This window comes from Diorhabda carinulata, chromosome 5 (genome assembly GCF_026250575.1).
Source record: "Diorhabda carinulata isolate Delta chromosome 5, icDioCari1.1, whole genome shotgun sequence".
Lineage (NCBI taxonomy): Eukaryota > Metazoa > Arthropoda > Insecta > Coleoptera > Chrysomelidae > Diorhabda > Diorhabda carinulata.
In genome coordinates this window covers 22,158,752-22,396,613 of record NC_079464.1, presented here as the reverse complement: position 1 = coordinate 22,396,613, position 237,862 = coordinate 22,158,752, and the positions used below count along the sequence as shown (strand labels likewise).

Below are 237,862 nucleotides of genomic sequence, written 5' to 3'. Positions count from 1 at the left end.
TTTTTAAAATTTTTTGAAAATTATTAAGAATCATATGCAAACTTAATATTTATGTCAAAATAATTTGATAAAGATTTTTTTTCATTATCTCAAAAAAAATATAAAAAAACTAATTTTAAACCAGAAGAGACTTTAGATCAAGAACGTTTAGAATCATTAATTCATCAAAAGGTCTAAGAAATAAGAAATTAAAGAAATTTATATGTATATATGAACAAAAGAACTAGTTTCACCGGAATTTGAAAAAATTTTATTTTATGAGCTCCTGCATTACATGTTCTTGCAATATTCTAGAATATTGTCGAATCTTATTTTTCTGAAATTTCGTAGACTTTTTGATATATTAATGCTTCTAAATCTTATTGGATTCAGGCCTCTTCTAATTTAAAATTAGTTTTTTCTTAATAATTATTGAGAGATTGATAAAAAATTGACGTTACCACTTAACTTTAGATAGAAGAGACCTAAAATCAAAAGCATTATATTCAAAGTTATGAATATCAAAATAAAAATAAAATCTGATTTAACATAAAAAATTACCATATATACAAGGACTTTGCAAACAACTAATAATTATGATATTAGTGTAAGCCATAAAGGATTTAATACATTATCCAAATATTTCGCTAAACTGAAATCTTGAAACACCCAAAAACAAAAGAAGTAATATTATATATCAAATGCATTGCACTGATTGTAACGCTATCTGCAAAGGACATACATCTCAGTATTTAAAAAATATAGTATAAAGTCATCAATACGTTAAAAACATAAAACCGCATTAACGAACTACGAAATATCAAAAAAAAACATTCAATTATAAAGACTCTAAAATTCTTGATACTATCAATGATAAAAAAGACCTAAATAAATCAAGTAAAATTTACAACTCTTTCGTCAATTTTAATTACATGGGACCTTATGACAAGTGACTACTCGTTTGAAATTTATTATGTTCCTATCCTATCCTAATACTTTTATTTTGGATTTACGATGTTTCTGATGATTAACAAAAATTAACATCAAAATTTGAGTTTCGCTTTTAATTAATAAATATTTAAGAAGAAGTTCTTGTTAGACTTATTCAAAATGGGCTCAATCTATTTTCTGGCAGTAAAACATTTTAATATTAAACTCTTCTCAGTAACATGTGTCAGGGGAAATTGCTCTACATGCTATTGTGTAAACTTTAGATTTGAAGTTTCTTCACAAAAAAAATCTAAAGGTTTTAGGTCCGGTGATCGAGCTGGCCATTCTATTAGACCGCGTCGACCAAACCATCTACAATGATATTATTGTTCTAGATAACGTCTTACTGCAAAGTAATACTGTGTGTTATTTCCAAGTTACCAAATTCATCTGGATTATCTTCCAGAAATTGGAGAATTAACGGTTCAATTGCCTTTTTTTATACCTCGAGATATATTTCACCGAATAAATTAGAGTTCAAAAAAAGAGGCCCAACTATGTGGTTTTCCAAAATACTTGCCCAAACATTTAACGGGAGCTGTGTGTTTTTCACGAAAAATGGGAAGATATTATTACTCCAATACCTCACATTTGTTCTGTATCATAAACAGTACCTATTTTTGGAGACTTATAAAAAAGCTCCCTCAAATAAATCTTCGATATAGACCAATCGAGGAATCTCTTATTAAATATGCGTTCCACCAGGTGAAAGTTATTTCCACTTGCACTTCTAATTAAGATAGGAGTTCCTTTGTCAGCTGGAGTACATAACATTTTGTTTATGTGGATACTTAGCGTCTCGTTAAATAATAATTAAACTAAAAGTTCATGATATTATCGCTTGTAAAAGGGTCAACTAGAAAACGTTCCAAAATGTCGTAAATCCAAGATAAAAATTTGTAAGATTGAATAGGTATTCTAAATACATTTTAAACGAGGTGTCACTTATCATAAGGTCCCATATAATATTATGTCACCTCTTATCACTAGTAGAGGAGCTTACAATATCATTGCATTTCATTTTCATCAATGAGAAGCTGAAACAAAAAAATATGAAATGATTGAAATCATCAACAATCTCTCGTATCCTCGACAAAACCAGCTTATGTAACCTAACCAGTTTACCACTAGAAATAATCGTTACGCCACTAATCTCCGGCTTCTCAATATTTTTCATCAAATCCACACTTACTTATTTCCTAGACGATGAATACATTCGAAGTATTCGAAAGCTCTGAAAATATATTAGTTAGTTAGTCCACTTTGGGGGTTCGTTGCCACGTTCCCAATAAGAAACCTCTCTTACATAAATTATTCAGGTGTTTTTTCATCATTTATAGCTTTTCCATTCTTATGAATATGAACCATTTCTAAAATTTTTTTTTTGTGTTTTAGATTCCGTTCCAAGAATTTTGGAATCTTTATGATTGAATTTATACTTTTATGATATTTCATGGTTCATTAATGCAATTTTAATTTTTTCATCCTATTGATGACCTTTTGGTCCATTTTCTAAATACTGAAATGTCTGTCCTATGTAGACAGCGTCACAATTAGTACAAGGCACTTGATATTTAATATAACTTCTTTTGTTTTTTAGTGATTTAGATTTCAATGTAGTTAAATATTTGGATAACGTATTATGTCCTTTATGACTTATACTAATATATTTATTAAAATAATTTGATAGTTGTTGGAAAATTCCTTGTACATATGTTAAGGAAACATGTTTTATGTTTTGATCTTTCGTTTCTGTTTTGCATTTTAATTTATTGTAGTATCTATTGTATCTGTTTATCTTTTTCTTGAATTTGTTGTATGTCGTATATATATATAATATATAGATATAGATATATGAACCTGTTTTGTTTGTATTGTGGTCAAGTACAAAATAAAATGTATAATTCCACATCAATATTAAAATTTACTTAAAATAATTGGTTTAGATTTTTAGTGGTTTTAAATTTTGTTAGTTAATTTTGGGCAATATATGTTGTTTCTAAAAATAAACGTTTTTTGTAGTTTTTTTCAGTTGTCAAAACAAATTTATAATTCATAATGTGTCCTTCATGATATACATGAGTCGCTAATGAACATCTATCAGAACATAATCTGTTAAATGCGTAAAATTTTTAAAGAATTTGTTTTTTCAAAATCTATAAGATATGTATAGATTACATTACGGTTATTTAAATCACTTTTCTTATCAATGCATTGATTATTTTGAGTAATATATGCTGTTCCTGAAAATAGACGTTTTATGTATTATTTCTCACTTGTTGGAAGTCTGGCAGATTCATAATTCATATTATGTCCTTCAAGGTTGACATGTGTCGTTAATGAATACCTGTCAGGATATAATTTACTATCACTATTGTGGGAGGTTATCCGATTGGCTAGTGATATCTTCGATTGACCAATGTACTTTTTGTCACAATTTATAGAAGCTATTTCATATACTATCTTAGGTAATCTATTGATTGGTGTTTTACCTTCTATTTTAGTTAAAATAGATTGGATATTAAGGGTTATTTCATTGTTAGCTACTTTAGGTAAGGTAAGCACGGACAAAACAAAAAACCCGTCAAGGAATCAAAAGGAGCAGCTTATCCAGGCATTTGTAAGCACTGGCGACCTACAACGTTTTTGTTAACAGCGTAACAATCCCCAATCATTAAAGTAGTGACCAATTCTTACACTGGTGATAGTGGAGTTTCAGCCCATATATCACAATTCTTGTGAATATGTATTTATCATTTTCTCTCAAAGCAGCTTTTACTTATTAATAGCTATACATCTAAATTCAGGATATGATAGTAGGATAGTTCTATCATCCAAATTATTAATTACTACTCTCTTCTGTGACATATGATCATATGAATTTTTAAATATCTTAAGGACCAAGTTCGTTTTGTATACCATTCTGTTATTATGTTATTATTAATTTTATATAATGACATTAAAAAAATTATTTTCATTATTATGTTCAATTTCGATACGAATTGAATTTGTTATTATATTTTCAATTTCATTTTACACTAGAGCAAAAATGCAGTTATCTATATAACGGAATATTTATGTTAATTTTGCTTAAAACAGTTTTCTTAAGATCTTCCATTAATAATTGTTCTATAATACTCGATATAGATGCCTCCTTAGCACAACCACATAATTTGCTATCACTATTATAGGAGGTTGTCCGATTGGCTAGTGACCTCTTCGACTATAGGTATTTCATATACTATGTTAGCTAATTTATTGATTGGTGTTTTATCTTTTATTTTAGTAAATATAGATTGGATATTAAGGGTTTGACAGTAAGCTATCTTAATATTGTGTTGTTTAAAGATTCCAGAGAGTTTAGGGGTAATTGATTTTGTATATGGTAAAGGTGTATAAATAGGTAAAATGGAAATGTCGGTATTGACGTTTAAACATGATATTGATTCAATGTTGAAGTCGGTGTCAGATGTGTTATACAGAATTCGTTTCAAAATATATGAATAATATGAGTTACCATAAAAAAGTTTGTAAAGTATTTCAAGGTTCTTTTTATGAAATATTGGATCAATAATTTTGAATACTCTATTTGTCATCTGTTTGATTAAATTAATTTTAGTGTTATGTGGGTGATATGAATGATAATTGATAGGTACTGTCTTATATTACAAGAAAAAGAATTCTCTTATAACCTTCTCTCGAAGGCTGTAAAACAGTATCTATTGACGCGCATTTTCCAAAATTAATACATAAACAATTCCTCTCTGCTAATAATAATAAAATGTATGAAGATCGCATACAATATTTTTGAAAGAGGTTCGCTGAACTCAAACTAGAACTTAAGTTAAATGAAAAATTGCAACTCATTCAAAGAAAAATTAAGAACATACAAATATGTGACTATATGTAGATTTCCGATGGTTAGAAATTGAAAATTATAACTTTGCCGGGTGAGATGAACACCAAAGGTATCATTACATTTTTTAAGCCGCCTTTTTCCATAAATTTGCAAAAGACTGAGTTCTATAGACAGACTTCTTGGTTGATGAATGTGGTTATTCATCATTCATAAATGGGCTGGAATGCCGAGTTTACACCTCTACACCAGTTTGGTAATATAATGCAGCAAATTACATCTAATGCGGGTATGCGAAAGTATAAGTAAAAAATATATATAATGCCAAATCTATTTGTGAACTGAATGAACACCGTCAAAATCATATTGTGTAGTTTTTTAATCTTTCAATAAATAAATAAAAGATTACATTGTTTTATTGAAGGAAGAATAACTCTGAAATAACTAAGACATTTATTGTATATATAAATAGATGTCAACATTAGCAAATATTTAATTTACATCTATATCATCTAAATCTACATCCATATTAGTAACTCTAACATGCCCCCATTACAATGTGTTAATTCCAAATCTAGGTATATATCTTTTGTCATCAGAATTGGATAGTTCTACTTTATTCTTCAACTCAGTCAACATTGTATGCGTGTAAGACTTGAAAATATACATTTTGCGAAAAATTATGCCACCGCCTTCGACAACTTGAGGATAATTAGATAATGAAAGTTAGTGAACTTCGCGACGCACCTTCAGCTTTTATCATGAGATCGGATTGCTTGTAAGATTTGGCAAGTTTAATGCAATGGGCTTTGGCAACTGTCTCGAAAGAAGAATTCAACAGGGACGCCTGCAAATCTTTCAATTTGACAAAACATGATTGTGTCCTCGAAATATTGAAAACATTATCAGGAGCATAATTAGAAGTAACGTAATGTTATAAATTTCTTTTGAGGTCATTATAAATAGAATATAATAGTTTGGCTGGATCTCCATATTTTTGCTTAATGTAGCCATGAAAAAATGTTTCCGATAAGTATAAAATGGCAAATCATACATAGAGTGGCTTATTATATGTTATTTTCAATTTTTCCATTTGGATAACTACTAAATTATTTATCATTAAACACCGCAGATGATTTGAAATATGGTTGTGCCACACAGCCGAATACCTTGTCGTTTTTCCACGTTTTCCATAGTTTTGCCAAAGATTGAATTTATAAGATATTTGAACAAAAGACGATTGTGAAAATTCTAATAATCTATGAATCTTTGTAGGTTTAAGAGCAATTTTTGTAATGTATAATATATTTTTTCTTTATTATATAACTTACATATTAAATGTGATAGTTTTGTATGAGGTAGCTTGATATATTCAGGGCAAAGAGGAAGCTCGTTATCCCCAAACTTTGCTTGAATTATCATAAATTAGTGAACACAAATTTTCAATTTCATGTGATTTAAGTCATCTACAATTGCCTGTCGGAAGATATTGGGACATACTTGCTCCATAAAGGATTGTTGTGTCTAAGTAATGAATATAGGAGCTTGATTTTAATGGGTCATAATTTTCTAAAAGTTTATTGTTGACTACTACTTTCCTTACACTACAATGGCACGTTCCACCTCTTATCCATTTTTTAAGAAGATGTGGCAAATTCACATCTTTCAGCAGCTCTAACTCAGCTTTAGTCTTTCGGAACATTGGATTCCAGCTTAAACATGGAATTGTCAGATATTGATCAGGATCTAGGTTATATATCTAAACATACTTACTTCTATGAAATTTCCAAATACATCAGCCCAAAGTTATACGTCTAATTCATATATGTCACTATACTCCTCTAATGTCTTATAATTGATTATATTCCACACTGCACATGTTCTAATGTAGTTATTCATGGAAATATGATTATTGATTAGAGTATTAAAACATTTGTCTATTGTTGGCAGCTGCACTTCTAATTTTACGAAAGAATCTGCATAACTGTCTGAGTCTCTGTGGATTATACATATTTCTCCTCATTTTGTGTTATAACAGATATAATGTTCACCGTGAGAATCAAACTGCTTGTTAAATAAATGGCAATCATAATTGGTGAGGTTGTGAAAAAAACTGGTATGTCTTTCTATATTTTATTATTTTAGGTTGCAATTTTGATGGGCTACAAAATGGTATTTACGTTTCAGATGACATTGGTGCAGTACTCTTAATTTAACCGCGATTGGAATATTTTTCGCAAATAAAACAGTGGTTGCAGACTCACATTTCACAATATGCTTTTATTTTATATGAATCACATTTTCTCCAATTATCATAACTATCAAAAATATGTTGAAAATAATATTTTTTATACTAAACATTATGAAAAATGTTTTTCAGCTCTCCTTAGCAAGCAGTTTTTTCAACTGAAAATAATAGTTTGCAGGACTACCAAAAGTCATACTTTGATTCAACTGCTTCCTAGTCATAATATTAAATACAATATTGAAAAATAAATTACAGGCTACATTAGGATCATTATTTCTTTCATAAATCATCACTTCTATTTCATCTGGATTGTTTGGGAAAATTGTTTTCAAAATAGCTCTTAAATTATTGTCATCAAATTTTCTAAAAGGGCAACCTCCTTCGTCCCTAGCACCCAGTGATCTTTCCTAAAAACAAGAAATTAAAAATAATTAAGTAATTTTCTGCTTAGAGAATTTGAAGGAATCATAGTAGTATTTATTGCTATAGAGCGGTATCTTATTGGGAACGTAGCAATGAAACATCCCAGCACCTTAGCACAACCACAATTGAATATAATATTGAATAAAACTATTTATTTTGACTAACAAAAATTATTCAATTGAGCTGAAAATAGATTTTTATTTTAATATTCATGTTGTATTGTGGGTGATCTATTGATTTATATAATTATGAAAATTATCAATGTCATATTATATTTTGATAGAGACCGCAATAGGCGGAAATGCTTTTAAGTGAAATCTCAATTTATAGACTTAAAATTAAGGTAATTTATTAACCAAACTATATATACAGGGTGCGTCGTAAGGAGCTTCTACCATATGTTAAGTCCCTCCGGGAGGATATCTTGAGGCTACTAAATAGTGTCAACTCCTCTTCTTTATTTATATATAGGGTGATTTGTGAAATTGACCATTTAAAAATTGGCTATAGTGTTTACTATCAAGGATTCGACTGGTATTAGCTAAACTAGAAATTCCAAGACCAGCTTAAGAAAAATCAATTTAGGAATTCGTAATGAATATTGCACCTGTATAATATTTTCTTAAATGGAAGAATTATTTTCAAAGTACATAAATAACCAATGAAAACAACATATGCCACAAAGTTGTAGAATTTTTAATCAATTTTTAGTGAACGATCAAATCTTATCAAACATAGAACAACCGTAATGATGTATCACATAATAAGGTACTAAATTAAACAAATGTTATAAATTTCGAGAATTTTAACTAAAATGATAAACTGTATCGAATTACAATAACGACAAACACTAAACAACAGTAACTAATAACAATACCGAGCAACAATTTTATAAAATAAATAAATAAAAATATGTAAGATGCATAAATAAAAACTGAAAAAACATAATCGCTACAAAATAAAAATAATTTGAAGTAGATTCTCGAAATGGAACCCAGAAACTATCTTCGACGGAAAATTTACCTCTTTTGAAGCTTGCAGTCCAATTTGTCACGGTCGCATATGAAGGACATTGATCACCAAGGGTATTAAGCATATCTTCTTAAATCTGCTTACCTCTTAACCCTTTTAAATACAGGTTCTTGATGATGGCTCGATAGTCCAATTTTTCGATTTTCATAATTTCTGTGGACATCTTTTTTCTTTTAATTTATTGCATAACTCTGGTTTACTTTTTTGACGTCAAACTTTACACTGACACTTCTAATAAGTTATTGTTCGTTGCTATGGTATATATTTCACTTCTGATAATAATGAAAATAATGAGAATAATTTCGAAAAGCAATATTCTCCATTAAGATCAATAGTTTTCCATTCCCATTGAGGTACCTCCAAAACATGTAATTTGAACGCATCAACCGCTTCTTCAGGTGTAGAAAACCGTTGACCCCGCAAAATATTTTTCATCTGCGATAATAAGAAGAAATAATTAGATGCCAAGCAAGGACTTTATGGCGGATGACCCATCAATTCGACGTTTTAACTGTTCAAAAACGTTTTTGTTTGAACTGATGTGTGAGAACTCGCATTGTCGTGGTGGAGAATGATTCGTCATCTATGATTGATAGTAGTGTACTGCATCATGAAAAAATGTGAAAAATCAAAGCTATGTAAACACTATAGCCAATTAAAATGTATGGTCAATTTCACAAATAATGAACAAGAAAGAGAAGTTGACACTTTTTAGTAGCCTCGTAATATCCTCCCGGATATCAAGAGACACCTTTAATATAAGGAAGAGGTATTTTTTCTTGATTTTCTATCAGTTGAGGAGAGTGGAGGCATTGGAGATGAAAATTTGTGGATACTCATAGAGATTAGGAATTTAGTGTAACAATTCTAAATCAATGTTTGTTTTAAAAAACTGATTTTAGATGATCGACTCTATTCGTCAGTCAACGGGATAGATCGTGATACGAGTGTATCAATGACAAATTTAACTGTATGCATGGATATACGCCATTCAGATGGAGTAGAAAGAATTCAAAGTATCTATTCCAAATGGCCAGATGAGTTAAGTGTCATAATTATCATAATCAACAGCCTGGTCGGTGGGGGGAGGGGGACAGTGCTATATTTTCGAAATGATCCGTGGGAGCACCTTTGAGTTGTTAGTAAAATTTACCTTGGAATATGAAGTAGGTGTTGGGCAAACAGTATTTGGTAAACGAAAGAAAATCTAGGGCAATGTGGTGATTAGTGCCTAAAATAGACAAAGTTCCATCGATGGGAATGTTGGTTGATAAGGAGACAATATCAAAGCTTACAAAAAAATCAGTGTAAGAAATATGGCAACCTTTAAGTTAATCAATGAAATGGCGAGAGTTTTTGACATAGGATTGGGATCATGCAGCAATTAGCTGAAGAGTTTCAACAAGATGTTTGGCCAGGAGATGAGTGGGACAATTAAATGCACTGAGAGTGGGATGTAGTGGAAGATACGGTTAGTGGATTTTCAGAAGACTGTATAATGAAAGAATACAGGATGCTTTTTCTCGAAGTATGAGTTTGGCTTTGATGTCGAAATTAATTTTGGTTTTGAGGATAGCAGTTTTTGTTGACTTTTTCAGGTATGAGGTAAGGTCACTGGGAACAATTTTGTAATCGGAAATATTGAGAAGGAGATTCATCAAGATAAGAGGAGGTATTGAGAACGACTGTGCCTTTTCGGGCTGGGAGGACTACAATATCGTTATAAATATCTTTGAAATATTGCCGTTATTTGGAGGTCATGTTGGAAGGAGGAGGTTTTGATGTTCGGAGGGCCTTGGCAGTCTTGTCTAATTTCGGCTTGGTTTTAAAGAAGTGGAAAAATTGAGTATTTGAAAATTTTCAAAAAATCTATTTTTTCTCTATAATGCCCTTTATGTGGCAAATACAACTAAAAGAAACTGAGGTAAGTTGTTTGGAATTAAAGGTTATATGTATATGATGAACCTCAAATTCATCTTTCAACAATTTGTTAAAATTAGGTTAACTCATTAAAGAGTGAAATTTCTTATGAATGTGAATATGTGAATCAAAGTTAAACATAAAAAAAATCACATAAAATAATTGAAAATGAGACAAGATATTTATAGTTTATATTTGAAAGCTGTTTCAACATCTATCCCACACACCTAACAATATTAGAATTAGCATATTCAATAATTTTTACCTGTAGAAATGTGCAGGAACGACAGTGATAATCCTTTCTTGAACCTTCCAGACCATATAGATGTCTAATTCCATAGATGTAGCGTTTTCCATTTTTCTGCCAACTATGTGAGCATCTGGAACTGGTGCTACATTCCTTTGAATATGTATTTTCCCAAAATTTTAGTGAATCTGACATAGACATACCTATAGTCTTCATATATAAACTAAAATCAAACCTAAAAAAATTTAATATCAAAGAACTTGAAAAATGTTTGGGGTCAAATTCACAATTCATAAACACGTCTTTGAATCTCATGAATAAGCCTTTGAAAGTTAGTTGTCAACTCAAACTGCAACTAATTGATTAGTTTTCAATACAGCGTAAATCTTTCTGATCTATGTCTAGCCTCGTCAGTATTTGAACTAATTTATATTGTTGCATTATGTCAAAAGCTTTTTTGTAATCTATAAAACACTTAACTAAATCTTTCCTCTGGTCGTAGTAGTTCTGAACCAGTACTTGGGTTGTAACTAGTACCTCTCTCGTACCTAGACCTCTCTTAAATCCGAATTTAGCTAATTCATCTGTAGTCTTTGCTTCTTGTTGAGTTATTCTTTTTTGACACAGGATGAAAAGAGATGTAAACCTTCGTAGTTTAATAATTTGAGCAGTTCAACAGGTACTAGATCTGATCTAACCATTTTCTTATCTTTTGAACTAGTAATCTATTCAGTTGTAGTTGACAGCCCAGACAAATCATCTTCCAGGTTATTTTCTATTTGTCTTTCATCTGCAAATAGGTTGTTCCCAGATATATTTTCTCTCGTTCTTTCTCCTGTGTCATTTGCTCTTGTTTATTCTGTTTTCTATATACTCTAGATGTTTATTTTATTTTCTTGTGCAGGTTATACTCATCTTGCTGTTCTTGTAAATGTTCAACATCTTCACACTGTTCCTTTAGCTATTTATTTTTTGTCTCTCTTATTTCGTATTTTGCAATATTTATCATTATTTTGTCTGTTTCTTTCCATGCATTATCAAAATTCGTCTCCTCCGCCGGCTGTTATATGACTAACATTGTTAATATTTCATCAAACTTTTTGGTTACTTTATTTTTGATGCTTTCGTCTTCAAGTTTGTAATAATATATCCTTGGTACTGCTCTTTTTTCATATATGTGATCTTTCTATTTATTTTTGTTGTGAGGTCATATTCTGATGGTACGTTGACTCCAGAATGTGTATGCCTTCTTGTTACTAATGTTCTAATCTGTTTATTGATCAATATGTACTCTATTTGGTTTCTAATTATGTGTTCAGGACAGTCTGGTGGGGTTCTCCATGTATAGAGACGTTTGTATGTAATAAATATGTATATATTTCATTTTAAACAAATACCCTATCTGAATTCAGTAGGTACTCACCTATCATTATAACACAAACGATTTGTTCTTTCCAACACCTTAAACAAATTCTGCATACAAAGTGGAAAAAACTTTGATTCATTTGAAATATTGTTAAAGTTAATAAATGATGATTCATTTTCCATTGTCCTCACATTCTTTCCTGAAGTGTAATTCTTGACTAATTGGAAAATATTCTGTATTCTTGAATCTTCTAAAGTACAAGTTATGTATCCTGAATATTTCAAACATTTCATAACTTTCTTGAGGTAGGTGAAGTATAAACCCAGTAACAAATCTTTCCATAAAGTGCAAGGCACTTGTGCCAAACCATTTTTTATTATGACCACTCTATTTGCTGTCATTGATAAACAAAAATAATATGGTACTGGAATGAGATCAAAATTTAAGTAAATTTAAAAAATTTGAAATTTCTGACTACGGACCTTCTATTACAAACAAGTTACAACCAATAAAACAACCATTTCGTCCAATTGTAAATATGTGTTTTAAGAAAACATTAGATAGCATTAGACATATCACCTTTAAAAAAACAAAAAAAATTTCAAACAAGTCTTTGTTCGTGTTATCACTTATTATTTCTCGTGTATGTTTTAATATTCGCTTTAGGAAAATTTTTACATCTCCCATATCATACGAAATTAATCTTACTTCTAATAACTTCAATTCTTTTTGTACAAAATCATATTCAAAGGTGTGATTGCAGCAGGCCATTAGTCTCAATATAAAATGACCTGTTCGGTCCAAGGAACTATCTTCCACTAAATATTGAAAGTTAGTTAAGTCAACGCTTCCATTTTTCAAGTAATTGTAACATAACAGTCTTTCTTTTATACAATCTTCCAAAATGTATAGATTTAAATTTCCCCTGGGTGGCTTCAGATAAAATGTCATCACAACGTTCAATTTGTCTATGAAAAAATTGTAAGAATTAAGTCAGTAAGAACTAAGAAGTAATGATTACTCAATAAATACTAAATAGGGAAAACTTTCCCATTTCGAGGTTATATTTTTTGTTACCTAAAGCCTGGTCCACATTTCAACATTTTGTGTTGCGTAGTATTCAGCAAAATTTTTGGTGAGGCACATGATTTATGTTTCACATTTCCTACGCAAAGATTTTTGTCACACACAACGCACTCTATCCGACAGATATCGGTTTTTCCACGATTGTTAAAATATTTGCGGCACATAATGATGTATATGTATACACAGCTTCTACATTCAACACCTCTGAAAGCATACTAATACACATACTCACACGCTATCGATTGGTTGAATTTGATAGATATACTCGTATATGAATGACTTTAGGTATTGTAATAAGTTTTTGATAGAAATTTTCATCAAAACTGTCTAATTGTTACAGCTAATTTTCAGTTTACATTTAAGACGTGGAACTGTCGGGTCCGCTAGTATATGATAAATTTCTGATAATGAAGGATTTGAATGGTTTCCATGGTAACCAAGGAAATCAAGATGAAACGTGAAGCTAAAACGCTGTTCGCTGTTATTATTAGTGGTTTGTGTTTATAATTATGAAATTGGATAGTCATTAATAAATAAAATAAAAACTGATTTTCTCCACTTTGGAAAATAAGAAAAAACCGTACTCTTGGCAGAAACACGGAAGCTTTTTATGAAATCAAGGAGTAAATTTTAATTTATACCATCTAAATATATCAAATTTTTCAACTGCTCCAAAGGTTATATCTTGATTCTAGCAGAAAATAGAGTGTAAACGAAAGAAGAACAGTCTTTAATGGTTAGAAAGCTGAGAAGTGTCCATCTGGAAACAGAAAATTTTTGTTCGAAGAATAACGAAAAAAGCGCCATGTTTTTATGTCTGGCTCTCATAGAGGGCGCTAGTTACACGGTTTGGACCAAGTAGTAATGAACATAACTTTTTCAATATTAGATGTATTTAGGTAACAAAATTTCAAGTGAATTTCGACATCGACAAGAAATGTTTTTGATTTTAGGTCTCTTCTATTTTAAAATTAGTTTTTTTCAATAATATAGGTATTTAATAATTTAAATAAAATCAATATCTCTATTTTGTAAATTTCAATAAAACTACAAATAATTTAATTAATTAAGTACTGTTACATATTTTGAGATGTGAAGAGTGAGGAAAAAATTAATTTTTCTTATTAGAACAAATTTCTATTTTGATTATATTTTTATTTTGATCTTCATGATGTAGGTGATCTATTGATTAATATAAATACGCTAATTGTCAATGTCAATTTTATCATATTTTTATAAAGACTTAAAATTAGTTGAAATGTCAATTTTTTATCAATATTTCAAAAATTATTAAAAGCCAATTTTAAAACAAAAGAGACCTACAATCATTATATTTTAATCATTTCAACGAGTAATGGAAGCAGCTGTGACCACTTAAGTTAAAACTCGTTTTCAAGACTCTATTTAATGCCTAACTACACTAAGCACCACACTGCATAGTCGAAATAGAGACCACAAATCATTTCCTTGTCCCACGGCGACCATTTTTAAATGGGCATCAGTTCATTTTGACAGTTCGTTAAATGTCTGTATTATCAATGTGACTCACTTTAATTTCTTATTTTTATCTATAACAAACAACTACGGAATATAGCCAATATATGAATACTTATATCAATGTCAGCACCATCCTAGTGAATTAATTGTATACAAAGAACCATAAAAATTTTTATAAGGAATAAGGCTCACCTTAGAATAAGTATTATTTTTTCTATGGTTAGTATACATTTTAAAAAGAGAAGAAGTTCTTATTTTCGCGCTCTGACATTTCTTTAAACTGTAAAAATATTTCTCAACATTTTATTAGTGGGAATTTTATTTTTTAATGGTGAATTTTGAATAGAACGTAAATTAATATCAGCTGGATATGTCAAGCCAAGAAAGTGCTAGTCAAAGCACAGTTCGTAGTGAAGATGATACGTTTAATATACTTGTAGCTACAGATATCCATTTAGGTTATGCTGAAGATGATCCTATTAGAGGTTCTGATACATTTGATACCTTTGAAGAAATTCTTCAAATTGCCGTTAGAGAACAAGTAGATTTTATTCTGTTAGGGGGAGATCTATTCCATTACACACAACCTTCTCCTTATTGCATTAATAAATGCATACAACTTATTAAACAATATTGCCTGGGAGATAAACCAGTAGCCATTGAATTCTTGTCAGATCCCAGTCAAAATTTTACTCAATGTGTAAATCCTGTCGTTAATTACGAAGATCCCAACTTAAATATATCTATACCAATATTTTCAATACATGGCAATCACGACGATCCAACAGGTATGTTTATGTATTTAACAAGACTTGATATAACATTGTCATTTTGTAAATGACGTTTTGAATTGTAGAGTATATATTGTATATATTTTTAGGGAAAAAGCACATTTCTGCAATTGATTTACTCTCAACATCTGGACTTGTTAACTATTTTGGTAGATGGAATAGTTTTGATAAGGTCCACATATCTCCAATTTTGTTGAAAAAATCTAATTCAAAGTTAGCACTGTACGGCTTATCTCACATCAGAGATGAACGACTGGGTAGACTATTTTTGGATGATAAAGTGAAAATGTTCCATCCACAAAATAAGGAGGAATGGTTTCATCTTCTAGTATGGCATCAAAATAGAGCCACCAGGGGAACTAAAAACTTTATTCCAGATAATTGCCTTCCCAGTTTCTTGGATCTGGTAATCTGGGGACATGAACATGATTGTAGAATAAATCCAGAGAGAAAAAATAATGATGTCTTTATCTCCCAACCTGGAAGTTCAGTGGCAACATCATTAATAGAAGGAGAGTCGGTTCCCAAAAAAGTGGGTCTATTGAAAATTAATAAAAGTGACTTCAAAGTAAGTAGAATATGCTTTTATGCAAATATTTCATAATTTGTTCTAATTCAATGTATATTTCTTTGCTTTTTACTTCCTCTGTCTTATTTTAATAATTATAGTTTTCAGTGGCGGCGATTAAAGGTTAAAAATTATAGGGGGATGGAGGGCAAAGTAATATCTAAAACTAAAAATGGCATTGTGAGAGATTTTTTTCTGTTATATTTGATTGTACTAGAGAATGTGAGGAGAACTAACAATTGTAATTGTCATAGGTTGTTTAATTAACAAAACAAATGAACAGGTATAAAAAGTATAAATAAAATAAACAAAGGAAATATAAATAAAAATCATAGACAGTAGCCAGTAATCTAATTTTGCATGATGCATGTGTTCTCAAAGTGATAATTCTAAGTTAATGTTTTAAAGGCATCATTTTCAATGCTAGTATAGTTAAATGTGATAAATGTTGTTAGAACCTAGAATTTTTCATCGTTCTGCTGTTGCAGTAGACACAGGTATAGTCAAAAACAGTTGCAGAAGGTTGAATAAATTAGGGAACACATTCTGGTTGTAAAGGTTTTCAGATTTGAATTGAAAAACTAAATTTGGTTAGGTTAGGTTAGGTTGTCTATCAATTTGGTCTGATCATACTTCATTTTTGAAAATATGTCAATCTCTCATTAAACTCACAAAACATGCTTCTTTTATGTGGTCTTTACAAACTGAGTTGTTAGTTGAGGATAAACATCTCTTATTTTAGGTGGAATATTTATTTAGTGCTGAACTGTTGGCTACTCAAAGCTGTGTGTTTTATTAGAATCAAGTGCTTCAGCATACTCACCTACTTTGAAAGGATGTTCACAAAAGTGCTCTTTAACATTCAATTCAAAAAACTCAACTTTGGAAATACATGTGATCAATCCGTGTGTATCTCTACCAGTTTTTGAGTCAGTTGCTTCAATATTTTCCAGGATATGCAGTATATCTGTGAAGTACTGTAATCATGATTGATTTTTTGGATAAAGGTAGAATAATAACTGGAGTTTACTATTCAACATTATTGATCACTCTACAGGAAAAAAATCTCATGTTGCCATGCAAAAAATTCGTCATTCAGAGTTTGCAATACTAGAACACCCCCCTAATTCACCAGATTTGGCTTCGTTCGACTATCATATCTTTCCTTAACTGAAAAAAAGATGAAAAAGTAAATTTTCTTCCAACGAAGAGGTAATAAAAGCTCTGGAGGTCTGATTTGCAGAGCAAAAAGAAACATTTTTTTTTGAAAGATCTAGAGGTCTAGAGGTTCGCTGTAATAAATGTATCCAATTAAGATGAGAATATGTTGAGTAATAAAATATTTTGACATTTAAATTTTGTTTGGCTTTATAGTATGCTAAGAATTTTTCAATATATTTTCGTATTATTCTATTTTATTCTTATGGAAGCAAATTTTCGATGCGTCACTATCCTAATTGCCAAAAATATTCTTTTATTTCTTCCAATATCAATTGCAGAAAATAGCTATGCGAGGAACAATCAATATTTCATAAATACACACGGCACTCATACCAAATTAAGAAATAAAAAAAATGTCTACTCCCCGTATAGAATTCGGTAAACATCTAACAAACGATGTAGTAAATTTCGCTTGGGTTGACAATCAAAATTGCTGTTTGAATGGGTCATGTACTAAAGGGAAACGCATTATAATAGTCAATGCTAGAAGCTAAGACGGTTTCGTGTCTGATACTTTATTAATATCTTTTTAAAAAATTAAAAACTGTGCAGCTGATTATCATTAAGATATGACAGCATAATTATTTGCAAAGTGATGTAATGAACAGCTTTTACCTAACATTCCACCACAGTCAGTAATCGTTATGAACAATGCATCCTACCACTCGCGGCAACTTCTTAAGGTACCAAATAATAGTAGCTCAAATCTCAGCATTTATGCCCGGAAAAAATATTCCTATTCCTGTCACCGATCGTAAAAAAGCCCCAACAAACAAAGAATTGCTCACTGTTATTAAAGGTCGAAAGTTGGAGAAAATTTATTATTTTGACAAGCTGTGCAAAGAACAGGGTCATACTCTTTTCAGACTACCTCCTTACTATTCCATATTTAACCCTATAGAGTTAATATGGGCAAACGTAAAATCAGAATTACGAAAATGTAATCAGTCTCCAGAACTGAGTAAAGAGGTTGTAGAACTCGTAAAGAAAGTTCTACCAGTTGACCGTCAAGAACTTTGGTAAAACTGTGTTGAACATTGTATCAAAGAATAAGATGAGTATGTGTTATTCTTTACAACACATCATAATTCAATCAAATGATGATGACTCTAGTTCAGACGATTCTGAGTACCCTGATTATTTATAGATATTTTGAAATTGAAATATTTTCTTTCTTTTGTTTTATTTGCAAAGAATTTTTTCATGGTTTTTGCTTTGAAATTTCGTTTTCCAGATAAAAAAACGAATGAGGTACAAAAAGGGCTCAGTGCACGTGTGGTACCCTGTTTAAACCACACGCCCTTACGGGTAGGTATATTTTACTCATCTATTTATGTTTTATAATTTTTTAACGAATACTTTCTCGCATAAGATATACATATTTTCAAAAGTTTTAATAAAAATAATAAATTTATAAAATGAGATATCTGAGAGATATATGAGATAGATATTGGGTGAACTATAATGCGATATATCAACTTAGCTAGAAAAATATCAAGCAACATAAAATATCAGTGAATCACCCGAAGTACACACCAGCGTTAATGCGTTGAAGAATGATCGTCAGATTATCGTTAGACATCCTTTGGCTGGAAATAAAATTTTTGATCCTCAACCAATTTACTCATTAAAATTTCGTCTTTCCAATTCAAACAATACTTTCAATCTGTACAGATATGAAACACTGACAAATTAACTAGAGATAGGATACAATTTTTGTTCACCATTTAACAATATTATAATAAAAAAATTTTGTCTTCATTACTGAATATCAACAAATCTAAACAATTACTAATTTTCAGATTATTCCAATTGAACTGAAGACTGTTAGACCATTTGTATATGGTGAAATGACTATTAAAGATGATTTGCAAATGGATTTTGATCCTCCTTCTTCCAGTAACAGCATGATGGAAATAGTTGGCAAGAAAGTTGATATGATGATAAGTGAAGCTAAAGGCTTAGGTCGTACAGCTGTGGTTAGTGAAAAACCTCTTATCCGTTTAATTATAAAATATAAAAGTGATAAAAACGTATTTAATACCATAAGATTTGGCCAATTTTATGTAGATAAAGTAGCAAATTCAGATAATATGGTAAAATTCCAATTGATTAAAGAATATATGAGAAAAAACAAAGGACAAAATACAGATGATCCAGAAGATGAACAATCACAGGGTCCCTTATTAGCAGATAGGGTAGAAGATTTAGTATCCGAATATTTAAGTGGTAAAAATACTTTGAAATTATTTCCTTTAAATATTTTAAATGAAGCAGTAAAGAAGAGTGTCGACTCTAATGATGCTAATGCCATATCAGATGTAACTGATAATTTTATCAAAAAAATGCTCAAAGACTTGGAAAAAGACATGCCTGAAATTGAGAACACTGAAATCTGTATAGATACCTTGAAACAGAATATGGAAGAACATTCTCGTGGTTTTGTTGAAAACGTTTGTGAAAATCCAAAGAGACAAAAAAAGAATCTCATTGATGATAATGAAAATGATGATGAAGTTTTATCAGATAGCGACGACAGAATAAATAAAACCAAAAAAACAGCTGGGAGAGGTAGAGGCTACACGAGAGCAAGAAGAGGAAGAGGATCAGCTTCTACTAAAAAAAATAATAATGAAGAAAGTGATAACAATATTGACGATGATAGTGATGACAGTCAATTTTCAATATTTGGTATTAAAAATATAACTAAACCAACAGGTAAGGGGTCAAGGGGCGGAAAAGGACGAGGCAAAAAATAACTTCCTTCAACTTCTCTTTTCTATTTTTTCTAAATAATGCCATATTTTCATGTTTAAATTTTGTTTGTAATATAAAAAAAAAATTTAATCTGATTTTTCCATTACCCAACCATCCTTTGAAAACCGATTATTTACTACATTATAATTGTAGCTTGAAGGAAAAAAAATGGAAGCTTACCATGCTAGCTTAACTAATGATGTTATTTTCCTAAGTTTCACAGTAACAAAGTAACACTTTGAACTTGAACATCTATTCTTGAAATATTTCTTACAACATTTTTAACTATCATATTTACCAACGAAAATAACAGTTTTTAATAGGGATGGGGCAATCAACGTTCAAAAGATTTGCTAAACGAAACGAATTTTAGAAAAAAATTTTTGTTCAATGTTTGTTGAAAAAACAATTTTAGATTTTGTTACTACCATTTTTTTGAAATCCGATTGAGCAATTGAATCAATTTTCTAATTAGCGTCAATATTTTACGATTTTTGAAAAATTTTGCATTTTCAATGGAGCTAAGCTTTTTAATAAGTGTTTTATTAATGATATTTATCGCATTATGAAAGAAAATTTATTCAAAGCTTGTTGGAGAAAGTAAAAAATCCTTTGTTGCAAGGTTCCTAGCGAAAGTGGCATAATGCTAAGAATTTAATCCAATTGAAACTAGAAGTCGGCAATAACACTCATGTGACGGGTACGCAGCCGCATACCATCTGACGGCGCCTGTCAAAACTTGTATATGTGGAAACTGAAAAATGATAGGCGGCTCAGGGGCTCGTTTCAGGGTAAATAATAGACGTGGTGTGCGAAACAAAGAAGGTCGAATTAGGATTTGGTCCACCTACCTAAGAAAATTCAACGTTGTAGTCAAAGAAATGAATTGAACTCTCTGGAGAAGGCTAAGTCGTTGATAGTCGGTCGTCGACACGATGTCCTGGAAATTTTTCAAAGTATTCCGGAGGGATAGCAAACAAACAGGCGGATGGCCGTTGGGGGGCTACCGATGTGAAGAAGTTTCCAGAGGGTTTACAAGAGGTAGAAGAAGTGTCTAGATGGTTTGCAAAGAATGACGGTAGCGTCTACGGGGGTTATGCAAAAAAAGAAATAAGTGTGTATGTTTTTACGTGTATAAGCTCTAGGTTAGGTTAGGTTAGCTAATTTTTTTCAAATGGTTCTACATTTTAAATTTCAATATTATGAAAAAAGGAAGACGATGATGACGATCTAATCGTATACAAAGTCATAATGTTATTTCTAGTTATGAAGCACGTGCAGACCAATTTCGCTTCAAATAATTCTAATATTGAATATTATAGAAAAAGGAATGTGACGATAAATGATTTTTAATTAGTATTAATTTTAAATAGCTCCTTCCAGCGGAAGCAGTACTTAAAGCTATTGTTAACAAAATTCTAATGACAATGTTAATATTTGGGTAAATTTTTTTCAAATCGTTCTCTTTGATATATTGGAGCAGATGTTTCACGTCTTTAATAGTGTTGGGTGAATTTGGGATCATACAACTCATAAGGTTGGAAGTCACTGCTCTCACCTACTTGCAGGACTGTGTGTAAATCCTGACAGTTTTTCAGTATCTCCTCTTGGAATTTTCAAAATGTTGATTTAAAGACATAAATCTTGATATCATGTTACTTATCACATAATCAATCATGGTGCTAAAAAACTCTGTTTCATACCGGCTTTTAACAGTCTCTATAGATTGATCGCTGCCTTCATTATCAAACATCATTTTCTTTTTAGCTACTCTACTGCTTTTCTCAACAAACTGACGAACGTCAGACATGCATTTTTTGAATCCAGTTTGTCGGTATGCTTTGATCCAGTTACAAAATGTACGCAAATGTTCAATAGTAATGCTTAAATGGACTTGTACAGATTGCCATAATCAAATTGCAATAATACAGTCTTCACCGCCTGGATTCTGCTTTCCCACCTTGTGTCCGATAAAGGATTCATAGTCATATTTTGAATTTGTCTTTGATTATTTTCCAGCGTTTGTTAGAACTTGAAAATAGCGAAAAAATCTTTTGAATAAAACCAAAAAATGATTTTGCTGCCACCGAAAAATTAGCTGCGTCTACCAACAACAGTTTCCAGCTATGACAACCGCAAGGTGTGAAAAATGATGATAAATTATATACAAGTATATATATATATATATGAACAATTTTCCTTAATTATAAACAATTAATAAAATCAAATTTCAAAAACATTCTATCAGTTTAAAAGTGGTCTCAGTATTGTTACTAGCTTGATAAGTACTTTCTCAAAATCGACTGGTGGGAGCAAGAAATAGAACAAGAGGTATTTAAAGTGGCAAATCTTTGGACATTCAGCCAGACATTAAATAGTAATTTAGCAGAATTACTTAAAGTAGGCAATAAAACAAATAATTTTCCTCATATTTGGTAAACTTAAAACTTGTTTATTTATGTTCAGTTTATGTTGAAACCGTGAAAAATATCAGCTAAGAAAATAGGCCCGTTACTTATTTATTTCCAAAGTTTTGATTATATTTTACAGTTGCATCTTACAGTATCCACGTAAACTTCTAGTTCATAACAAAGAAAAGTCTACCCAAACATAAATAAGTAAATATATTTTGAAAAAATTTTCAAAAAAATTTTAAACAGCCTTTTTCAAAGTTTGAAAACATTATTTTCGCCAAATTTGAAACGAAAATCAAATAGAATTTACGTTAGTAACACGTTAAAGATGACAGTAATACCGGTTTTTAGTACAACAAATAAATTTCTAGTTGATGACTAATATTGATTCATAGATAAACCGGTATTACAGGTAATTTTAAAATTAGTCATTACGGTGGCGCACATCTATCGGTGTGTATTGGATATACAAATCTCAGTTTCTCTCGAGATACGGTCGAGGTCGGTTGTGTCGATTGATTTGTTAAGGACACGGGTGAACCAGGTTTATAATTTCATTGAAAATATTTTGTGTTGTTAGTTGGATTAAAGGATTATCTTCAGGAAAAAGGTGAGTCTTTAAGCTTTCCATTTTTTATTAACGAAAATTATACGTTTTAAATTCAATTGAAATTTTATTTTTAGACAATTTAAGTATTTTTTAAATTAGAAGTAAAACTTACGCTCTGATTAGCAGTTGTTCACATTTAATTTGCTTTGTAACTGCACTTTGATTTCCTTTCCATTTATATTCTTTAATTTTCTCTATTTCCTTTAAGTTCAAACTAATTTTTTCCAGTTTTATTTGTTTTTATTTTAATATTTTTTTACTTATATTTTCTAAAATTGACTTGTTTAAATTATCACGTTTATCTTCTATCTCTTTGTCAATATCTTCATTTATATTCTTGATACTCTCATCAATTTTCTTACTAATTATCTTTCTCCTTTGTTTTCATATTCTTATCTATTATTTAATTTATCTATTTCATTATATATGCGTTGAATTTTCTGGTTCAAATTTCTATTCATGTTCTTGTTGTTTTTTTTTCTATATTATTTGTTTTAATTATTTTGTTTTATATTTTCCATCTCACAACATACCTTGTTAACTAGTATGAAATCTCCTTTCATTTCTAAAGTCTGTGATAAATTCCATTCCTCATATCTCATTTATTATTATCAGTGATTTTCTCTCTCTCCTTTTTATTTATCAGTTTGTTTTTTTTTCAATTTCTCTTTTTTTGTATTAATAAATTTATTTCCATCTTGACATATTTTCTCACCTATTGTCTTGCTTAAGTTTTCATTCCTTTCTTCTATTATATCTATGATTTCATCAATTTTCTCACTAATAATTTGGCTTCCTTTCTTCTATTTTATTGTATATTATTTGTTATCTCATTTTTCTCATCGTTTTTCCTAATTATATTCAAATTTGTTTTTGCTTCAACTTTCATTTCAACTTCTGCTTATTGATATTTCATTCCATACTTTTATATTTAAATATAATTTCTCCTTGACGGTTTAGTTGTCATATACTTATGATTTATTCGTTTATTTTGAGCTATGAACTAATTAGCTTTATTCCACGACAATTATTGGATTCATTGTTATTTCCTTTCTTATCTTCTTCTTCTGAAATTTTATTTAATTTGAAAGAATAACGTAACATGAGTTCTTGGTATGCTTACATTTGTGTGGTTTAGTAAATTTAAATAGATTAGTTTAAACTTTTATATTGGCGATTGAAGAACTCACGCGAGGTTTTTTTCAGGACTCTCGTCAGTGATCAAAGAGAGATACCTGCCACATGTGTAAGTATTTTGGATTTCTCAAGTCTATTTGAATAAGAGGTGGTTGTTCTTTTATTTAATTTCTACTAGTAGAGGTGGTCGTTCTTTTTTTGAGAAGAAATCAATACGGAATCTTTTCTACTGGTCCTCCTCATTCAAATAGAGATGGTATTTCTCTTTCAAAAAACGGTGGTCGTTCTTTTTTCGTACAGGAACACGACCGTCACCATGAAGTGTTAAGGGTAACATAGCTCAACCGCGTCGTTCAGACTTGGTTTCAACCCGGGCAGTCGCACCTGAGCTCTTACTCCCAAACACTATGGGAGACTGCGAGTGTTTTCTGTTTCTTTCCAAACTCCATCATTTCTACTGGTCTTTCTTATCAAATAGAAGTGGTAGTTCTTTTTTTTTTAACAGAAACATATACGGAATCATTTCTATTAGTATTTCTCTTTCTCTCTACTAGTATTTCTTTCCAAACTCCATCATTTTTGCTGGTCTTTCTCATTCATATAGAAGTGGTCGTTCTTTCTCTCTGAATAGAAACGTACACGGAATCATTTCTACTGTTCTTTCTCATTAAAATAGAGGTGGTAGTTCTTTTTTTTTTAACAGAAACATATACGGAATCATTTTTAATAGTAGTTCTCTTTCAAATAGCGTTGGCCGTTTTTTTTCGTACAGAAACTCGACCGTCACCATGAAGTGTTATGGGTAACATAGCTCAACCGCGTCGTTCAGACTTGGTTTCAACCCGGGCAGTCGCACCTGAGCTCTTACTCCAAACACTATGGGAGACTGCGAGTGTTTTCTGTTTCTTTCCAAACTCCATCATTTCTACTGGTCTTTCTTATCAAATAGAGGTGGTAGTTCTTTTTTTTTTGAACAGAAACATATACGGAATCATTTTAATAGTATTTCTCCTTCAGATAGCGTTGGTCGTTTTTTTTTTCGTAAAGGAACACGACCGTCACCATGAAGTGTTATGGGTAACATAGCTCAACCGCGTCGTTCAGACTTGGTTTCAACCCGGGCAGTCGCACCTGAGCTCTTACTCCAAACACTATGGGAGACTGCGAGTGTTTTCTGTTTCTTTCCAAACTCCATCATTTCTACTGGTCTTTCTTATCAAATAGAGGTGGTAGTTCTTTTTTTTTCTGAACAGGAACATATACGGAATCATTTTAATATTATTTCTCCTTCAAAAAGCGATGGTCGTTCTTTTTTCGTACAGAAACGCGACCGTCACCATGAAGTGTTATGGGTAACATAGCTCAACCGCGTCGTTCAGACTTGGTTTCAACCCGGGCAGTCGCACCTGAGCTCTTACTCCAAACACTATGGGAGACTGCGAGTGTTTTCTGTTTCTTTCCAAACTCCATCATTTCTACTGGTCTTTCTTATCAAATAGAGGTGGTAGTTCTTTTTTTTTTTTGAACAGAAACATATACGGAATCATTTTAATAGTATTTCTCCTTCAGATAGCGTTGGTCGTTTTTTTTTTTCGTACAGGAACACGACCGTCACCATGAAGTGTTATGGGTAACATAGCTCAACCGCGTCGTTCAGACTTGGTTTCAACCCGGGCAGTCGCACCTGAGCTCTTACTCCAAACACTATGGGAGACTGCGAGTGTTTTCTGTTTCTTTCCAAACTCCATCATTTCTACTGGTCTTTCTTATCAAATAGAGGTGGTAGTTCTTTTTTTTTCTGAACAGGAACATATACGGAATCATTTTAATATTATTTCTCCTTCAGATAGCGTGGGTCGTTGTTTTTTTTTCGTACAGGAACACGACCGTCGCCATGAAGTGTTATGGGTAACATAGCTCAACCGCGTCGTTCAGACTTGGTTTCAACCCGGGCAGTCGCACCTGAGCTCTTACTCCAAACACTATGGGAGACTGCGAGTGTTTTCTGTTTCTTTCCAAACTCCATCATTTCTGCTGGTCTTTCTCAGTCAATTAGAAGTGGTCGTTCATTTTCTTTAAATAGAAACATACACGGAATCATTTCTACTAGCATTTCTCTTTCAAAAAGCGATGGTCGTTCTTTTTTCGTACAGAAACGCGACCGTCACCATGAAGTGTTATGGGTAACATAGCTCAACCGCGTCGTTCAGACTTGGTTTCAACCCGGGCAGTCGCACCTGAGCTCTTACTCCAAACACTATGGGAGACTGCGAGTGTTTTCTGTTTCTTTCCAAACTCCATCATTTCTACTGGTCTTTCTTATCAAATAGAGGTGGTAGTTCTTTTTTTTTTTTGAACAGAAACATATACGGAATCATTTTAATAGTATTTCTCCTTCAGATAGCGTTGGTCGTTTTTTTTTTTCGTACAGGAACACGACCGTCACCATGAAGTGTTATGGGTAACATAGCTCAACCGCGTCGTTCAGACTTGGTTTCAACCCGGGCAGTCGCACCTGAGCTCTTACTCCAAACACTATGGGAGACTGCGAGTGTTTTCTGTTTCTTTCCAAACTCCATCATTTCTACTGGTCTTTCTTATCAAATAGAGGTGGTAGTTCTTTTTTTTTTTGAACAGAAACATATACGGAATCATTTTAATAGTATTTCTCCTTCAGATAGCGTTGGTCGTTTTTTTTTTCGTACAGGAACACGACCGTCACCATGAAGTGTTATGGGTAACATAGCTCAACCGCGTCGTTCAGACTTGGTTTCAACCCGGGCAGTCGCACCTGAGCTCTTACTCCAAACACTATGGGAGACTGCGAGTGTTTTCTGTTTCTTTCCAAACTCCATCATTTCTGCTGGTCTTTCTCATTCAAATAGAGGTGATCATGTTCTTTTTCTTTAAATAGAAACATACACGGAATCATTTCTACTATTATTTCTCTTTCAAAAAGCGATGGTCGTTCTTTTTCCGTACAGAAACACGACCGTCACCATGAAGTGTTATGGGTAACATAGCTCAACCGCGTCGTTCAGACTTGGTTTCAACCCGGGCAGTCGCACCTGAGCTCTTACTCCAAACACTATGGGAGACTGCGAGTGTTTTCTGTTTTTTTCGAAACTCCATCATTTCTGCTGGTCTTTCTTATCAAATAGAGGTGGTAGTTCTTTTTTTTTAACAGAAACATATACGGAATCATTTCTATTAGTATTTCTCTTTCTCTCTACTAGTATTTCTTTCCAAACTCCATCATTTTTGTTGGTCTTTCTCATTCATATAGAAGTGGTCGTTCTTTCTCTCTGAATAGAAACGTACACGGAATCATTTCTACTGTTCTTTCTCATTAAAATAGAGGTGGTAGTTCTTTTTTTTAACAGAAACATATACGGAATCATTTTTAATAGTAGTTCTCTTTCAAATAGCGTTGGTCCTTTTTTTTTTCGTACAGAAACTCGACCGTCACCATGAAGTGTTATGGGTAACATAGCTCAACCGCGTCGTTCAGACTTGGTTTCAACCCGGGCAGTCGCACCTGAGCTCTTACTCCAAACACTATGGGAGACTGCGAGTGTTTTCTTTTTCTTTCCAAACTCCATCATTTCTGCTGGTCTTTCTCATTCAAATAGAGGTGGTCATGTTCTTTTTCTTTAAATAGAAACATACACGGAATCATTTCTGGTGGTCTTTCTCATTCAAAAAGCAGTGGTCGTTTTTTTTTTTCGTACAGAAACACGACCGTCACCATGAAGTGTTATGGGTAACATAGCTCAACCGCGTCGTTCAGACTTGGTTTCAACCCGGGCAGTCGCACCTGAGCTCTTATTCCAAACACTATGGGAGACTGCGAGTGTTTTCTTTTTCTTTCCAAACTCCATCATTTCTGCTGATCTTTCTCATTCAAATAGAGGTGATCATATTCTTTTTCTTTAAATAGAAACATACACGGAATCATTTCTGGTGGTCTTTCTCTTTCAAAAAGCGATGGTCGTTCTTTTTTCGTACAGAAACACGACCGTCACCATGAAGTGTTATGGGTAACATAGCTCAACCGCGTCGTTCAGACTTGGTTTCAACCCGGGCAGTCGCACCTGAGCTCTTACTCCAAACACTATGGGAGACTGCGAGTGTTTTCTTTTTCTTTCCAAACTCCATCATTTCTGCTGGTCTTTCTCATTCAAATAGAGGTGGTCATGTTCTTTTTCTTTAAATAGAAACATACACGGAATCATTTCTGGTGGTCTTTCTCATTCAAAAAGCAGTGGTCGTTTTTTTTTTCGTACAGAAACACGACCGTCACCATGAAGTGTTATGGGTAACATAGCTCAACCGCGTCGTTCAGACTTGGTTTCAACCCGGGCAGTCGCACCTGAGCTCTTACTCCAAACACTATGGGAGACTGCGAGTGTTTTCTTTTTCTTTCCAAACTCCATCATTTCTGCTGATCTTTCTCATTCAAATAGAGGTGATCATATTCTTTTTCTTTAAATAGAAACATACACGGAATCATTTCTGGTGGTCTTTCTCTTTCAAAAAGCGATGGTCGTTCTTTTTTCGTACAGAAACACGACCGTCACCATGAAGTGTTATGGGTAACATAGCTCAACCGCGTCGTTCAGACTTGGTTTCAACCCGGGCAGTCGCACCTGAGCTCTTACTCCAAACACTATGGGAGACTGCGAGTGTTTTCTGTTTTTTTCGAAACTCCATCATTTCTGCTGGTCTTTCTCATTCAAATAGAGGTGGTAGTTCTTTTTTTTTCTGAACAGGAACATATACGGAATCATTTTAATATTATTTCTCCTTCAAAAAGCGATGGTCGTTCTTTTTTCGTACAGAAACGCGACCGTCACCATGAAGTGTTATGGGTAACATAGCTCAACCGCGTCGTTCAGACTTGGTTTCAACCCGGGCAGTCGCACCTGAGCTCTTACTCCAAACACTATGGGAGACTGCGAGTGTTTTCTGTTTCTTTCCAAACTCCATCATTTCTACTGGTCTTTCTTATCAAATAGAGGTGGTAGTTCTTTTTTTTTTTTGAACAGAAACATATACGGAATCATTTTAATAGTATTTCTCCTTCAGATAGCGTTGGTCGTTTTTTTTTTTCGTACAGGAACACGACCGTCACCATGAAGTGTTATGGGTAACATAGCTCAACCGCGTCGTTCAGACTTGGTTTCAACCCGGGCAGTCGCACCTGAGCTCTTACTCCAAACACTATGGGAGACTGCGAGTGTTTTCTGTTTCTTTCCAAACTCCATCATTTCTACTGGTCTTTCTTATCAAATAGAGGTGGTAGTTCTTTTTTTTTCTGAACAGGAACATATACGGAATCATTTTAATATTATTTCTCCTTCAGATAGCGTGGGTCGTTGTTTTTTTTTCGTACAGGAACACGACCGTCGCCATGAAGTGTTATGGGTAACATAGCTCAACCGCGTCGTTCAGACTTGGTTTCAACCCGGGCAGTCGCACCTGAGCTCTTACTCCAAACACTATGGGAGACTGCGAGTGTTTTCTGTTTCTTTCCAAACTCCATCATTTCTGCTGGTCTTTCTCAGTCAATTAGAAGTGGTCGTTCATTTTCTTTAAATAGAAACATACACGGAATCATTTCTACTAGCATTTCTCTTTCAAAAAGCGATGGTCGTTCTTTTTTCGTACAGAAACGCGACCGTCACCATGAAGTGTTATGGGTAACATAGCTCAACCGCGTCGTTCAGACTTGGTTTCAACCCGGGCAGTCGCACCTGAGCTCTTACTCCAAACACTATGGGAGACTGCGAGTGTTTTCTGTTTCTTTCCAAACTCCATCATTTCTACTGGTCTTTCTTATCAAATAGAGGTGATCATGTTCTTTTTCTTTAAATAGAAACATACACGGAATCATTTCTGGTGGTCTTTCTCATTCAAAAAGCAGTGGTCGTTTTTTTTTCCGTACAGAAACACGACCGTCACCATGAAGTGTTATGGGTAACATAGCTCAACCGCGTCGTTCAGACTTGGTTTCAACCCGGGCAGTCGCACCTGAGCTCTTACTCCAAACACTATGGGAGACTGCGAGTGTTTTCTTTTTCTTTCCAAACTCCATCATTTCTGCTAGTCTTTCTCATTCAAATAGAGGTGGTCATGTTCTTTTTCTTTAAATAGAAACATACACGGAATCATTTCTGGTGGTCTTTCTCATTCAAAAAGCAGTGGTCGTTTTTTTTTTCGTACAGAAACACGACCGTCACCATGAAGTGTTATGGGTAACATAGCTCAACCGCGTCGTTCAGACTTGGTTTCAACCCGGGCAGTCGCACCTGAGCTCTTACTCCAAACACTATGGGAGATTGCGAGTGTTTTCTGTTTCTTTCCAAACTCCATCATTTCTGCTGGTCTTTCTCATTCAAATAGAGGTGATCATATTCTTTTTCTTTAAATAGAAACATACACGGAATCATTTCTGGTGGTCTTTCTCATTCAAAAAGCAGTGGTCGTTTTTTTTTTCGTACAGAAACACGACCGTCACCATGAAGTGTTATGGGTAACATAGCTCAACCGCGTCGTTCAGACTTGGTTTCAACCCGGGCAGTCGCACCTGAGCTCTTACTCCAAACACTATGGGAGATTGCGAGTGTTTTCTGTTTCTTTCCAAACTCCATCATTTCTGCTGGTCTTTCTCATTCAAATAGAGGTGATCATGTTCTTTTTCTTTAAATAGAAACATACACGGAATCATTTCTACTATTATTTCTCTTTCAAAAAGCGATGGTCGTTCTTTTTCCGTACAGAAACACGACCGTCACCATGAAGTGTTATGGGTAACATAGCTCAACCGCGTCGTTCAGACTTGGTTTCAACCCGGGCAGTCGCACCTGAGCTCTTACTCCAAACACTATGGGAGACTGCGAGTGTTTTCTGTTTTTTTCGAAACTCCATCATTTCTGCTGGTCTTTCTCATTCAAATAGAGGTGGTAGTTCTTTTTCTTTGAATAGAAACATACACGGAATAATTTATCTTTGTAATCCTGAGTCAGAAAGAAGTGGTTGCATATTTTTTTGAACTGAATCTTCAACGGAATTACTCTGTAGATCGAGCGTGTTTCTTGATTGTTTGCAAAATTTTCTTCCATTTCAACTCGTATTCTATTCCCTACGTATTTCTTCATAAAAATAAAAATCGGTTTCGATGTCATGACAGTTATTTCATTATTTAGTAACGAACAGGTTTCCAGTAGATCGTGGAATAGGCCTACAGGGGAAACCACGTTAAAAAAAACGCGCCTAGTATACTACCTCATAGGTGGTGCGGAAATGTATACATAAAAAACCTTTTCATCAACATTCATGTTCAGTGCATCCTGCAACGTTGAAACTTAATCTCGCCGGAGAAATGGTGAATTATTTTGCATAATGATCTCCAATTTTTGTGGGATATTTTGCCTGAAAAGGTGCTGCTACGGATTTTTAGGGCTGATTTTTCACAAAGAATTGTAATATTTTTGGAAGAAGCATAATTAACTTAATTTTACTGCAGGAGATAGTATTTTTGGTTAGATTATATCAGATTATATCATTAATGAACATCTTATAAGACTATCTTGAAGATTGAAGTTAGCTGAATGAAAAAATATGCATATTTTGAAAAAAAGTTTATTCATAAAAAACATCTTTAATTATCACTAATCGAGATTCAAATCGTCCTCACAATGAATATATGAATACATAATCTACTTTGTAATTTTCACATAGGAAATATCTGCAACCAAGTAACAACTAGAAAACGTACCATCCCATCCATACATATATCCTATATTTCGTACAAATATTAACTAAAAGGAGGTTGCTTTTTGTTTCATTTTAAAGTTTGCTTAACCACCTTTATGTACCAGAAAAACTTGACCCTTTTTTGTATTAGTTCACGAATAATATTGAGAAAACTGTTACCAAGTGTTAGATGGTTAAAAAATCCTGATGGTGTACAGAAACTGTACAGGGAGAAATAGGAGTTGTAACGCAACGATTCTACTGTGGATGTGCAAGGCAATTGTGAGACCAATAATGACATACAGGGCAATGGTTTGGGGAACTAGAACCAGTCTAAATACCATGAGGAACAATTTCTCGAAGGTTCAAAAATTGGCTTGCACATAGTACTGGAGAGTCTGACAGAAATAACATCACTCAGAATGTTTAGAGACAAAATCACCAAACAAAAACCGCCCATGAAAAACGAGAAATGAACAGAAATATCATCAAATGGTACATAGATTCTAAAGCAGAATCTATGTACCAGAACTGTACAGAACTGGAATAGAAGTGTACGAGCCCATAACTAAACACTCTGAAAGCCTGGCGACACACAAAATATTTTTCAAGTAGAAATTTATGCAATTGAAAAATATGAGATAGTAACAGATTAGATTGTACGAAATCGTATAAAATATAGTTTCCAGGAATATGATGATGATGATGATGATGATGATGATGATGATGATGATGATATCAAAAATAACTCATTGCTCTTGTTCATCCCTCCCTATAATAAAATATTCTTTTAAATAGTGCTAACGGTGAATACTAGACGATATACCGTACTTAGTTTTCCAGTGAAAAGTTACCATTTAACGTTCCACAATACATAGTGAGTTATTTATAAGTTTTCTACTACTTTGTTCTACTTGTTTACTAAGTTTTCATTCATCTTTAATTATTAAACATTATTGTTGAATTATTATTCTGTTTTTATTGCAGATGAACTTTTTAAATGAGATTAATACAATGTCATAATGCAGAAATAAAACCCATTATAAAACTGAAAGATTTACCAAAGGATACAACACATATAATAAACAGCGTAAAGGTACATCAGGAGCAATTTGGAGCCCAAATACTTCTGGAGCTGGAAGAAAATATAGTATTTCTCCCCAAAAGGGTGACAGATTCCTTTGTGCCGTGTGTAAATCAATTTACGCCGGGGAAGTTCAGCATTACATTCTTGGGGCTTCAAACTTTTCAAAGGGTTTCCCCTAGAACTCTCTTCAAAATAGAGGAGAATGTATAAAAGAGGAAAAAAAACAGTACAATTGAATTTCATCACTTTGAAACAGCTTCAGTTTTCAAAATCGTAAGGTTTTATAATTTTTAAAATGAATTATGAGGAAATAGCTCTCCTAACTGATAATATTTTCAAAAAGTTTAAAGCAATTGAAAATATTTTATTTAAAAAAAATTGTATTATTTATGATATAGAACAATGGTCGAAACAAGCTAAATGCCCCATTAAACTTTGCGCATTAAAAAATATAATATGTTGAAAGTAAACACTTGTTTTTGTGCAGAATTTATTAGAAAATCAGATGATACTGAAATTACAGAAAATAAATATGTTTTCACAACAAATGAAATAATTGATAAGACAACTGACTTTAAAAAATGGTTTGCAGTTAATGTAAAAGATATCATTTTAAGAAAACTTTCAGAATATTCTGAGGAAGGATCGGGGTGGGCCTTAAGTAAAATTATATCTCTGGATATCAATATAAATAAATACGAGGTGGCTAATGGAATATCATCATACTCGTATATTAAATTACCAGACATAATAGCTAACAGAAAGGCGTATATCAACGTTCAGAATGACAATAATGCATGCTTTGCTTGGGCAACTGTTTCAGCTTCGTTTCCTTGCGTTATTAATAAAAATCCTAATCGTACTTGTTCATATCCTCATTATAGTGAAGTTTTGAACATAAACGGTCGTTCATTTCCTGTACACCCAAATCAGATTACAACTTTCGGAAAAAATAATTTTAATATTTCGGTTAATGTTTTTGAAGTGGAAATTTAGACAATCAAATTTTATTGTTGTGCTAGTACGTTAAACAAAACAAAACAAAAGAAAAGGATGTCAATTTACTCAAAATAAATATTTTTCTAAAGAAAATTATTGTGAACCAGAGTCAGATAATTACGATTATGATTTTAGTGATGATATACAATATCACTATATTTGGATAAAAGACTTGTCAAGACTTTTATCCAAGCAACTCTCTACAAATGCTAAAACAAATATATATGTGATAGATGTTTAAATTATTTTGTTTCTCAAGAAAAATTGGATGATTATTCTAAATATTGTAAAAAAATTGATAATTGTAACATTGAGTTTTCTAAAGATCCATAAGCCAAGTTTAAAAATTTTGTATACAAAGAAAAAATACCTTTTATTATTTATGCAGATTTTGAATCATTACTTATTCCTTACATTGATGTAGATGCTAGAACAAAATCTCAAAAGAGATATGGTTCACAATCGGTAACAAGAAGTGTTAGATATCAAAAACATAAAGCTTATAGTGCTGGATTATATTTTAAATGTAATTTTAAGGATAACTGGTTATTATACGATAGTAATAATGATGGTTATCGAAGTACTGATTGTATGCTATGGGTTGTAGATAAAATTGAATATTACAAAATTTGTAATGTCCAAATTAAAAAATGTTGAACCAATGTCACGTAACAGGTAATTTCCGAGGTTTTGCGCATATCCACTGTAAACTTAATTATAAAAAATCATTCGTTATTCCAGTAGTTTTTCACAACCTAAGTGTTTACGATCCACATTTCATAATTAGGGATTTAGACGAAATTATGTTCAACTTTTACCTGTTAATAAAGAAAAATACATAAGTTTTACAATCTGGGATAATACAAATATTAAGTTTAGATTTATAGACTCTTTTAGATTTATGGAATGTTCATTAGATTCATTGGTATCAACATTAGAACCAGAAAATTTCATTCCACTTAGAAAAGAATTTTCTAATCTAAATACTGAATTGGTTCCAAATTTTCAAAACAAAATTCAATATTCAGACCGCATTAAAAAAATATTCAGTACATATTATAAATTGGGATGTAATATGCCTTTGAAAATACACTTTTCACATTCCCACCTAGTGTTTTCCGAAAAATATCGGCGCCTCAAGTGACGAGCGTTTTTATCAAGATATCCCTATTAGTTATCGTCTTCAGAGACTGAAGAGACCAATAAACCTTCTCCCGCGAAAATTAAATCCAGCGGGAATACCTCCTTGGCGAGAATCTTCATACATTGTATCCAACATAAGACGGCCAGTCTCCATTCCTGGTATATCAGTTAATTCGCTTTGTTTTGACTACTGTTTGCACTTTTGAAATTTCAAATCATCAAATACAAGATTCAACTTCGAATTATGATAGATCTGTTTAACTGAATAAAATATAGCTTTTTATTATTACAATAATTTATGTAATAAGAAAAATTGCATATAAATAAAACAAAAAATTTTATTTTAAATTAGCAAATTTATTTTCAATAGATACAGTCTGTTATTGCCTACCTATGAAGCCTGTACAAAATGCAGAGTAGATATAAATATACTATATATACAAAAAATGTCAAAAACCTGCTAGACGAGTACAAAAAATGCTATCCTATAGACAGTACATGACTGGCGTCTTATACTACTTAATCACAAAATAAAATTAGGTACTCTGCTAGGAAGTACTTTAGAATTTTTGGTTTTTTTTTAATTATTATTTTTTAGTTCTGATGTACCATATTTTAATAAAGAAAGAGCATGGCACAAATTGAATGCAATTTGAGGAAAATATAAAGATCTGAGCAGTTTTTATTAGAAGAAAAAATTACTTGTTTTATTAGTTCTACTGACAATTCCATAGATGTAGACTAGTAATTTTATCTGCCGGCAGATAAAGCATAAAGTATAATATATATTTTTTCACAAGCTATATCCGTCCATTTTGCTTACATTTATAATACCAAAATAATTGGTGGTTGTGGTCAATGTATATTAATCTTCCTTAATATTTTCTGTGTAATAGATTTCAATTTTTGGATGTAACATTATTACTTCATTTAAAGAAGTCAATATTTGTAAGTATTACTTTATTTTTAATAAATGATTCAAAAAGGCAAGAAATAAAAATATTGGGACATTCAAGGTGTCTGTATCTTTTCTTTTTGATGATATGTGAGCCAACAAAAATTTGTATGACCATAGGTCAAATTAATTTTATGTTTATAACATTATAATCGTCTTGATTTTAAGTCTCTTCTATTTAAAACTAGTTTTTTTTATATCTATCGATTAATATAAATGCGCAAATTGCCAGTGATAAATCATATTTTGATAAAGACTGAAAATAGTGGAAACGCAAAATTTTTACCTACCTAAAAATATAGAAAAAATCCAATTTCATATAAGAAGAGACCTAAAATCAAGACGATTTAGAAATATAAACATATCTAAAGGTCTGAGAAATAAGAAATTAATTTTGTGCTCCTAGCATATCATGGGATGTAATAATCACTATCAAGAAGATCAAGCGAATCACAAAAGTGACAACATAGGAATAAAATGTACTGAATAATAGTTATTTTTATGGTTTTCGGATTCTCGATTCCATATTTTTCGCTTTGTGCTGAAAAGCGGGAGTTTTTAAATTACAATTAATTCAATTTTTACTTATAGTATATACAATCTACAAAATTTCGTTTACAGAATTTTATGGTGTAATAAGTAGACACCTTTCACAACGGCGCTTGGTGAAATTCACACCCTTTATAAATGAACACACATAGCAACAAAAATATCTTCTCATGACATTTTCCCATTTCATATTATTTACCATTATACTGTATCTGCAAATTCTACAAGAAAATAGTTATTTAATATTTAAATAAATTTGATACTTCTATTAGGTGATTAAAAAAGGTGTCTTTATATAGACTGATAAAAGTAACAGTTTATCATCATTGAAATTTAAATATTGTGGTAAAAAATGAATATTCAATATCAAAAGTTGAGAAATAAACTCAGAATGTATCACAAGGAAAAATATTGAGGAACATTTGGAGTTTTCAAAAGATTCCCTCTTTTAAGTTTGTATTCAGATGGAGCTTTTAACCATCCATAACTTATGTACAATATGTAAGTATAATATACATATTTATCGAATATACATTTTTAATCAAAAGAGACAATTCAGCAACTAAAATATATAAAAGTGTCCAAGAAATAAAAAATTAAAGACATCTATATACATAAATATGAAAGATTGTTGCTGCATTGGGAAAGTAGTAAGAAGGCAATAATGAAGAATCAAATTTATTCAATATCGTTTCTCATTTTTCCTTGTATAATAGATATGAAATATAAAAAATATTTAATATGAGTAAACGCTACAGATATAAATACATTTTAAATGACTATTCAATCAACACAAGTTTTAATGACACTTAGCATCTAAGTTCAAAGAGTATTATTTGCACATAGATTGAATATATCGTTGCAATTTACTGTTCAAACACACACAATTGATGAAGCATATTTTTTAAATATATTATTAATATGGAGCATTTCAGAGAGTGAGCCTATTAGAAAAATAAAATGTACTATGAATAATGCACTTGTGTTTTCTGACTAGGGAACTTTCAAATAAAAAGTGATTGAAATTGATGTATTTTTAAAATTAAATGCATAGCTAAGGTCATAAGAATTTTATCCAAATTCTTAATAAATTTGATTTTTTTTAATATTGAACTGGATTAAGTAGGAGGATTTTGAAATATTATTGTTTCAAGAAACAATTTACAATCTTTCTCTCATCGGCGAAAGGAAAAGAGTATTTTCTATCTAAGCTAATATTTTTATTAAAATCAACTCCCAACATTCTAAATACTGTTTTCAGAATTTTCTAAAATATATGGAATAAAGCATAAAAAAATTCAACAAATAAAATATTAAACAATTTTTACACCGCTTTTAAAAGAAAACAGAAAATTGAAACCTTAAAATCTTACAGGGTTGCAGTTTAATGTTCACATTGGTATGATGGGGTCATAAATTTTATGTAATCCAACTTTTTGTTGAATACTCAATATTTCATTTTTATAAACTCAGTAGAATAATTTTATACCATGACAAACATTTATAATATAATATTGGTTCCTACGTTTGCGAATTGTTGTTAGATATTTCTATGATGCTTGTCTTGTCCAAGTTTCTAGAATAAGAATGTCTTAATGATAGTGTTAGTATTTTTATTAAAGAGAAGTTTTGTAAAAATGAAATACATCATTTTGTGTGAATTAGAATGTGTAGTACAGTGCGGAAGTAGGATAAAAAAATAAAAATAAAGAAATTAATTTGAAACTGAGAATATTCTGCAAGTAAAATATTTTCAATATCTAATATGTGCAACAAAGACAACACTGAATTTATAACGAAGCTCACAGACAGTCAGAAAATGATGAGAAGAAAATTGCTTCATGGAAAACCCACGAGGACTATTGATCCATATGTAAACCCAAACATCAACAGAAATGTTTACAGTATGACAAGAATAAAAATATTTTGGGAAACCGCAAGTTTTGAACTAAAGAATGTACGTCTCACAGTAGATAAGGAAATGTTAATAACCAAAAATATTGTAACCCTACCATGGAACTCAACTCCTGCAAAAGAAAAAACAATCGATTATCTCCGTTGGAGATTACTACAGGAGAAAAAAATGAAATAATAATGATTTTGTGTAGCAACACAAAATTCAAAACTCACAAATGTAAAGGTACATGTAACTTTTCAAGAAAAACTGGCTATACAATGAATGACAAATCGAACCGAAGCAATCTCAATCAAGAAAAAAAAAACGGTCAAGTAGAGTAGAGTTTTCAAACATTACAATAAGTGCAACAAAAATATGCACCTAGAATAAACTGCTGGAGTTGTAACTCATGTAACTGCTACAAAAAAGATAAAGATAAGTGTATAATATTATAAAAGAGATCAAAAAAATCATTTCAGAAGACAGAACAACACTGTGAGCTATTTCATACGAGATAGAAAATGATGAGTTAGACACAACTTTTGTAGTAGACAGTGGCTTAACAGGTCATCTCACACACGAAGAAAGAACATATGATGGTGAAGAATATATAATAAAATGTCTTATAATTATACACACTTCCTGAAAGTTTATCTACTATATACAAAAAATAAAGTAAGATTCAGATCGATAAAATCTATGAGATATTCTCTAGCTTCATTAGTGTTTAGTTAATTTCAAGCCGTGTGAACAGACAGTTTAGTACAGGTACTAAACACTAAACTTCAGCATTGCTATGACTATTGAAATATGTTAAAGTAAGATTCAGATCGATAAAATCTTTGAGATATTCTCTAGCTTCAACATATTTCAATAGTCACAGCAATGCTGAAGTTTAGTGTTTAGTACCTGTACTAAACTGTCTGTTCACACGGCTTGAAATTAACTAAACATTTAACTAAATAATTGCTCACTAAACTCGTGTAAACGGGCCTTAAGAAGAACTAAAGTTGAATACAAAATATAGAATCAGCCAAAGAGCACACAAATCAGTATGTATGTTATAAATGTGGCAAGTCGGGTCACAAAATAGTAGAATGCAGAGAAAACACAACAAAAAGAGGAACTTTTAAAGGCAGAAGGAGAAATAGAAGAACGTCTAGAGTAGTGCACAGACAAACAAGCCAACAGGCAACTCTCAAGCAATATAATATGATTCAATTGCATTCATAGCATTAAATTGTGCGAATCTGTCACAAAAGGAAAGCTGGTTTATTTTGGATTTAGGTGCCACAGAAGAGCTACTAGAAGTAAGCTGGAGAGATTTAAGACAAATATAGATTTAGAAGTAGAAGTGAAGATTGGAACTGCCACAACTGGACAAACATTGATAGCCAAAAAGAAAAGGTTACTGAAATAACAGTGTTATTATTTAATTATAATTTGAATTTCTTAATTTTAGAAAAAATCTAATGCACGACTACATACGTAACACGAAATAACGCGACCGCTCCTGGGTTAATTAACTTAGTAAGAATTTGAAATAATGTGGCTACTTGCACCCTAAGGTTAACAATGGTTCAAACTCTAACAGTGGCTTAATTTTGTTTTCTGAATTGCACCGACTGTTAAACCAAGTTTAATAGTCTTTAAACTATCATTAAATTAATCTCCCGAAATCGGGGGAATAAACTGATTTAATATTTAGTTAAACAGTTTATAATCTATAATTCAGGTAATTTTGTGTTGAAAAACACACCAGAAACAATAATTATCGTTATAGGTACAACACAATATTATTCTCTCTGCTCTCATAAGTAGTAAGACATTCTTTTGGTTTACCGTGTTAAAAGAATTCAAAAAATAGCAGCCGTAAAAGTAAAAGACATCCATGGACAGATTTTCTGGAGATGTATGGGATTTCCCGGGAGAGTGTATAATACAGCGGAGCATTTTACAAATATAGATAATTTCACCTTGTTTATAAAGTTCATACCTTAACAGCCAACAGTTATTAACATTTTGAAACAAACTGACGATCGTCTCGAGTTTCCTAATAATTTGTAAGTTTGTATTCGAAATATGTATCGTCAAAAACATGTATTAGGGAGGTTTATTCAGGGTTTATGCAACAAAAAATAAAATAACGTGCGTTTTCTAATCAGCAGGTTTCCATTTATGCAATTTCTCATAATTATGCGGGTTTTTGTTTCCAATTTTATGTTGGAATAGCTACTTCTGCCATTTTATGTAGACATCAAATGTATAAAAAGTGAAGTCTCTCATGCCGATTTTTTTCTTGATTTGTATGTTTGTCTGTTTCTTTGTTTTCGATAACGTTTTTGAATTTTGCGATGATATTAATTAGATGTACTTATGAGGCTCCTTACTCATATTCATATCAAGTTGGAAAAACGATACTCTAAACAAATAAAGCTCCAAAAAATCATAACAGTATTATAATGTTATGGTAAAAATCAATTTATAAAAGAATGCAAATCAACAAAACACAAAGAAATTGAAATGCTCAAAATTAGATACAAATTATTGAACATATACTGCAACCCTTTCCACTAGCTCTTTCTGTTAATGAATATTATTAATGGAATTGTTATATAGTCCATAAAAACAATTCAATGAATTACTTGATAGGTACTATTACACTGGTCTGCTAGAAAATCAGCCCGACACCATTCTTGACCATTCCTGTGTAAAATGACCCCTTGATTGCAAATATGACCTCAGTTTTCCTCATCCTCTACTTAGTTATCACATATTTTTCACTTATTTGTTACATATTTCTACTTTTAACCATTAAACATCGAAAGCAGGTAATAAAATTTATAGCAAAGTGTATGGCAACATTGTCACTATATAAAAGTACATAAAAACTACAATAAAATACAAATATATAACAACATTAATAAATTGGGCTCACGCCGGGGAATTGCTATTAGTGTACAAGGCCATGAGATGAAACATGTCTCTTAAAGTACACTTCCTTCACTCGCCCGTGGACTTCTCTGAAAATTTAGGAGAAGCTTCTGATGAACACGGCAAATGATCCATAAAGACATCGCTGAGATGGAGAAGAGATTTTCAGGGAAGTAGAGTGCAAGCATATTGGCGGAGTACTGCTGGTTTTTGGAACGAGGCACATGTACCTCAGGATATGTAAAAAAAGGAAGCAAATAATGGTATATATCTTTATCATTTATCCTTGTTTTCAGTTGAAATAGTTATTTTTACCCCTTCAAAATCAAAGTTTATTATTATTATCGAAAGGTGGTAAAAATAAACGTGCGAGTCTCCCTCGAAAATTGTGGGTGATGAAAACGGTAGTTACATTTAGATTCAGGACGATATTTTACATGGGATTCGCCGAAAATAGTGCAGGGGCTTGACTATTTTTTTTTTTTTTGCAGACCAGTTACTTATTAAGAAACGAATTTTTGTTGTTCACATAAAATAACAAACGATAAATCGTCAAACCAGTGTAATCTTTGGATTTTAGAAAATTTGTTGACAAAAATAACATTACAGTTGAATCAGGTTTTTCTTAAATCTTATACTACTAAGGAGACATTCACCCACGCACAATGTAATTAACCAAAAATTATATTACAAAGACAAAGACTAGCATAAGCTTATATAAATATTTAATTCTATTTTAATTACTACTTTTGTGTACTAAACTGCTTTTTGGGAAATACTCGATAGACATCGTCAGACATATTAAACAAATTTATTTAAATCTTTATTCGTTAAAAATAGTGTTTAGAGACTTTGAGCAAGTTATTCTCTTTTTTTCTTATTCAAATATCAAATTCATAAAATTGTAAATCAGACTCAGTCTTCAAAATCAACTGATTTAGTAAAAAGGAAAAAAATCACATAGTTTGGAGGTTAGACAGAAGAAAGGATAGAGGTACAAAATTGTATTGCAAATACACATAAATGAAAATAAATAAAATAAATAGAAAAATAATTACAATTAGAAACACTTAGGTGATTCTATCATTCCAAAAACAATATCAACATTATTTTGAATATAAAGAAAGCTATGTAATGACTGATAATTTCGAAGATCGATGGAGGAGGTTAAGGAAGAAAAATAGTAGAAAAAAAAAAGAATTATTGAGCTAGAATCGATAAAATGCAAAAATAAATAATTGGCAAGAGATAGTAATTGGCAAGAATGTTCAATTATAGAGAGGAAATTCCAAGTTAGTGACAATATATTTTATCTTTATTCATTTGTTAAACTCCTTTTCTAAATTGATTAGAATTCGTACATATTTTTCATTTTTAAGAGTACAAGGATGAGAATAGAATGAAAAATTCATGAGTCGTAATTGTAGAGAATCACAAATTAATATTGAAATCTATTTATGACTATAAATGAATAGTACCTTGCCATAAAGTCGAAATTTTTGTTTTCAATGAGTATTTCACATGCCAGCAATTGAAAAATATTCCAAATAATTATATATGGACAAAAATAACTGCTCATTGTAAACGGATCACCATGTTTCCAAAATAAATGATATAACATTCAATAAATATATAGAGAGCTTCTAACATTCATGTTCATCATTTTTTGTTGTGACTAACATTTTTTGAAGAATTAAATTATAATCTCAGTAATTAATAAAAAATATATAAAATATAAGTATCTATCAAAAACTATCAAATCATGCATTTTCAATACAATTAGCATTTCATAAGTCAAGTGCTAGTCACAAAAGTAGTATAAATACATTAAGATATGAAAGGTTGAATGTAGAGAATAAATTATTTGTTGAGCATATCGAAATGCCTAAAAATTATTTAAGCTGTATCACAGTTTAGTGAAGTAAATATAGAAACCAGATTTGTTCAGTATGTTTATATGCATAAAAACAAAATCGTTTCTTGAAAGCACCAATGCTAATAGATTATTTAATAGGAATTAAATATCATGATCATTTGTTGATAATATTTTCTTATACCTACTAAGATGAGAATCTACAGAAGTAAATAAATTTGAATGCAGTTCAGAATACATGTTATCTAGATTTGAACATTACTCATTGCACCAAAAATATTGCGAGAAATTAAAATGGAACGGAAGACTAATCAGAACAGTATGCTTTGATTATGGAGAAAATTAAAAAGGGAAATTAATATCTTTTTTGTCTTATTATTGATTATATAGGTGTAATCTACCAATTGTAATTTGAGAATTATGTAGATTCAGCAACGTAATATGTTTTTGGTATATTCTACATATAATGGGCTATTGATTGAAATTTAGGAATACGATTGTACATCTGCAGTTTGTTTGGAAGGACTATCCCTAAATTGATTAAAACATAGGTTGAAAATAACTTAATTAATCGGTATTCAAAACTGTATGCTGATTGAATGATTGCCTTTTTGTCTTTTGATCTAATGACTTTTTTCTGAGGAGCTACATAAAATTAATATTAGTAAATGATAATATAACCGAATTATTACTAAAAAAATATATATTATTATTATAAATTTCCTGAAATATTTATAAAACATTTAACCGGACAAATTTATGTTAAAATTTATTAAAAAATGATTACAATTTCGATTTTTGAATAATAAAAAAAAATAATTGACACATAATGTCGTTTACCAATACTGAGAATTATTAACAAAGGTGGTTTCATTTGAAACGATCACACTGAACTTCACATGGATAATCCCATTTTCTTTTGACAGTGTACAGTGTTTCACAAACAAAAATCCAAAACTTGAAAACAAATAAAAAAAAATACTTTCGACATTCACACACTTCTCGTCAGAAATATGCAACTTACCTTACAGAAAATCGAAACATTAAACAAATTGGTCCTAACATTCGTATAATGATAATTGTAAGTCGGAGTCGATTTGAAATTTTTTTAACGAAAAACGACATTTACAACATCTTTAATAGTATTATTCACTTCGTTGAGACATCGGGTGTTTTCGCTAGAATTTCTCGAACCTGCCGACCGTAACTGTCTAGCCTGACTTTCTAATCTCGTTAACAGTTCCCTAAATTGGAATTTGGTATGTGCCGGGACTACATTATCGGCATAATCCATACAAATACCGTGCAATAAACCTATTTTGTCAGATAACTGTAACCAAGTCGCGGATGAAACAGCGGAATTCGATTTGATGCTGTTCAAAGTTGTTTCCAAGGCCTGAGATATTTCCAAAATGTTATCCTTCCCACTTTTGTCAATCATTGATAATTTGGTCTCCTCTTCTGGTGTTTTGGTCTCAATTGTAGCAGGTTTGGTCATTATTGGGGGCTTTGAATAATTAGTGTTTGTGGTAGCCATTGGCGTAGCGTAAATTGCAGATCCTGCCGATCGACCCAATAAAGGTTTTAAAGCTTTTACTGCTGGTTTTGTGGGAATAACAGGTTTTTCCTCTTGTGCAGGAGGCCAAGATTTTTTTTCAGTTTTTATAGACTTTTCTAATTTAACCGATTCATCTGAAGTTTCTACTGGCGAACTCTCGAATATTTCTTCAGCTTTGCTGTTTTTAATTGATAATTTGGGACTCAATTGGATGTTTCCTCCCGTTTCGGAATTATCTTTGGCTTCCCAGAGTTTTTTTAAGCTACTAATGCTGCCTGTGCTCTTCCTTTTGTCATCACTATCATCTAATTTTAAGTTTCCACTGTCAGAACTAGCAGTGCTTTCCCTTTTATTGAGTTCAAATTCGTTGTCTTCTTTTTCATCGGATTTTTTATCATTTTCGACTTTTCTTAGTCTGGATTTAAAATCTATGATGACGGAAGTGTCTTTTTCGACTTTTTCTTTAGTAGTATTAATGGATTTTTTAGCATCTACTTTTTTGAGCTGTGATACAAATGTTACTCCATTATTCGTTGTTAATTTTCCTTGAGAATTCTTTCGTGGTACGTTAATATCTAGGTCTTTTTCTAAATTGAGAGATTGTGAAAGTTCAGTTACGAGTTGAGAAACAGGATCATGGCTAATGCCACTCACAGCCAATAAAGTTTCAATTGGAGATTCTTTTATATTTTTACTCTTCAAATTCTGACTTTCCTTTATCTCCGCGACTAATTTCAATTCCATTTCTTTCATCACCAATTTATTTTTGAACACTTTGGAGGATTTATTGTCTTCAGCTTCTATGGCTTCATCTGTAACACAAAAAAATGGAATAAGTTTGCAGTTATCTAGTTTAAGGCTTTTTTGTTTCAAACCATGTTTGTGTGTAGTTACTTGTTTTAATAGATAAATTAACTATATAATACGAAACAAATAATTAACAACTATTTTCAATTTGGAAATTTAATGATTATTTTTTAATCATAGTAATTGAAATCCATAAATTCATTTAGTAAAATAAATAAAGAAATAATAAAGCAAGAAACGTCTTAGTATTGAGGCACATCTTGGTGCGGAAAAGGTAATTGATATATTGCATATACTTCATACATGAATGCCGTCAAATATATATTTCTAAATCTGAAAATTATTATTTGGAGCATTTGCGTAATTATGTCTGTGATTATGAACTTCGAAGATGAGTATTATTTTTAAAGTAAACTGGAATTTAAAAAGATATTCTACAGATAACATAAAAAAAGAATATTTTTATTAAGAAAAAATGATACAGTTCAACAATTTGGGTACCGGGGAAGAAAATTGACAAATTTAAAAATCTGTCTTTAGCTAAGTTCTCAGATAATTTATTTTGTTAAATTCATACCAGTTTAATGAGGGTGTGGATAACAGAGACTCAGTATTGGTAGTTGAATATTTGTAGAAAGTTATATGCAGTTCAAATACCCCATTTAGTAATAAAAACAGCGCGAACTGCACTGATTTTTTAAAATTGTATCTTGATATGTTAATCAATCTTACACTTTTTTATATGCTTCTTAGAGAAACTGCCATGAAAACTATACTATTAGATAAGTTCTGTATCTATTTATACAGGGTGATTAATTAATGTGAGAAAGTTAACTGCCTCCTCAAATTGAGATACCAATTTGAGTTAAACATTCCTTATGAAACCTGACATGAGGGGGAAGGTGAGATTCACTTTTTCTTACGTAAAGTCATTGACTAAATTCATATGTTATTTTCCGTAATGATTTAATACCTGCGATTCAAATGCTCACTTAATGTATAAAACGCGAGCTCAAGCTTTTAAAAACGCATGTTAGGTTAAGTTAGGTGAATGCCGAATGAAACTTGGTGCATACTCCATACCAGCTACTGTCATTAACGCGGCCGCAGTAAAAAAAGCGCCAACGGCGGCGCGACTTGAGAGTCATATTTAATATACCTAATGAAGCAGTGTCATTAGAAATTATATATTTTTAATGTGATTTAAATTCTTGAATATATATATTTTCAACCATATTTATTACGTGAGGGGGGTGCATATCTTCAAACCTGACGTTTCCTTACATGGGGTAGAGCATATCCAATATTAAAAAAAAATGCCTTACGTAATTTGTAAACGTTCTATATTAGGTACAGTTATCACACGATAATCCACACTTACGGGACAGACTATAAAAAATTGAAAAACATACACACATAATTAGTTTAGGTATTAATTTTAACATGTAATTTATCTTTTATTTTAAACATCAAAGAAGTCTATGATTTTTTTCTGTAGTGACTGTTAGTCATGGCTTCTTCTTGAGGAGATTTTAGAACCAAAATTTGGATGCAATCAAGTTCCCACTCTTCGCACTAGCGTATTAAAACATTCACAGCAAACATTTTTTAACTAAAAATAATCAGGCAAATTAAAACAAAATTGAAAAAAGAATTTGCTCCAGTGGCGTGAAAAATAGGGGGATAAAAGTGACAGCTAACCCTGACAGCGCGGCACTGGTTAAATTTTTCCAAAGTATGTTTATGACAAAGTATTACATTATTAAGGAGCATATTTGTCACCAAATTAAAAAAAGATTAAAGGTGTTCTTATGGAAAATTTTTGCTTTAAAATATTGAACACCATATATCTCAGCAACTATGGCCCGTAAGCATTCGTATTCCTATATCAAAATGAATTATTTATAAAGATTTATCTGTAGTAGAGCGTTCTCGGTCGAATATAGAAACACCCTGTATACAAATATTCCTATTACCATTGTGAAAAATATATTGATAAAAAATGGGACAAAATTAAAGAATATTCAGAAATACCTCTAAACGAATTTATAAAAGCTATAGAACTCACACTTTCAACACCGTACTTCAAATATGAAAATGAAATATAAAAACAAAATTGATAGTTAGGCTATGGGAGCTTCCATTTCACGTGTTATGGCACAATTAGTAATAGAAGATCTCGAGAAAACTACCCTAATCAAACTTGATATAAATATTCCATTCTTTTTCCGATATGTAGATGATTGCATTACTACCGTACGAAAATATCAAATTGAAAACATAAATAAAAAACTCAATTCTTATCACGAAAAACTTCAATTCACAATCGAAATCGAACAAAATTATAAAATCCAATCTAAAATCCATATTAGAACAAGTTTCTATTTTGATTTTTTTCATATTTTGATGTTCATGATATAAGTGATTTATTGATTGATATAAATATGTAAAGTCAGTGTCAATATCATATTTTGATAAAGACTTATAATTAGTCGAAACCTCAATTTTTTATCAATGTTTTAAAAATTATTTAAAATATATATATATATATATATATATATATATATATATATATATATATATATATATATATAACCATTAATTGCCTACTTATAAAAGTTAAATATTTTTTTACCTCTGGACCACCAGTGTAATGCAGCTATTTCGGGTAAAACTTGACAAAATTCTAATTAAACGAACTTTACCAATGGTTTTTTTAGACATAAATTTAGTCAAATAAGTTGCAGAATAAATTGTTTAGGAATGTTGGCACAAAAGCTATCGCCTGTCAATGTTCAAAGTACAAAAAGGCAAAATCCGACAATGATGGATTTCGGCTTGATGCCGCCCTAGGCCCTGTTTATCGTGCCGCCCTTAATGTTGAGATAACTATTATTAATTTTAATACAATATTTTGTAAGCTGATTTACGAACATATGCTTAAAACTCTTGTTGATCAATGTCCTTTGTATGCGACCGTGAAAAATTTGACTGCAAGCCTCAAAAGAGGTAAATTTCCAATTGAGGATGATGATAAGGCAAATTCTGTGTCAGTCAATATCGACGCAGTTCATGAAATAATTTTATCAGACCGTCGAATTGGGCTAAAACGGATATCTGAAACAATGAATATTTTATACGAACGCGTTCATCATATAATTCACGTCAATTTGGAGAAAAATTGTTGCAAAATGCATTCCTAAATGTTTGAATGTTAACCAAAAGAGTGCAAGGGTAGAAGCATCGCGTTCGATCTGTGCTCGATTTGATATAGATGTAGACTTCTTAAACCGAATTGTTACTATGGATGAGACTTGGATACATTTCTACGATCCAGAAACAAAGCAACAATCGATGGAATGGTTAGGATTTTTTGGATAAGGGTAGAACAATAACTGAAGATTCGACATTATTAACCACTCTACTGGAAGAAATTAAAGAGAAAAGACGCGGAAAGCTACTCAAATGGGTTTTGTTTATGCAGGATAACCCCCCTTATTCAGCAGATTTCGCTCTCTATCCTCAACTGAAAAATAGTTTGAAAGGTCGTAAATTTTCTTCCAACGAGGAGGTAATACAAGCTATGGAGGTCAAGTTTGCAGAGCAAGAAGAAACTTTTTGTTAAATAGTCTAGAGACGTTGCAGGTTCGCTGTAATAAATGTATGCAATTAAGAGGAGAATATGTTGAGTAAAAAAATATTTGTACATCTAAATTTTGTTTGGTAAATAATTAACGTTAGACAATTTGTAGCCGGAATACTCAAAAGCAATATCAACATTTGAGTAAAAATCTCGAAGACTAAGTGAATATAATACATTGCATATATTTTATGCAGAGCGTACATCTTCCGTATTTGATTAAGAATCTTTCGAGTAAATGTAAATGAATACATTAGTTTCCTAACGGATGATAAATCAGCTTGAAATTCTTGGAGCTTCTTCCCAGGAGTATTAAATCAATCTAAAATTACATTCCAAAGAAAGACTAGAAGTACTGTTTCTAAATACTGTAACTTTCGGCGCAATCCCGTAGCTTCGGAGCATGTAGTCAGTCAATTTCTCATTTCTGCATTCAGCAATAAATACCAGTGCATCAATTATTGCTGACCATTTTTTTCGTAAAAAATAATAAACTCGTAAAGGGCATCATGTCGAGCAGACCAACGAGTTTGAGAAAGACTCTAACTTTTAAATTTGTACGCTGCACCAAAATTTCCGATGATGGGTGGATATAGTTATAGAAAATTTTTTACAAACATTAATCTGAATTGATTTCATGTCACCTTAGACCCGGGTCTCGCGGGTTTAGGAGTGAATCCATCACTGAATAATACTAAATACTTAGTAGCTGATAGAGCTATCTAACTATCATATTCTGAATTTAGAAGCTTAGCTATTCAAAACAAACCCTACATTAAAAAAAATAATTATTCTGAAGAATTGCTGAATAACATATAATTTAATTAATGAAAAAAACATATTTTTGATAACAGCTACTTTATGGTTACAATAGATTTTTATTTTCATATTGAAGTTGATCTATTAATTGACATAATTGAGTTTTCAATGTCAAGTCATATTGTGATAAATTGATTTTTAATTACAAGAGACTTAATACCAGATAAATTAGAAGAATATAACGTAAAACATTCTACGTTACCATATGTACAAGGACTTCCCAACAACTATCGAATTATTTTATTAAATATATTATTAGTATAAATCATAAAGGATATAATGCATTATGGAAATATTTCACTAAATTGAAATCTAAAACACCCAAAAGGAAAAAATAATAATATTATACACATAACAAGTAATTGTAATTTATTAATTTTAATGTAACTACGAATAATTTTATTGATGGCTGTTATTTAAAAAATCTTGAAACGGAATGGTTCATGTACATTAAAACGAGAAAGCTATTAGAGTTAAGACTCAAATAATTCAAGTAAACTAGTAGCAAAATACTTTGATTGATGGCTGCTACATATGTTTGAGATGCAAAAACTGAGGAAAAATTAATTTTTCTCGTTAAAATAGGTTTTCATTTTGATTTTATTTTGATATTCATGATGAATTGATATAATTATAATAATTGAGGATTTTACCTCATTTTGTGAGTTAAACATTCACAAAATGTAACTCGTTGAAAAAAACTCTAGGTAAAAGAGCTTGAACCCATTGGATGTGGTAAAGATATAACTGCTGCAGCATTATTCAAGAGTATCTATCAAAAATTTTCACAATAATCACGTACGGGCAGACGAGAATCCACCATTTTCAAAATATTTTTTCATACATTTTCTGTCTCAGCCATTTAATGGAATTTCTTAGACTAGTTGATTTCAAAAATGATCTCCCTTAACTACTTGAAAACATCGCACTCAATATCAGACAAAACATGTGGTTCATGAAACATGGTGCTCCAGTACACTTCAGTCGGACTGGTAGGCAATATTCAGATGCAACATATCTCCAGCCCTTGAATTGGTCGAAGAGGACTCCAACATTGGCCTCTTCGATCTTCAAAATTAAATTCTTGTGATTTCTGTTTATGGGATTACTACATGACAATCATAGTTGATATCAACGATTTGAAAAATCGTATTCAAATAGCGTGTGACACCATAAGAAATACACCTGAAATCTTTGAACGTGTATGGCAATCCGTGACATGTAAGCTACGTTCATGTATTTTGGCTAGAGGTGGTTATTTCCAACATTCATTATGAATCGTATTACATTTTACATCTTTACTGTTCTCCACTCAATTTATTAAAAAAATTATGAATTACGGTGTTTATTAAAAAAATTAGGAATAAAAAATATTTTCAAATAAAATAAAGATTATAATTTAATTTTATAAAACTACATCTCGAAAAAAAGTTTTGACATGAAAAAAGTAAGGGTTGCTAATTTCCCCACCGTATAACAGATATATAGAAAAAAGTCCTTTGTAAGTACACGTACAGTATTTAAAATTTCTACCTTTATTGAAATTTTAGAAAAAAATAATAAAATCTCATTTTTAGTCAACACCTTTTAAGGGTAATATTTTGGAAAGGTGTGGGTTGAGGAAATTTTGCCACAGAAAAGAATCATCTTAATTTCATACGAGCAATCACCTCCTGAATTTTGTGACATGAATTTAGAACCACCCTGTATATTTATTTTATAATTGACTGTATTTTTTTATATTTTATGGTTTGTTGATGCAGTTCTATTTTTTTATCGTATTGATGAACTTTTAATCTATTTTCTAAGTACTGAGAAGTCTGTCTCAAATATATTTTACTTATTGAATAATTCAATATTTGTTTTGATAGTTCCTTTACATGTGGATTAATTTCATTAATCAATAGATTATTCACAACATGAATATCAAAATAAAAATCTTTAGTATTTATTCGAGTCTAATCTACGATTTCCTCTAATTGTTATTATATACAAAGTAATAAATTAGTGCAAGTTTCAATATTAATTAGGGATCATAAGCAAAATCGTAAATTGGAAGCATTGAATGGAAATAGTTGAATAAACACAAACATAACAGTGCAAAGTGATTATGGATCCAGAAATTCCAAAGTACAGAATTTCCAGTTATATGTGCGTCACCAAGTCAAAACTCGGCCCATTTTCATTTTCCTTAAACAAAGACATCTTTGAACTAGTAACGAATTTCTAACAGAACTTTCATTATATTCAATCTAAGACGGCGACATTTCAAGTATAAATAAAATATGAAAAACAAAGTTTTTATCCAAAATTAACAATCATATTATATAAATAAAAGGAACGTATTCGTTATAACTTTGTAGGATTTACAAAATATGAATAGAGTTTTTATCTCATACCTACTGCTGTAGTTGAAGGATTTTCTTCAATAAACTTAAATGGTGGAAAATTTGTTAAACAGTTTTACGTAGGTAGGAAGCTACATATTCTTGAATATTTCCAATTTCGAAAATAGTTGATACTAACGAATTCAAGTAATTTTTGTATTAAAATTTTTTCATTCCTAATGTTATGTATTGAGAAACTGTTTTTTACATTTCTGACAAATCATTCATAACACTCACCCTATTAAAAAATCCTCGTTATCTAACAACAAAAACATATTGTACTAAAATGAGCTTGTTAAGAATATTTGTTCAGAATAGTTTTTACAATTTTTTTTATTAAAATTGATTGTAAAAATTACAAGTTCATGAAATAAAAAACAACTTTTACACTGCTTCATACTTTGAGGACTATATACTTCCTTGCAGAATATGATATATAAATGGACAGTGGCTAGATAGGATTAACTCGATCCGAGATTTTTTCAAGAAGCATTTTAAATTTACCTTTTTTTGAAATGCTTAGACCACATGAATAAACACTTCTGTTCATTAAAATAGCATATAAGTCTGGGACAGATTTTTGCAATTTTATAGCTGTGTAAATTTACTTGACATTTATTGCCATTTTTTATCAATATCAAATTAAAAGATAAGTATTTGAAAAAAATTGTAATCATATCATAATTATTAACCCTTTCCATCCAGCCGACTCGGGTAAATCCTTAGCATTCAGCTTTCAATTAACTGAGGAGGCATTAAGTACTCTTTCACTTCAACTGAACTCAAATTAATGATTGAATTATCTGTCACTGACAATGACAGGTAGGAACTCTGATTTACGCAGACTCAATGTAAGTTTATGCTTTTACAATGAACAAAAGTGTACGTATAATTTCATTCTATTATTGTAGTTATTTTTTTAGAAATAATGTAAATATTTGTGTCAATCTAAAAAAATAAGAAAAAGCCTACTTTGGATGAAAAGCTCATTATACAAACTTTTATCAATAATGTATTGTGCTATAGGATATGATATGAAAATAAATACCAACAGGAGTGAATGTATAGAGAAGTGATAAGTATAGATACAAAATATGTTTGTTAAAAAATAACAGAAATAAAACAATATGACTAGCCACTATACATTCAGGTTTTAAATTACTAGTAGTAATGATGATGAGAAATTGTGAGAAAAAGATTTCTTGATCGGTTCACAAAAGCTTTTCTCAATACCGAATATCTACCTATTCAAGTAAACAATAATCTCTCTTAAACTGGTTAATTTTCAGAGCATAATAGAGTAAGTAAATATGAATGCTGTTATCAACTTTCTGACTCCCAAAAAACCTCTTACTTCAAATATTTAGGTGGAAAACTTTTTTAATTTGACTTGTTTTTTTGTGATAGTATGGATAAAACACTATACATCAATATGTCTTTAGTATATAAAAGACAGATACAAAAACAGTCACAGATATGCAGTATTATTCATGAGAATATTCAATTTCAAATTGCAGGGAATCCAAATCAAAATTTAAACGTCATTATAACTATATTACTATTATATTTACTTACATGCGAATCAAATTTATTTTGAATAAATGCTACAGATTATTTTGAAGCATATTGTTTCTTATGATGTGTCAGGTACTTCATATATGTAATCATCAAGGAATCTTTCATCAGCTAGATATACAGAGTATCTGAACAACAAACAATGCAAATAATAATCAAGTTAGTCTTTATTTTAGAATGGAACGGATAAAAATACATTAGAATCTAAAAAGGTTAATAGAATTTTTTTTGCACTATATTTGTAATGAAACTTATAAACTCAGTTCGTAGATACTCTGTCCAGAAAAATAAATTTTGACAATGTTTTTAAACAAATATTTAAAAATATCATAATAGGCGCAAAATATTTTATCTTATCTTTAAAGATTAGTATTTTTTTAAAAAATAATTTGAACAAAAAAATCTTTTGCAAGTACTCATTCAAGTACTGCGTTTAACATCCATTAGTGATATAACACATAAATGTGTGGGAGTATTTGGACACGAATCAAACACAATATTCTGGAAAAGCAGGGACAAGTAAACTTCTCAAAGGGTTCACAAATTTTTGGATTAAATTTAAATTAAAAGAGTGCCTCAAAAATTAACATTAATAACAAATTAAGTTATACTTTTATTGGTTCATGTGAGTGTGTTGTAGTGAAAATGATAATTGAAGAATGTTATTATTTTTAATAGAGATGAAAATGACAGATTCTTGATGAAACGGATGTAAAAAATAATTACACAATTGTGTTTGCTCATGTACTTTTTGACTTTACCAATTCTAGCTGAAAATTCTCTATTCGAAACAATGGAAACATTACATATCCAAAAACTCAATTAAAAATAAATATATGCAGAATAACATTAATACACAAAAGTTTTTAATCCTTCTCTGAAAAATAGTGTAGAAATTCTACATAGATAATCCTTATTTTCATAATTATGTGAGGATATGTGAAATAAAATATAATTCGAATCAAATTGCAATTAAAGTATTTACCTCAGTGCCGACACAGGAATATTTCAATGCAATTGAGAAAATATCTTGTATTTCAAAAAAAGAACCTACATCTTCAGAGTTAATATTACGATTTTTATAAGAAAATTAGTAAAAATACTGAAAAAATTAGTAACTGTCAATAATATGAGACAATATTATTCAAATTGGTAAAGAAATAAAATTATAGAACAAAGTAATTTGATTGTACTTTTGTGTATTGGGATAAATTTGAACATCATCAATAGAACATAAGAAGAAATATAAAGGCAAAAACCTAAATAAAGAAGAAAGTAAACTAAAGTGGCACTAACAACAAAAATATATACTTTTCTGAAGTTCCTTCAATTTATTCTCTATTCACAAAATTTCACATTTTATCGCTTTCAAAAATTAAAAAAAAAATGATCAAAATTATGTTTCCACACTACTGTGCCAATAATTAGTTTACAGGAGAGTTGATACTTAGAAAACAGTAGGACTACCAGTTTTATTAACCAAGCATTGAAACTAAAAAGTGGGTGTGAGGAAACCTTTTCAAAATTTGGCTCCAAAAAAGTGAATTAGTTATCAAAAAACTGAGACTGGATATAATGAAATTAAATAACTATTTTTGATGAATTTTTTTTGGATAACCAGAAACACTCAAATATTGAAAAATCACATTACATAATATAGTAGATGATTTTAATAGGTTTGACAAAAATAGACATTTTTAGAAAGTAATAATTTGGTCACTTATGAAATGAAGAATTTCGATTTTAAGATAAAAAACAACAATCTTTATAATTCATCACTTTTAATCATAATATGTTTTTCACATTCTAAAAGTAACCAAAAACCTAATCAACTATCAACAATATTTATTGCCACATATACTAATTCGAGAACTTTTCATTAATATTGTTTTTGATTAAAATTACTACATTATTTTGTTGAAATATAATTATATTGTACTCTGTATATTTAAAGATGTGAAACACATATCTACACAATGCATTTATGAAACCAATATAAACACCTAACTAATACATTAAGAATACTACCATACTTAGAAAATTTGTGAGTGTTATGTATGCAAACATTTTAACATATGAAAAATTTATATTATATAATTTATGGCAGTTATTTGAAATAAGCGTATACTTGTTGAAAATTCATATGTCAATTTTTAATAATGCAGAGCCAATTAGAATGCTGTTTTGTCCAATCTCAACAAAAAGGCACTTCGTTTGCGATCGGATAAATGCCAATGCCATCACAAAATTACCATAGAAGCCCATAACAAATGAGAAGAAATTATTGATAAGTTGAACTTATCGAGTTAAATATTGAAATATAAGAATTAACCGCGTTCTGATTGGGCAATGTCGTTAGGAAATGAACGTATACTATGTATCAACCTATTAAGGAATATATCTCATTAGTGTAATTTAAGTGTAGCTCACTGTCTGACTTTTCAACAAATCAATTTTAGTAAGAAGTATACAATATTAAGGTTCATATTTTATTCACAGTTTCGATTTGACTTTCACAGCTTGTATTTGAAATGCGAAGCGCCCCATCTCTGGTAATAACAAAAACTGGTTTTTCGATAAATAAAAAGCATTTATCAAAACTAGAAGTAATTAAGTGATATAAAAATAAATAAAAATGAAGGCATCAGCCACCAATGGCACACCCAATTAAATTCCAAAATTCACTAAATCCACAGATGTAATAGACCACACAAATCAGGCACCATTCTACTGATTCATAAATAAAGAAAATATCCAATGTATCATCTATCTAATGTATCAACAACAAGTAACTCCAATTCAACCAAACAAAAATGATTATGATAATATAGCAACTAGCTATCAAAACATAAGTCAATACTTAATACAATATCGTGCGAAAAAGCTAAAATATTCAGTTTGTTGTTGGCAAAAAATAGGGATCAAAAGTAAAAGAACCTATCATCAAAATTAAAAGTGAAACTTCAACCCAAATTTCAACTTTTAATAAATATCAACCACTTTCCAACGAAAACCCTAATGACAACAATGGGACAGTGAATACATATCCTGAAAATTTAGATAATATTCCCTAAAACCTAACCTAAGCTAAGATATAAGCTCTGACCATAGTGCAGTAATGATAACCCTGAGTAAGAATCCAATTACTAAAGTTGCGCAATGATAGTACGAGAGTTGCTACTTTAGCTTTGAGATATGGCAACACTGATATGAATATGTTAAATCTGACATTGTTATCAGAAGTTTGACAATTTTAAAGCTATTTGAGTTGTTTACACATACTTGAAACATTCATCTTGGTTAAAAAATGGAATTAAATCGCGAACATTTTCTATGACTCGCTTCGACTTATGGTGACGAGGCACCGCCTCGAGCCACCATGTTTCGCTGGGTTTTCGAATTCAAATGTTGTCGCACTTCGGTGCAATATGAATTTCTGAAGATCGACCAAAATCGACTGCTGTGCCAGAAAACATGCTGTGAGTAAAATGATATTGCAAGATCCTCATATGACATACCGTGAGATTGGAGCATACTTGATCATTAGCTCCACTCGCATACATTCAATATTGCATGAACATTTGGTTGTCAAAAAGATTAGTAAGCGTCTATAAGATCGTGACAAGCGATGAATCATGAATATGAACATCAATCGACTGTATGGGTCCTTCAAGATAGCCAATTCCAACAAAAGTTATTCCCGCACGAAGCACTATAAAGCAAAAATGTATTGATCTAAATTGAGTACAAGAAAGCCATATCCAATTATAAATATTTGTTTTTATTTGTCTATTTCAAAACTTAAGTAGCAAACCTCGTATTTGAAAAAAGTGTCACTGTTACGTGGGTAATGAGTCGTCTACCTATTATCCAAATAATTTCCAAAAGTATTCCGTGTGTAATTTATTTAAAAATTATATTAAGGGTAGAATATATTTCATATATGATAAACTAAATATGAAATCATAAACAACTTTTTAATAGTAACAGGAAATAAAAATTTACAGTGTACCATTAATTTGACTAACAGAGTTAATGGAAATTATTATTCAAAAGATTTGTTATGTCAATAATTTTCCATTTTTTAATTTCTAGTCTGTATTGTCTATATGTTTTTGTTCGTTTTCATTCCAAATCGCTGCTCCAATAAAAGCTTAATAATATTAATAGTTCAATTAATAATTTATATTAATAGTATGGATATTTCTAAATTTGTTATTTCTTATATATCCTACTAAATGAATTCAGTATTTCTGTACAGTTAGACTATTAAACTTTATAGGTTGTAGACTACTAATCATTCAAAAGGTTATTTATGTAATGTATCTCTAATTGCCTTCTCTGAAATTATTTTGAATTGCACATACACCACGATACAAATGTACACGATCAGTTGCTAAACTAAACATATTCCTCCCCTGACAAAAACTGCTGTATCTTAACTGTTCTCAATAGATCAATGAAATACATTGTATGTAATTTAATTTCATTTCCGTACATGATTAAATAATGACTTCATTGTGTTTCAGCTGTAGTTGCTATTACACAATAAATAAGGTTTCCTATGGAATGTCAAATTTCAAGCAATGACAGCTCTTTACCTATGATTATATATTTCTGAAACGTTTTGCAAAATCCTACAATGAGCAACAAAAGTGAATTAAAACTTACTTCTCCAGAAATAGCTGCTGCTGCAAATCAGGTATGTTATAGTTTAATTCCGGAACTATCTTAGGAAAAATAATGAAAGATCAACAAATCATTTATATATTGGCAAAAGGAAAAGGTCACCTTGTCAAATTTGTAGAATGTTTTACTCGCATATTTTAGTGAATTATGTCATAAATTAGAACACTCTACTTTATAGTCGTGTTATTTAATGTTAAAAACTATGCTTAATATTAACAAAACAGTAGAAATTAAAAATTATCTAAAGCTTAGAGTGTTACTTAAGAGAAAATCAGATGGCTACAAGCTCTGCAGCCGAAATCGAGAAATTCATTAAAAAGCGCCCGATGAAATGTATCTACTTGAAAGGTTATTATCATTTCCGATCATAAATTTCCAGGTATTGACAAGGAATATTAAAAAAGTATTTACGATGAAAATTATTCGCTTCTGCAGTAGCTTAGCACTACATTGCTGGCCTCACGAGCTAGAGGTTGAACGTTAGACGCCCAAATAAGACATCTCTTTTTTTAATTTTTTCGGCTTGTGGAAATTATGGATACATCTAGAAGGGAGGAACTTTACAAATTAAAACAATAAGTTGTAGACATGTGGGTTCGCAATTCTTATACAAATATCCATTACAAAAACTAGAGTGTCAAAAAAATTTACAATAACTGGTGTATTTTATGATATTTATAAAAATACAACGAACTTCGCCTTTGGACACAAAATTTTTTTTGTAAATTATCAAAAAGGAAGATGTAGTTTTGAAGAGAACTTCCAGAAAAAAATTGGTATTATGTCAATAACGTGGAAGGGATTGAAAATTTCGATACAATGTATAAAAACAAGTATTTCGATTATCGAGTTAATTGGGCTGTAACTGAGTGAATTCGTGATTTGCGTAGACTGAAATCAGATTCTCATAATAATTATTGTGAAGTCGATTTGCGGATTATACACAATTGATATTTGTGAATTCGCTCTCCGATTCTGATAACAGCTTTGACAGTTCGAATTATTTATTCACGACTTAACAGTGTAAAAAATTACTAGTACAAACCAGAATGAGTAAGGATGTGAAGATTTATTATTTATTAAATGATGGTAAGTGATAACCGAATTCTATTATTCAAATATCAACATTATTATCATCATCACCGTTTATTTGTTTTTCAATGTGTAATTGATATTTTTATTATACCTAAATGTAAATTTTGAATGACATTAAAATTGAAGTTCTCGTTATTTGTTATATCATTTCACAATTATCTATTAAAGCCGTAGAAAAAGTATAGTGTATAACTAATGCTAATTTCCCACTCCTATACTCGTTGGAAATGACCATAACTCCTTGCTCATTAAACAATATACTATTATAATCACATTACATTGTAATATATTATACAGGGTCGGACAAAAAAGCAATATGTAATTCAATAGTCGTCAAGGCAATAGCCAGGAAAGTAATTGCTTTTTCTCCTTTGAGGAATAGCAGAATACATTTTCGAAATATTGAATTATCAAATTAAAGTTGAAGATAATGGTTTCTCAATTACATGACATACTCACTGCCGAAGTGAACATAAAAAAACTGTATGCGCATTGGTTACCTTGAATTTAAACATTAATGTGGAGATACACACAAGCAAAATCGACAAAATCTTTGTCGTCATATTTCAACACAATAAAGATAAGAAAAAGAAAATTGTTTAGTAAGATATGTGTAGTAATAATGATGTAGAAACCAAAGGTCACGCAACCGTATTTGGGATGCTGGAAGCGTAATTTTAAGCAATAAACAACCTCAGGAGAATGTGTAGAAGTAAAAATTTTTACTTCCAATATTTTATTATATTGATATCAATTATCATAAATAAGTGAAGAGATAAATACGTTTCTAAATTAAATATTATATTGAAAACACTAACAAACGTTTGAGGCTAAAAATCAGTTTAGATACGATATGAGAATGCTATTAAATATGAGGATACCTCAAAAATGAGAATTTTCCTTTGCTTCAGATTACTACAAACTTTGCTGCTCACGTGTAATTCGTTAATAACTTTATGACTATGAGGGTATTATAAGAGATACCAATGAAAACTTTTTCAAATATGCTTATGGTTACATTCATTTCATTAAATACTATTAAATGGATTATGATAGATAGCTGTCACTTCCCTTATTATAAAGGCTGTACATAAGGGTTCCTAAGACGTTGAATTAAAATACTGATAATCGTTAGTCAAAGTCAAAGTTGAAACTAATAACATTTTGATCCCTGAAAAATAAACTACAACATATTTAAATTTCATGTATCCTATTTTCAACACTAAACATATTAACATTCTCTCAGTATTTTTTATGAACTATAATTAAAACTTGTTATTCTCTTATGAAAACTTAACTGACTGATTGCTTATCTTCAAAGTACATAGAAGTAGATGTCAAATCCCAATTACATCCAACATGAGTTTTCAAATAATCCTATATATATATTTGTGTAGCTGTTAATGTTACAATTTCGATTATTAACGGTAGACTTGTAAGATAATGTGATCCTTGCAAAAACATCTCAATATTATGAAATATAAATCATTAAAATATTCGCAACCACCTACTATATATCCAAACAGAACACTAACTCACCACTTTCTGAAATACTCGGTGGAGGAGGTAACGGTTCCAATGGGGAACCAACAACAGGAACATCGGAATCGGCACTGATGGAACTTTTACCATCTTGACTTGGACTAGTGAGAGTAAGACTGGCACGCTCCTTCCCATCATCTTTAATATCCTTATCAGTTTCCCTTTTTTTCAAACTAACACCGAATCTCGAACTTGCTTCCTCTACAGAAGGTTGGAGGGTACTAACGTCGCTAGTTTCAGACGGTTCGGTCGGTTGAGATTCGCGAGATACTTTTTTGGTGGTTAGGGGTGATCCAGGAATGATTCGCTTTTTTAGTTCTTGGGATGAAGTCATTGTGGACGTGTTACAGTCTACTTGATCAACATCAGATCCATCAAATTCTTCTGGAGGTGGTGGTAAATCTGTAGGCGGGGGAGGGAATTCCAAATCAGCCAAAGTTGGTTGGATCGATCTGAAAATTGAGATATAGAGAAATCCAAAGCCTATTATATAAATTAAATAATGGTCTACTCTGTTCAATTAGACGTATTTCCATTTCAAAAATAGAAGAAAGAAATATATTTAATAATTTTAAAAATAATTTTAACCATAATGTTAAATATTTTTTGCGATAATATATATATATATATATATATATATATATATATATATATATATATATACTGTCAGTGTCAATATCATATTTTGATAAAGACTTTTCTTTAAGTCGAAACGTCAAAATTTTTCTTTCTTTTAAAAACTATCAAAAAAAACTAATTTTGAAAATAACGTGGCAAGGAAACACCAAATTGGACTAATTTCAATATATTTTCCGAGCTTTCGAATACTTATGTATTCATCGCCTGGGACTGAAATTATTGCCAAATACAGTATAAGAAGTATGTATAAATGTATAACAATAATAAAATTTTACTTACAATAATTAATTAAGATTGCTGGTGATTTTTGATATTGTTAAAGCTTGTAAAAATTTTTAAACAAATAGAATAGACAATAAATTTTATAGGTTGTTGTTGGTTGTTAATGGCGTTGAATTTTCAAAGAATTTGTTTTTTCAAAATCTAAAAGATGCATAAATTACACCAAGGTTATTTAAATCAGTTTTCTTATTAATGCGTTGATCATTTTGGGCAATATATGTTTCTAAAAATAAAAGTTTTTTGTAGTTTTTTTCATACATAAGTATTCGAAAGCCCGGAAGATATATTGAAGTTAGTCCACTTTGGTGTTTACTTGCCACATTCCCAATAAAAAATTACTGTATCAGTCTTAATTACATATTTCAAATATTTTTATTTTATTTGCTTGTTACAAATGCCATTTTTTCTCAACAGGTGACACTTATCCCAGCTTCTTAAATTAGTAGTCTAGAGAAAAGGTTACTTATATTTTTCTGTTATTTTTTTTTCAATATAATTTATAAATACAGATTTTTTCAAGCTTTTTCTTACTCTATATGTGCAAGTCATATTTATAGTTTGTTATGCTCCAGCATCTTTATGTGCGTTCCTATGATATCAGTAGCAAGACTCAACACATTCATAAACGAAAAATTTCAGCGTTAGTTCCATAATTTCACTCAATGTTTCAAAACTTATTTTTGCAGCCACTTTATTCATTTTATATCGTTCTACAGTTTTTGAGACTTCAATTGACCACTATTCACGACGGTTTTATTTTTAGAATCCCCAGCATATTGTGAAAAGATCATTTTTATTTTAACAAGTGGAAATATTTTATATAATTGTTATAACCTAATAGTAGCAGCACATAACATATATACCCCCGTGAAGTTGGCCCCCTGATTTAATTATCTCAAAATTTCGTTAATGCTAATCGTTAGAGAGGATAAGAGAGAAAAGAAAAATTGTTAGAGTAATTATTTCAATTAATTTTAAAAAATTACCTAACCTAATTTGATTCGATCCAATTATATTAAGATTATTTGATAACTTCGTGAAGTTGACCCCCTGATTTAGGTTAGGTAATTATTTAATATTAATCGAAATAATTACTCTCTAACCATTTTTCTTTTTTCTCTTACACGTACTACTTAAACGTTTAAGTCCATTTTTACGGTATCAGGGAGTCAACATTGCACAATAACTTAAAATCGTTTTTATATAAAACTAATTACTCTCTAACAATTTTTCCTTTTTATCTTCTCCTCTCTAACGATTAGCATTAACGAAATTTTAAAATAATTAAATCAGGGGACCAAATTCACGGAGGTCATATGTATTAATATTATCAGCTAATTCCATGGCATTGGCGTTGCCAAGTGTTCACGTTGTTTCCAAAGAAATACTATCATGTTGCTGATTAATCATTTAACAGTGGTTATGCAGAGTTGTAGAATATGTTGTATTACATTCACAGAAACATATTACTTATAAATTATGGTATGAGAGTACTTACCTTGAAGGGCTTCCAGCCCTAAAAGAGCTATTTTGTGACGTTTTAAAACTTCTCAAACTACTTCTTACGTCAGCGCTGTTATTCCTAGTTATGTTTCGATTTCTAGCTAACTTACTAGAAGTAGGGGAACTTGGAGGATGTGTAGAGTGAAACGTTGTAACTCCTCCGGATGAGTTACTTCTAATCATCTGAGGTTGTGTTCGAATGCTAGTTCTTGGAGACAATGATCTTGGCGTGGTATCAGATTGGTCCAATACTGGGTTGACAGCTTGAACAATGACTTCCTCGTTAGAGGACATGTTGTTCTGTCTAAGAGACTCCAAATATGCACCAATTCTAGCTCCTTTTGGAAGAGTACCGTATCTGCTAATAGCCTTGCGGACATTTTGAACTTCTAAAGCTGCTACAACCTAAATATGACAAAATATATTAATTAAAATCAGATTTGATAAAAGAACTATGTTTTTAAATCATCATTTGGTATGCTTCCATATTTTATAACACATTAAATCGGCACTAGATCATACCAAATATAATTTAACCAAACTTTATATTGAAATTATGGAAGAAATCAGCTGAATTAATAAAGTAATGTATTATAATTCGCAACGCCCCTTGCATACAATAATGACTGAGAATGTAAAAGTCATAGTTGCCTGCCACTCAAAGTTGCTAGTTGTAAGAGTGCCAGTGCTTTTGAAAAAGCCAATTAGTAACCTTTTAACTGGTGAAAATGTGATTTTGTTTATAGTTGTCTACCATTATGCTGTTTCTTAATAACAAATAGAAAATAGTGTAAAATATGAAAGCAATAACTATCGATGTAGGTCAAGATTCGATGGGTTGACTGACTGGCCTGAAACTTTTTACGTGGTAGAAGTGGTAAGATAAGACATTTTGATATATAATAAACTACTGAATTATTTGAAGAAGAAAGAACAGAGTTGAAGAAGAAACATGGAGCTCCAATGAAGACATCAAACTTCAAAGAAGACATGTGGTATTTACTTTTACGGGAGTTGAGAGGAATTAAAAAAGAAATGCTGCAAATGAGGGAAATAAAACAAGAGGGAAGCAAATAAGAGTGGAACAACCAATTGCTAGTTGAAGTTTATGTTCGAGAATTATTAACACTAGTAATAAATAATGTTATCAAATCAGATGAAGAAATTACATTGTCAAAAATTAGGATTTCTTGGAGAGTTATTTGTGTAGTGGTAATCTGATTTATATTATTAATAATTGACAAAATATAATACATATTCAGAGGAATTATGAATATTTGATATTTACCGTAGGTTCCTTGGATTTAGTCTTTTTCCCTCTTTGTTCCAATCCTTTATTACCCATAATTGGAACCCTCTTAAAAGACCCTGCACCTGGTATAAAGCTACTAGTGGTTGATATTTCTGGATAAGAATGGGCTCCTGAATCGTCCGTATCAGGAGTTTGATCTTGTAAATCACTTTCACTATCACATTTTGTACTTGACGTTAATGTTTGAAGTTCTCTAGTCAGTCCTTTAAATGATAAATCATTAATAAATCAAATTTGAAATGAGAAAACTTGAAAATAGAAATAAATATTTTTGATTCATATGTAATCGACTTCCTGAGAAATTTAAATTGATAAATTTAATAAAATACTATAATTAGTATGCAAGCAATTTGATTTATAAGCATTATTTAATAAAGACTTGTTTTAAAATTGAATAGAGTTAAAAGTATGTGATGCGTCATAATGATTGAAACATTAAAATAGTGTAACAATGGAAATAAAGAATCTTATCAAAAATAATTAAAATGAAATGTCTTTATACCATTTAAATCAGTCCCATCCTCTCCTATATTTTCTGTTTGTCCTTGGTCCTCAAACGTACTATCTCGAAAAGAACTGCAAGAAGATAGCAAGCTGCAACCAGAATTCAATGAAATTGTTACAATGCATCATGTTAGTAAGAATTTTGTACAATAAATGTAGTTAAGTGAAATAATCGAATGATTCAGTTAGTTGTTTAATGTGAATTAGTCAATCATGATACAATGTGTCTCAAATAAAATCTGAATTGCAAATAAACATTAGTTGGGCATTTTATTGCAGGTTTCATTGGGATTTATGCAATATGTGTTATGTTGATTTCTAATATTAAATATCAGGATTTATTAATATTTATTTTATTTGATTTATTAAGTACAACTAGAATGATCGAAATCAAGCAAACGAATTAATTCATTTTTAACTCTGTAATACAAGAAGTATAAATGTATTCTGATTTTGTTGTATACTTCCAGGTGTCTATTGATAACGGTGTAGACTTCTTTCAAGAAACAAAGAGTGATTTTTCGAAATTTCCTTTCCTTCCTTTGGTTTTTCTTCATCTTTCTTCTGTTTAGTAATTGGTTCGAAATTTGGCTAATTTTTCAAAGTTCGTCGAAATCAATTCTCGTAATATTTAGTGCCTGGTGATTTCTTGAAGGAGTTGTCATTGTTTACATCTTTACGTACTTTTCCTCACTACTCCATATTTCACAGGAACCAAGAATATTGAATAAGATAGGAGATTTGACTTAAATGTATTGATTGCTTCGACATTTTGAAAATATTTCTGACCAAAATTTCATTTTTCGTGACTATCATTTACTTCTATGATGTGGAAGCGTGAGGGATCCTGTCATCGGAGTAGTTCTATGGTGCAGTTGACTTGGGTCATTGGATTTTGTCGACAATGGAAAGTGTTTTCGAGAAAGAACCATTTTTCTTTCTGAAATTAGTTTTCCTCGTTTTTGTGTGCCATATAAGGAATTGAAGGGATATATGTTGGTTGAGTTTGGATTATAAGGAATAAATGATGAAATTCATGTTTCTCATCTTTGAGAAACAGTACAAGGATTGCGAAAATTAATTTTGATACTGCTACCTGTGTGCCTAGGAATTTATATTAGGTTAATAACTTTTCAAATTGAGAAATGTACTTATAATCGTAAGTATTGTGCAAATATTTAATCATATTAAATATATATAAACTTGAAATTATAGAATTATGTAAGGAATTTAATTTGGAATATATTATAGCCTTTTCTAAATTATCTATTTATTTGGGATGATAGTTTGGAAACGCGAGTAATTTTTCTGAATTTCGATTATGTCATAAAATGAAGCTTATATTCAAACTATATATTTTTAAAGCGTTTTTTCGTTTTTATTTAAAATGTTTATTATAATTTTCGATACTTTATACATGTAGGTATCTGTTTTTTTTGGTAAATTTTTTAAGATACTTTATGAAAGTACACAATATATTAGCGATATGTTGCCTATGAATAATTGATTTTAGTATAGTTGATTCGCTAATATTACTTGCACCTATTTGTTATTTTAATCAATTTACGTTTTTCGAGAGAAAATTATGTCACAAATTGAAATTAAAATGGTTGCCAGCTTTCAGTCAGTCGCAGCGTTAGGGTTGTCAGTTATAAACGGGTATATCATTGTTAATTATTGACACTCACACGATAAAACTACAAAAATTTCATGTGTTTCTGTTACTCCTATTAAGGAAAAGGCATTGGCGATGTGGGATGACATGAAAGGTTTATTTACCAGGCTTCATAATGTAACTATGACCTATTTACCTATCGTAGCAAGTTGGGTACCCAGTAAGCGGTTATTCTCTGAAGCTGGAACTAAGAGAGAAACCGCTTACTGGACTCTACAGGATGAATTTGGTTAGGTCTTTCAAAAAAATCGACTGTTGTACCAGAAAACATAGATGCTGTGGCGTAAACTTATATTGCAATATCGTCATGTGACGTACCGTGAGATTGAGGTATACTTGGGCATTAGTTCCATACAGCGTGATTTGACAATCGCTAAAAGCTCTGGTCGAATGAAGCAAAGAAATGCAATGCAAATTCACATTCAATCGTGGAGCATCGAATGACGTTCATAAGATCGTGACAGAAAACGAATCATGGATCTATGCATATGAATCTAAAACTAACAACATTCGAATGTATGGGTCTTTCAAGTTAATCCAACAAAAGTTGTTAGCGTTCCAAGTACTTCGAAGCAAATGATCGCCTGTTTTTTCGGAATATCTGGACAAGTCATTACTAAAAAATCAAGGAAACGAATTGCAGAAGACCAATAATTCTCCACTACGACAATTTTCACACATCAGTTCAAAGAAAAACGTTTTTGAACAGTCAAAACATCGAACTGATGGGTCATCCGCCGTATACTCCTTTTGTGGCACCCAATATTTTTTTCTTATTCCCGCAGATCAAAATAAACTGCAAGGGCAACATTTTCTACAACGAAAGAAATAGTTGATGCTTTCAAATCACATGTTTTGGAGGTCTCAATCGAAATGTCAAACTTGGTTCAAATGCATGCAAAAGTGTATTGATCTTAATGAAGAATATGTTGGAAAACAATGAAGCCATATCCAATCATAAATCTTTGAAATAATTTAGTTTGTCCACTACGGCTACACCTGTTACACTATCCAAAGAATTTGCTGGATCATAACGAGCGAAAGAATAAATAATAGAGAGATAAAATTTGTTGAATATATAAATAAATATGTTCGAATGGTTTTGATGACTTAGACGTTGATTTTATTTGTGTCAATTTGGTCATCGTTTATTTTGGTCCAATAATATAATTTTTTCACTTCGTTAATACCTCTGTGTACTGATTTGTGAATGTGATTATTTTCAATTTTTGTTTTTTTCTACGTCGGTTAAAACTTCCGCGCAATCAGTAACTTTGAACGCTGAATTTTTGAACACGTTTTGAACTGTTACTACAAATATTCGCATAAGAGAATCATTTTGAATGTATGAAATATAATTTTTTAGGGTCGATGTTTTCTTTGATAAATCTTATAATGGATTCGCTATTAAATTTGGGTATTTTTATATTTAACAAAAATTTTTCGAATATTTCGTTACGGGTTACTCTGGTTATGTGTCAAGTAGATTTGGTATTTATACATATATATATATATATATATATATATATATATATATATATATATATATATATATATATATATATATATATATATATATATATATATATATATATATATATATATATATATATAGGTTCTTCAGATATTGTAATATTTAGAATTGGATTTTCTATTGCACTTTGTTTAGTGTCTAAAGTCTTGTCGTTAGCGTCTTTGTTTTCGTTGATATGTGCGCAGGGTTTTTAACGTCATATCCTATAACATTTATTCGTTTAGTTCGTGGTCAAATGACTCTTACATTTCTGATAAATCTACTTTGTCTATAATCGATAAAGGTGTCAGAATTCAAAATTTTCACATCTTATTTTTCTAAGTTTTCTGTTTAAAGAGGTCCCAGTTAATTGTGGGTGTTGCGTTATTAGGCGTAATGTCGTTATTTATATTCGACTCGCCTAAGCTAATTGAATTGAGAGAGTTACTAAGTTTCCAAAATATCGTTAATATTTGAATTATTTTTTCAATGCTTATTAAATTACTTTTACTAAAATATCAATTCAAGATCCAACAATGGCTAGGAAAGGTAAGGAAAGGAATAATTTGGCACTTACCATTGAGGAAGAAACGATCTTTCTCAGAATTTCCTCTCTTGATTTTTTGGATGCTTCTAGTACTCCAACGAATGGTTATTGTAGCAATTAAACCGTAAAACAGTAAAGTTGTACAACTTACAGATTTTAATATTATTTATTAGAAATAACTGAGTAGTGAGTAATTGTTACAGACTATGAAATAGTGTATTTTGGTTGAACTGTTGCCATACCTCAATTATTAATTACAATTTATAGGTATTTTAAAATTTGTAAGATACTGTTAAGAGTTAGATGATATGTTGTGAAAAATGTTATGATGTAGAATATGAATCCACAGGAAAAACCTTTCTTAGAGTCATGAACTTACCTTGTACGTTTGGGAGGTGCAGGGGCAGGCATTCCTTTTTTATTAGTAGACCGCCTCATTTGAACGTTAGTCTTTGATCCTCCAGTAAAAGTAGAGAGTTTATTAGATGTATTGTTGAGAGTATCTAAAAGAAGAGTGTGGGAAATTCCTAGAACTTATCCTTTTTGAAAAATAATCTTACCACTAGGTTCTGTTAGTCCAACAAGGCCATGAATATTTCCTGTACTTCCTGAATGTGACTTTTTGAAAGCCATATTTGGAGTTCCCAAAGGAACTGATGGAGAGTCATTGCCTTGCAGTTGTTTTTCAACCTCTGTTAAGAACAAAAATATAAGCAAAACGTGTTATTGTTAGAATTGTTAATATCACAAAACAAAAAACTTAGTGGAAAGAATTCAACTTGAGTTTTATTTTAAATTATGTCTTGGAGATTGAAGGTTGAAGTCTTATAATGAGAGGAAATATACGAGTAACTCGTTTTTATGGAAGAAACAGAGCATACTAGCTTTTACAGCTGCAATAAATAGAAATCTCTAATTATAATGTGGAGGTTCCATAGTAAGATCGACCTACACCCATTTGCTGTTGTAATTCGGTTCCCATTCTAAATATGCTCACATCTATTATTAAATAAAAATATGAAATTTTATGTTACAAATTTTAATGAATCGCTTACTACTCGTACATAAACTAAAGTACACTCCGTACAATAGCTAGGCGTAAGCACTTGCCTATTGCGTTCGCTCAAAGAAACCTTCCAAGACCTGTTTAAATGTACTACTTTTAGATTTTGTTATGGATGACTAACTTAATTGATAACTTTCACGCTCTAATAAAACGGAAAAAGTTTAAACGCAACATTTTGTTTATGCATGGAACTGGTCTAGGCTAACTAGATATCAAAATATCCTCTTATGCAATGATGTGAAAATCCTGATAATGACTGAAGCTTAGTAAATAGATATGAATGTTTAAATGAGATCATTAGAGAGTAAGAACCTTCAAATTAATCAGCTCTTAAATCTGAGCGATCGAAAAAATCCCACAGAAATTTAATGATTATGTTGTATACAACAGCAATACCTTTGTAAATTTTTGTAGTCAATTATGGAAAAAGGCCATGAATACAGAAATTGATTGTTTAAATAAAATTGAGACTTGGAAAATAGTCGAAAATATAGATAATAATAAAGTTTTGGATGTAAAATTGCTATATTCAAAAGAGACTAATAATACTTTTAAAGCTAGATTAGTGGTAAGAGGGTTTCAACAAACTGACGAAATTAAGGGATGTTTATTCACCTGTAGCCAGAATGCAAACTCTAATTGTTGTCAAATAGGCCGATGTATTGAACAAATTGATGTAGAAGTAGCATTCTTAAATGGTAAGGTAAAAGTTTTATATGGGTTAAAAGAGAGTCCAAGAGTGCGCCTCGAAAAATTCTTAGTGAGTATTGGTTTTGAAAGAAGTAATGTTGACTCTTGTTTATATGTACATGAAAGATCTTGTTAATATCAAAGAGTACCTTGGAATTACCATGAATTTTGATGTGTATCATAAGGAATTGAAATTAAGCCAAACCAAATATATAATATAGAAAATAGTAAATTATATAATACACCAATGGAAGTTAATTTAAAAATTCAGAAATCAGATAATTACGAGAAAAATATAAAGTATAGAAATTTAATTTGAGCTTTATTATATATAAACTCGGCTACGAGGCCTAATATAAGTTTTAGTGTTAATTATTTGAGTAGATTTCAAAACTGTTATGATAAAACACATTTCAAATATGTTTTACGAATTTTTAAGTATTTATATTTAACTAGAGATTTGGAATTAATTTATAAGGAGAATGTAAATATAAATGTTATTGATTGTTAAGTTGATACCGATTGCAGATATTATAGATAGAAAATCTACTACTGGTTATGTAATTAGATTATTTAGAAATGTAGTATGTTGGAAATCAAGAGAAAAAATCTAACAAAGGCTTCGACGTTTGCCGAATATGTAGCTTTGTGAAAAGCAGTGAGAGAATTAAAATTAAAATCAAAACTTTGGCAGACTCATAATTCAAATTGTGTTCTTCGTGATATACATGATTTATTGATTGGTGTTATATCTTTTACTTTAGTAAAAATAGATTGAATATTAAGTGTTTGACTGAATGCTATCTTAATATTGTGTTGTTTAAAGATTCCAGAAAGTTTAGGAGTAACTGATTTTATATATGGTAAAGGTGTATAAATTCATGGAATAGAAATGTTAGAAATGACGTTTGAAAATGATGATTCAATGTTCGTATCAATGTCAAATGAATTATACAAAATTCGTTTCAAAAGATTTGGAGGATATGAGTTTTCATAAAAAAGTACATATTTCAATATTTTTTCATGAAAAACTGGATCAGAAATTTTTAGAACTCTATTTTTCATCTGTTTGATTATATTAATGTTAGTGTTACGAAGGTGATATAAATGATAACTGATATATCTTTCAGAACTTCTTGGATTCCTATACCAGTCAATTAAAATTTTATTATTTTCGTTTCTTATAAATTTAGTATCAAGAAAAGGTAACAATTTTTCAGTATTCTGCTTTTCTATAGTAAATTGTATATAAAGATCGAAACTATTGAAGTAAAATAAAAAATTATCAATTTCATTATATGGAAGGGATATATATATATATATATATATATATATATATATATATATATATATATATATTATATATATTATATATGTATACGTATCTTCCTCTTATCAGTGACTTTCATAATCATTCTCTTCATTTCTATTACATAATATTCGTGTGTTTGATAAGAATAGCAATGTTATTCTTTTGAGGAAAAGCTTTTTTACTTTGTATTCTAAAAAATATATTTTCAGCATACATACTCTTTTTTATTTACAGTTTCGCCAATTTTTCTTAACTGCTATTTATAAACAGATATATGCAAAAAATCCTATACTAGTATATTCGTAATGATTTTACCTTTATTTTGACATTTTGAAGAGTAGTAAGTAGATAAATACAATTACTGATATCACCTTGCCTGTTTTTATTTGATAACCAGGTACGGACTGTTAAATATTGTGTAGGTTATATGCTCTATGTTGGACTTTAGTTCACTCAGTAAGCGAGTCAATGAAACTTGAATAATGTTAGCTAATAGTAGCGTTCCTATTGCATGAAATCTCAGATTATTTGAACTCATTGAAGTGTAACCTCATTAGACTCCTATTTAATTTTACCCCTTCCCTTACCGATTCAACACCAGCCTTTGTTCTATGGAAATAAATGAAAAGCTTGTGGTTAGATTTATTAGTTTTTAGGTTATTGTTTAGAATCGCAATTAAGATTTGCGAATTTATTTTGATTTCACTTTGGTATTGACAAATGAATATCTCAGTTTGTCATTCCATTTGGTCCATCATACCAGTGACAACAGGTATGATGGAATAAATCAGATCGTTTGCAAAAGGAAAGCTATAAATAATAGCAATGAACATATTTTGAAAGGTTATATGCTCAACAATATACAATACAATCATAAACAAAATTTTATATTGTAAACGTCTGATGAAGTTTAGAGTTACATTGGCTCTTAGACTATATTGATGTTCTATTTATTAGAATCACTGATTTATCACAGATAAATTACATACTGTTGATTTCCTTCTACTTCATAGTATGATCCAAGGATTAAAATGCAAAATTGCCACACGTTCAGTTGGTAAGTTGAGCTAATTAATAATATTTTCAGAAGTACTCATCACATTAACAATGAAAATATGATTGTCATTAGTTTAAAATTTGAAAAGCAATTTGACAAGTAATGAAGTATTACCTTCTGTAATGCTTGATTCTTGGAACATATTTTCCAAGGCATGATGGATTTCCTTAAAAGTAGGTCTATCATTTGCATGCCATTGCCAACACTGCCTCATAAGCTCATAAATTTTTGGAGGACATCCCGGCGGACATTCCATTCTATATCCTTTTTCTAACATGTGATAAACATCCGTTAGATCAACTCCAGGATAAGGCGACATACCGTATGTTGCTATTTCCCATAATAAAATACCGAAAGCCCATACATCAGATTTAGTGGAAAATTTATTATAAGCTAAGCCTTCAGGAGCTGTCCATTTTATTGGAAATTTGGCACCAGCGTGGGCAGTATATGTATCATCCCTCATTAACCTAAAAAAACAAATAGGACAAAAAAATGTGAAAACTTTTTCCCCATTGTAAGTAAACCGTAAAAGAAATAATATTAAAATAACTTTGAAATGTCTATATCAAAATTATTTTAACCATGTTAATTGAAATGTGTGCTTTTATACTTTTAAATGATGTTCTGTTTATGATAAATTAACTCCCATATAAAATGTGTCATTTAAATATGACATTACAACATGAGTTCATTTAAATAATTTAACTGTATCAATATAGATAATTATTGTTGTTTCTCATTCATATATTCGGTCTTTAATTTATCTTGCCAAAAAAAATCGAGCTTCTTATTTAAGGATAAATTTATTTTTTACCCAAAATTTTTCCATTAATAATTTTGCTCGAAAAACTGATATTTGACAAAATCGCGAGACCGAAGGTCATAAAGATTTGAAAAACCCAAGGCTCGGTAATACAAAGGGTACAGCGGAACTGCAATTTCAAACTGTGTGGGGGAGAGGGACATTGAGAGCAACTAAGAGAACGATATTATGTGCTGAAAATTAAAAGTTTCAAGTTCCGATTCTAGCAGCTGTTCATGTAACCAATCGCCACTTATCCCTCTCTAAAAATGAGTTCTCATAAAGACATACACAATGGAAATTTTCCACTGACAGTCGACACTAAATTCATAATCTGCCATGTTAAGTGCTATGAATCTGGTTATTGACAGATTCTCCATTTAAATAATACTCCAAAAAAATTTCTCTGCTTTTAGGAACTAACATCTTCGCAAATTGTTTCTTCAATTCATAATAACCAATATTTTTGGCAGGATTTTCTGAACCTAGAAACGCTGATAGTTCATTTTAGTAAGTAGCCCCAATAAAAGCACATAGCATTTGTGCAAGCTTTGCGTCATCTTGGATATTTTCATGGCAATGTAATTTTCAACCCGTTCCAAATATAATGTAAACTTCTCATTCATAACGTTATAATTCTCTAGAGAAAAAATATACGAAAAAACGTGATGTGTGATAGTTAAAGAAGTCCCAGTAATTTGTGAACTATGAACTCAAGTTAGTAACTAGTACACAGTGTTTACTACTGATAACATAGCTCATAGAATGGATTTTAAAGGTGTACTTTATTGACTTTTCTAAAGATAAAGCTCATATGTCTTCTAGTAAATTTGATTCCTCAAAAATAGCTCGTAGACTGACTTTATTGAAACGAACAAAGTGATTGTTTCATTTATCCACCTCCACATCACTAACTACATCCCCAGTAGTTTCTATAATATTTTTTATAAAAATAAGCAGAAAAATTGTTTTAAATACGAAATCAGTAGATTAATCTAAAGGAAATGAAATATTGAATTAGTATAATAGAAACATAAATATTCAATGAATCAAACTTACCTTGCAAGACCAAAATCAGCAACTTTGACTAAGTGATTTTCACCCACTAGACAATTCCTGGCTGCTAAGTCTCTATGAATAAAACATCTGCTCTCCAGATAATTCATTCCACTCGCTATTTGTGTAGCTATATACATAAGTACTATGGCATTAATTTGATCTTTGTTACCATTTCTCAAATAATCTAAGAGGTTTCCTTTGCTCATGAATTCAGTGATTATGTAAAATGGTGGTTCTCTCGTACAAACACCCATCAGTTGAACTAAATTTGGATGTTTCATTTCCTTCATGATGGCAGCTTCTTCGAGAAAATCTTTTAAGGCCATAGTATCTTCTTTCAAAGTTTTCACAGCTACTGTCATGTTGTACCTGGAAACAAATTTATCAATTCATTTTAAGGTTACATTACTTACATGAATAATTTTTTCAATTGCTTCTAACCTGCCAAAAAGCCGTGAATTTAGAGCATTTGTCATTCAATCAAAATTAAATAATCTTGATAGTTATGTACATAAGTGAAATAAGAATTTTAATACAGAAAAACTTTAGAATGAAAATAATTGAAAAACTATTAGAAATCAAAGAGTAACTACTAACTCACTCACTATGAGAGAAGATTTTAAAGTTGAACCCATAAAAGAATACATAGAAAGGAGACAACTAGGATGGTGAGGTCACCTACAAAGGATGGATAATACAGTGTCAGTTAAGGAAACTTGAGAAAGTAAAATACCAGGAAAAAGGAAAGACCACTGGTAACATGGGGTAACGTTTGGAAAATTCTTAAAAAAGAAGGGAAAGTCATGGATTGAGGGAAAAAAGTGACGCGAGATATAAGGGACTGGAAAATATTCATAAGAAATTAGCTAAACAGTACAATTAACACCCCTACACCCTATAGGGTAAATAGAAGCCAATGGAATGGGAAAAAAGAAGAGAGTGAAACTGAGAAAGAACTGCGTATAGGAAGTTGGGCATTACAACTTTTATAAAAACTTCCATCTCTTAAGTAGCCTGTAATCTATTTCAGGAATACAATAATAAAGTCTACCTCAATAACATATTGCTGGTATGAATTATTTGTTAACGATAACTGATGAAACACGTTTCCTAATTTTTTGTCAATATTGATCATTTTCTGATTTCTTAGAAAGAAGAATCAACAAAGTAATAACAATAGGGTGTATACATTTTATTTGTTCCACATTATGCACCTAATATTAAAAAGAGAGTATGTTTAAGACTAGTACCTTTTCCACATAGCTTCATATACATCTCCATATTGCCCTCCACCTAACTTGTGTTTCATAACTATATCAGTCCTGGTAATTTCCCATTCATCAGGTTCTGGACTCAGAGGAAATACCGTGGGTTTGTTATGTTTGGGTGCTGGATACAATAATTGTGTTATTAAGCCATCTGATATCATAGAATGATGATGAACTAATTCAGCAAGAGTATTGAATTTGCTATCAGCTGTAACGAAAACTTTTCCTTCGGTATCCTCGTTGATTCGATAGTGATAAACGCGACCTTCATACCTTAAGGATATACTTCTTTGGCCAGGACTGCTCTCTGATTCTCGTACTAAAAAACTACCATTGATACCTAAAATAAAATAATTCAGCATATTTCCATTTATTTGATGTGTATTATAAACCATTCCAGTCGATTCATTTAGTAATGAATGAAAACTGATTGCTTATTTTTAAGGTAATACATATATGTACTTTGTATTGCACTAGTTACCCTGCAAGACTGAACTTTGCATTCTATAACAAATATATGCCAACAGATTTAGTTTAAATTCAAATCACAGGTCAAAAAGAAATGAAAGTAGTATTTTTTGTGAATAGTATATCTATAAACAAATTGTACATTTACCAGAACTAAGTAAGTATTCAGCTGCATTCCTTGATATTGGTCCATGATACCAGGAATGCTTTTCTAGAGAATTTACAGGAGTTACATAATTCGATGGTACCCAACCAACCTGGTTAGTAGAAGAATGCGCTTCACACCACTCCCCACTCTTATTGTAGCTTAATATTCTAACTTGTTCTCCTAAAAAGAAAAAACTAAATTATTATTACATTTTTTTGTGTCCTAGCAAGGAACAATCAAGTAATTATTGGCAGAGAAACATTTTGAGATTACTGAATCAATAAAAGAGAGCTTCATGTTTTAATAAAATATTTTATAATTTCAAAGATTATAAAAGATACAGGAAACTGTAACAACCAATCACAGTAGTGGAGATATCAATTGTTAGATGCTAAATATCTTTGGAATATTGGACATCAAACGCTGAAGAAAAATTTAAGAGATTTAGCCATAACATGTTGTTATTTTAATTAAACTATTAAAATTCTGAATAAGGATATCACTTTAGCGAATTCAGCAACTTTTGCAGGCCACTTTGAGCTTTGCTTTGATAGTATATTTATACCTTTTTTAAGACTAAGTTGATTCTCTCCGCCTGCTTGAAAATCGTATAAAGCAACAAAGAGTTGAGGGTCATCTTCTTCTTGGGCTAGGAGGTTTTCTTTTGAGGTCCATCTATTGGCAGTCTCAAATGAGATGGGTGTAGAGGGTGCTCCACTAGTGGAAGAATTCGATAGGGTGCTCAGACTGGAATTGATGGTATTAGTGTTATGACTTCCTGGTGGATCCGATTCAGGAAGGCTAGGAATATGTGGCAAAGGTCGACTTTGTAAAAGAGCCTCTGTAACAAAATACATAATTAAAATTAATATGTTTAGCTGATTTTGTTTGAATTGTAAAAATCCCCCGGATCAATCAGCCAACCATACGATAAGGTATTGAAATGAAATAAAATGTTAATGAGTTTATAAGAAAGTAAATTTAATTAGTACACAATAGTGTTGAAGCAAAATTAGGCTAGCTAACAAATTAAATATTAGTCCAAAAATTACATCGTTCGATTAAGTAGCGCATATGATCACAAACACATAACTATAAAACACATACAATGAAGGGTGCTTGCAGAACTAACACTTGATTGGTTTATTACAAGTTGAAATTGTAAATTCAAGTACACTATTGGTAATTGCGAAACTATCCACTATACACGATGATGGATTTACAAAAATCAATAAATTGAATTTTATTTTAGAAAAATGAATGTTTGTCTCCCAGCTCATTAGGAAAAAGCTGTAGGTTGATTAAAAGTTAGTAAAAATTTCATGTAAACAGTCCGACAAACTAATAGAATGTGTTAAAAATCCATTATCAGGCTACAACCAATATTGGATTTATAATTCTTAGTAAGTAATTTAAGTAAAATTTATAATTCTATTTTGTAAATACTAACAAAACTACAAATAATTTAATTGATTACTGCTATATATTTGAGATGTAAGGACTAAGGAAAAATTAAATTTTATTAGAACAAAGTTCTAGTTTGATTTTATTCTTATTTCAATATTCATCATGATGAAGGTGACCTATTGATCAATATAAATATGCAAATTGTCAGTGTCAATATATGTTAAAAAGAACTGATTTTGAAAAGGAAGACACCTGGGGTCGGGAAAATTTGGATATACGAGTATATATATAAGCTGTTTCTTATTGGGAACGTGGCAAGAAAACACCAAACTAACTTCAATATATTTTCCAAGCTTTCGAATACTTATGTATTTATCGTGATTTTTGATATTATTAATGTTTGTAAAAATTTTTAAACTCATGGAATTCAAAATTTTGATGGAAATATTGATTAGTTGAAATATTTTCATAATCGCGTACATGTTTCGCAAAAAAGATGTTAACCGAAGATTGACTATATTCAGTAAATCAGCGCCTGCAGATATTTGTATCACCTACATAGTAGACGCTATTGAACAGAAATCTGTGTCCATAAAAAACAATTTAATAGAAATAACTACTCCACTGAAACTATAACCGATCTCGCTGGTATTGATAATTATGCAACAAATACAAAATTGGATTTAAAAGTATCGAAAAATAGATTATATTATTTGATCAATACTATTCTGTTGTGGGTAACTTTCGAATTATAAAAAAAATAAAACTGAAATAGAATTGTTTCGACTGTAATTACATCAATATACATGCCGTGATGCCGTCTGATTATGTGTAACAGAATATTATTGTTTGTTATAACGTCTCAGTTGCACCTGATCATTCACCTCGAACCGGATGCAGGATGTAGGTAGACCAAAAAATTGTTTTGACCTCTAATGATGACTTTAAATAAGGATTATCATTTTATATGAACAATACTTTGATCTAGATACTCATTTATCATTGCTCATCTAAGCTTCTCTAAAAGATAGATAAAAATTTTGACGTTTCGACTTTATCAAAATATGATATTGACACTGACAATTTGCTTATTTGTATTAATTAATAGATACCCACATCATGAATATCAAAATAAAAATAAAATCAAAATAGAAATTTCCGTCAATTTACAAATTTACAAAATTACATTCCATTGAACGCAGAACGGAACAAGACTGATGCTATACTGGTAGCTCAGGAAACAGAAAAAATTAAATTACCAAACGCTTTGGTTAAAATAAATGAGAAAGGAGAATTTATCGTTTTAGTGCTAAATGTTAACTGTATTCCCAAAACTGTTACATTTCTAAAGCTTATTTTAGAATCGTATGAAATGAATACTGTGAATAATATTCAATTAACAACACAAGAAATGTGTGCCCATAGAAAATTAGAAATAAAAAAGCAACTAGGACCCGACTATCTTAACGATGAAAAGCAAGACTTAATTTCCCAACTTTGTTATGATTTTTTTGATATATCTTATTATTAACTATTATTATCATTATCATAATATATATACAGAATCATTAAAGTAGGTGTTGGTAGCTGAACAGGAATATACTGTTCTACCTGCACGAAGCGAAATCATGATGGTAGCTCGGCTACTGGGGGGGGGGGAGGCATGGAAGAAGAAACACCGGTTATAATGGAGTAAGCATTAGATATGTCGGCGAAGGAGATCCCAGTAAGTGTGATAAATGTAAACGATTACCTAATTAACATCAAAAAGAAGACCAGGGTTGGATCGTGCGTACCAGTAACGTCTTTAGTCCACCAAACGATAACCAATGATAATTCCCATGACCGATTCAGATGACATCAGTCGCTGATCAATCCTTGAATCGAGCTGAGGAAAGGAGAATGAGGGAATTTCTCTTGTAGTATCGAAACCTATTTGTACTAAAAAGAGGGAAGACTGGTAGAACATCAGCCATCAAACACAAAAATCGATACTGGTGATGCGAAGCCAATCAGATAATTAGAGGAAAGAGAGAGGAAACTGAAATAATTCGAGAGATGGAAGAGGAGAAAGTAACAGTAACAAGTAACCTAACCTAACTTAACCTAACCATCCACAAGTCCATGGGTGTCTCCAGTAATGCTCGTCAAGAAAAAGGATGGAACTACGAGATTCTGTGTGGACTATCATCGAATAAGGCAACGTCGCGAAATTGACGATATACCGGACACTTTAGCCGGTAGCAACTTGTTTTATATTTTGGACATGAAGTCTGGAATATGGCAATACATATGTTATTCCGGCTTTGTAATACGCCCGCGACATTTGAAAAAATTATGGAACTTCTTGATAGGATTATTTTAAAAAACATGCCTGGTTTATTTGAATGACTTCGTAGTATTAGGAAAGACACTTGATGAACATCTAAAGAATTTAAAAGACGTATATAAGCGACTTCAATCTGCCCAGCTCATGCTAAACCCAAAGAAGTGTCAGTAATTCCAAAACCTAGCCAACTACCTAGGCCATATACTGAGTAATGAAGGAGTGGCAGAGAACTCAGGAAAATTGCTTCCATACAGCGATGACCGCAACCAACCGATAAACCGATAAAGTTGATAGTTTCCTTAACTTTGTACGTACTATCGAAGATTCATAAGAACATTTGGAGATATTGCCAAGCCACTTACTCGACTGACAGTAGAAGCAAGAGCTTTCTACTGAGATGGAGACTGTCAAACAACGTTCGAGTCTTTGAAGAGACATTTAACCACGGCGCCGAAGAAAGAGTACGGTATATTCGGAAATTGCCTATATATCCCGTTTTTGTTTCATAAACCAACCGAATAGTTGGTGATTTTTGAAGCATCAGACACCTTGAATGGTAATCGACCTCTCCATGGCATGATACTTCTAATATCTAATGACAACTTTCGTTATATACATATTCAAATTTTGTTGTAAATAAAGATACGCGATTGATCAAACTTTTTTAAGGCAATCTTCTCCATTAATATCAGTTTCATTATTAGAAAAATGCATCGAACACCATATTTGGCGGAAAATATCTATACTCATTACTTGCGCAAACATTGGGGTTCCAATTGTTCTGTCACTAGACCAATATTAATTCCTACATCGTGCCTATAAGTAGAAGTAGCACCAACTTTTTTTTCAATTCTCTCCCTTGTAGTTAAAAAAATCATTTCCTACAAAAAGTTGAACAACTTCAACCACACTTTCCGAAATATTTGTCGCCGCTTTGTCTTAAATTGTCACTATCTTTAGAATCACTAAAAAGTATTGGCAAAACTCCATGACTTTACGATGAAAGAAGTCGTGGAGTCATCACTTTCACACTCGCTATCCAATTCAGCAATATCGACATCATTTGAAATGTGTAATAAATTATCTGTTTAAACTTCACTATTACTATAAGGAGCCATTATTTATTTTATAATGTATAAATTATTACAATAAGAACTAATACAAAAAAGACATGACCTGCCTTGTAAAGCCAATTAACACATTCATCGCCGTTGAGGTCGCCGGTGGCCGGCGTTTGATGATTTCAATTGCGCCATGGGGGTCACCGGTGACCGTCAAAATTTACCTTACTTTGAAATATGGTAGCAAGCTGACCGGGCACATTTTATGTGCGTTTTATTATTTTGGGTGACCGGGATGGCCCCTTTGAATTTTCCTGTAGATTGGCCTGAATATATATTTTGGAAATATGATAATATAGGTTCCTACAGTAAAATATTCATTGCAAAAATAACATTTTTAATATTCTTTCATAAACGTTACAAAAATAAAAAAAAGCTTTAATGTTAGACTACTACAAACATATTTACATAAACAGAAATCAATGTTTTGATCAATAACGATGTTTTTTGTTGAAACACGACAAACAGTAGTGCGGTTGGGAAGGACATTCAGGACAGTGAGTTGCTACTTTTTCTGTTTTATTTTTTGCGTACTTTCTGTCATGACTTATCAAGTTGTTGGGATTACACGCGTTACACCATTTTCTAGTCATCCTCACTGGACCATCTTTACGTTTCAGCTCATGTTTAATCCGTCTGGGTCTTGAAGTAGTTGCTATTTCTGTGTGACTTGTTTCTGTACACAGATATTTTTTTGTTGGTCACTGTTTTATGCAAAATCATTGCATTTAAAAGAGCAGTGTTTAGAAGCAATTCTACGGCTAATTTCTACCATCTAATTGATTTTCTCAATGGCGACGAATAAGCAGTCATTTGATCCGACAAATCAATAGCACCTTTGGTTTCGTTATAATCAGTGACAATTTTAGGTTTGTACTTGTGTTGACCTCTTTTGTTAACAGTTCTCACAAATTTTGTGGAATGTTTTGTGGATAAGAATAAAACATCGCCTTTGTCTTTCCACTTCATAATAGTTACACCTTTTTCATTTTCACGAGCAAGGCTGGAACTCTCCAGGTTTCAATTTGGCATGTACCACTCCTTTGGTACATTCTCTCTGTTTTTTCTAATTGTTGCCACCAAGTGCATGTATTTTTCTAATAACTTTTCAGCTAAGTCGACTCTAGTATACCAGTTGTCTGTGAATAACGTATGTCCTTTGTAGAACATTTTTTACACAATTTCATAACATTTGTTGGCATTGTGTTTACAGTGTCAAAAAGTTTACCAGCATATATATCCAGGCTATATGTATAGCCGTACATAATTTAATTTAATTATACCGTATTTGTGCTGTTTTTGTTTGTTATACTGCTTGAAAATTATGCGTCTTCGAAAAGCACCATACTTTCATCAACTTAGATAGACTGATTGGGAGTGTAATATCGCTGAAAATTGGTACTAAGGGCATCAAGCAATGGCCTTATCTTATTCAAACGATCAATATGATTAGGCTCTGAATTGATCATTGAATTTCTGAAGCTAATTGGTTTCATACCTGGAAATTCCGTAAATGGAATCATGCTCTGCTGCCGACCTCTACATTCCAACCATTTTGTTTTATTTTTATTATATTCTGATGTGGATTGTTGTATGTTGTCATCCTCACTTTCACTCTCTGATAAAAGACAGCGACGTTTCTTGTTTCTTATTTGGATCACTGATGAATCGTTACTGTCAGTAGAGGACCGCAGATTTCTATAATATTGTGATTCGATTTCATTCAGTTGTGAAAGCACGTTTTCGACAACATCAATATCATCCAATTCCATTTTTGACTATTTTGTACCTGCCTCTATAAAATACGAAAGTTGAACGTTGTAAGGTTTACTAGATACTAAAGCAATTATTGTCAGTTGGCGCCACAACCAGCCTCCCACTACCTAAATAAGCGCGCATTTTCGTTGAGTCAGATGTGTGCCCGGCAACGTGACCGATCCGGCTCAGAGTAATGAAATTATTACAGTGGTGCCGAGACGGGCATCCGTGACCGCCTATTAAAAAATTTATACAAATAATGAAATATTTATTTTTATTCACCTTCCGGATCATAATAAACTTAAAATTGAAAATTAACATTTTAGCCATTTCTATTAAAAATCAAGAGCGATGAATGTGTTAAATACTAAATTGAAAAATATATTCAACACCCCTGCTAGTAAATTTTAGTTAAACAACTTAATTTACAACTTTGTAAAAAAACTATTTATTAAGCAAAAAAAGAAATGTTCTCGACGAACATCAAACAATCAAAGTATCAGTGTACAAGTTGCCTTAAATACTAAATCTTATCGTATACAATAATAACTAATAACATAAAATAAAATTTGAGACGTTACGTTAATAGAGTACAAGTTTAGTCGTAAATAAGGGACACTTTGAATCACTTAACTATGAGGTTGGTTCCCATTAGGAGTGATCAATGTACAAACTGCCTCAAATACAAAATCTTATCGTATACAATAATAACTGTAACTAATTATATAATCAGTAGTTAAGGAATAATACAGTCACATTAATAAATGGTAGAAATTAAAGATATAATGATATGGTCGTGAATAAGGGAAACTTTGAATTACTTAACTATATGATTAACAGATCCTAGTGGTTCGCATCAGGAATGGTGAGATAATTCCCCCCCTCGAAAATTCAACGTCAAGGCTAACGGGAATTTGAAACCTGGAAGGAAGGTCTTTTGTGATGTATCCACCGGGAATAGGGTTTCTTGACAACTGTGGTTCCTCCAATTAGAATAAGAGGACAATAAATTATTATTGTTCATACAATGGACTTTGAGTAGATTTCTTGAAAATTTGATTCAATTTAACTTGATTTCAAATTACATTCTGTAGGAATGTGGAATATTGAGTAGGTAGGTGCCGGTAACTTTTATTACCTCTTTTTGGTTCTGGCAATTTAATGTAATTATTTCTTTGCGAGGAAAAAATGGTAATTTAATCGTTTGTTTTCATCTTATCACTCGACGAATGGATGATTTATGTCGATTCGTGTTTCATGGCAAGTCGAGTTGTTTTTGATATTGATTAGTTTAACTTCACGGGGATCTTCTTGTTTAATGTGTTGTATTTCGATGTTCTCGCGGAAGTACTGATTCATGGGATAGAATTTAGGACAGAGTTTGCTCATAAATATTGAATAGTTATAAGCTATGATTGTATGAGGCATTTTTAAATTAATTGGTGTTTTGAGGAATAATTGAGTATTTAATAATCTAATATGTTCTAGAATTACAGATTGAGCATAATTTGGAAAGGTATCAATGATTGATTTCAGTCAAGAGCATACGTATCTAAATAAAAATATTGAAATGGTCTCGTTGCTATTGGGGTTTGAGTCATTTTGATTGCTAATTTTAATTGTTTCTCTCATATTTGCTTTGTTGGCAGATATAACGATTATTTATGTAAGTTTGTATTGAATTTTTCATTTGAGGTCAGAAGTATTTGTCTTTAAGTCTCATGTAGGTTTCGTTTTGTGTCTTTTTCGTTTGTAATATCTATTATTTTTTGGTACACCTTTTGATTTTTATAAAAGAATGTATTTCTGCAACGTTTCTAGCAATTTTTCAAATATGTTGAGATTTTCCGGATAAATATGATAAAAGATAGTTACATTGATATAGTTTTTCATGAGGTGCATGACATCTGATTCGAAATTGTTATTAGATATTTGAGAAATTGTACGTTTTTTCTTTCCAAACAAAATTTTTATTTCAGACTTAACTAGTGAATGAAGTCTTTAATTTTTTGTTTTTGGTTTTGTGTTTTATTAGAATGTACAGTATCGTTATCATTATTATCATTGTAGTTTTCAACAATTTTAAGTTCTCCGTTGTCTGGTATTTCTAAGATGGCTAGTAAAACTTTTAAGATATCCATATTAATCCGTCTAATATACTATGGAATTTAAACAAAACGAATTTTTGATATGAAGGTTCTGGTTGAATATTTCCGACATGGGTATTAAAGTACTATATCTTTGAGCAGATTTTTGAGGGCAGTTGATAAGAGAATTAGTTTGTCTTTAATATCTATAACTTAATTATAATATAATAATAATATAACTCAATTCAAAATTAAAAAAAAATATTTATTAAGTAAAAAAAAAATAAATAAATGAAGTTGTTTATCACTAGCGTTCTGGAGGATCCTCCAGCTATTTATAACCCAGAATCAGTGCACAAGATGCCTTAAATACTAAAATAAAAATAAAATAAAAAGTAAGGGATTTTTATGGTCGTTTAGAGTCACAATATATTATTAACAGATCCTAATGGTTCCCATCAGGAGTGTTGAGATAATTTGTTTATCTAAAAAAAGTGAAATATTCGAGTTTGCTTTGCATTTGCAGACTTATATGATTGAGTGGTTAGCATAAAAACATCTTTAAGTCAATGCAAATTTATGACTTTTTATCTTTATTATGCAAACAAGAGTTTAAAAATACAAGTTGTTGAATCTAAATACAAAATAAGATATAATTATTTCAGTACTAGAGTAAAATTACATTACACCGTAATTAAGTACATTCAAAAAAGTAAAAATACCTGGCCATGTACCTGTGCAAGAATTTATTAAACTCTAAACAATAAAGTGAAGCTTGTTGTGAAGGTAAGACATAAGGTCAATGTAAATATTGAAATTTTGGTTCAAATATCAAGTATCAAAAAACTCGGCTCAATTATGCCAGAGATGCCAGTTTTTATTTTAAGTCATACAATAGTTATGTTCATTTTCCCGAGTTTATATTTGTATTCAGAACAGAAGCAAAATCAGAAAAAACTGAGGCCTTTATGTAAAATAAGCCCTACACAATGTATCCAAATTTGAAATCCTCTGTAGAATTAGAAATGATATCATCAAAAATTAATGGTATTCTATTTAAAAATCATATTTAAACAAAGATGTTTTTACGAATTTTTAATATCGCCACTTGGAATCAATTTTCTTCGCTTAAATCTTATCAAATTTACTTACTGAGAGAATGAAGTCGAAAATCTAAAAATAAAAAAAATATATGTAAGTTCAAATTTGAATAATAAATTCATTTTTTGTGCATAATGTGTGTGAATTCAATCAATACGCTTAATATATCCATCAAGTGTCAATTTGAATATTAAATTTTGAAACTGATGAACCTAATGTTTTTTAAAATATTACAAAATTTCTAACAGCTAATTAATGATGAATAAGCACATAAATATATTATCCATTATTTTTGCCGTCTTCATATTGATATTCATTTTAATTAATTTTAATATCTGCTTCCATCTTAACACATTATGCTCCAATCGCTATTGATTTTTAGCGAATAGAACTAAATCGTACGAAAAACGCATTCAAAGATTCCAACTATTTCCATATTTTTGTATCCTATTTGTATGTTTCATTTGTGTTTCACTTCTTTAAATATATTATCATTATCATTATGGATAGCACTGGACTCAGTACTCCCGTGTCTTAATCCATCTGTTGTTGTGAAATCCTCGAAGAGATCATTATTTTTCCTCACTTGATTCATCGTTGTTTCGTAAATATATTCAATATTGTTTCTCAATTTGACTCCAGCACCTCTACTCTTTGTTGTAAAATTTCTCATATTCTATTTCTTCGGATACTGTCAAATGCTTTTTGACTGTCTATGACACCAAGGTATACCTTTTAATTTATTTTGAGTTTCTCTTTATCAACGAACAGATTATCAGATTTTTGTCTGTTTCTAAATTTGTATTGATATGTAGGGTGGCAATTCTAATTTTAGAGATTATGAAATTCCCATTATAAAACCACTCATTAATTTTTTTTTCGAAACATACTCTCGACAATAATGAAGAAGCAAAAAAAACCTAACCATAAGACCTCTTTCACAGCACGGCTATGCGGTGATCGATCATTCGTTCCTACTTGTATGCTCTTAAGACTTGTTTACGCTTCTTCTTTAGTTGTCTGGCGTAAGAATTTCTAATCCGTTGTATTCCTATCTTCGAAGGGAGGCTAGTAGTGACTGAAATATATCTACGTGTGAGTTCAGAAACAGATTACACCTACTTGAAGATGACGGAAATTCAAAGAACTCTTATAATTAGAATATATTGTACAATAATTGTTAGGAGATTAAGAGAATATCATCTTCTCTTAGGTTTGAATCATTATGGTCTTTTATATTACGTATTCCCATGGATACAATTTTGTTATGGAGTCTGAAATAGGTCGAAACTCCATTTTTTTAAATTGTGGAGAAGTGTTCCCCAGCTATATTATGAGCGGTTTTTTTTTATTGGGAACGTGACAAGGAAACACCAAAGTGCACTAACTTCAATATATATATATAGAAATATTTCTATCAACGTCAATTTGAATATCGAATTTTGAATTCTATTAGTTTAAAAATTTTTACAAGATTTATAATACCAAAAATCACCGAAAATGTTAATTAATTATTTCCCAGACGATGAATACATCCTAAGTATTCGAAAGCTCGGAAAATATATTGAAGTTAGGTCACTTTGGTGTTTCCTTGCCGCGTTCCCAATAAGAAATCGCTTATATAATATATTATATATATAACCATCGCGTCCTCTGAACGGAAGTCTTGTTGAGGTCGATTTTATTGGGTCTAAATGGATCGGAAATAGATGATGTTCAGTTGGATTTTTTACTTCAAACACAACTTGTGATTTACTCCGTGTCGGTAACCGATCGTATTCAATCACACACGAATAACCGACTCAATGATTGACATCACATAGTATTTTGCGAAAATATGTGCGTTATTTAATGAGTCAATCAATTTTAATTATATATTTTGAACATTTTTACGTATTCATAAATTTTTAACCTAATATTAATTGCAATCCAAATTTGTGTGAATTTTTATTGGTTAAATTATGGATGTTTCTAAAAATAGACGTTTTTTGTAGTTGTTCTCAATTGTCAAAACTTTGGCAGATTCATAAATCATAGAATGTTTCTCGATTAAAAACAAGTATCGCTAAGGTGCACTTAATAAAATTTAATTTGCTATCGCTTTAGTACGAGGTTATCAGATTGTTGAGTGACTTCTTCGACTGATTACTTCTTGTCATAACTTAAAACAGCGAATTTCATAAACTATGTTAGTCAATTTATTAGTTGCTGTTTCAGCTTTTATTTTAGTAAAAATAGATTGATTATTAAGGATTTTAATTTGATTAGTGCCCTATAAGTTTCCCAGCACGTAAACTTAAAGTTTTAATGGATACTGGTAGCATAAGATCCTTTCCAAAATCTGATTTTGGTAGCAGCCAACAGAACTAAATGTTTATTCCTATCCCCATAATATTCAGTTATAGGAAACCACTAAATTGTGTGTTTTGCGTTTTTAAATTTCACGATCATTTCAATTGTTTAAAAAAGCTTTATGTGATTATTGATTTTAAAAAAATAAAGATAATGATGAAAATCTCATTGTTAATGCAAAGCAAGAAAATCCAGTTATATGTATAACAATTTCAGATTTAGTAATAAATATTGTCAAAAAACAATTAATATTTTTTGAGAAGTAAATTCCATGCCAGTTGTACCTACTATTATATAACTTGGAACTATGGAACCAAATAACTAGTACCTTAAACTAGATGATATTTTGTTTATTTTGAAAAATCGATTCCTAATCAAGGAGCCTCAATACCTGTCCAGTTATCTTGGAAGAATCTAAAGTTTGTAGAATCTGGCAGTTCTCGGAAACCATTTGATATTGTTTTTCTACACGTTTTATATTCAGCGGAGATTTATTTATATTGTTTTTATAGAGCCAATGTCTAGAAAGGCCCTTTTTTATTGGTTTGTTTATTTTCTAGAGTTATTCGAAAAATTTTTTTGGTAAAAATACGTGGTTGTTTAGCAGCGGGGGTCAGTATATATAATTCAATGTCATAGTGAACGGAGTAGTAAAAAGTAACGAGCGAATTCAAATAAATTATATAAGTAGTGAATTGTTAACTATTATAAATAGTGAATGAATCTAGTGTAAGTGTGTAAATAAATGAAGTAAGTATATATTCACCCCAATGTTAGAAATAGCTCACAGATATAAGAAAAACATTACGTTATATAAGTGATTTTGATGTATGCTAGTTAAGCAAATACGATAAAAAACCAATAAAACAATTTCCAAATGTTACTCCTACCAAGCATTTAGATAATGTAATTCTAGAAAATTTATCACAATAATAAATTTGTTTATCAAATATGGAAAATTGCGTCAATTAAGATTAAATCAAGTAATAGAAGTAACTCATTTTTTAGTAAAATATGTCACACTAAAAACTACCGTATACTAGAATAAATCACATCTGATAATGGAAACGAATTGAAACATTCTAGTTTAAAAGAGTCATTAGAAATCTTTAACATAAAATCTCGTTTCATGAGTTTTCAACATCTAGAATCGAATGAAATTGTCGGGATTCCACTATAAAAATCAGCTCATGAAAATAAAATAATTTATGCACTGTTAGCTTATAATAACAGCATTCATTCAACAACGAATTTGAATACTAATGAAATTATTACCGGACACATAAATAGTAATTATACATTTTCATACAGAAATACATCAACAAATAGTAAATATAACACAAAAAATATACACGCCAAAAAATAAGGATGCAACTGAAAACAGCTACAAAATGTTATTCTATCAAACAACACGTCCTAAACAGATTAATGAAAAAAGCATAAGAACAAAGATATTTTAGATTATACATTATTTATTTATTTTAAAGACCTATTAAACTAACTCTTAATCACGTTTACTGCAATCTAGATATTATGATGACAGTAGAAAATTCGCTTGTCTTTTGTAAACATAAAACTACATCCGAGTATTATTCAATCCCACAAGTGAAAAACTGTTACCATATCAATTAATAACGACAATATTCACTGGAACCAATAAGCTTTACATTCCAAGTATTTGAATTATTCAGTAACAATATTAGCCTTCATTTGAATTATATACAGAAAGAAAATGTGCTGCTGCAATGTACAACTCCCATCACGTAAAACAAGTCGATATAAACAAATAATACGGTACGTGCGATCACAAGATGCTTGCCACAGACATCGTTGCAAAAAAATACTAAAAAATTTGCATTGCGTCTTCTTCCAGCTGCCCGGCGCTTCCTGTAAAAGCTTCCTACTTTCTACTATACCCATATCCGTGGCACCAAAGGCTACCGACTCCAAACATTTCCTTGATATTGCTGGGTGTACTAAAATTATTGCGTCGGACAAACGGTTTTAGAGTATTGCGTTTTCAAATTTCAAATGATCATTTTAATTGTTTACCAGAATTAGATAACATGAAAAAGCTTAATGTGATTATTAATTTGAAAAAAAATGTGTTAATGCCTCTTCTCGGCAAAATTAAACTAGCCCTAGATACAATTTCAAATTACATTTAAGAGAAATTCAAGTTTGAAAATCTGATGCGACCAAAGCATTCGAATAGTAGCGAAAATTCTGAAAAATTATTTATTTCGTTAATATTGATTTAATCTGATATAGGGTGACTCAAAATTCTGATACATTATTTTCTCGTTTTTTCAAATGATCATCTTGTATTTTATGTAAGTATCAAAAGTACTTAGAAGTCTGGCGGCATGTTTGACAAAATGATACTGGCTATTTTGACGACAAAGAGTTGATTTGTTGATAAAAATGAAATAGAGGTTTTTTCGTGTTTCTTCGGGTAACTTGTTACAAATAGATTCGCTGGCAATGGCTTATTATTTTGCCACAAATAACGATTTTATGACTAATAAAATCCGAAGCATGAACCAGATGAACAGACAGATCGATATAATGACATATTCATGCGGGAGAAACAAGAAGATTTCGTGTGCACGAAACCTCTCAATTTTTGTGTTACCAAGTGTTAAAGTTCAAACAAATATATTACATTTAATTTGGAGCGCATTCTACTTCGATTTTGTTATTTTGTTCGAGTGAATGAGATAAGGAAATACTGTTGTTTTCTAAAAGTTGTAGTACCCCTAGATTTTATTAATTTAATTTGACTAACGCCTGATAACTAGCAAAAGGTGTCAACCAATTTACATAAAAAATGTAGTTTTATAAAAGTTTTTATATAAAAAAGAAAATGTCCGTATCACATTTTGATGATTTCGTCATAGAAATCAGACTGATTGTCTGTTTTTTAACTAAAAAATACTCTACGGGTCAAATTTTCTCCATGTTAAATGTGTTGTGAAAATTATTAGTTTTGAAGAACCGGTGGTGCCCCTTTTTTCTTTCACAATATTCAGGTTAGATCCCGTATGGACGCCACCCCAATGAAAAAGAAACCGAAAAATCAAATCACAAGTAACATCTTAAAACTACTACATTTAAGTATTAACTATGCTTACTGAATACACTGTTTACACCACCACTATACCAACACTCACTTCAGAGACTGAAGGTAAACTAAGATCTAATAACTTGACCTAACTGTTTTATACTAAATTTTCCACCAATAAACCTTCTCACGCAAAAATTAGCTCCAGCGGGAAAAAACTCCTTGTCGGGAATATTCATGTTCATTCTTTGACTACTAAACTAAAGAGTGGGCTGTAAGTAATTGGCTCTTTATCCCTATTTAAGCTACTCTAGCAATTTCAGTGCTCTCAAATACATCCAACAATTTATTGTTGGATACATTTTTTAGCAATTTTACAATAATAATATTATTAGTATTTATGAAATGATTGTGACTGGCAGCATGATCGGCAATACCTGATTTTTCCGGTCCGTCCATATTTCAAATGAGTTATGTGCTATTTAAACCGGACAAAAACGTATCTCCTAGTCTGCTTCGATATCCTGACAAAAAAAATGACTGATACGACACGATGCCACAGGATGATAAAATCAAACAACGTGATGTAAATGCTGCTGTAGCTTGGCGAGCGAAACTCGATCGTAAGTAAGCGATTTATTTATATTAGCGCTATTATGAGTGTTAGAGACGTGCGGTAAATTGCACAATTTATGTTACGGCAAGCCTAATCATTTAAACATATGAACCCGACATCGTTTTCAGAGCTATTAGTTTACTAGAAAATTTGAATATATCCCAGCATTTAAATGTTCCTCAAAAAAATATGGTCCTAGTACACTTTCATCTACAATACCACCACACACATTCAACGACCATAGTTGATGAATAATAGTGAAAGTTTTGCGTGTGAACACAACCATTTTTATTAATCTCTCTGTTAATTGATTGTTTGTAAAGCCCACCTAAAAAATGCTAATCTTTGCGATTAGTTTTTGTTAAGGTTTCTTTGCACACCGTAGTAGCTCCATTCTTTTTTGCTGGAACTACTCCTTGGACTTGTGGGTTTTTAGTAAATGCCATCAAAACAATAATTTCATTTTCTTCTGTCACAGAAGTGTTTAATCGTTCATGCTTGTCATAATTAACTGAGCCACTGAGCCTGTGTGATTGATCCGATCATCAATCTTTCCAAGCTTGCTTTTGTAGGTTGTCGCCTTTAAAGAAAACGTTTATGATATACACTTGCTGATAGTAGAGAGTTTTTATTGCATTCTGCCAATATCCTGATCATACCAATCATTTCATCACTACTAAAATTTATTTTTGCCCCAATTCAAATTCTTCAACAAAACATCAAAAAATGTACCGACCCGCTAAATCAAAAAACAATAATGTACCTATTGTCATGTTATGCCATTGTCAAATATAAATTTTTTTCAAATAAATCATAGCCAACTCACAATTAATTGTTAAATAGTTATCTATAGGTGCATAATTATTGTTTAGCACAGAAAAATCAAAATATAGGTTGATTTATTTAAAAAACCGAGGTTTTCACTGGTTTTCAACAAGATAGAAACCTCTCAGTTCAAGCAAATAACGACGAACTTTCTAATTAGGACACATAAAACAACTAACTTCGTTCTCTGGAAAAAATATATCTTTGAGTGTTTGAGACTCATCGAAATTGAAGATAGCGAACTACTACTCGATAGTTAGATAATAACTGAGCTAGATGAAGCGAGACAGACATTTTAATAATAGGTTCTAAGACATTTTAGAAGTAACATTTTTTAACGATAGTAGTATAACTTGCATCAACAATCCCAATCAAATAATAGTTTCCTAGATTAAATGTTCTGTAGCCTTAATATACATTATTTATTTGATTGACAATAATTTCAGATGCGATTCAAGCCATATATCTATCAAAGTAACTTGTCAATTAGTATAAAATATGTATCACAAACAAATTTGGAAAAAATAAGAATAACAGCACAAGCAGCATTTAGGGAATAAGAACAAATTCTTAATTTAGAAAATTCAAATAAGAACTACAATAAGTTGAGGTAGCATTCAAAAAAAGAATAAAAATAAAAATGAGAATGTTTATCTTTAAATAAAAATGTTCCAATGAAAAACGTCTGAGAACAAATAAACAAATTTAAAAACAGAAACCCAAGTAATGAAAGATAGACTATTATATATTGCATATTAGATTTTCTTTTTAAACGTTACACCCCATTAACTGAATTACCCACTCGACAAATGAGAAGGAACAGATGGAAAGCAATCAGAATGTTGAAAAAATTACAATCAACGAATTAAATAGAGCTCTTCATCGGAACAACAAAAATTCCTGCCCAGCTGAAGACAATATACACTAGAAAATTCTACATCAATCACAAAAAGTTGGTAAAAAACAATTTTTAACGAACTTTATTTTAATAAACTGAAAGTTCTGATTTTTCTTGAACCTGAACAGATCCAGGGTGATCCCGGAAGCTATATCCAGTGGTTCTCAATCAAACTAAAAGCCTTTGAAAGCTATGCAAAGCAAACGGCGACGCTGTGATTAAACTTGTATCCATGGTATTATACGCATCGAAGCGCTTGTTGCAAAAAGTTAGAAGCATTTCGTCACTATGTTCACTATTTTACAGATATCCTAGTATATAAAAACAAGCACCTAAAACAATATCGTGAGCACCACGTAAAGATGTAAAGAAAATATGACTGATGGTTTCAACGGGCTTCTAACATTAGATCCAGCTATTTCTACTCTATCAAACAAATTTAAAGACAGAGAAAAAACGGATCAAACCAGAAGTTCTCTGTCTGTTGTGTTCACAACAAGAATGGTGCGATTCTGATGACGCAGCACTAAGTGATAATGAAGAAAGTTATGATTAGTTCAATTGTGATAAATACGTTCAATCGTTATTAAATTCGAAAACTACGTATACATTTATGTACACTTACTTTTTTTTATTTGCAAATGTTTTTAGACCATTCATGTCGAAAATTAATTGCTTTGATTTTTTCATTATAACCGATTGTCGAGAGGTTCTGGACCATTTTGATCCGGGTTGCATGAACATGTATCTCTTAGTTTGAATATGTTTATGTATAGAATAAAAATGTTATGTTTTCTTGTTATGTATGATTCATTAAATGAGAATTACTGATTCATAGAAGGTTCAGTTCAGAAAAAGTTGACCTTTTGTTGTGTTCGTTGTGGAATAGATGGGTTTAAGGAGGTGATTGAAAATCATCAAAAACAAATGAAAGTAAGGAAAGCTAGATAGCACTAGAGCAGATAATATTAAAAGTATAAGAGAAATTCTCTTCAAACTATATCATAATAATGTAAAAATCATGAAGTAGAATTCATAACAAAAGAACCATGAATGTTTGCCTTTTGTTTCCGACAGTTGATAACTTTACTATAAATACAATTTGATTAATAAATTATGGCGGAATCTTTTCACTCTAATTTTTATTTAAAATTATTATAGGAAAAATATCAGTTTAATATTAAAATAGGTATCTTCTCAAACCAGCTTTTTAAAATAATTTGGTAAAACATATCCTGGTATATAAGTGCTCCTTCCAGGCAATTTTTTAATCGTTAATAGATAGATAAATGTGTAACTAGATGAGATAAAAACGTTAATTTTCAGACATATGAATGGAAATCTTTTTTAAATTATTGTGATGTTTTACTTTCACAATAATATCGAACCGATATTTTTTTCTCGAGGTGGTTTGATCGTTTTATAGAAACTGGAAGGTGTGAAATTGATTTTATTATTGTATTATAAGAAAATATTATCAAAGTAGCAGAGAAAGAGCAAACTAAAAGGAAATATTAAATTTATGAACTAAGGAAGATGAGAGAAATTAACATTTAATTAGAGATTGACTTCCTATCCGGAACTTTTTTATATATATGATGACAATAAATCATATAATTTCTAAGAGGTATTGTAACATAGAATACTCAGCGGAAAAACTTGATATTGAATCAGTAAAGGAAAACTTAATTAATTTCAATATTTAGAAATGGGAAAATAAAAAATGACTGAAAAATATAAAACAATAAACAATATTCTTTGTAACTCATAATTTATCTATAAGGGTTCATAGGCGGAGATTTAAAACACTCAAATTGAAAAATAGTTTCCCCCTAGATTCTGCATTTATTCGCCTAAGAACAAAAGCATTTCGATATCGTTTTCTGTACAGTTTTCAATGTCTAAAAAAACTGCACAGTTTTCTGTAAAGGAAACTTTGAATCTATAAAATTGTGTACGACACTCATGTAGTAATTTTCTATATTGGAATTTACAAAAACAATGTCTCTGATTGGTGGCATAGAGCTGCCACAAGTCATTATCAATTGACATTAACGACTTTATTTAATTGTATAAACATAACTTACCATTGAGTATTTGTTATGTTAACGTATTTAATTGATTTCGTTTTCATTTTAAAATTGAAACTATGTCTTGGAAATGAGTATTGGATTTCTCAATATATAGTTTCAACAAATTATATAAATAATCAAAATGTATCCCAGACATCCTCAAAAAGTTTTTATATGTTAATGGACCTTCTAGCAAAAGTTCATTGTTTAACAAATTTAACACGTTCAAAGTTAAACGACTTGTTCTTTGAATCTAGGGCCTAATCCAATTTTCGCTTGGATTTTTTTCGAGATTGCCTTGGCAAACAGTTTGCAACATAATTGTATATCCACTTATTACCGCAGCACTGACAGCCATTACGTTTAAGTCCATAACAACAAAAAATCGAATAAAATAATTTCAACTAAACAAGAAATGAGTTATTGCGTTAGGCTCAACGCCAAACATAAACACGTCACAATATGACACCCGACACAATATTTGACCTATTGCACAGAAACTGTAGAGAAATATAATAGGGAATTGTATTGCTGTACAGTATTCGATATCGAAAACTACATACTCGTATTACACTCAACTATACAGGTTTTGTAAAGATTAAAAACTATACAGAAAACAATAACGTGATTAATGAATCCATTAATCAATGCTATCAGATGCTTCCTTGATTTAGCTATATTATATTGTTTTGTTACAAAAAAATAAGTTTTCATAATTTTATCAAGTAAATTTTCAATTAAGTTTTGTACAAATAAAAAAAAGTAAATCTTCCTAGAATAGATTCGAACCCAGGACCTCCAGTTTGAATGCACTGAGCTATCAGCGACATGTCATTGTCGCATATTTGTTTCATAAAGTATTCTGGTTTTTGAGACAATTTATGAACTGAAGTAGCTTTTGAAATAAAATAAATTTGACTCGAACCTGTTCAACATTATTGTGTATTTATAAATTCTCATTGTTTCAATATATTATGTTAAATCATGTTAAAAAACGAATTAAAAATGGATATAGAAAATTAAAGTGACTTTTCTTTGAACCACTAGAAATTAGAGAAGCTGCGAGGTTGCCTCATTAAATTTATTGCCAAAAACATGGAGGAAAATATATAATATGGCACATGAATTTTGAACTGGAAACAGTAATTATTAATAACTAAAAAAATACCATCTTCTTGTTATGTTAAGACACCCAATATTTATTAAACTAATACATAGATTTATGTGTTGATTATTATGGAGATATTATACGATTATTATAATTTTTGATAACTATGGACTATGTTTAAATAAACAATGATATAATGAATTAAATATTTGTTTCTAAGAATGAAAAAAAAATTACAACAAAAAACTTCGGCAAAAAGATTTAGTAGTCGTGGATGAAGTATAGTATTCTACTCGCTAACGCACGTGGCAGTAAACTTCACCTCGTGAATTATAACCTATAACAATCTTGAAAAACATACTATTGCTAAATTGTGAGTGGTAGATTAATCCATTATTAAATATACTTGGAACATTTTTCTAATTTGACTCAAATTTCTAATAACAGTTGTTTCTAAAATTTAATTAAACTCCCAGAAAAGTTCTGTACCTGAGAGGTAAACTGTCGTAACTACAAAATTCTCGATTCTGGGGTTATTGATTTAACTGCATTATCTAGGTGTATATTCTTGAGTTGATATTTGTCGTTACTGCACAGCTAATGCATGCGTGATAGCCAATGTGAATTTGATGTATCTATCATGATATGATATGAGTAAAAAATAAAGAGAAAAAAGGCAAAACTGTCAAAAGCTGACATGTGTCCAGAAGGTAATAGTTAAAGGAGGTATTGCTGCTAATTTTCTTGTTTATATGTTTTATGGTGTTTCTATGTTGTTTTACAAATAGTTTTAAATATTAATAAAATTAACTCCATTATTTAATCTTTTATTTATGATGTGATTGATATTTGTAACCGCTAGTTATTGTTTTCGAAATGAGTGCGCAATGTGGGATGAAACAGTGTGTGCTCGTGGTGGTTGTGAAATAGCATCGTGCATTTTTAAATGGGCACAAGAAAATTTAGGTGCTGAATTAGTGGAGCTGACAGTTTGTTAGATAATTGCGCAGATCAAAATCGAAATTTTATGATATTGTCAGCTTACATGTGGATTTTGAGTATAATGCCTACGTTAAAAGTGATTAATCATAAATATTTATTAGAAGGGCATATGGAATTCATTCCGTGATTGAGAGGACCAAAAAGGTGGTTGGTCGGATACAAATGATGATGCCATGGGACTGGTAACAGTTCGTTCCCCAGTGACGATTCAAAGATTTGATAGAGGTGTATGGCATGACCCTCGATAACTTTAAAAACTTCAAGTCACTTTATGAACAAAACAAAGTACCTCTTAAAAACAAGAACAACAATAGTAGTGACGCAGTAGAACTGTAACTTAGATCGTCTGAACCAAACAAGTTTTTCTATAAAACCAACTTCCAAGAAGAATATAAAATTGTGGACCTAGAACCTAATTGGCGGAGAAAGGAGTCCCAGCAAGTGTTAATGATGATGCGCCACTGTGAAGAAGGTTGTTTTGGATAACTTAACTCTATCAACCAAGCATCGAAAAGACCGTCCCGAAAACGGTTCAAAAAGGATACTTAAGTCGGTTTGAACGCAAAACAGAATCGTACGTAAATCGGTAACCGCCCGGTTTGAACACGTAATCTATATTGCGCATAAACGCCACCGTACTAAGGACGGTTTTTTGATGGGTTGGAACGAACCTATAGACAACCAAAAATAATAGGTTTCAAGAATATATCGATTACAAATTAAATATAATAACGTGTTTATTTAGATGAAAGATTTGGTGAACAAAACTTCAATCAATATTCTTCCCAATAACGTTATAACGACATAAACAAATCAGTTGGAAAATCTCTAATTGACTATTTTGATTCATCTCGTGAACTTGTACATTAGAAATTATTAAATGCTTCAAAAGTAATTAAATCGAAATCGTATATTCAGGGTGAGTTGTTAGTGGGCTAATGATAATTGACTTTGTCGTACTACAGATAATCCAAAAAAAGTATTAACAGAAATAATAGGGTGATAAAGTCATTTTTATTTTAATTACTAGTTACAATGTAGAAACTTCTTTCAGGAACATCTAGAACTAAAGTTATCCAATAATAGATGGATTCCCCACACCCTTCTGTACTCTTTTATCTACCGTAACTTTTTCAACTACTTTTTTGTTTCAGTTACAGTTGGTCTGATAAGAATTTAAAAATAAAAATGGCATTGTATTTGTGTTTGTGCCAAAACATCGTTTACGACCCTATCTATTTTATGAATCCAAGAGGTGAACGTACTTTCCTTTTTTGTTATCAACTGTTAGATACTAATGCGTGGCAAGTGTCCAATTAGCCGTATAACAGAGAGTAGCCGACTGATAAGTGTTGCTTCATCCAATCAAAATTAAATTTATAAGCGTATTTTTACAAATTTCAATTGCATTGAATGTATCAGATACGAGGGTTACTAATTAAGTTTTGAGATAAACAAATAAAAAAAATATTTTTAATTGGATATGACCTGATTTTTTCGAACACTTATGGCAAATAAAGGCTGGTGTAGCATTCATAATTGAAAGTTCTATGTAGTTCTAATGGAACGATGGTGAAATGTTTTGAAAATTTTGAAAAAAACAGGCGACCATTTGCTTCGAAGCGCTTCGTGCGCGAATAACTTTTGTTGGAATTGGCTCATCTTGAAAAACCCATACAGTCGATTCTTGTTTAGTTTCTAGTTTATATGCATAGATCCATTATTCGCCCCCTTTCATAATTGTATAGAACTCTCTTGAATCATCGCCATTGAATTTAATTTTTCCAGCATTTCTTTTCACAAATCGATACGAGCGATTGTCAAATTATGCGATATCCAACGAGAACAAATCTTTTTCACAGTTGATTTTTCTTGCAATATTGAATTGATTGAGTTACACGAATCAAAGAAGAGTAACTTTATTTGTAGAATTTAACGCTTTTTAATATTTTTTTATTATTTTAGTTGTAAGTTTAGCCCAAAAAAAGTTTACTTTGATTTTATTAACACAAACAAGTGTAACTAGCGCCCTCTATTAGCAATGTTAAATTAGAGTGCAAATTATGATTTCTCATGCCAAAAAACGTAAAATTGCCAATTTTCGAAGAGAAATTGTGAAAACAAAAAATTATTGCGAAAATCAAAATTTAAACTTTCAACTAGCAGTATTTGCATAAGGCATGTTGAGCAGAATCATCATATTTTAAGGTCTAGAATCTACAGTTCAGAGATTGGACATTCTTAATGAATCACCCTGTATATATATATATAGTTCACTTGTACAACAATATTTTTGTTATTTCCACAGAAGATCCGAGCAATTAACTTCTGTTTTTACATCTAACAAGAAATTTGAAAGGCGCTATTTCAAATTGTCATTTTAGCATGTGTTTAACGTCGAAACAGATGTCGAAAATATGATAGCAACTGCATTGTATTTTTTCTGAGAAGGATCCATTCAGAGTGCCTGCTCGTATTTATAGTGACAGGGGTGACCAGAAAAACAAAAGAGGCACAAGTGAATAAGGAAATTTGGATTTTTGAAAGAGCTGCTGAGGAAGTCTTTTCAATTGTCTATTAATGAATGGACGAAGAAGTATATGATGATAGTTTTATAGCTTTATAAAAATTGTTAGTATAACATGATTTATTAGTGTTTTGGTTTTAACAGTATCTATTTAACTTGTTACTGTTGAATCCTACCATCTAAAGGAGTGATTCATAATTTAGAGCGATTTACTTGTTTTTTAACACAATGACTGCGGCGGAAATTTTCAAAAAAATTTAGTACGTAGTTATCATCGAAAATAAAAAAAGGTCAAGAGGTCTTATGAATTATCTCGTAGATGGTTTCTGTAACAGATATCTCTTTTCGGACCTACGAGGTAATTCGCGCACAGACACGCTCCGACCTGTCGCTTCTCTGAAGCTAAATTCATTCATACGCCTCATATTCGTCAGCAGGATCTCATAAATTGTAATCGGGTGCATCACATTTAAGTCATTCTTGAGTGTTTGGTTTTTTAATTATGGTTATAACTAAATTATCAATAAAGGATAACAAAAAACCACAGACTCAAAATGAAATTGAGTACTACGCAAAAAGTAATTCAGAATTTGACGGGATTTTTGAGGAGAATGGTAACGATAATAGCGATTATGAACCTTCAGAAAATTCAAGTGAAACTGAAATCGTTTCAAACCTGAAGTTGGTACGACAAATTTTATAGCACAAACGCTGTTGGCCTTACTTATTTCGGATGAGTTTCTTGCATTTCTGGTGGAGCAAACTAATTTATGTGCTGAGCAAGAAATTGAAAAACGCAAAGCAAGAAAAAAATCTAATAGGTTATCAAAGTCGTAAAAAAAGTCATGCAGAGATGAAAGTTTTTCTTGGAATTTCGTTGCAAATGAGACCTTATACTTTTCCATCAATTGAAGATCACTGGATCACAAACAAGATATACAGGGTGTCCCACAACGAGTTAAAACTATCTGTATATGGCAAAATACTTATAGTAATATCATGAAAATTTCTACGTTTGGGTTTTCGGATACGATCTTTTCAGCTAAAATATTTTCAAAGATTACCGACTTCCGGTTCCACTGGAAGTCTACTGTAACTTTGTTGTTTTAAGTGGAACACCCAGTATATTGATACATTTTTGAAATCTACGTAAAATTTTAGTATACTATTGTCTAAAAACTTTTTTTGAAAAAGTGCATACTATTTCAGTAATTAATGTTTTTTTAAAAATTGACCGTTGCAGACCCTTATAAATTATTTTTTTATTTTATTTCGACCCTTTGATACAAGCAGTAAGAAATAAAAAGAATTATGTAAATTTGCTTTTAATATATGGTAAACATGGCAAAGTTGTTACAAGAATATGTGCTTTCTTTTGCAGTAAGATATCCAGATAGACCACGATCGAAATCGCACATTGTTAAAAGAATACTTAAAAATTTGAATCTATTCGATTCATTTGAAGCAGAAGTTAAATTAAATGGAAAATTAAAAGCCAAAGGAAAATAGTCTGATGTTTTAAAGTAAATGTTCAAAATTGCTCCCTTGAACTTCAATGCATTTTCAACCCTTCTCAGTACGCCTTCGGGAATTGAAGGAATTTCGAATTCTTAGCTACCAATCTTCTATACTTGTTAAGGCTTATGAGTAAACCTCTTGTTTTATGTGACCCCATATAAAAAAATTCAAAGGCGTCATATCCGGAGAACGAGGGGGCCACCGAAAAGGACCATTATTTGATAACCACCTGTATTAAAAAATGTATTTATGACAATTGAATTATGAGCAGGGGCACCGTCATGAATAAAAAAATGTTTGTTTAATTCGTCTGGTGGCAAGCGGTCTAAATAGTTTTGTTTTAAATTTCTCAAAATATCAAGATAAATAAATTATTTGATTGTGTTTTCTAGCCATTCAAATTTCCATAGTAAAAATGATGTGTTATTATTTGATTACTTCTAATAGCACAAAAGACATTGAACTGCCATCGATCTTGAAAAGCAAGTTCTTTGGTTAAATGAAGATTATCTTGACTCCAATAATGGGAATTGTGTCTATTAAATAATCCATTTTTCGTGATTTCGATTCGTCGCACCAAATTATGTTTTTTAAAAAATCTTCGTCTTCCTGGCATTTTATTATTAAAAATTCAGCAAACTATACTCGTTTAATAAAATCAGTTGGTTTCAAATTTTGAAACAAATTGTAAGAATAGAGATGCATTTTATGTCTTCGTAAAATACGGTAAAATCGATGATTTGCTTACTACAAGATCTCTTAGAGCAAAACGTTTTGATGCTTCTGGATAAGCAGTAAAATAAGCAACAGCATCAATTTCGGCATTATTATTGTCAATAACTGGTTAAATCGATTAAATTTTGCTTCAAAAGAACCGTATAGCTTCAAATTGTTGAGAATTCTTTGCGAGTTTGGTCGTGGACTATCTGGATATCTTGCAGCAAATAAAGTACATGTTCATGTAACAATTTTGTCACGTTTACCATGTATTAAAAGTAAATTTACATAATCTTCGTTATTGAATTGAGATTTTCGAAAGTAGCAATAATTAACTAATGAAAGATGAATAAGTGTCATCTATTACAAAGCCTACTAAAAGTATACATAAAAAAAATAAAACTTGTTAAAAAATACAATAATAACTTAAAACTTCAAATATCTCGGAAACGACTGAAGTTGGAATTGGACTAGTAAATAAAATTTTATTCGATTTTTTTTAGACCTCGAGAAGATAAAGTAAAATACCTTCTTTTATTTCTTAGTGCTTGTATCAACGGGTCAAAATAAATTTAGACCTCACCTGCATCTCTAAAAATTTACAGAAAACATTTAATATCTGGATAACGCTAAGGTTTAAGTATAGGAAAGTATACATGAATTTGCCTTATTTTTATCCCTGAATGCATTAAAATAGAAAAAAACGGGTGGTTATATTTAAAAAAATAAAGAAATTTGATATTTATGAGGTTAAATTTGAACACTTTTATACACACCCTGTATAAGATGAAAAATTTTTCAGCATAGATTCAAATAGGTCTGATCTTGCTAAAAGCAACCGAACAGAAACCATTTTCATACCTTCAAGGATATCCTTGTGAAAAAATAATTTTTAAGGGTATGCAACAGTCAAATTTTTTACAGAATAATTAATAACTCAAAAAGTATGCATTTTTCGAAAAAGGTTTTTAAACAAAAGTATACTAAAATTTAACGTAGATATATATATATATATATATATATATATATATATATATATATATACTATATATATGTATATATATATTTCTTATTTCTTAGAACTTTTGATATATTAATGCATTTAAATGTTCTTGATTTTAGGTCTCTTCCGTTTTAAAATTAGTTTTTTTCTGATAATTTTTAAAAGATAGATAAATTTTGACGTTTCGACTTTTCTTTAAGTCTTTATCAAAATATGTTATCATATTTTGATAAAGAAAGGTTAGAAAAAGAAGATTTTTATCATTTTGTAATTTTTTCTTTATTCGTATTCTGCAACCATTAGGCTTTCTTTTGGATCCTTTTGTACACTTCATTGTTATTTTCATCTGAGTTTATCACTGTTTCTTTGTACTATTCAACTAGTTTAATTGTTAACTTTTATGTATATTTTCCCACCAATTAATGGACTCTTGGGCTGTGGTGTGGTGTAAATAAATAAATACAAATATTACATAGTTACTTCTGTTAAATATTTTAGTGTCTTCTTATTTAGATATTAATAAATATGTTAGGAAACCATTATTTAATGTTAGAACTATTATTAATAATTATAATCAATGTATCAATTTCCGTATTGTGTAAGTCATTGTACTTCCTTCGAATTCTAAATAATGAGAAGTATTCATCAGCAATCATTGTTTCATAAGTAAAGTATAGAAACAACGAAAAAACAATCCTTTCAATTTTATCAGAATAACACACACATAATACATATTATTATATTAATTCTATTCATCTCCCACGTGGTTAATGTCACATATCTCAATTTCACTTGATATAAATAGAATGCACACAATAACTCTTAGTTTCTTACAGATTTTTTGATGAACCATTCAAAGTAAAGATACAATGACTTACATAAAAATGTTTCTAACAAACTTCTATTTTGCAAGCAGGTTGCATCTACCACTGGGGTATTTAGCGACATTATTTATAAATGGGTTAATTTTCTATTGATATGTTAATATCCTTTAAATGTTTGAAAACATTCTGGATATACAATTTTTTCCGAGTATTTTTTCTATGAGCTGTACTACGTATGTTTTGAGATATGGCAACACTCACATGAATATGTCGAATTTGACATTGCCATAATGAATTGTGACATTAAACGTACTCGGAGCGTGTTGTTATATGAGTTCTATTTGGATTGTCAACAGATACTTGAAACATTCATCTTAGTCAAAAAATGGAATTAAAATGGCAAACATTTTCGTACGATGATTTTCTATGATTTTTGACGTGGATGAAACCAACAGCAAGGTGCTGATCCACTCGCTTTGACTTTTGGTGATGAAGCATCATCTAGAGCCACAGTATTTCGCCAGCTATGAAATTCAATTTCACAATTTTTTCAGCATAATACAAAATATTCACTTGACAATTTTTGTTAATAAGTTTTCTTTTCAATAGTTAAAAAAAAAATTTGAAAAAAATTCAGTACTTTGAATTTCACAACACACATCAGCGCTCAAATGTTTATGATTTTTTTGACATTTTAAAAAATACATCACATTTTTCTGTTATTAAGGAAATTTAAAAAAATTTGGGTCTTTGATTTCAAAACAAATGATGTTTGTCAGCACTCAAATGTAAACTTTATGATTTTTTTGATGTCATTACTAATTAGGTAAACTTTTGTATTAGTTAGTTAAATTCTTTTTATTTTTTAGGACTTTGATGTAGAATCATGAAATATGTACAAAAACACGTGTTTAAAAATTTTTTCAACTTAATCTTCAATTTTTGGTAGTATAATCATATAGCCTATTATTTATTAACATTGTTCTACAGTTCAGTTCATTTTGTAAAAAAATATGGACATGTCGCCACCGTTCCATTTCAGCAACGTAGAATGGTCAATTCTGTATGGTACACCAGCATTTGTTTGCCAGAAGTGTTCGAAAAAATCGGGGAAACCAATCCCAGTAGAAGATTTATTTTCCACCATGACAATGTGTGCTTTCACATATCAGTTCAACCAAAAACATCTTCGAACAGTCGAAACATCAAATTGATGGGTTCTCTGCCATACAGTCCCTGTTTGGCACCCAATAATTTCTTATTTTTTCCACAGATGAAAAATAAATTGCAAGTCCAACGTTTTTCAACAACTGAATAAGAGGTCGATGAGTTCAAATTACATGTTTTGGAAGTATCTCAATTGGAATGCAAAAAATGGTTCAAAGCATGCAATAGTATATTGACCTTAATGGAGAATATTTAAAAAAACAATAAAGCCATATCAAATAAAAAACATTAGTGAATATTATTTATATAATTATTAAAATTGTCAAATTATATTTTGATAACGACCACAATAGATTGAAACTCCTTAGACCTTTTTATACTTGTACGTAAAGTAAGTATATTAAGCAGATCACCTACAACACAAATTTTACAATACATGAATAGAAATAATGTTTTAATCACAAAAAATATTTTTTGCTTAGTTATTACATTTCATAAATATGTTATATTATTATATTATATTACTTTTTAAGAAAGAAAACTAATATCTAAATATCTATAAACAACAATATAAAATATTAATCTGAACAAACATTAATTAAATTGGATTAAATAAATACTATGTTGTAATTAATGAATTGATATTTTTCCTTATGCACACAAAACCACTTTTTTGCTAAATTTATTCAAAACATAATTAATTTTTTCCCTCAATTTGTACCAAAATATACATTTTTGTTATCATAAAACTTGTTAAACAAGCCTTGTATAAATTAACCTGTAAACAAAATATTTCAAAAACAGATATTATAAGTAAATAGTAGTTACTAAATTTCCACCTAAATCAAGTCAGATTCAAGGAACAGAAAATTATTATATGCACAAAAACCAGCTGCACTTTGAAAGGAAACATCCTTTTTCAAGGATAAACACTTGTATGAACTCGCAAGAACTTTAAAAAACAAACCACCCTCTGGAGAAATAAGCTGGATGGTTAGAAAAATTTTAATAGTTCAATTTTCTTATATACTCGATAAAATAATGAAAGAAACCAGATATGGAATCAAAATTTATTCATATTGACGAACTGGTTGTAAAAGCACATTTGATGTAAATTAAATTTTTACGAACGTTAATTTATCTGTAGATCAGTAGGTGCTTAATGAACTTTGCTTGCAGGTACTTAAGAAATATAAAAGTGATTCATACCACTGTGTTCGGTGAAAATATTGGAAATGGGCTGACGTCCATCTTTTGCAATTCTAGGTCTATTTCTTGTGGTTCTAATTGAATGGGTTCCCACAGAAATATTTCTTTCCTTGGTATTCTGAGCACCCATGGTTTGAAATCATACCCTTATTATTCCAAACTCAATTGTCACTTATTTTTTTTTGTATGTACACCTCACCACTCCGAAAGGGTGGATTTATCGACGCACTTCCCACCTACATAATATATCGACGACACACCGCACTCATTTAACGCTTTTGTTATTTAATTTAACATTATTTCATAAATAGAAACAATCAAATAAATCTTATTTTGATCTTCATCAACCCCACTTTACTGTCTATTCCGCCATATTTTCACTTTTGTATTTCTCTTTCTATTGAATTAATGTCATCTTTGTTTGGCATGTGTATTTCGATTAAACAGTTCATGATTTCGACGTTGGGAGTCAGCACTAGACTAACTACAGATATTTCCCATTTCCAGAGGCGTAGCATCACTTGGGTAGCTGCATATATTTACTAATAGGGAAATAAAATATTCAGCTATTCTGAATAGCGTGAACAACAAATACTATTTCGATTTTTATTTGTAATTGCTTGCTTCGCAACGATTTTGTATCAAAATTGAAACTTATCCCATTATTATCAAATTGAATTACAGGATACTAACATTTTAAATTTTTGACATAGGTAACAATAATCGTATCTGTTTGCGTGCTACTTATATTTCATTCTATCAATTTCAAATTATTAGGATTGAAGCTTTTCCATCAAGATAATAATCGACTCTCTGTGAATTTTAAATAATATCGTTATTACAAATATGAATTTCGCTATGTTTTTATTTATAAAGTGAAATGGTGTAAGTGCAGACCATTTTTTTATAAACGTTGACTTTACACTAATAATATATTTATTTGTTTTATAAATAATAAACTTGTTTCAGTATTATTGAATTGTTAGGTTACTACTAACTAATTTGTATTGAAAAATACGTTTTATAAAAAAATATAACATATAGTACGTACTTCACATTTTTATGAAAACGGGGCAACATCGTACAAGCGTATTAGGAACGAACTGAATCTTTATATTATAAACACGGGAAGAGAGCAGAATTTTACACATTTTTAATATATACTGCTCCTCACAGAAAAGTTGTGTGATTCTTAATTATAAGAACATTTTACAAATCAGAATTTTAATTCAAAACATAAAATAAATCATCAAAACATTTATACTTTTGAAACTAATATTAATCGTTTTCACATTCGTATTATTTTTTTCTCGATCCCTTATTACATATACCACACATCCATCTCTTACATGTTATGGATTGAATACAATCGTTATATTCAGTATAATACTGGAAATCGCATTTACAGATAATCATAAACACATTAGTTTCTTTAGGAATGATTCGTTTCTTGGAAACTTTACCTTTTCCTTTGTTATCCGTTTTTTCCCTTATCTTCGTAACTTGTTTATCTTCTGCCGTTACTACTTTAATTACTGTTACTCACTATTAATTCCGGCTCTTCGAAAACCATTTTAAGTCACCTCCTTATTTAAAGTATGTTAAATTCTCCCAATAATAAAGGTAAACTCGTTTTCAGGAAACTGTTTTCCGATATATTTCCTTTACCATTTGAATAATCTCTCGTCCCGGAATTTTTATAATGACTTAAAAACACTAATGCCTAAGCTGCAAGACATGGCTAGTATGCGGGGGTACTTAAGTATCGTCACATTAATTCGAAATGCCAATTCTATCAAGTTGATAGTAAGGGGATTGGAACGACCATTTTCGATTAATAATATAGAACGATCATCATTTGCTTCAAGAATGTTTCTTCACAATAATCCTTCAAAACCATTTTTTCTATGCAGCCATTACTATTTGCTACGTTAGTGGTTCCAGGATAACCGGTGTTTTCTGGTGCCTGGCATTGGCCCCACAAATTTTCGCCAATAATATTATTATTGGCGAAAATTACCTGAAGCGGATGAAGCCATTAAAAATGTTTTTGATGCAGTGCAGGAACTAGTCTCGTCCAAGTTCCACATATTTTCAGGTTTGTTTTGTAGTCTTAGCTCCGTTATAGTTTTTTCCTACAGTGTGTAATATTCATGAATAGTAAATGGATTGCAGCTTTTTTACGGTAAATTTCAACACTTTGCGGTTTTTTCAAAGACAAATTGTGTCTTTTACAAGAGCCTAAGGACCAATCTTTACAGGGGATACAGTCTTTGAAAGGAGTTTTTATGTTATTACCCTTCACAAACTGACAACTTATTTTCTAAATAATCCAAATCTATACTTCTCCATTTTCAATAGACCCCCACATCTAGACAACTCGTTTTTCATAGTCAGTTGAAATGGCAGTATTTTTGCGAAACGGTTTTGATTTCATCCCATACCTTCCTTTTAAATAGTCTATTATGGTATTTAACAGTATATGATGTTTTGCTAACATTGTGATCAACGTTTCCTTTGGATAACTTCCTTTGGTTGTTTTTCGTTGGTAGTTACGAACCATATTACCCTGTAACAAAATTAGAAAAAATTAATCATCTTAAATAATATAATTAATACCTAGTCTTTAATGAGAAATATATTGCGACATAAGACATAAGCAAACTACAGACACTTACCCCACATAGTCTGCACTTGCTCCAAGGAAGAATACGTATAAGGCGTGAGATAAACACTGTTTTCCCTCATAAATTTAAAAATGTTGAGATACCAATATATTCTATATAAAATATAATCAATATTTAATCTACTTACTAAAAATCAAAATACAAAATTTATTATAGCACTAAGATTTGTTACTGCAAGTTACAAAGTTCCAAATGTTATTTTACTCAGTTGATTTCAACAAATTTATATAATTGGCGGAAAATACAGGTAACTAATTATTTTCAGTAAATTTTATTATCACATATCATTTTTTCATATATCTACAGAATTAGTAGTTTATATTACATGTATACACCTTTATTTCACTCTTCATATGTCGGGAGACTGGCCGGTTTGCATCGCACTTTTTAGAAACTACTTAAAGTTAAGTGTAACCTAAGATTCTCATTTTGATAGACGGACCGTTAAGCCATGCTTAACATAACAAAGCAATCCTTAATTTTAAGTCCCTCTCGATCGGGACTTAAGGAGATACAATCTTTTGACGTTTGTGTGCAACTTGCAATCTAGATATTTTAGATATAATTGACCATGGATTTCCTAGATTAAAATATACACGGTCAGATCATTTCCACTAAATGGACGAACTTAAATTTTATTAACGCTTTTGATTAAGAAAACTGACAGTTTTACAAGTGTTAATTCAAATTGAAGAACGTTCGGAATTGGATAACGATGTGTAAGTTAATTAAATTTTTGTTAAATATCATTATACATAATGATGCGATTACAATATTTTTGGAAACGAACAAGTTGCTAGTAACACTGTGTTTCTATGCTTTATCTGGTCATGTTCTATCTATTGCTGACTTTGGAGGGATGCACACATTGACGGTTTCAAGGATCATTGTAAAAGTATCTGTTGCATTTGCAGGATTTAGCCCTCAATACATAAAAACGCCTGAGACCCTGGAAGAAAAATAGCAAGTGCAAAATGATTTTTTTGCTATTGCTCCGTTCCCTAGAGTCATAGGAGCAATTGATTGTACACATATTAAAATACAATCACCTGGTGGAGATGATGCCGAAGTTTTCAGTAAATGTAAGGGCTACTTCTCCTCAAATGTTCAAGCAATATCAGATGCAAGGATGCAAATTTTGGACCTTTTTACCTGATGGCCTAGTTCTGTTCATGATGCTACAATTTTTAATAGTAGCAGAATAAGAGTTCGTATAGAGAATGGTGATTTCCCAAATTCATTTTTATTAGGTAATATTTCCGACTGTTGAATTACAAAAAGTACGAGTGTAATTTTTTTAGGTGATAGTGACTACCCTCAAAAACCGTATCTCTTAACTCCATTAGCAAATACAGTTACACAAGGTGAAAATTTATACCCATGAAGCCCAGACATGAACCCAAAATACAGTTGAACGACTATTTGGTAATTGGAAAGGAAGATCTCCTGTATTGACCTATGGACAGGCGTTCTTTAAAACATGGCAAGAAAAATTAATGAAATGTGACCTCCATTCCAGATGACATCAATGTAATGACCTTGAAGCTTTAATTATGCTGGAAGATATGATGGCTCCGAATGAAAATAATGTAGCAGTTAGAAATGTTTTCTAAATGATTACTTCAATCATTCATAGAACAAATATATGGATTGATGGGATACTTTGTATTATTAGTCTCCTTTTTCAGTAATCACTTGAGAAATTGCCATTTTCTCCTCGGGAATATCTAGTGACATTCGATTTCACTATATATATTTTGTTGATTTGTATTCATTATTTTATTACTATTTTTTGATGGTATCCTCATTTTACCTATTGATACCAATTTTGATGATTATGATGTAGGTTATCTATGGATCAATGTAAATAAGCAAATTGTCAGTGTCAGTATTATATTTTGATAAAAACTTAAAAAAAGTTCGAAACGTCAAATTTTATCTATCTTTTAAAAATTATTGAAACTAATTTTGAAACAGAAGAGACCTAAAATCAAGAACATTAAGAAACATAAACGTATCAAAAGGTCTAAGAAATAAATAAGAAATTAAAGAAATTTCTATTATTTTTCCATTTAGTATCGCATTCAATTTTCTATTCAAGTATTTTAGACTTATTATTATTCTCATCAAATTGTTCGTTAATTGTTTCATAATTAATCTCAATTTTCTCATTTTCATTTTTCATTTCTCTTTCATCAATAATATTATTCTGATTCTGTATATTCAATATATTTGTATTTAATTCATGTTCTATAATATAACATTCGTTCTAATATTTCATCATTAATATTTTTTTTTCTCCTTCTACGATTTCAGTATTATTTTCATTCATTTTTAATTATCTAATCCCTTTTATTGTAATTCTACGTCTAACTTTACTTAATAATTCTATTTTTAATTCTCCTCTTGTATCACTATTAATTTCTTTTACCATTATAATCTCTTCTTTCGAGTATTTTTCTGTTACATTCAATTTGTGTGTTACAATAATGATTTAATACCGATTCGTTCGTTTCTATGATTTTTCAATGTGTGGTAATGAATTATTAGAAGTGAAATTTATTTCAATTATTTTTAGATACTTTGCCTGAGGCTCTTTTCTAAAATTTACAGCTTGATCATTATTATTCTCTTCTAAATCAAATAAACTTTCAAAGTTATCTACTATTTCTTCTATTTATCAGTTTTTGTCATCATATTCATTATTGTATAAAATTCGGTTTCTCATTTCGTGATTGGAAATATTTATTATTGTTATTAATATTAACGTTTCTAGTAGGTCTGTCCGTGAAATTTCTTGATGTCGTAGACATCGGTTCTGGTAACTTTTGCACAGGCATTTGGTTTTGCCAGAAAACATTTTTCCTGGAACCAAACGCCTGAACCTTAGTTGGACAGTTTCGTCGTTGTTGTGGTACGGGGTTTATATTAATTGGTTGACTGGGAAAATTATTGTTGTAATTATTATTACTATTATTATTTGCAAAAGACTGTTTGTTGAGAACGTTATGAGTGTTCGGTATAGCTACATCGATAAGAAGAACTGAATTGACTCTTCTATCAACCACCACGATGTCATGTCTGTTATTTGTCAATTATTATTATTATTATTATTATTATGTGAAAGACTTGCGCTCTACTCAGCTTAGAGCTGGTATTATTTACCTATTCCGGATAGAAAGTATCAAAAGGATTAGGCTCGGTTCACATAATGAACTTGCGCACTGTGTGGCAAGTATTCAATATTACAGCCTTCTGGATGTCGTCGAAGGTGTTTTTTGGTAATCCCAGTTTGGCGATGCTATCGTGTAGAGTCTTATTATTATTATTATATTCATTGTAATCATTATATCGTGGATTGTTGAAATGATTTCTATTATAATTATTATTATCGTTATAATACTGATGATGATATGGATAATTATCTAATGACTTATTATTATTATTAGTGTATCGGTTATTTTGCTCATTTTTCATTAAATTCGTTTCAAATTTATCAGTATTATTACTAATCCTTTGTACTGTTTGACTTTCCAAAAGATGTAGTCAGTTTCCAAATATTATTAAATTTCCATTTTTAAACGGCCTTGTTCTTGTTAGGTCTTGTAAAATACAATACAAGTCTGTCCGCAAAACATTGTGTTTTTGGCCAAGTCTTTAATTCCATTCTATTTTCTACGATGACCTCTGCTTTTCCTATTAATTTTTCCTGTATACATTCCAATACATGTTTATTTATATGATGATTTTTGTAAATAGCATATGTTTATTATATTTTCAAGTTTTAATTTAAACAAATCCCAGTTAAGGGTTTTTGGATTGCTGTTGCCATTTTTGATAAATTTGGATTGTTTTTATCCTCTTCATATTCAATTCATCAAATGTACTTAATAAATTATCTAAATCGTACATAAAAATAATTAATATTCAAATATTAATAAATTATCTCTTCCTTACTCAACTCATTGATAAGGATAGAGTCAAAAAAGGAAAAATTGCAAAAGTAAAGAGACTTGGCGCTTACAGCGATCTGAAGTTCCTGTTCCGTAGGTATTTGCGCTTCTGTATTAAAATACGTAGTTAAGTCTTTCACCGCACTATACGTAATGACTGCACGAATCCTACTGACCGCGCCTATTATATTTTTAACTTTCGAAAATTAATTTTAAAAAAACTTTATTAATACAAAAAAATACAGTTTACAATTTTATGAACAAATAAACTTGATAAATTTCAGTATTGAATTAACTAACATTCATTGAAAGGTATGTTCAACAATCCTATTTTATAGGAAAATAAACGCTGACATGTTTACAAAACTTCATATAACTTCCACTTAGAAGTTTTTAGTAATAGTAAGTGTTAGGTATTTATTTATTATACTTATGTATAACCAAAAATAATGTTTTGATGTTCGTTATCTTTATATTTTTTTGATTGAGTAACACACAACTTACTTGTGAATAAGTAATTAGTTTTTTAACCAATGAAATTTTCCTACAGAAGTTTTTCAAGAAACAAGAATTATTGAAATATTCACTCTTGCCTTATATCCCAACATCAATTTGACTATTTTGAGAAGAATAATTCGAAAAGCTAGTTAACAGACCGAAATAAAACAGTATATATATAAGGAATAATTTTTTAATGAAGATTTCAATTTGATACAATATACAATTAATGAAATCGAACAATAACGAGTCCTACATAATCACATATCAAAATATCTTTAAATTACTCAGTAAACTTAAAAAATTATCCTAAGTTATTTGAATGGAAAGTAAAATTTCTAGTGCATAAACAATACCTTAGATTTTAATCTTTAATAGAATAAACAAGATAGATCATAACAACGTATTAACATTTACTAATATCTATGATTCTTTGAAGTTTAGTTTTATTTTATATATACATATCAGCTATATTAACAGTAAGTTATCCTATGACTACGCCAGTTTGTGTGATTGCATTAGTATGGAAATCCAGTTAAAAACAATTTTAGAAGAATCAGATGACTTACTTCGAATAACGTAACAACATAAAGTGATTCTCCCAACATTTGAAATAATTCCATTTCCCACTGGATTTAAATCTGTCTGGTGGTCATACCATTCAGGGAAAGAAGAAATATATTATCTGTACTATTATAATTGACGTTATAAGTTAATAATAATCTTGTACTATTAGTTTTAATTTTGACTGACTTGTATATATATAAAAAAACAGAATATTCGATAATTAAATTATTATAAAAATGATTCTCGACAATAAATAAATTGATGGCATGATCGTGAATCAATGAATAAGGCAGTGGAATTATGCATGTCAATAAATAATAAAATTTGCGTCTTTTGGAAAGGTAATCAGACAATTCAGTTATTATTATTAATTATTATCGTTAATCAACTTGAATTTGTTTTGGGAAACCTATATATTTAATTTTTTCCAAAGAACAGTTTATTTTAAGCACAGCCATCGGCCTAGGTTCAATCGGAGATAACATACAACTTTTTCATTGGGTTTCTGAAAAAATAAATTATTCATTCAAAATAGTAACATCTAATCTATTATCTCAATAAATGTGTGCTTTTATAAGAAAAATTAACATTAACGTTATGTCGTATACCTGAGGTTATCGTTACTGGATCCAGAAATTCATTTTAAAATTGATACAACTTTTTGCTTAGACAAAATAATTTGAAAAAAATAACAGGTATACATGATGTTTCCATTTAAAATTTTATCTCTCTCTGCTCATTGAGTTTTTAGTGTAATAATCCTCACTTTATTGTGACAGATAAAATGAATTCTATTATAAGACAAATTATTAAAATTTATAGAAATGGACATTTAAAGGGTGTTATAGAATATAGAATTGTAAATATTATTTGGAGATAAATATCCAAATTTAACTTGACATAATCTCGTCGTCATACTCGAGAAAAGTGTAGGTACTATTCACTATACTAAATTGAGTATTCTCATTTCAGAACCACATTTTATTTTTAATAAACAATCACTCCCAATAAAAAACATTATATTTTATACTGACTAACTTCTAGCACTCGCAATGATAGAATGGACAAATCGTTATTTTTCTACCGTAACAGCAAGCGTAAAGATGCCGCTTTTCCCGCACGACTAATAAAAATACATTATTTACATAAAAAGGACTGAAGAATCGATAATTTACGGTACAAAGATAATTCCTTCAGATACGTATACATAATTTGAAAAAAGTTAACCAGTCACTTGTCTCATCTATCTGTAGTCAGAAACATTTATCTACCACAATTTAGTTCCTTTACATACTGCTAAGTTAGACGTCAAATAATTTTTATATAAAAGATCCTGTAACCGTAACCACAATGATTAACAGAATGATTAAGTTAGATCTTGATATATTGAACTCAATTTTAGGTAAAGTTTGACAATATCTCCAGATATAAATTAAACCCAAAAAAATAACCGAGTATCTACCTTGTCGTTATATTACTTTGATAATTTTTTGTGTACTAAACTACAACGAAGTTTGCAAGGAAGATTATTAATAAATAATTTAAATCTAAAAAATATTGCATATTAAGTATGAGTATTATTCATTATTCACCTATCTCGGATACAAAGTATCAAATAAATGTTTGCTTCAGTTCACATTTTTGCAGCTTTAACACGACAATAACATCAATGACTTGAGCTTAGTAACACCCTAGAAGAGAAATACCAGAATTTTAATTTATATTTTGAATCTAATCTCAAGTTCGTCCATATTCAGTAACTTTAAAAAATTTTTGATTTTGAATATTATACTGTCTAGAATGGAAAGAAATGATTTGTATACGTCTTCGATATAGAATTTCTATAATAATATAATAACCACACCAAATAACACTATCATGATTAAGAAATATGCCTTATTCGAATTACACAAATTATTCAATCCTGGATAATAAACAATTATTTTATTGCTAGGTACCTTCCACATTACAGGGAATTTCATTCTCTGAACACCAAATATGTATATGTGGAAAGATTGAAAAAATAGTTAATTCTATAAGAATTATATTTGTACTCTAAAAAGAATAAACTTTGACATACATACGTTCAAGTAAAACATTAGATTAATTGAGTAAAACATCACTAAATTGTTCACTCTCAAGCAATTTCTAATTCCGTCACATGAAAACACAATTCATATTATCAAAACTTCCTAGAATGCTCATCTTTTTACCACATTTAATTCAAATCACACTGTTTGTTTGTATACTACATATTTTGTAATCAACATTTAACTAACTTCCCGAGAACCAATCATTTTGAAATTTTGCACGCTTACTTGCTCCCGATGACAATAAATGAATTAATAAAAAAAAAACGAATTAATTGGCAAATAAGTGGTTATTAATAAGTTCACCAATAGACTGCGCTAGCAACAAATAAAAATTTCTATATAGATTGCAATAGATGGTGCTATTAAAATCAGCAACTAAAATACAAATTTCGTCTATAAATTTTCAATGATTGTTTTTGATATAAATGACTTGAAGCTAACGGAAAAGAAACCGTGCATGATCGAAGTTTAAGTTCAGACGCAAAGACTTAGAATCCTAGTGTAAAGTTGCAAGATCTTGACCAATTATAAAGTATCAATTGTTTAAGAGTTTTCAGACAACTGAAGTACAACACGTGACAAAACTGATATAGTGCTCTCGGATAGCAATATAAAATGTGAGGTCCATTGAGAGGAAATAGGTTCCATCTTTTCGTAATTTGATTTTAGAAGTAAACAATCAATAGAACGTAGGACGTATATAAAATATTGATTACAAAATTTTACTGATAAAATAACAAGAGTGAAACGTAAAAAATTATATATTATAATAAACTTTTTTAAAATCAGCACTTTATTAAGGTTTAAAAGTGCAATAAAAAGAAATAATAAGGACAGAATAGGGGTTGTGGTTGACAAGGCTAGTACGTATGAAGGCAGAAACTGGTAATAATAGATTAAAATTAGAATAATTATATTAATTATATTATATATTATATTTGATTATTACAATAACAAAAGTGTGGGTGTTTTATGAGAGAATACAATACAACATATACCATTCTGAAAAAAATAAAATTCGTATAAAATTTGAGTAAATTTTAAATTTCTGTTATCATCAACTTCTGACCTCATACGTACCTTATCTACCACGAATCCTATTCTGTCCCTATTTTTTTCTTTCTAGTGCACCTTTAAACCTTTATAAATTGTGATTTTTGATAAAAGTTTCTCATAAATATTATTATATTTAACATTTGTTTCATCTTAGATTTTTGTAGCCCCCTGAAATTATTTTGATGGCTCTTGTACCACTTCAAAACGATCAGCTAAATAATAGATTTCTTTCCGATACTTTATACTATTAAGATTTCAACCAAAACACAAGCCGGCATCACACTATGCGTCCAATGCTTCCAACGTTGAATGCTGATACGATTGGACGCAAAATATGGTCGTAGTGCCATTCGACGAATGTTCTGCTTCCAGCGTTGGCATTGGAAAGTTGGCCATGGAAAGTTGGTTTCGTTAACCCTCGTCAAAGGAGTACTCAACATTAAAACTAAGTCGGAGCCAATACTTGTTGAATCATCCAGTTTATTTTAAAAAAATATATCTGTTGTATGCTGTTTATCACTTTTTTACTACTTTTTGATTTCTTTAGATAATGTTCCAGCCTTCGTCCAATCTTCAGGATCTAAGGTGAACTTTGGCGAAAACATCGTATGGTACCGGCTCATTTGATGTTTGACTTTTCTAATTTAATGACTGCACACAAAATAAAGAAGCTGCAAATTTTTTTTTGAAACAATGAGATGATAAAATGTGTTCAATACTGTTTCAGTATATCGTGTAATGAAATAATTGTCCGAGAAAACTTCACAAATAATAATAGAAGTAGATGAAACGTTATCTTGGGAAAGCTATTTTAATTCTATATTTGATCATAATTGTTGTCAAACGGCTTTGTAAATTACAAATTACTCCTCTTCTCGACATAATATGCTGTATAAACTTTGTATATAAGTACATATCAGTTTTTGCATGTATACGGCATAAACTATTAAAAGGCAGTCGCATCGAGATAAAACGAACGCGTCTGTCTGGGCCTCAAGTGTTAAAATAATTTATTATCGCTTATTTGTTGCAGGCATTATCGGAGAAACTAGGGGGATAATAATAGAATAAAATATAATAATAAAAGTACAATAATAAATCTAACCTTTTGCCAGCATGATAAGTAGAAAGTTTGAAAAACTAATAAGCTATTTTTAGAGTTACTTTTTTGGGCTGGAAACTGCTCGAGAAGTGTCGCTACTGCCCTTCACTGAGAAAGTTGAATCAATACTGAATCTTATTGATCTATACTAGAATTTATAAACTTTTAATTTGAAAATTGATATAGGTTTCTGGGAATCGGTGTAATATATTATATACTGCGATATGATTCTTTTCACATTAAGTAGTTAAGCTTAATAGATTTCATACCACCAATATCGACATTATTTATCAACATTACATGACTATAATAATATTTTAATACCCGAAAACGATAACAATATAACTATTATTTTCAAAATCACATTAGATCCATTGTACTCACTTATCAATAACTAAATCATTGTAAAAACATATTAAACATATTTTACCCTAATAATATCAAGTCTTTGTTTAAATAAAAAATACAATAATATCTGAGCTAAAAGCAATTAGGTGAATTTTTAAGAATTGATATTCCATTATATAGAAATTTTTGACTTTAATGTCATATCGTTTTTTTTTAATAGTGAATATTTATTATTTAGGTGTATCTGGTATTTCACAACATCTAAAATTTTGCCCTCATATTGAATTCTTTCTAGAAGATTCGATTATAAGAATAAGTGAACAGTTGTTATAAGACCAACATTTGATTGTCTGGATTTTGGCAAACAGAAATAACAGATAGATCTTTTCACCAGTATCTACAGAACTACAATATTGCCGGATCAATGATTGATGCTATGCTGCTTACAATTAGAGATAAATATTGGACAAGTTCGGAATGATGTCAACAGTTTTTTTTAAAATCAGTTTTCAATTAAACTAGAATTTAGATTTAAAATAATTTATCAAAATATGATATTGCCACTGAAAATTTACTTATTTATATTGATCTATAGATCTCCTTCATCATGAATATCAAAATAAGGATAAAATCAACTTAGAACTCCAACTCCAATAAGAAAAATTAATTTTTCCTTTGGTTTCCTCATCTCAAATATATAGCGGTAATCAATTAAATTTATTAGAATTTACAAAATAGAACTATAAATTTTACTTAAATTATTTAGATCTTTTTTATCATTTATAGCTTTTTCGTTCCTATGAATGAGAACTATTTCTTTTTTTTTATCGTATTGATGACCTCTTAGTCTATTTTCTAAATATTGAGATGTCTGCCCTATGTAGACAGCGTCACAATTAGTACAAGGCACTTGGTATATAATATTATTTCTTTTGTTTTTTTGGTGTTTTATATTTTAGTAAGTGAAATATTTGGATAATGTATTATGTTCTTCATGACTTATACTAATAAATTATTAATAAATAATAAAATATTATTTATTGAAATAATTTGAAAATTGTTGGGAAAATCCTTGTACATATGGTAAGGAGAAGTGTTTTGTTCCGATGTTTTCTTTTCTGTTTTACTTTTTAATTGATTGTAGTATCTGTTTATTCTTTTATTTGAATATGTTGTTCATCATTTTTTTCGGATAATTATTTTCTTTCAATGCTGTTTCTGTTTTTTGAATAGCTAATCATCTAAATTCAGGATCCTGATAGTTGGATAGCAGCAGGATAACAGCAAAACTTACTATCACTTATTTTTTTTGTGACATAGGAAGAAATGAAGTGAAGTTCAAATATCTTGAGAATCAAGTTGGTTTCGTATACCATTCTGTTCTTGTTATTGTTAATTTTATTTAATGTGGCATCAAGAAATTTGATTTCGATTTGATTTGTTCGATTTCGATTGTTGATTGAAGTTTTATATGATTAGAATTGGATTTTTTATTCATGTTTCCAATTTAAATTCTTTGGTACGGCAGTAACGCTTATACATATCAGAAAAAGAATGGAATGTTTATATCAAGTTTGCTTAGGACAGTTTCCTCGAGATCTTCCATTACTAATTGAGCTATAACACTTGTAATATGTTGTTGTAATGGTTTTATAGCTTTAATAAATTCGTTTCGAGGCATTTTTATATATTCTTTAATTTCTCACAATGGAAATAGAAATATTTGTATATAAAGGAACTACATCCAACTAAATAAATATATATTCGTTATGATTTTTCATACTTTTAATTTTTTCTTTGAAGTCTCCCATGTGTTTTTGATATACTATTGTGCTGATATAAAATATTTTGTTTTGGTGTAAATATTTTTCAAATAATTAGATAATGGGGTAGGCTTGTGCAGCTTTGGTAAACTATATATTTTAGGGGCTAATTCCCAATGCCTCACCCCGTTTCTTTCTTTCTTTCACCTTTTAATATGTTTGTTTCTAAATGTTCTTGATTTTAGATCTCTTCTAATTTGAAATGAATTTCTGCTATAATTATAATATATATAAGACAGAAAAAAATTTAACATATTGCGGTCTTGATAAAAAATCTATTGAAAAAATTATAAATTATAATGTTGCTTTTTTACTTTGCAGCTGTTGGATTTGGGAAAAAAATTAACAATAATACAACTGATGCTTACAAGTAATAGTTACTAATTCCATCCCCATATAATGTAACAGAAATATTGAAAAAATATCCGTAGTTAGTCTTTTACGAGTGCACGAAAATTACAGAGTTAAAAGTTTTTAGTATAACTGAAACCTTAGAAAAAAAAAATAGAAACTCAATTTTGTTGTAGGTTAATTTCACCGAGCAATCACCTACTGAATTTTGTCGCATTAATTTAGAAACTCTCTGTTGTTTGTAGACTTTGTTCGAATATACTATTTCTTTGGTTTCAAGTTTTATTCTGGTAATAATCCTTATCCTCTAGTACTAATTTTTCGATTAGATTGTAAAATTATTTTTTTTGTATTCTTAATCCAATTGTTTTTCCTAAATTTAAGATACTTTTTTTCTTAAGAAGTTAGGCAATAATAACAAGTTGCAACCTCTCTTTGACTTTTTTTGATATCTATCGCTTAAATTTGTAATAACAGCAGACTGACATAAAATTCTTTTCATACTTATTTAGAGAATAATTAATTGAAAAGTTGAGAAATGAACCGTTTTTATTAGAATATCCGTTTTTTTATAAGTGTTGGTAACAAAAGAAAACTAAATAATTGATATGTTCAACCTCATTATCTGTTCAATTAAATAATGGATGTATATTATTATTGAGAAAGTTTCTCATATAACCTATTGATATTTGGACTATTTAAAGTTAATTGTTATTCTTATTTCATTCCTAATTTGTTTATGTTTCAATTATTGTATTTTTTATGAATCTAAAGTGATTAAATTATATATTAGTTATACATTACCGATAGTCCTCCACACCAAAATTTATAAAATTAAAACAGAATACTATGTACATAGATACGTTTAAATACATATTTCATTTATAATGATATGTATAACATCTTAAAAAATCTCAATTAAAAACTATATAAATCTAATCACTAAGTGAAACGAAAAGCTTGACCCTGTCGATAATAGTTGATAACTCTCTTTATACTAAAGTCATATAATTTTTTTTTAATTTGAATATTTTTGCTAAGTTTTCCAAATGATATGCTTCCTTTAAAAATAATTATATGATCTTATTAAAGAGAATTACAAAAATTTAACTTCCATACGTCAATATTCAGCCTTGTAGCACATTTTGAGCAAGTCGAGGCATAAAACAGCAAGATTCACGGCGTATACATTAAGTTATGTCGATTAATTCCGGAATCATACGTCATTTTGTTTCATAACTTGTGGCATCACTGGAGATCGTCTTCTGTTTTAGGAATGTCAAAAATTTCTGCAAATAAGGGAGGTAGTGTGAGTTTGGTCCAGTTCAATCGGAACCAGTCCAGGTGAGTAGTATGCTTGGCCCCCAAATTTCTTAATTCCGGGAGTTTTATCAATAAATTTGAGAAAATTTGTGGTTCGCTTGCGTGGTTACGTCCCACCTGAAACAGTACAGATATATTATAGGTGTGCAACGATACTTCTGTCTCTGTTTGGTACCTAATCGAAACACTATAACACCGAATACTTCCTCGACACGAATAGATTCCGAAAGGTTTTTATCATGTCTAAGCTCGTGATGCTACTTAAGTTAGCAGAGTATGAGCAAACAAAAAAAAAACAATAAGCGGAAAATTAAGTGCTAATTAAATGCTAATTGATTGACATATTACGAAAGTTTTTGAGAAATTGGCTGTTTTGCTAACTTTAGAAAAAGTTATGTGTGCAAAATCAATAGATAATTGAGGTAGAGTGCTTCCATAATTAAATGCTTCGTTGTTCAATGAAAGAAGAAAATTCTTTATGAAAAAAAATTTCCTTTTTTAAGACGTTAGCGCCCATATCATTGAGGGCTCGACTAATGCTACTTAAATACTGCGGAAAAAATTAATGTTTCGTAGGCATCTCGAAAAAAATGACTTTTTCCGAATTTTCCTGGCAGAGCTCTATCATTAGCGAAGTTAAGAAGGTGGGTGGCTGGATAGGTCCTTAATAACTAAATACTCGATCAATTCTAATGAAATGCTTGCGAAAAATAAATGTTTTGGAGTTGACACGAAAAAGTAGGATATAAAGCGAATTTTCCCCGCGAAACAAACAAGATTTGCTGTCTTTTTTATGAGTGCGTTGAGAAAATAGTATATTATGCAATTGAGAAGAAAGAAAAATATTTTTGTCGGGGAAGAAATTTATTTTCCGAGCGAAGTGTGGGGAATAATGGTCCGAGACGAAAAAATATATTTCTCTCTAATTGCATATGATACTTGTTTTAACGAGCATAAGAAGTTTGGCGACTTCTCTAGTTTTTTTTAGGGAAGCAGGTTAGATGTTTCTCCTGACGGGAGATAATGGCGGCGCGTCAGAGAACAAAAAATGACATACGCGTGGTGATTGGATCTCGTTCATTTTTCATCTCATCGTGACGTAATTATTTCCCAACGGAGAAAAACCCTTCATCAAGCGAGTAATATCGCCATTTTTTCCCATTTATCAAAGAAAATTATTCCATGGTATGTTTTTCGGGAGATTGCTTTTGATTCTACCTAATTTTGCTTAATTATGAGCTTAATTAGGATCTTGATATATGAAGACTCAACGAATTCTATTCATTCAAAAGTCATTTTTTAGAGACATCTCAGAAAAATACATTTTTTCCCTACCACTTAATTAGCATTAGTCGAGCATTTAACCATAAAGATAATTTTCCGCCAATGATAGTGTTCTGCCGACAAAACTCGGAAAAAGTCATTTTTTTCATAACTTTTGCGAATAATTAGGTAATAAATATGGACAGAATATCACAATTCATGTAGGAACTAATATCAATTTCATTTGAGTAGTTGGCCAAATACGGGACGTTTAAAGGAGTGGAGTTTTGGTATAAAATCCAATATGTGTATCACAAGTCTTTGCAAAATAATATAATTTAATTCATTCACTATAAATGTAAATCCAGGATGATGGGATCTAGCGAATTCGTATTTTTTCCAAATTCCCTTAATATGGGTTTCAAATAAAGTCACAAGACATATATGACTTGTTTATTGAGCTTGTTTTCTGACTTCATCCGTTCACATTGTGGTGTAAAACCATTTGTGAAACATACCAAAATAGGATTATCAATTTCGAAGCGCATAGTTTCAAAAGCTATTTCTTAAATTAGAATACCTGTACTTTCAAAGCTTCTATCAACTTATCTTGATGATGTTCGATCGTTTTTACATCGGTTACACCAGGTCGATCCGCCGTTAATAAAACCACGGCAGAAAACAACCCAACCTCTGTGTCGTTAAGGGCAAGAGCGTTGAAGCTGGTAGCGAAATGGATTAGGGATGTGGTAAAATCGCTCTAAAAATAAAAAAAAACTCATTATAAATATTAGGAAAATAGTAGAAAATCAATTGAAATTGAATTATTATATATAGGAATATGAAGATTTGCAAGTACACATTACAATTCTATTTCATACGATAATATGCATTACATAAAGTAAATTGCATCTTGTTAGGAATACATTGTGATTTTTAATGAAATTACACAAAGCACAAATATTGTATAATCATGATTATGTCAATGAAATGAAAATGTTATTTTATATTGAACGATGGACAACATCGACTACACATCAACGTTAAACACTTCAAACTGTTGTTGAATTCATATTTCGCACACGATGGTTCAATTACATATATTTGTTGCATTGATCAAATACGTATAATTTTTTTAAGAATATCCAATTTAAAAAAATCAAAGATTCTTCTCAGGATCTTCACTTTTTCATAAAACTTGCTGTTGTAAGTGTAGCACTGAACTATTTTCAAAGACGGCAATGCACCTCAGTTATTAATTTCTTGATATGAATGGCATAGATTTGGAAAATGAAGGACTTTCCATTTTTATTTTATCGATTAAAAGTGAAAACTCCCATAACTTCTAAATTATTTTTAGAACAAAAAATATCTACTCACATCATACATAGTTTCTAATTGTTGACGACTAACCGTCGTCCCGTCGTCGAACATCATCGAAGTATTCGAAGTTAGCCTTGCAACGTGGCTCAACCAAATTTCAAAGAATCCTATTTTTATGAGTATCAATTGATCGTCTTGGCCTAAAGCACAAAATCCGGGAACTCGTTTCGCGAACTCTACCACCCTTTGAACGCTCGGCGTAATATTCGAGGCAAATTGTTGCCACAACCAACATCTCTCCATTTCTAATGACTCTGCTGTTGATGAAGCTACCTCTGTATCCGACTCTGGGCTCGCGGGAGGAAGAATAATTGGTTTTCTCGATAGATTGCGCGTTTGTTCTTCCGTATATCTAAAACAACCATAAATCGCTAGAGAGCATAAAATATAGCTTGAGCAACAACCAAAAAGGTGGAATCTATTTATTATAGGCATGGTTTAAAAGCATCGGAAGACATAGAAGAAGGAGTAGTGGTTCTAAAGCAGCTTTACCGGTAAGCGTAACAAGGACGCCACAATTTTTACCCAGTAAATTCAAAGTGGTCCGAATTCCAGAGCACGAAGGTCATAAAGGCAAAAAAAGCAAACGAAATGGGCAAACAAGCTGCAAAAAGGCCATTTGTTGGATTAGATCCCCATTATATTGAAAAATCGCCAACATCTACAACAGAGCTAGAAACTGCTGTTAATCTGTAGACAACAAGCATTTAAATTTCATGGGGATTTAGATATTTTGGTCAGAGGCCGACACTGCGGAATACTGGGTCCCTACGAAGGTTCTATATAACAATATATATTATTGTACTTGATTTCCTTGCACTACTTTTGATGTAGATTAACGTATTGTGAATATTTTTTCATAAGACTCTGACTCTCTTCAATTTGATAGTCAAACCTTTACTTTGCAATTTGATACTAGTTTGACTCTACTCAAAATGCCTTTTATGCTTTTTTTGCTGTTTATTTCAATAGAAAAATTGACTGATGTAATTATCTTCTGAGCATGATTAACGAAAACCATCAATGTATATCCTCAAATCTTTGGGCAGATGAAGTTACGTAAATTACCAGATTGAGGTGGGGGAAGTTATCAATTTTGTATGGAGTTGTGAGTAAAATAACTCAATTTCTTATCCACGTGAAAATATTTGAAAAAAATAATTATCATTTCGATATTAGATGCAAATGATTTCTAACTTATTTATGTGAATCAACTAAAATAATGAGGGTGGTCGGGCCCCTGAACGTACAAAGGACATCTCTTAATCTTTGATTGAGCAAATTAGATCAATACGTTGCTACTTAAGTTTTGAGACATATACAGATACAACACTAATGTGAATATGTCACATCTGACATTGCCTCCATAAAGATTTACATTTTTAATTATGAACTTACTCAGAACGTTTTGTCATACTAGTGCTACTTGAGTTCTTGTCAAATACATGAAATATTCATCTTGGTCAAAAACATTTTCGTAAGATGATTTTTTATAATTTTTGCCGCTGATTAAGACAACAGCAGTGTGCCGATCAACTCGCTTTGACTTTTGAGGATGAATCACCATCTCGAGCCACCGTGAAGGTCTTGCAAAATCTGCTGTTGTGCCAGAAAACATCGATTCTGTGTGTGAACTGATATTGCAAGATCGTTGTCACATACCGTGATATTAAGGCATACTTGGTATCGGTTACAATTGCATACATTCAATATTGCTTGAAAATTTAGCTGCCGAAAAGATTTGTTCGCGTTGTATACCGCATAATTTGACAATCGTTGAAAAAAAAGCTTGTGTCGCGACGCTTTGTATGGGTCTTCCAAGACAAGCCAAATCCAACAAAAGTTGTTCTCGCACGAAGCACTTCGAAGCAAACGATCGCCTGTTTTTTTTGGAATACCTGGACATTTCGCCAAAGTGCATAAGATCAACGTATAATGGTCAATTCTTAATTATTTACTAGCATTTGTTTGCCAGAAGTGTTCGAAAAAATCATGAAAACCAGAATCGCACATCACGAATCATTCTCCACCACGACAATACTCACGACAACTCACACATGAGTTGTTGTTGTTTGGCATCCAATAATTTCTTCTTTTTCCCTCAGATCAAAAATAAATTGCGAGGTCAACCTTTTTTCCACACATGAAGAAGCGTTTGATGCGATACCTCAATCGGAATAGCAAAATTCTTCTTCAAATGGTTCAAACGCATGCAAAAGTGTATTGATCTTAATGAAAAACCATTGAAGCATATCCAATTACAAATAGTTGATTTTATTTGTCTATCTCAAAACTTAAGTAACAACCATGGTATAATGATTGTTTATAATGTTTTCTCAATTATGTGAAGGAATTACAATACATTGGTTATAAGTTCATTGATACGGCTAAATTGAATCACCACACATGTCACTAGTATCCATTATAATAATTATATTCTTCACTTGAACTTACCCGCAATTCGCATGATGTGCTTGTGATACACTAAGGATGATATCGTATATAGCTAGTTGCTTAGTTTCTGCATCAGGTTGATCAATGTCTGAGGTCGTTACTCTTGAAGGTTCCTCAGTACTTCTTTCCCTCGACCGCTTTGGCACCCTACCGTATCGAACAGCTGAAAAAGATAAACCTGCATCATGGTAAAAGAAAGTTACGATAATTCAAACTACAAAAATAATGTAGAAAATTTCAAATGAGTGGAAGATGTTTAGTTTATTTGTAATTATTTGGATTATGGATAAAGTAACGGTGTATTCAGGAAAAAATTATTTTATTTCACTTCACTCATTTTTATTATCAATTTTATACATAAACCTATACCTGGTTTTGTGACCTGTAGCTCGAAAACCTTATTTTTCTATATTTTGGGAAATACTAAAATAAATTCTTTGATAAGGTGTTTTAAAGTAGAAAACTATATTCTCAAAATCATATTAGGTTCATATATTATAAAAGTATAATAACTTAAAAGAGAAGAATTTTTGCATTTAATATTCTCACGCGCCCTTTCAAAAATTAATCTCTTTTGTTATTTAAGATGTCAATTGAAAGAACTTATTTTTAACAATATGATAGACACAAAAGTTGAATACTTTACTTCTAATATTAATCGACATACCTTACCGTTAACTTTTTGTCTGGGACGGTTATTAACCGCTTATATAGTTATCCGACATCTGCCTTTGCGATAAGGGAAAACCCAGAAAAAACCTTATCAGATTAAAAATAAAAAAATTACAATTATAATATTACATCTAGATATTATTTATTAATCAATCTTTGACCTTTGGTAGTGGCTCCGTCTTAGAATCTAAGTAAGGATTTTCATTAACGTTTTCTCCCCAATTAGAGTTAACATCCCCTGTAAATATATTATCATATGTTCCCTATACATATTTTAATTTTATGTCTATAGTACCTCGTAAATACCCAAGTATTCGTTTTAAACATTGCCGAAGTTCTTGGTTATTTTAATTCATATATCTGCTTAATATACTTATAATTAGAGTTGGATCGGGTCTTTTACAAACCATTAAATACACTAGACACCCGATATGACTTCGATTAGGAGCATCTTAATTTTCATCGGATTTCAACGCCTTATAATTTAAATTAGTTACAAGCGGTCTACTTACAGGCTTCCAAGTTGCCATATGAAATTTACTTGATACTGCTTTAATTTATTGTTGTTTCTTCATTTTGTCTATTAACCCTACTACTTAAGAAGAGTTTTACCTCTTTTAAATCAACCATTGAAAATATATTCATTAAGTAATGTTTGAAATTTTTCACTAGATCATCCACATACAGTACAATGTAAATATTTTTAGAGATACAGGGAAGTCTCAAAGCCCGCTTAATACGAAACCGAAATAAGGATATTTTTAAGAATCGTATCCGCTGGGGTCGAGGTGGTCGGTTCTTCAACGTAGCGTAGCGTTATATCAAAGACAGCTGCAGCCTGCAGGAATCAGGTCAGCAAATGTATTTAAAAATTCAGTTGCAGCAGCATCATTAGACGATAGACGTTCCCCAGTGATAGACAATTGACGTATGTCATGCTTCTTAAAACGATCAAATATGTACTAGGAGAAAAAGAAAAAAGAAAAAGATTATAGAGCTTTTTCTTTGATAATATGCCCACTAATCGGGTACTTTTTTTCTCTCTACAGAGAAAATGAAACAAACAGTGCACTGTCAAGTTTCTCCTATGGTGTAGTTTTTACTGTTTGACGAGGTTCAATACAGTAACTCGTTGAAGAAATACAAAACTGTTCTATTTTTGATCGGTTTTCATTCCAGTCAGTGATTGTGGAATCCCCCACTCCAAACTCAACAGCTAATTTTGAGACACTTTTACCATTGTCTAAAGTCTATTTCAGAAAGGTGTAGAGTAATAAAATGGGGAACTCCGTCTAGTTCGGCTCAATTTCGGTGTCGACCATAGGTGTAGGTCTTGAAATAGTATTGTTTGTAATATTAAAATTTCAAGTAATTGCGTAAGAGAATTAGGAAAAGTATATTTTCTGGCCTGAAGCCTATGGATATATTGTGTAGGGATTACTTAGGCAAAAGATTATATAGTTACTTTTTGCGTTTAATAGGTACCGATTAACCTTCTATCAGTGTCTCTGCCTAATTCCAGCCCTATTTCAGATTCGGCTTAACCATGCGCCGTAAGGGCAATGGTGCCTCACCCAAAATTTTTAGACCTTTATAAGTATATTCGTTTAGTTAAACGCATCTGTATTTGCTGTTAAGCCGTAAATAGTGTTCACAGTATTATAAGATTAGGTAATAAAATGGCGAAAAGATGTTTCAATAATTCTCCACTATCAGTGAATGAAAAACTTATTATTTTAAATGTACACGATTGCATAAAATACGATTACCCGAAAATTACTGTACAAGAAACTATCGATCGGGAACCCGAATGACTGGAGTTGGAAAATCCACAATTTTTAAATTGCGGGTAAGAAAGATAGCAGGCCAAGTGGAACCTCCCGAAAAAATTCCAGGCAGACCAGGAAAAGTCCTTGATGAAGACACCAAAAGTGTAATTCGAAGAAAAGTTCACTCTTTTTTTGATTTTAAAAAAGAAATACCCACCCTAGATAAGATTTTAATGAAGCTTGGCCAGGATGAAAGTATTCCGTTGATAACTGAATAACTTTTATGGACCACTTTGAGAAATATGGATTTTGCCTGGGAAAAGCATAACTGTAAAGCACTTTTATTGGAAAGCGATGAAATTGTTTGCTGGTGATGAAAATATTTAAGAAGTATAAAGCAATACAGAACAGAGTAGAAGAAAATCTTTTATCTTGATGAGACGTGGATTAATGAAGGTTATACAGTACCAAAAATGTGGCAAGACGAAAATATAACCAGTGCTCGCCGAGCTTTTATGGAAGGCCTGTCAACGGGTATTAAGGTGCCTTCAGGTAAACGAAGAAGACTAATAATCGTCCATATTGGAAGCGAAGAGAGATTTTTAAAAGAATGTTCGCTGACCTTTCATTCGTGCCATACGGCAGATTACCACGAGGACATGGATTCGGATATTTTTGAAGACTATTTTGGTGAATTAATAAAATACCTTCCGGCTGATTCAGTAGTAGTTATGGATAACGCAAGTTATCATTCTCGACGCATAGAGAAGACTCCAACTGCATCTTGGAGAAAATAAGAAATTATTGACTGGTTAACCGCCAAAGGTATTGAATTTGAAGATAATTTGATAAAAAAAGAACCATTAGCTATAGCAAATTTAAACAAACATCGTTTTATAAAATAAACCGTGAAAGATATAGCAGAAAAACATAGTGCGCACACCGCCATATCATTGCGAACTAAATCCTATAGAACTTATATGGGCGCAAGTGATTTGTAGCAAGACACAACAGACAGAAATCATAGATAGGTTAAGTAGAACTGTACATACAGGCGTTTTTTCATAATAAAGTTCCCGCTTTCCCCCACCTCTTATTTGAAGAGATAGACCAAAACTTATACAATCAAACATTCGCTGAATTTCTTGAAGAATACGAAGGCATCTTAATTTGGCAAAATTTGTAATTTATTAATTAATTTAATTATTTAATTACGCCCTCTGGCGGTGGACCTACCTCTGTAAATAATTTCCAGGTTTTTCTCGAGGTTACTTTTGTTATAAATTTTTTTTCCCGAAGCTGTACTATAATGGCCGAGAGCCATTCTTATTGGGACACCCGGTACATCATACAAACCGTATCTTAAGTTCGTCAACTAGAATAGTTAAATTAAATTAAATATGCTTGGAAATAATTTAAGGAAAGGCATACTAATACAATTCAGTGATACCCCATAATTTAATAGCTCCTACAGTACGATACTGATACTCGTATGTACTGTACTGTATTTTGAATGTGATACTAAAAGTAGAAAACTACTTTTACTTTCACTGTACAGTATTACTTCTGCTACGTTTAAAAACGTTCGCTCTATAGTTACGCATTTTTTATACACAATTGGATGGTTTAAGATTTGATAAAATAAACTGTCCTTATCGCTTTATCCTGTATTAGTTTATGTAATTTATACGTTGTATTTCGTATTTATATGAATTTTCGTTAATATTATTCAATATTCATTAATCCGAAATGGGTCTGGTCCCATTTCGGATTTTCGGGTCTCCACTGTATCCCCTCTATCTAATATGTACATACATAGATCCCCATAAGGATTTGTAAAACCTATTTCAAATAGCCCTTTCAAATACTTCAACATCTGGCAGCTTGTTTTAGGTCATATAATGCTTTACTAAGTATATATGAAATAAGTTGTGGTAATTGTGAGCGAAAGTACATTGGGCATGTAAGAGATCCGTTATTGTCCGGTTTAAAGAGCACATAGCTCCTTTGAAATATGGGCGGACCGGAAAATCAGGTATTGCCAGTCACAATCATGACATAAATATTAATAATGTAAACTTGTTAAAAATATATCCAATAATAAATTATTGGATGCATTAGAGAGCATTGAAATTGCTAGATGTAAGAGTAGCTTAATTAGGGATAAAGTGCCAATTACTTACAGCGCACTCTTTAGTTTAGTAGTCAAAGAATGAATGAACATGAATATTCCAGCTGGAATTAATTTTCGCGGGAGAAGGTTTATTGGTGGGAAAATTTATTATAAAACAAGTAAGTCAAGTTATTAGGTTTTAGTCTAATTGTCTCTGAAGATGATAATTTGGTTATCGAAACGCACTTCAGACAGTGTAATTGAGAGTTTTGGTGATATGGTGGTGTATACAGTGTATTCAGTATATATAATGCTTTGTTTAGTTTATAGACCTGATTTTCCTTACTTTCTACACCGTCAGGTACTTGCATATACATTTCTTCTTTAAGTCACCATTTAAAAACGCAGTTTTCACATCCATCTGGTGGACTGACAAACTATGTTGGTTTGAGAAGGCTTTTAAAAAACTTAAAGTTGAAATTCTTGCAGCTGGAGCAAATGTTTCATCATAATATACAAGATACTTTTGACTAAAACTATTAACAGTCTACAATATTTTTATTATTTGGTTTCGATACTAAAGTATGTTGCAGTTAAAACTGCATTACCCCAAAATATTTGATCTAATTTCGCACAAGATATCATTGTTCGTGCTCTCTCTCTTTGATGGACCTGACCATCCTTTCGGATACACCATTTAATTGTGGAGTTCGTGGTACTGTGAGATAACAACTTATATCTGTTTGTAAAATAATTCTTCATCTCGTTAGATAAATATTCTCTACCATTACCTGAATATAAATTTACTTTTTTCAATTTAGATCTGGACTCACTTTTTGCTACATAATCGTTAAACATTGTAAATATATCAGATTTATTTCTAATTTAATAAGTTACACAGTAATGAGTGAATACATCAACGAACAATACAAAGTAATTTTGATTATTTATCGCAGAAGGCGTGATAGGTCTTTCTATGTAGTTTTTGTTTTTAAATTTATTAAACGATAGTCGCGCTTGTCTACTGTTTATACAAGCTTCACATAAATCATTATTAGGTTTTATTTCACTTAATTTTTCTACATCATTTACTAACTGCTTATTGCTTATTTCATTAAATGTATCTTTTCCAATAAAGCCCAATCGCTTATGCCATAATTTGAAATTAGATTCAGATACGTTATTTGAATAATTAATAAGGCTATTAATTACAAAAAATTCCAGGGTAAATAGATTGTTATTGGGCTTACTAGTCATTACTGTCTTACCATTATATCTTCCTTTTTTTCCAGATTCATTGAAGTTTACTGAGTTTTCTGCTTGTAATATTTTGTACCGGGTGTCCCAGTAAGAATGACTCTAGGCCATATATCGGGAACCGTTTATGGTACAGCTTCGGGAAAAAAATTTATAACAAAAGTGACCTCAAGAAAAACCTGGAAATTATTTACTATCATAGTTGTTAGGAGTGGTGTGGAAATTATTTCGGTACTACTAATAAAAACAAGTTTTATGTTGAAAACATAAAATGAATAAACTCTTCGCACTTGAGATTTAGCGCTTTGATACTGAGACAACTCTGATTTGAATCACTTTTTTATTTCTGAGACAGGTACAGTTTAACGAAAAATGAGAATTTATTCTTTTCCTATGAAATTATTATGGTTCACAGTAATGAAATGTGATTTTGTCATAATCAGCTTTTGCACTGATTCTATCAATTTTAAGGAGGATTTGGAGGATTTCCAACTATCACACCTACATAATAGCACATTTCTCAAATGAAAACTCACAATCATTCGAACAATATACTAAGAATAGTATAAACATTAATTTATTTACTCACAGTCTCTAGACATCCCAACGGATAAACATTTTTTGAATCGGCAATACTGGCATCTATTTCTGTTTAAACGTATTACTAGGCACTTGCCGTCTCGGAGGCATCGATATTCTATTTGCTTCTGAATACTTCTTCTGAAGAATCCCTTGAATTAGAAACATAATTAATAATTTAAATTGGTGGTTTTGATGCCAAAAATAAAGAATTTGAAGAAGGCTCTTTTTAATTGGTACCAATTTAAAAATAAAAATTTTTGTAGTAACATGAAAAATAGTCATCTGCTTTTCGATTCAGCTCTATATAATTTGATTTGTTCTCATTTACTGTTATAATATTTTTATGGAACGACTTGTTTTGGTGTATTACGCAAAGTTCCTCTCCAGAAAGTTAATATTCTATAAGAAGAGATTTCAGCATATATTACAAAAAAATGAATGATAACAGCAAATTACCACTCTAGTGATATTTTTTGCAGCAATTTTCACATAAATACCAATTCAATATAAGAAAGGAATTAGTCCAAGATCTGAATACTACGATTTTTACCAGTTTCTTGTTTTGAAGGCATCCATCTTTGAAGGTTGTATGAGAGCCGGGTTTGGTCGAGAGGGTGTATAGTTACTAGATCAAATAAATTAGCCAAAAGCTGATATGGAAGTTAATATTTACTAGGTAACATGATGTCGTCTTTTTCACGTCAAAATTCAGTAATTTTTCATATAATATGACCAAAAAATCACGTCCTGGAGACGTAAAAATAACGTAAACATTTCACAGCCCAGTGACGTAATTTCACAAAGTCCTTTTGACATCTCTTATAGACGTACTATTCATGTTAGTTTTGTCAGTAAAAATGCCTCCTATATTTAGGTAACAAACATATCTTTAAATAAAATAACAATAATATAAGAAAAATTAATTTATTTGTTCGCTTTCAATTTGTATTAACTAAATGTATTAATATGATATTGAAAACAACGGCCAGTAAGTTTCTGTCTGTTGGTAGCTAGCTAATGTGAATTGATGAGTGCAACCCGGTTATTCCCTCCATTGGGAAACTCAATACCTACACAAGTGGACTTCATCTAATAATTATTATGAAAAAGTATGGTTCGATTAACTATAAAGAAAATTAACGAAAATACGTATTAATGATCGGATATTATTTATATAAGATACTTTGCATTTTTATGTACACAATAATAGACCCAGATTATAGTTCTTTTTTGCAATTGGTTGAGCAAGTATGCAGGAGGTATCGATACTATTATTATTATACGTACATACGAACTGATTAACCTGGCTCGTTAATGTAAAAATGAATTAAATTAAATATAAAATTTATATACCAATTAAATAAAATTAACTGGAAATAATTATTTGAATAGTATTAGAAAATTGTTCGTACGTCACAGATCGTATGACTTATTTACATGGTTGTGAATATTTTCAATATGTTAGACACTTGAGAACTGTAGAAAACAGCTTTCTCTACCGAGAAACTGGATATGAGATATGATGACAAAAAGTTACTACGACTCTAAACTCATTAAATCATAATAATAAAATGTTATTACTAGTAACTGAAATTTCAATTAAAGTAAAGCTGAGTAGGCTGTAGCCTATGGCGGCAGATTTCAAGAGGCGGCAAATTTTGTTCAATTTATCTACCCATTTTTAAGAAAAATCTTGTTAACAAAGAGAATATGAGATATGAATTTTTTAGGAAGTCAAGTAATTTGTTAAATGCTTTGTAAAATATGCAAAAATTTTGTTTTTGAACAGCTATTTGCCAAGAAGAAAACAAGGATCTTATTCGAAATATTAGTTCTCCTATTATAAAGTTGAAATTCAATTGATAGAAAATATAATTTTAATAATTAAGAAATAGGGTATCTAATTTTAAAGGTGAATAGAGGCGACTTATTATATGTAGATAATATTGAAACTTTATGGACACCACTGTATCCAAACCAATATAAAAAAACAGCGGGAGCATACTTCAAAAATAGAGAAACCCACCACCTCTTAAGTGAGAATACCTCACGAGGAAAAGAAACAGCAAGAAGGATCTCCCTCTTCTACGAAAAAAAACTTGCCGGAACCTGGACAACCAGGAGGCAGAGATGACCCTCTGAGGCGTGGACTCAGTGAGACGGGTTGCTAATTGTATCTGCGCTACATCAACAATGGGCTTGTACCAGAGGAAGGCAGAGCCAAAGTATTGGAGCATAGATCCAAGAGGTAGTGAAACTAAAACACTACACTCAGCTTCAAAGAGGAAAAGGATTGAGACTAAATCAACCCAAAATCCTGCAAAAAAGAAAAGAGAAGAAGAGGGCAAAGACACTGCCTCAAACTCTAAGAGAGGCACCGCGGCTTCTGCCAGGCTCGTGAGGGTTGCCATTCTGCCGAAGGCCTTCCCTGAGATTGTTCTCAGCGCGGACGAACAAACTTCGGTGAAAGAGGCACTAGTGGATGAGACGTTCTCTAAGGAGCATAAGATACAATTTAGGGGTATCTAATTTCGGCTGGGACTAATTCTGGTCGACTGTGAAACACCATAATCGGCTGAGTGGTTACCGCTGAGGTTCTCAAACTCGCAGGCTGGACGGGTGCGGAGTTAACTACATGTGCGGGAGAAGATATCCCGAAAGCACACACTGTCACTATAGGTTTGGAAAATACCAGTTCACGGGCTAAAGAAAAAGGAGGAGAACAAAGATTTCAGCACCTCCAAGGAGCAAACTGAAGATGCTAAGGAAAATGTGAAGGACACAGATCACCTCTACATCGAAAGCCTGGGCGACAGAGAATTAACCTCCGAGGCTCCAATTTTGATATTGACATGACAATTTGCGTATTCATATTAATCAACAGATCCCCTACATCAAAATGAGAATAAAATGAAAATAGAAATTTTTCTAATAAGAAAAATTGATTTTTCCTCAGTTCTTACATCTCAATATGTAGCAGTCTTAATCAATCAAATTATTTGAAATTTCATAAGAATTTACAAAACACAGCTATAAATTTTACTTTAATTATTTAGGTCTTTTTATCATCTATAGTTCCTTCGTTCCTATTATTCCTATTACCATTGTGAAAAATATATTGATAAAAAACGGTACAAAATTAAAGAATATCATAGTAGTTGTAATATAATATTAATTTTTTGTCGTAGCCCTGGAGTATCAGATTGTTAAGTGACAAATGGACTAAGAGTAGTTTGTTTTGACTAATATTTATCGAGATGGCGGATCTCCACGGAGGCCCCAACTTTTTCTTATCTTTACTCAACTCCAATTTAATATTTATTCGACATGTAAGGTTCCTCACAAGAATAGATTCATTTTAATTTATTTCTATCAAGGTATACAGTATTAACCGTCAGCTAAATGAATTTGATTGAAATTTGCGTAAACTTAGTTTATATTTGATGCACTTACAATATAATTTTTACTCTCAAAACAAGTAACAAGATATTGGAATAAAAGTAAACATGTAAATGTAAAACAAGAACATCTTGTCCGATGAAAAATAATGATGGCTTTAAAACAACATTTGAGTGTTCAAAACCGGTTCGAATATAAAAATACGAAACCATAGTCGTTTGATTAAAATAGTAACGGTACACAGATGATTTCCTTCTCGGTAAGGAATTGATTGAACATTCAACATATAATATATACAGAGAGGAATACATATTTCAATCCATGTGTTTCATTTGAAAAGTAGCCGCAATATTGATATATAAAATGAGGATTCGACTGAAATTTTTTTGTACCATTTTAATCGTTTATAATTATGTCACTGAATTAAATGAAAAAATTTCAACATGAGTAATTTCAAATCTCAGTTCCTCAAAATTATTTTTTAACATTAATTTAATGCAGTTAAATATACCACAAAGAAAATTATAAACATCGTATATATACAGATAAATTTGTTATTGTTTAGTAGGCTTATCCTGTAGCTACACTCGATATAAGGTGATTTTACATTTTGTCGATTCCATAGTATTTTCCAATATGACGTTTCCAGAAATTAGGAATTCTTAAGGAAACAATTATTTTTCCAAATACTTATAATCTTTCTCCCGACAAATATTCAGCCGTCGAAGACTATTTTTAATAATAAGTATATTACTTTTTTCAGCTTGTGAAGAATCCAAATTCATGACTCAACCTAGAAAAACGTTTCATTTTTATTATTTTGAATTCGAAAGATATTTGTGGTTAATAAGCTATCGGATTGAAAGAATTATTTGAGACGAAATTAATTTATATATTTTAGTTTTGCTCATTTTCTCAAGTTATTATTTCTGTTATATTTGGTAGGTATATTTGTTAAGATTTTCCATAATCAAAAAGGAGAAAAAAGGATTTCCTTTGGTACCTCTCAATCCCGTTTTTACAGAGGGATTGGAAAGCATATCCAACAGTAAACTGTTAGATGCATTTGAAAGCATTTTCATTCTTTAATGTAAGAATAGTTTAAATAATGGCAAAGGGCCTATTCCTCACAGAAATCCCGTCTTGAGTTTATTAGCTAATGAATGAATGGGCAATTTCCCACCGGTGTGGGTTTTTCTCTGGAATTGTTTTTCACGAGTTTATTGGTTGTAAAGTTTAGCATAAAGATGTAGGTCAAGTTAATAGGTTTTAGCTTACCTCCAGTCTTCGAAGACGATAACTTGTTTAGGGAAACGCGCATCAGACAATGTAATTGTGAGTTTTGGCGGAATGTCAGCGTAAACAGTGTATTCAGTATAACAGTATATACATAGAGAAAAATACTCACACACAAACAAGATACCAACAAAAGTTATTAATAGACATTCTTAAGGATATTTTATAGTTTCTATAACTAGGCTCCAAATTTGTTATTTAACCTATAATAACTAAGGATATTCCAAGTAAATTATGTTAGCCAATATTGATTTCGAGAAATATCGTTTTAAAAATATACAACAACCAACATTCGAGCTAACCATATTCAGGAACATAAAAAATCTTGTATTTACCGAACTACTATATGAAAACGATATATTTTTAAAAGATAATCCAAAATTCATAATCTGGGTTTTGTCACAGTTACAATGGAGACTCAGCAATAGTTAAATTTATCCAGAAAACTAATTGACAATAATACATCATATAAAGAAGTTAATAATGATGCATCTTTTAAAACAACCAATGATTGTACAAAAAACAAATTGACAAAAAAAAAACAAAACGCTTTTCTGCTAAATTCTATTGTTTACCAAAAATTCATAAACCTACGTATCTGCTAGACCAATTGTATCATCAAGAAACACTCCAGTTGAACGAACCTCTTACCATTTGGTTAAATGCAATTTAAATTTTATAACAATGTTTATTATATAAAAGACTTCTTTAAAATTGATAAAACTTTTAACGATATGGTATTACCATAGGAATATGTTCTCTTAGATTTAAATATGCTATCACTTTAAATGTAATTTAATCTATACATATCTTATTTTTTTTTTTAATGAAAAGTAATTCATAAACGCACAAACCTCAAATGTAATTTTAAAATTGTTATACTTTTATACATAGCTTTACATTGTACTTTGACCATAAAAATGCATCTAAATGTTCTTGACTTTAGGCTATATATATATATATGTATATATATATATATATATATATATATATATATATATATATATATATATATATATATATATATATATAAATTTATAGAAGAAACATGAATATTGACGTTTCGACTAATTTTAAGTCTTTATCAAAATATGCTATTGACTCTGAAAATTTGTGTATATATATTAATCAATAGATCACCTTCATCATGAATTTAAAAATAAAAATAAGAATAAAATCAAACTGGAACTTTGTTCTAATAAGCAAAATTAATTTTTCCTTAGTCCTTACATCTCAAATATGTAGCAGTAATCAATTAAATTATTTGTAGTTCTATTAAAATTTACAAAATATTGCTATAAATTTTACTTTAATTATTTAGGTATTTATCATTTATAGCTCTTTCGTTCTTATGAATGTGAACCGGTATAAGCAAAATAAGAAAGTAGTACTATAAGTAAATGCAATAGAATCGTATAAACACTCCGAGGAGAATGAATTATTAGTAACTGAAAGTTTGGCTTAATACATACTCATAATTCCATTAAATGTATAATGTTGAAACAGTAGTTGATATTTGTAGATAAGAAAGAAATTAAGCATTTGACATCCATTGAGAAGGTAAAAGAAAAAATTCCAAACCAAAATATGAATATCCTAAAAGTTTTCGGTAAATCGACGTCGCTAAATGAAAAAGGGTTTCTTTAAAATGTTTAGAATAAGTTATAAATTGTGTTATCATTTCGATTATAATGAACTGCAACGTGTTATGCACATTCGAATACTAAAAATATAAATTAAAGTTTAAGTATTTCTTAATCTCGTTTGGTGTGAGCATCTAAGAGTAGGCGGAGCTTTCTCTTGCACATAATAGTTTTGAATTCCTCGCAATACGCTATCATCAGTTCTTAGTTTTTTTGATGTTTTATATTTATTTTTGGTAAAGAATGTGTCACCATGCCTCCAACGATATCAACTCGACTAGACGTTGTCACCAAATATTAATAAGACAAGAAGAGTTACTCCTGTCATAATGATTGGAGTCGGGCTTTCAAAAGCGTGCCAACACGACCCGACTTTCGCAGTTATCAGTGTTTATACAAGGTTGTTGAGCTGTGACGATCGGAATAAATACATTTTCACTAGATGATTCAAAACTTTGAATGCATTAAGAAACCAGAGGAAAAAATTTTCATTCATTTATTTGGTGGATCTTAACAAAAAGTTATATAGAAAATTGATAATGTGTGAGATTTATAGTTAAAAAAACAATAAGAATGTTGCAAATACCAAATAGAGAAATATTCTAATTACCGAATTGTTGAGTATAATACATCACTTTATAAAATTTATACTGGTTGTTCAATATTAACAAAGACTTCTTACAACAATGAAATAAGGGTTACGTAAGCAAATGATTCCAATAAAATTTTGGAAATTTCCCTAATTGAAATAAACAGGTTTTCAAAGATGTAAAATATTTAACTTGATTTTTTATAGAATAACTATACTTTATAATTCGGTTAGTAAAGCGTAAAATAAATACGCAGCAGTCTTAAAAAATTTATAAGGAAATTCTTTACAAGGATGCATAGAAGGCACATTTTTATATAACTCCTCAAGTTGTTTCCACATTTCCGTGACAACTAAATTTATTAAATTTTTTAACAAAGAGTATTTCTAATTGTTTGACATAATCTACGATATTACTTGGAGGTGAATTCGAAGCTTTTAGAATTAGAATATGCTTAATGCTCTAAAAAAATGGAAGCTTCTTTTCCCATTATTAAACATTATACAGATTGTACAAGAGTGTTGCACAGTGTTGCCACAATTTAAAAGCTGAATGTAAAAATTGAACTAGAAAATGTACTAGATTGTACCAACTTCAAACAAATTTATAGAAAGATGTATAAACATAAGTTTAAATTAAATTTTTTTTCCAAAAACGTTATAGACTGTGTCAATTATTATTTTAAGGATGAAAAATTTATATAAAGTTTACCGATAAAATTAGCAACGCAGTACAAAAATCTCACGATCTAAATATATTTATATTTGCAGAAATAATAATAATATTTATTATTATTAATAATAATAATTTCTATCTGAATAAAAAAAATCCCGCCTCTGGTATAGTACATGCTCCCAGTGGGAGAAATTGGGAGAAAACGAACGCAGGGAAAATGTATAAGAAAAAAGGAAAAATGTACTAGCGTATAAAATACACTAAAATTTACTTAAATTGAACAATTGTACTAGCTCTGGCAACACTGGTGTTGCAGTGTCCGTACTTGAAAGATACTCGCATGTAAAAACTTTCAAAGAATTATTACTAGATATCATTGATATATCTATCTTTATATTTTTGTAGGAATTTGAGCAGATCAGAGTTTCTCATAAAGACAAAAAAATTTCTGGTTATTTTCCAACCATTTATAAAATTATTAATATATTTCTCCCCGTATGTCACTTTTCCATCCTTTCGATTAACTTCCATTAATTTGAATGAATAATTAGTTCAAGTTAAATTAAAATTGCTATCACTATGGCAAGTGAGGACAATCGATATATTAATGCATTTCTCTACGATACAACTGGTTTATGCAAGGTGACTTCGGGCGATCGAAAAAGAGTAGCATCCGTTATTCAAGTTATATAGGCATAACAAGGGGAGGAGCCTTAACTTGTTAAGATTAGGTGACGTTGTGCAGTTAAAATATTATGCAAGCGTTTCAAATTCCATATTAAAAAGTGTCTCATGTATGACTAAGACAAAACATTGAGAAATTCCAAATATTTGGTATTCCTACTTATTTTCGGTCTCAAATCCAATCTAAGTGATATGCTTAATTTCATGAATCAAATAAACCGACTTAATTCCTTATATTTGTACATCTAGTAATTAAAAAATATATATAATTCCAGCTTTCATGCGATTAACTAGGACGCGACATGTTTATAATGCCGATTGGCACTATCACCTCCATTAAAAATACAGGGGACGATTGTTATTATTTTTTTAGAAGTATAAAGATTCAGCTATAAAAAGTATGTATAAAAGTAAGTATGAAATGAATGAATATGACATCAGATTGCTATTTTTTAGTTGGAAGTCTGAAAATTCATATAAAAAGATTTGATATGGATCGATAAAATTTTTTCTGACCACTTCCATATGCTGTTACTCTTACTTCTTACCAAATAACGCTCATTTTCCGTGTCCTTCATTATCAAACAATTACCAAAACAAATTTGTCCAGTATCCATGACGATTTAAACAAACTAGAGTAATATGTTTTTATTGCGAATTTCATTATTAATGCTGCATAATAGGGTATCCCTAAGATATTCATCAAAGGAGTAATCACCTGACTCATAATAACGTTATAAAGTGATAAAGGAGATGAATTTATATAACATAGCATGTATACATGAAAACAATTTCAATCTGAATTATAATTATGAATTTTCAAATTTTGGTTCGTAATTAAAAAACAAATACGTTGCTAGAAAAATACAATTTAAGGAAAAAGTAATAGCTTCTTACCTTACATCCTTCACAAGAGGTTACTCCGTAATGGTAACCAGATGCTTTGTCTCCACATACTTTACAAGGAACGAAAGATTTGGTGGTAGAGGAACTGTTAGAATCGGCAGCGACGTAATGTTGTTCTGAAACGGAATGATAGTGTTAAACAACTCATATAGAAACTGGCAGATGTTGTTAATGTAGCTTCTCTAGGGATGTTGTTTTTAAAATATTATATTAAATATTGACTAACGCAGTTTTTCACTATATGTGTTTTGGGGTAGTGTATATTTAATGTTTTGGGATACTTCGATTATATACGACTTCAAAATATTCTATATATCAATCATGAGCTTATATGACGCATCTATCTTCTCCTATCTTCATTTTAAACTTCCTGTAAGCTTTGTCATGTTGCGCAATACTTATATGAATATATCTCACATAAAAATGTTTTAGAAAGCAAAAAAAAATTTTTTAAATGAATCAGTTCCTTGGCAAACCTTTTTTCATAGAATAGTTATAATTACCTATGATACTAATTAATATTTTTTACGAAATCTCTAAAATAAATAATTTCAGGATTGTACTGACTATTTCCTTCGAAAAATTTAAGCCAACCAAAAAGCTGTAATATTTTATGTTTACCTAGCAACGATCAAATTTCAGCGATAATACTGCACTAGTGCAAATTATCGATTATTTGCACTAGTGCCAAATTTTCGTCTAGGATTAATAAACATCATTTGGTTTTAATTTTATATTTTAAGAAAAGGAACAATTATTGTTTATTTTAAATTAAATTTTTCTCAGGAAATAGTCTGCCAAAATGCCCTCTCGTGCATGTCAAATTGTCTCATAATTTCCTCTCGTGCGCATTCGCGCACTCGAGAAAATTAAATTATCGACAATTTGACATGCACTCGGGACATTAATATTGACTATTTCCTTCGAAAAATTTAAGCCAACCAAAAAGCTGTAATATTTTATGTTTACCTAGCAACGATCAAATTTCAGCGATAATACTGCACTAGTGCAAATTATCGATTATTTGCACTAGTGCCAAATTTTCGTCTAGGATTAATAAACATCATTTGGTTTTAATTTTATATTTTAAGAAAAGGAACAATTATTGTTTATTTTAAATTAAATTTTTCTCAGGAAATAGTCTACCAAAATGCCCTCTCGTGCATGTCAAATTGTCTCATAATTTCCTCTTGTGCGCATTCGCGCACTCGAGAAAATTAAATTATCGACAATTTGACATGCACTCGGGACATTAATATTGACTATTTCCTTCGAAAAATTTAAGCCAACCAAAAAGCTGTAATATTTTATGTTTACCTAGCAACGATCAAATTTCAGCGATAATACTGCACTAGTGCAAATTATCGATAATTTGCACTAGTGCCAAATTTTCGTCTAGGATTAATAAACATCATTTGGTTTTAATTTTATATTTTAAGAAAAGGAACAATTATTGTTTATTTTAAATTAAATTTTTCTCAGGAAATAGTCTGCCAAAATGCCCTCTCGTGCATGTCAAATTGTCTCATAATTTCCTCTTGTGCGCATTCGCGCACTCGAGAAAATTAAATTATCGACAATTTGACATGCACTCGGGACATTAATATTGACTATTTCCTTCGAAAAATTTAAGCCAACCAAAAAGCTGTAATATTTTATGTTTACCTAGCAACGATCAAATTTCAGCGATAATACTGCACTAGTGCAAATTATCGATTATTTGCACTAGTGCCAAATTTTCGTCTAGGATTAATAAACATCATTTGGTTTTAATTTTATATTTTAAGAAAAGGAACAATTATTGTTTATTTTAAATTAAATTTTTCTCAGGAAATAGTCTACCAAAATGCCCTCTCGTGCATGTCAAATTGTCTCATAATTTCCTCTCGTGCGCATTCGCGCACTCGAGAAAATTAAATTATCGACAATTTGACATGCACTCGGGACATTAATATTGACTATTTCTCCGACATTTCTGAGATTTTTTTCCATTTTCCTTGACTCCTGATTTGACAGGTTATTTTGGAGTGAGTAGTATATATATAGTATAGGTAGTATATATAGTACTATATATATATTGCGTTACCATAGGAACGAATAATAACTTATTAGAAGTGTCACTGTAAAGTTTGACGTCAAAAAAGTAAACCAGAGTTACGTAATAAATTCAAAGAAAAAAGATGTCCACCGAAATTGTGAAAATCGAAAAATTGGAGTATCGAGCCATCATCAAGTATCTGTATTTAAAAGAGTTAAGAGGTAAGCAGATTTATGGAGATATGCTTAATACCCTTGGTGATCAATGTCTTTCGTATGCGACCGTGAAAAATTGGACTGCAAGCTTCAAAAGAGGTAAATTTTCCATTGAAGATGATGAGCGATCAGGAAGGCCAGTTTCTGTGTCGGTCCCCGAAAATATGGATGCAGTTCAAGACACGATTTTATCAGACCGTCGAATTGGGCTAAAACGGATATCTGAAGCCCTGAATATTTCATACGCACGCGTTCATCATATAGTTCACGTCAATTTGGACATGAGAAAAATTGCTGCAAAATGGATCCCCAAATGTTTTAATGTTGACCAAAAGCGTGTAAGGGTAGAAGCATCGCGTTCGATCTGTGCTCGATTTGATGTAGATGTAGACTTCTTAAACCGAATTGTTACTATGTATGAGACTTGGGTATATTATTACGATCAAGAAACAAAGCAACAATCGATGGAATGGCCACACTCTGGTTCTCCAAGACATGAGAAGTTTCGTATTATGCTGGAAAAGTTATTACTTCAATTTGTTGGGATTGCCATGGAGTAATCATGATTGATTTTTTGGATAAGGGTAGGACAATAACTGGAGATTACTATTCGACACTACTGATCACTACGGGAAAAAATTGAGGAGAAAAGACGCGGACAGCTATCCAAAGGTGTTTTGTTTTTACAGGACAACGCCCCTGCCCACAAATCTCATGTTGCCATGCAAAAAATTCGTGATTTAGTGTTTGAATTACTAGAACACCCCCCTTTCACCAGATTTAGCTCCGGCCGACTATTATCTCTTTCTTTAATTGGAAAAAAGTTTAAAAGGTCGTACATTTTCTTCAAAGGAGGAGGTAATAAAAGCTGGGGAGGTCTGGTTTGCAGAGCAAGAAGAAATATTTTTTTTGAAAGGTCTAGAGACGTTGCAGGTTCGCTTTAATATATGTATCCAATTAAGAGGAGAATGTGTTGAGTTATAAAATATGTTGCATCTAAATGTCTCTAAAGGTCTCTTCTGTTTTAAAAGTAGTTTTTTTTGATAGTTTTTAAAAGAAAGATAAATTTTGACATTTCAACTTTTCTTTAAGTCTCTATCAGAATATTTTGATAAACATAGATCAAATAGTTGACCGTATTTGCCATATAGCTAGAGACAAATTCTGTCATACATTAATTCGCGATACTTTTCTTTCTCGCAATCGATTTTAACGGTATTTCGATAGTCGTTAACATACCTGATTTCGACGTGACTTTCGTATTTAAAGTTGATCATCACAGATTAAGTAGATACATGTATTGAATTCATAGTACACCATAAAAAAACTAGGATGTTTCTTGTAAACATGTGAATTATCGATTATTGTTCTTGTCATTATTTACCTAGTTACAAAATAGAATTATAATGTTTCATTAAAATTAGAACCTTTAGTAAGGTATATTCATTAATATGAAGTATTTTGAATCAGAAGCAATGTTTCAAAATAATTTATGTTAAAAAATACTGCATCAGAGCTGAGCAAATATATAAGAGAAAAGAACAAACAGTAGGAAGATATATTTCAATATGGAGAAAATAAAGCAATAGTAATAGTAATTTTGAATTTGGGGATTTGAAGGTAGGAGGTTTGTTAACTAAAGGGGAGAAATAGCTTTGTGTTTTTTGGAGGTTGTGTCTGTGGACGAGGCACCCAATTTTTATTACCTGGGATATTTATACTATCATTACCGTCATTTAGATGTGGAAAGTTGGTGAAGTTGTGTAATAGATTGTATATATTGTTTCAGGCAGTTTTATTGTAGCTAGGGTTATTAACCAAAGATTCTGCTTCTTTGAATGATATATTTTATTCATACATGTTTTTTTTAATATTTAGTTGATGCTGATAATTAGGATATTCTTTTGACACAGATTTGGGACCGTTTTGTTCTCAGTATATATAAAATTCCTCACTTTTACATTCTATACCGTCTTCAACAATATGTATTTGTACACATTTTATACATTTCTCTGTAGTACTTTTGCAGAAGTTCTTAGTATTTCCATAGCAAAGGCATTTGTAGCACTGCACTACAGGAAAAGCATATGGCTCTACAATAAACCGAACAAAATCAATTTTGACAAAAATAGGTAAATTATTTCCTAAAAATATGACAATCAATATTTGTCTGGGTACGTAGTGTATGTCTCTATCGGAATCAATAATTTTGTGTTTCATTCTTTTAAAGCCTACGACTTTTTTTTCGCTTTCAATATTTTCTAAGATATATTTTTCGTTCAAAAATGTGATTTGTGATTGAAGAAGATCGGGATATAAGCTATCAATTTGTTGCCCTTCATTATTTCGTGACCTATAATTAGATTTGCAGTATTATAGTTTTTTAAAATAATGTTCACTTTATTTTTACCGATTAGCTTGATATCTACTATATCTTCGTTAAAATTTTTTTCCTTAAAAAGGTAATGACCTATCATAACTACAGATATACGAATACTGGTTTCTGTAGGTTCAAAAATAACATAAAACGGTCCGATATCGGTTGAAGAATATTTATTACTTAAATTGTACTTGTTCATTTTGTCAGGAGACTCATGTTGAGATGGGCGCCCTCGCCTGTCTGACTCATCAGTCATATTAATATGAAGTTATTAACTTACCCAATGCCAAAGATGTTATTAATAAATATTACCACTAGTAGAAGCTCATTTTCTGTACTATTTAACGATAAGGCACACCACACAAACCGATTATTCTATTCGAAGGTTCGAAAGGTACTGTTTAGATTTTGAAAAAAAAAACAAATTTTATGGATTATTCAACGCCATTGACAACTAACTAGCTTCACCTAACCTATGAAATTCAACTCCTCTCATAATGACCTAACTTATAAAATTCAATGGCATTCATAATCGAACCAATAAATATGAAGCTCCATTCATAATGACCCAGCCTATAAAAATTTAATGTTATTCATAAACTAACCAATAGATATTCAACATCATTCACAACTACCTTATCTTATCCAACTCATAAAAATTCAACGTCATTTATAATCTAACAACTAACAATTAATAACGATTTCGATAGTAACCAGAATCAATATTTTTATCAAACGTCATTTTTAAACCCATGAATTTACTGTTTTTACAAGAATTAACAGAATTTGAAACCGTCGTAAATCTTACTTATTGTAAGTAATTTTATTATTGTTATATATTTCTACATATTTTTTATATTGTACGAGACAATAATTTCAGCACCAATCGATGAATACATAAGTATTCGAAAGCTCGAAAAATATATTGAAATTAGACCACTTTGGTGTTTTCTTGCCACGTTCCCAATAAAAAAGCGCTCATTATATATATATATATATATATATATATATATATATATATATATATATATATATATATATAAGTATACAAGCTGTTACTTATTGGGGACTGGCAATGAAATACCAAAGTGGACTAACTAATATATTTTCCGAGCTTTCAAATACTTATGTATTCATCATCGTCTGGGACTGAAATTATGGTCAAATATAATATAAGAAATATGTATAAAAATAATAAAATTTCTACTTGCAATAATTAATTGCGATTTAATTATTTTAAGTAAAATACATAAGTATACTTTCGTATTTCATTGCCATATGAGAAATTAATATTAAAGATTTGACTTATATGCTAAAATTTAATCATCTTCGTTTCCATTACATAATCTGCTAATATCGGGTATATTGAAGACCCCATTGGTGTTCCAAAGATTGGTTGGTAATTCTTATTATTATAATAGAAATATGTATTTATAAAATGTATCTATATGTTCTTGATTTTAGGTCTCTTTTGGGAAGGATAAAAAGATACTACAATCAATTATAACAGAAACGAAACATCGAGACAAAAATTTTATTTACCACATGGACAAGGATATAATACGTTATCCAATTGTTTCACTAAATTAAAATCTAAAACATCAAAAAACAAAAGAAATAATATTATATATCAAGTGTCTGTCTACATAGGACAGACCTCTCAATATTTAGAAAATGGACTAAAAGGTCATCAATAAGATAAAAAAAAATCAAAAAATACCAAAAAACATAAATTAAAAAGATTCAAAACTTCTTTACATTCATTCACAAATTTGAGAGCGAAATCGTCACTTATTAAACAAAATAAAATTCCGAAATATGTGACATACTCTATGAAATTCTTTATTTCGCGCATTATATAATAATATGAAGTGGAATAGAAAAATAATGTTTCAAGGATATTGAGTCGTTGACTCCTAGACGTGCCGGCAGTGTTGCCATTTCCCACAATAAGTAGTGATTTTAACACCCAGTGGGGGTATTACACTTTCAAGTCAACGGAGTTATTTATTGTTATTTTTTTGTAATATATATGATGTTCAGAACGGAAATTTTAAACTATAATACTATAATAGATTTAAATTGATTTGAATGTTACACTAGAATGTGTAATAGTATATGACAATATTACTCTCAGAATAAATTTTAACCACTCTAAATCCTACGTGCGACTTAGAAAGCTGAAATAGTTTGCTTATACTTTTTGAGCAGGAGTTCCATCTCAAACTTTTCATTGGAATATACATTTTGTCAGTGATTAAACGATCAGTGAAAAAAAAAAACAAATTTTTCCAACTTCATACACTGAAACAAAAACAAAAGAGAATTGACAAAATTTACGAAATCTCAATTAATTATTGCAAGTAAAATTTTATTATTGTTATACATTTATACATATTTCTTATATTGTACTTGACCTTAATTTCAGTCCCAGACGATGAATACACAAGTATTCTAAAGTTTGGAAAATATATTAAAGTTGGTCTACTTTGGTGTTTCATTGCCACGTTCCCAGTAATCAATAAGAAAAGTGTCATAATATAGTTAGCAAAGACTTCGTTACATTTCATATAAATCATACATTGGAACGAAGTCTGCCAGCTAGATTATGGACGTTTTCTTATGGGGAAAGCGACAAGGAAACACCAAAGTGGACTTACTTCAATATATTTTCCGAGCTTTCGAATACTTATGTATTCATCTGGGACTGAAATTATGGTCAAATACAATATAAAAGTATTTATGAATGTATAACAATAATAAAATTTATGGCGGTTTTGAATTTTGTTCGTTAAATGTATGTTAAAAATATTGATTCTGGTTACTATTGAAGTCGTTATTAATTTTAATTAGTTAGATTATAAATAAAATTCAATTTTTATAGGCTAAGTCGTTATTAATGGAGCTGAATATTAATTGCATATATGCATAAATATTACACTACGGTTATTTAAATCAGTTTTTTTATTGATACAAGGAATATTTTGGACAATATATATTGTCTCTAAAAACGTTTTCTGTTGTTTTCCTCAGTTTTCAAAACTTTGGCAGATTCATAATTCATCCTCTGTCCTCCAATGGTAGACATGTGTCGCTAATAAATTTCATATACTATGTTTGGTTGGTGTTTTATCTTTTATTTTAGAAAAAATGTATTAAATATTAAGAGTTTCACTGTACGCTATCTCAATATTGTGTTATTTAAAGATTCCAGAAAGTTTAGGAGTAACTGATTTTATATATGGTGAATGTGTATAAATATGTGAGACAAAAAAGAGCCGGAATTTACTTTTGAAGATGATATCGATTCAATGTTGAAGTCAGATGCGTTATACAGAAATCGTTTCGACGGATATAACGAATATGTTTTCATAAAAAAGTTTAACTATTTTAGGGTGTTCTGAGGGCAAATTGGATTGGACATTTTAAGGACTCTATTTTTCATCTGTTTGATTAAATTAATCTGAGTGTTACGTGGGTGATATGAATGATAATTGATATATCTTCCATTACGTATTGGTTACTCATACCAGTAAATTGAAATTTTATTATCTCCATCAAACCCTTAATATTCAATCTATTATTTAACTAAAATAAAGGATAAAACACCAATCAATAAGGTTTAAATTGTGACAATAAGTACATTGGTCAGACGAAGAGGTCACTCCCCACCCTTCTGACAGAAGCTATAGCAAATTAGATCGTGCCAGGTGTTCATTAGCGACACATGTCTTTACCATGAATTATGAATCTGCCAAAGCTTTGACAACTGATAAAAACTACAAGAAATCTATTTTTAGAAAGAAAATATATTGTCCATCTAGCCTATGAAATTCAACTCATAACGACCTAATAAATTAAATGGCATTTATAATCATACTAATGAATATGCAGCTCCATTCATAACGATCAACCCTATTAAAATTTGATGTTATTCATAAACTAACGAAACTATATTCAACATCATTCACAACAACTCTAACTTCATTCATAATCTGACTAATGAAAATTAATAATTTATACTCGTGAAAATTAATAATTTATATAGCAACCAGAACCAATATTTCAATCTCAATTTCAATTCTTTAATCAATTTGAATATTAAAATTCTTGAATACAATTTTCTTACAAGAAATAACACAATTTGAAACCGACTAATTATTTTAAGTAAATTTTATTATTCTCATACATTTAAACATATTTTTATATTATAGTTGATCATAATATCAGACGATAAGCATATAAGTATTCGAAAGTTTGGGATATATTGAAGTAAGTACACTTTGGTGCTTACTTCAATATATTTGATTATGATAAATACCGAAGATAGGTCGAAACGTCAAAAATGTTGTTTTTGAAATAATTCATTTTTATTTAAACCATTTACCACCAATAACATATTAAAGATTCAATTGGAGCTTAGTTAAATATTGATTGGAAAGGAAAAACAGAGATATTTATGTAAAGTATTTTCAAATGGAGTCTTTTCGCAGCGTAGCGTTTACTCGAATATGTAAGTCCACTAGGACACTCTGAAATATTTTAGATGTCGATGATATGAATCATTGGTTGCTTGTTTGTATTTGCAGTGCTGCAAGCTCTATTCAATACCTTGTACGCTCAACAAGCGAGTCGGTCACCAAATATAAAATTTAGTTTTAGTTGGTTAGGATAGATTCTTTAGAATTGCTTGAATGAGCATATTCACGAGTGAAATTTAGCGTTGTTCCTATCAATTCACTCTTTGTGCAAATCTTTTTATTCGTGAGGAATATATTAATTCGTATATAAAAAGGAATAAGCAACCTTACAGAGATTTGTGATGGACAATAATATGATTTCCGTTTATTGATAGGCGTTCTTCTAATCAAACTAAATAAAGTTGATATTGCTAATGCTAATAAGTACATATAACCAATAATTTGCGTTAAAACCAGGTTGAGTTTTTATTGTACAGAAATTGCCTGAGGCTAAGGCTCAAATCAGGAGTTTTCGTTTTGTTCCACGAGAGTTACTGAACTTTAAAACATTGAGAAAATATGAATACAGTGTTTGGGGGATTTGGGGTTAAGATGATTTTTCCTGGAAGGAATAATCCCCAGAATAATCGTGAGTTTCCTCTGGTGATGAAAAACTGATTGGTATTAGGAAATCAGAAAATAAATTGAATACTCCATCTTCTTGGATATTATAAACTGTAAGGATGATTGAATTAATAATGGATTCTGATGGTACAGCTTCCAGATCAGCTTAGGAGGGTTGATTTGTTTTCTCTGGTCTCAAATTTATTCTTGAATAAATCATTTAGGCTTTGATACATGAATAAATTTCGGTTTATATGTGTCAAACTTATTCTCGCAGATAATATTTAGGATTTTGCACTGTAGATAACGCAGCATTCGTTGCTTCACTTGCTACGGGTTTTTTCACGATTCTTATCGAATTTCCGTATACTTTAAATTTATCCATTTACTATAATCTTGTCTGTTATCAAATATTTCAGCTGCTTCTCGATACGTTTTATAATTATCATCCACAATAGTTTTTCTTCTAAATTCAATAACGCCGGCATCTTTACTTAGAATTTTTTGTGACTTTCAAATATGTAAATATCACAGGAGCTTAATTAATCATTTTCGATTATTATTATATTATTGATAATTAATCATAACTTTTTTAAAAAGGTATCAATTTGTACTTATGCACTTACTAGTGTTGATGGACGATAAAAAAATGTATAAAATCATCGTTTTCCAATATTTTGTTGTATGAATGTATATTTACACAAATATGATTTTAAATACATACTTCGAAGAAAATTCATAATTTTTATCACACCTCGTAGTCAAAACTTTTGAAATCTGTTGTATTTCAGTTTTCAAGCCATGCATAATTTTTAAGGAAGAACTTTTTTTTTTCGTAATGTTAACAATAAGAAAGTTTTTCACATGGCACGAATTTGAGTAGACACAGTATTTTCATTATACTATGTTTGATAACTTTTCTCCAAATAATTACCAAATTCTCAATTTGGTCTTCTCAAATTAATTTAAAACCTAAAGGTTGGTTGTGGGAATCATGTGGATTTCACTTACAAAATAATATTTATACCTAATAAACCAATTATCTCAAAAAATTTCTTATACAAGTGGTACGTCACTGGCACTAGAAGTCTTCGTTTTGGAACGTTCACTGAGTTCATTGGCCCAATCTGAATCGAAAAAAGCTCCAAGCAAAGGTATTAAAACCAGTTTCTACAATATAAAGAGCTTCATCATCATCTTAATCATCGTAAAGGTACGTCATGTCCGGCAACCCGTAGATAGATTAACATCTAGTTATAGTCGTATTCGCTGTGAGGTACTACTTGACTGAGTATATTAAATATTTTGCTTTACAAAATAAATTTTTTCGACGACTATTTATTTATAAGATAATTCAATGAGTACTGAAAGGTTCTATTAGTTACATTTCAAAGAAATTAATTAAATATTATTAACATAAAGAAACTAATATAATATCATTTTCAGGAAGCTTCAACAGTTAATGTCAAGCTTACCACAATGTTTACCCTACAACAACACCAACACTCATAATTACACTGTCTCACGCGCGTTTAGCGTTTAGCTACGTTTAAAATCGAATGGTTTTCGTTATCTGTAATCTGGAGAATAATGTTAACCGTGTGAAGAAAACGGGCATAAGAAGATTCAATTTACAATCACGAATATACTCGTTGTGCATGGATATAATAAAGAATATTGACGCTTTAGTTACAAAAAACCAACTAATTTCATAGTGTGTGCGTGTTTGTGTGTTTATGTGTGTGTTAGTGTGTGTTTGTTATAAAGTTTTTCTTTTTAAAAATATTCAAAGAAAAACCTATTAATATCGTGTACAATTTACATGAAATTTATAATTCTCAAATTTTTCACATAAATGACAAATTAGTGATTCAAGTGAACCTTATGTCCAAAATTGACATAACATTACCAAAGAGAGAAATACATTATTTTGGTGGAGTGTTTATAACTGTTATAACTGTTGAACCCCCATACACTGTGAGGAAAGTGAGAAACAAAAACCGCCATGATACTAGAAATAAACAGTTACCGAGCACCGTGAAAGAAAAAAATCAGAAAAACATGTAGTACTTGAATACGTTAGTTAGAACATTAAGCCTACAACTTCAAATCTTCACTAGTCACAAAAACTGTAAAAATAAAACCCTCATGCCCATTTAATCAGCGAATAACGACAAACGAAAACAACATATAAACATAATAAACTTAACAAGTGTCGAAATTTATACTATATATCAATTCAAAAACAAAACAGGTCCAGGATGCAATGATACACAACTTGGTAATTAAAAACTCACATCACACCAAGTCGCAAATTACGCCCCAATATCATAGCCATTATTAAATTTCTGTGGAAATCTGTAAATCAATATTTTTTGTAAGCAATACAGCAAGTTGATTGATGAAGTATTTAACAGATTGTGAAAAAACATTATACCCCTTGAGCAATACGGAGACTGTCATAACACAACTGATTAAATAATATGATTATTCAATTCCTTAAAAGAATGTTTTCAGGAGACAACAAATTTGTTAAGGCAACAATAGATATAAAAAAAGCTTGTGAATTTGATGGTTCGTGGTTTACAAACTAATAATTATGAATATGCCCAATTATTTGCATTGAGCTGAGCTCGCACAACAGATTTTTTTTTATGAAAATAAATAAAACTTCCGAAGGACCATTCTCCATTCAATTCGAAGTACCACGTGGTTCAGTTATTTGATACTTCATATATCGAAGTTAATATCTTCGTAGATATTATTCCAGCAGACTTGCTTGGCTTTTTTTATAGCAATACTCACTCTACATTTTGTACTTATATTCAAATTTTTTTAACTTCTGGTTCATTTCATCTTGTAGTTATTTCTGTTTTTCATGTACATTCCTTTCTGAGGTGTGCGAATTTGTACAACCACCAATATACCGGGTTATCTTTGGGTGATTCTTTCATTAAGCATCGAAATCTTGTATATTTTAGAGAGTATTTCATAAAAACGTTCTGGGTTTGATGTAATTATATTTGTTATAATGTGAGAGACTACTTCCTCATGCTCCATTAATCAGATTTTCCATTGAAATCGCCAATAGAATACTTTTTTCACATCGTTTATTTCTTTATTTAGGGAAGCATAGCAACCGTAGACCGTGAAGACATAACAAGACGTAACAATATACGTATCAATTTCCCTATCAAACGTCTTTTGAAGCATATTTGAAGTGAACTTAAAGCTGCTTTGGGAATTTTTGGTAATAATAAAAATGTTTCATGATCAATACCTGCTATGACATTATTGAGCTGTGATTATTTCTCACTGTTTTGTGATATGTATTATTAACTAATAAATTTTTGAGCAGGTCTATATATTGGTTGTTGAATGAAATAACTGGGACGTTACTTTTGCCCGCCTTAGTGACAATTAATTCAGGATGGGTTTTTAGTCTCTGCATTTTTCATAAATTAGATTGTAAAAAGGGGTTTTGATATTTGTAGAAGTGAAAGGTACCGGCTGTCATCAATAACTCTTAAATCATAAGAGAAGTATTTTTTTGTTATCGTAGGATAAACGTTTCCACTACCCCTTATAATCCTATCATTTTGTGAATGAAAAAACAATTTCTCAAACAATTTGTCATCAACTCATATTTAAACACTCCCTTCCGTATACCCGTTTTCAAATTTGTTTATATTTTTCACATACATAGGAACAAAATAGTTATCAATGATAAAAAACATCCAAATAATTGTCCAAATGTCGGTACACTCTTAAACTTAGATTAAGAAATTATTCCGTGTGGTTGGAAATGAATTTTTATATTGTCGATCTTGTTGTGAGTGATCTCTCGATTGATATAATTATGTGTATAGTCAATGTCAAATCATATTTTGGTATAAATCAGACGTTAAAGTTACCGTCTTCAGAGATTGAGATGACTTTCAGTCTCTGGAGACGATAATTGGTTTTCGCGCGTCAGTGTAATTGTGAGTGTCGATGTAGTGGTAGTGTAAACCATGTATTTAGTATGAATATCGCCAACAGTTCCAGAAATTCCAAGTTGATTCTCAACTCAACTATTCCTAAACCAATCCCAATGAGCATATCAAGTACACAAGTACCAGAAATTGGAATCTGAATAACATTTCACATGTGAACAAAATGATCAAGTATTCATTGAGAATACTAATTACTATAAAACTACTTTTCGTAATTCAAATCCCATCAAAGAGATGGAAAATAATAATTTTTCAGATAAAACATATGGGTGATTCCGTTCTAACTGTGATTATTTGTATTCAAAATTTCAAGATTTTAAAATTTAACTTTTCTAACTTTTTTATGCATATTATTCATCTATTTTACTGTAAAAATAAAACTCTAAGAGGAATTTACTACAACTTCAAAGTATCACGAGCAAGACACAAATGTCGGATTTTGAGTTCCACGGTACTGACTCATTTATCCACGGTACTGACATGGTAACTTAAGATATTAAACAACAAGTGCATCAATTTTCCTCAGTTTGATCATAAACATTAGAATTTATAAGGTAATTAGTTTAAATCATTTGTTACGACAAAAAAAATTAATAATTTATCGGTAAATTCTAGGAATGGACATGACACGGTACTGACATTCAAGTGATGTAGTATAAGTTTTCTTTAAGTGGCAAGTTATATTGTATAAAAATAATGTTTAAATATCTTGAGAATTATTCAATTAACACAAAATTTTTATTAATTGATTATTAATTAATGACTAGTACAAAAAAACAATACAGGACATTGAATATCAGTTATAATGGAATCACCCATATATACGAGTAGTTATTAAAATCCGCCATTGAATCTCCTCGTAGATACTGGCTGAACAAAATAATTTTGAATCCTGTAATTGCTGTAATATTTGAAAAATAATTGTGAAAAATGAACCATTTATAATAAGCTTAATTTTTTGTTTAATCTTCATTTAGTTATTTTTTTGTTTGTTTTTTAGTTTATACAAGCTTTTGTATACAATTTGTAACAATTTTTTGACAATAAAATATTTCTCTTTCTCTCACTATTCCAAGTTGTATAGAATTTGAATCTCAAATTTCACACCATTTTTTATAGGGCAATCGGATTAGACAATTTGAAACTTTAAAAAGCACATATTGATATTCAAAAATTCTGTATTACCTATTGAATATCATCAATAAATCAATCCAATTCAATTCAGTTAGATTCGCATTCAATAAACTCCATTCGCGTACCTATTGAAGAAAAAAGAAGAAATTTAGGGGCAAATGCTATTGCTCTAGAGGATAAATACATACAAACGAATTATTTAATTTAGCAAAATACGTTTAAGTACATACAAGATTAGAAGGTGATGATGAAATCATTAACGTATTATCTTTCGTTAGAAGACGCGACCAAATACGCCAGCGCGAAATATCGAGAAGTGAGTTGTGTTATTTCTTCATAACATTATTATTCGTTTTTTTCCATCTTCCTTACGTTGGATTTTGTTTTGCAGAGTATGGATCCTAACACCGAAGAGCAACTTTTCAAATTATTCTATAATATTCCTAGGGGAAGAAGCAGAAGAAAGACATTGACGAAGCTCCTTCAGATCATGTAAATGAAAATACCGATAGTGAACAGTCGAATGAGAAAATTTAAATGTTGCAAAATATGGCTGGTAGAGTACCAATAATGGTTGGTAAAAATGGAATGGAATGACTTAAACATAGGCCATATGGGATAAAATTGAAAAAGCACAAGCAAATATTATAACAAATAGACCTTGTCCAAGCACATTGCAAAATTTCATATTCTGATTTTTTTTTAATTCTCTGTTTTATATTTTCTAATAAAGAATGTAATATAATTATTCAACTACCGTAATAAATTTTTGCCTTCTTATATATATTCATAAGTTAATAAAAAATAATAATAATCTGATTTTTTTATTGTTGGAAAAAATCTAATACACAACTACATATGTAACACGAAATAACGCGACCGCTGCCGGATTAACAGAAACCCCACACATTAATATAGAGCGAGCGATAGAGGTAATGAAGTATGCATAATGTGAGTACCGAATTTCGCCAACAGATTTAAGTGAAGAAAAATTTTTTTTATTAATGAGTATAAATGTACTTAAAGTAGATAAAAAATCACCTTTTTATTTTGACATTTGTTATTGATGAATCTACATAATGAAATACAGAACTAATCTCATTTTTTTGCAACTAAAAACATAGTGCCACAATTTGCAGTACATTTACATAGTGGAATTAATGACTCTGGTAAAGTCAGCTTCGTCATTTGTCTTGGACGTAAGTCACCATTGAAATTTTTGTAACGAAATGAACAATAATTAATGGGTGGTAATTGTGTTTGACGAGCATTTTTACATATAAACGTTTTTAGTGTAGCCCTTAATAAATGGAAATGCAAAGCATCTCAAGCGCATATCACTCTCATCAAATTGAAATTGAAACCTATATTTTGAGACATAAATATAAATCTGAATTCATCGGCAGATAATTTTTTATTTGAAAATAAATAAGTGCAAACTGCTTCTAACTGTTTGAATTGCTCATTATGTAGGTCAAGCGTTCCCAGATGCATGAGAGCTGTTTGTACAATATCTTCAGATGCAACTTTCAACCATTGAATTTTACTACCAAATTTACCCCCAGTAGTACTTCCAACCAAGACAAATACATCTGTATCATCTTTGATTATGTTAAAATGAGCTGATTAAATCCTTCATGCGTGAAATATGTGGACCAACATTCAGCTTCTAAATTGTTTGATTGTAATTCAAGTACCCCAAAAATTAAAGATCCTCGCAACTTGAAACATTTTTTTGGATCATCAAATCCCGTACAAATAAACATCTCGCAGTCTTCTGTGAATATTCGAAGAAATCGAACAGGCTGCAATTTATTATGAGCGTTAGTGGGAAAAGCTTTACAATAAGTAGGAATATTTTTTAATTGGTTGGATATTATGATGATATGATTTCTTAATCAAAGACATTTGAATTTCAGCGAGAAGTTGTGATTTTAGTGACTTTCTGTAAAATCCGTCACTGTCAAATAGATAATTACAGTAATTCAATACTTCATACGATGCCAATATCCTTGTATTTAGTCCACGTTAAAAAGCCGTCATGAATGATTTTTTGAAAATTGTTATATCTGTTACGTCTAGAAATTTTTTGCTGGAAGCATTTTTGTTTGATTTCGAAGGAGTGTCCTTAAAGTTGACAAATTTATTTTTTTGTATAGGGTCTGATAATTTCTTAGTTTTCTGGAAAAATCTTCCATTTCCGTATGTAGTTAATACAGCCTCCCTATTTTCTTTAACATTAAGCATCGCGAAGTTAATTCTTCCGCAATTTCAGCACTGACAATATTGAATTCCCTATTAATAGTAAATGAACAACAACTTTTGAAACCCTTAATTGTACTTTCAATTTCGTTTTTTTTTAGTAGTTATTTTCGATTCCGTCCATTCATTAAGACTATTGATGTCACGCTCTTTTTGAAAGAATACAGAAGCAGCCATCTTTCCTTTGCTTGTTCATTTTTAGTGATACCAATTAAGCCTACAACTGCAGAAGATCATTTCTCAGACTGTTCTAGTGCTAAGTCGCAGCCAACTGCATTGAATGTTACTGCAGTTATATTACCTGCAGATCATGTACGACGTCTGCAGGTAATTTAAACATATTTTGTAAATAAATGGTACCCCCACGAATATAATTTTGTGTGATTCATAGAAAAAAATAATGTAAAAATTGATGAGTAGACAATAAATGTAATTCATATTTACTACCTTTGTCAACTATAATTGAATTTAAAAGAATTATTTCAAATATTTGAAGAGTTCGTTTTCAGTACTCATATGATTTAAAAATTTAGAAAATTGGGAAAAATGTTTCAATTGTGGTTTTGTGCTGGTTAAATTTATCGCTTAAGCCGGTACGAACCTTCTCAACAGTTACTTCTTTTAATTCTTGAAGACAAATATTCATACATAAGTTTATGTGCTCTAATACCTCTGTTATATTGAGCACCCTTAAAAATTGATGCAAAGTACTTTCCCCATAAACATTGGCTTCTACAAGAATGCTGTCTACTCACTCCATTCTATATATTGGTTTAAGCATCGTGAGACATTTTTTTGTAGATGAAATGTTCCAATTTCAATATTAATCCCTGGAATTCTTGACTATTGGTTGAAATTTTTTGATATCAGGTAAATTGACATGTTGCTTGAAAGAACAGCTTTATTTTTATTAAACGATGAAGACAATTTAACAAAATTTTTTATGGTAGTGTAAATAACATCTTCTGAAGTCGGTGGCTGAAGAATCGCAGGACTAAATCCAATTGTAGATATAGGAGAATTCTCACATGATAGGAATTTTTGGAATAAAGTCCATCCTGGTATCGAGCTCTTCAACAGTAGATAAAAGTTGTTCAATGATTGATCGCATTATAATCTACATAAAACTCAGAGCAAACTATCAAATTGTGAGTAATTGTTAGTGAAAGTCAGTATACAGGTGATGTAAACATAATCAGATATTAAAGGCTCCAGACTTGCTTTGAAGTAATGAATTCCTTGAACTCAAACTGTTCAGTTATATGTTTCAATTTAACGAGATTATGTTCCTTTATTGAAGTTGTTGTTGTGACTGGCACTATGAAGAAATAACTATGATTTTTTCACTATATTCTTAGGAATAAGTAATTTTTTTCGCATCTTCTCACGCATTCGAAATTATTAATTCTAAATTAAGCTTTTTGTAATTTTTTGAAGCCAAAATTATTCAATATACTTATCAGCTGTTTTCATCTAGTTTAGTGATGATTTGATTTAGCTAAAGCTATATGTTTTGGTGTCTGCTTCTCAGTAACTATAAAAAATATGTTTTCACCAAATTTATCGATAAGTAGTGATTTCACTGCACCTTCAAAGAATTTGTTGGTAACTGGTCTTTAATTTCATCAATTATTTTGTCAAATGCATCGATAAGTATTTCTTTAGAGATCTGATCTATAGGCCGTCTGGTTGGCACCCGAAAACTTCTCGGTAATGTTGAATAATCAAGGTATCACAAACATTGTTACCTAACCTTACCGCAAATAAATCTTCAGGCCGTTGACAAGTACTAAGTTCAATGAGAACATGGTTATAGCTGCTGAAATTTCGGAGCATAAATGTAGTTGCTTATCTTAGTTTCTTGTTACCTTCTTACAAAAGAGACAAACGAGATTATGGAGTAAGCTTCTCCACGTTTGCTTTGGAAGTTGAAAACTTCTCACTAATGCTGTCTTTTCTTCTAATTGTTGCTTCTCTAATATTAAGCAGCGTCCTTGATCTTGGTTTTTCCAGTAAATCACTTGAATCATCGCAAAATAAGCGAAATTGTTCGTTAGGTTTTTTTGTTTTCAAATTAACTAACCAACACTAAGAATTCAGGAAAATATTATTATTTTATATGTATCTACAAAAACACGATTTAACGAAGCAACGTCTTTACGTGAATATATGTAGAAACACACTAGATTCAAATATTTGAGTGCCAGAAATTTAAATCAAGATGCTATATTGAAAATTTCTTTGGCATGGTAAGAAGTCATGGCATTAGAAAAATGAATCATTCATATGCTGCATTTGTTTCGTCGACAAAGTCTTTAATTGCAAATAATTTCATGTCTAAACATTCGCCAGGATTTAATTGTGAAGACGACTTTTCAAAGTGGGCATTGGATACAGAAGAAGCTCAAAATATACAGGATTAGATCTTGTCACTCCTTATATAGCAGGTTCAGTAGTGAAGAAATTATTTAAAATTCTCAAATGCCATTTGTGTAAAAATATAATATTGTCAAACGAATTAATTAAGGCAAATTCATTAATATATTCTAATAGGGAACATAAAAAATGTTTTATGTGTGCTTTCAGCAAAATTCTGTGATATTTTCAAAAGTTTTGATAAAATTTTCGAAAGATTGCCGCAGTTAATCAATTTGTTAGGCATAAAAAACAAATATTTTATTTGGAGGATTTGACAGACATTTCCTCAATATTTTGTTCAGATTATAAGGATTATGTAAATATTTTTGTAAATATTAATTTTAACATATGCATCTTTCATTACATAGGTATTATTAATAAAATTTTGGGGCAAAGATCAACAATATAAAGACTATGATATTGTGATGAATATGACATATGTTAAATATAGGGAAAGCTGCAAGAAAGTCAACGGTAATCATTAATTAACCATGGTTATAAAATCAGTTTTTTATATACCATTGTTTGTTCCATGTACAAACAGAAACATTTTTTAAACACGCCAACATCTCGCTGTTGAAAGTCCTAAACCTGCTACAGTATGAAGGAAAATTTTTTGTTTGTGGATATAGTTATAAAATGTCAAAAACAAAATAAAAATTATAATAATCATCCCGTGTTTCAATATTCCATCTACCTATAATCTTATATAAACTATTTAATTGTGAAATGTACATGGTCGGACCTGATTGTCACATAAATTGGTAAATGAAACCAAAATATTTTACATAATACTTCATTTAAACAGTATTTTAATTTCAAGTATTCATATTTTCTTGTAAACAACAATATTTGAATTTGAAATGTTAGCAAAATGAAAGTATTTTGCATAATACTATTGTTTCATTCACAATTTGATGCGACAACTAGCTTCGGGCATTTAAAATTACTGGAATTATTTTTAAATTTCCTGCAAAATTAGTATGGATATGAACCTTAGATCAAATCTTTGATTATAGAAATCTTTTTTCTTGGTACGAAGCTTGTTCGAGAGATGTCGCTAGAATCGAACTTTGTCATAAAATTTTTATACAGAGTGGCAGATCAGTCGAGTATATGAGAAACACACTAAATGCGATGATTAGAAGTGAAGAGAGCGAGAAGGGACCTTCACGCTCGGCGGTAAAATGTGTTTTGTCAGTATTAGGGTCTCAGGTGTAAGAATACGGTCATAGTTGCCGTCACTCGGATTTTGCATACTCAACTACCTCTAGTGTCTGGAATATAAAGCAATATCGAGAGTGAAGGTATCGCAGTTCGAACACTAAAAACTCGTGTAGAATTCACCCAACAGTTGGAGATAACATTTTTTATAGTAGTTTTTATTTGTTAAAAGATTTAAGATTAAAACCACTATAGAGCTTAAAACAGCATGAGTGATATGATTGATGTATATTCCGGAACATATTGGTTTACATTCTTTCTACAGTAAAGTAGGATAATATATCCCTTCTATATGATGAAATTGATAATCTACTATTTTACATGAATGGTGTCGATCCCTATATACAATTAACTACAGAAAAAGAGCATACTAAACAATCATTATTTATTCAAAATAAATTTATTAGAAACTGAAATTTCAACGACATAATTTCTTAAGATTGTGTGAAAATATTTCATATTTATATGTGAATTATAACGAAGTCTTTACCAGCTATATTGTAAGCGGTTTCTCATTGGCAAAGAAACACCAAAGTATATTAAAGTTAGTTCAATTTGGTGTTTCATTGCCACGTTCCCAATAAGAAACCGATCATAATATACCTGGCAAAGACTTCGTTACAATTCACATACAAATATGGAATACTTATAACCATGGTCCAAAATCAAAATGAACATCGCGAAACAATATAACAGAAGATGGTTCCTACTACAATGTCGAAAAAATAACATTCTTCCCACCTTTCTACTGAATAATATCGAGCATATTGAAAAAATACTCATACGCCAAGAGCAAGAGACCATCGATAGTTATTACACCTATAATAGGTTAGTACATAAGCTTTTAAATAATGAGATTATTTGTAATCAGAAAACAATATTCAAACTTGAAAATAATGTTTTAGAGCAAACTACAAGTTATTTATAATAAATTATTTCATAAAATTAAAAATAAACAAAAGAAGAAACTTAATATTCCTATCAACAGAAAAATCATTTCAGTTCTCAAAACTCAAGATGAATGGATTAAAAATATTTTATATATAAAGATACCTAAGGATACTCGTACAGTTTCTATCATCAGGCCTAAATTCAGTATTGAACCTATAATTACTAAAGATATTCCAATTAAAACTATGTTAGTTAATATTGATTACATATCCTCTTTCAGACAAAATGAACACGAAAATGAAATGTCGTATAGCCAAAGCAACCAACATTTTAACTAACCACATTCATGAATCGAAACAATCCTCTGTTTTTAGAGATCTATTACATGATAACAGAAATTTTTTGAGAGAAAATCCAAATTTAATAATCATACCATCTAACAAAAGTAATGTCACAGTCATTATGGAGAAACAATTGTATTTATCCAAAGAACTAATCTACAATAATACATCATACAAAGAACTAAACAATGATCCAACTTTTTAGAGTTGTTTTTAGACACCTAATAATTGTAAGAAATTACACAGGTTCTTAACAAAAAACAAATTGACAAGGAATCTAAGAAGAAATTAACAAACTGTAACAGTATTTCTGCTAAATTCTACTGCTTAATAAAAATTCATAAGCCTGCTCTATCAGCTAGACCCATTGTAGCATCAATTAATATCCCATCGAACCCCTTACAAATTGGTTGACCGAAATTTTGACTGAATCTTATGATTATTATATGAAGGACTCCTCTAAAATCAAATAAACTTTCAATAATATAATATAACCACCGAATTATGTTTTATTAGGATTGAATGTAATATCCCTATTTAGTATTGTTCAGTATTGTAATATGCCTTAAGTAATGTAATATGCCTCACGGCTCTACAACATAAATGTGCGATATAAGTGAAAATTGCAAACTTAATAAAGAAACTTTATTAGAATTTATAATATCATTTCTAGCATTTCTATTCCATCTATTCATACATCTTCACCATATATAAAATCAGTTACCCATAAACTTTCTGGAATCTTTAAACAACACGATATTAAAATAGCGTACGGAAAACCCTTAATTCAAACCATTTTCACTAAAGTAAAAGATGAAACACCAATAAAAAATTTCCATACATAGTATGTATATGAAATCCCTTGTTTAAATTGTGACCAAATACATTTGTCAGTAGAAAAGGTCACTGATCAGTAGAATAAATTTCCTCAAGAGTGATGGCAGATTATAAATAATTAAATATAAATTTCAACTTCACTTTTAATGACCTAATCTGTAAAATTTATTGTCATTTATATTCTAAAAAATAAATATTAAGCTACATTTATAACGACCCAGCCTATAGAAATTCCAATCAATATAGAACATCATTCACTAGAACTTATTCTTATCTAACCTATGAAAATCCAACGTCATTCATAATCTAACCAATTGAAAATTAGTAAAAATTCCTATAGTAACCAGAAACAATATTCCCATTAATCATTATTTCCATCAACATCAATTTGAATATTGAATTCTTAACTTAACTTCACTCTTTACCCTGACAATTTGCGTATTCCGTATTCATATTAATAAATGACTTCCAACATGAATATCAAAATAAGAATAAAATCAAAATCGAAATTTGTTTTAATAAGAAAGATTAATTTTGCCTTAGTTTTTGTATCTCAAATACGTAGTAGTCATCAATTAAATTATTTGTAGTTGTATCAATATTAATCGAAAGATTTAAGAAATAAGAAAACAAAGAACATGGATGAAATAATGCCTACCGAACCTGAAAAATTACGAAAATATCGTTATAAATAAAAAAAAGACAAAATAAATAAAAGACAATTTTGTATGATCTGATACGCAAAAAAAGATTCGAGTTGATTTATGACAGTTTATAATTATTTTGTTTTATGTGTTTTGTACTGTTCTTTTTAATATTATGTTTCATCATTGATTATTTACAAATCATTATTACCACTTATTACTATAATTATTTATTGTAGAAATTGAAACAAAGAATATTTTTATTGTATTACTTTCCGTATCATATTTTACGTAATTTTTTGGCATTCTTCTGAAATAATCCTCTTCAAGTGGGCCACATTATCAAATGGTTCTCGTTGATAAATCTGTTTTAAGTAACCCCATAAAAAAATGAAAGGGAATCTAATCAGCAGACCTAGAAGGCTAAAAAATATCTGAATACCTGTGAACCACCTTCCCATTTAACACATTTTCAAGTACTCCAACGTTTCATGTACTATAGATGGAAGCAACGTCTTGTTGTAACCCAATTGTCATACGTTTTTGTAATGGCAGGTCGTGCAAAAAATCACTTACTTGATTTTCTAATATTTGTAAGTATTGTGCGGTATATAAGGAATGTCAACAGAAAAAGGTCCAACTAATTTATTTTTGTACACACTACACCATACGTTCGTTTTAAAAGAATATTGATTCCGAGATTTTATTACAAAGTCTGGATTACTTTTAAACCACCAGCGACAATTTTGTGATGGTTCCGTTTGAAGAAATTGTTGCCTCATCGGACAATATAATAGTTCTTGTAAAAAGAGGATCTTCATCCAACTTTCCTTGGATCAGAGTGCAGAATTCAAAACGAATATCGTAATCCCTTGTGTACAAATTGCGGTTTGTGTGCATGATATTTATTACCTTTCAAAATATTTGCCACTGTATGTTTACTTACTGAAGTAGTTTAGATTGCAGAGGCCCTTTTCCTTAATGACAGTTTGGGTCTTATGATGTGATAAAAGCATCACTTTAAATCACTGTCTTCATTCGCAACCAGTCTTCGGCGTTTATCCTTAAATTTAGTTTCTATAATTCCACTAGCCTTAAATTTATTTGAAATTGTTGTAACTGTTGAATGCCTATGCCGATGTCTATTATTAAAAATATTTGCGGCATCTCTATGTGTTTTATTTTTCTATTTTTTTCTTCACTACTTAATAAATTTGCCTTTTTTATTGTAATGTTATAAACAACAACGCACTCTGACATTTACTGTCATATACTTTAAGTCGGGGCATCCTATATTGTGTTAAATTTTATCTCACCAGAATAATTAATACGATAATAATATAATAAGTAAATAATTACAAAACCTAAATTTTTATAATAAATGGCTCTGATTGCATATTTAATTCGAAACAAATTTTGTCCATATGATTTTTCTGAATTGTAAAAAATGTAGATACTTTACTCTTGTACATAATTCAAATATTTTGACAAACTTCGTATACTGCTCTAAAAAATTGATATCTTATGGTTGCATTTCAACTTTTGGACCATGCAGAGCTTTATATCAAGAATAACTTTTTTTCATAAAACCACTAATAGAGAAGTTTTCCATGTGGTATACACACATATATAAACGTATATATGAATGAATGCATCTAAATGTTCTTGATTTTAGGTCTATTCTGTTTTAAAATTAGTTTTTTTTTTTGATAATTTTTGTAAGAAAGATAAATTTTAACTTTTCGACTTTTTTTGATAGTAAAAAAGAAAAGTATACAAAGGTTTTCTTATTGGAAACACCAAAGTAGACTAACTAATATATTTTCCGAGCTTTCGAAAACCTATGTATTCATCGTCTCCACGTTCTGAATTAGTTAAAGGCTCAATATTTTACAATTCAATTAAAAAAAAAGCACACAATCACTTGCAATTGAAATCAAATCGAAATCATCATTTCCCACATTCCGCAATAATAATCTATATATATATATATATATATATATATATATATATATATAAAACCTAAGAATAATATTTAGAAAATGAATTATTTTACCTTGTTTGATTGCTATAGTAGATGTAGTTCCTCCTGGGGAAGTGATCAGCACCGGACTTTGCACTGGCGTAACTTTAAGAGGTATATGTAAAGATGTTAATTGTTGGGGCGGGGGAGAACCTTCAGTCGTTGAACCCACTGAACTAGGGTCACTAAATCCCTGCGTGTCTTCAGGAGTGTCAAAAAAACATAAATTGAACTCAGAACCGGCTTCGAAAGTAATTTGCGGAGGGTTTATCTTTTCGGGAGAGGGAGCGCGACCCAGGTTACCACTCAGCGATTGATCTATTTTGAAAACGTCCATTTTACCAATCGGCTGGTGGCACAAGCTCTGAAAAATTTACCGAAACAGTTCGTATCCATAGTATTTTATTGTTTTCAATGTTAGTAAAGAGCAGGTTAGTACGGTTAGTAAGAAAAATCGATGGTGAATATGCCAATCTTCTGTACAGCGAAAGTATCCAAAACTAAAGCAGCAGTCTTTCATCGAACTTAATCTAATGTAGCTCAAACCTGGAGCTAATTTTGTCAATAATTTTTCATTCATAGAAAAATGGAGAGAATTGATTGAAATAAAAAGAATATGTAAACATATTTGACTTAAGTTCTTACAGAATTGGGGAAAATAATATAAATTTAGCTATATGAAAATTTCAGATTCTTGCTGACTACCGTCATAGAGGCACAGATTAGTTCATTCGTGGTAATATCAAATAATTCCAGTAGTTTTACTACCTCTTTCTGAACCCTGTGTTAAAAATAACAGTGTTAAGGAGTGAAAACATTCAAAGCTAATGTAATACAATTCTAAATAAACACTTTAACATTCAGTTTGGTCACATTAGACTAAAATATTGTGGTTGAATAAGATACACTCCCACAGCTAATTTTGATGAAGACATAATCATAAATGATACAGTAATGACAGTAAATTTCATCAGATCAAATAGATCAGACAAAAATTATAGATCTTAAAATTGTCTACAAAAATTGTCTTCATATTTTTTTGGCTAAGTGGCTAAGTATCATGATTTTTAATATATCACGATTTTAAAAGTTGAAAAGGTATATTATACATAATGTGAACGCATATGCCACATTTATACTTCATATATATTTATAATTTATTCGCTAGAAAGAGAAAGAGCGAGAGATAGGTTGGTTGGGTTGCTTGTGATTTGCATTATTCACGTAGGGGGAAGTATATATTAATTTTTATTAGGTTTAGTCCTGATACCCCTGCAGATCTGGAGTTATAAGGGATAAACGATAATGGAGCGATGTGTACTGCAATAGGATGAACAGAGCAAGTGAAAGAGAGAAGAAGAATGGAAACATATAAGCTCCTCAAACAAACCTTTCTTCGTAGAATATGGATAAACGAGTAGGTATGCAGCTTTCTAGTGTGATACAGTAGATTGGAGAGGTGTTTTTGGCAAAGGAATTGTTTCATGAGATAGTATGAATCACGTATGGACATTGGAGCTCGGATTGTGTGTTATGTAGATATCAACAAAAACGGTATTACTGGTGCTGAATCGCCACTTGTATTGGCAGTACCTGAGAATGGACATCTCGCAAGAGAAGTGCTTTTTTGTTTAGGTAATATATTCGCTCTATATTCGATTATGGAATGGATGTAGGTTTTATACGTATGAAGTGAGGTGGATTCGTCCAAATTTTCTTTCGAGTGCATTGATGAGACAGACTCGCCTCCCTACTATGTCCAGAGTATTGTTCAGATCGGTCTAGTAGTGGAGCTAGTATAGAGCATTGTGGACGCCACTAAGGAGAGTAAATGGTTGGGATAAGCAGTAACCGATTTTGACATTGATGGAGTGGTCCCTTATTCCTCAGTTTTTCATGCTTATTATATTGAATAGTATCTGTCTGCTTCATTGTTTGGATGGCTTTTATTAGATAATCTACATAAAGTAATTTTGGGTTTCTTTAAAATAGTAATACACGAGTTTAGTGCTTTGATATTTCTTTTTACACCTTGCGCCTCTTAATCTTTTTGACAAAATGTTTAATTTCGTTTCAATTATGGTAAATTTCTGACTCAAGGCGAAGTTATTACTTTGAATCGAAAATGCAAATTTTGATAGATATATTTTTTTAATGAAGCTCAGTGTTTACCATGAAAATCTAAAAACCTCTTTTCACCCTAATTCAACTATTATTTGGAATTTAACATTCTAGATATCATTAGAATTGTTATGGAAGAGTGCAAATTTTTTGATGAATAATATTATTGTTTTAAGACTACGTTACGACAGAATTCTTGTCTCTATCAAAATATTTGTTGTATATACAGAGTGATAGATTAATACTCAAAATTCATGAGGCATACAACTTTCATTTAAAAAAAATTGCAAAAACACATCATGTAAGAAAAAATTGAGAAACTGAATAGCTTGAATTGAAATTTATGGAAAAAATGTGTCAGTCTAACAATTAGCCTCATACCAATTGTATTATTATTATTATTATTACTATTATTATTATTAACCGCAAAATAGGAAATAGAAATTCTAATAATGATAGGTTGCGGCGATAGACCTCAAAGTTATGAAGAAGCATGTGCTTTAGTTGAAGAAACACATTTTGAATCACCTCCAATTGTTAGAAGTAAGCAGAATTGTTGCAAAATTTATTGAAACGGGAAGCGTGACGAATGAATCAAAGTCTGGAAGTCCAGGAATAAACGATTATGTAAAGTTAAATATTTTATTGTCATTGGAAGACAGCCCTCATGCAACTACAACGGAAATTGCATCACAATAAAATATTATTCGTTTGTTGTAAAGTTTTATATAAAAAGAAAAACTGCACCCACACAAAGTTTAAGATGTTCACGAAATTTTAAGGAGATGATTGGGACAGATGCTTGGGAAACTTCCTAAGGCATTGTGATGAAAATACAAATTTTATTATCAGTGTAGTATTTCCAGATAAGGCAACGTTTTGTTTAAGTAGTACAGTACATCAACACAATTATCACTACTAGGCTCCCAAATACCCAAATGATTAAGATAAAATACACCCGGTCCCCATAAAAATTAAAGTTTGGGTAGATATCGCTAAATAAAGATTTATTGGTCCTTAGTTCATATCTAGAAATTTAACAGCTCACAGATATATACAGCTTATTAGATAGTTTCGGTTAATTAGTCTTAAATGGTATTATCATTTTTTATAATGCAGAAAAACAAGCCCATTAAAAAATATTAATGACTTCATAACTTATATCAAAAGATGCAGAATACAATATGTAAACTGTTTAACGTGTTTTTACATTTCTTTTAATGACAGTAATAAGATCCAAGAACCTGCAATAGTCTTAACCAAGTGAAACGTTGAGAGCAATACACTTATAACATTCTCCCCATTTGAAATGATTAATGAGATTATATTCTATATAGACGTATTCTTTGGATAGAAAATTAAGTTTTCAATTTATATCTCAAAATAATGATAATAATAATTTTTTACGTAAATCTCCTAAAATCGTTGAATTTACTCATGCAAATTACCAATTCCAAATCACCATTACCAAATACCAACGGGCTATAAAGAACCCATTTAGCTCTACCAATTCCTTCACCGATAACCATTCAGTCCAGTCAGAACAGGAAAAAAATAAGTAGATCGTGGAATACATTGAACTACGCAAAGTTTTTTGTTGATTGGGGACATAAGTAAATATGCTGAACGTAAAGAACTCCAGACAAATTTAATGCTTCAGTTGATCGAATAAGTAGCTTCTACGGATTTTGTGGAAATCAAGGACAAGACAAAAGCGATTCAAATTTTGTTTATAAATGATGTAGTTATGCATTTCCTTGTTCGGCAGACTTGGGCAGTACAGCAAAACATCTTACCGCGCGACATGCATAACTCCGTGAACTCTAGTGAAAACGGCATAACGTTTCAGTTTTCAATATGCTTTTCTTGAGTAGAAACTGAGTTGTGAATTTTTAATTCAAGAATTTTTTTTCTTCATCTTTTTCAGAATCTTATGCTGAAGTTTGTTTAGATTAGATATGGTAATGTCATTCAGTCATTCAATAAAGTATATAGGTAATGTTTAGAAATCAATTTCTTTTATAATTATTTTAAAACACATCAATGCTTCAATTTGTTTCTATATTATTATCAGGTCATGGTTGTGTTTTGAATGAGGTCTTCCACTTCTATAAGCACGTCTCACCTTCATGGTAAACTCCTAATTTGACAGATAAAAATCTTTCCATATCGCTGTTAATCGGTTCATATACATATGTTTCCATGTCTCATTGGTATTTTTATTTTTTTACTTGTTTATCGTTGACAATTTTCACAAATAATCGTAATCTAACATTCCAAAATCTATAATTATCCATATGCTCATCGTTTCTGCTGTTTATTTGGTACATTTATAGTGGGAATCGGTAGTAAGCAATTTATTGTTCGAGTCCAGCTGCAATCAGTTGATTCTAAATGGTTACCAAACCACTTCACCAACCATTCAAAAGAATGTTGATGTTGCATCACAACCATCAAAACTAATTGAAAATTTCAGATTATATATCTCCTGTTCTATTTCTATTCAGAGCAGACAATAACTTTCAATTACTTAAACAATACGTGGTTTACTTTTCAGCATATTTATTTGTGTCTCAAAGCAATAAAAACATTTTGGAGGGTTGGAAGTTTTTCCTTTAAACAAACTACGATTACCGAACTATCTCATTTTCCCTTCACGCTATATTTAAGTAGGTCATTCTTAAAAGTAACAATGATTTTTAAATGATTAAGAGTGAATAAATTCTATTTGAATGCTTTCTTAATCGATTCATATCAATTTGATTGATGCAAGAGTATAGAGTGCTCAAAAGTGATACTACAAAATGATAACTGACTAAATACGAAAATATATTGCTCAAAGGCTTTATTTAAAGCGAGCAACTTATAAATGATTTAAAATTTGCAAGTTGGCGGCTAAGTTTAATTAATATATATGAAATATCAATGAATTAGACATATAGAAGCTAATGCTTGTTGTTTATTAGTTTTTAATAGATAAATTATTTTTCTCAACATTTTGAAGCAAAAACCAAAATATATCGAAAACTAATATACAAATTTTATCTGGAAGTGCTCCAAAAGTGCTAGGCTCGAGCCTGCAATTTCATGTGATACAACTTCGTATAAGTCCAGAGCAACTCGCGAAAACTTGAGAGAATAGAAAACGCCTCTATTTTTCACAACTTTCACCTTGTTACCCTGGGTCAATGCAGCAAGTAACTGTTGAATACTTTGATAACAATTCCTATTAAGGGCGATCATTGGCTTATTGTTTCAAACTTGAACTTTACGAAGAGCAGGTACTCGATGCAACGTCTACAAAAACAAATAAGTATCGACATGAAAATGGCGTGGGGAATTGGATTCGTTCATTAGAAATATTTAGATATGACATAAAACTTTATATTTTATAGCCAATTAGAAGTATACAATTTGCAAAAACGATTTATACTGTATTCAAGTTAGTAGATATTAGCGTTTCAAAACACGGAGCAGCGATTTCAATGGAGTTGACATATATGACAGGTACGCATCCAATAACGAGGTTGACTTGCATGTATATTTTGGCAAAACAAATTTAATTCTGTCACTTACCAATCTTGAGGCTAGAGTGATAAAAATGTGTCATCACTGTCAATGTCAATATTTTGGAAATATATATACTCCTTTTAATTTCCCAAAAGCTTTTGCGTGCGTTCTAAATGCGAAGAATATTGTAGAATTTTATGCTTAACATTAATTTATTACTTGCGTGAAAATAATTTTCTGGAAAGTAATTTCACAAATATTATCTACTTCTATTTATGAAGTTCATAGTTGTGCCAAAGTTCATGACTGTATAGTAAACCAAGAACATTCATATGTTGTAATTACAGATATAGCCAAATACAATAGCCAAAAGGTAGATAGGTAGAGGAGGACCCCATAAATGGCCACCTCGTTCACCGGATCTTACAAAAATGGATTTTTTTTTAGGGTTACGTTAAAGAACAAATGTACAAAATACCCGCGACTACTAAGAAGACATGAAGAATAGAATTAAGGAGGTTTCCGAACTGATTATGTCAATATATTACCTCGTGCTAGTAGAGCTGTCGAGGATCGCATATTATATGGACGTAAATGGTAGTCATTTTGAACTTTTAATAAAATAGTTATCTAAAGTTATTGGTTCTTTCTCATTTGTTGTTAGTTATTTTTGTTTAATTTGTTTATTATTTATATACTAGTAATGTTTTAAATGTTACATTCAGTGTTCACTTGTTAAAAAAGTGAATATTTTTAAATCAAACTAAAAATGTCAAGAGTGTACATTATTGGACATAATTTGAAGGGATAAAATAATTTTGTAAGAAGGTAAAATAATGTACTGGGTGCTCCATTTAAAAATATGAAGTTTATGCTAATTGAAATCTCCTGAATTCACAATTTATGGGAAAAGAAAAGACAGGGCTAGATGCAGAATTTTACATTAAATTCGATGGTAAACAAATATACATGGTGTCCTATTTAATAAAACTTCACTTCATGTTGTCACGCTATTCTTCTACTTCTATTTGAAAATTTCTTTTGAATATTTTATTTTGAGTAAGTTATTGCACTTCCACACACTAATGGGCCACCCCGTATATATATATATATATATATATAACAAACATTTATGTTCTTTGGCATACTTGTATTTATAGCAATATTTTTTTGGCGAATCCCAAAGGGATAATACTACTTCATTGTAATAATGTGTAATCTGTTCAACTGAATTAATGTTTACTTTCTGATTAGTATTTATTTACATATTACAGTCTTTGGTTTAGTTGAAAATTTATGTAAATATGACTTTTTAAATAAACGTGTCCCAGTTCTGTGATATTTTTGATCGTGAATTTAGGATACTCCGAAATCAGAACTGGAAGAAAATTAATAACTAATTTTAAATGAACCATGAAAGTAGATTAGTTCTGCCACGTATCATCGAGGGCACTTGAACCGAGATTCTACCAAGCTGTTCCTACTAAATAACAATTAAGTTTGTATTTCTTCTTAGAGGGTTAGTGCCGTCATATACTAAAAGAAGGCATCAGCTTCATTAAAATCATCTTCATAGCTCTTTGGCTAGTTGCCTATATGACTCATGAGTTTTTAGAAATGAAGACAAAAGAATATGTTTCAATACATAACCAAATTTTCGATGTTTGTTGTAGGGTATATTTTTTTTATTTCATTTTTGATTTGTATTCGATATCCATATCTGAAAGATATCGATCTCGCTATGAGGACGATATTTATAAAGGAAATCGTGTCTAATAACCCTATAGGTAAACCCTCATAATTGAAAACGCCTTTAACAGATACACTGCCGATTGTTCCAGCGGTGAAGTCAACCGCAGAAAAATTTATACTAGCGCCATTTGCTGCGAAGGGTCTCTGATAACTACAATTATTGATAATTTGGAAAATATGGAGAGAAATATAGTGGAATCGAGAAAACTTTCTATAATAAGTGTATCAGTCTATTGAAAAAACTATCAGGATAAAACGTAGCTTTGCCCAGAAAAAATACGAAGAATACCAACCGAATGCTTCAATTCTGCATATACTGTTGAAAATCTTGGGTTTTACCAATAAATGCAGCAGCTTTCATGAATTGGTGCCTCAAAAATCTTTCCTGAATCTACTATCTGAAACTGTCCTACAACAATTATTGGTCAGCTTTATACTGATTACCGTTAGACTTAGTCCAACGGGCATTTAAACTTCTTCTAGGTACATCTTACCACAATGAGAGCAGGTAATATCCGCAGCCTTCATACCATGGCCTCGATCAAAGCAAACATGCCAACAATAATGATAGTGATATTGCTGTAGCTTATACTCACTACGCCATTGACCTAATTTCTCAAGCAACGTCGCTTCTTGTTTTGTTCATTTAACAGGTTTCCAAATTTTTGTTTCAGTAATATACAATAGTGGCTTTAGGTTTACTTATTCTTCATTTACCATTCTGGAAGATATAACTGGAAGGATTTCGAACCTGCCAGATCCTATAGTTTTTTGTACACACAAAAAATAATGAACGGCCGATTTGAAACAAATTTATAATTTTTATAATTCATACTGATTGGTATATTATTTTTTGGTGATTTTCAACAATTTATGCAAGGAAAAAAAATTATTTTTGGCGTATAATCATTACAATTTGATATGAGTTTCAGATACATATTTTGGTTTAGAAAAAGATTCTTAAAGTTTCTATGAAATACAAAATATTGGTGAACCATTTTGAAGATTTGACATTAAAGAAGGTAATAAATGCAGAGGAGGTGTATCTACTTATCTATGTTTGTCATCATTGCAGTAACGAATAAATAAAATAAACCAGCAGAATTTTATCCACATAATATTAAATAAACACCGAAAAACTTAAAAAGTTTATGCAACCGTCCATCAGCACATCAATTTAATTAGCACATAATTATCTTCTAATTAACTATTCAATATTGCTTCTGAAGAAGTAGCTGATTTTCACATTGGCAATTAATTTTTTCTCAAAAATTCGCAATGAATAGACCTTTTACAATAATATTTTTCACAATTGACTGTTCCAACGATTATAACAACGAAGACTATGATACGATACATTCATCTATCTGCATGAATACTCAATATTTTCAAATTGTGGCTTATTTATAGAAATATGTGTTGTGTTGTGAAAGTGCATTTCTGCCTTTCATGCAGTACTTATTGATATTTGTTAATCAGTATTTTGATCTCGTAGGTTGATATATTGATTTGAATTTCATGTTGTTTTCTTATCTACCTTAGGAACTTAACGATATAGAAGATGTGGTAAGATAATTAGTTAAGTGAATTATAATTTCTTTTCACTAGTTTTTTATATCATTGTTTATCATTCACTCATTTATTTTATTCTATGAAAATCCTTTTCTTAATTGTTAATTTCTGATAATTTTTATCTTGAGCTAATATTTTTGTATTTTAGAAATCAAATTGAATTCTCATCAAAAGTGTATTATGTTATCCTCTCAGTGAGTCTAATGAACTCATCATATTTAACATTCACATTTAACATTTATTCAATTGTAGTGAAATTTATAATGAATATTATGTCGAAAGCATCTGGCTTGGTGTATATTTAAAATCAAACCACAGGTCAATACACATAACACCTGTTGACACAAAGCACTTTGTTATATAGCTATCAAAGAATTACGTAAACACCCTTCTTTTAAGAATGACCCAATTAAACACTATCCGTTAATCATAATATGAACCTTGACTTAGTTGTCGTAGCAGCGAACGTAAAACAGGTGGTCGCGTAGTAATCGGGCGCCTGGACGCCATCTCCACGTGATCATTAAGTCCCGATGGACGTCTTTTTCAGCGAGTAGAGCATAATCGCGTTGCCGTAGTACTAAAACAACCTCCGAAGACGATGATCGAGGCCCGGTGGACTGGAGTGTGATGTTAGGAGGATGAGGTACAAGGGAGAGAAGTGGTGGCAGGAGGGAAGTAATACCATGCTACCGGCTCCTAGGTTGTCGACCTCAAAAATTCTCAGCGTCGAGTTGTGTTGTTGGTTGGTAGTGCTTGAACATAGATAATGATGTACAGTGATGACGATGGTTTTGATAATGACAAAAAATGGACACTATTTTTTTACAATATTTAGTTGGATATTAATGAATCTATTGATAATATTTGATTCTAAGAAAAACTCAAAAGAATAAGGAATTTTCATTCATTAAACAGAGCAAGTGAAGTATATATACAAGGTGATTCATTAGTTGTTTTCCTGAAATACAAGTTAAAATATTAGAATTATTTTTGCTTTTTCTTTTGGACTGATGAATATTTTTCTATCATATATGTTAATGAATGTAATCACATAAAATACATTTAATATTTGTTAACTTGCAAACGAATACGAAAAGTTAGAGGGAGCCTAAATGCCACGTCACGAGTGAAATTATAACATTAAAGAGATTTTTTGAGAGTCCAAAATTTTTTGTGTGAATAATATACCTTTCTTCATATCCATTTGGGAAAGATTTACAGATAAACATGGGACTACAACATCGAGTGGGTTCAAATTTGAAGGTACGTTTAATAGTAGGATATAGTCGTTTAGATAGATTCTAAAATTTAACAGCCCAACTAATACGAACAAAATAGAAAATCGAAATAGTTTTGACCAAATATTCCTTTAATATCAAAATTAGCAAAAAAATTCTCAATGTGGCATGTGGAGCAGAGGACTCAATTGTTTTATTAATTTATTATTAGTAAATTTTCTGATTTTGCAAAACTGTCGAAAACTTGAAGATTAACTTACCCCTCTCAAGCTGAAATCCTTGGGTAATTCAGATGAGGTTTTTTATTAATTTGTATCAAAATTTTATCCTCTCCATCAACAGAAATATAATTCGGTAGTTCCACTTCATTCTTAGTCTGTATTCTTTTCAACATAGGTCACATTATATGGATTTTATTGTTAATGTTATTTTGTTTTAAAATTCATGTATTGATATTAATCCTTAAACAGCGAATACATTCATTTAGTAACTGCACTCTCATGATAGCGAATAAACCATACCATTAAACACCTCAAAATTTGAAGACACTCGATCTTGCAGCCCCAAACAAAAAGTATTGAAGAAAAAATAATTTTACTGAAATGGCAACTCTGCTATTCCCCAAAAGTATCAAATATCAAATATTATATTTGCCGAGAAAAAGAGTTCTTTTACTAGAATTGATCATTCACCAGTTCAAGATCTTAGAAAATTTGAAATAGATTTCATTGTGAGGCATAATTATGACCAAACTAATTTGAAGAAAGAAAGTATTTTTACTAATACAACGATCATTTTGAACTGTTTGTTGTTTCTAAAAACAGGCGTTTTTTGTTATTATTTTTAGTTATTATGGATTATATGGGTGATTCCGTTCTAACTGTGATTTTTTGTATTCAAAATTTCAAGATTTTAAAATTTAACTTTTCTAACTTTTTTATGCATATTATTCATCTATTTTACTGTAAAAATAAAACTCTAAGAGGAATTTACTACAACTTCAAAGTATCACGAGCAAGACACAAATGTCGGATTTTGAGTTCCACGGTACTGACTCATTTATCCACGGTACTGACATGGTAACTTAAGATATTAAACAACAAGTGCATCAATTTTCCTCAGTTTGATCATAAACATTAGAATTTATAAGGTAATTAGTTTAAATCATTTGTTACGACAAAAAAAATTAATAATTTATCGGTAAATTCTAGGAATGGACATGACACGGTACTGACATTCAAGTGATGTAGTATAAGTTTTCTTTAAGTGGCAAGTTATATTGTATAAAAATAATGTTTAAATATCTTAAGAATTATTCAATTAACACAAAATTTTTATTAATTGATTATTAATTAATTACTAGTACAAAAAAACAATACAGGACATTGAATATCACAGTTATAATGGAATCACCCATATAGAATTCGGTTCAAAAGATATGGAAGATATAATTTTCATTCGACAGATTCATTATATATAATACAGAATTATATTTCTAGATGTCGTTCCAATTTACACTAATTTTCCATATGATTTAGTAGCACATGTTTTAATAGAAAAATGGAATTTGATACATAAATTACTTACGTTGAATTTCTAGAAGGCATAATGCTTATCCAAAAGAATATCTAATATTTTCAATACAAAGATAATTTTTATTAACAATCGAATGGTGATCTCCAATTTATTCCTATTTAACACAAATAGTAATGGAATATGTAGAAGAAGAAGTGTTGAAAATATGAAATTCAATGTATTATTCAACCCTAAAATCTAATTTACCATAGGAAAACAATAATCATTTGAATTTTCTAGATATAACGTTTATCAAAACCAACTATGATAAAATTAAAAGCAAATTATATACAAAAGAAAAATAGTCTCGACGATACCTTAATTAGAACTCCTTCAAAAAACTAAAGCCACCCAAATCTTATTCCGAAGGAATTAAAAAACTCAAGATCATCTTAATAAATAATCAATATCCATCAAATAAAAAAAACAGACAAATTAAACAACGTTCAAATAGATTTCATAATAATAATAATTAAACATTACATAAACATTAAAATGTTCGTTTACAAAAATAAATATTATTAGTAATAGAGATAATAATTATTCCATACAATATTATGAGCATAGAAAAATTATTCTTCTCAGTAATAAAGAGCAAATTTAAATATACTATGCGAAACACAAAAAGGGTCAAATAGATTCGAGAGATTTTTCTTCTTCCTAAACCATCTCTTCATACACCGTACACCTGGTACACGTGTATTGGTTACTCTCAGAAATAGAATCAAAACTGGTTTCCATCTTAAAAGTTCATTCAACCTCCACGTGGTTATGTACTGTGGATGCAATGGTGCTTTTTTCGTTATTGCTTTGCGGCACAGGACTACTTTCTTTTACTATAGTTACAGGAATTAAAACTCGGAATTTCTATGCAACGTTGTCAGACGATAAGGTTTATAAAGTTAATATACAAATTTTTGTTTATAATAAGCTATAAGTTATTACTTGCTTCAAAATTTATTTCATTGGATCTTTGAGTGATTATTAAATAAGTATAACTATTGATATCATACATAGTTGTTGATTAGCGTAATAAAGTACAGTGCCTCTTTTGTCCTTTGAGATATCGATTCAAAAATTTGAGGGAATATAGCCATCTTCACATTTCAAAATTATATACAATCTTACAGGATGTTCCATAATGCTGTGCCATATCAAATTTATAATGAAACACCCTACATTTTATCGCATCAACCATCTGTATGTTTCTCTTAATTTTTATATTTTTCTTCTTCCCCTGTTTTTATTTTCTGTACTAAAAAAGTTTGAAGCGTATTTTCGAATTCTTTTCATTAAATATTGGGAAAACTTTAGACTTTCAAAATTTTTTGTATGAAAACTCATATTCTTTATATCTTTTGAAACGAATTCTATGTAATAAATATAACAGTCACTTGGACATTATACCAGTTTTACCGTCTAACACTGATTCTAACAATACTATTTTACCTATTAACACGCCTTGACCATATATAGAATCAGTTACTCCTAAACTTTCTGGAATCTGAACCATATAATCTAAAAGTAGCTTACAAGCAAAAATTTCACACTTCAATGAACATTTACTAGAACAGAAGATAGAGCCGTTGAATTGCATAGCATAGGTCATGAAGTTTCCTGTTGTGTGTTCCTTAGATACACGTGTCTTTTATAGAGGACATTCTATGAATTATGAATTTGTCCAATTTTGATAACTGAGAACTACTACGAAATAACAGATATTGCTCAAATTATGGAATGGAATTACAAGGAGTAGACACATTGAGGCCCTGGAATCAAAGAAAAAGCTGATTCCAATCTTGAGGTAACTAACAGTGATAGTATCAACAGTGATCTCGATGATGAGCATATTATTTTTATTGTCTATTTCAATCATTTTATAATTTTTTTGTTTCAGCTTTTCATTTCCTCGCTGAAATTCCATGAAGTAGGCAGATTGAGGCCTTAGAATCATCCAAAAAAAGGGTGATTCGTTGCGTGGAGTAGGCAGATTGAGACTACTAAACGAATAATCACGGCTTCAAAGTTGGAGCTGAAACGTCGAGAAGTTCTTTTGTTCATGACCACGGAAACTTTTCACAATATGAATATATATATATATATATATATATATATATATACATATATAAATGTTCTTTGACACACTTTTAACTTTTTAAAAAATATTTTATTTAAAAGAAATGACTTATAATTTCTACAGATAATAACTTTACACACACAAATCAATATTTTAACAATTAACAGTAACAAAACAATGAATGAACTCGAATTTAATCCAATGAACTTATATTTATTTGATACATATGACTGTGAATATTATTATATTATTTATTGCACTTTGTAATCGCTGAACAAATCTTGAAGAATCTGGATTTGAGTGGATTGTAGCTTGAGACAATATAAGAATCTGGAAATTCTTTTTCTACAACTTATCCTTATTTAACCTATAAAAATGCAACGTCATTCATAATCAAACCAATTAAAAAATTTCAATCAACGTCACATTGAATATTGAATGCTATGAGTTTAGTTTTCACAAGAATTTATACAACTTAAAGCAACCACAAATCTCAATTAATTATTGTAAGTGGAATTTGTTATTGTTATACATTTATACATATTTTATTTACACAGACGATGGATGAGTATTCGAATGCTCGGGAAATAAAAAGTAAGTCTACTTTGGTGTTTCATTGCCACGTTCCCAATAAGTATTTTATATATATATATATATATATATATATATATATATATATATATATATATATATATATATATATATATATATATATAAACTTTTTCTTCATTTCTCTACGGATTTTTGAACTTTCTGTATTTTATTTAGTGGGATGCTGATTCCTCCAGATATACTGTGAAAGTATTTAAATTAAATATACGGGTTTATAAATATATAAATTGTAACCAGCTATATTATGAGCGATTTCTTATTGAGAACGTGGCAATGAAATATCAAAGTGGGAGATAATTAATTTTCGGTTGTTTTGAATTGTATTAATTCTTGTAAAAATTTTGAATTCATAGGATTCAAAGTGACGTTGATAGAAATATTGAATAATTGAAATATTGGTCTTCCATTGCCACTTTTCCAGTAAGAAATCTGCTGTATATATATATATATGTATATATATATATTAATTGATGAGTCTTTTCGAATTGTTGTGAAGGTGATATCATTTGATTTCACTGATTGCTTCTAATCGTGGAATTTTGAAGTTTTTCAATTAAGATTGATCTTCAAAAGTTTTGTTGGTAAGTTCTAGTAAATACCTTCCTTGAAGAGGAATATTGTTTATTATTTCTACCCACTTTTGTATTGCTACGATATACGAAGATATATTGAATTCTTAGCCTACTATAGAACCAAACAAAATTTCAATGTCAAAATATTTTATAACTCAACATTTTCTCCTCTTAATTGGATACATTTATTACAACAAACCTGCAACGTCTCTAGACCTTTCAAAAAAATGTTTTTTCTTGCTCTGCAAAGCAGACCTCCACAACTTTTATTACCTCCACGTTGGAGGAAAATTTACGACCTTTTAAACTTTTTTTCAGTTGAGGAAAGAGATGATAGTCGGACGTAGCCAAATCTGGTGAATAATGGGGGTGTTCTAGTAATTCAAAGCCTAAATCACGAATTTTTTGCATGGCAACATGAAATTTTTGTTCAGGGGCGTTGTACTACAAATGTGCAAATAGACGTGAACTATATGATGAACGCGTTTGGATGAAATATTCAGTGCTTCAGATATCCGTTTCAGCTCAATTCGACGGTCTGATAAAATCATGTCATGAACTGCATCGATATTTTCGGGGACTAACACAGATCGGTCAGCATCTTCAATGGAAAAATTACCTCTTTTGAAGCTTGCAGTCCAATTTTTCACAGTCGCAAACGAAGGACATTGATCAACAAGAGTATTAAGCATATCTTCGTAAATTTACTTACCTCTTGACCCTTTTAAATACAGGTACTTGATGGCTCGATAATCGATTTTTCGATTTTCACAATTTCGGTGGACATCATTTTTCTATTAATTTATTGTGTAACCCTGATTTACTTTTTTGACGTCAAACTTTACACTGACACTTCTAATAAGTTATTATTCGTTCCTATGGTAACGCAATATTTTGTTTATGCATGGAACTGGTCTAGGCTAACTAGATACCAATACATCCTCGTATTGGGTAAATAATTATCCACTGATTCTTCATCAGTTTTCGAATTTTAGATTCGGTAATCTTGGTTGGAATTTGGTGCTCCTTTGTGATATTCCTTCAATATTCAAGTTGAATTTCATGAATGTAATTTCCAGTTTTCTGGGTTGGTTGGATGTCTTCACAGAGAAACTCTTCTGTTGATACTTCTTGGTATCCGGTATTCAAAAATGCTTATTCGTGCTCAGAGGATAGCAGGTATTTTGATTGCGGAATTATTGTTTTATAAGGAATGATAATAAATGTGATCGTTTAAGTTAACTCTTGGTATTTCTATAAAGAATACTATTTTATTAACTTTGCTGTAGTTCTTAATTTTAATAGTCTTCTCAAATAATAAAATATTTTTTTAAATTGGCTCGAATGGAAATCTATTTTTGTTAAGTTGCTTATTGATTATTACAATTTTTTTGAAACAATTTGTTTTACGTGCCTTAAGAATTGATTTAATATCGGCAAGTAGGTACTTGGGTATTTCTCTTAAAAGTATTAATTTATTTTTGTAGTAAGGTGACTTGTTCCTTAAGTAACGTTTTGAATTTCTATTGATTAGTTGAAAGAGATAATATCGCATCGTCATTCAAATTTTATGAGAGGCCAGACTGTTGAAAGGAAGTTCTTCGTAATCTTCACTAACATCAAAAGATTCTGTCATGTTCCTGAGGTTTTCCAGTATATCTTCATCTATATCTCCTGGATTATTGATCATTGACTCATTTTCTAAAGCAATATCGTTACGTGTAATGAAGAGTCTGCATTGGTAGTGGCTTTATCTTTTTTACGCATGATTTTGCAGACGTAGTTAAAGGTTTGTGGTTTGTATAAATTATGAAGGAGCAGCCATACAAATCAGGAAAGAAATGTTTTCATGCCCAAACTATAACTGAAAGCTCCTTTCCTAATAGTTTTACTTTCGCTGAGTGTTCTCCACGCATATTCAACTGATCTGTAATGGGGTACTTCTCCTTGTGATAATTTAGCTCCAATAACGAAACTACTTGCATCAATAGTTAACACAAAAGGTTTGTTGAAGTCAGGATATATGAGTACAGAGTTATCAGTTAGTATTTCTTAGTAATTTTTGCTTGGTTTGCTTTATCTAATTTATCTAGTGTCTGTGATGAGAGGTATTGGGTACTTATCGTCTATTGTTTGCTCATTTAACTTCCTATAATCTATTACTATCATCTGAGTGTTTTCCAGTAAAGGGGTTAAAAGCTTTAGGTACTCGAAAACGGTGATTGACTGTCTTGTATTAAGCATTCTAGCTATTTGTGACTTAACTTTTTCTTTATGAACTTCAGGAAAGCGATACGATTTGGTATAAACAGGAGAGTTGTTTTTAAGTTTGATTTTATGTTTCACTTGATTCGTTAAAGTTGAAGAAGTACCTTCTCAATAACAGATATCCCTATATTCAAAGATTAATTTTTTGTAAGCGTCTTTTTCTTCAGAGTCTTATTTTTTTTTAATTTTCTTTTAGCATTTCATCATAATGATCGGGCATTATTTTATCAATATCCATTTTTTCTACATAGTTAATCTGAGCACAATCTACCGCTTCTATATCAAGATTTCATGAAATTTCTAACCTAACCGGGTTTTCATTTACGTTTATTATAGTAGTTTTAGCATAATTATTACGGACACGAACTAGATCTTTGGGCATTTCGACACCACTACCACAATTTTGATATTCTAAAATACCTTTCCATTGTTTAGTGTTGCAGGCAATTTAACAACTTGTTGAACTCTACCGGGTATAACATACGATAATTTTCTATTGATTTATATTGCTTTCTATTTTTATCTGGTTGAAAAATGGTAGGTATAGTAATGTAAAGGGTAGACATCTTTCGTGTGTTAACATTTACAGTGGCTTTTATTTGTCCGAGTAAATATCTATTATTCTTTCATAATTCTTGCTTAATTTTTAAAGATAAAATTTATGATATTGTTTTCTTTGAAAATACTGAAACCTGGAATATTACCAACTTTGTCATGAAAACAAACACTATGTGCCATTTGTACATCAAATTTCTCCGGGAAAATAAAATTTTTATTGTGTGCTGAGTCAGGATTTATCAAGCTTCTCGTGCTACCGGTATCTATTAAGAATCTAGCATTAATTTCATGAATTACGACCAATGGATGATTTGTTTTCAATGCATTTAATTGTATTATCTCGGATCACATTATGTATAAATTAAAAGGACATGTTAGTTAGTCAGTTAGTTGTAACATATTTAAACGTAAATTTTATAAATGTAAAGTAGTAGATAAATTATTAAAAAGTGATTTTCCACCTTAGGCGTTTTATTTGGCGCACTCAGTAGGATATTTCGGGGCGAACATATCGTATGTGCGATTTCACTCTTACGATTTACCGAAATAAACCTTCTTCTTCAAGCTACATTCTTGAATTTTTGTGGAGGTTATTTGTGCATTCAGTTAACATATCTTTGGTCTCCTCCGTCCACTGAGGAACTGTTCAAGCTGATCCCAACGATTCAACGAGATCTGGGCCCAAAATCTGCGAAAATCCAGTGGCGAGTTCTCATAGCTAATAAGGCATTTTTAAAATCATTCTCTATGTTCTGTAAGTACAATTTATGAATATTGAAGTAACTGTTAACGAACTAACTCGAGCATTTAATCATTTATTATTAGAAACTACTACTGAGTCTAACCCGACAAGTTCAAGTGGTACAGTAAATAATCAAATAGATATGGCGGTATAACCTTTCAAATGAGAATATTCAAATTGAATTCCTGATTTTGACGGAAATTCAGATGACTTGAATAGATTTATTTCTGTTAGCGTATCACTCATAAGTAATTCCATTGATAGAGCTATGTCTAAACAGGGATCTCGTAATGCTAAGGCAGCTTACAATCATTTTACGATAAGTGCTTGCAAATTTTGAATTTACTTTGCAGTTATATGAATTTACACGAAACGACAAAAGAAGGTAAACATTTGAAACGAGAATTATATTAAAATTTAACTTTGAAAACTTCTCTTTCAGGACTACAATTAGTTGTATGTAAGCAACCTCGTTAAGCGAAACATTGCAATTTGTTTTACAAGAGGAATACGCGCACTATTTACAAAATCCATCAAGAAATAATCATAGAACACAATCTTTCAGACAAAACTCGAGTCCAATGCTCGACTTCAAAACTAATTATCAACCACCTATTCAAAATCAGAATAACAATTTTAACTCACCCAGTTTCCGTTCACAAACATTGAATTCTCAAGCTCCGAATAATATTTAAACAACAGAACAATTTCCCTTCACAACCAATCCCAATAAATCCAAGACCTACATATTATTTTCCTAGATCCTCACAAGTTTTCAACAGGCCCAATCAAAATGTAAATGTCTTCTGGCCAAATCCGAACACTAACTTACCTAGACCAACACCCATGTCCATTAGCACACGAGCTACCGCTCCAAATATTCAAAATCAACCAATATATAACAGGCCGCCGCCATCTACAAACAATTTTAGACAATCTAAACAACCGAATTATACTTCTGAAGAATTATATAATGCCGATACCCAAGAAAACTTTGATCCTCAATGCTGGGAATATTTGAATAACAATAACGATGATTCTGATCAATTCTGTTTAAATAATACGAATTCTAATAATTACGTAACCAATAATGACAATAGAGTAAATGGAAACGAAAATTTTCGTTAAGTGCCTCAAAAAATTCACGTTTAAATAACAGTCCTAAAATAATACCTTTAAAAAACGTCAAATCAAGTAAATTACCTCATATCATTTCACCCTAATACAATTCAAAATTTCTCATAGATACCGGATAAAGTCGATCATTTATAAATCCCGAACTTGCCATTTAAATACTATTCTAGTGAAATTAAAAATGACGCATTCGTAGTGACAACAATGACAAAAGTCTGCTCATAAATCTCGACCTGACATTCCTGCCTCAAACATATTTAACCTCCTGAGTGATTGGATTGGATAATTTGAAGATATTCTAGGCAGAACCGAATTACCAAGAAGGATTTCTTATCACTCGTTCTAGTAAAATAAAATTACATTATCATGAAGTCAACGTTGACGTTAATGTTGTAACTGTATCTCCTAGATCGCAACAAGTTGTTAAAATAAAAACAAGTGTCACTCATGGAAATATTATATTAAACAAATCTGACAGTACCGTATCATTAGATTTTTCAGAACAACTTCAAGTAGAAAGTTTTGACGAAAACGAATTACAAAACATTTATTTAAATAATATTCACTCAGATAATGTACAATTAGATTCTAATAAAATTAGAATGGATCATATGAACAAACAAGAAAGGGCAAAAATATTAAAACTTTGTCAAGAATAAAGCGAAATATTTTATAAAGAGGGCGAACCACTATCATTTACAAATAAAATTAAACATACGTTCAACAGATGAAATACACGTATATTCAAAAACTTATCGATATCCTTTCGTACATAAGCAAGAAGTTGCTAATCAAATTCAAAAAATGCTAATATAATATAAAAAATTCTAATATTATAAGATCTCCAAATTCATCCTAGTCTTCCCCTATATGGGTAGTAAACAAAAAATTAGATGCCAGTAATCAACAAAAACGGATATTGGTCATCGACTATAGGAAATTAAACGAGAAGACTATAGATCGATACCCCTATCAAATATTACAGAGCTACTTAATAAACTGTGAATAATTCTCTACAATTGACCTAGCTAGTGGCTTCCATCAAATCGATATGGAAGAAAAGGACATCGAAAAAACAGCATTCGACACCGAAAATGGCCATGAGATGTGTCTTGTATACCTATTCGACATTATTATGTATTCAACCTCCTTACAAGAGCATTTAGACCGCTTGAAGACGGTTTTCCAGAGACTCAGAGAAGCAAACTTTAAAGTCGCTTATCTAGGCCACGTAGTAACACCAGGCGGAGTTAAGCCGAACCCTGGAAAAAATTAAGCAATACTTGACTTTTCCAATTCCTAAAACAACCAAGCAGCTCGAAGGATTCTTACATTTGCTTGGATACTACAGACGTTTTATAAAAGACTTTGCACGACTAACCAAACGTTTCACGAAATGTTTAAAAAAACGCTCCAAAAATCGAGCTTAACAACGAATACTTATTTTGGGACTTGTAAAACTCTATCGACTAACGAACCAATATTAAAATATCGACATGAATAAAACATTACTTTAAGTTTAACGTCCAGGCAGCACAACAGATCGAGTGGTTATCATGGTTTAATACCGCTCCGATTGCACATCTGTCATTATTTCGAACGGTTTCTCGAAGTCGGGATATGCCAAAATTAGTTCAAACATTAACAATTTCTCACAGTAATTAAAACAATCTATAAACTCGTGGGTATGCTCATCCTTTTTGTCTTTTTTTAAGCAATTTGTTGAAGGTTTGGTATTTTTTACAGAATTTAGGATAAACTTTCTTCAGTAGCCTAGGAGTTCTAAAAATGATTTAACGTCCTTTTGCGTACGAGGGATCGAGAAATCTCGTATAGCATGCACTTTTTTCGGATTTGGCTTTATGCCATCTGGGGTTACGATATACCCCAGAAATTCCACCACTTTCCTCAAAAACTCACACTTATCCAATTGAATCTTTAGACCTGTCTGTTTCAGTTTATCAAATACTAATCTCATATTTTGTATGTGCTCCGGAACTCCTGTACTAAAGATAATTATGTCGTCCATATATACGAGGCTGACCTTATTCTGAAGGTCTTTTAAAACTTCGTCCATAACTCGTTGAAAAGGCTGGGTGAGTTCCTCAAACCCATTGGCATTCTCAAGAATGGTCATTGTCTACATTGAAGGCCTTTTTTTTCCTATAGAGTCTTTACTTAATTCGATTTAGTGAAATCTATTGGCGAGATATAGCGTGCTAAAATATTGCGCGCGACCTAATTTATCAAGGATTTCGTTTATGTTGTGTGATGGATACCGGTCGACAATAGTTTTATCGTTTATTTTTCTGTAGACTACAACCAAACGCCAGTTCTGTTGTCCGAATGCGTCCAATTTTTTGGTACGATCCATATCGGAGAGTATTGTAAATATATTTTAACAACATTGTTTTTATCCTTCAGTTTATGAATCTGTTTCTTCTTGTTTTCGATTTTCACGTGATTTGTAAAACATTCGAATTTGTAAATATCATGAATTTCTTAGTTATATGGAACACAATGTAGTGGTCTCAATAAGGTTATAGAAAAACTTTTATTCATTTCATTAATAAATTCTACAAAAGCTAATTCGTTATTTTTTACGGTCAACATTTCTGGCACAAATATATCACCTAAGAATATTTTATTTATTGATATTTTACCGTTTTTGACAGTGACTTGTACTTGTTCCACCATTCTTTCACAAGTGCTAGCGTAGTTTGGAATTTTATATGGATGGATGCCTAAATTTTATTGGAACAGATACATGATCACTAATCATTTCTTTATGTTTTTAATCAATATTAAAGTTCATTTCCATCAAATCTTTAATCCCTATAATACCGTCAAAGAATTCGTGGAAGTTGTAAAGAATAAATTGTGTCTGAATTCCTTGAATATTGTTAATTCCGAGAGATGTTGATAACAATCCATTAGAGTGAAAAATGCAGTTAGATAAAATTTCTCGGTAATTATAGGTTTTAATATTGATTTCTTGCTACCTCTATCTATTAATAATTTTAAAGGAGGATTTTCTATCTCTATATACGGCAGAGGGTTGTTAGATGTTATGTTTAAATCCGCTATTTTCGTTGACGTGGTGAGGCATTTCTCCGAAAATTTGAATTGAAACATTCATCATCTTACCGATCAATAGGTTGTTGTGAGTGACATGGAACCATATCTTGCTCATACTCCTGTGATTCTATTTCATCCGGATCAAAATCGTTTGTTGAAAAGTTCTTCTGCAATGAAATTAGGCTTTCGATAATTACTTTGGAAAGGTATTGTTGCTTGTCCGAATGAGACGAATCTGTAATAAAATTATAAGGTTTCTTTTTAGGTCGTTTCATATGATCAAGATTGCATTTTTCTTAAGGCGATTAGTTAAAGTTTTAGTGAGTTTCAAAAAATCTTTAATAAATTCCCTATAATATCCAAGAAGTCTGAGAAAAGCTTTAATTTCTTTCGTGCTTTTTGGTATCGTCATATGTCTCAAATAAGCTATCTATTTTCTTAAAAATTCTCATTTATTGATATGTATTCTAAAATTTGATTCTCTAAACCTTCTAAAGACTTCTGAAATTATGTGTGTGTTCTTGTAAGCTAGTACTAGATACAATGATATCGTCAAGATATCTAAACATTTCTCATTTTGGATACCCTTGAAAATGATATCCATAACTCTATAAAACGTTGCTGGGGCTCCCTTCAAACCAAATAGCATTCTTAAAAATTCTTAGTGGCCATTTTTTGTAGGGAAGGCCGTTTTAGGAATATCCTTTTCAGCCCTCTCAATTTGGTGGAATTTGGATACAAGATCTAAGTTGGTGAAGTATTCGCAACGTTCTAATTTATTCAATAAATCAGTTATATTTGATAATGGATATCAATCTCCAACCATTATTTCATTGAGCTTGCGAAAATCTACGACGACTCTGGTTTACCAATAGAATCTATTTTTTAAGAACAGACCAGATGCCATTTGATCTGTTCGAACTTTTTTTTATATCAAATTTGAATCTATCTGCATGAATAGCATTCAAATTTGGACTCAAGGTGTGTTTGTTGTTATCGAACTCTTCACCTCTAAAGAAGTACTCAAATCTACTTTGAAATATGACTCAGATGAATTTAAAATTATTCAAATGGTTCAACTGTTTTCCGTTTTTTTAGATATTCGGGTATTTGGAATTTTTCTATCTTTATGATATAATCATATTGCCATTATCCACAATCTCAATATTCAATTTAATTATTTATTTGTTCGCGAAAGCACGAACTGCCATATCATTTTGAAAATTCTCAACGTAGGTATTCGTTCATTGGTATGAAGTGATTCTGTGATCTCAATTTGCCTACTACACGCAACGAATCGGTTCTGTTTTTGGTTGATTCCAAGGTCTCAATCTACCTACTCCTTGGAATTTTATCGAGGAAATGAGAAGCTGAGAAAAATACATAAAATTATTGAAACAGAAATTAAATGGTTAGTACGAGTACGAGAGCACCGTGGACATTAACACTATCACTGCTGGTATTGAGCTAATTCGTGGGCTAACCGCCTGAATCTTTTTATTATATGGAACCTAATGTCGGGTTATGTTTTTTGGCGCGCGTTGGAAGTATATTATTGGCATGATAAAAAACTGCATTGAAAAATCATGAAATATCAAAACTCACATACAAAAAAAAGTGTATTTTTAGAAAAGGTTCACAAACATAGTACAGAGAAAGTTATCAAAGATGAAAAACATCAAAATAATTTGAGTTCAATTCATTGTTCTATTTTATATACAGAGGTGATTTTATGTAAGGAACGCCTCAATTATCTCTAAGAAACGGTACGATTTCTATAAATTTTTGTCTGCACGGGTCTTGTGATACGGCTGGTATTATGGTGGTATCAACATTGTTGTCAGATCTTTTTAGCTCTGTTATTACTACTGTACAGTAATTGTACCAATCAGCCACTGTTTCTGACGATGCTCTACTATCTTCTTGCGCAAGCTCCTTTTTTGTAGTTGCATACAAGTCCTCGTCGAAACTGTTTATCAAACTGTATGTGTTTTTACCAATGTGATTACCAATGCTGAATTTTAAATTCGAACTCAAAACCACAGGTAACTCAATGTCAAACATTTTATTAATTTGGTTACGTATGTGTTGAGTGATATTGTATGGTTGTTGCATAGTTAATTATAATTTTAATTTTTAGACTTTTTCCGGCTTTTGCATGCTCAGAGAGCTTTTTATTATCAGGTGATAATATGGTTTCCATCATAAAATAACACAGAATTTTCTTGTTATTATTCAGAAAAATTATATGCTTAGAATCGTTTAGCTTTTCGAAATACGAGGATGTATTGATATCTAGTTAGCCTAGACCAGGTCCATGCATAAACAAAATATTGCGTTACCATAGCAACAAACAATAATTTATTAGAAGTGCCAGTGTAAAGTTTAACGTCAAAACAGTAAACCAGAGTTACGCAATAAATTAAAAGATAAAAGATGTCTACCGAAATTGTGAAAATCGAAAAATTGGAGTAACGAGCCATCAACACGAACCTGTATTTAAAGGGGTTAAGAGGTAAGCAGATTTACGAAGATATGCTTAATACCCTTGGTGATCAATGTCCTTCAAAAGAGGTAAATTTTCCATTGAAGATGATTGTTGATCGGGAAGGCCAGTTTCTGTGTCAGGCCCCGAAAATATCGATGCAGTTCATGACATGATTTTATCAGACCGTCGAATTGGGCTAATGCACCGAATATTTTATACGAAAGCGTTCATCATATAGTTCACGTCAACTTGGACATGAGAAAAATTGCTGCAAAATGGATCCCCAAATGATTGAATGTTGACCAAAAGGGGGTTCGATCTGTGCTCGATATGAAAACGATATAGACTTCTCAAACCGAATTGTTCCTATGGATGAAACATGGGTACATTTCTACGATCCAGAAACAAAGCAACAATTGATGGGATGGCAACACTCTGGTTCCCCAAGACCTAAGAAGTTTCGTGTCCAAAAATCTGCTAGAAAAGTAATCATGATTGATTTTTTGGATAAGGGTAGAACAAAGACTGGAGATTACTATTCGTCATTACTGACCACTCTACGGGAAACCATTAAAGAGATAAGACGCGGAAACCTATCCAAAGGTTTTTTGTTTTTGCAGGACAACGCACCTGCACACAAATCTCATGTTACCATGCAAAAAAATCGTGATTTAGGGTTTGAATTACTAGAACACCCCCCTTATTCACCAAATTTGGCGACTATTATCTCTTTCCTCGACTGAAAAAAAGGTTAAAAGGTCGTAAATTTTCTTTCAACGAGGAGGTAATAAAAGCTGTGGAGGTTCAGTTAAAAGAGCAAGAAAAAACATTTTTTTTAAAGGTCTAGAGACGTTGCAGGTTCGCTGTAATAAATGTATCCAATTAAGAGGAGAATATGTTGAGTAATAAAATATTTGAACATTGAAATTTTGTTGGGTTCTATAGTAGGTTAATAATTTTTCAATATATCCTCGTAAGCTCTTGAATTCATACTTATATTGGATTAGACCAGAAATGGAATTTCAAATTAAAAATATTGTATAATCCATGCTACATATCATACAAGGTTACCTTCATACTTCGTATGAAGGTGAATGTCCGATGCGGTTATTCCTCTTTAATACCACTTCCAGTTGAGTTTTCATACCTCGATTGGTCCTTCAGTGATCAACATGTTTAATAGCTTATCGCTTTGCGGTGACCGCGGAGATGTGCGTGGCTGAGAATGAAACGATGTTGTCACATCTTTGTCGAGACTGAAATATTTTTCTCGCCATATATATTCATCCATTTGTTACTGTATCTCAGTTTTTAGAGATGTAACTCTTTTAACGTGAATAGTATGTAATTATTTGCATATTAGGGTAATGTAGGGTGAATATTTTACGTATATATATATCAGGAGTGGATATTTTTTAATTATGGTAATGACGATGGAGCTATCATAACTAAGCTGAAGTTCATGTTAGGATTAGTTTTTTAGTTAATATTACAAATATTCAATTATGAATAATGTTACTGAACCATTCTTAAAATTTCTATTTTCCGTGTATTAGATTCCGTTCCGAGAATTTTCGAATCTTTATAATTGAATTTTTATTTTTTGATACTTCGTGGTGCGTTAATGCAGTTTTATTTTTTTTTTATCGTATTGATGACCTTTTAATCTATTCACTAAATACTGAGATGTCTGCCCTATGTGGACAGCGTCACAATTAGTACAAGGCACTTGATATAATATTAGTTCATTTGTTCTAGGAGTTTTGGAATTTTTTTTTATAATATATTTGGAAATAATTCGATAATTGCTGGAAAAATCCTTGTACATATGGTTAGGAAAAATGTTTTATGTTTTGATGTTTCGTTTCTGTTCATGTTGTGTCTTTCCATTAATTATAGTATCTGCTATGCTATCATATTTTCCGGATAATTATTTTTTTTTTCAATGCAGACTTTGCTTTTTATCTCTTATTATCACTGATTTATCACTGATATTTTTTGTAAGATAGGATGACATGAATTTAAGTTTAAATATCTTGAGGACAAAGTTAATTTTCTATACGATGCTATTCTTATGTTATTGCTAATTTTATATAATGTGTATAAATAAATAAACATCAAGCAAATTGTTTTTATTATTTTGTTTGATTTCGATTGTCATTTTTTTTTATGATAAGAGTCGTTCTCACGAAATAGCGGAGGTCGTAATAATTGCATAACTTTAAACTTGCACATGAGCGTTTTTTCTATATAACAACTCCTCCCTTAATAAATATTGCTGCTTAATAAACAAGAATTTTCAATAATGATAATAAAAATTCCTAGAATAAAAAATGAACGATTAAATATTAAAATTAACGAAATTTTAGATTGAACAAAAGATATCGTTATAAATTTTCTGTTTCCATTTGATTGGTTCAATTTCATACTGACATCTTGCTGATCTGATCAGGTGCTGAAATCTGAAAATAATAGGTTTGTTTCCAGAAACATGTTTGTCAAAACGAGTCTTAACATTTACTTTTTGTATTAAGGTTTTTTCCTCTGTTACTTTATAGTAATAAGATATCCGGTTATTTAGATGTCTAATATATTTGTTGAGTAATTCTTGTTCATTATACAATTTTTCTGGTGGTCTACTGGACGTATGACTAAATATAAATTCGTATGGTGTGAACACGTGTGTCGTTTATAGTATTGTTATAAGTAATAAATGCAAAAGGTAAAATACTGAAGGGGTGCTCGTTAGGGTGATCTACCGAATTTATCCGAATCATTTTTAATAAGGCAGCGTGCAATCTCTCTAAAGATCTGTTACTTTATGGATGACCGACGCGTGAATATGTTAATTTAATATCAAACATTTTACAGGTCTTTCATTAGCCCGTTATTGAATTCTCGACCGGCATCGCAATGCGGTGTACCAAAGTGTTGTTAGTTCGTTTCTTATCGTAAGGGCATAATTTCTTTGAGGTACTTCGAAAATATCAATATTAATTGGTGTGCTTTCAGAAATTCCGTTATAACGGAGGACGTTATCCGTTACCCTCTGGAATGTCGAAGGGACATTTTTAGACTATACTTCCTATATAAGGAATTCGAAATGTCCGTTTCTACAGTGGAAGCGGTTTTTGGTACATTTTCAGGCGTTATTTTAATCTGATGAAACTCGGATTCAAGATCTAGTGTCGTAAGATAATGTCATTTCCTGAGCTGATCCAATTGATCTCCAATATTTCGTAACGGTTGTTTATCATCTACGTTAATTTCATTTAATTTTCTATAGTCTACGACGACACACGTTTTTGTTTGCCGGATGCGTCGAGTTTTTTGGGCACTACCCACATAGGTGACGACCATGAACAATCACTGGATTGTGTAATGTTTCGCGAAAGCATTTTATTGATCTGATCTTTCACTTCTTGTTTATGGATTTGATGTATCGTTTCTGTTTTGTTTTTAAATTGATTGTAGTATCTGTTTATCCTTGTAGATTGATGGGAGTTCCTTCTTAGCAGCGAATAGTAGGTACTGTAGGCTCTGATCAAAATTTTGTAGCTGATCGAAGTCAAGCTTGTTGATCCTACACGGATTTCTGGGTGAAAGTATTCGATATTATGTTCCTAGTGCATTAATTTTCTCAGCTAATGATGTCATATGGAATTAGTGAATGAAATTGTATTCGCTATTTGTTTGAATTCTCTTTAGTCCTAGCTTGAGTTACTTACAAAATTCCTGGGTTGTCCTTGAGATCTTTAATAAGTATTTTTGAGCCATTATGTATAGACACTTTGTATTAGATTTGCTTGGTTGGTATTTCACATTAAATATTCTGGCAATTAGCTTGGAAGGTATGAAGTTATATGAGTGATTTCCACGGGTTTCGTGGGCGTTATCATAAATTTTGGTTTTGGAGGATTTCTGTAGGATTTATTGGTCAGAGAAGGGTCACATACATTAATAATTTCCGTAAATTTTTTTTTTTTGATATGCTGATAGTCTTTGAAATCGAGTTTCTGTTCAATTTATACTATGGTGGTTGGTTGTTCATTGATGATAATTTAAAATATTTTTCTGTCTTTGGCGACTATTAATAACATCCAAGGCTTTGGTTTTATTTTACCAAATCATAAGCCTGAATGTTTCTTATACTCTGCTGCGTAGAAATGGGTGATTATAATAAGTTTCATAAATAGCACGTATTTTTTTTGGATCGATAGTCCTTGAAAAATTAGAATTTCCGGCGATTCTCAATTTGAAAAAATTCATAACAATTAATGAATTGGCGATACGATAGTGAGTGTTTGAATGATATTCTATATTAATATTTCATAGATATATGGTAGCTTTTGAAATTGTGGTAGTTTTGAGTCTTCAATTGCACTTATGGTTCAATCACACAATACGGTTGTGACTTATTTACTTTATTTTTAATTGCTCGTATTATCTCTATAATATGAGTTTTAATACGGAGGACTAATCAACACACGTTTATATTTTCATTTTCTTTCCAGGATCTAACTCTGGACTATTAACCACTGTACACAATAAAAAACGATGTATTTCACATTATAGTAATTTGAAGGAGGCATTAGAACACGGTTTAATGTTGGAGAAAATACATAAAGTTTCATTACCTGTCAAGAGTGTAGATTAACAAGCTTTTTTCACCCTCTCTTCAAGGTAATTTTGCTCTAATTGGATGAATTCGGATGCTGATTGCTGTTCATCATTGTTCGTGTGAACTCTGTCAACCTCTGAATACCCTCAAGATGTTTTCGTCTACTTCAGTATTTCAGAAGAATACGTTAAAACAGGCGTGGTATAGGTGTTTATTGCCTATTGGGCAATTGAGTTGGGAAGTTACACATTTCTGTTGATGACTATGCTTTTTTCGATTTGTAGAGTCTTGCATCGTCCAAACTCCATATGTATTTCAGTGAAGAATCGATGGGTTATATCGAGAAGGTGATTGATTTGATGCTCATTTGCTGCGTATCGCTAGATATCGTCCATTTGGACCATTTGGAGTTTGGACCGTATCGCAGATGTAAGCTTGTTCGTTATCCTTTCATTGTTGTTGTAAGTATGCTTACAATAGTTGGGTGGATTCAGTAAATTTGCAAGACCTCAACAATCCAGGAATGAGATATTTTATCAAACTCTTTCTTTTAATCTACGAAAGCAGTCTGTATATTTCGGTGATTCTTCGGTGCTTGCCGAAGTAGCGCAGAGTCCACAACAAGTTGTTTTTTGTATCCTTGATGATCTCTTCTACAACCTCTCTGTTCTTCTACTAAGATGTTATTTTCATATCTATAAATTCTGATATTGATACAAATTGTATCTTATATAAAGTGAAAAGGCACGTACTAGGTCTGTCTGGTCTAAAAGTTTTGAATATTATCAACTCCTGGTGCTTTCTGAATCTGTTTCTTGAATCACTAGTTTCACCATACAACTTTTCGAAATTCTCATACTTATCTACATACGCCATAACGTCTAAAGAATTCGGCTTTTTGAAATGCACATTGTTCCTGAAAATGCCAATACATCCTGCTATAAATGCATTCGATGCTGTTGATGTGTCACAATTATTGATATGGCATTTTTCACTGTCATTGAAATTAATATCGTTACTTTGTATAACTTTGCTTTTCTATAATTCGTCTAATATCGAAATAGATTAAATTCTTGTATCTAAATGGTCTAGTACTTTCAATTTTTGTAAAATTTTCTCTAAATCTCTTCTGTTTGAAAAACATTGTATAAGGAATTCTTTTAATTGTAGCCATGTATTGAGCTCCATTCTGTTTCCAACCATAGCTTCTGCTTTTCCTAATCATTTTTCCTGAATACATTTAAAAACGTGATCGTTAACTTCGACATTACTATAAATAGGTTTCTATCAATCGTTCACAACATAATATAAATTTATTTAGTGTGTTTTGATCGACATTGTATGTTTGATATTCTCCATTTCTAATTTGAATAAGTCCCAGCTAATAGCTACGGGTGATTTTAAACTTGCTATGGCCATTTTTGAAATTTAATTCAACTTTGAATCTTCACTACTTATTTTATTAATATGCAAATTATTAAACGGTTTTAACAGATTTTTTTATTCATTCGTATAGCCATTTAATAAGGGAATAATAGTATAATAATTGTTTTGAAAAGTTGCAAATAAGATTGAAATTTCATCAAAAATGCTTAGAAATCAGAAATAAAGATATCTTCAAAAAATTTCTCAACAATTATTTCTCCTAACTCTTGAAATAAGGCGAGGAAAGCAAAGAAAACTTAGCACTTACAGAAATTTAACGGTTTTTAATTCTTTCTAGATTTTGATTTCTTCTTCCACTGACAGTTACGCTCTCCAGGATTCGCACTTGAGTGTTTATACACACACAGAAAGACTCGATGCTTAAGTTATAGTTCGCTGAAACGTTTCATACTCGTTTATGGTATTGAACTTCGAGCCGTCATAACAAACACAAGTTGCTGATCCGCCATTCAACATATATTCAATTAAACTGATGAACTTGCTGAATCACATATCTTCAATTTATAGTTGCATTTATTTTTTGTTTATGCGATCGATCAAAAATAACTATTGTACACCGTAATTTCAATTATTAGTAGTGTTGTTTTGCTGTTCAAATAAAGTATCGTCTAAAAAAGTGACTTTTGTGGTAGTAACTATCAATTGGCGCAGTCATCAGGCTGGTGGAAGAGCCTCTAGTCTTCATTTTCGTTATTTAACGTTTTTCTATTACATCGAACCTTTGGAAAACATTTTCATCCAAGAAAGAAGAAACAGGAAGTAAGTGAAAATAAAATTCAATTTATTAGAAGAAGTATTTATAAGTTAGAAAGAATAAAATAGAAACCTCCGGAAAACTTCGTCCTTCTATTCAATACCACGAAAGTAACAATATACAATTCAACTCAATCTAACTCGAACCACGAACCATGACCCAAGTCCGAGTACCCGTTAAAGAAACCCAACAAACCATCATACTGCCCAAACAACAGATACAAAGAGCCATTCTTAGAGGAAGCTTAACTACGTCAGCTAATGGTTTAGCATGGACGGAACTTGTCAATTCTGCAGACGAACCGATCCAAACAGCACTGTCAGATCCAGCGAAAAGTTTGAAATTCCATTTACCCGACTTCCATCTAATCACGGCCGAAATTATTTCTCGAGAATACCATAAGACAGATGTCGAACACCTCCGTAGAATCGATTATATTAATCAAGTAGAAGAAGTGAGCATAAAACAATTGTGTAAAAGATCCAGAGTCATCTTTGAATTTCACCAACCAAATCAAACATAACATCAGACTAACAGATGAAGTTCCGACCTACACCAAATCATATGGTTACCCACTCATTCACAAAGAAGAGGTGCAGAAACAAATAACATCAATGTTAGAACAAGGAGTCATTAGACCCAGTCAATCGCCATGGTCTTTACCGATTTGGGTTGTCCCTAAAAAACCCGATGCGTCTGGAAAAATCAAATGACGAATAGTAATAGATTATCATAAGGTCAACGAAAAAATAGTCGATGATAGATACCTGATTCCACACATCACAGATATCTTGGATGAACTAGAAAGATGCCACTATTTCTCTACTCGGGTTCCACTAGGTAGAAATGGTAGAGGAGGATACCCCAAAAAATGCATTTAACGTCCAAAACTGTCACTATCAATACCTCAGAATGCTATTTGGATTCAAAAACGCCCCTGGAAAATTCCAGAGATGGATTGGCAATGTTCTCGAAGGATTGCAAGGAGAAATTTATTAACGATATAATTTATTGGGTAATATTTCAATAATGCATCGACTATAAATTCTATCGAACTTTAGAATACCTACTATTATGTAACGTTATCAATTTTGAATTTTCCATGTTGTCAAATATTTCTATTAAAATTTTTAGTGATGCAAGAATTTGAGCAAGAGTATTTTTTGTTAAGAGATAAGAAGAGAAATCATTAATGAATTTCTCAAGTTCGGAGCTTAACTTATTGAATTTTTCTGTAGTCTCTTCTTCGTTTTATTTGATTAATGAAATACTATTATTAATATTATTATAATCGTCTATTATTTTATCTGTTTGTTCAGTTGTTTACTATATTTTTCTGATTTTTGGTTAGAGATATATTTATTTAACGTTTTAACAGTTGCGACAGTAGTCTCTTTATTCTTAGCTATGTAATTTGGATATAATTTTGCATTGATGTCAATAATAAAAGGGTTGTTTTTCTCTGAATGTCCTGAAATGATTTCCATTATGCGTAATTCGTTGCACTATGAATAGAATTATTATATCCTAAAATTTCATAAGGCATTTGATCTAGAATATTGTGATCTTTGTGAGTTTCTTGTACGATTCTGATATGTTCAATTAGGATCGAGTGAAATCGTTCTACAATTTGTATTTAAATTTCATGCTGCGGTGTAATGAAGTTCGATTTAGTGTAGTTTCGCGAAATCTTGGATAACGTGATTTTTTAGTTCAGTACCTATATCAGTTGATGAGGGAGGAAATGCATGAAAGCCTCAGCTATATGTATCGCAGTTACTACTACTAAATGATATGTTTGAGCTTATAATAAATAAACTTTTAAGAAATATTTGATTTTGAAAATAATCGATAGGTTTTTTTGATGTAGAAATCTCTAATATTGGGTTTTCATGACTAGTGTGTATCGTTTCTTCATCATCATCTGGACATATTTCATCAATTATGTTTGGTATGTCATCATCTGTTATATGAGCTGTTTCGTCAATATGTCCTATGATCGATTCATTGTCAGTGGATACATTCTGTTGACTATTTTGATCACTGGTAATGTTAATAGATATATTTTTGTTAAAATCGTCATCAATTCCATTTATTTTTATTCTAGAAAGTGTATCTACGTATTCGATTGAGGTTAGTTTTCTTTAGAAAATTTCATAATCAAACTATTCATCTTGTCAGATGAGCATTAGATTCTCTTAGTAAAAAAAACCCAATGTAGAGGTTTATGGTTGCAAAACCTATATAGTGCATTTTCAGCTATATAAATAATGCCTTAAATACTTCATAACCGATACAATCGCGAGTAACTTTCTTTCGATTGTGCTATTATTTTGTTCTGCTTGGTTTAAACTCCATGAGGCGTGAGCCACAGGTCGATATTGGCCAACAGCACCTAGCGCTTATCGCAAATCCTTTTTTAAACATGATGTTTAATGATTGGTTGCATAATTCGTATAAATTTCCTATAATAGCCAAAAAGCAGCATAAAATGTTTTATTTTTTTAGTTGTTTTTTGAATGAAGAATAGTGTAATAGCTTTGACTCTATTAGGGTTTGGTTTGAAACCATATTTTGTGATAACTTGTTCTTTTTTAGAAATCCACATTTATTCGATTGGATTTTGAAATTGAATTCTTATAATCGCTGGAATACTTTTTTCAAATCAACCATATGTTTTTGCAATGACTTCGAGAAAATTGTTATGTCATTGGGATATACTAAACACATTTCTCCTGGGTAATCTCCTGGGGATATTGTCCATTACGTGTTGGAATGTCGCAGGAGCATTCCTTGAACCATAACTCATCCTTAGGTATTCGATTTCTACAGTCATCGCTGTTTTTTGGATATCGTCTGGATGCATTTGGTTGAACCTTGATGCTAATGTAAAGTAATTACATTCACCTGGTTTCTAGAATTGTATCTATACAAGGGATAGGGTATTTGTCTGGAATAGTTATCTCATTCACTTTTTTTCTAATCAACAACGATTCTCCATTTCTTCTTACCAGAAGCTTCGGCTTTCTTCTCGACGATCCCTATAGATGAGGACCACGGTGAATTACTTGGTCTGATTATATTTTGTTCTAACATTTTTTCAATTTGTAGTTTGACTTCTTCTTTGTGAACCTATGGGTATGGATAGTTTCTAGTATAAACATCGGTAGTACGAATTTGATATTTAATTTCACTTTTGAAAGTTAGTTGATAGTTGTCTTCAGGGAAGATGTCATCATATTTTCTACACAAATTGAGATTTTCTTCTTTCTCGGTTAAATGGTTCCTTCTAATTAAATTATTGATTTCCTCATAGTTACATTTGTCATTGTCGATCTTAAGGTGAAAATGATACATTTCAAAATTATTTTCCACTTGAATACTATTAATTAGATATAGAACAGTAAAATTTGTATCGTCGTCGGAATGGTTACGAATTTCAAAATTTGCTCAACTGTTATTAGCGAATGAGATACATTTAGGTATTATACAATCTCCTAAATTTTGTTGAGATCAAAATTTCTCCTGAAAATATTCTTTGGTTCACATTGAAATTCATATTTCTATCAAAATTTTGAGATTGGATTCCTTAATCATGCTAAAAATACTTGTAAAGCTTTGTTATTTCACATATTTTGCTAAAATGCGCCTGTATTTCTAATTCTAATATAATATCAACAAATTCGTAATAGTTTCCTAACTCTATCATACAATTCGTGTTATGTAGATACTATAAATTATTCAAACCGAGAGATGAGCAAGTTTCATCTCTAGGATCACTGAAATTTCTTAGCAATTCTTGTTTAATTTGACTTACTTAATCCACTAATATTGATAGCTTCTCTAGCATTTCGTTTCAATTCACTTATTACTGTTCTAGAAATTATAACGTTTCCATATTTTCTCTCATTTTTATTATCGTAAAAATGATTCATCGATACTTTCCAAGAAAAATTTGAGTTCATCCTCGTTACCATCAAAATCTGGAATGGTTTCAGCATGAACTTTATCAAAATTGAGAATATTTGCCATTTTTAGATTATTTTTTTCTAAAGAGACCGAGTGCAAGCTTTTTCTGAGTGAATTGAATTCTAAGCTATTAGTGTCAACTTTTTCAAAAAAATACAATAGTATGTACAGAAAAGGAAAATATCTTTCCCACATGTAAATGTTTCAGTGACTAGCAAAATAACCGATTTTTTCCAGACAATTGGTACTAGGCCGACAAAAATTATTTCCTCAAGTAAATCAAACTAAACAACTAATGAGCCGCATTATATAGCTTGAACCATCTAAATATGATTTAGTTAATAAATATTCATAGTAACAGTAACAGAAAACTTACCATTACCACCAATAGAGAGAGGGCTAGAAGCCTCCACCGGGCTATCCGGATTTGATTTAGATTCGTGTTTGACGCTAGAAAAAAAAAGGAAAATCAGATTTGGAATATATCTTATTTATCTAATGAATTTAATATTAAAATATTTAATCATTTAAATTTTTAGAAAAAATGTTTCTCTTGGCGACATTTAAAAGTAAATAAAAAATGTTTTTTTCTTAGCATGTCGCAATAATAAATGTATCAAACATCCTGTTGGTATTAACCAGATTGGAAAGAAACGATCCATTATATCACAATATTTAAATTTGCCTAACCCCAAGGACTACACAAGTCACTGTTTTAGTTCGTTTAGTTCGTCCGCTGCTCTACTCGCCGATTCGGGAGTAGATATATTAGAGGTTGAACAACACGGCGGGTGAACATTTATCGTCGCAAAACGCTACATCGAAAATTCTCGCGGCAATAAAAAAGAGACAACCAAAAAAATTTTTAATATCGAAAAACAAGAGTTTAAAGATATCCAGAAAAAACTTCTGCACTGAAGGAGCCAGTGCTCAAATCGTTACTTGTTGATTTTCTCGATAGTGAATCCTATTTAAATGATGTCATTTTAAGAACCATTTCTATATCATTTTTTGGCTTTTTTGTACAGTTTTTCATTTATCGTTTGCGAGGAGCTATAATTATCCGACGATATGTAATTTATAATTAAGTAAAAGTATTTTTCAAAATGATCGTGAAAGGAATATTGTATGATATGTATGCGTCAATTACTTTTGAGCACTCGTTTCTAAAAATCATGACAATCATCATATCATAAATGAGTAATTTACAGAATGTAAATTAAATATAATTTCTTTTTTCCTCTCTTTCGGTATTGTAGTTGTTGTTGTAGTGTAATATTTTTCTCCTACTTTTGTTTGATTAAAGAACAGTCTATCACTATTTACAATACATCAGGAATCTAAAATAAATTTATTAGAATTATATCGTCTTTCTCTACATATGCAGTAGGTTAGTTTTCTACCTCAAATATTATTGATTCGATATATGTAAGCTGGATTTATAATAAAAACACATTAAAAATGTATTACCTAATTTGTGTTAACCGACTATATAGACTAAATTTTACGTCGAATTTTTGCCTTATTAGAGTGAAAATTCTGTATTATAAGACTTTTTTATTCTAAATATTCAACCAATGTAATGGTTATACTAGTATTATAGAGTAGAATTAGTTCAAAAAAATTGGCAGATTGCCCTACACCGTGACGTATTGTTTAAATAGTAATTGTTGAATAATTTTTCCATATACTTTATTGAAATATCCAGCAGGGCAGTTACCGTTATGCAAACGATTCTGTTTTGTGTTCAAAACGACTTAGGCATCGTTTCCAGGACGAAGACTGTGCAAAAAATATCATTTAAACGCTTCCAATAACCGTTTCAAGAACGGTTGATATAAGCAACTTCGAACAAACCTATTATCTATCAGTCTCCCAGATCCGATATTTCATGACGTGATTATAGGTAAAGATTACCAAAAGCCTAGTTACTTAAGAATATTCTGTTCACTTTGTTACTGTGTTGTATGCAAAATTCCGGGAATGCCAGGTTTTCAAAATTCAACATGGTTTCCTGATATACGAAGCACCTTTACGAATCTTTGTTTGATAAGCTGTAGATTTCAGCTTGTTTTATTTTATTTTATTATTCTCGATCTTCAGTTTTGTAAATCTTGAGTTAAAAAACCATTATACGAATTCGTACAATAGTATATCATTTAAATTCATCTAACTTACTGGGCGTTAATGCTTTAGTTTTGAACACCAATATATGCTATATGCTATATAATGTTAATGAAAGACTGAAAATTGATCAAATTAGTAATTCACATCAAACATTTACAAATATGTTACAATAAATTCTCATATTTCAAATAATTAATTTTCTTCCGCACTTTTACAAGATTTTCAAAAAAAAATATTCTTATCTGGCGTGTTTAAAAAATTAATTAACACTTGTTGAGTGTTATTTTGACACGTTTATACTATGAGGATTCTAAAAAAATATTATACTTAATTATGTAGTAATTAAAAATATATATTATAACCTTCACCATCTAACTTTTTTTGGAGATGATATGTTTGTTTATAGCTCTTTTTTCATTGGGCTGGGTGTTATTGGAAGAACCCCAAACAACATTTTTAATATGCACGATAAAGCGATTAAAATTTTCGGCTTACACATTTCTAAGGTTTCCAATTTCTACAAACCACAAAATATATAAAAATTACAAAATATTGGAATATTTTTTTTCATAATTACTTCAAGTTTCTTCTTATCTTTTCACCTCAAATTTTTTATGTTATCCACTGGTTTGTTCTGAATTTACATAATAACTTTTCTGTTATGATTTTTGATATTTGTTCTTTAGTATCGATAATCTTCTTCCACCTCTTTTCATCTATAGTTTTTTTCAGTACATTAAAAATCCTATAAAACAAAACATATTAGTATATGTCTTTGGTTTGTATCTGATATAATGAGCTAAATACCTAAAATTACGTTTACCACTTAATGTATCATACATCCAAACTTTATTCCGATGTTGGTATTGATTCCTGTGTCAAAGGTCCCACATTTTATTTCTTTCCTGGAAATAAAAAAAGTATATGACTATAGTCTCTAAAAGAAGTGGGTGAATAGTATAATACTGTAATATTTTTTGTATCTATTTACACTTTTTCTATTCATGGGGTGAATTCTCCCGACCATTCAATATTATTTCGGATATAATGTGGTTTTACTGGTATTCTTCATTCCCAGCTGGTAACAGATTTCCTGACACTGGCTCAATGTTGGATATCGAAGTTGTATTCTTGAAAACAATCAATCCATCTGGCGATCTGGTCTGGGACTCTTGAACTGCATCAACCACTTGAGTGCTGGTCAGTCCGAATAAGGAACCGTGAAGATACTGGTAAAAGTGTACCACGGACATCACTACTGCCAAAAGTTCTCTTCTCGTGACGCAGTAGCTCAGTTCTGGTTTGGAGAGAACTTTACTAAAGTATCTTAGTATTCTTTGTTACCCTCCTTGGATTTGTGAGACCACTCCTCCAAACCCTACGTTGCTTACATCCGTGTCAAGAATAATCTCACCTTCTGACATTGGATATCCCAATATCGGCGTCGTATTCCAATATCTCTTGAAGGTGTTGAACGCCGTTTGACAGTCTTCATCCCAGTTAAAAGCTCTTGCTTCTTCTGTGAATCGAACTTTCTTATAAATCGTACGAGTACGAGCAGAGTTCAAGGAGACTCCTAGCTTGATGTTTATCGGTTGGTCGTGGTATTGAGGTAATTTTCTCTGGATCCACTGCCACTCTTTCACTGCTCACTGTAGTCGAACCCTGGTTGGTGATAGCTTTTACTTGGAGCTTATCAGATCAGGTCTTAAGATGGTTCTAGCTGCTCCCGTGTCTACCAGCCGAGTATATTTTTTCCCATCCATATATACACTGTCATCGCCACATCTGAGAGGAGCTTCTGCATTCGGCTCTTCAGCTGCAATTGTTACAGGTAATTAAGATGTTAGTGACCGTTTTTTATGTCCAACATTTTTTTTAGCTGTTCACAGTCGTCAGTCTCTTTAAAAGGTAGGAGTACATCTAAAGCGACTTCTCGCGTTTTTTTTATTAATTCAATAATCACTCCAGCGGCTAGCCTCAAACTATTTAACGTAATTGCTTCAAGACGTCTTGCAATTGAACGTTGGGGCCTTGACTCGTGTAAAACTGTTGTATTCGGACTTGAGTAGTGTTTAAGGATTGCAGGACAGGATATCTTCTGTTGTTGTATTTTTCTATAACTCTTTGATATTCTCATCCATCGTTGTCATTTTGTTCTCGATATCCGATTTTAGAAATAAGATGTTGTTTTCAATGACAGCGGCAATGTCGGTTTTCAATGATAAATATGATCGAAATCTTGTCATACATATCGGTTTTCAATGTCGAAATATAGTTTCCCATTTCAGAAATTGACAATAAAAAAGTCGAAGAATTTTCTTCGAATAGATAAGTTTCTGGATCAAATCCGTCACTCACCAGAACCACTTTGAGTCTTTCCACTAATTAGTTGATCTTACCGGACGTTTTTAACTCGCGATTTTCCAGTTCAGTGATCTTTGAGTAACTTAGTCTCTTGACCTTGCTTGTCTTACTATTTATTTACAATACACCACACCTGACACCAATGTAATGTTTTTCATATTTATTCACACTCTTTCTATTCGTGGAGTGAATTAATAAACACTGTCTCTCATTTCTCAATCAATTTGAACGCTTAACATTCCACTAACTTATATCAATTCACTTAACTAACTTAATAATCTATTCAAATTCTTCCATTATTCCTATTCCAGTCTACGATTATTTATTATAAACTGAATTCAAGTGCGATGAATAAACTTTTCATATATCTCAACATAATTCTTGAAAGATCTAGAAAAAAAAACAAATAAATGAATTCTCATAGATTAATGTTTCTAATCAAATTTGAAAAACCCTTACTCCTCATTCATTGTTATGTATGTCATTAAATAAGTGTGAATTAATAAAGAAAGAAAAATATTTCTTCAATTTTCCACTAACTCTAAGAATAAACCGAGAAGGGCATTTCCCATATATATGAATACTGACGAAAACTTTTGCATTTCATTATTGAGCAGTACCGGTATATCCAAGAAAAGAGAAAAAAATCAATCGCGTGTAAAAATGATGGCAAATAACTTTATAATAACATAAATTATATATTCAATAGATATTCTCATTTCCATTGGCCATTTCCAATGTGTCATGGTGCCTGTAAATTTTTATGCTACTTTCATTCATCAGAAATTGCATAAGAAAATAGACAAATTTCAAATCTTTATTTCTATATAATAATGTAACCACCACATATCTCTCTGGATCCATGATTTTGCTTTCTGATGATATGACAGGATGAACTATTTCATAATAAAATTGTAGAAAATTCTTTTAAAAATTTTATGGAAAAGTTATCAAAACATCAACTAAATCACTTAAACATTTTATGCAGCTAATATGTGCCAAAATCGCAAGTCGCAAGAAAAATCAAATTCTAAAAACAAACTTAGTAAAAGTAAAAATTGGGTTATTTTTCAATATCGTCGCAGCCGTTGGTGTTCGGCTAAAGTCCTGCTTTAATTGTCCTGTAATATGTGCCATTTTGCTAAATATGAGTGTTGTGTGGAAATACCCGCCAATAAAAGGCTTACGTAAACATCTGACTTTCGTGAGTAGTGTTTTTCAATTTCTCCCTAAAAAAGATAAACTCTTCTTGTAATCAGGGAATTTATCGTAATTGTTATTGCTACTAATTCATCTGCGGTAGCTGATAGATATAAAATTTAGAACCTCTCTAAATTACTTCCTTACATAGAAGATTCACTTACGAATACGTATATTTATCAAATTCAGTTCTCGTTCAATTCATCTCGTTCTATTCATTCTGCAATATTTTGTTTATATGGGTCAGCCTTCTATTGATTTTGGTTTTCCTTCAATCATCGCGTAGAATTTTTTGGATAACAAATGATATTGAAGTGAAACTCCATACTAAGAGACAGAAATGTTACCATAGTCAATAGACTGATTTAGATTATGATACTTACCAATTATTCGGCTGATAATATACTAGTTTACATAATAAAAGCCCTATAAAACGTAAATTTAGCTTCATACTCAATATTAGGATTTCTCTCACTTATTCCACATCCAAACAAAACATCCAGTAGAGTAATGAAGGTAGTCGTGTGTTCACCAATGTTGCCGAACACGAAATTGAGATTTTACACCGAGTGAAGCCGAGAAAACGATGATATTCAATAACACCAACCAAACAAAAATTTATAGAAGAAGAAATGAAATGAATATTGAAACTTCTAATAATAGAATCTTCCAATACTCCTTGGTCAAGTCAAAACTGCCTGATAAAGGAAAAGTACGGATCCTACTGGATTTGCAGAGACTTTCGTAGGGTTCATAAAGTCTCAAGAAAGATGCTTATCCTATCTCTAGCATAACCGCAATATTGGATAAGAATAGATCAGTTCTAATAACTGTTTGGCAAGTTCCTCTGATTAATCCATCCTGTTCGTCACGACTAAATCAGTCCCAAGTCGTGGGCTATACGATTCCAAAGAATGCCATTCGGCTCATTTCATGCTCCTGTTAATTGGTACTGAATAGTTGAGCACGTATTGGGACCTGACCTAGAACTCTGTACTTAGAAGATCATAGTTTCTCTAACTTTCCCTGAACATCAGACAAGTTTTATTTGTTGTGTGAGATAAAGCCATATATCTATATATATTTGAATATATCTATTAGATAGTTTCAAGTTATTTAATTAGTTTGGAGTGATATTCGAATGAAGATAGTTTTATAGCTTTATCTACAGATACTATAATTACACTATTTTCTTGTGTTCTTGGATGGTGTTTAATTTTATCATTGTTGATTCTAGCTTTCTAAACAACTAATAATTGTAACAAATTAATGAAAGAAGTTCTTCAGAAAAAACAAACCCTTACAAATTTTGTCCACATCTTATGATTATCACAATGATTATCATATAAAAAGTCCTTCAAAATAAAAAAACTCTAAATAATATGATATTACCACCGAATTATGTTTTGTTGTTGTCATTTTCAACAATACATATTTCTCTTATAATAATAAAAATTACCAACAAATTTTTGGAACACCAATGGGGTCTTCAATATTTTCCGAACCATTTTCATGTTTAATGGAATTATTTATATTGCAAAATATTACTCATACCTAATTTTTTGCTGTATTTTGCATATTTTTATATATATATATATATATATATATTGCAAGAAAATGTGTTTACTGGTTTTTATGTTTGTAAATATGCTAGGGTATGATTTATATCTGCAGCTTTGATTTCTTGTTTACTAATTGCTGTCAACATCGTTAATAGCCTCTATATTGTTTTAAGATTCAGCATCCTCCGGATTCTGAAAACAATGAGATCTTCCTAGTTGTTTGATGTGTACTTCTGTCGTTTGTGTTCTCCATCTATAATTTCTACCCCATCGTTACCCAACAACTTTGTAATCGGATATTGTCTTATAAATTATATGATTAACATTAAATTTTAAGCTTTTATCGCCTTACGTATTACGTTTAGTTACTACCTTTTGTTTATCAGTTTCTAAGCATTTACTGACATTTGAATAAACATGTTCAGTGATTCTCCATATAACTAGACAAGAATTCTTTACTATGAAATATTTCGAAAGGATTGGATTTCGTGGATTTTCATGTAGCCAGTTGCGCTATGGATTGAACTGTTATAAACAAGAACAGCGTCATTAATTAAATTCATTTGGATATACTAATCTCAGGATTCACAAATGTTCGATGAGAATCGAATGAAATTTTTCTATTATTTGGTTCAAATCGTAATGTCCGGGTGTTGTAAAATACACTTAATGCATATTAATTGCAGATTCACCAGTTATTCCTATTTTTGTCGCAACTTAAGAAAACGGATCTACTAATTTTGTTTATAATATTTTTCCGTTTCAATTGTTAGTTCCTCTATTATTTTCGTAAACTAGAATTTGATTATTTTTATTATTATTAATTATATCATCTAATATTGGTATATGTTTTTACCATTTTTAATATCTTTTGAAAGAGAATGGGCAGTTTCTATATGATTTGGAAGAATAATTTGAACGTCTGATATAATATTTACTTTTAGATTATGTCGAGATACGTTACTTAGTCCGCTTTCTTCGAAGTCTTTATCAGAGATATTATTATCGTAATTTCTTGAATCCTCAATTATTTTTTGTTCTTCATTTATATCACTTGGATTATTTATTATTAATTAGGTTTCTAATGCGTTTATTTGTGCTGAAGGCGTCGGCGTTTATATTTAATTTCACTGGTTTGTAAATTATTTTGTAATCCCACTACTCTAATTTAAGTCTTCATCTGAGAAATTTGGAATTTGGTTTCTTAATATTGAACAAGCAAGTTGAAGGTCGAAGGTGTGTGACTATAGTGAATTATCTTCCAAAAAACTACGGCTTAAAGTATTTCCATGCCCATGTGACGGAGTATAATTTTGTTCAGATTCGTAGTCAATATAAACGGTTTCGCAAAGTCAGGATATTGTAAAACGGGACTACTACATAAAAGTATCAAAACTTTCTATGATTTTTTTATTATTACTTTAGCGTTCCTCTTAATACATACGGTCATTAATATTGTTATTTAAGCAAAGTCTTTTATAAATCTGTGGTAGTAGCCGATTAAACCCAGAAATGACTAAATTCTTTTTGTGTTTTTCTTAATCAAGACAAAGAAGTTTTGCATATCTATCGCAAGAAGCTCATTTTCTATAGTAGAGTGATTAATTTCGGTGGAGTTTAAAGTCTTCGAAGCATAACAGAACAGGTTGGTGTCATGGCTTAATACCATGCCGATTGCATATTTAGAAGCATTTGTGATTATTTCGAACGGTTACTCGGGATATGCCAAAATTGGTTCAGACATTGAAAATTTCTCAGAATAATTGAAATAAGCAATTTATTGAAGGTTTGTTAATTTTCGCATATTTTGTATAAACTTTCTATAGTAGCCTAGGAAGTCTAGAAATGATTTTACGTCTTTTTGCGTAAGAATGGTGGGAAAATTTCGTAAAGCATGAACTGTCTTCGGATTTGACTTTATGATATCAGTGGTTACGATATGCCCCAGAAAATCCCTCTTTTATTCTGAAGGTCCTTTAGAACTTCGTCCATAACTCGTTGTAATGTGCTGGGTGAGTTCCTCAAACCCATTGACATTCTCAAGGATTCAAAATGGCCATCATTCACATTAAAGGCCGTTTTTCTATATAGTCTTCACTTAGATCGATTTGGTAAAATACATTGGCGAGATCTAGCGTACTAAAATATTGTTCATGACCTAATTTATCAAAGATTTTTGTTTATGTTGAGTATTGTATATCGGTTAACAAAAGTTTTATCGTTTACTTTCCTGTAGTCTACAACCAGAAGCCACTTCTGCTGTCCGGATGCGCCCAACTCTTTTGGTACGATCCATATCGGAGAAGACCAGGGCTGGTAGAAGATCTAATGATGCATGTCGTCTATTTATCAACGTACTTCTTCCTTAATTGCATAGTTTTCACATGAATCGGAGCTTCATCCGTTGTTTTGATACAATGTTTCACCTTATAGGTAAACGTGAGCGGATCACCTAGCTTAAGGAAAACATCAGAGTATTGTTGACATATTTTAACTACATTGTTTTTCTCCTCTAGATTCATGTGATCAGTTCTAATCAGTTTATGAATCTGTTTCTTCTTGTTTTCGATTTTCACGTGATTTGTACAACATTTGAATTTGTAAACATCATGAGTTATATGGAACACAATTTAGTGGCCTTAATACAGTTATAGAAATACTTTTAATCCTTTCATTAATAAATTTTACCAAAGCTAATCCGTTATTCGCTGCGGTTAATATTTCTGGTACGTATATATCACCTAATATTATTTTACTTATTAATATTTCACCGTTTTTTACAGTGACTGTTACTTGTTTCACCATTGTTTCACTAAGGCCTAATTTGGAATTTTATATCGGATGGTTGCCTTAATTTTAATGGAACATTTACATGATCACTAATCAATTATTTATTTTTCAAATCTATATTAAAGTATAATAAATTGTAACATATGATTGTTTCTGAGTTCCTTGAATTACTCGGCAATTATATGTTTTAAAATTAACTTCATGCTACCGGTATGTATTGATAATTTTAACGGCTGATTTTCTATCACTATATACGGCAGAGGGTTATGTTTATTTCGGCTATTTTTGTTGGTGAGGCACTTCTCCAAAAATTTGAATTTAAGCATTCATCATCATACCGATCAATAAGTTGTTGTGTCTGACATGGAACAATATTCACTTCATAGTCCTATGCGGATCAAATTCGTTGTTAAAAGTTCTTCTGCTATGAAATTAGGCTTTCGATTATTATTTTGGAAAGGCTTTTTATATTCCCTATTTTCAGCATTTTAATTGAATTGTCATCTACTGTTGATTGAAGTCATTTTTGAAGTAGTTGACATGGGTTCCGGATTTATAGGAGGTCCAGAAACTTGTTAGTTCGTTGGGTACCTTTTTTGTGGCATAGTTCGCGGTTGAACATTTACAGGTTGGATTCTGGATATTTCGTTGAGTTTGGTTCCCGTTAGTATTTTGGAAATATTGTCAATTTGGGTTAGTACTTGCGGAATAAATTGCTTTGCTGTTGGTAGTTATTGTTTTATCGTGTTATATTTTGAGGCTTAAAATTATTATTTCTAATTACATTATTTTTTGTTTCGCTGGAAAATCTCTCAAAATCTTCAAACTCACTTACATATGCAATTGCGAGCTCTAACTATGCAAGTTGTTTTAGATGCATAGTATTTTTCAATGTACTGGTACAGCCAGTTATAAAAGTATTTGAGGAAGTTTTATCACAAAACTACATATGAATAATTTTCTAGTTATGACTTAAATTATGATCCAATTTATCTATTTATTACTCTATTTCCAACCATTAATTCTGTTCGCCCTACGAGCTTATCCTGTATATACTCGAAAATATGGCCATTAAATTCCCTATCATTACGTGCACTATATGTCGTTATTGAGCTATTTAATGTGTTGCTTTCCCCGTCGTTATTTTTATATTATCTACTTTTGATTCAAATAATCCCCAGTTGATTGGGCGCTCTTCCTGTTAAGAAGTAGCCATTGTAATGTGATTTACTTCACTTTTACTTTTCAGTTTTTGTTTCGTTTATATTAAGATTTTTTAAAAGCTCAATATGTTTTTAGAATCATTCATCGATTAAATAAATATGATAAACATTGTTATATCTAATGACTTAACAACTATTTTTCCAGTTTCCACAAGAGGGAAATTATTGAGAAAGGCGAGAAGGATCTTGGCACTTACCTTGATGATAGACTGCTGCTTCTTCTCCAAGTCTTGTTGCTTCGATGATCACTTGTTTTTTTTTACTTGTAAGATAAAATGAACGTTACGTCGTAGAAATGACAAAGTCTATTATCCGAACAAAAGCGAATAAAAGAAACACTTTTACTTTTTCAAAGGCCCACGCGTATCCTACTGACTGCGTCAGTTATAACTTATAAAAATGAAGATCGGTTTTTAACAAATAAACGAAGTACAAACAATTTATTGAAAACGAATTCTGAACATAATTAAGTTAAGACAATACTAACAAGATTGACAAGACTGAAAAAGTTACATATTTCACTAATTACTCAACTATATAATTCTAATAATGAGACATTTACATGTATTATCTAATAAAGTTAATAATTATTCAATCTAATTCTAAATTTTTAAGTATTATCTCGACACACATGTATAATTGTTCTCTTCATTGGTAACAATTGATAAAATTTACTAGCCTTCAGTTAAAAATTAATTCCACATATTTGATTAAGATTTGTAAATCCTCCACTCCTCGCATAGTAACAACAAACAACACCATTTCATATAAATCAGGAACCAATCTTTCAATTTAGTAACACTTCTTGACTGAAGAGAGAAAAACGATAGACGACAAAAAATAAAACACCAATAGTTTTTGGTATTTATAACTTTTTTTCCTTTAACAACGATCTGATTTTTAGAAAAAAAACCATAGATATGACACAATTGAAACTTTTTGATTCACCGTCTACCTTAACAATTGAGATATATAATTACATTATTAGTCCATATTTTCTGTGTTCATTCAACCGATTTACACTCTGTGATCCTAGCAAATATTCCAAGACTTGACTTTAATTTTTTATTTCTTGGAACTTTTGATATGTTTCTAAATTGTCTTGATCTAAAATTATTATTTTTTTTTAGTTTTACAGATAGGTAAAAATCCGACGTTTTGACTTGTTCAGACTTTTTCAAAAACTATCAAATTATTCCAATAAATTGAAACTAATATAAGTCATAAAGGACATAATACATTATCCGAATATTCTACTAAACTAAAATCTAAAACACTCATGAACAAAAGAAGTAATATTATATATCAAGTGCATTGCACTTATTGTAACGCTATCTGCAAAGGAGACACATCTCAGTTTTTATAAAGTAGACCTATAGGTCATCAATGTGATAGTAAGAATAAAACTGTGGTTGCCATTCGGTAGTTAATGAATGATATTGAATTTTTATAGGCTAGTTAGTTTGAGTCATTTGTTACTAGAAATGCAAACCATAGCGAAGATGTGATTCGAACAAAGAGTAGTAAGTTATTAAAGCAGAGAGAGAGAGAGACCATTTTCCTCTAAACACTTCTCGAGAGAGCGAAACATCTCAGATCAAACTCAAAACTTCTTAAAACTACAATCAAAGAGTTGACACCAAAAAGTCTAAGAAGAGAACAAAAGAGATCAATTTTATTGTTGATTTATTTAACAGATATCATGTGTACTTTGTCTTTCATGAGGAACATTTTATGTATTATGAATCTGTCAAAGTTTTGACGACTGAGGGTAGCTACAAAAAACGTCTATTTTTAGAAACAACATATATTGCCGGTAAATTACAGAGTTACATGTTTCTAGCTTTACTGAAATTGAAAAAAATGATACCTCAATTTGATTCACCATCTTTTAAGGGCGATATCTCGGAAAGGGGTGGGCTGATGAAATTTTGTTATAGGATAGACACATGTTAATTTCATACGAGCAATTACCTTCTGAATTTTGTCGCATGAATTTAGGAACACGCTGATTGTAACCCTTCTTATTTATTTTTTTTATTAAACTTAACTTAATATATCGGTACAAATTTAGAATAACAGTGTTTAATTTATTATTGTGAGGATGTCTTGTATCCATCAGAGAAATGAATAACTCACTACGTCATGCATAACAACTTTTAATCAAACGTTCAATTCCAAAAACTAAAAAAATCAAAGAAAATATATTTATGAATTATTTATAATATACTACGATTCTCTCAATCACTTATTGTAAGAGAAATTATTTTTAATATACAGGGTCTTTCCCTTGTATCATTGTATAAAATCTACTAGCACAATTTTGTAAGTGGTGAAGCCACCTTTAAATCTGAGCGGGTACATCGAATGAAAAAAAAATGAGTATGCAAATTATGGGAAAAGGGGAAATGTAAAATAACTGAAAAAAGAATGTAAGATAAAAAATAAAATATAATAAAACAAACTAAGAATGATGAAATATTGAAAACACAGAAAAAAATCAAAGATATAAGGATGATAAAATAAAATTAAAAAAAAACAATGAATCAGCTTATCTAATTAAACACTAACAATATAGTACAATCAATTGTAAGCTAACAAATTCATGTACGGAGTATCAACAAGCGGTAATTGAAAGAAAAAGCTAACAATACATAAATAAAATGAGAAGCTACTCACAATTTAAATTGTACATCTCTGAAGTTTAAAGTAAAAGTTCACAATCAGTTTTTGTGATATTTGTTGTTTTACATTTTATTATTCCACCATTAACGATTTGTGTGCTTCTATACAGATTCGTTCGATAAAACCTATTACTATTAACAAGTTCTAACACTTTTTAATGAAAAATTTGGTGAAGAATGGCAAAAAACTTAATGTTAACAGCAGTTACTGAGGTATGTTACTTGATAAAGTGTGAACTCTTCGCTTATCAGCCTTGTAACATACTTGCTTAACATGGCTTAAATATTTCTTTAAAAAAAGACATGTGGTATACATGTAAAAACTATGACTGAATAGAGTTCCAGGCAAATAATTACCAATTATAATTATTTGGCTGACCTTTTTCAACATCAATTTTGAGGCTTCGGGACTTTAAGGTTTCCAATGCAATTTTGAAAAGTCTCAAAAATAATACTTTATGATTTATAGATGAGAAACGGTTTAATGAATTTTCCTGTAATCACATTCTTTGCTGCACTTTCAAATTCCACAGTAATAATTTTCCGACGTTCCAATACACACATTTCCTACTATCCTAGTTTCTCGATACAATTTTACTTCATTTAATCTCATGAATAAACGTCCAAACAATCACTGCAATAAGAAAGACTCTATTTTTAGAAATACACTCTGAATCGATCAAGCTCTCCGCTTACCTAGTGAATGTAGAGTCAGCACTTCCTGGTGAACATGGTGTCGAGCTCGTCGCTTCCATATTTTTGCTCCGGAAAAAAAGCACATTGTCACCCGAAACATCTCATCGCGCGTACCGTAATGAATTTTTCTAACCAAACCCGTAGTTCTATTAGTCGTTTCAGCTGCTCATAGGACTGAAATCGGAATTCGGAAAATCCATTCGATATTAAACTGGCATACTATATGGAACATGCGCCATGAGGCTATACCGATTTTTGTTACCATTATTATATCGTTTGTTTTTGTTTCGCCCTCACCTATACAACAGTTTTATAGTTGATTGTTGCCAGGTATGATATTCTGACGTCTCGCAACGATTTTGGCTATAGTATATTGCGGTTTTCACTCTGTTTGCCAACAGAAATGATCCAGTTTGTTCAGAAAATATGTTCTGATAAATTAACGTTTAGGTGTGCTGCATGAAAATTTTGATTTGTTTTTAATGAATTCATTACTAGGATGTTTATCCTACGATGTAGCAGATAACAGATATATTGTTCTTTGAAAACTGCTCGGCATTAGATTAGAATATATCTACTCGTATCTGTTGGTTGATGGTGTTAAGCTGTGCTAATATATGGGGTGAACTTAGATTACATGGAATACAAATCGATTAAGTTCAATAAGCAAGTGTCTGAAGGAAGTGATCAGTGATTAAAAATCCTTTAGACATATCAGAAGAGAGATTTTAGAGTTATTAATGCGTTTTTGAATAATATTATTGAGGTTTATTTAAAAATAAAGCAACAACCAAGATAATCATTAGATTTAAAAAACTATATTTTGATAAAGAGCTTAATAGGTCGAAAGTTAAAATATTTATGTTTTAAAATGAAGTTCCAAATGGAAAAGAAAATCAAGTCTTTGCAGCTATGATTACGTGGCACAAAACACGAAAACGGACTAACTTCAATAAATTTTCCGAGCTTTCGAATACTTTGTATTCATCGTCTGGAACTAAAATTGGTCAAATACAATATAAGTATATGTATATCTATAAATGTATAACAATAATAAAATTTTACAACGCCGGTGATTTTTGATATTATTAAAGCTTGTAAATATTTTTAAACTCATAGAATTCAAAATTCAATACTCAAATTGACTTTGATAGAAATAATGATTAATTGAAATAATGATTCTGGTTACTGTAGGAATTTTCATTAATTTTTAATTGGTTGGATTATGAATGACGTTGAATTTTTATAGGTTAGGTAAAGATAAGCTGTAGTGAATGATGTTCAATATTGATTGGTAAGTTTATGGATAATATTAAATTTCAGTAGGGGAGATCGTTATGAATGTGGTTGAATAGTCATTGGCTAGAATATAAATAACAACAATAAATATGATAGGTTAGGTCGTTATAAGAGAAGTTGAAATTTATAGGTTAGATGAGATTAGTTGGTTATTAATGCCGTTGAATTTTCATAGAACTTCTTTTTACAAAATCTAAAGGATAGGCATGAATTTTACTAAGGTTATTCAAATAAGTTTTCTTTTCAATGCATTGATCATTTAGGGCAATATAAACGTTTTTTGTAGTTTTTCTCAGTTGTCAAAACGGATGAGAATATCAAAGAGTTATAGAAAAATACAACAACAAAAGATATTCTGGTAGAAGAGAAGAAGATCGAACAAACGAAATACTGCAATCCAAAAGCACTACTCAAGACCGAATACGGCAGTTTTACACGAGTCAAGGCCCCAACGTTCACCCAAAATCTTATAGATACCCTCATATACGAAAAGAGGAAATCCAACATCAAATCAATTATATGTTAGACAAAAGAATCATAAGAACTTCATATTAGTCATGGAGCTCACCTATTTGAAAAGAAAGCAAAAAAATAGACGCATTTGGATATCAAAAAAGGCTTCTCGTAATTGACTACCATAAACTCAATGAAATGTATAATTTCCGACAGATATCTAGTTCCAAATATCAAATATATTTCAGATAAATTAGGTGGGGTACAATAATTTACCATTTTATATTTAGCAAGCGAATTTCATCAAATTCAAATGTCCCCAGAATCAAATGAGAAAGCACCCTTTAGCGTCGAATTCAATATTCAAATTGACTTTGATAGAAATATTTTTGATTGTATTAATGCTTGTATAAATTTTCAAACTCATAGAATTCTAAATTTATTTCAAAGTATTGGTCTGATGTGTATTTAGATGAAATTTTTATTGTAGAATTCGAATTAACATGGAATTGTTTATTGGTTATTTGTTTAATTATAGGAAATTTGCTTCAGTGCTGTAACAGTGTGTGGGTGAGTGACTAATAGTTCTAATGTACAGTTATGAGTATTTCTTAACGGCAATAGTACTTATCTTCTTGTATTGAGCATTTTTCTTCTACCAATGTTATTTCTGTAGCCTTTGTCGAGTAGGGTTGTAAGAGAAAAAATATTTTTCGATTTTGGATAACTGGGTATAGGTGATAGAATTCTACGGTTTCAGGTTTTAATATGGGTATATGGATAGCAGAAATTATTTTTGAATCGAAGGTTTATGTGCACCAAAAAAAAAGACATTTGCAAATATTGGAATTTGGTTATAATCATATATTGTATGAAAATATTCTATCATTTCTTTATATATTTTATAATTTTATTTTCTATCGATATGTGGATTTTCTCCAAACTTCACTAAAGTTTTCGTTGTTTTTGCCATAATATAGATACTGACTTGTTATAGTGATCAATCAGTTTTTTGTGTAAAGATATTTGTAAATTAGTTTCATGAATACTTTGTTTTCTGATTCATTTTGTGAAATACAGATTGCTTTATCCTATCTCTATTCATTTTCAGAACCTAACCAACAAAAGTTGTACGGGATTAACAACCTTATGTCGTATTTAAGTCTGTATTAAACTTGCTACAGAGAGCATCCACGAGGGGAAAGGGTTAAACTCGTGTCGACTCAATTTTCGCATTTCCCTCTAAAAAATCAAATTGCCCCACTTTGGAGCGCGGAGTCCACATTGAGCACTGGGTTGAAATAAAAAAAAAAAACATTTTATTCCATAAGTTTAATTTATGCACATTTTATATATAAAAAAATCTAGTATCATATCGCATGTTCCAATAAACGAAAGAATATGTAAATTAAATTAACATAATAAAAATAATTTCTAAACAATGAAAAATGAATCGGTTTTTTTTAAACGGGCATAAGTCCAATTTTTTCAATTTTCAGGTTTTGGCCTAAACTTGTAGTCTAAACATCAGATCGATTTTTGTTAAAAGAGCGATTTTATCACAAGTGGAGATGAGTCAAATCAGTATTTTAATTTTTTGGTTTATTTTAAAAGAGCGCCATTCCATAAGAGTTTTTTTAAGGCGTAAGTCCACTTCCTCTATGGATTCTGTTGTATGATTTCTGGACTTTCGCCTGTTATCATCTATTACTGTTCATTTTTGTCTATTGTTATTTTAACCTCCAAAATATTGTAGTGAATGTTACTAAACATCCTTGTATAGTATTTGTAGGCGACACAATATTATTCTTGTACCACGAGGGTGTAGCACGAAAAAGCCCTAATGAGGTTTGCTCTTTTCTTAATGAATACCTAAAATCAATACCAAGTACTGAGCTTCGTCTGTTCAGGCCAAAACAAAAATCAAGCGATGACAAGGTTCTGCTTATACCTGACAGATTCAGGTCGTTTCCAAATAACTGACATACCGTAAAGTGGGGACACTTTGTCAGCCAGGGCAACATTGCTAAAAAAACTGCTCTAATGCAGTTGGTGGCAAAATACTACGGGATACACAGGTCTTAGCGGTACGAGTCCGGAGCTCGGCGAAGTAGGTCTCATATATAACAATTCACGTGAGTAAAAATTTTATTTTGCCTTCGTAAAATCACGTTGCTATTCTAAGGGTTGTGTAATAAAAACTAATGAATCTTGAATTCGGATTTTAACATCACCTATTTCTGTGTATATGTGAGTCCAATTTTGTTATTAACAGTTTTCCAGATGCTAAATTTCCAATAATTTTTGCGGTTGGCAAAGTTGCCCCATATTGTGTTTTTTTTAGGAAAATGGTTCAAATGTATAGAAGACAAGTGGGTGCATGGCGTTATAGAGATTATACCGAAGAACAGTTGCGTAGAGCTGTTCTATCGATTTAAAGTAATCAAATAGGATATTCAGAAGCATCCAAAACCTTCAATTCTCCTAGAAGGAACCTAGTAGATAAAGTTAAAAGAAAACATGAAGGCCCTGTTGGAGCACCTCAGCTAATCGCCCCGGAGATTATCCAACAGACAGTGCCAAAATATTAAACAAAAAGGGCCGAGAAAACAGATGAGGAAATGAACAATTACTTATTATAATTTAGAAAGAAACGTAGCAGAAATTCCACCTGGTTCCATCGTTAACTACGACGAGATTAATCTGATAGACGATCCTGGATTGTCAAAATGTATTTTCAGAAATGGGATTAAATACCCTGAACTCAACAAAGACCGATATCCATCATGCTTGCTGCCGCTACAAATGGAACTTTATTTGTCCTATATGTTTTCTAAAGGCGGAGAGATTATTTGATTCCAGGTGTAACGGGGGATCACCTGGAACTCGTTATAATAGAACCAAATGTGGATTGTTTGACCAGTAGGCATTTGAGGACTGGTTTACACAAATGGTTAACCGTGGGCCAAAAAATGATGGACCGAAAATTCCAATCAGAGATAATCTATCAAGTCATGTAAACATAAAAATCATTAGAGAGTGTCAAAGAAACAATATTACATTTATCTTTCTATCCTCAAATTCAACACACACCTTTGGATGTAAGCTTCTTTAAGCCCTTGAAGATAGTTTGACGCCGTATAATAACAACCTACAAAACCAAAAATCCACGAGACAGTACAGTAAACAAAAGCACTTTTCCTCATTTATTGAAAAAGCTCATTGAAAAAATAAAATTAAAAGACGAAAAAATCAACCAAAATGGTTTCAGAGTAACGAGAATACACCCATGTAACAGAGAATGTCTGATAAAAGATTTGATAGAACCAAGACTGATATTAGCGAGACATTGGATATCCTTAAGAAAAATAGAGCTCCTTCATAAGCAAGCATCCTAAGAGAATGAGGATGATAAGAATTGAACCCGGAAAATCTGTTGCAAGGGAGAATTTCACAAGTATTTCTGAAGAGAATAAACGTGATAAAGAAACTGAAGAATATGACTGGACCATGGAAAGTGAATCTGTGGACAATGTAGAATTAGATGAAGTCAATGATTTCCAATGACGAGCCAGCCTCAAGCCCATTGCTTGCCATAGCCCCTTAATATCGATGACGGTCTCTCTTTGAACAAGATATAGTGACTATTTTAGAATCTCCAAGACTTGCATCGACATTAACACAAATTTGTACATTCGAAAATTTTTATTTTTCCAAATATAACATGTTTTAGTTGTTTGTTCCGTAAAAATTAAATTTAAATATTTATTTTAAAGCATTCTTGAAGTTTCTTTTGTGACCTACTAGCTACTTAGAATAATTGAGAATTATGTTCTCTTACCAAAGAGTTATTATTAATTTATAAGAGTTGATGTTGACTTGCGAAAAGGTAAATGTTCCCTTATTTTCTTAGAAATATACATTTTTAATGTAATAATGAATTATGTTTATTAAAATATTTTTTTAAACACATTAAAGGAGGGCGAAGTAACCCTTCGAGACTGTTAACTTAAATACGCTTAAAAACGTGCAAAAATGCCAGTCGGCAAAGTAACCCCAAAGTCGAGGTAATCTTGCCAACTGAATAATCTTTTAAAAAATTTGGTTCTTATTTTTTTATGCTATCTACTTACAAAACTATGTAGCCAAAGTGTCAAATTTTCATATAGATATTGAAAAAACAAACATTTTGTGCAAAGTAACCCCACTTAACGGTAATTTTGCAAAACTCATAACGGTTTAATAAGTTCGTTGTTCATGAGGTTGCATCATCTGATATAGTATTAGATTTCAAAAAATGGCTAAATAAGTTTTACAAAAAAATTGTGTATATCACAAGAAATAAAAGGAAAAAACACAGATAAGAAGAATAGAATGTACTTTCAGATTGGTACTCTCTTTATGTCCTTTAAGTTAAAAGGATGTGAAGCCTACCCTACAATAAATGGTATTATATTATTCATCACAATTTTTTACTGGCTAAGACAAAAGCAGATACTTTCCCCCCACCTTCGGTTAAGCTTACCAAGGTCGAGTGCCAATAAAAACTGCAAAGATTGAAAATATTAAAAAGCTGAGAGCCTACATTCCAGACGAGCATCGTGGATTTTTCGAAGTAATTTGTAACTGACTGATGACAGGTCTCAAGAGATTACTAGTTATTTCGAGGTTGAAGAAACCAACGGTGACCCATAAATCATGTGGAAATATGACCTCATATCTGCATCTTTGATTTTTTTTCCTATTTTAAACTCATTTAAGTAATTTTACTATCTCTTTAGTAAATTGTAAACATTGTCTTACAATAAAAAAAAAACAGTTTTTGATTGAAATTTAATGTTTTTTTTAATCTTCTTGAAACTTGATTTTTTTTTAAAGGGAAGGCGATAGTTTCACATTTTTAGAGCTATTTAGCTAAATTATGCATAATGATACGAGTGTAAAATTTTGTATCCTGTTTTGAATTTCTTTACAACTTTAAATTTTTTTTTAAATATTTTGATTTAAACAGTTTTCCGAAAGTTTACCTTCTTGGACTTTCGCCCGTTTAAAAAACCGATTCAAATATCTACTTTATCACGGCATATTTATAAAAATATATTTCAACAATGATTGTGAAAATAGTACTAACATATGATTAAATAAATGCACAGCTAGTATATATTTTTTTAATATATTCTATTGCAATTTAAATAAGAAATATATTAAGTGGTAACGTAATGGTAAATCCGGAAGAAATAATTACAGAGTTAAAATTATTTATAACATCTATGAACCCACATCAATTTTGAATTTACTACAAAATAAGTGGAGAATTAATCCTACATCTCTAGAAAAATTACAAAACAGCATAAGATATAAAAATTACAAAAATTATACTTACAATTATAAATATATATTTTTTACAGTCATATAAGTTTATATGAAAGATAAAATGATTCAGGAAACAACATATTTTATATCGAGGTATATAAATTTTCAAAAAAAAAAAATTGAATATTTAATGATTCATTTTACTATGAGGACACTGTTCAACATCATTACACCAATAATCAAAAATTATCCTGACTGGGAGTAACTGTATCAACTAACTTGTCTCTAACGATGATAACTTCGTTATCTTTTCACGAGTCAAGAAGTGTAATGGTAGTAAACAGTTTAAATATTATCAACAATTTTATAAATTCCAGTTTATATCTACTTTTATTCTCTTCTGTGGGTTGCTATTTATATTTTTGGCCTAGATAACACTGACTGTTTCTGACATAACCTTAACATTGTTGAATCTAACCTCGACCACAATATTATATCATGTTTGTGTGTGGGGATAAACTGCTAAGAACAATCAAAAGAGCCGCCAAGCTTAGCATAAAAATGGCAATCAGTAAACATCATTAGTACGTCAGAGCCCTGCAGATCTATCGAGAGTTGGTCCCAAAGATACAAGAGATCATGGGCAACACTGCCAGGATAAGAATCGAGGAGTTAGGGACCTACCAAAACATTCAGATTATGGAGCTGATGAATTAGACAAGTGAAAACTACGCCGAGCAATATTTTTTAACGATGGTGGCCACAAGCATTTAAAATGTTAGTTAATAAAGACGTTGAAAAGATATGCTGCAGTTTCAAGCTGCAGAGATAAAATGTAAAATGTTTGATTTGGGTTAAGGTTGATATTATGTTTTATCAACTGTCTTACAAAAGTGAAAGTTTGTTAACAAATTTCAACAAACATCACTCACCATTTTTCAGATAGGGTTGTTAGCAATAAACAAATGTTTTCAGGAGTGGTTGGATAGAAACCTCTCTAAAAAGCATATCTACAATCTTTCATATAGCCAAGCCGCCTTGTGGGTCCTGAAAGCTATTTAATGCACGTCCAAACTAGTGTGGAAGTGTAAATAGACTCTAAAAGAACTAGCTAACAAAAAACTAAACCTAATGTGGCTTCCAGGCCACCCGGGTATACCAGGAAATAAGGAAGCAGAGTCTTGCTAAAAAACAACGACTCAATATTTTGGACCAGAACTCCACTGTAGCCTCATGAGATGCCTAATCAATAACGAACTGAACGAATGGCTAAGGAATCAGATGGGCTGTTACTGGAGAAACAATACAGAGAATCCAGAATATTCATAACTATATTAGCTAAGAAGTCTGAACTTCTTGTGATGACCAGAAATAACATGAAACTAGTGGACGGCCTTCTGACAGGTCACTACTCCATCAAATACCCCCTTAAGACGATGGGCATGGCAGAGAACAACTACAAATTTTGCGAGCAAGTACACCATCTACTCTGGGAATGTCCTGCCCATTTCGCTTAAAAAGTAGGAGGATCACTTCAGAAGATGCCGCAGCTAAGCTCGCAGGAATCGAAAGTCAAAGACTAGAAAACAAACCCAAAATAACGAAAGCTAAAAATGTGACTGAGGGTAGTAGCTCTGTCGATAAGTAGGAAAAAGGGGAAACCTGTGAGTGAGGACAACAGTTATAAAGAGATGAGAAGTCTTTCAAGCTAGAGATGAAAGCTAGAAGTTAAGTTTTATAAGAGAATTGGTAAGACATCCACTTTTTATTGGCCTGTTGTAGATAACAGAATATAACAGAATTTGGGCTAAAAGATTATTAAAGGAGATGCTATACTACCTTTAATTGAAAAAATCAAGAAAGTGACAGTGAAACATGTAGCTTACTGGTCAGCTGAGGCTTGGAATACAGTTACTGATCAGGCTATTAGAAAGTCTGGAGGAAGCTACGGACTTCCCTTGAATTTGGTAACTCGCCAGACGACTCCTGCTTCAACTGGTGAGAAAAATGCCCAGTTGTGGGGAAGCAAACGACTCAGACATTACATATATATATATATATATATATATATATATATATATATATATATATATATATATATATGATAATTTGATTAATAACACGTGACAGAAAACATGTTTCTATTGGTTACTGTGATTGTGACGTAGAAAGTAAGTAAATACTGGAACATGTCCACCACTTGTCGCATTTTGTTGTTGTGAGTGGAGGTAATTGGTTGTTTAGTGCGATTTGTGTTTTTGTAAGGCTATTCTAATTGAAATGATGGCTGAAATAGGATTTATCGACGCAAGATCGGACAATCTACCCAAGGTAGATGCATTCATGTTTGCTACGTTCTTTGCTAATAATCAATTATTTACTTCGGTTGAAATACATGGAGTAAAAGCAGTTACGTAAGTACGACTAATTAGACTTTATTAAAATATGGCCATAAAGATGATAGCTTTGAAGGTTATCTTTTGATTAAAGTTTTCGATGTTGAAACATTTTCATCTTTCAGTGCTGGTCGAAGCACCTATTTGGATGTTGCAATTGGATACGTCCAATTAAAACGAGAAGGTGCTTTCTGTATTGTAAATGGAAAAATGTGTCCTGAGCCCAAAGTACTCAACCAAGATTATAATGTTTCCCTCAAGATTAATGAGAAACATGAGAGCATTGTTTAATCAGCATGTGATGATTGTGTAGTATCTTTAAATATACAAGAGAAAATTAATTGTATAAATCTTTATTTTACTAATTTCAATTTTTTTAGGTGGTTGCAAGCATGTCGTTGCGTTTATTATGTGGGTGCACAGACATAGTGAAGAACCTGCAACTACTGAAGTGGCCTGTTATTGGACTAAACCAAAATTATCGGGAGTAGGCAACCAAATTAAGCCTGTAACATTAGAGGAGCTATTTATATACCGATTAAAAAAAATTAAAAAATAGTGTGTTATCAAGACAAACATACTAAACGTAGTTAAGGTATAAAAACAAAGTATGCAAGGACCCTATTATCCAGCCAGTGATTGTAAAACGCCTGAATTTGAATATTTGTCTTCCATTTTCGTTTATAAAATAAGTGTTTCAAGAATCACATACTTAATATAAAATTGCATTTTTCAAGTTCACTAAAACAAAATATAATATATGCACTCGTGTTTCTCTTTACTTACTTAATTACAAATTATGGACAAAAAAACACAAACAAAAAAAAGTATTTATGAGTTCAACTCAAGACTTAAACACCCAGAAATAATGATTCAAACTCTGCTTAGTCTCACAATAACTTTCATAATTTTAGAGCTACAGCACAGTTATACGAAGTACTTGACAAGTTTGTGCTAATGCTGAGGTTACTTTGTTAATTTTGAAGCACTTTCATCATAATTCTTATTAAAATATATCTTTTATTTTAAACTTTTTTTATAAACCCCTTAAAATCAATCTAGTCACCGTTCATTCTAAGTACAAATTAATAGAGACCTGAGACAGAATTTTAATGAACATTTTGCAAACATACTAGGTGTTTCTAAATTCAGGAGGCGGTTGCTCGTATGAAATCAAGATGGGCCTTTCCTATAATAAAATTTCCTCAGCCTTTCCGAGGATATCATCACTTTAAATAGGTGGTGAATAAAATTGAGTTTATTTATTTTTTTATAAACTTTTCGGTAGTAATAGAAACTTAAAAATCTGTCATTTACGTACTAACTACAGGTATTTTTTCAATATTGCGTTTGCAACCTTTACTCCAAAACTTTTTTCAAGATGCAGTTTTATGAAATAAAATCGTTATATTTTGTAGTCTTCGTGTTTTTTCCTGAAACCAATAGCTAAAGAGAAAATAAAACTACCCCAAAAATTTTTTTAATAAATTGAATGAAAACAGTAAAGATGTAAAATGTAATACGATTCATAATAGATGCTGAAAATTACCACCAACTACAGAATTCCAAGTTTCTAGGTTCACTCAAATAGAAACTCAATTTTACTCACCACCTTTTAAGAGTGATATCTCAGGCAGAGGAAATTTTAAATTTTGTTTCATGAATTTAGAAACACCCTGTAAATGCTGAATCGATAACCTAGAATGATATAAACACTTAATGTTGATGACATAGTTGGAAAGAGCTTTGATGAAAAGTCAAACATGTGAAAAATTTGAAGATTAGAATCAACAGATTTAGATTTTCAGTGTTTACTTTTTTCGGCTCTTTTAAACACTTAAAAAATGGGAAGAAATATAATAAGAGATTGTTATAGCAGCAGCAGAAAATGAGATAATTTTGGAAAATTGGGTCAAAACAGTCATTTGTGAAGAAGAAATACGTTGAGGATTTCGGTGGCTCATAAAATTTTATTCACTATACACCCCATGACAGCAATATTATTTCTATTAATACAAAAAAAAATTTGTTATACATATCAGGTGCGGAAAGTTGAGGGCGAATCCCTCAAGTGGTCCCTCTTCTAGATAAGCCTGTGCACCCATATTTTTTATGAACTTTTGAATGTGGCAGGTATTAATTCATGAATAGTATTCAAGAGCAACAACCAAACATCAATTCGACGCCGAAAATTTTTAGAACAGTTAGGATATGAGCTTGTTCAGGATCATATTTCACGAAGATCTACAAATAATAGACTTCCGTCCTAATAGACGTACAATTCGATTGCGCCTTCAGGAAATATGTTCCTGCAAACCAAAATCAAATGTATGGCCGATGTCTGCTATGTTAGTCCAAGAAAAATAAAAAAAACCAGGTACAAATGCCTAAAATGTAGCCGGTTCCTTTGCTAGAGCACCTAAATAACAACTGACTATATTATTTGACTTTTTTAGATATCGCTCTCTCAGACCGATGTTGCAGGAATTGTACTTCTACAGCACGTTGCAGGCGGAGGGTTAATAAAAGGAAAAACACTAAGATATAAAAACAAGTGAAAAAAAAATTGATACTCAGATGAATAAACTATAGATTGGAAAATAGATTAGATTTTTGGGGGGGAAAGACTCACATTCGCCGTTCATATCATTGAAATTAAATACACCAGCAAAAAAATATAAAACTTTTTTTGTTGTATGAATGAAATTGGTTCAAATTAACAACATATTTTCACCAGCAGCATTATTTAAATTGTTCACTCTACGCTCACAAGAAGCTGAATGTTCTGAATAATTTCAAGGTACTATCTCCATTCAGCTTATGTACTTTTCCCACTTTTGTTGATATAAAGTGTCAACGATAACAAATAATTTATACTGTAACACCAAAATTACAATTAACAGTGATTCACAAACGGTTTTGTAAGATATCGGAAAAGAAAATGTTAAACTTATAAAACAATGGACAATATTTAAATCTACTAATTAATCAAGTTCTGTTAAGATTTTGATAAAAAAATTGAAATTGTATATAAAAAAAATCAGGAAAGTTATGTGATATCTATACATTGAAGTTTTGTGAAAAACTGCCTTTAACATAATTAAGATGAAATTCAATTTATTCTCTATTAATTGCTTGTGGCGCTTCTGCTAATCCTTTAACTTTGAGCCGATCTGCCGTTTTTAAGAAAGCTGGTAATTGTTCTTGGCTAACGTTTACTTCACCCGCATACATAAATTCAAGAATAGCCTGAAGATGACTGTAGGCTACGTCCTTCAGGATTATAATTGGATGCTTAGAAGGATTTTCCTGAATAAATGATAAAAATATGAGAGTCATGTTTATAAATTTTGTGATTGAATCAAAATATATAATCTACTACTGACCTCCTCGACTTCACACTGAATTAGATTTAAATGTAATATCATATCAACATTATTTGAAGTATTTGAATGTATTTTTTATTATGTAGATATTAAAAACATAAAAATAAACTAAAATATTTATCTATATACAATACTGATAAATTTTGTCTGATTATGTACAAAAACGCTTCTCTTTAAATGAATTACACGCTTCAATTTACGTTATACATCCATATAAGTCAAACTGCTCTCTTCTGTTTTGAGTCGAGCAAAATCAGAGTAGGCTTGTGAGCTGAGCTCCAAATATGCGAAAAATATTCCAAAGACAGACGAATCTAGGCCTTGTAGAGGATTAGAAGCTGTATCAGAGCATAAAGCTTTTTGGTCTTAGAGAGGGCTCCAAATTTTTGTGAAGTTGCACTGGCTAAATAGGGCACGTGTCTATACCAGAACATATTGCTTCCAATCTTAACACCCAACAAAGGAATTTGCGGGTATGGTGATATTATATGTCTATATTATGACCATATCCTGAACTGCAATGCCAGCCTTCTTTGTAAAAACAGCAGCCTGGATCTTTGGTGCATTAAACTCAATCAGATTCCTCCTGCCTACGGATTTGGGTAATAGCCAAGTTTAAAAGAGCGGTTGATTTGAATGACAACACTAATTGGTGTCGGTGAAGCTACAGATCAGGTTTGCAGTTTTGTCAGGTAGATCGTTGATGTATGAGAAAGAGAGTAGATGACAAGATGCATCCTTTGGAAATACCAGTTTTGACCTCAAACCTTGCTGAAGTGTGTCCATCGATAGCGACCTAGATGGATCGATCTTTTTTGGCAATCATCTTCTTTCTTCCTCCTATGAGTTGAGTCCGAACAATTTCCCAATCAGCAGGGAAAAGACCTCTTTTATATTATAGAGAAAAGAGTTTGCATAGCAGACTTGTTAGTTCAGCTGCGCAATTCTTCAATACAATTTGAGGTAATCCATCTGGGCCCATCACTTTATTGATGTTGAAGCCTTGGAGAAGTTTTGCCACATCTCTATGTCGAAATTCTATTTCTGGCATAGGAATTACCAACTCCAGGCAGGCTGGGTGATAATTAAGAGTAAAATTTGAAGCAAACATGCTACCCAACAGGTCCACCTTCTTTTTCTCGGTCACTGCGATTGACCCATCTTTTTCAGTCAACGGTGGAATTTATGACTTACAAAAGCCTTGGCTGAGTGATTTGGATACAGACCAGAAAGACCTTGATCCATTTGATGAATGCTTTCATAGGAGCATAAATTAGTGATCCATTTTTGTCTCCGTAATATTAATATAAAAGAAAAAAAAATCCTACTCTTTCTTTATATAGTGTTCTTCAATTGTTTTCAGATTGTCATCCAAATGCCCTTGTTTCCTCTCTCAGCACATTTTTTCGCTGTCTCCCTTTTCTGTTCATACTCCTATTTTAATTCATCCTTTGGGTATTTCAACATTCTCTGTCTTTGGTTTCTTCCTTCTACTGCCTATTTGCCGTCCTCATCAAACCATTATTTTTTAGTCTTGTTCTCCAATCTTCCTAGTACTTACTAAGTCACATCCTTCTTTGTTTTCTCCATCTCTGTCCACTCTATTTTCAAATTTTTCCGTCACACCTTCATCATTTAATGCCCTTACATCATTATTTACTAGATCCTGAGGCTCTCATCTGTTCTTTGGTATTTCTTCTTTTAGTTTTATTACTAGCAATATATGGCCTGAGTCTCAATCCACTCCTCTGGGGTACAGTTAGACATTATCAATATCATTGTTAAAAACATTAAACAACTAGAGGCTCAAATTACTTATTTAGATTTTATACATTCTATTTTGAAATAAAATTATGAATACTTTACATAAATTTCAAATAATTATGATTAGCAAATAGTTGCTACTTTCGTTTTCTACGATTTTCTAGTGATTACACTTTCTATTGTTGATACAGAACTGTTTATTTATATGTTATATGTACTCAATTGGATATTTCAAACAATGACCACAATTTATATTCACAGCACGTTGTGGACTTGGCAATATGCTCAAATAGCAATGTGGGTAAATTTATCTGCACACAATACATTGTGGGTAAATTAGCAAATCTTACAACACAATTTCATGATAAAGGATGAACATATATGGATATCATCACTTTATGAGTAGTGCGAAAGACCCATAAAGCAAAAGAATTTTGAATGATCAGGAAGAAACACATAAAAAGATGAAAATAGAAGCCACTAAAATGTTACAGAAGTCAAATAAACGTTTGGGCCATTGCCAAAAGGTACTTATATTTTGGTTTAAATTCCAGATGTTGACAAAGGGTACCTTGCTCCAAGAAATGTAACGGCCATCATAACCAAAGTTAATAATGACGATTATACAGATTGAACGCCAAAAATGGGATGCTAAACTGATTATTTTCAAGAAATAAGCATCTTCAAGGTGATTCACATTTTATTTTCCATTTAACTGATGATACCATAAAAATTTCTACCCCAAATATGTCAGCAAAGAGCACAGGTCAAGGTTTTCTCAAGTGTAACTACAAGAGATATTGCACTGGCAAAGTGTTCCAGTGAATAGAGAAAAATAAAGTGCAATTCTAAATGCTATGGATTAATGTTCAAGAATAAATTATACTTAGTTTTAGAAACATGTAACAATTGATTTGTTTATTTAGGACAAAAATAAATAATACTCTGAAACTTATTTACCACATTATGAAATGATACATATTTCACCAAATTAACAGTTTCAAACTAGTTCAATTACTATTCCATATTGTGGATTCAATTTGTCTGAATGGCAATGTAAGTAGTACACTTAGCTCAGTGGCCGAAACCATAGGAGTACTCACAATACGATCTGAGTATTCTGCATTATCCATAACATTCATAATAACCTTCATATACACTTGACTTTTGTTGACAAATCACTCCACAAGACATTGTGGGTATAAGTTTCAGTCATTGCTCAAATTCGCCAATTGAGTAGAACATATACAAAAATTGAAATTTGATGCTGATATTTTCTCAAAATGCCTATAAAAACATTTGGAACCAGACTATACACCCTTTAACCCAGTTTTTGGAATGTTTTGATAAACAGCTCTTATCACTCAGTTTTGCGACAAGAATAATTTATCACGGAGATAGATTAAACAAATTTGTTAATCTTTAAAAGCTATTCATGAAGATGTAAAGGAATCAGTAGTGGATTTACCAGAAGAGTGAGTAGGCTGATTTCAAGGGGCGGCAAATTTTTTCGAGCAATTTTTCAATTCCATTCACAAAATTTGAAAAATATATTATTTACACTAAGAAAATGAGTTTAAATTTGGAGAACAAGAGAACTTTGTTATATATGGAATCTTTATTCCAAGACATTTAATTTTCGAAGGTTCTAATTAATTGATGAAATGAGTCCTATTTAACACTTAAAAGCAAAATTCCAAACATTGATGGGTTATTAAAAATAACTAATTAATAAGAAATGTAGACTACTATAATAATTTAACTTACTTCTAATAAACTTTTAAAATAAGGACTACAGGCGGATAGCACCATTTTATGGGCTTTACAGGTTTGACCCTCACAGGCTAAAGTTACATCTGTAAAGCTTTTCTCATCTCGAAGATGTCTAAAGGATGAGACCATATTACTTTGAAAATCGTTCCATTTTAAAAAGAACTGCTGTTGATCCGCCATGTCTAAGATATCTAAAAAATTATTTTTTTTTAATATTCACAATAAGCAGATGCTGTACAGATACATAACCAAATTTTAACTTAGTGAAGCGGAAATTAATTCAACATTTTACGAACTAATACATGTTACGTAGTAATACTTACGTTAATTAAACTATGAAAATTCTTATACTAGATTTCTTTTATATTTATAACAGCATTTATATGTCAAACAAATTACACAAGCTCTATACTTCCTTCTCTTAAACAAAAAGTTTTCACTTGTCACTGTCGTCGTTGACAGTTAGTAATTAGATTAAGTGCGTTCGGTAGTGTATTTGTGTATATTTTACTTATACAAAAATAATGAAACAAGTCTGAACACTTTTCTTTTCTTTGATTAAATTAATAACAATTGTCTTCTGAAGACGATTCTTAACAACGGATTTACGCCTTTCCGATTGATTTTTACTTTACTTTACTCGGGATAGTGTTAATTAATTATTGCTATACGACTTGACATATTGAACGACAATAGAAGTCATAGAACATGTTGGAAATTCCTCTCAGTCAAAGAATATAGTGCATGGTCTTACCCGCGATTCA

The 237,862-nt window shown here is 30.8% G+C and overlaps 5 protein-coding genes across 14 annotated transcripts; 1 reads left to right on the top strand and 4 right to left on the bottom strand.

The window, feature by feature from the left end:
- Positions 1 to 6,944: 6,944 nt before the first annotated feature.
- LOC130894187 (uncharacterized) lies at positions 6,945 to 13,524 on the bottom strand. 4 transcript variants are annotated; one of them, XM_057800814.1, is made up of 5 exons: positions 12,770 to 13,288; positions 12,544 to 12,640; positions 12,119 to 12,485; positions 10,714 to 10,930; positions 6,945 to 7,480 (listed from the first exon to the last, which is right to left on the bottom strand). In XM_057800814.1, the coding sequence occupies exons 1-5, from the start codon at positions 13,010 to 13,012 to the stop codon at positions 7,202 to 7,204; spliced, it is 1,203 nt and encodes a 400-aa protein (XP_057656797.1). In that variant the 5' UTR covers positions 13,013 to 13,288; the 3' UTR covers positions 6,945 to 7,201. The 4 variants fall into 4 exon arrangements, with proteins under 4 accessions (XP_057656797.1, XP_057656796.1, XP_057656799.1 ...); XM_057800813.1 differs by having other exon boundaries at positions 12,544 to 13,029; positions 13,139 to 13,288; XM_057800816.1 differs by having other exon boundaries at positions 12,544 to 13,379.
- Positions 13,525 to 14,551: 1,027 nt separating this feature from the next.
- Positions 14,552 to 20,066, top strand: LOC130894214 (double-strand break repair protein MRE11). Its single transcript, XM_057800859.1, has 3 exons — positions 14,552 to 15,432; positions 15,525 to 16,003; positions 19,027 to 20,066. The coding sequence occupies exons 1-3, from the start codon at positions 15,015 to 15,017 to the stop codon at positions 19,981 to 19,983; spliced, it is 1,854 nt and encodes a 617-aa protein (XP_057656842.1). The 5' UTR covers positions 14,552 to 15,014; the 3' UTR covers positions 19,984 to 20,066.
- Positions 20,067 to 35,465: 15,399 nt separating this feature from the next.
- Positions 35,466 to 108,443, bottom strand: LOC130893661 (tyrosine-protein kinase Abl). 5 transcript variants are annotated; one of them, XR_009059235.1, is made up of 14 exons: positions 108,003 to 108,417; positions 77,863 to 78,138; positions 77,298 to 77,477; positions 76,664 to 77,021; positions 75,414 to 75,782; positions 73,664 to 74,019; positions 69,985 to 70,116; positions 69,804 to 69,927; positions 65,688 to 65,761; positions 65,162 to 65,388; positions 63,869 to 64,278; positions 61,447 to 61,901; positions 44,362 to 45,707; positions 35,466 to 36,854 (listed from the first exon to the last, which is right to left on the bottom strand). XR_009059235.1 is itself a non-coding variant. In XM_057799930.1 (14 exons), exons 1-14 carry the CDS (start codon positions 108,130 to 108,132, stop codon positions 44,446 to 44,448), a joined length of 4,374 nt encoding a protein of 1,457 aa, XP_057655913.1. In that variant the 5' UTR covers positions 108,133 to 108,443; the 3' UTR covers positions 35,466 to 44,445. The 5 variants fall into 5 exon arrangements, 4 of the variants coding, with proteins under 4 accessions (XP_057655913.1, XP_057655912.1, XP_057655915.1 ...); XM_057799930.1 differs by adding an exon at positions 87,152 to 87,172 and having other exon boundaries at positions 35,466 to 45,707; positions 108,003 to 108,443; XM_057799929.1 differs by adding an exon at positions 87,152 to 87,172 and having other exon boundaries at positions 35,466 to 45,707; positions 65,688 to 65,779; positions 108,003 to 108,418.
- A 6,872-nt stretch (positions 108,444 to 115,315) lies between these two features.
- Positions 115,316 to 220,903, bottom strand: LOC130893625 (ecdysone-induced protein 78C). 3 transcript variants are annotated; one of them, XM_057799861.1, is made up of 8 exons: positions 220,715 to 220,903; positions 206,442 to 206,515; positions 144,481 to 144,605; positions 135,304 to 135,445; positions 128,904 to 129,066; positions 126,447 to 126,801; positions 125,647 to 125,826; positions 115,316 to 123,920 (listed from the first exon to the last, which is right to left on the bottom strand). In XM_057799861.1, exons 1-8 carry the CDS (start codon positions 220,771 to 220,773, stop codon positions 123,729 to 123,731), a joined length of 1,290 nt encoding a protein of 429 aa, XP_057655844.1. In that variant the 5' UTR covers positions 220,774 to 220,903; the 3' UTR covers positions 115,316 to 123,728. The 3 variants fall into 3 exon arrangements, with proteins under 3 accessions (XP_057655844.1, XP_057655843.1, XP_057655845.1); XM_057799860.1 differs by lacking the exon at positions 220,715 to 220,903 and adding an exon at positions 170,009 to 170,339 and having other exon boundaries at positions 206,442 to 206,470; XM_057799862.1 differs by lacking the exons at positions 206,442 to 206,515; positions 220,715 to 220,903 and adding an exon at positions 192,857 to 192,954.
- Positions 220,904 to 223,783: 2,880 nt separating this feature from the next.
- LOC130893626 (longitudinals lacking protein-like) lies at positions 223,784 to 237,546 on the bottom strand. The gene is made up of 3 exons (XM_057799864.1): positions 237,422 to 237,546; positions 237,093 to 237,289; positions 223,784 to 233,484 (listed from the first exon to the last, which is right to left on the bottom strand). The coding sequence occupies exons 2-3, from the start codon at positions 237,276 to 237,278 to the stop codon at positions 233,293 to 233,295; spliced, it is 378 nt and encodes a 125-aa protein (XP_057655847.1). The 5' UTR covers positions 237,279 to 237,289; positions 237,422 to 237,546; the 3' UTR covers positions 223,784 to 233,292.
- Between the last annotated feature and the right edge of the window lie 316 nt (positions 237,547 to 237,862).

Coding starts and splice junctions, on each gene's coding strand:
- LOC130893661 (XM_057799929.1), bottom strand. CDS start 108,132: ATGGGTGCTCAGAATACCAAGGAAAGAAATATTTCTGTGGGAACCCAT. Junction 77,478..77,862: donor TCAACTTAGTCTTAAAAAAG/GTATAAATATAC, acceptor TTTTCTTTTTAG/GAGAACAAGTTAGAATATTA. Junction 75,783..76,663: donor TATGAAGCTATGTGGAAAAG/GTACTAGTCTTA, acceptor ATTTGTTTCCAG/GTACAACATGACAGTAGCTG.
- LOC130893625 (XM_057799860.1), bottom strand. Junction 135,446..144,480: donor CCTCTTGTGAAGGATGTAAG/GTAAGAAGCTAT, acceptor TTCTAATTCAAG/GGATTCTTCAGAAGAAGTAT. Junction 126,802..128,903: donor GCACATCATGCGAATTGCGG/GTAAGTTCAAGT, acceptor TGGTTGTTTTAG/ATATACGGAAGAACAAACGC.
- LOC130893626 (XM_057799864.1), bottom strand. CDS start 237,278: ATGGCGGATCAACAGCAGTTCTTTTTAAAATGGAACGATTTTCAAAGT. Junction 233,485..237,092: donor ATTTTAAAAGTTTATTAGAA/GTAAGTTAAATT, acceptor TCATTTATTCAG/GAAAATCCTTCTAAGCATCC.
- LOC130894187 (XM_057800816.1), bottom strand. CDS start 13,012: ATGACATTTTATCTGAAGCCACCCAGGGGAAATTTAAATCTATACATT. Junction 12,486..12,543: donor TAACTTGTTTGTAATAGAAG/GTCCGTAGTCAG, acceptor ATCTCATTCCAG/TACCATATTATTTTTGTTTA. Junction 10,931..12,118: donor CGTTTGTGTTATAATGATAG/GTGAGTACCTAC, acceptor AAATTTTTTTAG/GTTTGATTTTAGTTTATATA.
- LOC130894214 (XM_057800859.1), top strand. CDS start 15,015: ATGTCAAGCCAAGAAAGTGCTAGTCAAAGCACAGTTCGTAGTGAAGAT. Junction 15,433..15,524: donor CAATCACGACGATCCAACAG/GTATGTTTATGT, acceptor ATATATTTTTAG/GGAAAAAGCACATTTCTGCA. Junction 16,004..19,026: donor TTAATAAAAGTGACTTCAAA/GTAAGTAGAATA, acceptor ACTAATTTTCAG/ATTATTCCAATTGAACTGAA.